Raw genomic sequence first — 288,358 nt, 5'->3', positions numbered from 1 at the left:
CAGGTTTTCTTCCAGGATTGCCCTGTATTTAGCTCCATCCATCTTCCCATCAACTCTGACCAGCTTCCCTGTCCCTGCTGAAGAAAAGCATCCCCATAGCATGATGCTGCCACCACCATGTTTCACAGTGGGGATGGTGTGTGCAGGGTGATGGGCAGTGTTAGTTTTCCACCACACATAGCGCTTTGCATTTAGGCCAAAAAGTTCAACTTTGGTCTCATCTGATCAAAGCACCTTCTTCCACGTGTTTGCTGTGTCCCCTACATGGCTTCTGGCAAACTGCAAACGGGACTTCTTATGCCTGTCTTTCAACAATGGCTTTCTTCTTACCACTCTTCCAAAAAGGCCAGATTTGTGGAGTGTACAACTTATGGCCCTTTTCCACTACCCTTTTTCAGCTCACTTCAGCTCGCTTCAGCTCACTTCAGCCCGACACGGCTCGCGTTTCGACTACCAAAAACCAGCACGACTCAGCTCGTTTCAGCCCTGCTTAGCCCCTAAAACTCGCACCGTTTTGGAGTGGGGCTGAAGCGAGCCAAACCGTGCCAAGTGGGGCTGGGGGCGTGAGCAGACACTCCCCTGTGCACTGATTGGTGAGGAGGAGTGTCCTCACATGCCCACACACGCCCCGTGAGCGCGCTGGGATCTGTAAACACCGCAAACCCGGAAGAAGAAGAATTACGAATTACGAGAATTTCTGAAGCCTTATGCGCCTCGCCTCATCTATACGCTCTTGCCAGTGTCTGTCCGCGTTGTCGGTGACAACAAGCCACAGCACCAAGACCAGCAACACTAACGACTCCATGTCCTCCATGTTTATTGTTTACTATCCGGGTCGTGAGACTACCGCTTAAAAGCTCACTGAATCAGTGACATACAGAGCATCGTGGACGAGTTCGCGGAGCGCAAGGCTCGTCGTATGCCCTTCAAATAATGCGCGCAGTAGGCTATTGATGTTTTATTATGAGCCATGTACAGTATGTCGCCTAATGTTTTTTTGTTTCTGAGTTACATGTTCGTTTGAAGGACTTAATGTACAAAATAACATAGTTGCACCCCGTAGTGTTGAAATTGGTAAACACAGTGCATTCAGTGAGGTTTGCACCGCCCTCCTTTTATTTCTGACTCTTCCTGTCACCGTTGCAACCTCTGAGCGCTCATTCGTATGCCCTTCAAATAATGTGCGCAGTATAGGCTATTGATGTTTTATTATGAGCCATGTACAGTATCCTAATGTTTTTTGTTTCTGAGTTACATGTTCGTTTGAAGGACTTGATGTACTAAATAACATAGTTGCACCCGGTAGTGTTGAAATTGGTAAACACCGCAGTTGCGGACATTTTGTAGCCTAAAATGATGTTATGATAAGCTTTAATAAAGGGCCCGGTCATTTGCCCCGCCCCCGGCCCGGCTCTGACTTGTTCCGCCACTGTCACTGATGTCACTGTTTGCGCTGCTTAACGACATCACATGACGTCCACCCACTTTCGCTAACTCCACCCAATGTGTCCACCCACTTCCAGCCAGCACGGTTCAGCGCGGTTGTAGTCGAAATGCAACTCCAACAGCCCCGCTCAGCTCGACTCAGCTCGACTCGGCACGGCACGGCTCAGCCGCGTTTGTAGTGGAAAAGCGGCATTATAGTTGTCCCGTGCACAGATTCTCCCACCTGAGCTGTGGATTTCTGCAGCTCCTCCAGAGTGATCATGGGCCTTTTGGCTGCTTCTCTGACCAGTGCTCTCCTTGTTCGCTCTGTCAGTTTAGGTGGACGGCCATGTCTCGGTAGGTTTGCAGTTGTGCCATACTTTTTCCATTTTTGAATGATGGATTGAACAGTGCTTCTTGAGATGTTCAGAGCTTGGGATATTTTTTTTTATAACCTAACCCTGCTTTAAACTTCTCCAGAACTTTATCCCTGACCTGTCTGGTGAGTTCTTTGGTCTTCATGATGCTGTTTGTTCTTCAGTGTTCTCTAACAAACCACTGAGGCCTTCACAGAACAAGTGTATTTATGCTGAGAGTAAATTACACACAGTAGGACTCTATTAACTAATTAGACGACTTCTGAAGGCAATTGATTGCACTGGATTGTATTTAGCGGTATCAGAGTACAGGGGGCTGAATACTAATGCACACCACATTTTTCAGATTTTTATTTGTTTAAAATTTTGAAGACCATTTATCATTTTCATTTCACTTCACAATTATGTGCTACTCTGTGTTGGTCTATAACATAAAATCTCAATAAAAAACTTTTAAGTTCATGGTTGTAAGGTGGAAAAATGTGAGAAAGTTCAAGGGGTATGAATACTTTTCCAAGGTACTGTATTTCCTTTAGGGGCGGCACGGTGGTGTAGTGGTTAGCACTGTTACCTCACAGCAAGAAGGTCCGGGTTCGAGCCCCGTGGCTGGCGAGGGCCTTTCTGTGTGGAGTTTGCATGTTCTCCCCGTGTCCGCGTGGGTTTCCTCCGGGTGCTCCGGTTTCCCCCACAGTCCAAAGACATGCAGGTTAGGTTAACTGGTGACTCTAAATTGAGCGTAGGTGTGAATGTGAGTGTGAATGGTTGTCTGTGTCTATGTGTCAGCCCTGTGATGACCTGGCGACTTGTCCAGGGTGTACCCCGCCTTTCGCCCGTAGTCAGCTGGGATAGGCTCCAGCTTGCCTGCGACCCTGTAGAACAGGATAAAGCGGCTACAGATAATGAGATGAGATGAGATGAGAAGATAAGTTAGCTTTTAAAACAAAATGCCAGGGGGCAAAAAAATCCAGGAGATCCTGCAGAAAATGCACAGAACTAGAACATGATAAAGTGGCTAGGGATAATGAGATTAGATATATTTCCTTTAATTAAATATATCAAAAAGATTAAAAAGCAAGTGGGATTAGTATTTTAACATGCAACAATTTAATGGGGTTAAGAAGAAAAATTAAAGCATCAATCTGTCAGTGTATCTATCTGACTATCTATAGTAAATGTTATCCAAAGAAATCTACAGTATTCATAATTAACAGTTATTCCACGAAATTGAGTCGTACATGAGCTGATAGCTGACGAGGCATGTAGCACCGAGATTGAGTGGAACAATTGTTTTATTCTTTCCACATTCACTGGATTTTGAGAAACAGAGCATTTTTATTTTATTTTTTGCAAATTCAATAAATAAAAACTTTATACAAAACATCCGACAAAATCATTTCCACTTAGAATGGAAACAAACCGGCAAAATGACAGGAGCAATTTGTGAAAAAACAATAATAATTCTTGAAAAATAAAAAAGATATGTACTTACCATCAAATACTTTTATTCCATATTTTGTTGCTTTTTTGTATTTTGGGGGGTTTTGTTTTCAAGTAGTTTTTATTTCATCCTCAGTTGATTCAAATAGCAAATCAGAGCACACGATTGCTCATATCCAGTGAATGTGGATAGAATAATTTTCAAATATTCTTCAGTATTAAGCATAATATTTACCAGAGGCTGCAGAGTCACTGGTCACTTGTTGGCTGGAATGTGGAGTCATGTTTCTATGGCCATGATACTCTCAATATTGTAGTTTGTTGTAAACTGTTCTTGTATGCATATGAGAATGGACAGTAGCTACTGATATAGAAAGCAACTGAATTATTTCCAGCTGGTGATATTGTCTGGATAACACTTTATTGCAAGCTGTCATTCATACAGTAAGTAATGTCAAGTTTGTAAGAAACACAAGCCATGTACAGAAATTAACTTAAACTAAAGTAGCAACTTATTTTAAATCTTATTTCAACACAAGGCTATTTAATGAATATTAAGCTTTTCATGATAGATTCATGCATTATAGCCTTAATATTAGTATTTTTGTTTCTCCAAAAGAGGAGCTCAACCTTCAGAAATCTCAAAGACGTATTAAGTCTGATTAAATATGCTTGTCAGTAATGCTGTTGAGACTGCCAGTCCGAACCCAGCTACAAACATGGCTGCTCAGAACTACAACACCCATGAACCACAGCACCCTCTATCACCTGTTTATTAAATACAACCCCGATTCCAAAAAAGTTGGGACAAAGTTCAAATTGTAAATAAAAATGGAATGCAATGATGTGGAAGTTTCAAAATTCCATATTTTATTCAGAATAGAACATAGATGAGAGCGGCACGGTGGTGTAGTGGTTAGCGCTGTCGCCTCACAGCAAGAAGGTCCTGGGTTCGAGCCCCGGGGCCGGCGAGGGCCTTTCTGTGTGGAGTTTGCATGTTCTCCCCGTGTCCACGTGGGTTTCCTCCGGGTGCTCCGGTTTCCCCCACAGTCCAAAGACATGCAGGTTAGGTTAACTGGTGACTCTAAAATTGACCGTAGGTGTGAATGTGAGTGTGAATGGTTGTCTGTGTCTATGTGTCAGCCCTGTGATGACCTGGCGACTTGTCCAGGGTGTACCCCACCTTTCGCCCCTAGTCAGCTGGGATAGGCTCCAGCTTGCCTGCGACCCTGTAGAAGGATAAAGCGGCTAGAGATAATGAGATGAGAACATAGATGACATATCAAATGTTTAAACTGAGAAAATGTATCATTTAAAGAGGAAAAATTAGGTGATTTTAAATTTCATGACAACAACACATCTCAAAAAAGTTGGGACAAGGCCATGTTTCCCACTGTGAGACATCCCCTTTTCTCTTTACAACAGTCTGTAAACATCTGGGGACTGAGGAGACAAGTTGCTCAAGTTTAGGGATAGGAATGTTAACCCATTCTTGTCTAATGTAGGATTCTAGTTGTTCAACTGTCTTAGGTCTTTTTTGTCGTATCTTCCATTTTATGATGTGCCAAATGTTTTCTATGGGTGAAAGATCTGGACTGCAGGCTGGCCAGTTCAGTACCCGGACTCTTCTTCTACGCAGCCATGATGCTGTAATTGATGCAGTATGTGGTTTGGCATTGTCATGTTGGAAAATGCAAGGTCTTCCCTGAAAGAGACGTCGTCTGGATGGGAGTATATGTTGCTCTAGAACCTGGATATACCTTTCAGCATTGATGGTGTCTTTCCAGATGTGTAAGCTGCCCATGCCACACGCACTAATGCAACCCCATACCATCAGAGATGCAGGCTTCTGAACTGAGCGCTGATAACAACTCGGGTCGTCCTTCTCCTCTTTAGTCCGAATGACACGGCATCCCTGATTTCCATAAAGAACTTCAAATTTTGATTCGTCTGACCACAAAACAGTTTTCCACTTTGCCACAGTCCATTTTAAATGAGCCTTGGCCCAGAGAAGATGTCTGCGCTTCTGGATCATGTTTAAATACGGCTTCTTCTTTGAACTACAGAGTTTTATCTAGCAACGGCGGATGGCACGGTGAATTGTGTTCACAGATAATGTTCTCTGGAAATATTCCTGAGCCCATTTTGTGATTTCCAATACAGAAGCATGCCTGTATGTGATGCAGTGTTGTCTAAGGGCCCGAAGATCACGGGCACCCAGTATGGTTTTCCGCCCTTGACCCTTACGCACAGAGATTTTTCCAGATTCTCTGAATCTTTTGATGATATTATGCACTGTAGATGATGATATGTTCAAACTCTTTGCAATTTTACACTGTCGAACTCCTTTCTGATATTGCTCCACTATTTGTCGGCACAGAATTAGGGGGATTGGTGATCCTCTTCCCACCTTTACTACTGAGAGCCACTGCCACTCCAAGATGCTCTTTTTATACCCAGTCATGTTAATGACCTATTGCCAATTGACCTAATGAGTTGCAATTTGGTCCTCCAGCTGTTCCTTTTTTGTACCTTTAACTTTTCCAGCCTCTTATTGCCCCTGTCCCAACTTTTTTGAGATGTGTTGCTTTCATGAAATTTCAAATGAGCCAATATTTGGCATGAAATTTCAAAATGTCTCACTTTCGATATTTGATATGTTGTCTATGTTCTGTTGTGAATACAATATCAGTTTTTGAGATTTGTAAATTATTGCACTTTGTTTTTATTTACAATTTGTACTTTGTCCCAACTTTTTTGGAATCGGCGTTGCTGGTTCATCAGCCCCTGCTATATAAACACATTTCCCACTCTCACTTGATGTGAAGTATCATTCAGTGATCATTCCTGTTATACTGAGTCTCTGTTCTACTTCCTGCTTTATTGTGGTCTTGACCCTCGCTCTCGTATCTTTCTCGTTATTCTCTCGCCCTGTCCGCATTGCCCCGTCTACTGATCGATCGACTCTTGCCTGTCCCACAACCTTGATTCTAGTCTTGCATTTTGGCTTTGTTTCCAGTTTGCTTTCCCTGCTCTCCCCTGCACATACATTCGTAAGTGCTTGCACCCTGACAGGATATTTCACTGTGATGGATGCAGCAGAGGAGGCAAAGCAAACTGTTCTGAGCACTCAGAGGCACCTCTTGGGGGAGCATCAGCAGATGCTCACCGATCTCAACACCAAGATGGCTCAGCTAGCTGCTGTGATGCCGCAGGCCCTCCCAACACACCCCCAAATCCCCCCAGGTTCTGCTTTCACTTCCATGTTCGGAGAAATGGATGCGTGCAGCTGTAAGGGATTTTTTGCTTCAATGCTCCATGTACTGTACTTCTCTATGATCCAACACATCTCTGATGAATGTAAGATTGTAAGATTTCTTTTGTTCTTGACCAGCAAGGCGATGCAGTGGGCCAACGCGGTGTGGAGGAGTGGAGGGGAAAACACAACCTTGTATGATCATTTCCTAACACTATTCAAGTGTGTGTTTGATCATGAACCTGAGGGAATTGAGGTCAGCAAGAGCCTATTGACCATCACACAGGGCTCTAGGAGAGTCACTGACTATGCCCTAGATTTCCGAATTCTCGCAGCAGCCAGTGGATGGAAGGAGCCAGCTCTAAAAGTTGTTTTCTGCCAGGGGCTCCGCCCTGCTCTATTGAGTGAACTGGCATGCCATGATGAATATCTCACCTTAGATGCCTGTGATTCAGCTGGACCATCTACTATCCAGTCGCCCATCACTCAAGGAGGAGGCCAGGCCTACTTCTACCACTGACACTCCCACACCCATGGAAGTCTCACAAATTCTTCTGAAACACTCCAAACAAGATCAGAGGAGGAGAGAGGGCCTGTGTTTCTACTGCGGGAGTGCCAACCATCAGATTATGCAGTGTCCAGTCCACCCACCACGCACCAGCTCTGCGGAGACCGAGGCTGACCCGGTGACTCTGGTGAGATCATTTAGAGCTCAGTTTTTCAAGGTTCCTATATTGCTGAAACTGCCGTCCTTGACCCATGTGCTTTCTGCATTTGTTGACTCAGGGGCAGAGGGGAACTTTATCAACAGCTCAGTCATCCAGAAGTTCAGTTTGCCCGCAAACCCTCTGCAGAGCCCACTCAGCATCAGGACAATTGATGGAGGCCTGATAGGGGATGGCCTCATCACCACCCGGACCACTCTCATGCACATTCAGGTGGGAGCCCTCCATTCAGAGCTAATCTCACTCCTAGTTACCATTACAGTACTTTATGACATAATTTGGGGTTATCCTTGGCTGAAGCTTCACAACCCACTCATCTCCCGGCAGAATAAGGAGATTCTCCAATGGTCTCTGAACTGTTTTCAGAACTGTCTTCAGCATCCTCAGCTAAGTCTCTCCTCCACCTCTGTAGAGAGTTCCCAGCCTGACTCCCTAGAAGGGGTCCCAGAGTGTTACCTGGACCTAAAGAAAGTCTTCAGTAAGGGTAAGGCATGTGGCCTACCACCACACTGCCCCTACAACTGTGCCATTGACCTCCTACCGGGCACTTTTCCACCATGCAATTGCATCTACCCTCTGTCCCAGATGGAACAAGCAGTGATGGAGGAGTACATACAAGAGGCCCTCAAGCAGGGGTACATACACCTGTCTATATCACATGCATCAGCGAGATTCTTCTTTGTGGAGAAGAGAGGGGGCGGCTTCTGCCCATGTATAGACTTTTGAGGACTCAATCAGATCTCATTGAAGTACCTCTATCCTCTTCCTTTGGTGCCCTCAGCTTTAGAACAGATCCGTAGCACCAAGGTGTTTTCTAAGCTAGACCTACACAGTGCCTACAACCTGGTCCATATCCGAGAAGGAAATGAGTGGAAGACAGCCTTCAGTACCAACACTGGCTATTTTGAGTACCGGGTGATGCCATATGGCCTCTCTTCGGCACCAAGCATGTTCCAGTGTCTCATCAATGATATACTTAGGAAATGTTAGGGAGATATGTGGTGGTGTACATCAATGATATCCTGATCTACTCCCCAGATGAAGAGAGCCATCTCCAACACGTCTGATCAGTGCTCACCTTTATGTCAAAGCCGAGAAGTGCGAGTTCCACATGCATCAGATCTCTTTTCTGGGGTACATCTTCAGTGCAGAGGGGGTCAGTATGGACCCCTCCAAGGTTTCTGCAGTGACTTCCTGGCTGGGACCCACTTCAGTCAAGGAGCTCCAACACTTCCTAGGTTTTGCAAATTTTTACCACCATTTCATTAGAAATTTCAGTACTCATGCGGTGCCCTTGACTTCCCTGCTAAAGAAGGGAACTAAGTACCTCCACTGGACCCCTGTAGCTGAAGAGGCCTTGAAAAAGCTCAAAACCACCTTCACCACAGCCCTGATCCTCCAACACCCTGACCCTACCCGACCTTTCACAGTCGAGGTGGACACCTCTGAAATGGGTGTAAGAGGGGTCCTCTCACAGTGCTTCGGTGAGAAGCCCAAGCTCCACCCAGTCATATTCTTCTCAAAGAAACTCACATCAGCGGAGAGGAACTATGACATCAGAAACATAAGAACTACTCGCTATCAAGCTTGCTCGGGAGGTATGGAGACACTGGCTGGAGGGAGCCACTTACCCCTTCATCCTACAGTGGTGCTTGAAAGTTTGTGAACCCTTTAGAATTTTCTATATTTCTGCATAAATATGACCTAAAACATCATCAGATTTTCACACAAGTCCTTAAAGTAGATAAAGAGAACCCAGTTAAACAAATGAGATAAAAATATTATACTTGGTCATTTATTTATTGAGAAAAATGATCCAATATTACATATCTGTGAGTGGCAAAAGTATGTGAACCTCTAGGATTAGCAGTTAATTTGAAGGTGAAATTCGAGTCAGGTGTTTTCAATCAATGGGATGACAATCAGGTGTGAGTGGGCATCCTTGTTTTATTTAAAGAACAGAGATCTATCAAAGTCTGATCTTCACAACACATGTTTGGGGAAGTGTATCATGGCACGAACAAAAGAGATTTCTGAGGACCTCAGAAAAAGCGCTGTTGCTGCTCATCAGGCTGGAAAAGGTTACAAAACCATCTCTAAAGAGTTTGGACTCCACCAATCCACAATCAGACAGATTGTGTACAAATGGAGGAAATTCAAGACCATTGTTACCCTCCCCAGGAGTGGTCGACCAACAAAGATCACTCCAAGAGCAAGGCGTGTAATAGTTGGCAAGGTCACAAAGGACTGCACGGTAACTTCTAAGCAACTGAAGGCCTCTCTCACATTGGCTAATGTTAATGTTCATGAGTCCACCATCAGGAGGACACTGAACAACAATGGTGTGCATGGCAGGGTTGCAAGGAGAAATCCATTGCTCTCCAAAAAGAACATTGCTGCTCATCTGGTTTGCTAAAGATCACATGGACAAGCCAGAAGGCTACTAGAAAAAATGTTTGTGGATGGATGAGACCAAACTAGAACTTTTTGGTTTAAATGAGGAGTGTTATGTTTGGAGAAAGGAAAACACTGCATTCCAGCATAAGAACCTTATCCCATCTGTGAAACATGGTGGTGGGAGTATCATGGTTTGGGCCTGTTTTGCTGCATCTGGGCCAGGGTGGCTTGCCATCATTGATGGAACAATGAATTCTGAATTATACCAGCAAATTCTAAAGGAAAATGTCAGGACATCTGTCCATGAACTGAATCTCAAGAGAAGGTGGGTCATGCAGCAAGACAATGACCCTAAGCACACAAGTCATTCTACCAAAAAATGGTTAAAGAAGAATAAAGTGAATGTTTTGGAATGGCCAAGTCAAAGTCCTGACCTTAATCCAATGGAAATGTTGTGGAAAGACCTGAAGCGAGCAGTTCATGTGAGGAAACCCACCAACAACCCAGAGTTGAAGCTGTTCTGTACGGAGGAATGGGCTAAAATTCCTCCAAGCCGGTGTGCAGGACTGATCAACAGTTACCAGAAATGTGTAGTTGCAATTATTGCTGTACAAGGGGGTCACACCAGATATTGAAAGCAAAGGTTCACATACTTTTGCCACTCACAGATATGTAATATTGGATCATTTTCCTCAATAAATAAATGACCAAGTATAATATTTTTGTCTCATTTGTTTAACTGGGTTCTCTTTATCTACTTTTAGGCCTTGTGTGAAAATCTAATGATGTTTTAGGTCATATTTATGCAGAAATATAGAAAATTCTAAAGGGTTCACAAACTTTCAAGCACCACTGTAGTTATAAGAACTTGGAATATCTCAAGAAGGCCAAGAGACTTAACCCATGCCAAGCCCGATGGGCTCTGTTTTTCATGCTCTTCCACTTCACAATATCCTATCATCCAGGTACCAAGAACATTAAGGTGGACACCCTGTCACGTGTCTTCAGCCCATCTCCTCATGACCCTGAACCTCATCCTGTCCTCATGCCCAAATGCTTCATCCAAGCAATTTCATGGGGCCTAGACAAGGAGATAAGGAAGTTGCAACCACAGACTCCTCCAGCTAACTGCCCACCTGGCCACCTATATGTCCCTAACCATCTCCGAGGTAAACTCATCACTTGGGCACATGCATCTCCTGCCACCAGTCACCCAAGCAGTCATTGTACTCACCAACTGCTACAGAACAAGTACTGGTGGGAGAATATGTTGACTGAGATCATCCATTTCATCTCCTCGTGCATGGAATGTGCACAAGCCAAGGTACCCGTACCTTGAACACCTCCAGCTGGTAAACTGTGCCCTCTCCCTGTACCTCAGAGACCCTGGTCTCACCTGGCCATCAACTTTATCACTGACCTACCACCACCCCAGGGCAACACTACCATCCTGATCATCATCGACAGGTTCTCCAATGCACTGAGACTCATCCCGTTATCTAGCATCCACTCAGCTTTCCAGACCACCAAATTGTTATTCCAGTATGTATTCAGATACTTTGCCATCCCAGAGGACATAGTCAGTGACCACAGCCCTCAATTTATCTCTCGTCTATGGGCCAGTTTCATGGAGAGATTAGGTGTCTCGGTGAGCCTCACATCCGGATATCACCTCCAGTCCAACTAACACCCTTTCAGTGCATGCTCAGCTACCAACCCCCCCATTCTTATGGGACAACTCACCAGTATGGGTACAGGCAGTGGAGGAGTGGTTCTCATGCAGCCAGTCAGTTTGGGAGGAGGTTCATCAATGCATCGAGTCTGTCAATGCCAAGTATAAAGAATACACCAACAAGCACAGGAGTGGCAACCCTGAGTTTTCTGATGGTATCTACTAAGGACCTCAAGGAACACAATACTTGTAGGAAGCTACAGGCACACTACATCAGACCTTACAAGGTGCTCTGACGAATCAATGAAGTCTCCTACAGGCTTGAGCTCCCACTGCACAGTCGCTTGTCACCCACATATCATGTTTCCCTGCCATCCAAGGTCCTCTGTCCACAAACATGCTCACCCCAGACCACCCATCACCTTGTCCAGAAGGGCATCCCATCTACCAGGTAAACAGAATCCTACATTCTAAGTGCAGAAGAGGTCAGCTTGAGTACCTGGTAGATTGGGAGGGCTATGGACCTGAAGTGAGAAGCTGGGTAGGAACAAGGGACATTCTGGAACCTCTCCTGACTCAGGAGTTCCACAGCCAACACCCTGACAAGCCTGCACCCAGAGGGGAAGGGCATCCTAGTATCTCGTATCTTTCTCGTTATTCTCTAGCCCTGTCCACATTGCCCCATCTACCGATCAATCAACCCTTGCCTGTCCCATGACCTTGATTCTAGTCTTGCATTTTGGCTTTGTTTCCAGTTTGCTTTCCCTGCTCTCTCCTGCACATACATCTGTAAGTGCCTGCACCCTGATAATGCTGGTCAGAAAGTGACCATGTGCTTCTCACCAAACTTGCTCTCACTGAACAATAAAAGAACAAATGCTTCCTGAGGCATGCCTAAAAAGAATGCTTCCTGAGGCATGCCAGGGACTCCATGTAAGGAGATTCGGTTGTTTTATCGACTGAAGCCTTGAGCATCACCTACTAATATTTTTGCACATGGGAGTCAAAGTGCACTCACCCAGACTAAAAAAAACTGCTTCTGGCCAATCGCTATGTCCAAATAAACAAACAACAAATGCTTCCTCAGACATCACTGCATAGCAGCATTCAGACACAAAAAACTTATGTGCCTCTGCCAAATCAGAAAACTGGTATGTTTTCATTGTTAGGAATTGAAATAACCATTCAAGACATGTTTAAAATCAAACCACTGTGCCAAGACCTTCTACAGTACACCACATCTGCAAAATATATTGCTGCGATGATGGTTGGACAGCACATTTTCGTGAAGCTAATATTTATTCCAATGGTATGCCTCCTGAGATGACTTAATAAGGTATCTACTCAGCCAGCCATTCTTTGCACGTTCTGTGGTGTGAGATTAAAAAAAAAGATAGCTGAGATGGACTCATCGTCATTGTCAGCTGTCCATCACTAGTGATGATGACTGCTTCATTAGGATGCACAGAAACACAGATGGGCCACAAGGCCCACGCCAGAGTGACAGAGTCACCCACAGCAACAGCACGAATGGCCCAGCCAAGCCACCATGGAATGTCTGGCCTCGTGAGCTTTCACATACTATTCTCCACTCCTAATGAAGCGCCTTGCACAGTAAGGTAAGACAAATGATGTCGTACCCCATCATGTCTCTCTGGATCTCCAGACCTGATGCCAAGTGGTGCACAAAAGTGCCACAGACCTGATGGGTATGGAAGTTGCCCCACAGTGACAACTGACTTGCTGAGTGATGCCATCTGTTGGCCATTTGAGTGGCTCTTCCACATGTCATCTGGTGGTGTGCCATTGACCTTGTTGGGTTCATCTGCCACATTGCACCGAAAAGTGCCCTGCTGCCAGCGCCTTATTGGTAATGTACTATTTAACCCATAGATGGAACCCAGACAGGTGCTACCACTCTGGGTCAGAGTGGACCTGGGAGCAATGGTGATTAAGGGGTAACTCCACTTTCCCCAGTACTCAAGTCCTCTCGAACCTGAAACTCACCACTGTTTGAAAGTCATACCCAGGACTATGGAGCATGTTCTGGAGTCAATCTTCAATCTTTTTCAATCTTTTATTTCAATTATTTCAATTACATATAAACATATAATAGACTACACGAGTCTGCAAATAACGCACTGGGGCAGGGCAGACTCATGTTTACAAAGAAAAAATACATTTTATATGAATTAATATAATACTTAAATATGTATGAAAAATATAATAAAACATACTTGACAAATTAACAACTATTTGGTAAAAAAAGAAAAAGAGGAGAAAATACTTGTTATTCGATATAAAGGTACAGTAATATATCATTCAATAACATTGAATATATATATATATATATATATATATATATATATATATATATATATATATATATATATGGTATAGAGAGAGAGGTATACTTGTCATACTGATAATAATTCATGCATGGTCTCGTCTCGTCTTCTTCCGCTTATCCGGGACCGGGTCGCGGAGGCAGCAGTCTAAGCATGGAAGCCCAAACTTCCCTTTCCCCAGACACCTCGGCCAGCTCCTTGGGAAGAACACCGAGGCGTTTCCAGGCCAGCCGAGAGACATAGTCCCTCCAGCGTGTCCTGGGTCTTCCCCGGGGCCTCCTCCCGGGGGGACATGCCTGGAACACCTCCCCAGGGAGGCGTCCAGGAGGCATCCGAAAAAGATGCCCGAGCCACCTCAGCTGGTTCCTCTTGATGTGGAGGAGCAGCGGCTCTACTCCGAGCTCCTCCCGAGTGACTGTGCTTCTCACCCTATCTCTAAGGGAGCGCCCAGCCACCCTGAGAAGGAAACTCATTTCAGCCGCTTGTATCCGCGATCTTGTTCTTTCGGTCATTACCCAAAGCTCATGACCATAGGTCATGATAATTCATGCATGGTATTAAATAATATTTAAAGTTAAATCTAAGATATAAATAAATAAATAAATAAATAAATAAATAAAGCTCTTAATTATATATAGAAATAAAGTTATGTAGAAAGAAAGAGTTTGGAGATGTCAACATCATATCCATATCTACTTAAATCAGAAAAAAGGTGGTGTCTGACTTTTTTCTTGAACGACAATTTAGATGAAGATCTTATAGAAGTTGAAATCTGGTTCCATACTCTAACACCAACACGGGAAAATGAGTTCTTTTGTAGATTTGTATGAGAATACTGAGTATATAGGTTCTTGGAGTAAGATGACCTAGTGTTATAAGAATGGATACTAGAAATAGAAGAAAATAATTTACAAATGTTTGAGGGTGCACTTTGATTAACAACGTCATACATTAATTTAGAAATGCATTCATAGAAAAGAAGATTTACTGGCAAAATATTGGTTTTGGAAAACAATGGAAGGGCACTTTCTCCATTATCAACAAAATGGATTAATCTTAAAGCTTGTTTTTGTAGGATTAATACTTTATTTATGAGTTTTACAAGCCTGTCCCCAAGAACTAAGACCATATGTTAAATAAGGTTGAATCAGAGAGCGATATAATGTCATAAGGGTATGTAGTAGAATAAAATGTCTAAGCTTGGCCAAAAGGCTGACAACCTTGCTTATTTTGTTGCAAATAAAATCAATATGAGGCTTCCAAGAAAGATTGTCATCGATTATTAAACCCAAATATTTGACATACTTTTTTTTTTGAGTCATCATACAAAAATGCTGATCTGGCAGAAGCATTTTGGTTTTTTGTGTCTGAATGATGCTCTGCATTGATTTAAGGCTTGCTAGGATCCTCAACATGTATTAATACAACAACAGAGGTCAAGATATTTATTGACACAAAACAGACAGCAGAAAAAAGTTACTGCCTAATCTCTGCTATTGCCAGAACAAACATATCACCAAAATTCTGTTGACAGCCATTGAAATCGATATGCAAGACAAGCCTGAAAACAAGCAACTGTTGAAAGCAATTGCTTTGAAGGCAGTTTGCATATATTTCTAATCTTTGCTAATTAGAAAGCTAGTGTGGGGGTTGGACGTGTTAGCACAAATGATGGCAGGAATCAATGTCATGAGTATTTGTAAGAACTTCAGTTTCGACAACTGCTTCATTTTGGCCAAATGAGTAGAAACATGTGGAACATGAAGATACATTTTTGGCCGGGGCCAGCAAAACACCATATCTCAGATGGAAAGTCAGGAATTGGCAAAACCAATAGGGTTACTTACCATGGATTTTTTTTTTCTCAGATACACTTTTAACTCAAGCAGAAACAAACATGGACCACACATGTGAAAGCATACAACTCTGGTGGGACTTTGCCCCACCAAGACTTAAAGTATCAACTCACCCAGCCATGCATTGTACGAGAGTAAGTCAAAAAGTTCTAAGACAGATGTTATAATTTCAAAAGGAATTCAAAAAAGGAATAGAAAGAAAGAATTATCCAATGGAAACATCACTTGCAGAAGTGTTTAGACTTACGGTAAATGGAGGCTATGTAGAGAAATAGCTTTGTTATTTTCATAAATACAGTGGGGCAAAAAAGTATTTAGTCAGTCACCAATTGTGCAAGTTCTCCCACTTAAAAAGATGAGAGAGGCCTGTAATTTTCATCATAGGTATACCTCAACTATGAGAGACAAAATGAGAAAAAAAATCTAGAAAATCACATTGTCTGATTTTTAAAGAATTTATTTGCAAATTATGGTGGAAAATAAGTATTTGGTCAATAACAAAAGTTCATCTCAATACTTTGTTATATACCCTTTAGTCAAGGACCAGACAGGAGAGGAGATCAAATGCACTCAAACCACAGTTTAATAATTACAGGGGAAAAGGGAGTTGGGAGAATGTGTGTGAAGTTCAGTGGCAGGAGAACTGAGAGGCAGGGATGGCTGGTGGGAGTGTGGTGGTGATGTCTGAGGTCTCCCATCCAAGTAATGATCAGGCCCAACCCTGCTTAGCTTCTGAGATCAGACAGGATCAGGTGTTGTCAGAGAGGTGTGGCTGTAGACTGACAGCACTTGGGTTTCAGGCAGTCTCCCAGCAGTAGTCCCTCAGCAGGCTGGAACACAGAGTCACAGATCAGATAGCAAGATAGGGGACAGAAATGCAGGGTCAGGTTACCGGGGCTGAAGAATAGGGCTCCAGGCAGGGCTGCTCACACCGGGCTGATGGAGAGGCAGGAGAGCAGCAGGGCTGGGCAAGCTGGAGATCAGGCGAAGGTACAGGAGAGGCAAAAAGCAAAGGGGGGTCCCATATACGATTTGTACATTGGGGGAGTGCCTGTTAGAGAGCACACTTGTCCTGGGCCATTGGCATAGTGAGGTAGGGTGGCCAGTTCCTTTCCTTGCCGCCTTTAACTTCCCCAGTGTTTCCACCAGGTCCCCATTCACTGCTGGGTGGACAGGGAGCAAGCCCCAGATCCCCGTCGAGCCAAGGCTCGAACCAGGGACCGTTCGCTTAGCGGTCAAGCGCTCTAACCACTTGGCCACCTGCACTCCTACAGGAGAGGCAGGCAAGAGGCAGAGTCGACAGGACAGAAGGCAGATCAGGTTACCGGGGCTGGAGAGCAGACAGAGTCAGACGGAACAGAATATCGTCAGGAGTCAGAGTAGTAGGAACACAGAGCAGGTTATCACGCTGGAAGTTGCAGACAATCTGACACTGAGGCTTGGGAGAACTGCAGCTAAATACACACGGGGGGAAGCAGGTGATCGGCAACAGCCAATAACAGTCACTGAAAGTTAATAAGAGGAAGTGAGAGCGGGTGTGGCCAGTAATGCTGAGTGGAGATGTTACCTGAAGAGAGAAGCCCACAGGTAGGACCATGACACCCTTTGTTGGCAATGACAGAGGTCAAACATTTTCTGTAAGTCTTCACAAGGTTTTCACACACTGTTGCTGGTATTTTGGCCCATTACTCCATGCAGATCTCCTCTAGAGCAGTGATGTTTTGGGGCTGTCGCTGGGCAACATTGACTTAACTCCCTCCAAAGATTTTCTATGGGGTTGAGATCTGGAGACTGGCTAGGCCACTCCAGGACCTTGAAATGCTTCTTACGAAGCCACTCCTTCATTGCCTGGGCGGTGTGTTTGGGATCATTGTCATGCTGAAAGACCCAGCCACATTTCATCTTCAATGCCCTTGCTGATGGAAGAAGGTTTTCACTCAAAATCTCACGATACATGGCCCCATTCATTCTTTCCTTTACAAGAATCAGTCGTCCTGGTCCCTTTGCAGAAAAACAGCCCCAAAGCATGATATTTCCACCCCCATGCTTCACAGTAGGTATGGTGTTCTTTGGATGCAACTCAGCATTCTTTCTCCTCCAAACACGACAAGTTGAGTTTTTACCAAAAAGTTCTATTTTGGTTTCATCTGACCATATGACGTTCTCCCAATCCTCTTCTGGGTCATCCAAATGCTCTCTAGCAAACTTCAGATGGGCCTGGACATGTACTGGCTTAAGCAGGGGGACACATCTGGCACTGCAGGATTTGAGTCCCTGGCGGCATAGTGTGTTACTGATGGTAGCCTTTGTTACTTTGGTCCCAGCTCTCTGCAGGTCATTCACTAGGTCCCCCCGTGTGGTTCTGAGATTTTTGCTCACCGTTCTTGTGATCATTTTGACCCCATGGGGTGAGATCTTGCGTGGAGGCCCAGATCGAGGGAGATTATCAGTGGTCTTGTATGTCTTCCATTTTCTAATAATTGCTCCCACAGTTGATTTCTTCACACCAAGCTGCTTACCTATTGCAGATTCAGTCTTCCCAGCCTGGTGCAGGTCTACAATTTTGTTTCTGGTGTCCTTTGACAGCTCTTTGGTCTTGGCCATAGTGGAGTTTGAAGTGTGACTGACTGAGGTTGTGGACAGGTGTCTTTTATACTGATAACAAGTTCAAACAGGTGCCATTAATACAGGTAACGAGTGGAGGACAGAGGAGCCTCTTAAAGAAGTTGTTACAGGTCTGTGAGAGCCAGAAATCTTGCTTGTTTGTAGGTGACCAAATATTTATTTTACCAAGGAATTTACCAATTAATTCATTAAAAATCCTACAATGTGATTTCCTGGATTCTTTCCCCCCATTCTGTCCCTCATAGTTGAAGTGTACCTATGATGAAAATTACAGGCCTCTCATCTTTTTAAGTGGGAGAACTTGCACAATTGGTGGCTGACTAAATACTTTTTTGCCCCACTGTAACGATTTTGTCTTAGAACTTTTTGACTTACCCTCGTATATTCTGTGGTGTCACAGTCAGAAAAAGATAGCCGAGATGTTGGCATCATAGAAAAATGCAGATCTGGCAGAAGCATTGAAGATTTTGTGTCTGAATGCTGCTACTTCTATTGATTTGAGTCTTGCTGGGATCCTCAACAAAAGATAAATGAACAACATTGATCAAGATATAAATTTACCTACAGCAGGCAAAAGATACTATCTGAACTCTGGCTACAGCCATAACAAACATAACACCACAATTCTGTTGACAGCAATTGAAATCAACAGGCAAAACACATCTGAAAGCAAACACTTCTGGGAGGATCTGAACCCACAAGCTATAATAAGCTCTTAATAGCATCAGTACAAAGCCATGAATTGACCATCCAATGTGCCATAGAATGCATTTTGGCTTGTTTGTGTGGTTTTTCATGTCAGACTGTAAGATTGGCATGGTGGGTATTGCTTTTGCACCAACAGAAATATTTTGCTTGAGCCACTACTGGGATTCAAACCTCATAACTCTTGTGTACTTACCAGGCATTTTGCAGCCCAATTTATTGTTCTGGGACAGTCTTTCATCTCAGAAAAACACCATATCTATTCTCTCAAAGTCATTTCTCAAATTTGATGTGTGGTAAGCAGGAAATAAAGGATAAGCATAAGGCTCTGATCAACTTTGACAATTTATGATGGCTAGAATACTTAAAGCATCTCAAGTCAAGTTTATTTTTATAGGGCTTTTAACAGTAAACATTGTCGCAAAGCAGCTTTACAGAATTTAAATGACTATAAACATGAGCTAATTTTATCCCTAATCTATCCCCAATGAGCAGGGATGAAAGGGAACCCATCCTCATTTGGGTGATAACAGACAACGTAATTATAACATTAACAGTTTTAACATGAACTCAGTTTCGTTGATGTTATAACTCTTCATTGATGGAAACTTGAGTGCAAAACTGTTCATGACAACTGCAGTCCTAAAGTTAGCAAGTCAACTGTAGTCCTCAGCCATAAAAGCATTACTGCAAGTGTCCAGAGAATCTTCCGAGTGTGACTTTCAACTGTCCACATGGGGCCATCCTCCACAGGAGTGAAGTGATGAGACTCCAACCAGACATAGGGCATCAGGATGGATCAGGCAGGTCCGAGGAGCAGAACAGGTCAGCATCTCGATCTCAGGACTGACATGTAACTCAGAGGGACAGACGGGGGGAGGGGGGAGAGAACGAGAAAGAAAACACAGGTTGTTAGGTATGCCCAATGTCACCTGATGAAGTAAGAATAGTATACATTTTGTCACACCTTTTTCTAGGATCTTGGAGATAAAGGGGAGGTTTGATATTTGCCAATAATTGGATAGCTGACAGGGATCAAGGGCAGTTTTTTTTTCATAAGGGATTTGATAACTGCTAGTTTAAAGGATTTTGGTACATAACCAATCCTAAGAGATGAATTTATTATTTTTAGAAATGGTTAAATTACTTCAGGTATTATCTCTTTGAATAGACATGTAGGTAAGGGATCTAGTACACAAGGTCAAGTCAAGTTTATTTCTATAGTGCTTTTAACAATAGACATTGTCACGAAGCAGCTTTCCAGAATTTGAATGACTTTAAACATAAGCTAATTTTATCCCTAATCTATCCCCAATGAGCAAGCCTGTGGTGATGGTGGCATAGAAAAACTCCCTCAGATGACATGAGGAAGAAACCTCGAAAGGAACCAGACTCAAAAGGGAACCCATCCTCATTTGGGCAACAACAGACAACATGATTATAACATTAATAGTTTTAACATGAAGCCAGTTTCGTTGATGTTATAAACTCTTCAACTGATGGAAACTTGAGTGCAAAACTGTTCATGACAACTGCAGTCCTAAAGTTAGCAAGTCAACTGTAGTCCTCAGCCATAAAAGCATTACTGTAAGAGTCCAGAGCATCTTCCAAGTGTGACTTTCAACTGTCCATATGGGGCAATCCTCCACAGGAGCGATGTGATGAGATTCTGCCCAGACATAGGGCATCAGGATGGATCAGGCAGGTCCAAGGAACAGAAGTGATCAGCATCTCGAGCTCAGGATTGACATGTAACTCAGAGGGACAGATGGGGGGGGAGAAAATACAGGTTGTTAGGTATGCCAATTGTCACCTCCATAAGTAGAAACAGTATACATTTTGCGCTGAGTGCAAGCAGGGACTCCGGCAAAACTAACTATGACAGCATAACTAAAAGGGGAGAGCCAGAAGGTAACACAGGCATGAGGGGCCCCGGGACATAAAGCAGCAGCCACTACACTGTCAACAAACTCGATTGAGCAAGCAAGTAGGGGACTGACAGCATCCATACATCCCAGTTTACCAAAACACTCTTTCTGAGGACGCTCTAGATCTACTCCTTTACCTCATAAACACTATTAACAAAAGGCTTGAATAAACAGATATGTTTTCAGCCTAGACTTAAACACTGAGACTGTGTCCAAACACTACTTGGAAGGCTGTTCCATAAATGTGGGACTTTGTAAGAAAAGGCTCCGCCCCCTGATGTAGCCTTCACTATACGAAGTACCAGCAGATAGCCTGCACCTTTTGATCTAAGTAGGTATGGCGGCTCATAAAAGACCAGAAGTTTGCTCAGGTACTGTGGTGCGAGACCATTCAGTGGTTTAAAGGTCAATAGTAGTATTTTATAATCAATACGAAATTTGATTGGTATTGATTTGGACTCTAAATTCCCCAGATCTTTATATGATTGAGCATCTGTGGGATGTGCTGGACAAACAAGTCTGATCCATGCAGGGCCCACCTCACAACCTACAGGACTTAAAGGATCTGCTGCTAACATCTTGGTGCCAGATACCACAGCACATCTTCAGAGGTCTTGTGAAGTCAATACTTTGACAGATCAGAGCTGTTTTGGTGTCACAAAGGGGAACTACACAATATTAGGCAGGTGGTTTTAATGTTATTACTGATTGGTGTATCTTTATCATTATGCAAAAAAAAAACCCTCTTTCGTGTCCTACAGTTATATGACTGGCAGAAGGGTTAAACAGAAGAATGCTTAACCTGTTGGTTACATAGAATATGGCCCTTTTTTTTGGGGGGGGGGGGGCATTTTCAACTACCAAAACGCACCACAAGGGGGTGCCCTTACTACATTTGGGCCCAAGGCAATTTACTGGAAATACTCTGAATCTAGGGCATACTACATTTTTACATTTTTAATGTTTGGTCACTGTAGTCATCTGAAAACAATTTACTGACCTAAATTGTACTTGATTAAAGTATGATTCAAGATTCATGACACCATCAGAGGCTTAACGTGGAGACAGACTTTAATCAAGTGAAGATTCACTGACCACAGGTCTGTAATAGAAATGGGCAGATATTTTTAAAAAAAGTTTGTGAGGTGATTGAATGATCCCTTCAAAACAGTACATTGTGACAGGAGCACTTTCTTTATACCTGTAACCAACTTCCAGACAGAAAAGCTCCCTGTCAATGCTACACAGAATTAAAGTGCCAAATGTACCTCATCTCACAGATGCTGAGAATACAGATCGTTTCAGGACCGGGACACACTGAAGCCCACTGCTAAATTTGTCCTAACATGTCACAGGAGGAACCAGGAGCCTATCCCAGCTGACGATGGGCAAGAGGCGGGGTACACCCTGGACAAATGGCCAGGTTATTGTAGGGCTGATGCGTAGACAAAAACAACCATTCACACTCACATTCAAACCTATGGTCAATGTAGTGGGACCATATGCTTTGATATAGACATTAGGGAAGAACTTCAACTATCAGCATTGTGTAGCACCCGTTTGTGATTCAGTGACAACAGTGTGCAAGTCTGTTTGCTTTAGGTGGTGTTTACATTAGACCGTATCAGCAGATCATCAGATTAACGTTTTTAAAACGATTCGCGTGCACACAGCAACGCTAATACACGGATACGCTAATCACATGACTAATTAGACGGCACGCAAGTTGAAATGTGTCAGTGCGGCTCAGCGCTTCCTCCTCAGCGGCTGCGCTCCAAATCACTCCGCCCTGAACAGCAAGTGCCCTCTGGAGGGTGCACACTCCGGCCCTGCGCAGCTCACAGAGCGCGCGAGTGAAGCGCATGAGCAGTGATTCGGGACTGAGCCGCTGTGTGTGTGATCCCAGTGCATATGGGGCATGCGCGTCACTTACCACTTGCAAGTGGAAGGATGGCAAACCTAAAGACAATCATAACTACACAATGGGCAGTATTTGCATCTTACCATGAACAACATTAAGAATGACAAAGCAAAGCATTATATTCATACTTTTATACTATTTAATGAAAAACAAAAAGGTGATACAAGGCGGAAACAATAGCAGGAAGTGAAGTCCGCGCCGTTTTTCAGCAGTCGCGTCACATGACCAACGTGGCATAAACAACGCCAGCGAATCAGGAAGGTGGATGTCACAGTGACGTTGTCCAATGACGACATCAGCTAGAGCTCAGCACTGCGTTTCCTCGTATCTCAATGTTTACACAGCACCGGATCAGATACGAGCTGGGTTGAATACGTGGGCCCTGGCGGATTCAAGTTGTTCTGCCTGTGGAGTCGTTTCTCGGCATTTTAATGTGAACGGACAGTGCATCCGCGACGAAAACGAGACGGATACGGTCTAATATAAACACCACCTTAGTCAAGTCAAGTCAAGTCAACTTTATTGTCAAATATGCTATACATGCTCAACATACAGCACAGATGAAATTACAGTTCTCTCTGACCCACAGTGCAAACAGGCAATGCAATAAATAAAAATAGAATAATTGAAATAAACACTCTAGATAAGAACGAGACATAGACTAAACACTCATATATTTATATATATATATATATATATATATATATATATATATATATATATATATTTATATATATATATATATATATATATATATATTTATATATATATATATATATATATTTATATATATATATATATATATATATATATATATATATATATATATATACACACACACACACACACACACACACATAAATTGGAGCAAATAAACAGTCAAGGGCACTTGAGGTATAGCAGGTAAACATGAAATAAGCAGTATAAACAATAAACTAATAGCTGTTAAGATGAGGTAGTGCGGAATAGTGCAAATGAGCGAGGTAAAGTGAAATGTGCAGTCCCTGAGTTCAGTGTGTTAATGAACGTTGAGAGTGTGTGTGTGTGTGTGTGTGTGTGTTGGGGGGGGGCTGTGAGGGTGACATGTCAGATGCTGAAGGGGGGCAGGGGGGTGTGCGAGCAGAATATGTGGCAGGGGGCAGAGGGGGAAGGAGGGGCAGAACAGGGAGGGAGTTGAGCCTCCTGACCGCCTGGTGAAAGAAACTGTCCTTGAGCCTGCTGGTTTTGGCCCGGAGACTCCACAGTCTCCTCCCCCATGGCAGCAGACTGAAGAGGCTGTGAGATGGGTGGGTGGGGTCACCTGCAATCCTGATAGCTTTGCGGGTGAGGCGGGAGTTATAGATATCCATTAGAGAAGGGAGAGAGACACCAATAATCCTCTCAGCTGCTCTCACGATGCGCTGCAGTCTTGCAGCAGGACACGGTGCAGGCACCGTACCACACGGTGATGCAGCTGGTCAGGATGTTCTCGATGGTGCCTCTGTAGAATGTGTGCATGATGGGGGCCGGGGCTCTTGCTCTCCTCAGTTTGTGGAGGAAGTAAAGACGCAGTTGGGCTTTTTTGGCCAGTGATGCAGTGTTGTTGCTCCAGGACAGGTCTTCAGAGATGTGCACACCCAGAAACTTGGTGCTGCTCACCCTCTCCGCTGCAGCACCGTCGATAGATAGTGGAACATGCTGGGTGTGCGCTCTCCTGAAGTCCACAACAATCTCCTTCGTCTTCTCCACGTTCAGGTGGAGATTGTTGCCTTGCACCACATGGCCAAGCAGCTCACCTCACTCCTGTAGATTGTCTCATCGCCATTGTTGATGAGACCCACCACAGTCATGTCATCCGCAAACTTAATGAAGAGATTAGAGCTGGATGTTGGTGTGCAGTCATGGGTCAGCAGAGTGAAAAGGAGGGGGCTCAGCACACATCCTTGGGGGCCCCCATGTTCAATGTGATGGTGCTGGAGGAGTTGCTGCCAACCCATACAGCCTGTAGTCTCCCTGTCAGGAAGTCCAGCAGCCAGTTGCACAGGGAGGTGTTGAGTCCCAGCTGGTCCAGTTTATGAATGAGCTGCTGAGGAATGATTGTGTTGAATGCTGAGCTAAAGTCTATGAACAGCATTCTGACATACGAGTCTTTTATCTCCAGGTGGGTGAGGGCTGAGTGGAGGGCAGTGGAGATGGCATCATCGGTCAAATGGTTGGACTGATATGCAAACTGGAAAGGGTCCAGGGCGGGGGGGAGGGCAGACTTGATATGTCGCATGACTAGCCGCTCGAAGCACTTCATGAGGATGGGAGTGAGTGCGACAGGGCGGTAGTCATTGAAGCAGGAGGGAGATGGCTTCTTCGGGACCGGGATGATGGTGATGGCTTTGAGGCACATGGGGACAACAGCCTGGCTCAACGAGATGTTGAAGATGTCTGTAAAGACATCTGTGAGCTCCTCGGCACAGTCTCTCAGGACACGACCAGGAATGTTATCAGGACCTGGGGCTTTCCGTGCATTTGTCATCCTGAGAGCTCTCCTCAAGCTGTCTGTGGACAGCATCAACACCTGGTCACCGGGAGGTGGTGGGGTCTTCTGTGCCATGGTGCTGTTGTCTGCCTCAAAGCAAGTGAAGTCGTTCAACTGATTCAGCAGTGACATGGAGTTGTCACAGGTCTGCAGCGAGGGCTTGTAGTCTGTGATGGCCTGAATCCCCCACCACAGGTTCCTGGTGTCTCTGCTGTTGTTGAAATAGTTAGCAATGTACCTGGAATACTGTCTCTTGGCCACCCTGATGCCTTGTGACAGGTTGGCCCTAGCTGTCCTCAGGCCCACCTTGTCCCCAGCTCTGAAGGTGGCGTTCTGAACCCACAGGAGCCTGTGGACTTCCCCTGTCAGCCATAGTTTCTGATTGGCCTGAATGGAGATGTTTCTGGTGACCGTAATGTCGTCCATGCACTCTCATGTAGGCAGTGACAGTCTCTGTGTACTCTTGGAGATCTGTGAAGTTGTTGTAGGTGGCCACCTGTCTGAACATGCTCCAGTCAGTGGTGGAAAAACAGTCCTGGAGTGCCTCTGAGGACCCCTCTGGCCACACACATCTACTTTGTAGCTGGTTTGGTGACTTTAACTAGTGGCCTGTATGCTGGTATTATCATAACAGTGGAGTGATCTGAGGCCCCAAGGTGGGGTAGGGGTAGGGCTTTGTAGGCATCTTTATGCATGGTGTAAACATTGTCCAGAGTATTGTTTCCATGTGTGGGAAAGTTGATATGTCCATAGAATTTTGGAAACATGCTCTTGGGGTTTGCATGGTTGAAATCCCCAGCCAGGATGAGAAAAGCATCTGGGTGGGCTGTCTGCTGCTCACTGATGTGCTGATAGAGTTCCTTCAGTGCTTCACTCATGTTGTTATTGGAGCCAGGAGGGATATATATTGCTACCAGCAATATGGCTGTAAATTCCTTCGGCAGGTAGAATGGCCGGCACTTAATAATTATAAACTCCACCAGTGGTGAGCAGTGTTTGCAGACCACAACAGCATCACGGCACCAGGCATCACTGATGTAAACAGAGTCCTCCGCTGCGAGTCTTCCCCCCCCCTCGACTAGCGCTCTGTCTGACAGGTAGCATGTTAGCCGGGCTAGCTGAATGGCACAGTCTGGGACGCTGTCATTAAGCCATGTTTCCACAAACATGAGGACACAAAACACTCAACACTCAGCGAGCGTACGTTGGCCAGAATGATGGTAGGGATAGCCGGCCAGTGAGGGCTAGCAGCTAGCCTAGCCCGGGTACCTCCCCGCTTGCCCCTCTTCTGCTTCCGCATGTTCCGCCTGTGGCGCTTCCACTGTGGGCTGGATGCAGGAGTGGGGGTCGGTGGTTGAGCAGGCCTCCGGAGCAAACCATGGTCGCATAGCACTTACGTGTCCGCTGGATTTATATCCATGAATATAGTTCTGCGGATGTCGAGCAGAAACTCACGGGAGTATGTGCGCCTTAAGACTGATGGACGCGACAAAGACGAACAGATACACAGTGTTTTAAAACACAAAAAACATGAAAACACCGTTCTGTTGGGACAGAGAGGAGCCACTGCATGTGTACGCGCCGCCATCTTGGAAACACTATTTAGATGCATTATATTTGAATAGCTGGATTATATTCATAAAATAAATACAGCCTCAGTTGTCAAAGTCAGGTCTGGAGTAGATCTCATGAAGAAGAGTTGGGCAGTCCATTATAGAGGCAGAGATCACAGTCAACCACAATCAAAATAGTTGTTGTAATATTTAGTTGTTATAGTTAAGACTAACTGACTAATAAAAATTAAATATTTATTTATAACCAAGGGTAATTATTTGATAATTAATTCCTGAATTGGTTAAATTACCAAGGGACCCTTGAGAGTGTTCTCTGCTGTTACATCACTGTCTGGTTCGGGAACTGCAAAGTCACTGAACTGCATCATCACTGAAAAAAAAGGATATGGTGTGAGTCAGTCATGGTATATCCTGGATATTCCATGAACTGACGTCTTAGTTTCAAGTTACACGGCTGACTCAAGTCACAACTGTGGCTCCGTGAGCATTTCTGTGTGTGTAGATCTCCGTATCATGAGCATGCCTAGCGAGGCAGGCAATAGATAGTTTTCACATGACGTCACAGAGTCGGGGATTCCCTAGTGGCAGCCATCTTGCGGGTCAAGCTTACTGTATGGGTGACTGAGTACACATTGTAACGCGTGAGTACAAAGTCTTCAAAAGAACCCAAGCAGGCTATTTAAAGCTAGCAATGGTGCACACCTGTTGTATTCATGGCTGTCGTAATAGGTCAAATGATGAAGTCAAGCGGAGCTTTTCTGGAATTCCCACTGTACGGGAGCACGAAGGCGAGCAAACAAAGAAACTCAGCATACAAAGGAGAAATCTATGGTTTGCGAGAATCAATTGCAAGGATTATCAGCCTTCCAAACACAGCAAAGTCTGCTCCGATCATTTTATAAGTGGTAAGTTGTTTAAATAAACAATCAATTGTGTTTAAGTTTGTTTTTGGAAACCAAAACATCATGTAAACAATCTCTGAAGAATGCCTAACTGGAACCGCTGAGTGTACGTTTACATTGTAATGTACACTTAATATCGCTCGTTTGTCACGTTTCTATTTGAAACTTGTCACTTCACTCACGCAAGGGTCATTTTTGAAAAACATTTTAGGTCTATTCTGTATGATTTGATTTGTGTTTGGGATGCAAACAGCGCGCCTTTTGGCGGATGCCGCCTGAATCGCACAGATCCGATTTTTTTTTTTTTTTTAGGCGGGGCGTTGGAGTGTCTGATTATAATTTCAAAGTAAATTCTGTATTAAAATTACTAAATAAGCAAATCCGTTACAGTCCATGAAACAGGAAGTATAAGGATGAGGAAAAAAAACAGTTTAAAGGAACAGTCCACCGTACTTCCATAATGAAATATGCTCTTATCTGAATTGAGATGAGCTGCTCCGTACCTCTCCGAGCTTTGCGCGACCTCCCAGTCAGTCAGACGCAGTCAGACGTTCTGTCACTCCTGTTAGCAATGTAGCTAGGCTCAGTATGGCCAATGGTATTTTTTGGGGCTGTAGTTAGATGCAACCAAACTCTTCCGCGTTTTTCCTGTTTACATAGGTTTATATGACCAGTGATATGAAACAAGTTCAGTTACACAAATTGAAACATAGCGATTTTCTATGCTATGGAAAGTCCGCACTATAATGACAGGCGTACTAACACCTTCTGCGAGCTTCGGCAGCGCATTGATATCTGAGCTCCGTATCAATGCGCTGCCGAAGTGCGCAGAAGGTGTTAGTACTGACATGGACATGCGCAGGTCAAAGGTCGCTCCAACGTAAACAACAAACATGGCTGCCTCCAGTGAGTTTATGCCAAGATTCAATCTTAACACTTTTATTTTGTAATTTTTGATGAGGGATATAAATCTAATATACCATGCACCGAGAGGCTCCGGTTGAAATTATCCCAGATAGCAAGATGACATTGAATAGATATTGATTTTCCATCTGAATCATCAGAATGGTCGACATTGAAATCTTGATGCAAAATAGATGTTGAATCACCATTGTTAAACCGATTGTAAGCGACCCTACGTGTGGGTGGAGCACAGAGGACGGCAGGACAGAGATCAGGTTTTATAAATTGGCTTTATTGCCACCCTTTTCAGTCTAACAATAATTCTCACAGACACACACACAACCGGCGTCTGGTTCAGGGTTGAGCTACTTCTGCTCTCGCTCTCCCTCCTGATATAGGGCGCAGTCACTGGGAAGACACACAAACAGGTTAATTGCTCTCAGGTGACGTGATTCTGCCACTTACCTTCCCTGACTCTGCCCTCCTGTCACAGACCGGCGCTTGACCACGCCCCCGCTGCCACATACCCCCACCGCCCGACTCAGGCCGGGCGGCCGTCCGGCCTGCAGCTGACTCCCCCCCCCCCCCCCCTTGACGGGAGAGGAAGTCCGCCACGACCATCTGCGCCCCCGGCCTGTGGACCACCTTGAAATTAAAGGGTTGGAGCACCAGATACCAACGGGTGATCCGCGCGTTGGCATCTTTCATGTGGTGGAGCCACTGGAGGGGCGCGTGGTCCGAACAGAGGGTGAAAGGGCGCCCCAGCAGGTAGTACCGGAGGGCGAGAACCGCCCACTTGATGGCCAGACACTCTTTTTCTATTGTGCTGTAGCGCCCCTCACGCACTGACAGCTTCCTGCTGATATACAGGACAGGGCGGTCCTCCCCCTCCACCTCCTGGGACAAAACCGCCCCCAGCCCTCTGTCCGACGCATCGGTCTGCAACATAAAAGGGAGAGAAAAGTCAGGGGAGTGTAGAAGTGGCCCCCCACACAGTGCAGCCTTTACCTCTGAGAAAGCCCGCTGGCACTGCTCCGTCCACTGGACCGGATCTGGTGCCCCCTTTTTAGTGAGATCAGTCAGCGGGCTGGTGACGTCCGAATAATTAGGTATAAACCTGCGATAATAGCCAGCCAGCCCCAGGAACTGTCTCACCCCCTTTTTGGTCTTGGGCCTCGGGCAGGCCGCAATTGCTGCCGTCTTATTAATTTGGGGACGCACCTGCCCGTTGCCCAAGTGGAAGCCCAGATACCGTACTTCCACCCGCCCAATCGCACACTTCTTTGGGTTGGCTGTGAGCCCCGCTCGCCTCAGTGACCTAAGGACGGCCCTCAGATGTTCGAGGTGCCGCTGCCAGTCATTGCTATAGATGATTATGTCATCTAAATATGCTGCCGCATACATGGCGTGAGGGCGGAGGACTCTGTCCATCAGCCGCTGAAACGTCGCGGGCGCCCCAAACAGCCCAAACGGAAGGGTGACGAATTGGTGTAAACCAAACGGTGTGGAAAAGGCCGTTTTTTCTCGGGATAGTGGAGTCAAGGGGATCTGCCAATATCCCTTCGTCAAATCCAGTGTCGAATAAAAGCGAGCAGTGCCGAGTCGATCGAGCAACTCATCAATACGAGGCATTGGGTACGCGTCGAATTTAGACACCGCGTTGACTTTTCTATAGTCCACACAGAACCGGACCGACCCGTCGGCCTTGGGTACCAAGACCACCGGGCTGCTCCAGTCACTGTGGGACTCCTCGACGATGCCCATTTCGAGCATGGTCTGAAGTTCTTCCCGAACCACCTTTTTTTTGTGTTCGGGTAGCCTGTAAGGGCGGCTACGCACTACCACCCCCGGGGGCGTCTCTATGTGGTGCTCTATGAGGTTAGTGCGACCGGGCAGGGGCGAGAACACATCCGAAAACTCGGTCTGCAACTGGGCGACCTCCGTGAGTTGGGTCGGGGAGAGGTGGTCTCCACAGGGGACCGGAGAGGTATGTGATGCCAATGTCCCTTTTTGAACCTCCGGCTCCAGCTCCGCCTTCTCTGGAACTACCGACACCAACGCCACGGGGACCTCCTCGTTCCAGAGTTTAAGCAGGTTGAGGTGGTAAATCTGTAGCACCCCACCCCTGTCCGTTCGCCTCACCTCATAGTCGACATCCCCGACTCGCCGTGTGACCTCAAAGGGTCCTTGCCACTTGGCGATCAATTTGGAGCTCGACGTGGGCAACAGTACGAGTACCTTATCTCCCGGAGTGAACTCTCTAAGGCGCGTACCCTTGTTGTACAGGCGGGCTTGCCGTTCCTGGGCCTGCCGCAAATTCTCCTGAGTTAGGTGGGTGAGCGTGTGGAGTTTTGCGCGCAGATCCATAACGTACTGAATTTCGTTCTTACTTTGTGAAGGTCCCTCCTCCCAATTTTCCCGCAGCACGTCCAGGATGCCGCGCGGCTTACGCCCATATAATAATTCAAACGGGGAGAACCCCGTGGAGGCTTGGGGGACCTCTCGCACTGAGAACAGCAAGGGTTCGAGCCACTTATCCCAGTTACGTGCGTCCTCACTTACGAATTTTTTAATAATATTTTTGAGGGTGCGGTTGAATCGTTCTACCAAACCGTCCGTTTGTGGGTGATACACGCTGGTGCGGATCGGCTTAATCCCCAATAACCCATACAGTTCGCGCAGTGTTCGTGACATAAACGTAGTGCCTTGATCAGTCAGAATCTCTTTCGGGATTCCAACTCGGGAGATGACGCGGAAGAGTGCCTCGGCAATACTGCGTGCTGAGATATTGCGCAGAGGCACCGCTTCCAGGTATCGCGTTGCATAGTCCACCAGAACTAATATAAAGCGGTACCCTCGTGCTGACCGATCTAATGGCCCGACGAGATCCATCCCAATTCTCTCAAACGGGGTCTCGATTAATGGTAGAGGGTGCAAAGGCGCTTTTGGAATGGCCGCTGGGTTTACTAACTGGCATTCGCGGCATGCCGTACACCACCTACGGACATCGCCGCGAATCCCCGGCCAATAGAAACGGGCCATTATTCGGGCTAGTGTTTTATCCTGCCCCAAGTGTCCGGCCATGGGATTAAAGTGAGCCGCCTGGAATACCAATTCCCGGCGGCTCTTCGGAATTAAAAGCTGCGTGACTCGCTCTTTAGTTTGAGTGTCCTGCGTCACTTGGTATAATCTATCCTTCATAATCGCGAAGTAGGGGAAGGACGGGGTGGCGTTCGGCTGGAGCGTTTGACCATCGATTACTCTCACTTGGTCAAACGCATGCCGCAGAGTCTCGTCTCGCGACTGCTCTAATGGGAAATCCGCGAGGGATTCCCCAATAGAGAGAGGAGGAGCTGGCGGCTCCTCACTCTGACGCGGAGATGACGTAGACGGCTCTGTGACAGCTGCTCCCGCCAAAGCGACACCGGGACCTCCCCCTGTCAAATGGCAGGACCCACTCTCGACTAGGCATGTCATTAAACCCCGAAATCCTGGCCAATCAGTCCCCAAAATTAGAGAGTGAGTAAGGCGAGAATTAACCGCCGCCTTCACTATAAATTTTTCCCCTCTGAAAATAATGTGGACCGACACCAAAGGGTAGCTGTGAACATCCCCGTGCACACAACACCTTCACCCCTTGTGCTCCCCCCAATGCCTAGTTTTGAACCAGGCTTTGGCGAATTGAGGTCTGATTACAACCAGAATCCACCAACGCCTGATATGTAGCCCCTTGGATACTCACCGGTATGCGATACGCTCTGGCCCGATCGAGGGCGGCCTCTGGCGCGTCGGGGATCCGAACCACCGCGCCCACTTCCATTGCCGTGCACTGCTGTTGAAGGTGGCCCGGCTCCCCGCAGCGCCAGCAAACCGGCCCGGGCTTTCCCTCTGCACCGGTGATCTGGGGCTCACTCACCTGAGGTGGGGGAGAGACAGACACAGAAGGGAGAAACGGGAGGGCACCGCGGGTGCGGCGGGCCGGCTGGGGTGGTGCCGGCCCCCGCCTCTGCGGAGGGGGAATGGGGCGAGGACAGGACACAGGATGAGGGGGGAGAGAGAGAGAGAGAGAGAGAGAGAAGAGGAGAGAAGATGCCATCTGCTGTCCTGCCGCCGGGACAGCCGCCAGATGATCCTCCGACAGCTCGACTGCCTGATCCAGCGACGCCGGGCGGTGGCACTGGACCCACTCCGCGGTTCCGGCTGGTAAGCGGGCGATGAACTGTTCCAGTACCACCTGGTCGACGATTCCCTCGGCGTCGCGATCGTTGGCCCTCAGCCACCGCCAGCAGGCGTCCCAGAGCTGCTGGCCGAACGCGAACGGCCGGCCGACTTCCTCCAGTCGCAGCGCGCGGAAGCGCTGGCGCTGTTGCTCCGGTGTGCGCCCCACGCGCTGGAGGACGGCCCGGCGGAGGTCCGCGTAGGCCAGCCAGCGGTCGGCGGGGAGCTGTAGCGCGGCCAGCTGTGCCTCTCCCGTGAGCAGGGGGAGGAGGCGCGCCGCGCGCTGCTCCATCGGCCACCCCGAGGCTTCGGCGACCTGTTCAAACAACGTGATGAACGCCTCGGGGTCGTCCTGCGGGCCCATCTTGGTGACAATGAGGGAAGACGGGCCCGCGGCCGGAGCGCTGGTGGACCCCGCCGACGCGAGGAGATGCCGGAACACCTCGCGATCTTCCTGCTGGGCCAGCACCAGGGCTTCGAAGCGCTGCTCCTGCTCCTTTCGGAGCGTGACGAGTGCCTGGTGCTGGCTTTGCTGAGCCGTGGCGAGGGCGTGGACCAGATCGGCGAACGGGGAGGATTCCATGGGGCTGCTGGTTTGGTGCTCCACTGTCCCGGGTTTCGGCACCACTGTAAGCGACCCTACGTGTGGGTGGAGCACAGAGGATGGCAGGACAGAGATCAGGTTTTATAAATTGGCTTTATTGCCACCCTTTTCAGTCTAACAATAATTCTCACAGACACACACAACCGGCGTCTGGTTCAGGGTTGAGCTACTTCTGCTCTCGCTCTCCCTCCTGATATAGGGTGCAGTCACTGGGAAGACACACAAACAGGTTAATTGCTCTCAGGTGACGTGATTCTGCCACTTACCTTCCCTGACTCCGCCCTCCTGTCACAGACCGGCGCTTGACCACGCCCCCGCTGCCACACCGATGTAACCCGACCTAAAATAAAGTTGACAGCAGTGATATTGAAACAACATTGATTCATAGTCGTCCTTATTATGATTGATGTATCATTGATATTTGGTTTACCGGGTGATAACAGTCATGTTGAAAAGTCATTGATTTTGTGTTGACCGGGAAATCACGTATGGTCGAAAAGACATCGATATATAGTTGACCGGGAAAGATGATTGAAAAGTCATCGATCATTGTTGAACGGGACAGGGGACAGCGTGAGACAAACACCGGCAGCGGCGCACAGGCACCCGTTCTCGGATCCGGGATCAATTACAGGTAAGCAGCACTTTCAGCATTTAATCCTTACACATAGTTCAATGTATGGACCCTTTTCACGTCATTTTGGACATGTACTACCAGTAGTTTACCACAGCCAACATTGAGGAACGACAGCAAAGAAAGTTTTTACTTTCAGCAAGACTTCCATCATGCCACTATATTGTTGTGTACCTGGATGTAGTAACCATCAACAAACAAGGCAAGGGTTATCGTTTTATTGGATCCCGGTAGATGCTGACCGACAGAGAAGATGGATAGCGGCATACCAACGCTTGTGTAGTGACCACTTTGTTGGAGGTAAGACGAATAAAATTAGCCAGAAAAGGCATTACATTGCTGTTAACATTCCATTCTAGTTTACTGTAATTATGATCTGGCAGCTATTTACACCGGATCCAGTGTAAATAGCTGCCGGAGCCAACATCCGAGCTAGCGAGCTAGCGCTGGCTCCGGCCGGGCGCGAGCTAGCGCTGGCTCCGGAACCTCGGACGTTGGCTCCGGCAGCTATTTACACTGGATCCGGTGTAAATAGCTGCCAGATCATAATTACAGTAAACTAGAACGTCCGAGCTAGCTCGCTAGCACTGGCTCTGAGCCGCCGCGAGCTAGCCGGCCGCGAGCCAGCGCTAGCGAGCTAGCTCGGACGTTCTAGTTTACTGTAATTATGATCCTCGAGTTTTACTTGCCTACTTTTTGTTATCTTTTCCCCCTCCCTGAGCGTGTTTGACCTTTATGAGGATAGATGACATTTAAATAATAGTATTCCACAAAATATATAGCCTATTTTTTTTTTGGTAGCAGTATATTATTAGCAGCAGTAGTACAATGTGTAACTGAAAACTATGTTTTGTGTGTTTCAGATGCCCTCACTCAACAGCCTGGCATGAATGATCTGGTCTTCACCCAGGCTGTGCAGAAATGGCTACGATATGCGCCAGACAGAACTGGAGGTGTCGCTCGCGCCGAAAGACATGAAAATTAAATGAACTTAAAAGAAAAATCTTGTTTTCTTAAAAAAAAGGCATGTGTTTCATATTTACTATTTTAGGCAATTAAAATGGAGATCCTGGCTGTAGATAAAGCAGGATATATGAGCCAGATATTTCTGGTAGGCTATCAATTGAAATAACATTGAAAGCGCATTGATTTTTAGTTATGTCGAAATTTCAATGTTGTTTCAATATCGACACGAATTGAAATACAATTGAAGTTACGTGTGTCCATAGTTAATAAATCAACATCGTTTCAATGTTAGCAGAGGGTGCAAACTGATGTTAAATCAACATCGAAATCTGACGTTGATTCAATGGTTTAACGTCGACAATGCAATGTTGATTCTACATCGTTTCAATGTCAGCTTGCTATCTGGGATGGATTCTCTTCGGTGACTGGCGTAGTACTGTACCCTTCACAAAACAGTACTGTACCAGTCACTTCAGAGAATCCAGCATTTCAACTGGATCCTCTCAGTGCATCATATATTTGATTGATTATTATACCTTATTTTGGAATCTATTTTCTCTGGGGAGCCTGAGGGAAATAGCATTTTGATGCCCTGTGTACTTGTGCATAGACGTATTGACAATAAAGCTCTCTTGAATCTTAAATCTAAAAAGGTTTAATGTAAAGTGCAATAAAGCAAGCATGAATAACAACTTAGTACAAGTATGAATAGTGTCACATTAAATTTAACTTCAATTTAAATAATGCTAGGAGAAGTAAATCTACATCAACTGCTTTTTAATACATTGTAACTGGTTTTTGTGATATGTAGAGAATTCCTTTAATGAATCCAGTAAATCAATATGGAGGCATTTTTACCTTTGCTTGGCCTTTTATGCATAATATTTAAATAGTTTATGAGAGTGTATATGTGAAGTCAAGGGTAATATGTGAATGTACCTGCAAACAACAACAACCTGATCTACATGTTAGAGCGGAATTCAACCTTCAAATTTATTTCATTCCATTCATTATCCATAACCACTTATCCTGTATGGGGTCGCAGGCAAGCTGGAGCCTATCCTAACTGACCATGGGTGAGAGGCAGGGTACACCCTGGGCAAATGGCCAGGTCATTGTAGGGCTGACGCATAGAGAAAACCATTCACACTCACATTCAAACCTATGGTCAATTTAGAGCCACCAATTAGCCTAATTTGCATGTCTTTGGACTGTGGAGGAAACCCACGCAGACACGGGGAGAACATGCAAACTCCACACAGAAAGGCCCCCGTTGGCCACTGGGCTCGAACCTAGAACCTTCTTGCTGTGAGGCAATAGTGCTAACCATGACACCACTGTGCTGCCTTTTATTTCATTCACAGATGTAAAAAATAAAATACTAAATAATATCGGAATAAAAGTTATAGAAAGTAAATAGTTATGCCATCATAGTTTTCCTGGAGTCACTGCTTGCACTCAGCACAAAATGTATACTGTTCCTACTCATCAGATGACATTGGGCATACCTAACAACCTGTGTTTTCTCTCTCTTTCTCTCCCCCCCCCCACACTCTGTCTGTCCCTCTGAGTTACATGTCAATCCTGAGATCGAGATGCTGACCTCCTCTGCACCTCGGACCTACCTGATCCATCCTGATGCCCTACATCTGGTTGGAGTCTCATCACGTTGTTCCTGTGGAGGACAGCCCCATATGGACAGTTGAAAGTCACACTTGGAAGATTCTCTGGACACTTACAGTAATGCTTTTATGTCTGAGGACTACACTTGACTTGCTAACTTAGGACTGCAGTTGTCATGAACAGTTTTGCACTCAAGTTTCCATCAATGAAGAGTTTATAACATCAACAAAAACTTCATGTTAAAAATGTTATAATCACGTTGCCTGTTATCACCTAAATGAGGATGGGTTCCCCTTTGAGTCTGGTTCCTCTCAAGGTTTCTTCTTCCTATCATCTGAGGGAGTTTTTCCTTGCCACTGTCACCACAGGCTTGCTCATTGGGGATAAATTAGGGATAAAATTAACTCATTTAAAGTCATTCAAATTCTGTAAAGCTGTCAAGTGCTATAAAAATAAACTTGACTTGACTTAAACCGACCAATAGAAATGCAACTTTCAAGTGCAACATGCCCACTCAGGAGATCCGCCCCTCCCACTTTTGAAATGCTAGGCAACCAGGACTCCAAACAAGCGCGTGCGGATAAGAACAGAGTTTCGGCAAAAGTTTTGTAAACACAGTAGCGACAATTATTGATCACTGATTTTGTTACATTAAATAAGGAGCTTTACAATAAGGCTTACAGCTCTTCCCCCTCCCCCCACTGGGCAGGTCAGACCACAACCTGATTCACCTCTCCCCCTGCTATATGCCTCTGGTGAAGAGACTGCCCACCACATCAAAGATAGTGAGGAGATGGACAGAGGAGGCCAATGAGACACTGCAGGGATGCTTCGAGGTGACAGACTGGCAGACACTGTATGAGCCCCACGGAGACGACATTGATGGGCTCACAGAGTGCATCACGGGATACATCAACTTCTGTGTGGACATCATTGTCCCAGCTAGGACTGTCAGCTGTTACCCCAACAACAAGTTGTGGGTAACGAAGGGCATCAAAGCCCTCTTAAATGAGAAGAGGGCTTTCGGAGTCGGCAACAAGGAGGAGGTGCGAGGAGTGCAGCATGAACTGAGAGCAACGATTAGGGAGGCCAAGGATAAGTACAGGAGGAAATTGGAGTGGAAACTCCAACAGAACAACATGAGAGAGGTGTGGAGTGGAATGAAGACCATCACTGGTTACAAGCCAAACAACAGTGAAGGAGTGGATGGCAATGTGGAAAGGGCGAATGAGCTGAATATCTACTTTAACAGATTTGATGGTGTGACCCCCAACCCACCACCACCACTCTTCTGCGGGATGGCTACAACCACACACTTTACATTCTCTCCCCTCCCCCACCTCTTCTTGCCCAACCTCATCCCCATTTCATGACTTCGCTTGCACCTCCTCAACAGACCCCCTGGCTGAGCACCTCCCCCAAGAAACACCTTCATCCCTCCCCCACCCATCACCCCCACACTGATCATCAGCGAGGAGCAAGTGAGAAGACAGCTGAAGAAACTCCATGCACGAAAATCAGCAGGCCTGGATGGTGTTAGCCCCAGGGCCCTGAAGACCTGTGCCCTCCAGCTAAGTGGAGTACTTCAGCATGTCTTCAACATAAGCCTGGGTCTTCAGAGGGTCCCCGTGCTGTGGAAGACATCATGCCTTGTCCCTGTTCCGAAGAAGCTGTGTCCCAGAGACCTCAAAGACTATAGGCCCGTGGCATTGACGTCACACATTATGAAGACCCTGGAGAGACTCATCCTGGAGCAGATCTGGCCTATGGTCAAACCACTTCTTGACCCCCTTCAGTTTGCCTATCAGCCCCGTCTTGGAGTAGAGGACGCAATCATCTACCTGCTCAACAAAGTCTACGGACACCTGGACAAGCCAGCCAGCACTGTGAGGATGGTTTTTTTTTTATTTCTCCAGTGCTTTTGACACCATCTGGCTGGCTCTGCTGGGTGAGAAGTTGACAGCGATGCAGGTGGATGCCCCACTGGTGTCCTGGATTGTAGATTATTTGACTGGCAGACCACAGTACGTGCGCTTGCAGGGCTGTGTGTCGGACAGAGTGATCAGCAATACTGGGGCTCTGCAAGGGACTGTCCTTTCTCCTTTCCTTTTCACTCTCTACACCACTGATTTCAACTACTGTACCTGCCACCTCCAGAAATTTTCTGATGACTCTGCAGTGGTTGGACGTATTATCGGTGGTGATGAGAGTGAGTACAGGATGGTGGTGGACAACTTTGTCACATGGAGCAGGAAGAACCACCTACAGTTCAACGTGACAAAGACGAAAGAACTGGTGGTCTATCTGAAGAGAATCAGGGCTCCGGTGAACCCTGTTAACATCCAAGGGGTCAGTGTGGACGTGGTGGAGGAATACAAGTACCTGGGGTGTACTTGGACAATAAACTGGACTGGTCCAAAAACATGGACACTGTATACAAAAAGGGCCAGAGCCGTCTCTATTTTCGGAGACGGCTAAGGTCCTTCAACATCTGCCGAATGATGCTGTGGATGTTCTATGAGTCTGTGGTGGCCAGCGCCATCCTGTATGCTGTCGTCTGCTGGGGCAGTGGCTTGAAGGTGAAGGACACTAACAGACTCAATAAGATCATCAGGAAGGCCTGCCATATTGTAGGCGTGGAACTGGACTCTCTGACAGTGGTGTTGGAGAAGAGGACACTGTCCAAAATAAAAACAATCTTGGACTGTCCTTCCCACCCTCTCCATGAGGAGCTGATCAGCCACAGGAACACATTCAGTAAACGGCTGATTCTTCCACGCTGCACAACTGAGAGACCCAGGAAATCATTCCTACCTGCTGCAGTCAAGCTGTACAATGCCACTGTATAACTGTGGTACACTTCTTACCATGTATCCTTAACTCAGGTGCAATATATGTATATAGGAATCATTGTATATAAAATCACTTCATTTTGCTTTTACTTAAGTTATTGAACTTATTTAAATGTATTTTATTTTTATTTATTCTTTTTATTCTTTTTTAAAGACTATTTTATCTTCTAGTTTTAGAAATGTTTACTTCTTCCTTGATTCAGGAGCTTGGTTGCAAATTTGAATTTCCCTCAGGGGATTAATAAAGTGATTCTGATTCTGATTTATGGCTGGAAAAAAAGAAGGAAATTAGTTTACAGGTAACATAATGGAGCACTGAGGCTCTGTATTTATGTTTTTACTCATTCTCATAGCTTTGAAAGTAATTTTCTAATCTCAGGTGTCCATCAGTAATGGCAAGCAATGGAGTGAGATGCTGGCCATGAAAGGGTTAACAGGAGAGAGGACGGGTGGCTGTTTGCAGAACCAAGATGTCTTCAACAAAATAGCTTTCATTTGAGAACAAAGCCTGGGTTTTCCAAAGCACTGTGCCTTGTCACGGCTTGGCTTAAACCATGACAAAGAGGAAGACACAGGGGTAAAGTTCAAATAATTAATTTATTATAATAACAAAATACAAGAAAAATCAACAAAGTGGAATGCGTGAACAATGAGCTCATGCGTGTTACATGCAAAAAAAAACAAAAGGAAAGAAAAAAAAGAAGCTCCCACGGGAAACGGGAAAAAAGTGGTTTTAAGGACGTGGCGACACCGGGCCCAGGTGTCGCCAATTCCCGGGATGGTCTGCAGCCACGCCTACAAGGAACACATATACACACACACACACACACACACACACACACAAAGCAAGACAAACACAGACAAGGCCAGCAGACCATCACACCTCCTCCCACAAAAGCGGGCTCCCAAAATGGAGTCCCGCCCACCAGTCAGGGCTAACAAATAAACAACCATCCCAACAAAATTAAACATAATAGAAATTAATTTGAACATTTGCACACATTAGACCAGCTACTATACAATTATCTAACCCTCTTAATAAATTCACAAACCATAACCTGGAGATGTTAACGTCTGTCCCACAGCTCAACACACAACCTCTCCAACTCGGCAACCGGTGCACCTAGGAAGCATATTTAAGAGTACAGGAAGGGGCAAAAGGCAAAGAACTGTGAGAACAGAGAAGTCCACCACGCCTAGGGGGCCCTAGACAATGCGTCGGCCACCACGTTGTCTGTCCCCTTGATGTGGCGGATATCCAGGCAATAAGACTGCAGGAAGAGAGACCATCTGATTAGTCTCTGATTCGAACAATGTAAAGAACTAAGAAATGTGAGTGGATTATGATCTGTAAAAACCAATACAGGAGTACTACCACCAACATGCACATCAAAATGTTTCAAAGCAAGAACCAATGCCAAAGTCTCCTTCTCCACAACAGAATAATTGCGCTGATACGCATTAAACTTTCTTGAGAAGAAGCTAACAGGCTTGTCTATGCCATGCTCATCCTCCTGAACCAGAACAGCCCCTGCACCCACAAGACTAGCATCGACAAAGAGCTTAAAGGGACAATCAAAACGTGGTGCTGCCAAAACTGGTGCATCACAAAGGAGCCTCTTCACCTGTTGGAAAGCCAAATGACAAGCAGGAGACCAGACAAACTTTTCCTTCTCCCTCAAAAAATTAGTAAGAGGGGCCACAACCGTAGAAAAGTTCTTACAAAAACTCCTATAATAGCCCACAAGACCAAGGAACCGCATCAACTCCTTTTTAGTTGCTGGTGCAGGAAACTGCTCAACAGCCCGGACTTTTGCATCAATGGGACGAACCTGTCCCTGCCCCACCACCTGGCCAAGGTAGGTCACAGTCGCCCTCGCAAACTCACACTTTGCGAGGTTGACTGTGAGCCTTGCCTCCGCCAAACGAGTGAAAAGTTCCCGCATCCGCTGCATATGAACATCCCAAGTATCTGAAAAACACACTACATCATCTAAATACACCGCACAGCCTTCCATATCACTGACAACGCGATTCATAAGACGCTGGAATGTTGCTGGAGCATTTCAAAGCCCAAATGGCATAACTGAATAGGAATACAATCCCTTAGATGTTACAAAGGAAGCAATCTCCTGAGCACGGTCTGACAAAGGTACTTGCCAGTAACCTTTTAACAAATCAAGTTTACTGACAAACTTCGCAGAGCCAACCTGATCTACACAATCTTCCATTCTCGGAAGAGGAAACAGATCAGGTTTGGTGACGGCATTGACTTTGCGAAAGTCTGTACAAAAGCATAATGTGCCATCTGCCTTTGAAACCAGCAAACAAGGAGAAGCCCAACTAGAGGAACTAGGTTCGGCTATACCATTCTCAAGCATATATGCAATTTCACTGTCTAGACATTTCAGTTTCTCTGCATTTGCCCGATAGAACCTTTGTTTTATTGGCTTAGCATCTCCAACCTCAATGTCATGTTCAATCAGATGTGTATGACCAGGTGTATCAGAGAACAAACAAGGGAAGCTACGTATCAGATCTATTAGCTCAGCAGAACGGGATGTGGGCAAGTATGCCAGCAACTCTTCAAGATTAGCAAGGACCTCAGAGTTTTTCAAACGGCCAAGCAAGAGCACCTGATCAGGCGCAATAACTTCATCCTCCTGTTGATCACAATAATTGGTGACCCAGTTAGCAGGTCCAGCTACACAAGCTGCTTGCGGAACACTTACTTTGGAACCACAGGATGACGGACGGGCGTAATAAGGTTTTAATAAGTTAACATGGCAGAGCTGTGTGCTCTTCCTATGCTCCGGGGTAGCGATTAAGTAATTCTGCTCCGTGACCTGTTTCACCACAGAGTACGGCCCTGAAAACTTGGCTTGGAATGGAGACTGAAGCAGGGGGAACAAAGCCAACACCTGATCTCCAGGGACAAACACCCTACGCTCAGTATTTCGGTCATACCATGACTTCATTTTTTGTTGCGCTGTACCCAACTTCTCTTTCGCCAACATACCCGCTAAATAAAGACGATGCCTAAACCCATTCACATATGCAATTAAATTAGTTGGAGGAGTCTCCTCCCGCCAGGCCACGGTGGTGTAGTGGTTAGTGCTGTCACCTCACAGCAAGAAGGTCCTGGGTTCGAGCCCCGGGGCCGGCGAGGGCCTTTCTGTGTGGAGTTTGCATGTTCCCCCCCATGTCCGCGTGGGTTTCCTCCGGGTGCTCCGGTTTCCCCCACAGTCCAAAGACATGCAGGTTAGGTTAACTGGTGACTCTAAATTGACCGTAGGTGTGAATGTGAGTGTGAATGGTTGTCTGTGTCTATGTGTCAGCCCTGTGATGACCTGGCGACTTGTCCAGGGTGTACCCCGCCTTTCGCCCGTAGTCAGCTGGGATAGGATCCAGCTTGCCTGTGACCCTGTAGAAGGATAAAGCGGCTAGAGATAATGAGATGAGATGAGTCTCCTCCCGCCAGGCATCTGCCAGGACTGCTAATGGACCCCGCACCGAATGAGCGAACACAAGGTCATTTGGGCTAAACCCCAAGCTTTCCTGTGTCACCTCCCTAGCCGCAAGCATTAGCCAAGGTAAACCCTCTTCCCGGTCTCGACGCAACTCTGTACAATAAGCCCGAAGGAGAGACTTAAGTGTTTGGTGAAATCGCTCCAATGCCCCTTGACTTTGAGCATGGTACGCTGAAGCCTTGTTATGCTGAATACGGAGTTGCTATAAAACCTGAGCAAATACACGAGATAAGTTCGACCCTTGATCAGACTGAATAATTTTGGGAATACCAAAAATTGAAATAAACTGTGACAGAGCACAAACTACTGATCTGGTTGTAATCGATCGCAGTGGGTAAGCTGCCAGATACCGAGTGCTCTGACACATGACTGTCAACAAGTAGTTCGAACCAGACTTAGAGCGCAGTAGCGGCCCCACACAATCAATTATTAAATGCTCAAACGGCTGACTAATTGCAGGAATGGAATATAATGGTGCTGGCTTTAGATGCTGATTTGGCTTATCGGTTAGTTGGCATATGTGACAAGTCTTCATGTAGGCTGAGACGTCCCTTTTCATGCAAGGCCAAAAGAAATGTCTCAACAATCGATTATAAGTCTTCTTAACGCCAGCATGTCCTGATCCATCATGAGCAACTTTCAACACAAACTGACGCAACTTAGTGGGTAAGACAACTTGAAAAACAGGGTCCCCAACAAACAAATCTGTGTGCCAAGTCCATTTTCTCACCAATAGTGAATCTTGAAGAAAATATCCACAAACACTGTCCCGCATTTCACTTTCAGGTTGGACCAACTCATACAACCCAGCCAGCGAAGAGTCAGCTTGCTGCTCAGCAACCAAGTCACTACGAGACACAAACACAGGGAAATAAGACAGAGCCAGTGAAAATTTCTCCAACAACTTGCTCTCACCAGACTGAAGTGTCGGCTCAGACTCTGCCCGCATCATAGCATGTGTTACCGCACAAGCAGGAAAAGTCTCAGGAAAATTTTGTGCACACTCATCGAGTCCAGCTCTCAGCTGTGGCACAGGATCTACCACCAAAGCAGGAGAAACATCAGACCACAGTTGAGCACCTACCAAGCCATTGCCAAGAATCACAGAGATCTCTTCAATTGGCAATGCAGGACAAACAGCAAGTGCAACCTCACCCTGAAACAAGTCACAATCAAGCATTACTTTGTGTAGTGGCACATGCATAACATTTAAACTCATTCCCTGAACTGGCACTGAACTGCCCAGTTCAGAATTTTCAGACAGAGGCAACACGTCAGCTTTAATAAAAGAGTCAAATGCCCCTGTGTCTCTCAAGATTTTAACAGGCACTTTTACATCACTGCCAACCATAGACACAAACCCCGTTCTAATGAATGGCAAATAAGAATCAAGTGCATTGACAGAGTGTATTAGCTGTGGCTCACCATCAACCATATGGCTATCAACAGCAACAGGTTTATTAGAACGTCCAGGTGCAGCCAGGCCTGCACCCTTAGGGCGCGAACCTGGAGGTGGCTTAGTATTACCAGACTTAAGCATGTAACAATCAGCTTTCCAGTGGCCACGTTTATGACAAAAATTACAAATCTTATATGCATTACCAGAACCACTAGGCCCACTAGTAGGCAGAGGAAATCTGTTTGAACGATTAAATAATTCAGCAGGTGTACTACCAGTACTGGCCTGAAAACGACGATCAGATGGAATGTTTTGATGGATTAACACAATCATCAGCTAAAGCAGCTGCTTCAGCTGCAGTACGAGCCTTGTGTTCACATACATAAGTGGCAACATGATGAGGAACAGAATTTTTAAACTGTTCTAACACAATTAGGTCACACAGACCATCAAAATCGGACACTTCGACAGAAGAACACCAGCGGTTAAAATAAGTTGTTAAATCCCGTGCAAACTCTAAATGGCTCTGTCTTGGCCCCCTTTTCCACAATCTAAATTTTTGTCTATAATGCTCTGGAACACGCTCATACGCTTTTAGTACAGCTAATTTTACCTTATTATAGTCTTGACTATCACCAGGCGACAAGGCTGAAAACGCCTCTTGCGCCTTACCAGTAATCACACACTGAAGCAATAATGCGCGAGCGGAATTGGGCCAGCTTTGCGCATCAGCTAAACGTTCAAACAAAAGAAAAAATGTATCAGGATCGCTCTCGGAGAATTTAGGCACTAAACGCAAATTACCCCGCACGTCAAAACCCAGTGTGTCAGATTGATCGACGCTAGAATGTAAGCCAGAGTTTAACCGAGGCGCAGGTATAATTTTGCCCTCCCTGATAACTTGGAGCTTACGTTCTAGATCTAAACGCGTCTGTTCAGTCTCCTGACGCAACTTTTCAACTGCTAGATCTTTCTGGAACTCCACCTCAATCTTATACTTCTCATGCTGAATTTGTAACAGTAACAACTCTTTCCGCTGATCAAAACTCAAGCCTTCCATTGATATAGCCAACGGAGACGTAATTGAAACTGGTTCCCGCTCAATTAGCACACCTGTAGCGACTAAGTTACTCTTCACAATTGCCTTAACCTTATCCTTCGCAAATTGACCATTTACCTCCAGCTGATAATACTCTGCTAACTTAAGCAGCTGATCCTTCGTACACTGGTCTAATATCTCCTCCGACGGAGAAGCAATAAAATCTTTAACTTCCACCGTCGGCATTATACCGCAGTGCGCAACGTTAAACAAAACAAACAAAATTAAGTGTCTGACTCCATGCACAAGCCCACCAAACTGAAAGCCAAACAAAAACAATGCCTGTCCCGCTACCTACAAAGCCCCACAACCTATTTAAGCTGCGGCCTAGCTCTTCATGTAGCTACTGGCGGTGGGTAATTAAGTGCCAAAGCCCAGTAGGGAGAAAAAGCAACCAGAAACTGGCGACTCCTCTCACACTATGGAAACACTCCCGAGACAATTGCTCTGACCGCTTTCACTACAACACTACAGAAACCCCCCCGACGAAGTCCAAAGGGACAACGCCGCTCCACCTAACAAGGGACATTCATCGCTCATTTAACTCGAACCAGTGCAACAAGTCAAACACTTACCTTATTAAGCGTTGCACACCGAGGCAGAGCTTCCAAAGTTTACCTCAAACAAAACTGCGCCTCCTCAAATAATAGAGACTTCCCGTTTCATTAGCTCTACACCTGTAACCTGAGCTAAACGTGAGGGAATACCCACTACGAAGTGACGTACCTAATGACGACATGCCATTCACAAAATTGACCCCGCAACGCTTGCAGATCAAAAAAACTGCATCAAACAATTTAAAAAAAAAGCAAACGGGTTCTAAATTCGACGAGCCCCCATTTGTCACGGCTTGGCTTAAACCATGACAAAGAGGAAGACACAGGGGTAAAGTTCAAATAATTAATTTATTATCAAATCAAATCAAGTTTATTTGTACAGCGCTTTTAACAATAAACATTGTCGCAAAGCAGCTTTACAGAATTTGAACGACTTAAAACATGAGCTAATTTTATCCCTAATCTATCCCCAATGAGCAAGCCTGTGGCGACGGTGGCAAGGAAAAACTCCCTCAGACGACATGAGGAAGAAACCTCGAGAGGAACCAGACTCAAAAGGGAACCCATCCTCATTTGGGCAACAACAGACAGCCTGACTATAATATTAACAGTTTTAACAGGTATAACCCTCAACTGTCCTCATGGGGCCGTCCTTCGCAGGAGTGGGGCGATAAAACTCCGACCAGACACAGGGCACCAGGATGGATCAAGCAGGTCCGAGGGGCAGAAGCGGCCAGCATCTCAATCCCAGGATCAATATGTAACTCAGAGGGACAGATGGGGGGGGGGGAGAGAGAAAGAAAACACGTTGTTAGGTATGCCCTAAAAATGACAAGTATTAAATCTGTGTGGTAGGCTCGCAGAGACGAGAGTCTTTACATCAGGCATGACGCACAATGGCATGTTAATATGGTAAAAAATATATCATGACCTGCTCTGGCTGGATGCTTGATTGGGTGATGGGAGCACACTCCTCAGCAATGATGAGATGCAGATGGGACCGTTAGGCCTGGCCAAGACAATTCAGTTACATTTCACCGGGTCTGGGACATGCGACAGAATGTCTGACGGCCGATTCCCTGCAGGCTACGATAGCCAGTCGAGGTCCCCACCGTCTCCACCAAAATATTTCCTGTTGACTCCATGTAACTCAGAGGGACAGATTTTGGGGGGGGGGGGGGGGAGAAAGAAAACACAGGTGGTTAGGTATGCCCAATGTCACCTGAATAAGTAGGAACAGTATACATATTGCACCGAGTACAAGCAGGGACTCCGGCAACTAACTATGACAGCATAACTAAAAGGAGAGAGCCAGAAGGTAACACAGGCATGAGGGAGCCCCGGGACATAAAGCAGCAGCCACTACACCGTCAACAAACTCGAGTGAGCAAGCGAGTGGGGACTGACAGCATCCATACATCCCAGTTTACCAAAACACTCTATGTCTGAGGACCCTCCAGATCTACTCCTTTACCTCATAAACACCATTAACAAAAGGCTTGACTAAACAGATATGTTTTCAGCCTAGACTTAAATGCTGAGACTGTGTCTGATTCCCGAACATTACTTGGAAGGCTGTTCCATAACAGTGGGGCTTTGTAAGAAAAGGCTCTGCCCCCTGATGTAGCCTTCACTATACGAGGTACCAGCAGATAGCCTGCACCTTTTGATCTAAGTAGGCGTGGCGGGTCATAGAGGAGCAGAAGTTCACTCAGGTACTGTGGTGCGAGACCATTTAGTGCTTTAAAGGTCAATAGTAGTATTTTATAATCAATACGAAATTTGATTGGGAGCCAACGCAGTGTGGATAAGACAGGCGTGATGTGGTCATATTTTCTAGTTCTAGTAAGGACTCTTGCTGCGGCATTTTGAACTAACTGGAGCTTGTTTATGCACTTATTGGAACATCCAGACAGTAAGGCATTACAATAATCCAACCTGGAGGTAACGAAAGCATGGACTAGTTTTTCTGCATCATGCAATGACATTAAATTTCTTATCTTTGCAATATTTCTGAGATGAAAGAAAGCTATCCGGGTGATGTTATCAATGTGAGTTTCGAATGAAAGACTGGGGTCAATAATCACTCCGAGGTCTTTTACTGCTGCATGTGAAGAAACAGAAAGGCCATCCAGAGTTACTGTGTAATCAGAAAACTTGCTTCTAGCTGTATGTGGTCCTAGCACAAGTACTTCAGTCTTGTCAGAGTTAAGCAGAAGGAAATTTATAAGCATCCAGTGTCTAATGTCCTTAACACATTCCTCAATTTTATTAAGCTGGTGTCTCTCATCAGGTTTTGCAGAGACATACAACTGTGTGTCATCAGCATAACAGTGGAAACTAATACAATGTTTACGAATAATATCGCCCAGAGGTAACATATATAGAGAAAAAAGCAGTGGACCCAAGACAGAACCTTGTGGAACACCAAACTTTACCTCGGTACGTCTAGAAATATCACCATTTATATCGACATACTGATAACGATCAGTTAGATAAGACCTGAGCCAGGAGAGGGCCATTCCCTTAACTCCCACAACATTTTCTAGTCTATCCAGAAGAATGGAATGATCAATGGTATCAAATGCTGCACTAAGGTCAAGCAACACAAGTAGCGAGACACAGCCCTGATCAGACGCCAACAGTAGGTCGTTTACTACTTTAACCAGTGCTGTCTCTGTGCTATGATGAGGTCTAAATCCTGACTGATACATTTCATGGATGTTATTCCTATGTAAATATGAGCATAACTGCTGTGCCACAGCTTTTTCAAGGATCTTGGAGATAAAGGGGAGGTTTGATATTGGCCGATAATTGGACAGCTGACAGGGATCAAGGTCAGGTTTTTTTAATCAGGGGTTTGATAACTGCTAGTTTAAAGGATTTGGGTACATAGCCAATCGTAAGAGAAGAATTTATTATTTTTAGAAGCGGTTCAATTACTCCAGGCATTATCTGTTTGAATAGATGTGTCGGTAAGGGATCTAGTACGCAAGTTGAGGCTTTTGATGTAGAGATTAATGAGAGTAATTCAGTTTCTTTTAGGGGAGTAAAACATTCTAACTGATGATCTGATACAGTTATATTGTTAACTACAAGGTCACTTTCATTGTCTAACCTTAAATTAATAGTTTGAATTTTTTGTCGGATATTCTCAATTTTGTCATTAAAAAAATTCATGAAGTCGTTGCTACTACATACTGCAGGTGTGCATGTGTTGATAGTGGACTTATTCCTGGTTAATTTTGCTACAGTATTAAATAGGAATCTAGGATTATTTTTGTTATCTTCTATTAGGGAGGAGAGATATGTTGATCTCGCAGCACTAAGAGCTTTTTTATACTTCAGGAAGCTCTCCTTCCACGCCAATTTGAACACTACCAATTTTGTTTGACGCCATTTACGTTCCAATTTTCGAGTGGTCTGTTTTAATGTGCGAGTGTCATCATTATACCAGGGTGCTAATTTTTTGTCTCTGACCATTTTCCTTTTTAGAGGAGCTACATTATCTAAAGTATGGCGGAATGTTGACTCTAAGCATTCAGTTGCCTGATCGAGTTCTGCAGGGGCTGACAGTGACCCAATCAAAGTTGACAGCTCTGGGAGATCATTTATAAAGCTCTGTGCAGTAGTTGACGTGAAAGTACGTTTAATACAGTAGCGTGGTGAGGTGCATATATTATTACTCAGACATATTTTGAATGAGATGAGACAATGATCTGAGATAACTTCAGACTGTGGAAGTATGACTATATTGTCTACGTTTAATCTGAATGTTAGTATTAGATCAAGGGTGTGACCACCATTATGGGTCGGTCCTATGACATTCTGCTTAATCCCGACTGAATCTAAGATGGACACAAACGCTGTTTTTAAAGGGTCTTCTGGGTTATCAAAGTGAGTATTAAAATCTCCGACAACTAAAGCTTTGTCTAAGGAAATAACCAGATCTGAGATAAAATCTGCAAATTCAGAAAGAAACTCAGAATATGGCCCCGGGGGCCTGTAAATAATAAGCAATGGAATTAACTGGGTAGACTTATTTTTCGAGGCTACATACATTATATGAGTATGAAGAACTTCAAATGTATTAAATTTATAACCAGGTTTGTGTGTTACACCTAGATAATCGTTATAAATAACCGCGACGCCTCCTCCTCTGCCAGTTAGACGAGGCTGGTGTATATAACTGTATCCAGGAGGACTCGCTTCATTTAATGCTATATATTCATTTGGCTTAATCCATGTTTCTGTTAAACACAGTACATTAAACTCCTGATCAGTAATGAGTTCATTAACCATTAGCGCTTTAGATGTAAGAGATCTAATATTTAATAGCCCCACCTTTAGATCAAAGGTGCTGGCAGCAGCTGTACAGTCAGTCTGATCTAATTTTATATTGATTAGGTTACTGGAACAAACTCTCTGAAAATTTCTACCTTTTTGTTGAGCTGGGGAACAGACACAGTCTCGATGTAGTGGGCCCTGAGTGACGACTCTGTGCAGCTAGCAGACAGTCGGTTTAGCCTGTTCGTCTGCTCCCTGGCCTTGGCTCTGGATTGTCAGAAATTAACTAGGCCTGTTCTGAGACTATGACCTATGCTGCAGGAAATGAGAGCAGCACCTTCCCGAGTGGGATGGATACCGTCCCGCCCTAACAGGCCAGCAGTGCCCTCAAAATTAGCCCAATTATCTATAAAGCCCACATTGTTTTCAGAGCACCACCTGGACAGCCAGCAGTTCAGCGACCATAACCTGCTGTAAGCTACATCGCCACGCCGCATTGGGATGGGGCCAGAGCATACTACAGCATCGGACATCGCCTTCGCTAATTTAAACACCTCTACAAAGTTACTCTTAGTAACCTCAGACTGACGAAGGCGTATATCATTAGCTCCTGCATGGATAACTATCTTTGAGAACCTGTGCTTGCCTAGGACCCTAAGATTACCTGCTATGTCCGGCGCCCTGGCTCCCGGTATACACCTGACTAAAGCTGCTGGTGCCCCTAAAGGCTGAGCTAATTTCACGTGCCGTATGATAGAGTCCCCTATAACCAGAGCACTTTCAGGTTTCTCAGTGGGTGCATCACTAAGGAGAGCAAACCTGTTCGACACGTGACGCGGAGAGGAGTGGTGCTCCCGTGGGCGAGCCTCAGCGGTAGCTTTGGCTCTACGCTTATGCCGCCGAGCCGTCACCCATTCGCCCCGCTGTAAGGGCTCTAATGCCGGAGTTGGGGGATTGCTAACTCCACCTAGGGCGTCCAGACTTTCCCTAACAGAAACTACACTGTTCTCACGCTCACTAACCTGCTCTAAAGCCTGGACACGCGCTTCTAGCACTGAAATCTTCTCCGTCAGAGAGCTAACTAATCTGCACTTATCACAAGTAAAGCTAATAGAGCTATCGCTAGTGACGGAGGAAGAATGACTAAACATCCTGCTCTCAGCACACTGACCAGGCTGAAGGTGTGCCATGATGAAAAGATTCACGTACCTTAAATGAAGATCTGTTGATATTAAAGCAGATCAGATGGCCTCCGCTTGTGGACTTTACACAGGAGGAGAAAAAAAGAAAGCTTCCGGTCTCGGCGTTCTTCCGAAAAAAGAAAGAGAAAAAAACGGAAAAAAAAAAACGGAAAAAGGAAAGCGAAAGTGAAAAGTACAAAAATGAAAGCGACAGTATAATAAAAATGAAGACGATACTGGAAATTTATTTATAGAAAAAAAAGTTAAAAAAGGATTAGTAATTAACGCCGGCACTCGCGGGAAAAAGGACTCGGCGCGAACAACTCAGGAAACAGGAAGTGCGTTTATTATAATAACAAAATACAAGAAAAATCAACAAAGTGGAATGCGTGAACAATGAGCTCGTGCGTGTTACATGCAAAAAAAAAAACAAAAGGAAAGAAAAAAAAAGAAGCTCCCACAGGAAACGGGGAAAAAGTGGTTTTAAGGACATGGCGACACCGGGCCCAGGTGTCGCCAATTCCCGGGATGGTCTGCAGCCACGCCTACAAGGAACACACATACACACACACACAAAGCAAGACAAACACAGACAAGGCCAGCAGACCATCACAGCCTAAGGTAAAGCTCATGGTTATAATTCACTGATGGATTACTGAATAGAAAACCCAAAGTCAGGAGCACAAAAGTCCAGCCAAAAACTTAATCTGGATTGTTTATGCCCTGAATACTCCTGAACAAGGACTTGAAATGACAGTCATTATGTTGAAGAGAGACTATGTTTGAGAATCTGGGAGTGTGTTATGCTGCATATAAAGTAATTTTAAGATTCTTAATCTACAATTTTTTTTCAAAATATTAATGTGGCAGTGGGGGCATGGTCAAGCGGGTTTGTGAATGGAGAGTGAGGCCAGGGAAGGTGAGTGGCAAAGTGGAAGCATCTGTTGTTAATGTGCTGTTTGTGTGCAGTGAGAAGGAGGAGATAAAAGGGGAGAGCAGCAGTGTGAGGATCTCTTCCCCTAACTGATGTCCGTGCTGTGGCACAGATTGCATTTGTGTAACTGCTGAAAAGTGTGTTCTGGTTGATTTTGTGATTGTGAAATAAAACAAATGTGACTGTAATACCACCTGCCTGTTCCAGTGTCCACTGCATTAGGGAAAATCCTTACACTGTGCCAAAACCTGGGATGCTGGAAAAAGAGCCTTTGCTATGGACTCCTCACCATTCAGTGAGCTGATCCATGCCCTCGCCACCACCCAGCAGAACCAGCACCAGGCGCTGGTTGCTATGAGAACTGAGCAGGAGCTCCTCAATCCAATTGAGAATCTGTGGTCGGACTTGAAGATTGCTGTTCACCAGCAGGACCCATCCAACTTGAAAGAGCTGAAGCAATTTTGCCTTGAGGAATGGGCAAAAATCCCAGTGGCTAGATGTGGCAAGTTCATAGAGACTTATCCAAAGCAACTTGCAGCTATAATTGTCACAAAAGGTGGCTCTACAAAGCACTGACATTAGGGGGGTGAATTATTTTGTCCTATTTGTTGTTTGTTTCACAATAAAAAAAAATTCACATCTTCAAGGTTGTAGGCATGTTCTGTAAATGAAATAATGCAAACCCTCAAACAATCCATTTTAATTCCAGGTTGTGAGACAACAAAACCCAAAAAATGCCAAGGGGGTGAATACTTTTGCAAGGCAGTGTCACTGATGTCCGTGTTGTGGCACAGATTGCATTTATGTGACTGCTGAAAAGCATGTTCTGGTTGATTTTGTGATTGTGAAATAAAACGAACATGACCGTAATATGGCCTGCCTGTTCCAGTGTCCACTGCATTAGGGAAAATCCTTACAATTAAGTAGTCTATCAGCTGCAGGGTGATTTGTTATTGTCTCTCTCTCTCTCTCTCTCTCTCTCTCATGTCTGGTTAAGTGCTTTGTGCTCTTTTATTGTATGAATAGTGAATTACAGTGGTGCTTGAAAGTTTGTGAACCCTTTATCATTTTCTATATTTCTGCATAAATATGACCTAAAACATCATCAGATTTTCACACAAGTCTTAAAAGTAGATAAAGAGAACCCAGTTAAACAAATGAGACAAAAATATTATACTTGGTCATTTATTTATTGAGGAAAATGATCCAATATTACATACCTGTGAGTGGCAAAAGTATGTGAACCTTTGCTTTCAGTATCTGGTGTGACCCGCTTGTGCACCAATAACTGCAACGAAATGTTTCCAGTCACTGGTGATCAGTCCTGCACACTGGCTTGGAGGAATTTTAGCCCATTCTTCCATACAGAACAGTTTCAACTCTGGGATGTTGGTGGGTTTCCTCACATGAACTGCTCGCTTCAGGTCCTTCCACAACAATTCGATTGGATTAAGGACAGGACTTTGACTTGGCCATTCCAAAACATTAACTTTATTCTTCTTTAACCATTCTTTGGTAGAATGACTTGTGTACTTAGGGTCGTTGTCTTGCTGCATGACCCACCTTCTCTTGAGATTCAGTTCATGGACAGATGTCCTGACATTTTCCTTTAGAATTTGCTGGTATAATTCAGAATTCATTCTTCCATCAATGATGGCAAGCCATCCTGGCCCAGACACAGCAAAACAGGCCCAAACCATGATACTACCACCACCATGTTTCACAGATGGGATAAGGTTCTTATGCTGGAATGCAGTGTTTTCCTTTCTCCAAACATAACGCTTCTCATTTAAACCAAAAAGTTCTATTTTGGTCTCATCAGTCCAGAAAATGTTTTTTCCAATAGCCTTCGGGCTTCCATGTGATCTTTAGCATACTGCAGACGAGCAGCAGTGTTCTTCTTGGACAGCAGTGGCTTTCTCCTTGCAACCCTGCCATGCACACCATTGTTGTTCAGTGTTCTCCTGATGGTGGACTCATGAACATTGGCTACTGTTAATATGAAAAGGCCTTCAGTTGCTTAGAAGTTACCCTGGGGTCCTTTGTGACCTCGCCGCCTATTAGACGCCTTGCTCTTAGGCTACATCCACATGACAATGGCAATGAGATGTTATTTAAAAATATATCGCGTCCAAATGGGCAACGATCAGTAAAATATCAGGTCCATATGGCAACGCAACGCTTGCTGAAAACGATGCAATACACATGCCACACCTCTAGGGGCACTGTAAGACGGTCCCTTCGGAGACACCAGAACAATAGAAGTAGTAAGGACGCATGCGCATAAACTATTATGTGCGAGACTTCATATTAGCCACAAAGTCAGGAAAATCTGTTCGTAAAATTACATTACAATGACCAAATACAATGAAAAGTATTTTTCCAGTCTCACCTGTGAAAGGTAATCCCATGTGATCTCGTTTGGATGGTAAACCTGTTGGTACAGTTAAACGCAGCACATGAATGAGGCATCTTTATTCTCCGCTTTGCCCCATCCAATATGGCAGCGAGGATGACGTATGATTCTACGCGGAAGGCGGCGTCTTTAATGGTCCGGAATAAATTGAATGCTACACGTTGATTGATTAATTTGTTGTTCTACGCCCTTTTTGAGGAATGTATTGTAGGACTTAAACCAACATCTGAAGAGGTGAGATCGCTCCTTTTTTCCCCTATTTTTGCTGGCGGGATTGACTCTGCCCTAAGGGCTATTTTCTCTCTCTCTCTCTCTCTCTCTCTCTCTCTCACTTTGCACCATTACACAATAAATATTCACAGTGAAAACATTTTGTAAGCGCGTTTCATGAACCAAGTTATAGGATTTGTTGACAACTCGCATCGAGTTCGTTACACTTCTACCCGGCGTGAAGCACTCACAGTCATGTGGTTGTGACGTCATCGTAAACAAATCCATTCTACTCATCCAGACGACTTCGCAATGGCAACATTGCCAGATCTTTCCAGTCTGGAACCCGTTCTCAAAAAGATTGCGTTTTGGGCACCCAAAACGCCGGTGCCGTGTGGACGCCAGGCCTAAACGATAAGCAATTGTATTGGAGTCACCTGAATCCGTTGCCGTGTGGACAGGGCCTTGGAGTGATCTTTGTTGGTCGACCACCCCTGGGGAGGATAACAATGGTCTTGAATTTCCTCCATTTGTACACAATCTGTCTGACTGTGGATTGGTGGAGTCCAAACTCTTTACAGATGGTTTTGTAACCTTTTCCAGCCTGATGAGCATCAACAATGCTTTTTCTGAGGTCCTCAGAAATCTCCTTTGTTCGTGCCATGATACACTTCCACAAACATGTGTTGTGAAGATCAGACTTTGATAGATCCCTGTTCTTTAAATAAAACAGGGTGCCCACTCACACCTGATTGTCGTCCCATTGATTGAAAACACCTGACTCTAATTTCCCCTTCAAATTAACTGCTAATTCGAGAGGTTCACATACTTTTGCCACTCACAGATATGTAATATTGGATCATTTTCCTCAATAAATAAATGACCAAGTATAACATTTTTGTCTCATTTGTTTAACTGGGTTCTCTTTATCTATTTTTAGGACTTGTGTGAAAATCTGATGATGTTTTAGGTCATATTTAAGCAGAAATATAGAACATTCTAAAGGGTTCACAAACTTTCAAGCACCACTGTATAAACTGTATAGATCAGGAGTACTCAAACTCTTTGGAACAGGGAGCCCTGTAACTCAGACCCCATCGACACAGGTTTTTTTCTTTTCTTTTCTTTTCTTTTCTTTTCTTTTCTTTTCTTTTCTTTTCTTTTCTTTCTTCAAAACATAATTAAATTATTTAATTAGAAGGGCACTCAGTAGAGTGCATACCTCTGCCGAGTCATATTTAACAATTATTCCATGAAATTGAGTCATGCATGAGCTGATAGCTGATGAGGTGCGAAGCACCAAGTCAGCTACAGTATAAGCCATGTACGATGAGATTGAGTTTTATTCTGTCCACATTCACTGGATTTTGAGAAACAGAGCATTTTTGTTTTTATTTTTTGCAAATTCAATAAATAACAACTTTACACAAAATGTCTGACAAAATAATTTCTGTTCAGAATGTAAACAAACCAGCAAAATGACAGGAGCAATTTGTAAAAAAATATGATAATTCTTGAAAAATAAAAAAGACATGTTCTTACCATCAAATACTTTTATTCCATATTTTGTTGCTTTTGTGTATTTTTGGGGTTTTGTTTTTGAGTAGAGTTTTTATTTCATCCTCGGTTGGTTCAGCAACATGCTCCACCATTTCATTTTTCTCTGCTCATGGTATATGAGCTGATATCCTAGGAGTAGAGTAGTCAATAAGCGTGCACGATTGCTCATATCCAATGAATGTGGATAGAATAAATTAGAATATCCAGATGTTTACTATATGTACATACATATCTGGATTTGCATCAAAATCTAATCAATTGTTCCTTGGCCCATGGCTCACCTTCCCTCAGACTTTCATCAAACTCTGTTCACTGCGTTTTGAGTTGGGAACAAACAAACAAATAAACAAACAAAATGTAACCTTGTCCAACAAAGTTGGTGGCAGTAAATATTAGGCTTTAGGCATTATTTTGACATTTCATTGATGGAGCACATTTCGTCCAATATGGTCCAATTATGTATAGGCCAACGTATTTTTGAGTTATTGATGTTGGGATTAAACCCATTCAGTTGAAGTGACTAGTGAAACAGGCTAATAACAAGATGACAGAGTCATCTATATCCCCTGCCCTATATACCAACTATATACCAAGTTTCAAGATAATATTTGTCACTTTCTTCAAGTTCTGCTGCAGGAAACCAACCCTACCTCTTTACACTGACCTCAGTAGCCCATGGCACAAGCCCACTGGACCTTTGGTCCAGGTGAGCTAAAAATTAAAATTTCTCACATTTCTTCATATCAAAAGGCACATATACATTACTTAATCAACACATACTGTATACCAACTTTCAAGACCATGCCACTCATAGTTTTCAAGTTCTGCTCTGGAAACAAAACTTACCCCTCAGACTAACCTGAGAGACTAAGTCTGAAATTGTTTCCATGGAAACATGAAAAATAAAAATTCTCAGATTTCTTAGTATGAAAAAGCACATCCACATTACCTTGTTAGGCATAGACATAGACAACCTTTATTGTCACTCAGTATGCAACAAGTGTACACAGAACAAAATTTCGTTGCAATTTGGTTCAGCACAGAATTAAATATAAAAGTATATTAAAATATGCAGCAGCAAAAATATTATAAAATGCAATAGTATAGTACTTGTTAACATGTATACCAAGTTTCAAATCCATATCATGAATAGTTTTGGATATATGCTCTGGAAATTAACATTGCTCTTAGAAACTAAGTCAAAATCTATTTTTTATGTAAAATTTTAAAAAATACTTTTTTTCAAAAATCCAAAATAGCAAAAGGCACCAGTTCACATGTTGCTTGATATGTATACAAAGTTTCATGAAGATATCTTTAGTAGTTTTAAAGATATGGCCCAGAAATGAAAATGTGACCAGATGGACAGATGGACAGAACCCGTTTCAATATCCCCCACCAAACTTTGTTTCTATAAGAAGTCAATAATACATGCAGTATAATGATTGATAATGGTAGATTGTGATCTCCTGTAACAAAAAAAAAAGAAATAAAATGAAAAACCCCACTTTGAGAACCCCTGCTATAGATTATTATATTTTCAGAATATTAATTAAAGTTTATATATGCTCTGGAAATTAACATTGCTCTTAGAAACTTAGTCAAAATCTATTTTTTATGTAAAATTTTGAAAAATACTTTTTTTCAAAAATCCAAAATAGCAAAAGGCACCAGTTCACATGTTGCTTGATATGTATACAAAGTTTCATGAAGATATGTCCCTTTTGGGACATACTGTATAGCTGGATAGCACAATTCCTTCTGTTCATTATGTTGTATTGTATACTCTATGTCTTTCTGGTCTGTCAGTGGTGGACATATCCCAGAAGTGGTGTGGACCATGTCGTGCCATTGTCAACCTGTTTAGAAAAATTAAAAAATGACTTGGGAGATGACCTGCTGCATTTTGCCATAGTAAGCTAGCCTTTAGACATGAATCTGAGAACAAGTGTGCTGGTCTAGGACCAGTTACGAAACTGTTAGTCACCTCCTCTGGCAGGAAATTTCAGAAAGGCAGTGAGGTGAGGAAAAGGATTCTCCAAACATTTTACCGAATTGGATGGCTTTACTGGTGAATTATGCCACCAAAAAAGAACTTTACAGCCGAAGAAGGCGAGGACATTAAAAAGTCACTTGACTTTCTGGCAGAAGAAGTTTCTGTTATAAAACAACAACAGAAAACCATCATGGACCTGGTGACGGAAGTAAAGTCGCTCAGGCTGCAGAATGCCGAGAAGGACCGGCATCTCGCCCACCTGGAAAGCAGAGTTGCTGAATTAGAACAGTACACCAGGATGAACGACATCATCGTCACTGGGATTCAGATTAAACCCTGGTCATATGCAAAAGCAGTGACAAGGGAGGGAGAATCTGATGAACTGGGCAGCAACTCCGTGGAGCAACAAGTGTTGGCATTCCTACACTCAAAGGGAATCAATATTGATTGCAACAACGTCGAGGCCTGCCACATTCTACCCAGGAGAGACAAGGAGAACACCGCCATCATCATGAGATTCATCAGCCGGAAACATAAAGCTACATTGCTGAAACAAGGAAGGAAACTGAAAGGTACAAACGTCTACGTCAACAAGCACCTGACAAAACGCAATGCTGACATCGCCAGAAAAGCACGACATCTGAAGAAAGAAAATAAAATTCAATCTACATGGATGACCAACTGCAAAGCTTTCATCAAGCTGAACGGTACACCGGAGGAGGCGAGAGTTCTGGTCATATGGAACATCGAGGACTTGGACAAATATCAGTGATGGCTATCGGGACTATATGGTAATCAATACCGACGTGACACTACATCAAACTCAACCATGACACACACCAAAATAACTCTTTTATCCATTACCCGGAGCACTACTCGGCTCACGCAAATGCTTGTTGATTATGAAAACTTGGAACTGAAACCACATGAATTCACTGACCATAAACTATCGGATACAGAAAATGACATAGACCAGACAATAACCTTTTCTCAACCATTAATGACAATAGCCACTATTACACAGAGGAACAGTACAATCAGTCCACTAAGGCTGTGGGAAAATTATCAATAATACACTTCAACAGCAGAAGCATGTATGCTAACTTCAAATACATCAAGAAATACTCATCTCATTATCTCTAGCTGCTTTATCCTGTTCTACAGGGTCGCAGGCAAGCTGGGGCCTATCCCAGCTGACTATGGGCGAAAGGCAGGGTTCACCCTGGACAAGTCACCAGGTCATCACAGGGCTGACACATAGACACAGACAACCATTCACACCTATGGTCAATTTAGAGTCACCAGTTAACCTAACCTGCATGTCTTTGGACTGTGGGGGAAACCGGAGCACCCGGAGGAAACCCACGTGGACAACATGCAAACTCCACACAGAAAGGCCCTCGCCGGCCACGGGGCTCAAACCCAGACATTCTTGCTGTGAGGCGACAGCGCTAACCACTACACCACCGTGCCGCCCCCAAGAAATATTTAAGTCAGTTTACTCATCCATTCAGCATAATTGCCATATCGGAGACCTGGATTGACCTGGAGAAAGGAGTGGATTTCGAACTGGCTGGATATGAATTTAATTATATAAATAGGAAAAATAAAGGTGGAGGAGGAGTGGTGGTGTATGTGGACTGTAATTTGAATTATAAGTTAATAGATGGCATGACAACGGTGATTGATAACTTATTAGAATGTTTAACAATTGAAATTAATATTGAAAAAAGTAGAAATGTATTAATTAGCTGTATATATAGAGCGCCAGAAACTAGTATAGAGGCGTTTAAGGACTGGGTAGAAAAGACATTTACAGTAGATAATAAAAAAGTTATCTTCATTTGTGGGGATACTAATATTGATCTGTTGAACCCTAATAAGCACAGTATGACTGAGGAATTTATTAATATCATGTACAGTATGAGTCTCCACCCAAAAATTACCAGACCCACCAGAATTACTGACCATAGTGCTACCTTAATAGATAATATATTTACCAATGATATAGATAATAACATTATAAGTAGAATATTAATCAATGATATCAGTGATCATCTACCAGTTTTTACAATTTATGACTGTAATCATAAGAGAAATGTGACAGACCATAAACTTAAGTATAGAAGAGTTAGGACTGAGGAGGCCATGTTTGCATTAAATAATGATTCATTAATACAAGACTGGGAATCAGTTTATAAAGAGAATAGCATTGATAGAGCATATGATAACTTTTTAAGTATATTTAAATTATTATATGATAAAAAATTTCCCACTGAAGCAATATAATACAAAACAAAACTATAATGACCAACCTTGGATTACTAAGGGATTACAAAATGCCTGTAAAATGAAAAACACTCTATATAGAGAATTTATTAAATTAAGAACCAAAGAGGCAGAAAATAAATATAAAAAATATAAAAAACAAGTTAACGAGTATCATAAGGACATGTAGGAAGGATTATTATGGTAAATTAATATATAATAGCAAAAATAATATTAAAGTAATATGGAATATATTAAATAGTATTATTAAAGATGGCTCTGGACAAATACATTACCCTAAATACTTTAATAACAAAGGTATCGAAAATTATAACATGGATGTAGTTGCTAATAGTTTTAATAATTTTTTTGTTAATGTTGGACCAAGATTAGCTCAAAATATCTCTGATCCGGTAGCAAATGATGATTGTATAGGTAATATTATAAAGAGGAATTCTTGTTCTATGTTTCTTACACCAGTAGATGAGAAGGAAATTATTGATATAGTTAATAAATGTAGTAATAAAATATCCACAGATTGTAATGATATTGATAGGAAACTAGTGAAAACTATTATTGGGGGGATTTCTAAACCATTAACATACATCTGTAACTTGTCATTTCAAACCGGTACATTTCCAAGCAATATGAAAATAGCTAAAGTAATTCCATTGTATAAATCTGGGGACAAACACAACTTCACGAATTACAGGCCTGTTTCTTTACTTCCTCAATTCTCCAAAATTCTTGAAAAACTATTCAATAACAGATTCGATAAATTCATTGAAAAATACAAACTACTCAGTGATAGTCAATATGGATTTAGAGCAAATAGATCAACAGAGATGGCACTAATGGAATCAATTGAAGAAATCAGTAACTCTATAGATGATAAGAAATATGTCACTGGGATATTTATTGATCTTCAAAAAGCTTTTGATACTATTAATCATGATATATTAATTAATAAGATGGAACAATATGGGATAAGGGGAGTTGTATTAAATTGGACCAGAAGTTATTTGAGCAACAGGACACAATTTGTGAAGTTGGGTGACTCTGTCTCAACTCGTTTGAATATTGATTGTGGTGTCCCTCAGGGGTCAGTATTGGGTCCTAAACTGTTTATTCTTTATATAAATGATATGTGCAATGTATCAAAGATATTTAAGATGGCATTATTTGCAGATGACACAAATATGTTTTGTTCTGGAACAAATTTACATGAGTTAGAAAACATAATCTCTTCAGAATTTGGCAGGTTAAAAAGTTGGTTTGATCGAAATAAATTATCATTAAATCTGTCGAAAACAAAAATCATGTTATTTAATAATTATAAAATAAATAGGACAATAAATGTACAGGTAGATGGTGTTGATATTGAAAGAGTTTCTAATAATACATTTCTTGGGGTAATAATAGATGATAGAATTAACTGGAAATCACATATAAAATACATACTAATTAAACTATCAAGAAGCATATCTGTGTTGAGTATAGCTAAGCATGTCCTGGACTATAATTCACTTCGCATTCTTTACTGTTCCCTGGTTTTACCGTACTTAAATTACTGCTCAGTGGTGTGGGGAAATACATATAGATGTTCACTTCATGCAATAACTATGCTTTAAAAAAGAGCTATAAGAATAATTCATAGTGCTGGTTACCGAGATCATACTAATTCACTATTCTTAAATTCAAAATGTTTAAAATTCAGGGATATTATAGAATATAAAACTGCCTTAGTAATGTACAAAGTAAGGAATTATAAAGTACCAAGGAATATCCAAACAATGTTCTAGGATAGAGAGGGGGGCTATAATTTTAGGGGGAAATTGAAATTTAAAATTCGTAACGCTAGGACAACGTTAAAAATGTTCAGTATCTCTATTTGTGGAGTAAAGCTATGGAACAGTTTGAATGTGGAGCTCATGAAATGTACAACTATAAACCAGTTCAAAAAAGGTATAAGGAACAGATCTTTATGAGGTATAGGGAGGAGGAATTACAATAACATTCTATTGATAATATAAGTGTATATATGTGGGTATGGGTACATATGGATATATCTCATCTCATTATCTCTAGCCGCTTTATCCTTCTACAGGGTCGCAGGCAAGCTGGAGCCTATCCCAGCTGACTACGGGCAAAAGGCGGGGTACACCCTGGACAAGTCGCCAGGTCATCACAGGGCTGACACATAGACACAGACAACCATTCACACTCACATTCACACCTACGCTCAATTTAGAGTCACCAGTTAACCTAACCTGCATGTCTTTGGACTGTGGGGGAAACCGGAGCACCCGGAGGAAACCCACGCGGACACGGGGAGAACATGCAAACTCCGCACAGAAAGGCCCTCGCCGGCCACGGGGCTCGAACCCGGACCTTCTTGCTGTGAGGCGACAGTGCTAACCACTACACCACCGTGCCGCCATATGGATATATATATTATATAAAATGTGAGTATGTACGGTATGTGTGTATATACTAGTGCATCTCAAAAAATTAGAATATTGTGAAAAAGTTCAATATTTTCCATCAGTTAAGAAAGTGAAAATGTTATATGTTATAGACTCATTATACATAAACTAAAATGTTTCAAGTATTTTTCTATTTTAATCAGTATGGCATACAGTACAAAAACATAAAAAAATCATCTCAAAATATTAGAATATTTCATTTCAAGTTTGAGTAAAACAGTATGAACACAGTGTATCTCTCGGTCTAGTTCAGTACACACAACCACAATCATGGGGAAGACTGCTGACTTGACTGTTGTCCAGAAGATGATCACTGATGCCCTCCACAAGGAGGGTAACCACAAAAGGTCACTGCTGAAAAGGGTGGCTGGAAAAGGTGCACATGCAACAGGGATGGCCGCAGTCTTGAGAGGATTGTCAAGAAAAGTTTTATTCAAGAACTTGGGAGAGCTTCACAAGGAGTGGACTGAGGCTGGTGTCAGTGTATCAAGACCCATCACGAACAGACTTCAAGAAAGGGGATACAACTTTCACATTCCTAATATCAAGCTACTCCTGAGCCAGAGACAATGTCAGAAGTGTCTTATCTGGGCTAAGGAGAGAAAGAAATGGACTGTTGCTCAGTGGTCCAAAGCCCTGTTTTCAGATGAAAGTACATTTTGCATTTAATTTGGAAATCACAGTTCTAGAGTCTGGAGGAAGAGTGGAGAGGCACAGAATCCAAGGTGTTTGAAGCCCAGTGTGAAGTTTCCACAGTCTGTGATGATTTGGGGTGCCATGTCATCTGCTGGTGTTGGTCCACTGTATTTTATCAAGTCCAAAGTCAACACAGCCATCTACCAGGAGATTTTAGGGCACTTCATGCTTCCATCTGCTGATGAGCTTTTTGGAGATGCTGATTTCCTTTTCCAGCAGGACCTAGCACCTACCCACAGTGCCAAAACTACTACCAAATGGTTTGCTGACCATGATAGTACTGTGTTTGATTGGCCAGCCAACTTGCCTGACCTGAACCCCATAGAGAATCTATGGGGTATTGTCAAGAGGAAGATGAGAAACACCCGACCCGAAAATACAGATATGCTGAAGGCCACTATCAAAGCAACCTGGGCTTCAATAACACCTCAGCAGTGCCACAGACTGATCACCTCCATGCCACACCGCATTGATACAGTAATTCATGGTAAAGGAGCCCTAACCAAGTACTGAGTGTATAAATGACTATACTTTTCAGAAGTTGGACATTTCTGTATTGTAAATCCTTTTTTGATTGATCTTAGGGAATATTCTAATAATTTGAGATACTGGATTTCTGATTTTCATGAGCTATGAGCCATAATCATCAAAATTAAAACAAAAAAGCTTTAAATATTTCACTTTACATGTAATGAATATAGAATATATGAAAGTTTACCTTTTTGAATTAAATTATGAAAAAAGGAACTTTTTCATGGTATTCTAATTTTTTGAGATGCACTAGTATATATATATATATATATATATATATATATGCATAATTGTATATAATATATATGCATAATTGTATATAATATATAAGCATAATATGCATAATTATGATATGGGTGTCTGTGTACATATGGATGTGTATAGTTATAGGTATGTGTATATGTATGTACTGTATATATGTATTGTATGTGTGTATATATGCATAACATAAGTATTTGTATATATGATTTGATGTGATTTGGTCGATATTATACCATGTTGGTATGTCTTGGTATGTTGGTATGTTTTCTTTTTTTGTTGATTTTGTTTTCTTTTGTATATATAGTTTATTATGGTGGAAAGTGATGTTTGATTAGCGGTGGTATAGAGGGTTAGGATTTGATAAGTTATTTACTTCTTCCTAATCCTTTCCGAACATTATTATGTTACTGTCTTGTGGCCACGCTATTATGTTTGTTTATGATGATGTTTTGATGATTGCATTTTTTAATTTTTATTTATTTTTATTGTTTTTGTTTTGTTTTGTTTTTATATCTTCTTTATTGTTCAGAATCAATCAATCAATCAATCAATCAATCAATCAATCAATCAATCAAAAAAAGCACATCCCTCACTATTTCTGCTGAGTTGGCCACTATTTTGTGCAAAATTTAGAATTATGTGCCTTTTTAACTCCCAAGGCAGAAGCTGACAGCATTGAAGCACTAGACAAGTACAGAGGAAAATATGAGCCCATCTTCTTGTTCTATGCTGTAAGTCAATGAAGAAAGATTTTCAGTCTTTCATTTCTCACTAGTTCTGTGGATAAATGTTGGGAAGTTTTTCATATTTAAACAGTCCAGTCTCTGTGACTTACTCCTACAAGACAATGTAAGAAGAGAGACCTGGATGAGTCTTTGCTTATAGTTTACACACACACACACACACACACACACACACACACACACACACACACACACACACAGGTAGTCCTTAGCCAAAGGGAGTATACATAATGTTAAACAATTTAAATATTATCACACACTTCATTCATTTAAATAAACAAGGCTGATTTTTTTTTTTAATACTACATGTGAGCTGTTTTTTTTCCTTTCCAGTGTGTGCAGGGTGAGGAGCTTGTGGCTGTGGTGCGAGGGCCGAATCCTCCTCTCCTGCAGAAAATAATAGTGGAGGAACTGGCCAAAGAGAAAATGGTGCTTGAGCAGGACGTTAAGCAAATTGCGGTGAGTTCCACGATACTTCAATGTTCATCCCACATGCATCCTGAGCTTCATGATATTACACACTTAAAAGAGTTGTGAATTAAATGATATTTGGGAGAAAGAACATGCTTAATGCACCACTTTCTTCCTAGTTAACTTCCTATAAATTTCCATTTGCCTCTTCTATCACTAGTGACAAAGGTTCCACACCCATTAACTTCCTGTCTCCTCGCTAATACAGAACAACTCCTTCCCAAGATCCTTTGAGCATAACAGGGCTGTATATCTGGCACAAAGAAGAAGCCACTCAGAACTGTAGCCCAGGTTCTCAGAGTTCTTCCCACTATTGACAGTTCCACAATTACTCTTCATGCTGTTTAGTTGACATGGTTTACACTTGAAACTGTAAAAGGTTCTCCGATTTCTAAGTATATCCTCTGTATGTATGATTAGCACAGACAATAATTTCTTTTTTAAAGATTTTTTTGGGCTTTTTTCACCTTTATTGGATAGGACAGTGTAGAGACAGGAAATGAGCAGGAGAGAGAGAGACAGGGAAGGATCAGGAAATGACCTCAGGTCGGAATTGAACCCAGGTCCCCGGATTTATGGTATGGCGCCTTATCCACCTGAGCCACGACACCCCCACACAGGCAATAATTTCAACACATCCCTGCATAGAAAACCATTTAACTTCTAATGTTCTAATGAGTCTATTGATCAAAAAGCTGTGAGTTCAAAATCTCAACACTGCTAAGCTGCCACTGTTGGACCCCTGAGCAAGTCCTTTAACCCTCTTTGGTTCAGAAGTATTGTATTATATTATATCATGGTTGATCCCAGTTTTCTAAACTGTTGGGATATGTAAAGTAAAAGAACCTCAATGTATGGTGCATGTACAAGGTGGGCCATAAGTTTCCAAATATAGGAGGAACATGCTTATTTTGATTTTTCAGATAAACTTGAAGGATGCAATTGTTAAGAGAAGAACAAACTGAAATAAGATCTCACCCCCCTTGATTTTTACCTTTGGGGGCACTTGAAATCCATGGAGTATCAGGAAAAGATCTGAGACATAAATCATCGACAGACATGTTCAAAATGCCATTACAAGCATAATACCAGATGTGTTAATGCATGTTCGCCAAGAGTGGCAGTGGTGCATTCTAAAAACAACACATTTTGAAAACAATGGCAACCATATGGAACATATTTTATGAATAAAATCTTTTTTTTCATAAAAGTGTGAAAAAGACAGTAGGTTATTGGCAGGATTTTAGTGTGAAACACACTTTTGTAGCCCTAAATCTATAGAAGTTGTTCTTTCAGAGATGGGACTACTTTTTCAGAGTGAAGAATTTGTGATTAATTTCTGCCAATTTGGGATTAAAATTTGCTTTGCTATATGGATCTGACTGTACATTCGAATTACTTTTACTGTATTGCTCCAGTGATGTATATATATATATATATATATATATATATATATATATATAAAAGGGAACATGGTGAATAAAGGGGCACCCAGGAAGTACAACTCACTCTCCATACCAGAGGCACTCGAAACTGCCAAACAGCGACTAACAGCTCTGGCCACCCGGTTGAAGAGATACACCAAGGAGGGAGAGGCCAGAAGAATAAACAAGCTGTTCTCCACTGAACCAGCCAAGGTGTACTCTCAGTGGCAGGGGAACAACAACCGGTCAGACCCACCAAGAGCTGAGGTGGAAAAATACTGGAAAGACATATGGGAAAGAAAGGCATCACACAACACCGATGCCCAATGGTTAGTGGACCTAAGAGCTGACCACAGCAACCTCCCAGAACAAGAACCAGTAACCATCTCAATGGCAGACGTCCAAGAAAGAGTGTCAAAGATGAAGAGCTGGACAGCACCAGGCCCCGATATGATCCATACGTACTGGCTGAAGAAGCTAACTGCACTCCATGAACGCCTAGCAGCACAGATGAACCAGCTGCTGAGGGATGGAACCCACCCAGAATGGCTAACCCAAGGCAGGACAGTCCTAATCATGAAGGATCCCCAGAAGGGACCCATCCCATCCATCTACTGGCCAATTACCTGTCTCTGCACAACATGGAAGGCCCTGTCAGGCATCATTGCGGCAAAAATGAGTAAGCATGTGGCTCAATACATGAGCGAGGCACAGAAAGGGATTGGCAGTAACACCAGAGGAGCCAAGCACCAGCTACTGGTCGATAGAACAGTTGCCTGAGACTGTAAGAAGAGACAGACCAACCTGTGTACTGCCTGGATTGACTACAAGAAAGCCTACGACTCAATGCCACACACATGGATACTGGAATGTCTGGAACTGTATAAGATCAACAGGAACCTAAGGACCTTCATCCAGAACTCAATGGAAATGTGGAAGACAACCCTAGAGGCCAACTCAAAACCCACTGCCCAAGTCAACATCAAGTGCGGCATATACCAAGGAGATGCGCTATCACCACTGCTGTTCTGCATAGGCCTGAACCCCCTCAGTCGGATCATCACGAAGAGCGGCTACGGGTACCGATTCCATAGTGGGGCAACAATCAGCCACCTGCTCTACATGGATGACATCAAGCTGTATGCCAGGAACGAGCGAGAAATAGACTCGCTGATCCACACCACCCGGATCTACAGCGATGACATAGGGATGTCATTCGGATTGGACAAGTGTGGCCGGATGGTCTCAAAGAGAGGCAAGATGATCCGGACTGAGGGGATTGACCTACCAGAGGGCAACATAGGTGATATCCAAGACAGCTACAAGTACCTTGGCATCCCACAGGCTAATGGAAACCATGAAGAAGCCACAAGGAAGTCAACCACAGCCAAATACCTCCAGAGAGTAAGGCAGGTCCTGAAAAGTCAGCTGAATGGTAAGAACAAGGTCCGAGCCATCAACATGTATGCACTACCAGTCATCAGATACCCCGCTGGTATCATAAACTGGCCAAAGGAGGAGATAGAAGCCACAGATATCAAGACTAGAAAGCTCCTCACCATGCATGGAGGGTTCCACCCCAAGTCCAGCACCCTGAGACTATACACTAAGTGGAAAGAGGGAGGCTGAGGGCTAGTGAGCATCAAGACCACGGTCCAGGATGAAACATCAAAAATCCGAGAATACATCAGAAAGATGGCCCCAAAGGATGAACTGCTAAGTGAATGTCTCAGGCAGCAGAACCCTGATGAGAGTGCAGAGGAGGAGGAGGAACAGACAACCTGGAGAGACAAACCCCTACATGGCATGTACCACCGTCAGATAGAGGAAGTGGCTGATATCAAGAAATCCTACCAGTGGCTGGATAATGCAGGACTGACAGACAGCACAGAGGCACTAATCATGGCAGCACAAGAACAGGCCATAAGCACAAGAGCCATAGAGGCCAGGATCTACCAGAGTAGATCAGACCCAAGATGCAGACTGTGCAAAGAAGCCCCTGAAACAGTCCAGCACATAGTAGCAGGGTGTAAGATGCTAGCTGGATCAGCGTACATGGAAAGGCACAACCAAGTGGCTGGGATAGTATACAGGAACATCTGCAACCAGTATGGAATAGAAGTACCCAAGTCCCAATGGGCCATACCACAGAAGGTGGCTGAGAACAATAGGGCCAAGGTTCTGTGGGACTTCATCTTCCAGACTGACAAACAGATCCTGGCTAACCAACCGGACATAGTGGTGGTGGACAAAGAGCAGAAGAGGGTGGTGGTGATAGATGTGGCGATCCCAGCTGACGCCAACATCAGGAAGAAAGAACATGAGAAACTTGAGAAGTATCAAGGGTTGAAAGAGCAGCTGGAATGGATGTGGAAGGTCAAGGGTTGCGTGGTCCCCGTGGTAGTGGGGGCACTTGGGGCAGTAACCCCCAAACTGGGAGAGTGGCTCCAGCAAATCCCAGGAACAACATCTGAAGCCTCAGTCCAGAAGAGCGCAGTCCTAGGAACATCAAAGATACTGCGCAGAACCCTCAAACTCCCAGGCCTCTGGTAGAGGACCCGAGCTTGAGGATGACATGGATACCACCCCCCCGCTGGGGGTGAGAAGGAGATTTTATATATATATATATATATATATATATATATATATATATATATATATATATATATATATATATATCAGTGGGGCAAAAAAGTATTTAGTCAGTCACCAATTGTGCAAGTTCTCCCACTTAAAAAGATGAGAGAGGCCTGTAATTTTCATCATAGGTACACTTCAACTATGAGAGACAAAATGAGAAAAAAATTCAGAAAATCACATTGTCTGATTTTTAAAGAATTTATTTTCAAATTATGGTGGAAAATAAGTATTTGGTCAATAACAAAAGTTCATCTCAATACTTTGTTATATACTGTTTATTGGCAATGACAGAGGTCAAACGTTTTCTGTAAGTCTTCACAAGCTTTTCACACACTGTTGCTGGTATTTTGGCCCATTCCTCCATGCATATCTCCTCTAGAGCAGTGATGTTTTGGGGCTGTCACTGGGCAACATGGACTTTCAACTCCCTCCAAAGATTTTCTATGGGGTTGAGATCTGGAGACTGGCTAGGCCACTCCAGGACCTTGAAATGCTTCTTACGAAGCCACTCCTTCGTTGCCTAGGCGGTGTGTTTGGGATCCCTGTCATGCTGAAAGACCCAGCCACGTTTCATCTTCAATGCCCTTGTTGATGGAAGGAGGTTTTCACTCAAAATCTCATGATACATGGCCCCATTCATCCTTTCCTTTACATGGATCAGTCGTCCTGGTCCCTTTGCAGAAAAACAGCCCCAAAGCATGATGTTTCCACCCCCATGCTCCACAGTAGGTATGGTGTTCTTTGGATGCAACTCAGCATTCTTTCTCCTCCAAACACAGCAAGTTGAGTTTTTACCAAAAAGTTCTATTTTGGTTTCATCTGACCATATGACATTCTCCCAATCCTCTTCTGGATCATCCAAATGCTCTCTAGCAAATTTCAGATGGGTCTGGACATGTACTGGCTTAAGCAGGGGGCACTGCAGGATTTGAGTCCCTGCCGGCATAGTGTGTTACTGATGGTAGCCTTTGTTATTTTGGTCCCAGCTCTCTGCAGGTCATTCACTAGGTCCCCCCATGTGGTTCTGGGATTTTTGCTCACCGTTCTTGTGATCATTTGGCCCCATGGGGTGAGATCTTGCATGGAGCCCCAGATCGAGGGAGATTATCAGTGGTCTTGTATGTCTTCCATTTTCTAATAATTGCTCCCACAGTTGATTTCTTCACACCAAGCTGCTTACCTATTGCAGATTCAGTCTTCCCAGCCTGGTGCAGGTCTACAATTTTGTTTCTGGTGTCCTTTGACAGCTCTTTGGTCTTGGCCATAGTGGAGTTTGGAGTGTGACTGTTTGAGGTTGTGGACAGGTGTCTTTTATACTGATAACAAGTTCAAACAGGTGCCATTAATACAGGTAACGAGTGAAGGACAGAGGAGCCTCTTAAAGAAGAAGTTACAGGTCTGTGAGAGCCAGAAATCTTGCTTGTTTGTAGGTGACCAAATACTTATTTTACTGAGGAATTTACCAATTAATTCATTAAAAAACCTACAATGTGATTTCCTGGATTCTTTCCCCCCATTCTGTCTCTCATAGTTGAAGTGTACCTATGATGAAAATTACAGGCCTCGATCATCTTTTTAAGTGGGAGAACTTGCACAATTGGTGGCTGACTAAATACTTTTTTGCCCCACTGTATATATATATATATATATATATATATATATATATATATATATATACAGTGATCCAAATTTCCATCACTGGAGCATATATAAAATGAAGTTATTCCATGAAATCGAGTCATACATGAGCTGATAATAGCCGGTGAGGTACGTAGCACAGTTGTCGATAATCCATGTACAACGAGATTGAGTGGAATAACTGTTTTATTCTATCCACATTCACTGGATTTTGAGAAACAGAGCACTTTTATTTTTTGCAAATTCAATAAATAAAAACTTTATACAAAACGTCCGACAAAATCATTTCCACTTAGAATGTAAACAAACCGGTGAAATGATAGGAGCAGTTTGTGAAAAATGCAATAATAATAATAATTCTTCTCATCATCTCTAGCTGCTTTATCCTGTTCTACACAGTCGCAGGCAAGCTGGAGCCTATCCCAGCTGACTAAGGGCGAAAGGCGAGGTATACCCTGGACAAGTCCCCAGGTCACCACAGGGCTGACACATAGACAACCATTCACACCTACGGTCAATTTAGAGTCACCAGTTAACCTAACCTGCATGTCTCTGGGGGAAACTGGAGCACTCGGAGGAAACCCACGCGGACACGGGGAGAACATGCAAACTCCACACAGAAAGGCCATGGGGCTCAAACCCAGACCTTCTTGCTGGGAGGCGACAGCACTAACCACTACACCAACATATATCTCATCTCATCTCATCTCATTATCTGTAGCCGCTTTATCCTGTTCTACAGGGTCGCAGGCAAGCTGGAGCCTATCCCAGCTGACTAAGGGCGAAAGGCGGGGTATACCCTGGACAAGTCGCCAGGTCATCACAGGGCTGACACATAGACAACCATTCACACCTACGGTCAATTTAGAGTCACCAGTTAACCTAACCTGCATGTCTCTGGGGGAAACTGGAGCACTCGGAGGAAACCCACGCGGACACGGGGAGAACATGCAAACTCCACACAGAAAGGCCATGGGGCTCAAACCCAGACCTTCTTGCTGGGAGGCGACAGCGCTAACCACTACACCACCGTATATATATATTTTTTTTCTTTTGTCGTGTATTTCACCTCAGTAAATCACTGCATTGTTTTGTGACAGTGAGACCAATAATGAGATTCACATCACAGTTACAATACTTATTTATTTATTTCTTTGATGCCGCATGCCATGCATCAGAAACAACACCACCACATTTATCATGGTGTGACTCTGCTGGGTGCCTGGGGAACAGCAATGAACCAGTGCTCTCACTTTACATCACTACTGTAGAGTTACCATCCAGTATCATACTCCATATGTCAAACAGTTGTCTGGTTTCATTTTTCATATCCAATTAGGTTGAAAAGATTTAGTCTTTGTTTCATTATTATTTTTTATATATTGTCTCAGATGGAGAATCATGGATTGATTGATGAAGGAAAAGTGCAGGAGGAAGCAGAAGCTCATCAACATTCTGAAGACATTCTTGGTAATTACACATTCTGAAGTAGTACCACTTTAAAGGGATAGTTCGGGATTTTTGACATGAATCTGTATGGCATCCCCATCGATAGTGTCGTGCAAACACACTGACCTTACCCCTGACAGCATCCTGTGAGTCCAGTTCTTGTCCAGTTTTGGTCCAGACGAAAGTAGTCCGGCAAGTTTGTTGGGGTCACGAAAGTAAAACGTTTTTCGTCTCAAAACAGTATGTGTTCAAAAGAGTGATATATTTGCATCACAAAACCGTTGTCAAATAAAAAGTCAGACCTCGAAATCGCTTGGCACTATTTTCTCTCCCTTCTTATCACTACGCGCTGCCGGCTTCATCCAGCTGCGGCTCCAGCTTCAAGGATAAGCTGGAGCCGCATAAGTAGGAGTCCCGGCGGGTGGTTTGTATTCGATTCGTTTATATCCCGACCTTGTCAGCTGTCACATTTATGTTCATGGACCCGGTAAGCTGGTAAATAATATATATTTTTTTTCTTTACCAAATTCTAACAGAAAACGAGAGCGCCCTAAAGGGAAAACCGAGCCGCCTCACGGCTGTAATGCAAATTGCTTTCCTCCTCAGTATACAAGTGTGCTTCCATGGCAGGGAAAAAGAAACTACCACTGCTGCCTATGTAGTGCCCTATTTATACAAATAGGAGTCATTCAGGATTCAGCCATGTTTTTGCTCCGTGTCATGGCTGAATCCTGAATGACTCCTATTTGTATAAATAGGGCACTACATAGGCAGCAGTGGTAGTTTCTTTTTCCCTGCCATGGAAGCACACTTGTATACTGAGGAGGAAAGCAATTTGCATTACAGCCGTGAGGCGGCTCGGTTTTCCCTTTCGGGCGCTCTTGTTTTCTGTTAGAATTTGGTAAAGAAAAAAATAATAAATATTATTTACCAGCTTACCGGGTCCATGAACATAAATCTGACAGCTGACAAGGTCGGGATATAAACGAATCGAATACAAACCACCCGCCGGGACTCCTACTTATGCGGCTCCAGCTTATCCTTGAAGCTGGAGCCGCAGCTGGATGAAGCCGGCAGCGCGCAGGGATAAGAAGGGAGAGAAAATAGCACCAAGCGATTTCGAGGTCTGACTTTTTATTTGACAACGGTTTTGTGATGCAAATATATCACTCTTTTGAACACATACTGTTTTGAGACGAAAAACGTTTTACTTTCGTGACCCCAACAAACTTGCCGGACTACTTTCGTCTGGACCAAAACTGGACAAGAACTGGACTCACAGGATGCTGTCAGGGGTAAGGTCAGTGTGTTTGCACGACACTATCAATGGGGATGCCATACAGATTCATGTCAAAAATCCCGAACTATCCCTTTAACAATATGTACCAATGTTAAGTAATAACCATTAGTTTGCCCTTTCTCCCTTTAGTGCCTACTAACAGGGCTTACACAGGGGGAATCAGTGAGCCAGATATTGTTGCACATAGGAAGACAGATGAGATTATTATGAAGGTATATGCTCAGTATAATATAGCAATTTATACCACCGTACTGCTGGATTCATCAATCTGATGGTGGTAAAGTGTTGATTAATTTTCTATCACAGCAGCTCTGATGATAGTGCTAGCTGCCAGGTAAATCACAAGTTTATACAGTATATAATTGCACTTATTCTCATGTTCTAAAACATGTAATTGTTGATGTGGTGAATTTTTTGTGTGCGTGTGTGTGTGTGTGTGTGAGAGGAGATTTTGATTTAAGATTTTTGGAAGAAGTCTCCACTATTGGTGCTTTATAACAGTCAGAGTTGATGTCTATCTGTTATCACCCAAATGAGGATAGGTTCCCTTTTGAGTCTGGTTCCTCCAGGGTTGAAACTTAGTGGTTGCACGGTCGCCAGTGGCGACTAAAAACTGACCAGGGTGACTAAAAGTTGAGGTTTGATTGCCCAAAGGGTGACTATGATTTGAGAAGTATGAAAAAAATTACAATAAAAAATAAATAAAATGTTCCTTCCTGGGCGGCACGGTGGTGTAGTGGTTAGCGCTGTCGCCTCACAGCAAGAAGGTCCTGGGTTCAAGCCCCATGGCCGGCGAGGGCCTTTCTGTGCGGAGTTTGCATGTTCTCCCCGTGTCCACGTGGGTTTCCTCCGGGTGCTCCGGTTTCCCCCACAGTCCAAAGACATGCAGGTTAGGTTAACTGGTGACTCTAAATTGACTGTGAGTGTGAATGGTTGTCTGTGTCTATGTGTCAGCCCTGTGATGACCTGGTGACTTGTCCAGGGTGTACCCTGCCTTTCGCCTGTAGTCAGCTGGGATAGGCTCCAGCTTGCCTGCGACCCTGTAGAAGGATAAAGCGGCTAGAGATGATGAGATGAGATGTTCCTTCCTTGGAGTACTTTTCTTTTCTTTGTTTTCCTTTCCTCAACTCTAAGTCTGTGAATTCTAATAAAAGTTTTGTTCTAAAGTGCAAAATTCAAAGCCATTCATTAGTTTTCAGATCGCTCCATGATATCCACTGCTGTGTCCGAAATCACTTATTATACAGTGGACTATATAGTGAGCTTGCCATTTTGTAGTGCTGTCCGAATGTATAGTGAGAATTATTACACTCTATATAGTGGACTCATAGTATCCCACAATGCACCGTGAAAAGTAGTGTACAACTGATGGTCACTAACCAAGCAATATATACCATCATGCATTGCGTTCATGCATTTTCACAGAGCTGTAAAAGCTGTTTCATAAGGAGCGTTAAGTATTTTAGATTGAGTACCACAGTAGTTTTTTTTTTCCTTATAACAATGGGTACAAGACAAATTTATAAGTTGTGGAGCGAAAATGGTAATAATCTTCTTCTTCTTTTGGCTGCTCCCGATTACGGGTTGCCACAGTGGATCTTTCGTCTCCATTGCTCCCTGTCTTCTGCATCCTTCTCTACCACACCTGCCACTTTCATGTCCTCTCTCACCACATCCATGTATCTCCTCTTTGGCCTTCCTCATTTTCGTGTGCCTGGCAGCTCCATCCTCAACATTCTCCTTCCAACATGCTCTGCATCTCTTCTCAGGATGTGCCCATACCATCTCAGTCTCATCTCTCTTAGCTTCATTCCCAAGCTCTCCACATGTGCTGTCCCTCTGATGTGTCCTGTCCAACCTTGCCACGCCCATCGCAAACCTTAACATCCTCAACTCCACCACCTCCAACTTTGCCTCCTGTCTCTTCGTTAAGGGTACGGTCTCCAATCCATCCATCACAGCTGGTCTCACTACTGTCTTATACATCTTACCTTTCACTTTTGCTGGGACTTTCCTATCACAAATGACTCCCAAAATCCTTCTCCAACTTCTCCACCTTGCCTGCATTCTCTTTCTCACCTCAATATTGCAGCCCCCATTTTCCTGCACAGTTGACCCCAGGTACTTGAATTCACCAACTTTCTTTACGTCTACTCCTTGTATCTTCACTACACTCTCATCCCCATTCTCATTGATGCACATGTATTCTGTTTTGCTACTGCTCATCTTCATTCCTCTTCATTCCAATGCATCCCTCCATCTCTCCAAACCCAACTCAACCTCCTTTCTACTTTCACCACATATCACAATATCATCTGCAAACATCATGTTCCATGGTGACTCTTGCCTCACTTCGTCCGTCAAGCTATCCATCACTGTGGCAAACAAGAAAGGACTCAAAGCAGATCCTTGATGGAGTCCCACCTTCACCTTGAACCATTCAGTCGTTCCAACTGCACACCTCACTGCTGTTTCACTGTTCTCATACATGTCTTGCACCACTCTAATATACTTCTCATTCACTCCACACTTTCTCATACAATACTATAACTCATCTCTCGGCACTCTATCATATGCCTTCTCCAGGTCTACAAACACACACTAGCTTTCTCTGGCCTTCCCTGTACTTCTCCATTAACATTCTTAAAGCAAAAATTGCATCCGACGTGCTCTTCCTTGGCATAAACCCATACTGCTGTTCACAGATTGCTACCTCTCTTCTCAATCTCACCTCCAACACCCTTTCCCATAACTTCATGGTATGGCTCATCAATTTTATACCTCTGTAATTACTGCAGCTCTGTACATCTCCCTTATTCTTGTATGTTGGGACTAGCACACTCTGTCTGCATTCATCTGGCATTTTCTCATTCTCTAGGATCTTATTAAACAATCTCGTTAGGAACTCCACAGCCATCTCACCCAAACATCTCCAAGCCTCAATTGGGACACCATCTGGTCCTACTGCTTCCCCAGTCTTCATTCTTTTCATGGCTGCCCTCACCTCATCCTTACTAACCAACTCTGCTTCCTGATTTGCTGTCTCCAACAAATCTGACCTTTTCTTTCTTGGATTCTCCTCATTTAATAAATCATCAAAGTACTCTTTCCACCTTCTTAATACATTCTCTTTGTTTGTCAGCACATTTCCATTTACATCTTTCATCACTCTTACCTGCTGTACATCCCTCGCTTCCCTGTTTCTCTGCCTAGCTAGTCTGTACAGATCTTTCTCTCCTTCTTTGGTCTCTAGTCTTTCATACAACTCCTGGTATGCATCTGCTTTTGCCTTCGCTACCGCTGTTTTTGCCTTCTGTCTCTACTCTCTGTATAACCACCTGCTTTCCTCATCTCTCTGATCATCCCAATTCTTCTTTGCTAGCCTCTTCTTTTTTAGAATTTCCTGCACTTCTTTGTTCCACCACAATGTCTCCTTGTCTTCCTTCCTCCTTCCCGATGACCACCCTAGCACCTTCTTTGCTGCCTCTCTTACTAATATAGCAGTAGTATCCCAATCTTCTGGCAGACTTCCATTACCACTCAATGCTTGTCTCATTTCTTCCCTAAACTCCTTCTGATGTTCTACCTCTTTTAGTTTCCACCACTTAATCTATGGCTACACTATTTCACGCTTCCTCTTTTTCATTTTCAAACTCATCCTGCACATGACCACTCTATGTTGTCTAGCTACACTCTCCCCTGTCATCACTTTACAGTCTCCAATCTCCTTCAGGTTGCCCCTCCTGCAGAGTATGTAGTCTACCTGTGTAGATCTTCCTCCACTCTTAAATGTCACCCTGTGCTGCTCTTTCTTCTCGAAGTATGTATTGACTATTGCCAAATTCATCCTCTTTGAAAAATCAACCACCATTTGCCCTTCCACATTGCTCTCTCTTACACCATATCTGCCCATCATGTCCTCATTTCCTCCGTTTCCTTTGCCAACATGTTCATTGAAATCTGCTCTTATCAGCACGCACTCCTCCCTCGGTATACCTTCTACCACTTTATCCATATTTTCCCAGAACGACTCTTTCTCTTCATTCTCACATCCAACCTGTGGGGCATACGCACACACACAACACTGATTACCACTCCTTGAATCTCCAACTTCATGCCTATCACTCTATCTGATACCCTCTTCACATCAATCTAGAGCCCTGCACTCCCGTGGGAGTCCCGCGGAACCCACGGGACCCTACGCAAAGTAGTGTGGCGTGGGACAAATTTTGAAAGCTCATTGTGGGCGCGGGCAGGAGGGGGAGTGCACAATGCAGGAGCGGGCGGGAGAGGTGATAAGCTGCAGTCCCGCTAACTAAAAACGTGTTTAAAATAAAATTTATAAATTATTAATTTATGTCTATCATATATAATTTGTGCTGGATATTTTATTTGGCATTAATAAAAACATTTTAAGATGCCTAAATTTGCGGATGTGGTCTAATCTCACATACGTTTCCGAATGGGTATCTCTGTAAAGCCTCAGCTGCTCATGCCGCCTGGCAACGCGCACCCTCGCTACGTGCACTAGGTGAAGGATCAGTCAGTAGAGAGCTCAGCTAAGCTCAGCATGTTTAATTCCCCAAGCCAATGACAAGAACTTTCGTGAGAAATAACGCGAACGTCTGCATCATGCGGGATTTGCGGGCAGGAGCGGGACAAAATATGGCAGGCGCGGGCAGGAGCAGGACTGAAAATCATAATTCTTTGCAGGAGCGGGCGGGAGCGGGACTGCACAATGCGGGAGCGGGCGGGAGCGGGACTGAAAATTCTGTCCCGCGCAGACCTCTACATCAATCACACTGTTGACCAACTCTCCCCTCAAAACAACACCAACACCATTTCTCTTTCCATTGACTCCATAATAAAACAACTTGCATCCACCTCCAATGTTCTTGGCCTTGCTTCCTTTCCATCTCGTCTCCTGCACACACAAAATGTCCAACTTCCTTCTTTCCATCATACCTGCTAACACTGTCGCTCTGCCAATGTTCCCACATTCAGTGTTCCTACCATCAATTCTAAGCTCCTTCCCTTCCATCTTTCATGCTCTCTCCTAACATGCCTCCCCCCTCTCTTTCTCCTTTTCCATTTTGACGCAACACTAGCACACTTTCCACCGGCACTCTGTTGACCAACAGTACTGGAGGCTGTCTTTGTTAACACGGGCCCCAACCGATCCGGTATGGTATTTCTCTTTTCAATCCGCATGTTAGATTTGGCACAGTTTTACACCATATGCCCTTCCTGATGCAACCCTCTCCAATTTATCCAGGCTTGGGACCGGCACCAAGAGTATGCTGATGCACCCCCCAGTGGCTGGATTGCAAAAATGGCAATAATATTGTAGTGTATTGAGGTGAATGGACGGAGGAAGAAACATATTATAAAAAGACATTCAAGTAAAATTAAAAGTAGTAAGAGAATAGAAAATAAGCTTAAATAGAATAAGACAGATAAAATACAAGAATAAAAGTTAAGCCTCACTCACAACCTGCCATACATGCTGCTACAGGCGGTCTACGGTAAAAAAAAAAAAATTGCCAAAATCGTGCTTGAGACTTGCGCGACACTTGTGTATGTTCAGCACTGTAGAAGGTCACAGACTGCCCGTGGAGACTTTTGGTCCTGCACACGTAAATTCTACAGGTCTTGTGACAAATCAAGAACGCATACACTACGTACAGGACCCGTACTCCTTTTGTACACCTGAACCAAGTCAGCAGCATGGCTAGTAGGGGCTTTTTTCAATGACAGTAAGACGCATGAGTGACGCACGGGCATTGTATGAGTGACGTGCCACAGAAGTACTCCACAAGTATTCCACACTTGCTGTTTGTGCGGCCCGCAAGACAGAAGTACATCTCACTTTATACCCCTATGTGTGGCGTGGACACAGAGCAAGCGACCTGCATGCAGCACATGCGACCTGCACGTGACATGAGGGGCAAGACTCTGGGTATATATATTGGGGAGGAAACAAGGAACCGATCATGTAGCATGTAGCATTGTAGAAAGGAAGAAGACCACCTCATTTGCTGTTTTTATTTGAGTATATATTAATTTACCATGTAAACGTCAAATAATAAAACATGAGTAAAAGGGAATAACGCATTTTATTACATTGTAAAAAATCCCAACTAAATTGCCCAACAGTTTGAGCACTGAAACACACTTTGACTCCGAGCTGCTGTCCTGCTCCTGCTCCTGCTGAGTGGTGGGACGGGGTGTCGGGATGTCCTTGTCTTTATCACTGAGCATGGCACAATGGCCTGACAGCAATGATGGGATTGCAATGTCCTCACTTCTGGGTGTTGTTAGCTGAACCATACATGAAAATCAGCATATATAATATTAATTACATAAGCATATAGATACTGAAATGAATGTTTAAAGCATGTGTATTTACCTGTGAAAATCCCTCTGGCGGGATGCTGTGCCTTCTGCTGGCTTGAAGGCATACTTCTCCCTGTCCATGCAGGGCTCGCCGGTGCTGCTACCATCCCCCTCTGCTGTTTCAGGCTGGGTTACTTCACTTTTGCTCACTTCTTCTTGAATCCCATTTTCTAAACTTTAAACTGAAAATTTAAAAATTTTTCCCACAAAATATCCAATGTTCTTCAGTTGAAAGACAGATGCAGAATGCTGCAGACATGCTGGTTTTATACCCACTCCTGGCTTCCGTCACATGCCAGTTATGAGTGATTATAACATCCTAATCACATGCATCACACATGCGTCACAAGAGCGACCCGAACTCGTAGTGCAGGAAACTAGTAAAATGGAAGTTACACACACTCCACACTCACCGAACACACACTGATCACGTGCGTCAGATATACGCTTTCCACGGGCTAACGGTGCAATTTTTCCCACGCCTCGAGGAAGTCAGGTGTGCAACCTGTACTTGACAAGTACTTTGCCCGTACTCCTCCCCCAAATTTTCCCCTGGGTTCACTGCAACCCTGCAGCACGGCTGCGAGCTATCAAACCCTGCGACCTGTGTGTGTCCAAAACACTTACGGTGGGTTGTGAGTGAGGCTTTACAGTGCAGAGTGACGAATTAATCAAAAGCCTCAAATTTGATTTAATAAAAGGCAGTGGCAATGAAGAAAGTATTCAGCCTTGATTTAAAAGAACTGAAAGATGCAGTAGACACAAAGTACTTCGTGTTTATTAATGTGGAAAATATGCTCAGTATAATATAGATTTATCACAAAAATACATGCATGGATTTTTTTTTGACAACCCACCAGCCAACTGATTGAGCATGTTTTAATTGTGTGACAGTAATGACATAAATAACGGCGCAGTGGAGTAGTGTCCCAAAGTGTTTTACATTTTAGGGAGTAGTGAATGAGTGAGTGACTTCGGACACAGCACACAACTTTCCCAAACTCTGACCTTTCCCATGATTCATTGCTGCATCATAGCGGAAGCCAGGATCTTTCTTCTGCTCCACTGGGTTGACGTTTGTAGCTAACGATAACTGCTAGGTAGTTAAGCTCAAAGATGATTAAAAGATGGCTACACAGGTCCGATTTTCTGACATTCTCTGGGGATAATACAATCAAAGTGTCCCATTTGTCTACCATCATTGAAGGGATAGATAACATGAAGTTGTGGCCTGACATCAGCTATGTTGACATTGTTAATTATTTTATTCTTAGTGAGGGCGTTGATGGTGAGGAGCTAAGGAACTACAAAAGCATGGAGGCATACAATTATGTACACAGTAATAAAATTGGCAAAAATTATGTGTAAAAGAGAGGGTGAGTTTGTTTGCTTAAAGGCTAAGGTTGGCTCTAGCCAAAAAAGGGAAAAAAAAGTAAAAAGAAAAAAAAGGGAAATCCTGCAGTCATGCAGCAGCTCTCATCTGGAAGGTCAGCTCTGTCAGAATAGAGAGTGTATTATTGTATTGGTTTACTAATAATGTATTTTTATAGATTGTAAGTATCTTTGGACAAAAGCATCTGCCAAATATCAGAACTATAACTATAACCATATGATTGCTATCAGTATGTTGATGTAAATGGTGATTTTTCTAGACATACTGAGGTAAAGTTTGGTGTTCCACAAGGTTCTGTCTTGGGTCCACTGCCTTTTTCTTTATATATGTTACCTCTGGGTGATATTATTCATAAACATTGTATTAGTTTCCACTGTTATGCTGATGACACACAGTTGTATGTTTCTGCAAAACCAAATGAGAGACACCAGCTTAATAGAATTGAGGAATGTGTTAAGGACATTAGACATTGGATGCTTATTAACTTCCTTCTGCTTAACTCTGACAAGACTGAAGTACTTGTACTCGGACCACACAGAAGTAAGTTTTCTGATTACATAGTAACTCAGGATGGCCTCTCTGTTTCTTCACGTGCAGCAGTAAAAGACCTTGGGGTGATTATTGACCCCAGTCTTTCATTCGAAACTCACATTGATAACATTACCCGTATAGCTTTCTTTCATCTCAGAAATATTGCAAAGATAAGAAATTTAATGTCACTACATGATGGAGAAAAACTGGTTCATGCTTTCGTTCCCTCCAGGTTGGATTATTGTAATGCCTTACTGTCTGGATGTTCCAATAAGTGCATAAACAAGCTCCAGTTAGTTCAAAATGCAGCAGCAAGAGTCCTTACTAGAACTAGAAAATATGACCTCATCACTTATCATTAGGGATAAATAAATTTCTTAGGGATAAAATTATTAGTTCATATGTTGAAAGTCTTTCTTTTTCTATAAAGCTACTTTGCAACAATGTCTGTGTAGGACTTTGAGCGGGTGGGTGGAGCACAGAAGTATGGCAGGCCAGAACTGAGTTCCAAAAACTCTTTATTTTCAGCTTTACACTCTCCCAGTCACACAGACACACACACACACACATCAGTCACCTGATTAGGGAGAGAGCTCCCTTCCTCTGCTCTCTCTCTCCTTATATAGGGCACGGTCACTAGGGAAGACACACAAACACAGGTTAATTGACATCAGGTGCAGTGATTCTGCCACTTACCTTCTCTGACTCCGCCCTCTGGTCACAGACCGACGCTTGACCATGCCCCCGCTGCCACATACCCCCACCTCCTGACTCAGGCCGGGCAGCCGTCCGGCCTGCAGCTGACTCCCCCCCCCCGATGGGAGAGGAAGTCCGCCACGACCATCTGTGCCCCTGGCCTGTGGATCACCTTGAAGTTAAAGGGCTGGAGTGCAAGATACCAACGGGTGATCCGCGCGTTGGCATCCTTCATGCAGTGGAGCCAGTAGAGGGGTGTGTGGTCCAAACAGAGGGTGAAAGGGTGTCCCAGCAGGTAGTAGCAGAGGGCGAGGACCGCCCACTTGATGGCTAGGCACTCTTTCTCTATGGTGCTGTAGCGCCCCTCATGCACCAACAGCTTTCTGCTGATTATATAGCACGGGGCGATCCTCCCCCTCCACCTCCTGGGACAGAACAGCCCGCAACCCTCTGTCCGACATGTCCATCTGCAACATAAAGGGGAGAGAAAAGTCAGGGGAGTGTAACAGTGGCCCCTCACACAGTGCAGCCTTCACCTCAGAGAAAGCCCAGTGGCATTGCTCCATCCACTTGACCGGATCTGGTGCCCCCTTTTTAGTGAGATCAGTCAGCAGGCTGGTGACGTCCAAATAATTAGGTATAAACCTACGATAGTAGCCAGCCACCCCCAGGAACTGTCTCACCCCCTTTTTGGTCTTGGGCCTCAGGCAGGCCACAATCGCTGCTGTCTTATTAATTTGGGGACGCACCTGCCCATTGCCCAAGTGGAAGCCCAGATACCATCCTTCCACCTGCCCAATCGCACACTTCTTCGGGTTGGCAGTGAGACCGGCTCGCCTCAGTGACCTAAGGATGGCCCTCAGGTGTTGCAGATGCCACGGCCAGTCATTACTATAGATTATGATGTCGTCTAAGTATGTGGCCGCATAGGTGGCATGGGGATGGACGACCCTGTCCATAAGTCCCTGGAATGTAGCAGCTGCCCCAAACAGCCCAAATGGAAGTGTGACAAATTGGTGTAAGCCAAACGGTGTGGAAAAGGCTGTTTTCTCTTGGGATAGTGTAGTCAAGGGGATCTGCTAATAACCCTTTGTCAAATCCAGTGTCGAATAAAAAAGAGCCATGCCTAGTCGATCCAGCAACTCATCAATACGAGGCATTGGGTATGCATCGAATTTAGACACTGCGTTGACTTTTCTATAGTCCACACAGAACCGGACCGACCCGTCGGCCTTGGGCACCAAGACCACTGGGCTGCTCCAGTCACTGTGGGACTCCTCGACAATGCCCATTTCGAGCATGGCCTCAAGTTCTTCCCGAACCACCTTTTTCTTGTGTTTGGGCAGCCTGTAAGGGCGGCTGTGCACTACCACCCCCGGGGGCATCTCAATGTTGTGTTCTATGAGGCGGGTGAGGCCAGGCAGGGGCAAGAACACGTCTGAAAATTCGGTCTGCAATTGGGCAACCTCCATGAGTTGGGTCGGGGAGAGGTGTTCTCCACAGGGGACTGGAGAGGTACGTGATGTCAATGTTCCCTTTTGAACCTCTGGCCCCAGCTCCGCCTTCTCTGGAACCAACGACACCAATGCCACAGGGACCTCCTTGTTCCAGAGTTTGAGCAGATTGAGGTGGTAAATCTGTAGCGCCTCACCCCTGTCTGTTCGCCTCACCTCATAGTCAACGTCCCCAACTCGCCGTGTGACCTCAAAGGGTCCTTGCCCCTTGGCGATCAATTTGGAGCTCGACGTGGGCAACAGTATGAGTACTTTATCTCCCGGTGCGAACTCCCTAAGGCGCGTACCCCTGTTGTACAGGCGGATTTGCCATTCTTGGGCCTGCCGCAAATTCTCCTGGGTTAGGTGTGTGAGTGGGTGGAGTTTTGCGCACAGGTCGATAACGTATTGAATTTCATTTTTGCTCAGTGAAGGCCCCTCCTCCCAATTTTCCCACAGTACATCTAGGATGCCGTGCGGCTTATGCCCATATAATTATTAGAATGGGGAGAACCCCGTGGAGGCTTGTGGGACCTCTCGCACTGCGAATAACAGGGGTTCGAGCCATTTATCCCAATTGTGTGTGTCCTCACGTACAAACTTTTTAATTATATTCTTGAGGGTGCGATTGAACCGTTCGACTAAACTGTCCGTTTGTGGGTGATAAACGCTGGTGCGGATCGGCTTAATTCCCAGTAACCCATACAGTTCGCACAATGTGCGTGACATAAACGAAGTGCCTGGATCAGTCAGAATCTCTTTGGGGATTCCGACTCGGGAGATGACATGGAAGAGTGCTTCCGCAATACTACGTGCTGAGATATTGTGAAGAGGCACTGCTTCCAGGTATTGCATTGCATAGTCCACCAGAACTAAAATAAAGCGATACCCTCATGTTGACCGATCTAATGGCCTGACGAGATCCATCCCAATTCTTTCGAACAGGGTCTCGATTAATGGTAGAGGGTGCAAAGGTGCTTTTGGAATGGGCGCTGGATTTACGAACTGGCATTCGCGGCACGCCGTACACCACCTATGGACATCGCCGTGAATCCCTGGCCAATAGAACCAGGCCATTATTTGGGCTAGTGTCTTATCCTGCCCCAAGTGTCCAGCCATGGGATTAAAGTGAGCCGCCTGGAATACCAATTCCCGGCGGCTCTTTGGGATCAAAAGTTGTGTGATCGGCTCCTTAGTCTGAGTGTCCTGCGTCACTCAGTATAACCTATCCTTCATAATGGAAAAATAGGGGAAGGACAGGGTGGCGTTTGGCTGGAGCATTTGACCATCGATTACTCTCACTTGGTCAAACGCATGCCGCAGAGTCTCGTCTCGCAACTGCTCTAACGGGAAATCCATGAGGGATTCCCCAAGAGAGGGAGGAGGAGCCTGCTGGTCCTCACTCTGACGCAGAGATGATGTAGACAGCTCTGTGACAGCTGCTCCTGCCAAAGCTACACCGGGACCTCCCCCTGCTGAACTACAGCAGGACTCACTCTTCACTAAATGAGTCATTAACTCCCGAAATCCCAGCCAATCAGTCCCCAAAATTATCGAGTGGGTAAGGCGAGGATTAACCGCCGCCTTTACACTAAATTTTCCCCCTCGAAATAGAATGTGGACCGACACATTTTTTTCTCTCCATGCTTCCACGGAAGGCGGTAGCATTTTCTGCTCTCCCTCTCCCTCCTCTTTCTCTGGAGGACATTGACGATATCTACCTATTTGGAACCTTATTGACATTCAGCGCCCTGAGACAGCACAGGCCTTGGTTCAGGCCATTGCTGAAGAAACATTTCCCCCTGAAGGTCACTGCTGGGAGACACTCTCATTCCTCGCATTCCTCTCTAACTCTCCGCAGTCGCCATTTTTACCCCCAGTGTGACAAGCGGGTGCGTGACCAGCACCTTCATGGATGCAGGAGCGAACGGCTGCTTGCTTGTGCTGGATTACCTTCTCCCCTCCCCCCCTACCCCCTCACCATTTTTACCCCCAGTGTGACAAGCAGGTGCGTGACCAGCACCTTCATGGCTGCAGGAGCGGATGGCTGCTTGCTTGCGCTGGATTACCTCCTCCTCTCCCCCCCTACCCCCTCACCCCCGCTTACCCGTTACCCCTGATTCCCCCCCTCAAGTCCCGTGTTTAAAGTGTACTTGTGTTGTTGTGTGCTTATGCAAAGGTTTTTTTAAATGTTCCCACACTGTACTCCTGACAAGAGCATAGTGGGGGGGGGGTTCTTTGTTGTTGTGTGCTTATGCAAAGGTTTTTTAAATGTTCCCACACTGTACTCCTGACAGGAGCATAGTGGGGGGGTGTTCTTTTTTTCCTTATCTCTCCTCATGTTGTGTTTCCTTTTATCTTTATCCCTGTCTTCCTGTCCTGTCTACCCTATGTCAACTGTATGTTGCATATGTACGGACAGGTTGATGGCTAATTTCGCTGATACATGTGACTAGTGACAATAAAGGGCATCATCATCACCATCACTAAAGAGTAGTTGTGAACATCCCCGTGCACACACAACACCTTCACCAATTGTGCTCCCCCCAATGCCTCATCTTGCACCAGGCTTTGGTGGATTGAGGTCTGATTACAGCCGGAGTCCACCAAAGCCTGATACGTATCCCCTTGGACACTCACTGGTATGCGATACGCTCCGGCCTGATCGAGGGCGGTTCCTGGCGCGTCGGGGATCCAGACCACCGCGCCTACCTCCATTGCCGAGCACTGATGCTGGAGGTGCCCCAGCTCCCCGCAGCACCAGTAAACCGGCCCGGGCTCTCTCTCTGCACCGGCGCTCTGGGGCTCACTCACCTGAGGGGGGAGAGACAGACCCGGAAGTGGGAAATGGGAGGGCACCGCAGGTGCAGTGGGCCGGCTGGGGTGGAGCCGGCCCCCGCCTCCGTGGTGGGGGAACGGGGCAAGGATGAGACACAGAAGGGGAGGGGAAGAGAGAGAGAGGAGAAAAGGTGATCTGCGATCCTGCCGTTGAAACAGCCGCCAGATGATCCTCCACCAACTCAATGGCCTGATCCACCAACGCCAGGCGGTGGCACTGGACCCACTCCGCAGTCCCTTCAGGAAGTCAGGTGATGAACTGCTCCAGAACCACCAGATCGACGATTCCCTCGGCATCGCGGTTGTGAGCCCTCAGCCACCTCCGGCAGGCGTCCCGGAGTTGCTGGCCAAACACCAACGGCTGGCCGACCTCCTCTAGGCGTGGAGCGCGGAAGCGCTGGCGTTGTTGGTCTGGGGTGTGCCTCACATGCTGGAGGATGGCCCGGTACAGGTCTGCGTAGACCAATCAGCTGTCGGTGGGGAGCTGTAGTGCAGCCAGCTGCGCCTCACCCGTTAGCAGGGGGAGGAGGTGCGCTGCGCGCTGTTCCACCGGCCAGGCCCAGGCCTCTGCTGCTTGCTCAAAGAGCGCTAGGAAGGCCTCGGGGTTGTCATGCGGGCCCATCTTCATTAGGGTGAGGTGGGGAGGGCCAGCGGTGGTGGAGGTGGTGGACCCCGCTGATGCGAGGAGGTGCCAGAATGCCTGATGATCTTCCTGTTGCGCCAGCACCAGGGCCTCGAACCTTTGTGCTTGCTCCTTTCAGAGGGTGACCAGCGCCTGGTGCTGGCTCTCTTGGGCTGTGGCGAGGGCGTGGATTAGGTCCGCGAAGGGGGAGGACTCCATGGGGCTGTTCTCCTCTGTGCTTCCTCCCTGGTTTCAGCACCACTGTAGGACTTTGAGCAGGTGGGTGGAGCACAGAAGTACGGCAGGCCAGAACTGAGTTCCAAAAACTCTTTATTTTCAGCTTTACACTCTCCCAGTCACACAGACACGCACACACACATCAGTCGCCTGGTTGGGGAGAGAGCTCCCTTCCTCTGCTCTCTCTCTCCTTATATAGGGCACGGTCACTGGGGAAGACACACAAACACAGGTTAATTGACATCAGGTGCAGTGATTCTGCCACTTACCTTCCCTGACTCCGCCGTCTGGTCACAGACCAATGCTTGACCACACCCCCACTGCCACAGTCTGTTATTAACAGTGCAATACAAATAAATTTACTTGACTTGACTAATGCTGTTGCTTTAAATTTTCAGACAAAGGAAAGTCATCAGGACGGGTGGCTTTGCCGTTTTTCAGTAAAATGACAAGCTGTGCTTTTTATCTTATTATTTAAAAGAAAAAGGGAGAAGCTTGTGAAAGAACTAATGTTTATATTTGCTTTAATAAGGTTAATAACAGGCACTCACTTACTTTTGGATGTTCCACATCATTGAATGTAATTATGAAAGGGTAAAAATATGTGCCATAATTTAAGAAATAAAAATGGCTAATGTTGAAAACATGCCATGGTATAAGAGAAATAAAACCCCTGAAAGCCCCTGAGTATTTGAGTTTGTATAATAATCACAATTAATAATACATGTCAATCCTGTGACCAAGATGCTGATCTCTTCTGCTCCTCGGACCTGCCTGATCCATCCTGATACCCTATGTCTGGCTGGAGTCTCAACACATCACTCCTGTGGAGGATGGCCCCATATGGACAGTCAAAAGTCACACTTGGAAGACACTCTGGACACTTACAGTAATACATTTATGTCTGAGGACTACAGTTGACTTGCTAACTTTAGGACTACAGTTGTCATGAACAGTTTTGCACTCAAGTTTCCATCAATGAACAGTTTATAACTTCAACAAAACAGACTTCCTGTTAAACTATAATGAATTTCCTGGTTACACAGCTATACTTTGTGACTCTATAGGACAGAGTTATAGAAGCAAGTTATTTATAATCATGTCTGTTGTCACCCGGATGAGGATGGGTTCCCTTTAGTGTCTGGTTCCTCTCGAGGTTTTTTCCTCATGTTGTCTGAGAAAGTTTTTCCTTGCCGCCATCGCCACAGGCTTGATCATTGGGGATAAATTAGGGATAAAATTAGTTCATGTTTAAAGTCTTTAATTTTCTGTTAAGCTCCTTTGTGACATTGTCTTTTGTTAAAATGCTATAAAAATAAACTTGACAATTCCTGCAATAATAATAATAATAATAATAATAATAATATTTTTTTTTAACTCAGATTCAGGATGTAGGCTTTGAGATCCTGGATCATGAGGAGCGCACACTGAGCGAGTCCAAGGCTCAGATATTTTATCAGCACAAAGCAGCAGAGGTGGTGTAATCGAGTATGCATATTACACAAGCATCCGGTGATCTGGCTGTCTTATTACCCTCTCATATACACATTCAGCTTTTCTGGATGAGTGCTTTGATGTCATATGACTGTTTTTTCACAGTTGCTGAAGGTCCCACAGAGCTCATACAGGCTCATTTGGATAGATGTGTTTGTTATCCAGAACAAATGGTAGGTATTCTTTGTACTGCAAAATGTCTACATTCACAGTATCCCTGCAATTATTGTTCTTTCTGGAGGTATATGTGGAAAACTAAGAATAGAGCTGCTGACGATGTGCTTGTTCCTACTTTTGCTTACTCTGCAGAACCACCAAACTGCATGGAACTGAGCCTCAGGTTGTCTTTGACAAAGAACAGTAATGTGCACACTTTATGCCTTGTGTGTGTGTGTGTGTGTGTGTGTGTGTGTGTGTGTGTGTGTGTGTGTTCCCAGCCATAATTTCAGGACCTGATTCGCTTCATGTCCAGTGTCCCCTCCCATGTTCTGGTCATTTCTAATCCTGAAGATACTGATGATGTAATCTCAGCCTGGCAGGCATTCCTGAGACCAGCAGGTATAGAAGAGGCCAAGAGAGAGCATCCAGAGAGGTATACTTCAAATAAGTTTCATCATATAGATTATGAAAAAGTTATCATTAAAGGTAGACTGCCTTTCAGGTTTTTCAAGTGTAGGCCATAAAAAGAATTTTCCCAACACCCAATTATTTTTGTTTAGTGGCCTGAAAGCTACTGAATTCAAATCACAGACTTCCAATTTTATTCCTTTTCTAAAAAATAGAACAATTAATGACTTTAGAGCCAGGTGGCCCAAAATTCTCCGCTATTTTTTCTTGCTTCCCCATGACCCAATTCAAGATACTATGTTGTGCATCACATGGTGGGCTTTCCCCGTTCACGCAAGGCATTGTGGGATATAAATTTGAAGCAAGAAAGAAAAATGGAGGACATGAGTGTGTGAATGAAATGTGAAAGACCGACTACAGTAACAGAAAGTGAGAAGAAAAGACGTTATGTTATATACGAAGGAAAGGAAACGCAGGACCAAACTAATAAATATGGGCGCTCAGCGAGCACCTCGGTGTGATCAGCTGTTCATTTAGCGACAGAATGATGGAACTGTCAGTGCACGCTCAAAGGGAAACCTGTAGATGGCAGTAATGCAACACTGTGGATGCCAGCTGCTGTAAAACCCAGAAGAAGAAGAAGGTAAACCTGCGCATGCGCACACGGACTTCCTCTGTCTGCTTGACTGCGCCAAGCGAGCGATTTCATGCACATTATTTGCTTTAATCCCCTCAAATTAAATAACTTTCCAGCCACAGAATGGCCTGATATTTTGTGAGATATTACAGAAATAAACATATATTACAATGACCACATTTCAGAAGGAACTAAATTTCACCGATTTTATGAAATCGAAAGGCCATCTCACTTTAAATACTTGAGTCTTTCTCAACCAGCAGTCATATATACCACAAATTACTCTACAAACTTCCATTCTATTGTAAAATTTTAATTTTATGAATAATAATCAAATAATAAAAAATTAAAAGACTTCGCTATATTATGACACATTATTTAATTGTGATATATTATCATTATATTGTATTAGATAATACAGATTGTACAAAAACATATGGTCAGGCACAGTATTATTTCATTTATTTTATCCTATTTTGTTTATTTTATTTCATTTTGTATTTGTGTAGTTTCTCATCTCCTTATGATTATTGTTGTGCATATATTTTCATTTTTTATTTTATCCTTGTACATTCAAAAACATTACTTGTTATCATTAATTTTAATGACTTAATTATACAGCACTTTTTATATAAAAAATGCATTCTATAAAATGTTTATTGTGATATAAGTATTGAGGAATCTTAGGGTTGTGGGATCCTAACTGAAAAAAGAAAGGAAAAAAATGATGTTAGAAGAGGAGGGTCACTAGTCACCCAAGATATATTAACCTTTAACCTTTTGGGGGAAAAAATTACATTTTCTAAAACCAGTTTTCCAGTTGTTGGTACTTGTAGATAATGAGAATGCTGATTACTTTACGCAACAATATTTACAAAACAAAATCACACTTTCCTGTGCAAGAAAGTGTATGAGTGAATTAATAATAATAATAATAATAATAATAATAATAATAAAGCACAGGGTTTCAAAAGCTGAAATGAAAATGGCAGTGCGCAGAGACGCAGCGGCTAGGAGCTACTACAGCTGGCATATTGAAGATTCTTGAAAACGTTTCGCCTCTCATCCTAAAGGCTTCCTCAGTTCTGTCTGAGTAATAGACTCCCTATTAGTCAGACAGAACTGAGGAAGCCTTTAGGATGAGATGTGAAACGTTTTCAAGAATCTTCAAGCAAGTCCAGTTGCTCTCTTCAACCAACCACAGATTACTATGTACCTGGATGACTGAGATTCTTCACAGATATACAGCTGGCATAGTTTTTGCACTTTACTGGTGGTACTGTGTATTACTCTACACCTTTTTGGGGCAGTGGCACTCCAATACAGCTGCTCTGAACTCCAATTAAACACTGGAGCACACCATCTGTTAGCTGAGTATTATCCTCCTGAGATCATCAGACCATCTCCCGGGGACCCCGCAGCGGCAGGCTGGCAAAGGAGGTGCTGTGAGCAGCGGCAGAAGAGGGGTAAGTGAGCTGGCATATGGGCCAGGCTAAAGGCTAATCCATTCAAACCACCGCTTCCTACCATCTTTCTCTCTAATGCCCGGTCGATCCGTGGCAAGATGGATGAGATATGGCTACATATAGCAGCAAAGAGGACTATTTATAACTGTTGCTGCATGATTTTCACTGAAACCTGGCTGGACAGCACCACTCCAGATGCTGCCATCGAGCTAGCGGGACGTACCACCTACAGAGCCGACAGGACTACGGACTCTAGCAAAAAGACCGGTGGGGGACTATGCATCTATATTAACAACTCTTGGTGCACCAACGTAACCATAGTGAGTAAACTGTGCAGTCCAGAGGTAGAACTCATGTTGCTAAAGTGCAGACCGTTTTACTTACTGAGGGAGTTCACTGCTGTTCACATCTGTGCTGTTTACATTCCACCAGACACTGATGCTAAGCTAGCACTAGCACAGGTTGACAACAGCATAAACAACAGTTTAGTAGCTCATCCGGACAGTGTTTTTATAGCAGCTGGGGACTTTAACCATGCTGACTTGAAAACAGTTCTTCACAAGTTCCATCATAATGTGAAATGTGCTACTAGGGGAAATAAAATGCTGAACCAAGTGTATACTAATACAGCAGATGCATACAGGGCTCAGGTCTAGCCCCACCTGGGTCTGTCGGACCACCTTTCTCTGCTGTTATATCTACGGTATACACCTAAGATCAAAAGTGCTGGGTCTATAACCAAAGCTATGAGAACATGGCTGGAGGGCGCCATCCCTATGCTGCAGGACTGTTTCCATCACACAGATTGGGATGTTTTCAAAGGGCAGGGCACGGACACTCGTGAATCCATGGATGAATACACCTCCACTGTCCTATGTTACATCAACTTCTGTGTGGATAACGTTACATCTTGGAAACATTTTCGTGTGTATCTGAACAGGAAACCTTGGATGACACACAGTGTAGAACAGCTGATCTGAGCTAGGGACTTGGCACTTAGCTCTGGGGACTCTGGGGCATACAGCAGAGCCAGGGCTGCACTGAGGAAAGGTATCAATACTGCCAAACAACAACATAGGAGGCGTATTGAAGCCTGTTTCAACAACTCTATAAACCCCAGGCAGGTATGGGAGGGCATCAGGGCCATCATGGACTACAAGAGCAAAGCAACAGTAACATCTTCCTCAGCTGATGCCACCTTAGCTGAGGATTTAAACTATTTTTATGCCCGCTTTGACAGGGAAAACACAGACCCGGTGCTGCCCCCCCCCCTCCTTCTGACCCTGCTCCAGTCTTGAGCTCTCATGAGGTGAGATGTGTCCTCCACAGCATCAACACCAGAAAAGCAGCCGGACTGGATGGTGTGCTGGGCCGCATGCTGAAAGATTGTGCTGCGGAGCTAACAGATGTCTTCACCTCCATTTACAATGCATCGCTGTCCACATCATGGGTCCCTGCCTGCTTTAAGGCAGCCACAATAGTCCCCATCCCCCCATCCCCAAGCAGTCAAATGTCACATGTCTGAATGACTACAGACCTGTGGCACTCACCTCCATTCCTGCCAAATGCCTTGAGAGACTGGTCATCAAACACATTAAAGGCGCAATACCACCAACACTTGACCCATACCAATTTGCGTACAAACAGAACAGGTCGACTGAGGATGCTATTGCCACCGTGCTCCATTCACTATTGGAGCATCTCAAGCAGAAGAACACCTTTGTGAGGGTCCTCTTTGTCGATTTCAGCTCGGCCTTTAATACAATCCGGCCCTTCAAGCTCCAAGCCAAACTACACCATCTTGGATTGAACATCTCACTGTGCAATTGGATTGTGGACTTTCTGAGAAACTGAACACAGAGTGTGAGAGTATACAACCGCACTTCCTCCACCCTTTCAATCAATACTGGGGCCCCCCAAGGGTGTGTGCTTAGCCCTCTGCTCTATACCCTGTTCACACATGACTGTTCTGTTTCTTCTCTTTCCAATCTCATTGTTAAATTTGCTGATGACACCACAGTGCTCGGACTTATCAACAACAATGATGAGACGGATTACAGGACTGAAGTGCAACATCTAGCGCCATGGTGTGTGGGTAATAATCTCATACTGAACATCAAGAAGACCAAGGAGATGATTGTGGACCCCAGCAAGAAGAGACAAAACAACCACCCTCCACTCTTTATTGGCAATGAGGTGGTGGAGAGGGTGATGTACTTCAAATTCTTGGGAGTGACTATCACTGAGGACCTGTCCTGGGGCATCAACACCACCTCAGCGGTAGGAAAGGCCCAGCAACAGCTCTACTACCTGAGGCAACTGAAGAATGCCGGGATCCAGAAACAGCTGATGGTGAACTTTTACAACTGTGCCATCAGCAGTGTTCTGACGTATGGTTTCCTTGTGTGGTTCTCCAGCTGCACTGAGGCCGAACAGCAGGCACTCCAGCGGGTGGTAAAAACAGTGGGGAAAATCATGGGGACCACTCTACCAGAGATCAGTACCATCTACACCTCCCGCTGTCTGAAGAGAGTGCGTAACATCCTCTGTGGCCAACACCACCCGGCCCATCACCTGTTCCACCTGCTGCCCTCAGGCAGAAGGTACAGGGCCTTACCAGCCAGAACAAGCAGAATGGCCCAAAGCCTGTACCCTCAGGCAGTGAGGCTGCTGAACAGTGCCCCACTCCCCTCTCTCCCCTCCTCCCATGGACAGTAAACCACACCTCACCCTACAATAACTGTGGACTGGACTCTGCATTGCTGCAACATTACATTAACTCCACATCTGACCATGCTCTCTGTTTTTGGTGCCCCTGTTCTTGATCTGTTTTCTGATATACCTCTTGCTGCTACGACTATGACCGTTTACATTTTGTGCCTGCACTGGACTCTATTTATAATGGGTATTATGGGACTTTGCACTACTATGCACTTTTTACATTATGCACTTTTACACCTACTATGTATGGCTGGGTTGCTCCAATGGAATTTCATTGTTATTTATGACAATGACAATAAAAAAGTGATTGATTGATTGATTGATTGATTGATTGATTGATTGATTGATTGATTGACCCTTATTTATATGAAAGCTGCATAACATAAATATAAATTAATGGCAAATATACAGTATAATAACAAAAAGAATAAATAAAAATATGATAATGTCAAGTCAAGCTATTTGTATAGCATTTTAACAATAGACAAAGCAAAGCAGCTTTACAGAATTTGAATGAATTAAAACATGACCTAATTTTATCCCTAATCTATCCCCAATGAGCAAGCCTGTGGCAACAGTGGCAAGGAAAAACTCCCTCAGACGACATGAGGAAGAAACCTTGAGAGGAACCAGGCTCAAAAGGGAACCCAGCCTCATTTGGACAACAACAGACAACATGACTATAACATTAACAGTTTTAACATGAAGTCAGTTTTGTTGATGTTATAACTCTTCATTGATGGAAACTTGAGTGCAAAACTGTTCATGACAACTGCAGTCCTAAAGTTAGCAAGTCAACTGTAGTCCTCAGCCATAAAAGCATTACTGTAAGTGTCCAGAGTGTCTTCCAAGTGTGACTTTCAACTGTCCATATGGGGCTGTCCTCCACAGGAGCAATGTAATGAGACCCAGCCAGACACAGGGCACCAGGATGGATCAAGCAGGTCCGAGGAGCAGAAGTGAGGTCAGCATCTCGATCTCAGGATTGACATGTAATTCAGAGGAACAGATGGGGGGAGAGAAAACACAGGTTGTTAGGTATGCCTAATGTCACCTGAATAAGTAGGAACAGTATACATTTTGCACTGAGTACAAACAGGGACTCTGGCAAAACTGACTATGAGAGCATAACTAAAAGGGGAGAGCCAGAAGGTAACACAGGCATGAGGGCGCCCTGGGACATGAAGCAGCCAGCCTCTACACTGTCAACAAACTCGAGTGAGCAAGCGAGTGGGGGACTGACAGCACCCATACATCCCAGTTTACCAAAACACTCTATGTCTGAGGACCCTCCAGATCTACTCCTTTACCTCATAAGCACCATTAACAAAAGGTTTGATGTGGCAGTGGGGGCGTGGCCAAGCAGCAGTCTGTGAATGGAGGGTGGGGCCGGGGAAGGTAAGTGACTAAGTCATTCCACCTGCTGTCAATTAATGTGTGTGTGTGTGTGTGTGTGTGTGTTTGTTACAGGGATGGAGCATAAAGGAGAGAGAGAGAGCAGAAAAAAGGGGCTCCCTCCCAACCACCACACATGTGTGCCTGTTGAGTGAGTGAGTGAGTGAGTGAGTGAGTGAGTGAGTGAGTGAGTGAGTGCGTGGGAAGCTGAAAAGCTCAAATAAAGTGTTTGTGTATGAACATCAACTCTCGCCTGCCGTGCTTCTGTGCTCCACCCACATAACGAACTGTTACAGTGGTGCCAAAACCCAGGAGCACAGAAGGGAACCACCCCATGGAGTCCTCCCCATTCGAAGAGCTCATCCTTGCCCTCGCTACCGCCCAGCAGGACCAGCATCAAGCACTGATCACCCTCCGAAAGGAACAGGAGCAATGCTTTGAAGCCTTGATGCTGGCCCAGCAGGAAGATCGCCAGGCGTTCCGGCACCTGCTCATGTCAGCAGGGGCGTCGACCACTGCAGCCGGCACCCTCATGAAAATGGGCCCGCAGAACGATCCAGAAGCTTTCCTCGCCCTCTTCAAGCAAGCAGCCGAGGCGTGGGGGTGGCCACTGGAGCAGCACATGGCATGCCTACTCCCACTCCTGACTGGTGAGGCGCAGCTCACAGCGCAGCAGCTTCCTGCTGACAGCTGAATGGTGTATGCTGACCTGAGAAAAGCCATCCTGCAGTGGGTCAGCCGCTCCCCAGAACAACATCGCCAGCACTTCCAGATGCTGGCATTGGAGGAGGTCAGCCGGCCGTTTGCATTCGGCCAGCAACTCCGGGATGCCTGCCGGCAGTGGCTGAGGGTGGAAGACCGTGTCGCCAACGAGATCATTGATCTGGTGGCACTGGAAGTTTATCTCTCGACTTCTGGAAGGAACGGCAGAATGGGTCCAGTGTCATCGCCCGGCGTTGCTGGAACGAGCCATTAAGCTGGCAGAGGACCATCTGGAGAAGGCTCCAACAGCAGACAGACAAGGCGTCTCCCCTCACTTCTCTTCTCTTTCTTTCTTTTCCCCCATCTCTCATCTCCCTCCCCACCCTGTCCCCCTTCTGCGGAGGCGGTGGCCAACTCCTCCCCAGCCAGCCCATCATGCCTGTGGTGTCCTCCCATCTCCCTCTTCCATGTCTGTGTTGTCTCCTCCTCAGGTGAGTGATTCCCATAATGCCGGTTCAAAGGGAAAGCCTGGGCCGGTGTGCTGGCGCAGCAGGGAATCTGAGCATCTCCAGAGTCGGAGCTCCGCAAGGGAGGTGGGAGCTGTAATCTGGATCCCCTACGTGCCAGAAACTGCTCCCAATCAGGCTGGAACGTATCGCATACCTGAAAGTGTTCAAGGGGATACATATCATGCTTTGGTGGATTCCGACTGTAATCAGACCTCAGTTCACCAACGCCTGGTGCAAGGTGAGGCATTGGGGAGAGCACAAGCAGTGAAAGTGTTCTGTGTGCACAGAGATGTTCACAATTATCCCTTAGTGTCTGTCCGTATTCTATTCCGGGGCCAAATACATAAAGGCAGCAGTTAGTCCTCGTCTCACCCGCTCGTTGATTTTGGGTACTGATTGGCCAGGGTTTAAAAAGCTGATGGAATACTTAACACATAGTGGGTCCTGCCCTAATAGGTCATGGGAAGATCCTGGTGTGGCATTGACTAGAGAAGCTGTCACAGAGCCATCCACATCACCGCGTCAGAATGAGGAGCAGCCCGCTCTTCCTCCCTCTCTCAGGGATTCCCTTGGGGATTTCCCATTAAAGCAGTCACGAGACGAGACTCTGCGGCATGTGTTTGACCAAGTGAGAGTAATCAATGGCTAAACTCTTCAGCCAAGCGTGGCACCGACCTTCCCTTATTTTGCTATTATTAAAGATAGATTGTACCAAGTGATGCAGGACACTCAAACTAATGAATGAATAACCCAATTGAAGAAGAAGAAACCTTTATTCGTCACATGCATACATCAAGCACAGTGAAATTCATCCTCTGCATTTAACCCATCTGAAGCAGTGAACACACGCACACACTCAGAGCAGTGGGCAGCCACACCAGAGCATCCAGGGAGCAGTCAGGGGTTAGGTACCTTGCTCAAGGGCACCTCAGCCCAAGGCTGCCCCATGTTAACCTAACTGCATGTCTTTGGATTGTGGGGGAAACTGGAGCACCCGGAGGAAACCCACGCAGACACAGGGAGAACATGCAAACTCCACAAAGAGCCGTAGGGAACTCGTATTCCATGTGGCTCACTTTAATTCCATGGCTGGACACTTAAGGCAAGATAAAACTGTCATGCTCCGCCCCGGACATCCACTCCAGAGATTACGGCTCTACCATGCCAGCGCCGATCCAGATCCAGGACGGGAATTTCATCCCACCTGAACTCACTTCCTGGTTTTCACCGCTGCTTATTTAAAGGCCATTCTCAGACTCTGACTTTGCCAGAATGTCTCGTTTGTTTTCTCTAGCCGTTTCTGTGCCATTCATGCTTTTCATGGTTTTTCCCTCTAGCTATTTTTCTAGTTCATGTTTTTCGCACCAAGGTTTTTTTCTTGTTCATGGTTTTTTGCTTTAGTGTTTTTGTCCTTACCTGTCTTGTGTTTTTGTCAGGTTTTTGTCTCTTGTTACCCAGACTATTTTTGCCATTTGTGTTTTTGTCCTGTTTTGCTACCTTTTTGCCATGCCCTTTTTTTCCCTGGATTAAATCACCTTATTTATTGGATTACTGTCTGTTGTGCGTTTTTCTGCTTCTGGATCCAAACTTCACCTCCACCACCCATAACAGTACGTTCTGGCCAAACATGGATCCAGCAGAACTTGCCCATCTGAGAATGGCCGTCCAGCAACAAGGGATTCTCCTCAGGACCCACCAACAAAACCTACAGCAAATTACCCAGAACCTCGCCACCCTGTCCGACTCACTCAACCTCCTCACCATGCAGATTCAGCACTTTCAAGCCATGCCTATTCCTGCCCAGCTGCCTCCTACTTCAGCTCCTGCCACTGCCTTTCTCTGCGAACCGAGACTTCCAGCGCCTCAGCTCTACAATGGAGAACCAGGTACTTGCAGATCATTTTTGTCTCAATGCTCTTTGATCTTAGAGCTGCAACCTCTGGCCTTCCCCACAGAATGCTCCCGGGTAGCATATGCCATCATGCTCCTCACCGGCAAGGCCAGAGAGTGGGGAACAGCGGTCTGGGACGCCAATGCACCCTTTTGTTCCAGTCTAAAGGATTTCTTCGAGGAGATGAGGTGAACTTTCAACTGTTCTCTGTCCAGCTGGGAGGTGGCTAGAGGGCTCATGGAGCTGTGGCAGGGGTCCCAGTCTACCTCAGACTACGCCATCGAGTTCTGGACATTGGCAACATCATGTGGTTGGAACGAGAGCGCCCAGATCGACGTGTTCCTGCACAGCCTGTCCAACACCGTTAAGGACAAATTGGTATCGTGGGAACTGCCATCAAACCTCTCCAGCCTCATGGACCTCGCCAACCACATCGACACCCGGGTCCAGCAACGGAGGAGAGAGAAGAACTGCCCCAGCTTCACCTCCTCTCCACCTCCTGCCACATCCGTCGAACTCATGCAGGTAGACCAGGTTCAGGTGTCAGTGGAGGAACGACATCACCGGCAGAGCACGGGGGCATGCTTCTACTGCAGTCAGTTGGGACACATCTGCCAAGCCTGCCCGCTAAAAGGACAAGCCCACCAGTTGAATTGAGGGGCCCGAGTGGGCAACGCTCGGAAACAGTTCCCAGCTAATCATCCATTACTCCCTGTCATCATTATCTGTGACAACCAGCATCACCACCTCCAGGCCCTTGTCAACTCAGGGGCGGACAGGAACCTGATCTGCTCCACCACTACCAAGCATCTGGGAATCCCATTACTCACTCTCGACATCCCTCTCACAGTCCTGACACTCCATGGCACCAGCTTGACCACCATCACCCACCTTACCACCCCGCTCACCCTGAAGATTTCTAGTAACCACTCAGAAACCAGCCAGCTTCACGTCATGAATGACCCCCACGTACCCATCGTCCTAGGATTACCATGGTTAATGCAGCACAACCCCCACCTAAACTGGACTGACAACACCATCCTAGGCTGGAGCCAGTCCTGCCTAGCTTCCTGTCTGAATTCTGCTCTGCTTCCCACCAAACCACTGCAGCCTTCAGCCAGTGAGTTCCCCGACCTCTCTCACGTGCCTCCGGAATATCTGGATCTTAAACTCATCTTCAGCAAGACCTGAGCAGTGTCCTTCCCTCCTCACAGACCCTATAACTGTGTAATTGACCTCCTACCCGGGACAGCACCACCCAAGGGACAACTGTACTCTCTCCTGTTGAAAGGCAAGCCATGGAGACATACATCTCTGAATCTTTGGCAGCTAGGATCATCCACCCTTCCTCCTCCCCAGCAGGGGCAGGATTCTTCTTCATGGAAAAGAAGGACAAGTCACTCCGCCCCTGCATTAACTATCGGGGTCTCAACTAGGGATGTCCCGATCAGGTTTTTTTGCCCTCCGATCCGATACCGATCATTTGATTTTGAGTATCTGCTGATACCGAGTCCCGATCCGATACTTCTTATAAGCCATAAAAAATAAAGACAAGGAAAGAAACGGATCCAGGATGTTCCTCATTTTTTATTTAACACCTTATTTTAACATCCAACAACTCCGTTAGCAAACAGAGCACTTACGTGAGGCAGTTTCAACAATAAATAACAAATTAAAAAAAATAACCTTAAAATACCTGGCAGGAATGTAAACAAATAAAAAAAATTAAGTGCCACAGTGCCGGTAATTTGCTTTTAAGAACACATCTCACAGTGGTGTACAGTAATTTCAATTAAGGAAATGAACGTTTTTCTTGATGAAAACAAGCATTTCTACCCTTTCAGCCCGTTTCTTTTGTCATCCAACAAAAAAAAAAAAATGATCTCATGCTTTGCTTTCCGCTTCGAACTGCTTCCATGTTCAACTTTGCCGGCAACAGGCAGCCAATAACCAATAGCGTCTCCGCTACAAAGTGATGTCATGCCGCACGCGTTGGTGTTGCTGTGTTGAGACAAGAGGTCTGGTCTCACTCTGTGCCAATGCATAGCTATTGATGTGTTAAAAATGAGAATATATTATATAGATATATATCCGATCCCTGATCGGGAGGCAATGCCCGATTCCGATCGAGTCTGAAACCATGTGATCGGGCCCGATTTCCGATCACGTGATCGGATCGGGACATCCCTAGTCTCAACGCCATCATGGTCAAGAACCGCTACCCACTACTGCTCATGACCACAGCCTTTGAACTACTCCAGGGAGCCAAGGTATTTACCAAGTTAGATCTACATAATGCATACTATCTCGTCAGGATCAGGGAGGGAGACAAGTGGAAGATGGCCTTTAACACCACCACTGGTCACTATGAGTGGTCCCTTTTGGCCTGACCAACGTACCCGCAGTCTTCCAGGCACTCGTTAACAACATCTTAAGGGACTTCCTAAACATCTTCATTTTCGTGTACCTGGATGACATCCTGATATTCTCCTGCTCCCTGGAGGAACATCGGGGTCACGTCCGGCAGGTCCTCCAGTGCCTACTAGAGAACAAACTGTTCGTCAAGGTGGAGAAGAGCAAATTTCACCAGAACTCTGTCTCGTTTCTGGGATTCATCATCTCCCCAGTGAGGATCCAGATGGACCCACTCAAGCTCAAGGCAGTTGCTGATTGGCCCACCCCATCCTCACGACGAGAGCTCCAGCGTTTCCTGGGGTTCGCCAATTTCTACAGGCGCTTCATCCGCGACTTCAGCACAGTGGCCAGACCTCTCATGGCGTTGACCTCAATCAGGAGTCCGTTCAAGTGGGGGGAGGAAGCAGAGAAAGGCTTCTCCATGCTCAAGTGCAAGTTCACCATAGCACCCATTCTCACCATACCCAATCCGGCCAAGCAGTTCATTGTGGAGGTCGACGCTTCTGAGTCAGGTGTTGGAGCCATCCTCTCCCAGAGGGCCAGTGATGACAAGGTCCACCCCTGCTCCTTCTTCTCTCACCAGCTGTCCCCTGCTGAACAAAACATTGGCGACAGAGAGCTGTTGGCCATCAAGCTTGCCTTAGAGGAGTGGAGGCACTGGCTTGAGGGGTCGGAGCTCCCCTTCCTTGTCTGGACTGACCACAAGAATTTAGAATACCTCAAGTCCACCAAATGTCTCAATTCACGGCAAGCCCAATGATCTCTCTCCTTCTCCCATTTCCATTTCACACTCTCCTACCGCCCAGGCTCCAAGAACAGCAAACCTGACGGCCTGTCCAGGATATTCTCTTCCCATCAGGAGGAGTCTAGAATGCCCGAAACCATCTTCCCTCCACGTTGTCTGGTGGGAGCCACCCTACTTGAGGTAGAGACATTAGTGCAGAAGGTCCTGGAGCAGGACCCCGGAGAAGGTAACTCAAGCAACACACCACTTAACCATCTGTTTGTTCCCTGTTTTGTGCAAACCCAGGTGCTGCAGTGGGGTCATGGCTCCAAGTTGGCCTGTCACCCGGGAGCTGTTCGAACCCTGGCACTTATCCACCAATGCTTCTGGTGGCCATCCATCAAGGAAGATATCCAGGAGTTCGTGGCAGCCTGTGACACATGTGCCCGGAACAAGACAGCCAATCAACCCCCTGCCGGCTTGCTAAGACCCCTCCCGACTCCTCATCGACCCTGGTCTCACATCGCCCTGGACTTCGTCACAGGACTCCCCAACTCAGGGGGCAACACATGCATCCTCACAGTTATCGACTGGTTCTCCAAGTCAGTCCATTTCATCCCTCTGCCCAAGCTTCCCACAGCTAAAGAAACTGCTGAATTACTCATCCTCCATATTTTCCACATACACAGACTCCCCACTGACATCGTCTCCGACCAGGGTCCTCAGTTCACTGTGCAGTTCTGGAGGGTCTTCTGCAAACTAGAACCTGGATATACCTTTCAGCATTGATGGTGTCTTTCCAGATGTGTGCATGCCACACGCACTAATGCAACCCCATACCATCAGAGATGCAGGCTTCTAAACTGAGCACTGATAACAACTTGGGTTGTCTTTCTCCTCTTTAGTCCGAATGACACGGCGTCCCTGATTTCCATAAAGAACTTCAAATTTTGATTCATCTGACCACAGAACAGTTTTCCACTTTGCCACAGTCCATTTTAAATGAGCCCAGAGAATACGTCTGGGCTTCTGGATCATGTTTAGATACAGCTTCTTCTTTGAACTATAGAGTTTTAGCTGGCAACGGCGGATGGCACGGTGAATTGTGTTCACAGATAATGTTCTCTGGAAATATTCCTGAGCCCATTTTGTGATTTCCAATACAGAAGCATGCCTGTATGTGATGCAGTGCTGTCTAAGGGCCCGAAGATCACAGGCACCCAGTATGGTTTTCCGGCCCTGACCCTTACGCACAGAGATTCTTCCAGATTCTCTGAATCTTTTGATGATATTATGCACTGTAGTTGATGATATGTTCAAACTCTTTGCAATTTTACACTGTCAAACTCATCTCATCTCATCTCATTATCTCTAGCCGCTTTATCCTGTTCTACAGGGTCGCAGGCAAGCTGGAGCCTATCCCAGCTGACTACGGGCAAAAGGTGGGGTACACCCTGGACAAGTCGCCAGGTCATCGCAGGGCTGACACATAGACACAGACAACCATTCACACTCACATTCACACCTACGCTCAATTTAGAGTCACCAGTTAACCTACCTGCATGTCTTTGGACTGTGGGGGAAACCGGAGCACCCGGAGGAAACCCACGCAGACACGGGGAGAACATGCAAACTCCGCACAGAAAGGCCCTTGCCGGCCATGGGGCTCGAACCCGGACCTTCTTGCTGTGAGGTGACAGCGCTAACCACTACGCCACCGTGCCGCCACTGTCGAACTCCTTTCTGATATTGCTCCACTATTTGTCGGCACAGAATTAGGGGATTGGTGATCCTCTTCCCATCTTTACTTCTGAGAGCCGCTGCCACTCCAAGATGCTCTTTTTATACCCAGTCATGTTAATGACCTATTGCCAATTGACATAATGAGTTGCAATTTGGTCCTCCAGCTGTTCCTTTTTTGTCCCTTTAACTTTTCCAGCCTCTTATTGCCCCTGTCCCAACTTTTTTGAGATGTGTTGCTGTCATGAAATTTCAAATGAGCCAATATTTGTCATGAAATTTCAAAATGTCTCACTTTTGACATTTGATATGTTGTCTATGTTCTATTGTGAATACAATATCAGTTTTTGAGATTTGTAAATTATTGCATTCTGTTTTTATTTACAATTTGTACTTTGTCCCAACTTTTTGGGAATCGGGGTTGTAGTTCTGGTGGACTATACAACACGATATCTGGAAACAGTGCCTCTCCGCAATATCTCAGCACGCAGTATTGTGGAAGCACTCTTCCGCTTTATCTCCCAGGTTGGGATTCCGAAAGAAATCCTGATAGACCAAGGCACTTCGTTTATGTCACGCACACTGCACGAACTGTATGGGTGATTGGGGAGTAAGTCTATCCGCACCAGTGTCTATCACCCACAAACGGATGGCTTAGTTGAGCGATTTAACCAAACCCTCAAGAACATAATCCAGAAATTCGTAAGTGAAGATGCGCATTACTGGGATAAGTTGCTCGAGCCCCTGTTCTTCGCAGTACAAGAGGTCCTGCAAGCCTCCATGGGGTTTTCTCCCTTTGAATTATTATGTAATAATAACAGGGCTTTGAACCAGAATTTTTTTCCTATTGGTTCGTTCCGAACAGAAACGGAATTTTAACGTTTCCGGTTTTGGGTTCCACCATTAAATAGACGTTCCCGAACCGGTTAGAACAAAAAAATTTCATTCCCGGAACGGTTAATTACGTTCCCTGTCAGCTGTTTAACAAGTGGCTATAAAGTTATGTCTCTGTCTCATCCGGCTTAAGCCAAATGTAGGCTAATTCTATTACAACCTTCATTAAATAAGACAAGAAATAATTCAAAACAATTATTATTTCAAATGTTGGCGATTTGGATTCTCAGTATGTCTTCCCATCTACACAAACAGAAAAAGTGCCAAAAATGAAAGATAATTCATTGAGTGTGTTACCAAAGGCTAGTCAGGCCCTATAGAGGGCTACCGCATGATGTCACCGCACCGCGAGATTTTGTTAGGCGCCATATTGGAAGACCAAGTACACATCTATGCAAGTACATACATACATAAAACAAACTACACCTGAAATGTAGCCAGGGCCGGTTCTGCCCTAATCTGGACCCAGGTGCAACATCGCGCAAACCCCCCCCCCCCCCCCCCCCCCAAAAAAAAAAAAACACCAGTCTAAATCAGGACAACCATCACATAACTATAACTATAAACATTTTATATCAACTATTTTAACTAAATGGGCTATAATAAATAAGCCTGCAGGCAGCCACAGCAGGCTGCCTCAGAAAAGTAACCATTCAATGACACAACTGAAAGCCTGCAGCCACAGCGGGCTGCCTCAGAAAAGTAACCATTTGTCCTACCTTAAAACTCGTTTTGCATTTTCTGCCTCCTTTTTTGTATTTTCAACCCTCCATTTATTTTCTTTCCTTTTCTGAAAACCCGATTTGTGTCCAGACATTTTGTTCTGCTACCAACGAACTAACTCGTCAGGTCTCGTCTCTCGAGCCCGTGATGATTCCCGTGGGAAGGGCAACAACTGATACATTTTTACAAACAGCCAATAGGGAGGTTGCAACATTCAGGCTCTTCTTTGCTCAGACACTCAGTAACTCCACTTCTTTGCTCAGACACTCCACTTATTATCACGTGGAGACATGATAGTAGTCCACCTTCCCGCTCTCGCCATTCAGTCAGCGAACGTCACACAGGAAGTGAACCCCAGCGGGTCATAGAAACTTGCGCAGGAGGAGAATGACTTTTTTATTTGTAGGCTACGGAAACTTTGAGGAACGAAATAAAAACCGGTATTAACCGGTTACCATTATTTTTAATAAGCGTTTCTGTTCCGGAACATAAAAAATAATAAAGTTTCTGGTTTCATTTCTGTTCCATGTGAAATAGAAAAAGTTCCTGGTTTTTGTTTTCGTTCCTTGAACCGGTTCAAAGCCCTGAATAATAATAATATAATAATTATCATATTAATAATATAATAGTATTATTCTTCCAAGACGGCAGCACTGGTGTTTTCACGTTTGTCTGTGTAGTTTATGCATTACTCCTCTATGCATTACTGCAGACCAGGTCAGTGGTCAACTGAGGAAGCTTCACCCCAGGAAAACAGCAGGCCTGGACAAGGTGTGTCCATGACTACACACCCAGTGGGTTCACCTGCACTGCTGAACTGGGTGAACCACTCCAAAGCATCTTCAACCTCAGCCTGCAGCTGGGGAGAGTGCCAACCCTCTGGAAGACATCATGTATCATTCCAGTTCCCAAAAAGAATCGGCCCAGTGAGCTGAACGACTTCTGACTGGTGGCACTCACTTCACATCTGATGAAGACATTGGAGCAGCTCTTCCTCAGCCTCCTCAGACCCCAGGTACAACATGCCCAGGACTGTCTGCAGTTTGCATACCAGGCAGGTGTCAGTGTGGAAGACGCCATCCTCTACCTGCTACACCGAGCCCACTCACATCTGGATAAGGGAAATGGCACAGTGAGGATCCTTTTCTTGGACCTCTCGAGTTCCTTCAACACCATCCAGCCCCTACTGCTTCAGGACAAACTGAACAGGATGCAAGTGGGCCCCTGCCTGGTCACCTGGATCTCCAGCTACCTCACTGACAGGCCGCAGTACATCAGGCTGAAGGACATCACGTCTGACACTGTAATTAGCAGCACCAGAGCACCCCAGGGCATGGTGCTGGCCCCTCTTCTCTTCACCCTGTACACTACAGACTTCTGCTACAACTCAGAGCTGTGTCACATTCAGAAGTTTGCTGATGACACAGCCATCATTGGGTGTATCAGTGATGAAAGAGAGGAGGAGTATAGGAGCCTGGTGAGGGACTTTGCTGTGTGGTGCAACAGGAACCATCTGCAGCTCAACACCTCGAAGACCAAGGAGCTGGTCATTGACTTTGGGAGGTCCAGACCAAGGTCACGACCAGTTCTGATCAAGGGAGTCGAGGTGGAGGCTGTGGATTCCTACAAGTACCTCGGGCTGTGGCTGGACAGCAAGCTGGACTGGACTTGCAACACCAATCACTTATACAGGAAGGGACAGAGCAGGCTATACTTCCTTAGGAGGCTGCGGTCCTTTAACATCTGCAGGAAACTCCTGCGGATGTTCTATCAGTCTGTGGTCGCCAGTGTCCTGTTTTACACTGTGGTGTGCTGGGGGGTAGCACATCCAAGAAGGACACATCCAGGCTGGACAAACTGATCAGGCGGGCCAGCTCTGTGGTCGGCATGAAGCTGGACTCAATGGTGACAGTGGCAGAGAAGAGGTCTATGGACAAACTATTGAACATCACGGACAATGCCAGTCACCCTCTGCACACCATCATCAGCAACCAGAGGAGCTTGTTCAGTGACAGAATGCTCCTTCCCAAGTGCAGGACGAACAGACTCAAAAACTCCTTTGTCCCTCTTGCCATCAGACTGTACAACTCTTCTCTGGGGGGAGGAGGGGTAACAGGAGGACAGAGGATGGGAAGGAGCAGTAGCCTAGCCTAACAATAAGCAATACTGGACAATGTGCAATATAATGTGCAATATAAAGTGCAATATCTTTCCTGCTTCCCCCCCCCAACACACACACACTTACCCTAACCCCACTTCTCCCCCCCTTTCCCCCTCCCCCTTCCTCTCTTCCCCATATCTTATTCTTTTATATTTGTATATGTAAATACTTAATTTATTTTAATTTATCTAGAAGTTTTCTCTATTTCTTTTCTCTGTTTATCGGTAATGATGCTGCTGGAATCTTAATTTCCCTGAGGGAACCCTCCCAAAGGGATCAGTAAAGTTTTATCTAATCTAATCTAATCTAATCTAATCTAATCTAATCTAATCTAATCTAATATGCCAAGGCGTTGTTGGACTGTTGTTCCATCAAAACAATGACAAAGCCAAAGTTCTTCGAACTATGTGCCATTAAATTAAATCTTCCCAATGGTGCTCCTCTGATTGTGGTAGGATGCTACTGCCTACCATTGGCTGCAGCTGGAGCAACTGCCCTGCTGTCTGACTTTTTGCATAAACTGCCCAACGAGTATATTGTCCTAGGAGGCCTGAACTGGGACTGGCTATCGACTTCATCAGTGTTAAGTGACTTATGTGATGAGTTACGCCTGACGTAACTAGTACAGTCACCTACATGCTTCAATCCAAAATGAATGGACAAGTCTACATTAATTGATGCCATTCTGACTAATGCTCCACATAAGTACTTGGCTGCTGGAGTTTTTTGTAACGATGTCAGTGATCACTGTATGATTGCCTGTGTTAGAAATTGTAAATTGAATAAATCCAGCCACGGTTTACTTTTAAATGAAATTACAAACGTTTTAATGAACAAGCTTTCCTTCATGAAATCTATCAATCTTAAACTTAGTTTGTGACATGGATGATGTTGAGCTGGCTTGGAATTATTTTAAAAAGACCTTTTTAGCCATAGTTGACAAACATGTCCCTATTAGAAGATATAGAGTGAGGGGCAGAGATAATCATTGGTTTAATGACTCTATTGCAACTGCTATTAGAGAACGGAATGAAGCATGGACTAAAGCAAAAAGAAATAATAATGATAAATGTGGGTTAATTATAGGGTATTCAGAAACAAATGCACAAGACTAATAAAAAGTACAAAAAGTGAGCATTATCTGAATTTAATAAATGAAAACCTTAATGATCCCAAAAAATTTGGAAAGCAATTAAATCTTCAGGTGATGTGCCATCTACCACTATCCCTGAAGTTATAATAACAAGCCAAGGTGAAGTCAGGGGTAAACAAAATATAGCAGCTATTTTCAATAAGCACTTTATTAATTCAGGAATAGCTACTCAGTCAATACTCCCAGCCAGCCCCATGGATAGTGCAACCTCCATCACAGACTCATCTAATGTAAGTCTGAATAATTTTAATTATATTTCTATATGTGCCTCTGAAGTACGAAAGGCACTGTTAGGCCTGGACTGTAAAAAGTCTGCTAGCCCAGACCAGATTGAGTCATATTTTTTTAAAATTGCTGCAAACTTGATTGCTGATCCTATCTCTTCCACTTTCAATCTTAGTCTATACAGTGGTTCTATCCCTAAGTCATGGAAATCTGCATTTGTCCTCCCACTATTAAAAAGTGGAGACCCGTTGGTCTTAGATAATTACCAGCCAATCTCCAGACTATCTGTCTTGGCTAAACTGTTTGAGTCTCTTATAAATGAGCAACTGGAACATTTTTTAGCTGATAATTGTATTTTACGTCCCACTCAGTCTGGTTTCCAACATGGACACAGTACAATTACGGTTGTAACCTCTGTTATAAATTATATTGTTAATGCTTTGGATAACAAAAAGTTATCCAAAAAATCAATGGTTTTTCCACGTTCACGTTCTCTTATAGATGTCACTATTTTAACACAAGATGGTACTGCAATAGAGAGAAACTTCCTACAAATACCTAGGTATTTGGTTGGATGATAAATTGTCTTTTGGGGTCCATATTGAGAGTCTTTTAAAAAAAACTCAGACTCAAGTTAGTTTTTTTTTTCTTTAGATTAAAGTGCTTTCCTTTTTCAGCAAGGAAAAGGCTGGTGCAGAGCGCATTCTTATCAGTGTTGGATTACGGTGACCTAATTTATATGCACTCTACTTCATCTTTATTAAATGTCCCATGGCATGAAATTTTCACTTTCTGAGGTTTTTTAACGTTAAAATGAGTTCCTCTGACCTTCTTAAGTCACCCCAGTGGCTAGAAATTTCATAATGTGTAAACCAAACTATGCCCAACATTTGAGAATGGCGCGTCAAAACGGCGCGTTGATAAGCTCTTCCCTTTACTACATCAGCAAGGGAGATGATCCCCATGCCCCCCCTCTGGATTCCCACCCACTGTATGGATTGCCCCGCCCAGTTGTAGTGAGGAGACCATAGAGGACACAACAACATGGCATCACCTAAGCGAGCGAAACATGGAAATTGCACTGTACATGGATGTGACAACACAGAAAAGAGTCTGTTTTTACTGCCGACGGGAGAGCCCCTGAAGACACAGTGGCTTAATTTTATTTACTCCAATAATACGCCGTCGAGTCTACCTAAGACGGTGTATGTTTGTCAGAAGCATTTTCCTGAGGAATGTTTCCACAACTTGGGACAGTACAGGGCAGGTTTTGCACATCAACTGTCACTGAAGCCTGGGTCCGTACTAAGCATTCCTGCCGCATCAGCAACAAACACCGAACAAGTAAGTGTATAACTGTTAAGTCATTTTGCCGTGTTTTAAAATTGGTGCCACGTTTGCAATGGCTACATTAGCTGTGCAGCTAACCGCTTCCTGCAGTTAGCCAGGTACTCTGCGCTACCTCTGTTATAATAGCCAATCAAAACAGTTTTTACAAAGACACCCACATTCTTTTTTTTAGTCACTCGTTCATTTTATTTGTTTGTTTGTTCAGTAAAAACCCAAACATTTGTTGAATTTATTTTATTTCCTCGCATCGCACCTTAATGACGTCAGCGCGCGGTATTTTTCCCTGATTCTGGGCCGGGGTGTCATGAGTGGCAGAGCAGCTCCATCGCTGCGATCCACTGAAAGTCAGCCCTAGATTCAATCTTTTGTCGGGAGCCGAGGTCGCGTGGGCGGCCCTCCAGCGGCACCGGCCGCCCGTGGAGGCAGCGGTTCTCCCAGGGGCGAGTTGGGGGAGGAAACGGCAAAGTCCCCACTCCTCCATGGTAAAACTGCTCAGTTTTACCATGGGCCTCAGGCTGAAAAAAAACCGACAAAGTCCCAGTTTTATCATGGGCTCGAGTTGTACCATTTTTTAGACAGGGCGGACGGACCAGGGCATTCGCCCGCCTGGCCGTGCCCGATGAGGAGCACTCTCGGCCGGCTTGGGAGGCAGACGGCAGCCCCTCCCCCTCCCCCCATGGCATGCCCCCACCCTCTACCCTTCCCCGCCTCCATGCTTCTCATTAGCAAAACGACGCACTGGGAAAAGGGCTGAAATGGGGCTTTCTTCCTGGAGGCTATATCTATGTTCCAAGGGTTCATTTCGAGAAAGGCTGCGGATATAACATCCGGAAGCCTCCACGATCCCGTTTAAAGCATCAACAAACCACCATGCCATGGGTCCTTTAAATAAACTAGATGTACTATACCATTCAGCCTTGCGTTTCATTACAGGTGTAGTAGCTAGGACTCACCGCTGCATTCTGAATGAAACTGTACAATGGTCCTCCCTATCTCTCAGAAGGAAATTCCATTTATTGATTTTCATTGTAAAAGCATTAATGGGTAAATTACCCTTCTATATTTCAGACTTGCTTACTTACCATAATAGTGTTTATAGGACAAGGTCATCAGAAAAAAATACTACTAATTATTCCATCAGCAAGAACAGAACTTGGTAAAACAGCTTTCTCATCATATGCACCAAATGTCTGGAATGAACTCCAAAACACTTTAAATCTAGAATCACTTCCATCTTTCAATACATTTAAAAACCTTTTAATGTCAACTCTGACTGAACAGTGTAATTGTTTTTAACTAGGTGCCCTTTTAAGTTGTGTGTCTGTATTAGCTTGTTATTTGTCATATTAAGTGTAATGTCATGTTTGTGTTTTAGTATGTATAGTATGGGATTTGTGGTGTAGTATGTAACTTTGTCTTGTTTTTTATGTATTTTGAAACTTTTTGCTGCCAATCTTGGCCAGGACTCCCTGGGAGAAGAGTTATTGTAACCCAATGGGACTTTTCCTGGTTAAATAAAGTTTAAATTAAAAAAAATATGGGCATAAGCCAAATGGCATTCTGGATGTGCTATGGGAAAATTGGGAGGAGGGACCTTCACCTAGCAAAAACGAAATCCAGTATGTTCTTGACCTGCACGCAAACTCCACACCCGCACGCACCTACCCCAGGAGAATTTGCAGCAGGCACAAGAACGCCAAAGTGGGGTGTATGACAGGGGCACACGCCTTAGAGAGTTCATGCCAGGAGACAAAGTGCTCATATTATTGCCCAAGTCAAGCTCCAAATTAGTCACCAAGTGGCAAGGGCCCTTCGAGGTCACATAGCGAGTCGGGGATGTTGACTATGAGGTGAGGTGAACGGATGGGGTGGGGCATCACAAATCTACCACCTCAACCTTTTAAAACACTGGAATGAGGGGGTCCCTGTGGCATTGGCATCGGCAGTCCCGGAGAAGGCGGAGCTGGGACCGGAGGTGAAAAAGATAACATCTCGGACCACTCTGGTCCCTTGTGGAGACCACCTCTCACCAGCCCAAATCACGGAGGTAACCAAGTTGCAAAAGGAATTTTCCGCCGTGTTCTCGCCCCTTCCTGGTCATACCCACCTCATAGAACACCACATCAAAACGCCCCCGGGGGTGGTAGTGCATAGCCACCCTTACCGCTTGCCTGAACACAAGAAAAACGTGGTTTGGGACGAACTCAAGGCCATGCGCAAAATGGGCATAATCGAGGAGTCCCACAGTTACTGGAGCAGCCCAGTGGTCCTGGTTCCCAGGACCGACGGGTCGGTCCAGTTCTGTGTGGATTATAGAAAGGTCAGTGTGGTGTCTAAATCTGACACATACCCAATGCCTCGCATTGATGAGTTGCTTGATCAGTTAGGCACTGCTCACTTTTATTCGACACTGGATCTAACAAAGGGATATTGGCAGATCCCCTTGACTCCTCTATCCCAAGAGAAAATGGCCTTTTCCACACCGTTTGGATTACACCAATTTGTCATGCTCCCTTTTGGATTGTTTGGGGTGCCCGCTACATTCCAGCAGCTTATGGACAGTGTCCTCCGCCCTCACACTGCTTACGCGGCCACCTATCTGGACGACATAATAATCTACAGCCATGATTGGCCGCGGCACTTGGAACACTTGAGGGCCATTCTAAAGTCACTGAAGTGAGCGGGCCTCACAGCTAACCTGAAAAAGTGTGCAATTGGGCAGGTGGAAGTACAGTATCTGGGGTTCCACTTGGGTCATGGGCAGGTGCGTCCCCAAATTAGCAAGACTGCAGCAATTGCAGCCTGCCCAAGGCCCAAGACCAAAAAGGAGGTGAGATGGTTCTTGGGGCTGGCTGGCTATTATCGTAAGTTTCTACCTAATTATTTGGATGTCACCAGCCCGCTAACCGATCTCACTAAAAAGGGGGCTCCAGATCCGGTCCAGTGGACGGAGCAATGCCAACAGGCCTTCTCTGAGGTAAAAGCTGCACTGTGTGGGGGGCCACTTTTACACTCCCCTGACTTCTCTCTCCCCTTTATTTTGCAGGCTGATGCATCAGACAGAGGGCTGGGGGCTGTTTTGTCCCAGGAGGTGGAGGGTGAGGAGCGCCCCATGCTGTACATCAGCCGGAAACTGTCGATGTGTGAAAGCAAGTACAGCACAATTGCAAAGGAGTGTCTTGCCATCAAGTAGGCGGTCCTTGCCCTCCGATACTACTTGCTGGGGCGCCCTTTCACTCTCTGTTTAACTCTCCATGCCCCCCTCCAGTGGCTCCACGGCATCAAGGATGCCAATGCGTGGATCACCCGTTGGTATCTCACCCTCCAGCCATTTAAGTTCGAGGTGATCCACAGGCCGGGGGCACAGATGGTGGTGGCGGACTTCCTGTCCTGTCGGGGGGGGAGTCAGCTTCAGGCCAGATGGCTCCCCAGCCTGAGTCGGGCGGTGGGGGTATGTGGCAGTGGGGGTGTGGCCAAGCAGCAGTCTGTGAATGGAGGGCGGGGCCAGGGAAGTTAATTGGATAAGTCATTCCACCTGCTGAGAGAGCAGAGAAAAGGGTCTCCCTCCCGACCACCACGCATGTGTGCGTGTTGAGTGAGTGCAAGCTGAAAAGCTCAAATAAAGTGTATGTGTATGAACATCAACTCTCGCCTGCCGTGCTTCTGTGCTCCACCCACATCAGGAACTATTACACTTGACTAAACAGATATGTTTTCAGCCTAGACTTAAACACTGAGACCGTGTCTGATTCCTGAACACTACTTGGAAGGCTGTTCCATAAATGTGGGGCTTTGTAAGAAAAGGCTCTTCCCCCTGATGTAGCTTTCACTATACGAGGTACCAGCAGATAGCCTGCACCTTTTGATCTAAGTAGGTGTGGTGGGTCATAAAGGACCAGAAGTTTGCTCAGGTACTGTGGTGCGAGACCATTCAGTGCTTTATAGGTCAATAGTGGTATTTTATAACCAATATGAAATTTGATTGGGAGCCAATGCAGTGTGGATAAGACAGGGGTGATGTGGTCATATTTTCAAGTTCTAGTAAGGACGCTTGCTGCTGCATTTTGAACTAACTGGAGCTTGTTTATGCACTTATTGGAACATCCAGACAGTAAGGCATTACAATAATCCAACCTGGAGGTAACAAAAGCATGAACTAGTTTTTCTGCATCATGTAGTGACATTAAATTTCTTATCTTAGCAATATTTCTGAGATGAAAGAAAACTATCCAGGTAATGTTATCAATGTGAGTTTCAAATGAAAGTCTGGGGTCAATAATCACCCCCAGGTCTTTTACTGCTGCACGTGAAGAAACAGAGAGGCCATCCAGAGTTACTATGTAATCAGAAAACTTACTTCTACCTGCATGTGGTCCAAGTACAAGTACGTCAGTCTTGTCAGAGTTAAGCAGAAGGAAATTAATAAGCATCCAGTGTCTAATGTCCTTTACACATTCCTCAATTATATTAAGTTGGTGTCTCTCATCTGGTTTTGCAGAAACATACAACTGTGTGTCATCAGCAAAACAGTGGAAACTAATACAATATTTACAAATAATATCACCCAGAGGTCACATCACACATCACATTATCTCTAGCCGCTTTATCCTTCTACAGGGTCGCAGGCAAGCTGGAGCCTATCCCAGCTGACTACGGGCGAAAGGCGGGGTACACCCTGGACAAGTCGCCAGGTCATCACAGGGCTGACACATAGACACAGACAACCATTCACACTCACATTCACACCTACGCTCAATTTAGAGTCACCAGTTAACCTAACCTGCATGTCTTTGGACTGTGGGGGAAACCGGAGCACCCGGAGGAAACCCACGCGGACACGGGGAGAACATGCAAACTCCGCACAGAAAGGCCCTCGCCGGCCCCGGGGCTCGAACCCAGGACCTTCTTGCTGTGAGGCGACAGCGCTAACCACTACACCACCGTGCCGCCCCATCACCCAGAGGTAACATATATAAAGAAAAAAGCAGTGGACCCAAGACAGAACCTTGTGGAACACCAAAGTTTACCTCAGTATGTCTAGAAAAATCACCATTTACATCAACATACCGATAGCAATCAGTTAAATAAGACCTGAGCCAGGAGAGGGCCATTCCCTTAACTCCCACAACATTTTCTAATCTATCCAGAAGAATCGAATGACCAATTGTATTAAATGCTGCACTAAGGTCAAGCAACACAAGTAGCGAGACACAGCCCTGATCAGAAGCCAACAGTAGGTCATTTACTACTTTAACCAGAGCTTTCTCTGTGCTATGATGTGGTCTAAATCCTGACTGATACATTTCATGGATGTTATTCCTATGTAAATATGAGCATAACTGCTGTGCCACAGTTTTTCAAGGATCTTGGAGATAAAGGAGAGGTTTGATATTGGCCAATAATTGGACAGCTGACAGGGATCAAGGTCAGGTTTTTTAATCAAGGGTTTAATAACTGCTAGTTTAAAGGATTTGGGTACATAGCCGATCTGAAGAGAAGAATTTATTATTTTTAGAAGCGGTTCAATTACTTCAGGTATTATCTGTTTGAATCGACGTGTAGGTAAGGGGTTGTGGCAGCGGGGGCGTGGTCAAGCGCCGGTCTGTGACAGGAGGGCGGAGTCAGGGAAGGTAAGTGGCAGAATCACGACACCTGAGAGCAATTAACCTGTGTTTGTGTGTCTTCCCAGTGACCGTGCCCTATATCAGGAGGGAGAGCGAGAGCGAAAGGGGCTCATCCCTGAACCAGACGCCGGTTGTGTGTGTCTGTGCGAGTGATATTGTTAGACTGAAAAGTGTGGCAATAAAGCCAATTTATAAAACCTGATCTCTGTCCTGCCATCCTCTGTGCTCCACCCACACGTAGGGAGTCTTACAGTGGTGCCGAAACCCGGGACAGTGGAGCACCAAACCAGCAGCCCCATGGAATCCTCCCTGTTCGCCGATCTGGTCCACGCCCTCGCCACGGCTCAGCAAAGCCAGCACCAGGCACTCGTCACGCTCCGAAAGGAGCAGGAGCAGCGCTTCGAAGCCCTGGTGCTGGCCCAGCAGGAAGATCGCGAGGCGTTCCGGCATCTCCTCACGTCAGCGGGGTCCACCAGCGCTCCGGCCGCGGGCCCGTCTCCCCTCATTGTCACCAAGATGGGCCCGCAGGACGACCCCGAGGCGTTCATCACGTTGTTTGAACAGGTCACCGAAGCCTCGGGGTGGCCGATGGAGCAGCGCGCGGCGCGCCTCCTCCCCCTGCTCACGGGAGAGGCACAGCTGGCCGCGCTACAGCTCCCCGCCGATCGCCGGCTGGCCTACGCGGACCTCTGCCAGGCCGTCCTCCAGCGCGTGGGGTTCACACCAGAGCAACAGCGCCAGCGCTTCCGCGCGCTGCGACTGGAGGAAGTCGGCCGGCCATTCGCGTTCAGCCAGCAGCTCCGGGACGCCTGCTGGCGGTGGCTGAGGGCCAACAATCACGACGCCGAGGGAATCGTCGACCAGGTGGTACTGGAACATTTCATCGCCCGCTTACCAGCCGGAACCGCAGAGTGGGTCCAGTGCCACCGCCCGGCGTCGCTGGATCAGGCAGTCGAGCTGGCGGAGGATCATCTGGCGGCTGTCCCGGTGGCAGGACAGCAGATGGCATCGTCTCTTCTCTCCTCTTCTCTCTCTCTCTCTCCCTCTCCTCCTGTGTCCCGTCCTCGCCCCATTCCCCCACCACGGAGGCGGGGGCCGGCACCACCCCAGCCGGCCCGCCGCACCCACGGTGCCCTCCCATTTCTCCCTTCTGTGTCTGTCTCTCCCCCACCTCAGGTGAGTGAGCCCCAGATCACCAGTGCAGAGGGTAAGCCCGGGCCGGTTTGCTGGCGCTGCAGGGAGCCGGGCCACCTTCATCAGCAGTGCACAGCAATGGAAGTGGGCGCAGTGGTTCGGATCCCTGACACGCCAGAGGCTGCCCTCGATCGGGCCGGAGCGTATCGCATACCGGTGAGTATCCAAGGGGCTACATATCAGGCGTTGGTGGATTCTGGTTGTAATCAGACCTCAATTCGCCAAAGCCTGGTTCAAAACGAGGCATTGGGGGGAGCACAAGGGGTGAAGGTGTTGTGTGTGCACGGGGATGTTCACAGCTACCCTTTGGTGTCGGTCCACATTATTTTCAGAGGGGAAAAATGTATAGTGAAGGCGGCGGTTAATCCTCGCCTTACCCACTCGTTAATTTTGGGGACTGATTGGCCGGGATTTCGGGGTTTAATGACGCGCCTAGTCGAGAGTGGGTCCTGCCATTTGACAGGGGGAGGTCCTGGTGTCGCTTTGGCGGGAGCAGCGGTCACAGAGCCGTCTACGTCATCTCCACGTCAGAGTGAGGAGCCGCCGGCTCCTCCTCTCTCTATTGGGGAATCCCTCACGGATTTCCCATTAGAGCAGTCGCGAGACGAGACTCTGCGGCATGCGTTTGACCAAGTGAGAGTAATCGATGGTCAAACGCTCCAGCCGAACGCCACCCCGTCCTTCCCCTACTTCGCGATTATGAAGGATAGATTATACCGAGTGACGCAGGACACTCAAACTAAAGAGCGAGTCACGCAGCTTTTAATTCCGAAAAGCCGCCGGAAATTGGTATTCCAGGCGGCTCACTTTAATCCCATGGCTGGACACTTGGGGCAGGATAAAACACTCGCCCGAATTATGGCCCGATTCTATTGGCCGGGGATTCGTGGCGATGTCCGTAGGTGGTGTACGGCATGCCGCAAATGCCAGTTAGTAAACCCAGCGGCCATTCCAAAAGTGCCTTTGCGCCCTCTACCATTAATCGAGACCCCGTTTGAGAGAATTGGGATGGATCTCGTCGGGCCATTAGATCGGTCAGCACGAGGGTACCGCTTTATATTAGTTCTGGTGGACTATGCAACGCAATACCCGGAAGCCGTGCCTCTGCGCAATATCTCAGCATGCAGTATTGCAGAGGCACTCTTCCACGTCATCTCCCGAGTTGGAATCCCGAAAGAGATTCTGACTGATCAAGGCACTACATTTATGTCACGAACACTGCGCGAACTGTATGGGTTATTGGGGATTAAGCCGATCCGCACCAGCGTGTATCACCCACAAACGGACGGTTTAGTAGAACGATTCAACCGCACCCTCAAAAATATTATTAAGAAATTCGTAAGTGAGGACGCACGTAATTGGGATAAGTGGCTCGAACCCTTGCTGTTCTCAGTGCGAGAGGTCCCCCAAGCCTCCACGGGGTTCTCCCCGTTCAAATTATTATATGGGCGTAAGCCGCGCGGCATCCTGGATGTGCTGCGGGAAAATTGGGAGGAGGGACCTTCACAAAGTAAGAATGAAATTCAGTACGTTATGGACCTGCGCGCAAAACTCCACACGCTCACCCACCTAACTCAGGAGAATTTGTGGCAGGCCCAGGAACGGCAAGCCCGCCTGTACAACAAGGGTACACCCCTTAGAGAGTTCACTCCGGGAGATAAGGTACTCGTACTGTTGCCCACGTCGAGCTCCAAATTGATCGCCAAGTGGCAAGGACCCTTTGAGGTCACACGGCGAGTCGGGGATGTCGACTATGAGGTGAGGCGAACAGACAGGGGTGGGGCGCCACAGATTTACCACCTCAATCTGCTTAAACTCTGGAATGAGGAGGTCCCCGTGGCGTTGGTGTCGGTAGTTCCGGAGAAGGCAGAGCTGGGGCCGGAGGTTCAAAAAGGAACATTGGCATCACGTACCTCTCCGGTCCCCTGTGGAGACCACCTCTCCCCGACCCAACTCACGGAGGTCGCCCAGTTGCAGACCGAGTTTTCGGATGTGTTCTCGCCCCTGCCCGGTCGCACTAACCTCATAGAGCACCACATAGAGACACCCCCGGGGGTGGTAGTGCGTAGCCGCCCTTACAGACTACCCGAACACAAAAAAAGGTGGTTCGGGAAGAACTTCAGACCATGCTCGAAATGGGCATCGTCGAGGAGTCCCACAGTGACTGGAGCAGCCCGGTGGTCTTGGTACCCAAGGCCGACGGGTCGGTCCGGTTCTGTGTGGACTATAGGAAAGTCAACGCGGTGTCTAAATTTGACGCGTACCCTATGCCTCATATTGATGAGTTGCTCGATCGACTCGGCACTGCTCGCTTTTATTCGACACTGGATTTGACGAAGGGATATTGGCAGATCCCCTTGACTCCACTATCCCGAGAAAAAACGGCCTTTTCCACACCGTTTGGTTTACACCAATTCGTCACCCTTCCGTTTGGGCTGTTTGGGGCGCCTGCGACGTTTCAGCGGCTGATGGACAGAGTCCTCCGCCCTCACGCCACGTATGCGGCAGCGTATTTAGATGACATCATCATCTATAGCAATGACTGGCAGCAGCACCTCGAACATCTGAGGGCCGTCCTTAGGTCGCTGAGGCGAGCGGGGCTCACAGCCAACCCAAAGAAGTGTGCGATTGGGCGGGTGGAAGTACGGTACCTGGGCTTCCACTTGGGCAACGGGCAGGTGCGTCCCCAAATTAATAAGACGGCAGCAATTGCGGCCTGCCCGAGGCCCAAGACCAAAAAGGGGGTGAGACAGTTCCTGGGGCTGGCTGGCTATTATCGTAGGTTTATACCTAATTATTCGGACGTCACCAGCCCGCTGACTGATCTCACTAAAAAGGGGGCACCAGATCCGGTCCAGTGGACGGAGCAGTGCCAGCGGGCTTTCTCAGAGGTAAAGGCTGCACTGTGTGGGGGGCCACTTCTACACTCCCCTGACTTTTCTCTCCCCTTTATGTTGCAGACCGATGCGTCGGACAGAGGGCTGGGGGCGGTTTTGTCCCAGGAGGTGGAGGGGGAGGACCGCCCTGTCCTGTATATCAGCAGGAAGCTGTCGGTGCGTGAGGGGCGCTACAGCACCATAGAGAAAGAGTGTCTGGCCATCAAGTGGGCGGTTCTCGCCCTCCGGTACTATCTGCTGGGGCGCCCTTTCACCCTCTGTTCAGACCACGCGCCCCTCCAGTGGCTCCACTGCATGAAAGATGCCAACGCGCGGATCACCCGTTGGTATCTGGCGCTCCAACCCTTTAATTTCAAGGTGGTCCACAGGCCGGGGGCGCAGATGGTCGTGGCGGACTTCCTCTCCTTTCAAGGGGGGGGGGAGTCGGCTGCAGGCCGGACGGCCGCCCGGCCTGAGTCGGGCGGTGGGGGTATGTGGCAGCGGGGGCGTGGTCAAGCGCCGGTCTGTGACAGGAGGGCGGAGTCAGGGAAGGTAAGTGGCAGAATCATGACACCTGAAAGCAATTAACCTGTGTTTGTGTGTCTTCCCAGTGACCGCGCCCTATATCAGGAGGGAGAGCGAGAGCGAAAGGGGCTCATCCCTGAACCAGACGCCGGTTGTGTGTGTCTGTGCGAGTGATATTGTTAGACTGAAAAGTGTGGCAATAAAGCCAATTTATAAAACCTGATCTCTGTCCTGCCGTCCTCTGTGCTCCACCCACACGTAGGGAGTCTTACAGGGGTCTAGTACACAAGTTGAGGATTTTGATGTGGAGATTAATGAAATTAAAACATTCTAATTGCTGATCTGATACAGTTATATTGTTAACTACAGGGTCACTTACATTGTCTGACCTTAAATTAGTAGTTAAATTGCAAGTGTCATCGTTATACCAGGGTGCTAATTTTTTCTCTCTGATCATTTTCTTTTTCAGAGGAGCTACATTATCTAAAGTATAGTGGAATGTTGACTCTAAGCATTCAGTTGCCTGATCAAGTTCTGCAGGGGCTGACAGTGACCCAATCAAAGTTGACAACTCTGGGAGATCATTTACAGTCAAAGTAAAAAGTTTGTGAACCCCTTGGAATTTTCTATATTTATGTCTAATTCCCATATAAAACATGGTTATATCTTCATGTAAGTCACAATAATGAACAAAGACAGTCTACTATAACTAAAGATACACAGATTTTCAAAGAATGTTTGACCATATTGAATAAATCATTCAAACTGTGAAACTGAAGGTTGGAAAAAGTAAGTGAACCCTAACCTAATGACTTTTTAAAAAGCTCATTGCAGTCAGAATTTAGTACACCTAGGTTCCATTTAATGAAACGAGTTCAGAGGTGTGGCCTAGAATAACTTTAATTGCTAAAAACCCCTGAAAAGTTTGAGTTTGAAGTTTTGACAAGAAGCATATACAGATGGGAATCATGTCTCACACAAAAGTGCTATCTGAAGACCTAAGATCAAGAACTGTTAACTTTCTGTGGCAACGGAGCATGACCAATTGGCAGTTTGTGAATGGAGGGTAGGGTGGGGTTGGGGAAGGTAAGTGGCTGAGTCATTACACCTGGTGTCAATTAGTGTGTGTGTGTGTGTGTTGCAGGGATGGAGCATAAAAGGAGGGGGAGAGCAGAGAAGAGTCTCTCCTGACCACAACGCATGTGTGTCTGAATAAATGAAGCTGAAAAGCTAGAATAAGGAAAATAAAGAGCATGTATGTGAACATCAACTCTCGCCTGCCGTGCTTCTGTGCTCCACCCATATCAGGAACTGTTACAGTGGTGCCGAAACCCAGGACGCACAGAAGGGAAACACCCCATGGAGTCCTCCCCATTCAAAGATCTCATCCTTGCCCTTGCTACCACCCAGCAGAACCAGCATCAAGCGCTGGGCGCCCTCCGAAAGGAACAAGAGCAATCCTTCAAAGCCTTGATGCTGGCTCAGCAGGAAGATCATCAGGTGTTCCAGCATCTGCTCATGTCAGCAAGGGCGTTGACCATCACCGCAGCTGGCACCCTCATGAGCATGGGCCCACCGGATGATCCGGAAGCATTCCTCGCCCTCTTCAAACAAGCAGCCGAGATGTGGGGGTGGCTGCTGGAGCAGAGCGTGGCATGCCCCCTCCTGCTCCTGACCGCTCCCTGCTGACAGCCAACTGGTGTATGCTGACCTGAAGAAAGCCATCCTGCAACTGGTCAGCTGCTTCCTAGAACAACATTGCCAGTGCTTCCTGACACTGGCATTGGAGGAGGTCAGCTGGCCATTTGCATTTGGCCAGCAACTCCGGGACGCCTGCCGGCGGTGGCTAAGGGTGGAAGATTGCGATGCCAATGAGATCATCGATCTGGTGGCACTGGAACAGTTCATCTCTTGACTTCCAGAAGGAACAACAGAATAGGTCCAGTGTCATCACCTGGCGTCGCTAGAATGAGCCATTGAGCTGGCGGAGGACCATCTGGAAGTGGCTTGGATATCAGGCAGATGAGGCATCTCTCCTCACTTCTCCTCTCTCTCTCTTCTCCCCCTCTGTCTCATTTTCCCCTCCCCACCCCATTCCCCTACCACAGAGATGGCGGCCGGCTCCTCCTCAGCCAGCCCATCACACCTGCTGTGTCCTCCCGTCTCCTTCTTCCATGTCTGTGTTGTCTCCTCAGGTGAGTGACTCCCATAACGCTGGTACAGAGGGAAAGCCTGGGCCGTTGTGCTGGTGCGGCAGGGAGTCAGAGTATCTCCGGAGTCAGAACTCCACAAGGGAGGTGGAAGCTGTGATCCGGATCCCCGACATGCCAGAGACCGCCCCCGATCAGGCCGGAACATATCACATACCACAGTAAGTGTTCAAGATGATACATATCATGCATTGGTGGATTCCGGTTGTAACTAGACCTCAATTCACCAACGCCTGGTGCAAGGTGAGGCATTGGGGAGAGCACAAATGGTGAAGGGGTGTGTGTGTGTGTGTGTGTGTGTGTGCACGTGGATGTTCACAATTATCCTCTAGTATCCGTCCATATTCTATTCTGGGACCAAGCGCATAGAATAAGGCAGTGGTTAGTCCTTGTCTCACCCACTTGTTAATTTTGGGAACTGATTGGCCAGGGTTTAAAGAATTGATGTAACACAAGAGGTGGGTCCTGCATAAATATGTCACGGGAAGCTCCCGGTGTGGCACTGACTGGGGAAGCTGTCACAGGGCTGTCTACGTCAGCACCGCGTCAGGGCAATACGAGGAGTGAGGAGCAACCCACCCCTCCTCCCTCTCTTGGGGATTTCCTTGGGGATTTCTCGTTAGAGCAGTCACTAGACAAGACTCTGCGGCATGCATTTGACCAAGTGAGAATAACTGATGGTCAGACTCTCCAGCTGAGCACGACACCGGCTTTCCCTTATTTCGCTATTGGGTCATTCTATGAAACCGGTGCCTTTTCCACATTGCAATTCTTAAAAATAATTTAAGAAGCTATTTTTTAAGATACTCATATATTAAATATGTGACATCAGAGCCACAAAAAATGTTTTCCCACCTCGTGCATAAATTCCTGTTAATATTATCCTTTTTATTGTGACCCAGGTGTCATGTGTTTTACTACCCTGTAATGGACAAGATGCATTAAATTTGAAGCATAATGCATATATTAATTTCAAATCATCTTATATTTTCCTCTCACATAAATGTCCATAATATGATATTAAAAATTGCATGTTGGGTTTTTAATCAGATATTCATGTAATCTCTATTTCTGTCTCCATAACATGAATTCTCAGTGTTTTTTAATTGGTGTTTTAACAATATTGGCCATTTTACCCCATATTGTGAAATGAAAGTTATATTTGTTAATAGGTTTATTTTATCACATTATGATAAAACAATTATTTTGGGGATATTTCACAGCGTTTCCATGAATTTAAACAAAAAACATTGTTACAGGGTGGTAAGTCATGTTACAGAGTGGTAAGTCCTGCTTTGGGTCTGTTGATTTGGTTTGTTTCCATGTTTCCTGGATATATGTAGGGACAGCAAATATAAGACGAGCCAAAATACATATGAAATATTTATTGATAAAAGGTTTCACAAATACAAATAAAAAAACATTAGTAAGTGCATTCAACATGGGCAGAATTCAGAAGATTGTTGTTCTTAATTTCATTTCTCATGGACCATACAAAAACATGAAGTACATTTTAGCTTTGAAACTATTGTTTAAAACACTAACATTGCACCCTGAATCATTAACTAACTTTTTTCTAACTCTAACTGATTCTAGCTGTATTTCTGACTCTAATGATTAGGCATGGATCTTGGAAAGACGCTTCCATACATCCCTCTTGATTCCAAGGTGACAGGATGTCACAGGTTGTGGCGGTTCAATGACTTCCAGGACGTCATCGAAAAGGTGCCATTCTGCATTGCTCATTGGGGCCATGATCATCTGCAAATTAACATTAAATTATGATTAATGATACAAGTGAGTGTGATAAGTTTAAAGAGGGACAACTCATAACTGGTTGTTAGATTTTGTTTACATAAACACCGCATTCAAACTATCTGGCTGGTATGAACTCACTGCTAATGACTCACTGAAGCTTTGATTGTATTCCCAGTGCTCTTAAATAAATAATAAATAGGTTTCTGTACTTATAGTATGTAAATCCCTAAATATAGATACATTTGAATGAATTATAATCTTAATGCCACTGACAAGCCCTCATATGTTCCCTTTACCACCCTGTAACAATACAAAGTGTTACAGGGTGGTAAACTTCACCTCAGAATGACCTCAGCTAGTTCTGATAACTAGCATAGCTAACAAGTGTACAATCCAGTTTACAAATCTCTCTCATCTCCTCTCAAGCCGCTTTATCCTTCTACAGGGTCGCAGGCAAGCTGGAGCCTATCCCAGCTGACTACGGGCGAAAGGCGGGGTACGCCCTGGACAAGTCGCCAGGTCATCACAGGGCTGACACATAGACACAGACCACCATTCACACTCACACCTACGGTCAATTTAGTCACCAGTTAACCTAACCTGCATGTCTTTGGACTGTGGAGGAAACCCACGCGGACATGGGGAGAACATGCAAACTCCGCACAGAAAGGCCCTCACTGGCCCCAGGGCTCGAACCCAGGACCTTCTTGCTGTGAGGTGACAGCGCTAACCACTACACCACCGTGCCGCCCACAAATCTCTATTTTCCTTAAAAGCTGAAAAAAAACAAGAATTTTTTATAGTTTCCCTGTCTATTATGCGTTACAGGGTGGTAAGGTTAAGCTTAACGGACCCTATCTAACTACCAAAAAGAGCAAATAAATCATATCAAATTGTGTGGGAACTTGCCTGCTTGGGATCCTGACTTTGGCCAAGGGTTTGAGTGACGTCATCAGCTTCCTATGATGTCACTTAAAGAGACACTGTCTTTCTAACAGCCAAAACATGTAAGCGTTACAGGGTGGTATGTAAAATTGTGGGACGAGCACAAATTGTGATTTTTAGATAATAAATGATACTTTTATTCTAAACAAAACCATTGTATTTTATGAAGGATGTAATTTTATTCATGAAATTAATAATTGTTTGAAAAATGTATATATTTATGTAAATATATGTTGGGTGCAAATTCCATACGGGACTTCCCGGACATGGGAAAATAGGTTGTGTATATGATAAAAAGATGAGAAAAATGTAGGATTTGTTTACAGTGACAGTAAAACATGCATTGTGTAATTCACAACACTTAAATAAACAGTTTTGTTCATTTGAAATACATTTTCACAATTTCTGACTTTTTTTTTTTTTATAGAGGTAATGAAATTATGCAGACACAAAAGGCACCAGTTTTGTAGAATGACCCTATTATTAAGGATAGGTTGCACTGAGTGAGGCAGGAGACTCAAACTGGAGAACAGATAACTCAGTTGTTGATCCCAAAGAGCTGCAGGGAACTCGTATTCCATGCGGCTCACTTTAATCCCATGGCTGGACACTTGGGGCAAGATAAAACACTAGCCTGAATAATGGCCCAGTTCTATTGGCCAGGGATTCTTGGGGATGTCTGTTGGTGGTGTGCGGCATGCCGTGAATGCCAATTAGTAAATCCTGTGGCCATTCCAAAAGCACCTTTGTGCCCTCTCCCTCTAATCGAGACCCCGTTTGAGCGACTTGGGATGGATCTCGTAAGGCCATTTGACTGGTCAACACGAGGATATCGCTTTATTTTAGTTCTGGTGGACTATGCAATGCGACATCCAGAAGCAGTGCCTCTCCGCAATATCTCAGCACGCAGTATTGCAGAAGCGCTCTTCCATATTATCTCCTGGGTTGTGATTCCAAAAGAAATCCTGACAGGCCAAGGCACTACTTTTATGTCACGCACACTGTGCGAGCTGTATGGGTTACTGGGAATTAAGTGTATCTGCACCAGTGTCTATCACCCACAAACGGATGGCTTAGTGGAGCATTTTAACCAAACACTCAAGAACATAATTCGGAAATTTGTAAGTGAGGACGCATGTAATTGGGATAAATGACTCGAGCCCCTGTTATTTGCAGTACAAGATGTCCCACAAGCCTCCACAGGGTTTTCTCCATTCTAATTATTATATGAACATAAGCCACATGGCATTCTGGATGTGCTATGAGAAAATTGGGAGGAGGGACCTTAGCCGAGCAAAAACTAAATTCAGTACATTCTTGACCTGTGCGCAAAACTTCACACACACCAGGAGAATTTGTGGCAAGCACAAGAACATCAAATCCAGCTATATGACAGGGGCACGCACCTTAGAGCGTTCATGTCGGGAGACAAAGTGCTCATATTATACGGTGAGTCGGGGACATTGACTATGAGGTGAGGTGAATGGATGAGGCGGGGCATTGCAAATCTACCACCTCAACCTTTTAAAATGCTGGAATGAGGGGGTCCCTGTGGCGTTGGCGTCGGTAGTTCCAGAGAAGGCGGAGCTGGGGCTGGAAGTAAAAAAGGTAACATCTCAAAACACTCCAGTCCCCTGTGGAGACCACCTCTCAATGACCCAACTCACGGAGGTAGCCAAGTTGCAGGAGGAATTTTCTGACTTGGTTTCGCCCCTACCCAGCCGCACCCACCTCATAGAACACCACATTGAGATGCCCCCGGGGGTGGTGGTGCGTAGCCGCCCTTACCGCCTACCCAAACACCAAAAAAAGGTGGTTCAGGGCGAACTCAAGGCCATGCTCGAGATGGGCATAATCGAGGAGTCCCACAGTGACTGGAGCAGCCCAGTGGTCCTGGTTCCCAAGACCGACGGTTCGGTTCTGTGTGGACTATAGAAAGGTCAATGCGGTGTCTAAATTTGATGCATACCCAATGCCTTGCATTGATGAGTTGCTCGATCGGTTAGGCACAGCTCGCTTTTATTCAACACTAGATCAAACAAAGGGATATTGGCAGATTCCCTTGACTCCTCTATCCCAAGAGAAAATGACCTTTTCCTCACCATTTGGATTACACCAATTTGTCACTGTAGGACTTTGAGCAGGTGGGTGGAGCACAGAAATACGGCAGGCCAGAACTGAGTTCCAAAAAACCTCTTTGTTTGCAGCTTTTCAGCTTTACAATCTCCCAGTCACACAGACACTCACACACACATCAGTCGTCTGGTTGGGGGGAGAGAGCTCCCTTCCTCTGCTCTCTCTCTCCTTATATAGGGCACGGTCACTGGGGAAGACACACAAACTCAGGTTAATTGACATCAGGTGCAGTGATTCTGCCACTTACCTTCCCTGACTCCGCCCTCCGGTCACAGACCAACACTTGTCCATGCCCCCGCTGCCACAGTCATGCTCCCTTTTGGGTTATTTGGGGTGCCTGTTACGTTCCAGTGGCTCATGGACAGGGTCCTCCACCCTCACGCTGCCTATGCGGTCGCATATCTCAATGATATAATAATCGATAGCCATGATTGGCCGCAGCACCTAGAACATCTGAGGGCCATTATAAAGTCACTGAGGCATGCGGGCCTCACAGCTAACCCGAAAAAGTATGCAATTGGGTGGGTGGAAGTACAGTATCTGGGGTTCCAATTGGGTCATGGGCAGGTGCGTCCCCAAATTAATAAGACTGCAGCAATTGTGGCCTGCCCAAGATCAAAAAGGAGGTGAGATGTTTCTTGGGGCTGGCTGGCTATTTATACCTAATTATTCAGATGTCACCAGCCCTTTAATCGATCTTGCTAAAAGGGGGGCTCCAGATCCAGTCCAGTGGACGGAGCAGTGCCAACAGGTGTTCTCTAAGGTAAAAGCTGCACTGTGTGGAGGGCCACTTTTGCACTTCCCTGACTTCTCTCTCTCCCTTTTATTTTACAGACTGACGCATCGGACAGAGGGCTGGGGGTCATTTTGTCCCAGAAGGTGGAGGGCGAGGAGCGTCCTGTGCTGTACATCAGCCGTAAATTCTCAATGCATGAAAGCAAGTACAGCACCATTGAAAAAGAGTGCCTTGCCATCAAGTAGGTGGTCCTTGCCCTCTGATACTACCTGCTGGGGTGCCCTTTCACCCTCTGTTTGGACCACGCACCCCTCCAGTGCCTCCACCGCATGAAGGATGCCAACACATGGATCACCCATTAGTATCTCACCCTCCAGCTGTTTAAGTTCGAGGTGGTCCACAGGCCAGGGGCACAGATGGTGGTGGCGGACTTTCTGCCCCATCAGGGGAGGGAGTCTGCTTCAGGCCAGACGGCTCCCAGGCCTGTGTCGGGTGGTGGGGGTATGTGGCAATGGGGGCGTGGCCAAGCAGGAGTTTGTGAATGGAGGGCGGGGTCAGGGAAGGTAAGTGGCTAAGTCATTACACCTGATGTCAATTAGTGTGTGTGTGTGTGTGTGTGTGTGTGTGTGTGTTTGTTTGTTTGTTGCAGAGATGGAGTATAAAAGGAGGAGGAGAGCAGAGAAGAGTCTCTCCCTGACCACAACGCATGTGTGTGTGTTGCATGTGTGACTGAATAAATGAAGCTGAAAAACTAAAATAAGGAAAATAAAGAGCGTATACATGAACATCAACTCTCGCTTGCTGTGCTTCTGTGCTCCACCCCCATCAGGAACTGTTACACTTACATAAGGCTGGAAAGGGTTACAAAGTCATCTCCAAGATTTTAGGCATTCTTCAGTCTACTGTCAGGCAGGTTGTCTATAAATGGAGATGATTGGGTATTGTGGCTACTCTGCCTAGAAGTGGGCACTCTGCCAAGATGACCCCAAGAGCATAATGCAAAATCATTAATGAGGTAAAGAAGAACCCTAGAGTGACAGCGAAAGACTTGAAGATGCCATTAGAACTGGCTAACATCTCTGTTCATGAGTCAACAATACGCAAAACATTGAACAAGAAAGGAGCCCATGGCAGGACACCAAGAAGGAAGCCACTGCTGTCAAAAAGGAACATTGCTGCATGCCTGAATTTTGCAAAAGAGCACTTGGAGACTCCACAATGGTACTGGGAAAATGTTTTGTGGAGTGATGAAACCAAAATTGAACTTTTTGGGAGGAACAAGCAGAACTCCATTTGGTGTAAAAAGGGCACTATATATCAACATCAAAACATCATCCCTAGAGTAAAGTATGGTGGAGGGAACATCATGGTTTGGGCCTGCTTTACTGCATCAGGACCTGGACAGCTTGCCATCATTGAGGGGGAAATTAATTCCCAAATTTATCAACAAATTCTCCAGGATAATGTGAGGGTGTCTGCCCGTCAACTGAAGCTCAGAAAATGCTGGGTGATGCAACAGGACAATGACCCCAAACATTGCAGCAAATCCACAGCACAATGGTTTCAGAAGAACAAAATCAGCCTTTTGGAGTGGCCTACTCAGAGCCCAGATCTCAATCAGATTGAGATGCTGTGGAATGACTTGACAGCCATACACAGAAGACAACCCAAGAATATGGAAGAGTTAAGGCAGTTCTGCAGGGAAGAATGGGCTAAAATTCCCCCTGCAGGTCTGATCTGCAGTTACAGGAAGAGCCTGGTTGAGGTCATTGCTGCCAAAGGAGGCTCAACCATTTATTAAATCCAAAGATTCACTTACTTTTTCCACCACTACTGTGAATGTTGAATGCATTTGTATAATAAAGTCATGAAAAAGTATAATTTTTTGTGTTATTGGCTTAAGTTCATTGTGTATATCAGTACCTGCAACTTGGATGATCAGATCACTTTCTATTATCAATTCATGCAGAAAACCAGATAATTCCAAAGGGTTCACATACTTTTTACTTTGACTGTATAAAGCTCTGTGCAGTAGTTGACGTGAATGTACATTTAATACAGTAGCATGGTGAGGTGCATATATTATATAAGACATATTTTGAATGAGATGCAATAATGATCTGAGTTAACTTCAGACTGTGGAAGTATGACTATATTTTCTACATTTAACCCGAATGTTAGTATTAGATCGAGGGTGTGACCACCATTATGGGTCGGTCCTATGACATTCTGATTAACCCCTACTGAATCTAAAATGGACACAAATGCTGTTTTCAAAGGGTCTTCTGGGTTATCAAAGTGAATATTAAAATCTCTGACAACTAAAGCTTTGTCTAAAGAAGTAACCAGGTCTGAGATGAAATCTGCAAATTCAGAAAGAAACTCAGAATATGGCCCTGGGGGCCTGTAAATAATAAGTAACGGAATTAAATGGGTAGACTTATTTTTCAAGGCTACATACATTATTTTAGTATGAAGAACTTCAAATGTATTAAATTTATAACCAAGTTTGTGTGTTGCACCTAGATAATCATTATAAATAACTGCGACGCCTCCTCCTCTACCAGTTAGACAAGGCTGGTGTATATAACTCTATCCAGGAGGACTAGTTTCATTTAATGCTATATATTCATTTGGCTTAATCCATGTTTCAGTGAAACAAAGTACATTAAACTCCTGATCAGTAATAAGTTCATTAACCATTAGTGCTTTAAATGTAAGGAATCAAATATTTAATATCCCCACCTTTAGATCAAAGGTGCTGGCAGTGGCTGTACAGTTAGTATGACCTAATTTTATATTGATTAGGTTACTGGAACAAACTCTCTGAATATTTCTACTTTTTTGTTTAGCTTGGGGAACAGACACAGTCTCGATGTAGTGGACCCTGAGTGACGACTCTGTGCAGCTAGCAGACAGTCAGTTTAGCCTGTTCACCTGCTCCCTGGTCTTGGCTCTGGATTGTCAGAAATTAACTAGGCCTATTCTGAGACTATGACCTATGCTGCAAGAAATGAGAGCAGCACCTTCCCGAGTGGGATGGATGCCATCCCGCCCTAACAAGCCAGCAGTGCCCTCAAAATTAGCCCAATTATCTATAAAGCCCACACTGTTTTCAGAGCACCAACTGGACAACCAGCAGTTCAGTGACCATAACCTGCTGTAAGCTATATCGCCACGCCGCATTGGGACAGGGCCAGAGCATACTACAGCATCGGACATTGCCTTCGCTAATTTAAACACCTCTACAAAGTTACTCTTAGTAACCTCAGACTGACGAATGCGTATATCATTAGCTCCTGCATGGATAATTATCTTTGAGAACCTGTGCTTGCCTAGGACCCTAAGATTACCTGCTATGTCCAGCACCCTGGCTCCCGGTATACACCTGACTAAAGCTGCTGGTGCCCCTAAAGGCTGAGCTAATTTCATGCACCGTATGATAGAGTCCCCTATAACCAGAGCTCTTTCAGGTTTCTCAGTGGGTGCATCACTAAGGAGAGCAAACCTGTTCGACACGCGAAGAGGAGAGGAGTGGCGCTCCCATGGGTAATCCTCAGCGGTAGCTTTGGATCTACACTTATGCCGCTGAGTCATCACCCATTTGCCCTGCTGTAAGGTCTCTAATGCCGGAGTTGGGGGATTACTAACTCCACCTAGGGCATCCAGACTTTCCCCTACAGAAACTACACTGTTCTCATTCTCACTGGCCTGCTCTAAAGCCTGGATACGCACTTCTAAAACTGCAATCTTCTCTGTCAGAGAGCTCACTAATCTGCACTTTTCACAAATAAAGCTGTCACTAGTGATGTAGGAAGAATGACTAAACATCCTGCACTCAGCACACTGAACAAGCTGAAGGTGTGCCATGATGAAAAGATTCACGTACCTTAATTGAAGATTTGTTGATATTAAAGCTGATCCAATGTAGATAGCCTCCGCTTGTGGTCTTTATGCAGGAGGAGAAAAAAAAGAAAGCTTCCGGTCTTGGCATTCTTCCGAGAAAAAAAGATGGAAAAAGGAAAGCGAAAGTGGAAAGCAAAAGTACAATAAAAAATGAAGAGGATACTGGAAAATTATTTGTAGAAAAAATAAAAAAGATTAGTGATTAATGCCAACATTCACGGAAAAAAGATTCGTCGCAAACAACTCGGAAACCAGGAAGTGCGTAGCACAGAATGTGCATGAGCCAACTCAACCAACCAACCAATAATGTGGATTGTCAGATGCACGAGAGAGGCGGATGTATGTGCAGAAGTGTTTGATTGAACAAAGTGTGATATGTACATGAAGTGCATCAAACACACACAAAAGCAACCAGTCCAAATCAGTAGGCAAGGTCGTAGACAAGAAAACAGGCAAAGGGTCAATCGAGGAGCAAACAGGATGTCAGAGCCAAAACAAGGACGAGAATTAGGAACAGGAACAAGAGTTGAGAAACCAGGAAAACCAAAAACATGGGAAACAAGGCTTGGTAATGCACACTGAACATGGCGTAATACTTCACAATATCTTTGCATCAGTGCAGTCCTTAAATAGCCCTACACTTTGTTCACTAATTGAGAACAGGTGTGCCTTGTTCATGTGTGCATGTGCTGAAGCTCACTCAGGGCACGTGCAGCCCGAGGTGTGCCTTTTGGTGCACGCACCACAGCACGCAGGGCTGACAGAACCCCCTCCCAAAATCCATCATACAGGGCCCTGGTGGGGGTTCGGGCTCTGGAGATGGTTTGGGCTCTGGAGACAACTTGAATTCTTGGCTAGGAGTAAGCTCGGGCTCTGTAGAGGGCTCTGGACTGGGCTCTGTAGATTACTCGGTCTCTGGACTGGACTCGGGCTCAAGCTCTGTAGATGATGAGGACTCTGGACTGGGCTCGGGCTCAAGCTCTGCAGACAACCCGGGACTGGGCTCGAGCTCTGGAGACGGCTTGAGACCAGATGCGGGCTCGAGCTCTGAAGAAGGCTTTGGACTGGGCTCAAGCTCTGAAGATGGCTCAAGCTCTGGACTTGGCTCAGACTGTGGACTTGGCTCTCTTTTGAACTCTGACACTGGCTCCGGCACTGGCTCTGGAGTTGACTCGGACACTGGCTCTGGAGTAGGTACCGACACTGGCTCTGGCACTGGAGTAGGCTCTGGAGTAGATGCAGGCTCTGATGCTGGTTCCGCCTCTGGAGCTGGCTCCGTCTCTGAGGCAGACGCTGGCATGGGAACAGGGACAGGAACAGGCGCTGGCTCTCGCTGAGAAACCAGCTCAAAAGAGGCAGCCTCCTCTACTGTCTCTACTTCAGCCACTGGGGGGAGCGCTGGAGCAATGGCCTCCTCATCTGAGTTGGCCACTGGAGTGGTTGCCTTTCGGAGGCACTCTAGAGCAACAGCCTCCTCGACTGCATCGACCACAGGAGGGAGCTCTGGAGCGCTGGCCTCCTCAGCTGGGTCGGCCTCTGGCATGATTGTCCCTCCCCAAAAATTTTCATGGGGTTCCTCCCTTACTAAAGATTTGAAAATAAACTTTAGCATGGCAACGAAAGTCTGAGAGTTACGAAGACATGGGTGTTCAACCAGAATCAGATAGTCCACCCATCTGCATGCTTGTCCAGCAATGAATGTCAGTACAAAGCTTACTCAGATGGGTTCAGGTGGCTTGGGCTCTTGGAGGTTCTCATGGAAGAGATCACACTGCAGCTTGAATCCCATAGGGTGATATAGTAGACTGCTGGGGGACTCCAGTCAGTCTTCAGATGAAAATACAAGGTGAGTGGCAGGGGCAGGGAAACCTGGAAGCAGTGTGGGATCGTGTATTGAAATACTTCCGCTACACCCATTTTGGGCAAAGTATTCTGTCAGATGCACGAGAGTGGCAGATGTATGTGCAGAAGTGTTTGATTGAACAAAGTGCGATATGTACATGAAGTGCATCAAACACACAAAAGCAAACAGTCCAAATCAGCAGGCAAGGTCATAGACAAGAAAAAAGGCAAAGGGTCAATCAAGGTGCAAACAGGATGTCAGAGGTGAAATGAGGATGAGAACTAGGAACAGGAGCAGGAGTCAAGAAACCATGAAAATCACAAACACGGGAAACAAGGCTTGGTAATGTGCACTGAATGTGGTGTAATACTTAGCAATGTCTTTGTATCAGCGCAGTCCTTAAATAGCCCTACACTTCGTTCATTAATTGAGAACAGGTACGCCTTTGTTAACGGTGCAGGTGCTGAAGCTCACTCGGCACGCGTGCAGCCCAAGGCATGCCTTTCGGTGCACATGTCACAGTGCACAGGGCAGACATGGATGAAAATATTAAAACTTATGGCGATTTGTACTAGCAAAGGAAACTTTATGAAATAGTGGGAAATTATAATAACTTGGAGGTTTCAGTACATTGGACAATTTAGAGTTAATCTAGAACATTTCTTGTTACAGAGTGGTGCTTGAAAGTTTGTGAACCCTTTAGAATTTTCTATATTTGTGCATAAATATGATGTTTATGTGGGTCATGCAGCTAAAGGTCATCATCAGATTTTCACACAAGTGCTAAAAGTAGATAAAGAGAACCCAGTGAAACAAATGAGACAAAAATATTATACTTGGTCATTTATTTATTGAGAAAAATGATCCAATATTACATATCTGTGAGTGGCAAAAGTATGTGAACATTTGCTTCCAGTATCTGGTGTGACCCCTTTGTGCAGCAATAACTGCAACTAAACATTTCCGGTAACTGTTGATCAGTCCTGCACACCAGCTTGGAGGAATTTTAGCCCATTCCTCCGTACAGAACAGCTTCAACTCTGGGATGAACTGCTCACTTCAGGTACTTCCACAACATTTCCATTGGATTAAGGTCAGGACTTTGACTTGGCCATTCCAAAACATTCACTTTATTCTTCTTTAACCATTCTTTGGTAGAATGACTTGTGTGCTTAGGGTCGTTGTCTTGCTGCATGACCCACCTTCTCTTGAGATTCAGTTCATGGACAGATGTCCTGACATTTTCCTTTAGAATTTGCTGGTATAATTCAGAATTCATTGTTCCATCAATGATGGCAAGCTGTCCTGGCCCAGATGCAGCAAAACAGGCCCAAACCATGATACTACCACCACCATGTTTCACAGATGGGATAAGGTTCTTATGCTGGAAGGCAGTGCTTTCCTTTCTCCAAACATAATGCTTCTCATTGAAACCAATGGGATGTTCTTTTTGAAGAGCAGTAGCTTTCTCCTTGCAACCCTGCCATGCACACCATTGTTGTTCAGTGTTCACCTGATGGTGGACTCATGAACATTAACATTAGCCAATGTGAGAGAAGCCTTCAGTTGCTTAGGTGGGGTTTACATTAGACCGTATCAGCGGATCATCAGATTAACGTTTTTAAAACAATTAGCGTGCACACAGCAACACCAATACACGATTCGCGTGCACACAGCAACACCAATACACGGATACACTCAGCTCCGCAGGCATCCTGCGCTCCAAATCACTCCGCCCTGAACAGCGAGTGCCCTCTGGAGGGTGCGCACTCCGGCCCTGCGCAGCTCACAGAGCGCGCGAGTATAGCGCACGAGCAGTGATTCGGGACTGAGCCGCTGTGTGTGTGATCCCAGTGCATATCACTTACCACTTGCAAGTGGAAGGATGGCAAGCCTAAAGACAATCATAACTACACAATGGGCAGTATTTGCATCAGTATTTGCAGTATTTTCATACTTTTATACTCTTTAATGAAAGGTGATACAAGGCAGAAGTCCGCGCCGTTTTTCAGCAGTCGCATCACATGACCAACGCCAGTGAATCAGGAAGGTGGATGTCACAGTGACGTTGTCCAATGACGACGCCAGCTAGAGCTCAGCACAGCGTATCCGCGTATCCGCGTATTCTCAATGTTTACACAGCACCGGACCAGACACGATCTGGATTGAATACGTGGACCCTGGCGGATTCCCGTTTCCCGGCGTTTCCAGGCGTTTTAATGTAAACGGACAGTGCATCCACGAAGAAAACGAGACAGATACGGTCTAATGTAAACTTGGCCTTAGAAGTTACCCTGGGGTCCTTTGTGGCCTCGCTGACTATTACATGCCTTGCTCTTGAAGTGATCTTTCTTGGTCGACCACTCCTGGGGAGGGTAACAATGGTCTTGAATTTCCTCCATTTGTACACAATCTGTCTGACTGTGGATTGGTGGAGTCCAAACTCTTTAGAGATGATTTTGTAACCTTTTCCAGCCTGATGAGCATCAACAACGCTTTTTCTGAGGTCCTCAGAAATCTCCTTTGTTCGTGCCATGATACACTTCCACAAACATGTGTTGTGAAGATCAGACTTTGATAGGTCCCTGTTCTTTAAATAAAACAGGGTGCCCACTCACACCTGATTGTCATCCTACTGAATGAAAACACCTGACTCTAATTTCACCTTCAAATTAACTGCTAATGCTCGAGGTACACATACTTTTGCCACTGACAGATATCTAATATTGGATCATTTTTCTCAATAAATAAATGACTGTGGCAGCGGGGGCGTGGCTGAGTGTCGGTCTGTGAATGAAGGGCGGAGTCAGGGAAGGTGAGTGGTCGTGTCACTACACCTGTTGTCAATTAATGTGTGTTTGTGTGTCTCTTCCAGTGACCGCGCCCTATAAAAGAAGAGTGAGAAGGGGAGATCGATAATTGTGTGTGTGTGTGTGTGTGTGTGTGTGAGAGAGAGAGAGAGAGAGAGTTTGAGCTGTGTGCTGAAAAGCAGCAAAAAAGCAATTCAGAACGCAAATAACCACCTGCCGTGCTTCTGTGCTCTACCCACATCAAGGTCTTGCTACAGTGGTGCTGAAACCCAGGAGAGTGCAGAAGAGAACAGCCCCATGGAGTCCTTGCTGTTTAAGGACCTGATCCATGCCCTCGCCACAGCCCAGCAGAACCAGCACCAAGCGCTGGTCACCCTCTGAAAGGAGCAAGAACAACGGTTCAAAGCCTTGGTGCTGGTCCAACAGGAGGACCACCAGGCGTTCTGGCACCTGCTTGCATCAGTGGGGCCCATGACCGCCACTGAAGCTGGCCCTCCCCACCTCACCCTAATGAAGATGGGTCCACATGACGACCCAGAAGCCTTCCTCGCGCTCTTTGAGTAGGCAGCGGAGTCGTGGGGTTGGCCGGTGAACCAGCACGCGACGCGCTTCCTCCCCCTGCTGACTAGCGAGGTGCAACTGGCCGTGCTGCAGCTCCCTGTTGACAGCCGGCTCATGTATGTGGACCTTCGAAGAGCCATCCTCCAGCATGTCGGCCGCTCCCCAGAGCAACAACGACAGTGCTTCTGCTAGCTGTGCTTGGAGGAGGTCGGCCGGCCGTTCACATTTGAGCAGCAACTCCGGGACACCTGCTGGCAGTGGCTGAGGGCAGACAACCATGACGTCAAGGGAGTGATCGACCTGGTGACACTGAAGCAATTTGTCACGCGACTTCTGGAAGGAATGGCGGAGTGGGTCCAGTGTCATTGCCCGGTGTGCTGGACCAGGCAATTGAGCTGGCAGAGGACCATATGGTGACCGTTCCGATGGCAGGACGGCATATCTCCTCTTCTCCTCTCTCTTCTCTCTCTCCCTCTCCCTCTGCTTCCCATCTCTGCCCCATTCCCCCACCGCGGAGGTGGGGGCTGGCTCCCCCCCCAGCCGGCCTGGTGCACCCGTGGTGTCCTCCCATTTCCCCCTTCCTTGTCTGTGTCTCCTCCCCCCCAGGTGAGTGATGTCCGTAACACCGGTGCAGAAGGAGAGCTTGGGCCGGTGTGCTGGCGCTGCGGGGAGCCGGGACATCTCCAACGTCAGTGCTCCACGATGGAGGTGGGCATGGTGGTCTGGGTCCCCAATGCACCAGAAACCGCCCTCGATCGGGCCAAAGCATATCGAATACCGGTAAGTGTCCAAGGGGATACGTAGCAGGCTTTGGTGGATTCCGGCTGTAACCATTCCTCAATCCACCAAAGCCTGGTGCAAGGTGAGGCATTGGGGAGAGCACGAATGGTGGTGTTGTGTGCGCACAGGGATGTTCACAACTACCCTTTAGTATCTGTCCATATTCTATTTCGAGGGGAAAAACATAGTATAAAGGCGGCGGTTAAACCTCGTCTCACCCACTCGTTGATTTGGGGGACTGATTGGCAAGGGTTTAAGGAATTAATGACGCATATAGTGAAGAGTGGGTCCTTCCGTAATTCACCTAGGGAAAGCCCCAGAGTAGCATTGGCGGGAGAAGCTGTCACAGAGCCTTCTACGTCAGCACCACATCAGGGCAATATGCAGAGTGAGGAGCACCCCGCCCCTCCTCCCTCTCTCGGGGATTCCCTTGGGGATTTCCCATTAGAGCAGTTGTGAGACGGGACTCTGCGGCATGCATTTGACAAAGTGAGAGTAATTGATTGTCACATTCTCCAGCCAAATGCAATGCCAGCCTTCCCCTAATTTGCGATTATTAAGGATAGGCTAGACCGACTGACGCAGGACACTCAAACTGGTGAAAAGGTAACACAGCTGTTAATTCCAAAGAGCCACTGGGAATTCATATTCCCAGCGGCTCACTTTAATCCTATGGCTGGACACTTGGGGCAGGATAAGACACTAGCCCGAATAATGGTCCGGTTGTATTGGCCAGGGATTCATGGGGATGTCCGTCGGTGGTGTGCGGCATGCCGTGAATGCCAATTAGTAAATCCCGCGGCTATTCCAAAAGTGCCTTTGCGCCCTCTCCTTTTAATCGAGACCCCGTTTGAAAGAATTGGGATGGATCTCGTTGGACCATTAGATCAGTCAGCGCGGGGATATCACTTTATTTTAGTTCTGGTGGACTATGCAGTGCGATATCTGGAAGCAGTGCCTCTCCGCAATATCTCAGCATGCAGTATAGCAGAAGCACTCTTCCACTTTATCTCCCGGGTCGGGATTCCGAAAGAAATCCTGACAGACCAAGGCACTACTTTCATGTCATGCACACTGTGCGAGCTGTATGGGTTACTGGGGATTGCCTATCCGTACCAGCGTCTATCACCTACAAACAGATGGCTTAGTAGAATGGTTCAATCGAACTCTCAAAAATATAATTCGGAAGTTGGTAAGCGAAGATGCACATAATTGGGATAAGTGGCTCAAGCCCCTGTTATATAGGTCCCACAAGCCTTCACAGGATTTTCACCATTTGAATTGTTATATGGGCGTAAGCTGCGTGGCATTCTGGATGTGCTACGTGAAAATTGGCAGGAGGGACCTTCACCTAGTAAGAACGAAATTCAGTACATTCTCAACCTGCATGCCAAACTCCACACACTCACGCACTTAACCCAGGAGAATTTGCAGCAGGCTCAAGAACGTCAAGCCTGACTGTATGACAGGGGCACGCGCCTTAGGGAGTTCACCCCGGGAGACAAAGTACTCGTATTACTGTCCCTGTCAAGCTCCAAATTGGTCACCAAGTGGCAAGGGCCCTTCGAGGTCACACGGTGAGTCGGGGACGTCGACTATGAGGTGGGGCGAACGGATAGGGGTGGGGCATTGCAAGTTTACCACCTCAATCTATTAAAACGCTGGAATGAGGAGGTTCCCATGGCATTGGTGTCAGTAATTCCAGAGAAGGCGGAGCTGGGGCCGAAGGTTCAAAAAAGAAAATTGACATCGCCCACCGCTCCGGTCCCCTGTGTAGACCACCTCTCCCCAACCCAGCTCACGGATGTAGCCCAGTTGCAGATAGAATTTTCCAACACGTTTTTGCCCCTGCAAGGCCGCACCCACCTCATAGAATACCATGTTGAGACACTCCCGGGGGTGGTAGTGCGCAGCCGCCCTTACCGTTTGCCCGAACACAAAAAAAAGGTGGTCTGGGATGAACTTGAAGCCATGCTCGAAATCGGCATAATCGAGTAGTCCCACAGTGACGGGAGCAGCCCAGTGGTCCTGGTCCCCAAGACCAATGGGTCGGTCCGGTTCTGTGTGGACTATAGGAAAGTCAACGCGGTGTCTAAATTTGATGCGTACCCAATGCCTCGCATTGACAAGTTGCTCGATCGATTAAGCGCTGCTCGTTTTTATTCGACACTGGATTTAACGAAGGGATATTGGCAGATCCCCTTGACTTCTCTGTCCTAAGAGAAAATGGCCTTTTCCACACCGTTTGGCTTACACCAATTCATCACACTTCCTTTTGGGCTGTTTGGGGCACCCGCTACGTTCCAGCGGCTTATGGACAGGGTCCTCCACCCCCAAGGTACCTACGCAGCTGCGTATCTGAATGACATTATCATCTATAGTAATGACTGGCTGCGGCACTTTGAACACCTTAGGGCCATCCTAAGGTCGCTGAGGCGGGCATGTCTCACAGCCAACCCAAAGAAATGTGCGATTGGGTGGGTGGAAGTATGGTATCTGGGTTTCCACTTGGGCCATGGGCAGGTGCATCCCCAAATTAATAAGAAGGCAGCAATTGCGGCCTGCCTGAGGCCCAAGACCAAAAAGGGGGTGAGACAGTCCCTGGGGCTGGCTGGCTACTATCGGAGGTTCATACCTAATTATTCAGACGTCACCAGCCCGCTGACTGATCTCACTAAAAGGAAGCACCAGATCCGTTCCAGTGGACAGAGCAATGCCAACAGGCTTTCTCTAAGGTAAAGGCTGCACTGTGTGGGGGGGGGCACTGTTAAATTCCCCTGACTTCTCTCCCTTTTATTTTGCAGACAGACGCATCGGGCAGAGGGCTGGGGGCCGTTCTGTCCCAGGAGGGGGAGGGGGAGGAACATCCCGTGCTGTACATTAGCCAGAAGCTGTCGATGCGGGAAGGCAGGTACAGCACGATTGAAAAAGAGTGCCTAGCCATCACGTGGGCAGTCCTCGCCCTCCGGTACTACCTGCTGGGACGCCCTTTCACCCTCTGTTCGGACCACACGCCCCTCCAGTGGCTCCACCACATGAAGGATGCCAACGCGTGGATCACCTGTTGGTATCTTGCACTCCAGCCATTTAAATATGAGGTGGTCCACAGGCCGGGGGCACAGATGGCGGTGGCAGACTTCCTCTCCCGTCAAGGGGGGGAGTTGGCTTCAGGCCGGATGGCTCCTAGGCCTGAGTCGGGCGGTGGGTGTATGTGGCAGCAGGGGCATGGCTGAGCATCAGTCTGTGAATGGAGGGCGGAGTCAGGGAAGGTGAGAGGTCATGTCACTACACCTGTTGTCAATTAACGTGTGTTTCTGTGTCTCTTCCAGTGACCGCGTCCTATAAAAGGAGAGTGAGAAGGGGAGGTCGGGGCCGAGGGCTCGATAATAGCCTGTGTGTGTGTGAGAGAGAGTTTGAGCTGTGTGTTGAAAAGCAGCAATAAAGCACATCAGAACGCAAATAACCGCCTGCCGTGTTAATGTGTTAATAATGTTTTTGTCTCATTTGTTTTACTGGGTTCTCTTTATCTACTTTTAGGACTTGTGTGAAAATCTGATGATGTTTTAGGTCGTATTTATGCAGAAATATAGATAATTCTAAAGGGTTCGCAAACTTTCAAGCACCACTGTATATGTAACCAATAGTTTGAGCAAAATTATTTAACACAGAGTTTTTAACTGTAGAATCCAGACTGTTGAATAATTTAGCAGCAGAATATTTGAAGGCTCTATAACCAGACCCGGATGATATTTGGACCATGTGAATGTTAGATTTATTTCTAGTGTTATAGTTATGCCCTTCAGAATTGTGGATAAACATGTTCCTGAGGTATGATGGGCAAAATCCTTTCAAGCATTTGGATACAAATAGGCATTTATGGAACACCTATTGAGTGAACAGCATTTCGTGCTGCAATTTTCAATTTGTGTATTTAGCATTTTTAGCCATTTAGCATTTTTCACTGAGTGAACAGCACTCATAGCTGCCACAGTTTTTCATTATGTCCTCTCCTCTCATTTCAACAGAGCCACTGAGGTAACGTGGTTTGTTTGTTTGTTTGTTTGTTTGTTTGTTTGTAATAAGTTGTGGCCACAAATGAATATTCAGGCCACAAGTTGCTATGTCTATGCCACAAACTAAGTATTTCATGGCCACCAATTATTGGTTAAGTTACATTGTGTAAATTAAGCCCAACATTCCATATGTTGTAAGAATGTTCCACGTAATACACGGCCTCCAAGTAATTATTTAGCAGGGATGAGCAAAAAAGCCTATTCGCTTTGAGAATTTACTTTAGGTGGCCCATGCTAATGGTATATACATACATACATGTTGCAATCCCATTTTTTTTAAAGCATTATTCCGTCATGTGAAATATTCATCTCCGTGTTTATATTCCTGTGGCCACAATGGGCCAATTCGATCAATTTCTCTGTCTCACTCGGTTTAAAATAAAACATTTGCCACAAGTTAAGTATTTAGTAGCCAAAAAAAGATTTTGAGAAACTTACTGTGAGCTCAAAATATTAATTCATGGCACCTTATTTAAAATCAACACCATGTCACCTCACTGACTTTATACATCTCATCTCATTATCTGTAGCCGCTTTATCCTTCTACAGGGTCGCAGGCAAGCTGGAGCCTATCCCAGCTGACTACGGGCGAAAGGCGGGGTACACCCTGGACAAGTCGCCAGGTCATCACAGGGCTGAGACATAGACACAGACAACCATTCACACTCACATTCACACCTACGGTCAATTTAGAGTCACCAGTTAACTTAACCTGCATGTCTTTGGACTGTGGGGGAAACCGGAGCACCCAGAGGAAACCCACGCGGACATGGGGAGAACATGCAAACTTCACACAGAAAGGCCCTCGCTGGCCACGGGGCTCGAACCCGGACCTTCTTGCTGTGAGGTGACAGCGCTAACCACTACACCACCGTGCCGCCCAGAAAATTAAACATTTTATACAGAAAAATGTTAACATCCAGTCAGCTGTAGAGTCTAGCTCATTACTATAAGCAACAGTACTGGTTATACCTGTGATACTCTGAAAGAAAAAGAAAACAGGAAGTGAAATGATGTGAATGACTTCTAACTGAAATCCTGAAAATTCTACAAATAGTTCACACTTTCTCTAAAACATAAAAATATGACACAATCTGCAATTATAATACTTTCAAATCTATAACTAATGCCATCCCCAGTTCTATTAAATGTTTAATTTGAGGGAACTTGGCATATTCTCCCCGATCACACCTTGTCTCCCACAACTTTTCACTGGGAGCCTTATTTTTAATGAACCCCCCCACAAAAAAAAAATAGAATATTTGTTTAACAACATGTTGTACCCCATTTCTTATAGAAATTCCATCTTGAAAATTTACTCAGAAATAACTGTTCATATTTTACAAAGAAAATATTTACAATTCCTGATAAATCCCAAAGCCAGAGAAATACATTTTAAAACCCTAAATGTACTGTACCATCCAGTGATCTGTTGTGACAGCAGTTAATTATTGAAACCAGGAATTGTGTGTTTTGTGAGAATAATGAAACCTCTGATCACTTATTTTTGCAGTGTATGTCTGCAGAAGATTTGGGGCTGGACGGGCATGACTGGCTTGACCTGAAGGTTTTTCAGTTGGAAAACTTTACTCAAAAGGACATTATTTATAGACAACAGGAAAGATGACTTTTTGGTGAATATCATTATTATCTTCTGTAAGTTCTATATCCACAGATTGAAGTACATGAAGGGAAAACCCAGGTGTTGTGGATTTCATAATGAGTTTCTTTCTTACATTAAAGCCATTCAGGTCACGAAAACGGAAAATGCAATTAAACTTTTAAACATAATTGAAGAGGATGAAAAAGCCCGAGCCTCATAAATGTGTTTTTCTTTTGTTTGTTTGTTTGTTTGTTTGTTTGTTTGTTTGTTTGTTTTATTGTATTTTATATGCACCTGTTCCTTATGATCTGAAGGAAACGTTAGTGCCAAGTTGTTTGTATATGGGTCCGTCTCAGAAACTGGTCTCTCATTTGGGACATTATGGTCAAAAAATAAATTTTCTAATTTTACTTTTTTTTTTTTTTGCATTTACCTAACACTCAATGTTTCTTTTGTTGTGTTTAATAAGAATGAAGATAGTATCTTGCTTTATCTGGCCTCCACTGTGGAAAATGTTTTTGATTACAATTCAAATGCTTTTGTAAAATTGATTTCCATATAAAATAACTACATCATGAAGAATTAAAGCCCCTCCTTCACAGATGAGTGAAAATATTGAATAAATTTCCTCTTTTTGATTGCTTGGATTAAAAATGCCAAATTATGATGACTGAATTGATTATTCACTTAAATATGAATAATATGATACAGTTTGGGTATTTGATATGGCGAAATAGGACACAATGGAAAAATCAAGAACACACCGGAATGATTAGAAATAATTCTTTTTTTTTTTAAGCAACAGTTAATCTGTATTAGCCAATCTGTCTTTACCCCGCCTACTGCGTGGTTAAATTCTCCTATGTGATTGGCTGATTGTCTCTGCGTCACGTTGCCACAGTGAGAATAAATGAGAAGGCGGTCGGTTCCCCGCACAGATCTGGAAGGAGGTTCTTGCTTTAACAGTGATTGAACGGAACGGCTTCCTGCTCGCATTCTGTTTATTATTCGGCGTTTAACAGAAGGTCTATTATTATTATTATTATTTATTTATTTATTTTGCGTTTTAAAACCAGCCGAAATGGAGACTTCTCAGATCCGTCAGAACTACCACCGCGACTGCGAGGCCGCCGTTAACAAGATGGTGAACCTGGAGCTTTACTCCTCCTACACCTACACCTCCATGGTGAGGAGCTCAGAGTGTGTGTGAGTGCGGTGGGGTTGGAGGTGGAGAGCTGGCGGAGAGGGTGTGGGATGTGTTTCTGTGCTTTACGGCTCGGTTGTTTACATTATTATTTTACCTCAGGCCTGCTACTTTACTCGCGATGACGTCGCGCTCGAGGGTTTCGCGCGTTTCTTCAGAGAGAACGCGCACGAGGAGCGCGAGCACGCGGAGAAGTTTGTGTCCTTCCAGAACAAGAGAGGCGGCCGCGTTTTCCTCCAGGACGTCAAGGTGAGAGCGCAGCGCTTTATTTCTCATCCCTGTATCTGACTCTCAGGAGGAGGCGCTCCGCCAGCAGCAGTGCGGGACTTTCGGGTGCGTTTCGGGGTTAAAGGTCACATGTTTGTGTTGTGCAGTTTGTGAATGTGACTTGTAGCCCCGTTAGAGCGTGGGGATGTTCAGTGTCGCGCTGTTTGGGGCAGTGAATGTGCTGAAGTGGTGACTCCATGATTAAATGCCCCCGGTGTCGGATATGAAGCTGTGAAGTTTACTGGAGGAGGAAAACAACTTGAGCTCAGGTTTGGCCCTGGTCACACCGCCCGAACTTTGCTGGAGCGTTCCTGGAGCGGTGAGAAATTCATCACCGCTCGTAACCGTTCACCACCGTTTAACAAAAGTTGGCCCCCGTTAAAGCAACGCCGTATACGCTCGGCCACCGCTGATGTTTCTCGAGGAGCCCTCCTACCGCTCCGAAAGTTTTGAGCTGCACAAAATATTGCGAGCGGTGAGTAGGGGGTAATTTTCCGCCCCGGCAAAGTTCACCCCCGCTCCACCAACGCCCAGTCAAAGTTTGTCACCGCTAGACGCAAGTTCATGGACGCTTGGGTTCGCTAGGCCAACGCAGAAATCTTGAATGCTGGACCACCGCTGCTTCGCCAGCGTTGCCCGGGCGGCGATTAAACGTTGCACAAACTTCGGTGGAGCGGTTGTAAGCGTTTTACGAGCGGACACGGGGTTGCTGGAACGGTGTCGGGCGTTGAAGCAGCTATCCATGGCGGCAATGAACTTTGGTTTGGCGTTGGTATATAGGTGTTGGAGCGGGACCAGAATTTGGCTATAAATACGGGTAGGGGCGCAGATACGTTTTTTTGAACTGGGGGGGACAAAGCTGCCAGCAAACCAACCCCGATATGCCTGTCAAGCTTGTTGTGGGTTACCATAGCAACTGAGCTCGCAACCTGTGCAGTCTGCACAGCTCAACCAACCGAATATCAGTCTGTTTTGTTTTATGTGAGTTGTTGCAAATATGTATACACTGCCGTGCACCTCAATAAACCGAATGGTAATTAGTCTTTTGACTTTTTTCTGTGAGGTTTGCCTTATGCAAAGAGAGACAGCATAGATGTTTTTTCCTCCCTATAAGTGGGGGGGACCGAACAAGGTGAATTTAAATCTGGGTGGGATGAGTTCCCCGTCCCCCCCTCTATCTGTGCCCGTGAATATGGGGAGAAATGGACCAGGAGCTCATTTGGAATCGAGCTGCCATTGAGTTCAGACCTCATCTATATCAAATTTGCTCAAAGTTACAGTAAAACTGTATCACCATGGATGCTCAGAGACTTGCTATGATTGGTGCTAAACCAACTTTATACCCCCGCTGAGCCAAAGCCCGCATGTGCAGAACGCCGCTATACCAACGCTAAAGCGATGCCGGCTTCAGCGGTGCACCGCTAAGCCAACGCCCGTGTTTTCGATTTTTTTTTTTTTCACATTTTGTGCGCGGTGACGAGCGTTGTCGAAATTCTTCCCCCCCCACCATTTAAGGAACGCTCCAGCAAAGTTCGGGTGGTGTGACCGGGGCCTTTTAGAGAAAAATCTCATGGTCTTTAGCGCGGATGTGTGTGAGCTTTAATGCAGTAAGATTAATATAGATTGGCTGATGGGAGAACAAACTGCTTAGTCAGCACACTGTTTTCCTCCCTCATGAGGGATTTTATTTTAAATTGACCCTTAAAGGTGTCACGCAGTGGCAATAAAAGTTGCATTATTCTGCACCAGAATGCTTTCGAGATTCGAAATAAATTGACCTTCGATTTTTCAAAAGCTTCCCACGGTTGTAATCGGTTCTTATTTGATCATGCCCATCACTTGAAATTTTCTGCGTTCGCAGCGCCCCCTCTCGGTCAATGGAACAGCTGCGTGACGTCATACCAGTAACCACTTGGTGCAGTTGCAATGACGGACACACCAGAAAATAGGAGCGATGCTGAGGAAATTAGCTTTGATTTTACCGATACAGAAGAAGAAAATGGCCCACAAGTAGAGATTTTGACAGCTGAATGACCTGGTGGTATCCAGCGTTACAGATTTGAACCTGAGCGCTCATCTTCAGAAGAAAATGAGGACAGTTCTGACGACGACAGAAACGAAGACGAGAATGAAGACCGGCGACTTGAAGACTTGTTTTGGTTGGTTTCTCTGACTAAATCACTACTTGTGTGTATTTTTAAAGACCGTTTTCACTTGAATTAGAATGCTGTGTGATTAATCTATGATTGTGTAATACTGATAGCTGTAGGGGGTGAAAGTATAGCTAGAAAGATTGAATTCTAGCAACTTGACAGCTTGCGATCTCGCGAAATGCAGTGGGCCTTCTGATACAGTAGACCCCTTGATATTCCAGTTTTCATCATTTTCCTTTTATTGCGGTTGATTTTAACTTGATATTCAGTATGTTATAGGCTGGAAGTATTGAGCTTTGTATTGTATTGTTTAGTAAACGTACAATCGTCAGTAATAAGTGATAATTATTAGTTAAAGGCAGCTCTGTGGCATAAATCTTTCAATTAACCTTCTGTCATCCATTTGCTAAAATTATGTGCCACATATGTTATCAAGACAACATTTCATGTGACAAAGAAAGATATGACAAATACATAAATGTATGAAAATCATTTTGTACAATTAATGATTGATACATAGAAACACTTAAAACATGTGTGGCAGCGGGGGCGTGGTCAAGCGCCGGTCTGTGACAGGAGGGCGGAGCCAGGGAAGGCGAGTGGCAGAAATCACTACACCTGACGGTAATTAACCTGTGTTTTGTGTGTTTTCCCAGTAACCGCGCCCTATTTAAGGAGGCAGAGAAGAGTTCATCCCGGGACAAGAACACAGTGTGTGTTTCGCTATCAGATTAAAACTGGCGGTTATACTGAAAAGTCTGGCAATAAAAAGCCTATTTGCATCTGAAGCGTTGTCCTGCCGTCCTCTGTGCTCCACCCACACTTCAGAGAGCTCTACAGTGGTGCCAAAACCCGGGACAAGGTGGAGCACCAACCTCGCAGCCCCATGGAATCCTCCCCGTTCGCGGACCTGGTCCACACCCTCGCCACGGCTCAGCAAAGCCAGCACCAGGCGCTCGTCACGCTCCGAAAGGAGCAAGAGCGGCGCTTCGAAGCCCTGGTGCTGGCCCAGCAGGAAGATCGCGAGGCGCTCCGGCATCTCCTCGCGTCGGCGGGGTCCACCAGCGCCCCGGCCGCGGGCCCGTCTCCCCTCACCGTGACCAAGATGGGCCCGCAGGACGACCCCGAGGCGTTTCTCACATTGTTCGAGCAGGTCGCCGAAGTCTCGGGGTGGCCGATGGAGCAGCGCGTGCGGCGCGCCTCCTCCCCCTCCTGACGGGAGAGGCGCAGCTGGCCGCGCTATAACTCCCCGCCAACCGCCGCGGAGGACGGCCCGGTGAAGGTCCGCGTAGGCCAGCCGGCGGTTGGCGGGGAGTTATAGCGCGGCCAGCTGCGCCTCTCCCGTCAGGAGGGGGAGGAGGCGCGCCGCGCGCGCTGCTCCATCGGCCACCCCGAGGCTTCGGCGACCTGCTCGAACAATGTGAGAAACGCCTCGGGGTCGTCCTGCGGGCCCATCTTGGTCACGGTGAGGGGAGACGGGCCCGCGGCCGGGGCGCTGGTGGACCCCGCCGACGCGAGGAGATGCCGGAGCGCCTCGCGATCTTCCTGCTGGGCCAGCACCAGGGCTTCGAAGTGCCGCTCTTGCTCCTTTCGGAGCGTGACGAGCGCCTGGTGCTGGCTTTGCTGAGCCGTGGCGAGGGTGTGGACCAGGTCCGCGAACGGGGAGGATTCCATGGGGCTGCGAGGTTGGTGCTCCACCTTGTCCCGGGTTTTGGCACCACTGTAGAGCTCTCTGAAGTGTGGGTGGAGCACAGAGGACGGCAGGACAACGCTTCAGATGCAAATAGGCTTTTTATTGCCAGACTTTTCAGTATAACCGCCAGTTTTAATCTGATAGCGAAACACACACACTGTGTTCTTGTCCCGGGATGAGCTCTGCCTCCTTAAATAGGGTGCGGTTACTGGGAAAACACACAAAACACAGGTTAATTACCGTCAGGTGTAGTGATTTCTGCCACTCGCCTTCCCTGGCTCCGCCCTCCTGTCACAGACCGGCGCTTGACCACGCCCCCGCTGCCACAATGTGTTTTTAAAAAAATTTTTTTCTATCAATACCTAGCCATGACCTTGAAATCAGATCCATTGATAACAAAAGTCACAAATAGTGTTCAGTGTTCGTTGTTACAGCCAAACACAATACACCGATTAGGCATTTTGTATCACAGAATATTAATACATCATTTCATAGTGTTTTGAGTGTTCAAAACTATCCACAAACTGAATAAATCCACAAAATCCGCAATGTAAACAACTCTGGTAAACGCACGCTATAGAGAAAACACGGTGACAGGCCAGCATCACCCAAGGGAGGTTACTGGTATGACGTCACACACAAGTTGACCTAGTTAACGGCTGGCTGCCTAAATTTGGCTGTGCGCATCAACTTTAAATGCTTGTAGTGGGCGCATCGTGACACTGAGATCGCGGGAAACAGAGGGGCTTGAATAACCCACCAAACCCGACATTTTGACACATGATATAGCCTGATTGCTGAAATTACCGCACGACGCCTTTAAGGTTTTAGCTTTCTCAGGTAGAGAAGCTGATGACCTGAGAGGGTTGAAATGATGAGCCTTAATTTTATGGTTCTGTCTAGGGATGTTGACCGATGGTTGACCAAATCAATGTCAACCAGGTTTTTTTTTTTTTGGTTGGTTTAAAAAAAAAAAAAATCAATCGTTTTGGAGCAGAGAACCTGGAATTCTGTTGTAAGCGCTTGGGGTATGCCATGCGGTGTAAGGACGACAGCTGACAAATCAGAAACACCCATTCAGTGATGTCCTGCCCCAGTTAAAGACAGCTGCCACTCGGCAAAAGAAAAGTCTCCGTGTTGGATTACATTTTACTACAATGTTAACCAGGTATGTAACATCAAGGAAATTCTTGACTATCAAAGAAACAAGAACATAGTGCATGAATGAAGTCGATGGTTGATTAGTCTGGTGAATATTAATGTAATAATACAGATCTGAACTAAAACCTGGTTACTCACTGATGTTACTTAGCATCAGACAGTTGCTATATTAGCTTAGCAGCTAATCAGCTCAGCTCCAGCTGTCCCATTCCCAATTAGCCTGGGCCCACCCATCCTAAGCATGACGCAACACGAGGGCCTGTTGCGAGCTTAGTCTGGCCAGGCAAGCTATCTACAGCTCTTCCAAGCTCCTGAAAAATCGGGAACCAATCAACTTTGAGCATCTCCAACGGCCCTGGGTAGAGGTGTGTTCAAGGCACTGACGTAGTAGAACTGCGACTGGAAGCCATAGATTGTTTACAGAATCTATGCCGGAAGCGCTTCATTCACATCACGAACATGGAGCAGCGGCAAGCCTTTAACACGGCGGTAGATGCTGTATTGAAAGCATTCAACGGGAAGTTCTAATTGAAAACGGAGCAAAGAGCAGCCCTGGAGGTATTTATTGAAAGGACGTTTTCGCCTTGCTCCCGACCGGCTTCAGTAAGAGTTTAATCTACCAGTTAGCCCTGTTGCATCGCATACGTCAGAGGAAAGAGTGATGTGATTGGTTTAAGCTTCGTCACAGCCTTTTCTGGCTTCGACCAGTAGCAAACTGAGGCATTTCAGGGAGGCGGGTCAACCATGGGCTCTGGGAAATGGTTGGGCTTAATATCTTGGCCAGACCAATAGCTCGTAGAGCTTTGTTGCGTTAGCCAGACTAATTCCCAATGGCTGTGCACAATTAGCAGCCATGTAACCATATCAGTAGCTGGAAAACAATTGCAGTATGAGGTCTGTGTCTCACTTCGAAGAAAAGTGCCTAGTCCATAGCAGTATGCAATATCAACACACAGCCTACTGCAGTTAACTGTAAACACCAGGGGCCGTATCGCTAAAACGTCCTAGCTTCAATGAAAAGTTAAGATGGGACAAGTGTATGATAGGATTGTTTAATAGGCTACTCAATGCAAGCACCGGTAGTGACTGAGCAAGAGCTTGCCACTTAGAAAATGATGGCAATTTATTGAGAACATGTTCACACTGTTTTTAATGCCAAGTTGCAACTTAACAAAAGTGAGTGCCCCTTGCTGACACAGCCATTTGTCCTCCGCTCCAATACAAACCCCTCGACATCAGTGCTGCGTTTGACTAAATGTTTTGCGCTGTAGAAAAGGTAATGTGAGTGAAGGGCAGCGACTGGGACTGAATGTGTGGATGCTCGCAGTTAGAATAGTTTCTAATAATTCCAATTCTAGAATTTAAACTTGTAGGTTAACTGGCTAATGAGGCTCGGTAGTTGGTCAAGGTTTTTTAGTTTTTGCCATCCCTAGTTCTGTCAGAGGTAAACAGTGTCTGAATGGGAAGGCTATGTGGTTTCAGTGCAAGTGGCCACACCCAGGGATCCCCGTTCTTAGCATCACTTTAAGACTTTTTTTTTTTTGAGAATATGTAGGTGATCTCTTAATTGTTTAAAATGTGTGGCTGTTTAAGCTTCTATAGTGATCTAAGCTACAGAACAGTGGTCCTCAAATGAAGATGGCTTTTAAAAATTACTGGTTCCTGCTGTGAGGATTTAGAATGACCTGAGCTCTGATCCTAAATCAGACCTGAAGAGGTGTCTGTAATGTGTGCTATAATCAGATGTGTGCCCTTTCAGAAACCAGAGCGTGATGAGTGGGGCAGTGGACTGGAGGCCATGCAGTGTGCTCTGCAGCTGGAGAAGACTGTGAACCAGGCTCTGCTGGACCTGCACAAGCTCTCCACTGATAATGGAGATCCTCATGTGAGTGCTGAGAGAATGTTAAACTGATCATGATTCCTGTTGGCTGTTGAGGGTGAGACTGCTCTATTTATTGCATCCGTTTTCTTCATTGTCCATCAGCTCTGTGACTTCCTGGAGTCTCACTACCTGAATGAGCAGGTGGAGACCATAAAAAAACTGGGTGACCACATCACCAACCTCACAAAGATGGATGCTGCCAACAACCGTATGGCTGAGTACCTGTTTGATAAACACACCCTGGGAGGAAGGAGTTAAAACTGCCTCTGCACTGATCAGCAGACCCTCCATCATTAACCCTATGAGTTGAAACTGCAGTAACTTTGTCTGTAATCTCTCATTCTCATGTGGAGGATTAAACACTGACCATTTAAATGAATAAACAGATGGGCACAAACCTGTTTAATTCTCTTTTCTTAAATCCTACTGAGCTATTACTACCCCCCCCTCCCCCCCTGCAGGTTGGGGTTAAATTGTCTGACAGTGTTGTGGAGGTATGGAAGTCCTTTTATTTGTTGGTGTTGTAAATAATCAGATTACTGGCCTATGCCTCTCTTGGAATAAATGTGTGAAGGAAAAATACCTGCAGGTAAGCTGTAACTGCATAATTCTGTTTCTTTCCATGGTTGGGGTTTTAAAGGGCATATCATGGGTAAATTCAGGAGCAAGATCAATGTAACTCTATTTTATATAAACTTTGATCAGATATATCTAATGTTCTGCAGTGGGGGGTTAAAAACATTGTGCAGTCAAGCCATTAAAGGTGAATTCATTTGCCTCTGAAAACTTGGCATTTGGATTTCCTGGCAAACATTTCACGGAAATCAGTCATCTGTGGGACGCCTCCCTCTGAATCCTATGTCAGTGCTGGTTTGAGAAAACGACCTGGTGGTTTTCTGCAAATTTATCGTGTAATCATTAAAATGGTTAACAGATGTATTGTAGGAGGGTGTAGCAACACAAATCTTGATGGGATTAGTACTCCTCTTTTTCCAAAAGACCAGACAGAGAAATGTGGGCGCTTGGTCGACACAGGCTGTGCACTTGTACTGTGCAAAGCTCGCACAGCTTGCTCGTGCTTCTGCAGATAACCATGATTCAGGCTCCAGACTCCCTTGGGATTTTTCCAGATGTGGGTCCCCCTTCTGCTGTAGACAGATGGCCTTGTGCAAAATTACCCTTCTGGTTGTGTAAAGGGACATGTATATTTAAAAAAAAAAAAAAAGCAACTTGAAATTGGTCCAGAATATGCCCTTTAATAGCAGTATTCCACGCTGAAGAGGGTTTAACAATGTACACTGGAGATCAAAATTAGAGAACAACTTAAAACATGAATAATTTTGAAATAATACCATCTTCACTGCTCAACAGTTAAATGACATTTTATTGTGTCCATATCATGGTTCAACAACATTTTTTTTTCACAAAATGACAAGGCATTTCACAAAAATATTTTTCAGAAAACGCACTGATCAAAATTAGACAACAATCTGGAACAAAAATCTGAAGGTTACAACAGTCAGCAATTAGTAAGAAGTGTACAGGCCTCTGCTGTGAATGACTTCAGCACATCTGCGGCCACAGGATAGCACTAGTCTCTCACACTGCTCTGGTGTGATTTTGGTCCATTCTTCTTCCAGCCTCCTCCACAGTTCGGTGATTGTAGAGGGTTTCTTGACCATAACTTTGTCACCAAGGATTTTCCAGAGGTTCTCTATTGGGTTGAGATCAGGACTCTGGGCAGGCCATGCCATTAATTCAATGTTTTCACCTTCAAGGAAATTCTTTACCCGTTTTGCTGTGTGACATGGAGCATTGTCCTGCATAAAGACTGCAGGGTGATTGGGTGATGAATGCAAGTAAGGAACCATGTGCTGTTGAAGGTTCTGATACACATTTGCATTCACTCGGCTATGTAGCTGTACAAGAGGCCCAACTCCCGCAGCAGAAAACATGCCCCAAACCATGACACTTCCTCCTCCACCTTTCACTGACTTCTTTACACACTTTGGGTTTAGTCTTTCTCCAATGTGTCGCCGAACATAATGCTTCCCATCAGACCCAAATAAATTAAATTTGCTTTCATCACTGAAGTGAACCCTGGACCAGTTCTCCTCTGTCCACACAACATGCTCCTCAGCAAAGCTCAGTCTAGCTTTTTGTTTTTTTTTGCTAATGAGAGGTTTGGTCACTGCAGTGTGGGCCTTCAGTCCAAATGCTCTTAAACGGCGAGCCACTGTATGGCGAGACAGATCCTTACCATGTTCAGCACTGAACTGGCGAGCAATTCCACCTGCAGTATGGAAACGATTACCCATTGACATCCTTCGCAGTGACCTGTCCTCTCTTGCATTTGTCTTCCGTGGACGACCAGCCTTCTTGGGCGACTTGAATGAGTTTGTAGTTTTGTAAAGATTCAATATTCTTGAAATCACAGATTTGGAACGATCAACTTGTCTTGCTATGGCTGATAGGGTCATCCCTTTGGTTTTCATCTGGACAACCTGCTGCCGGAGGCTTTCAGTCACTTTAGAACGACCCACCATCTTGCAAAGTCAATGAAACTGGCAGTTAGAATGCCACTTAAATAGGGGTTGACTGATAATCAAGGAAATTAGCACCATGTGCTAGATTAGCACCATTAAGTGGGAGGCACCTGAAAGTGTTCTCTAATTTTGATCAGTGCATTTTTTGCAAAATGCAGGTTTTTTGTTGAAATGCGTTATCCATTTTGTGAAAAAGTGTTGTTGTAGCATGGTATAGACACAACAAAATGTCCTTAAACTGTTGAGCAGTGAAGATGGTATTATTTCAAAATTATTCAAGTTTTTATAAGTTGTTCTCTAATTTTGATCTCCAGTGTAGAGTACAGAGCTATAACCAACACTGGGTGGAGCCAATTCCCAAAAGTAGCTTAATTGTCCTGAACATGCAGTGTAACTTGGTCAGATGATGGCTGCATATAGATAAGAATTGGACAACCCCTCCAGGAGAGCAGTGACTGACTGACTTTCAGAATTACTATGCTATAGCTTCATATAAATTATGAAGCAACTTTTGGATATTTTGCTCTCAATATACAACAGTGGACAGATTTTAGACTCCATTATTGAACATGATGCAGTTTCAAGTAAGGGTTTTCTTTGCATGTTCAAGCTGAATTTTTGCCCTGATGCATGGTAAATGTACCTTTTAGTCAAATTTTGCTCATGTCTTAGGTTTGTGTTAACATTGTACATGGTTTAGTGTGTTGCATGTAGTGATTGTAAAAATTGCTGTCTATATTGACACTTCTCTGAAATGAAAAGTCCAGTCTGTTTTGATCAGTTATGAAGGGTCCAGGTTGTTTGTGTTAACTGTTGTGAGAAGAGGAAAAAGTAGTGCACTTAGGAAAAATCCATAACATGGGAAAGATAAGAGAAGCACAAACCAAATGAGGGAAAAGTGTGTTGACCATAAGTCAGGGAATGGTAAATAACTCACCTGAAAATGTCCATTTCTACTGTTAGGGCAATAATAAAATGGACACCAACTGGAACAGTTACAAACTCACCTGGAAGAGGACCGGAGTGTATTTTACCCCTACATATAGTGAGGAGGATAGGGTTGGGTAAAAAATCTTGGGCTTTCCAAAACCCCTATCAGGTGTTGGCACCTTCATGCCAACAGATTATTTGGAAGGTTCCAGAAAAATATTTTCTGTCAGTTAACCACAAACATGAGCACCTGAAGTTTGTGAAATGTTACTGCAGCTTTGACAACAAATGGCACCACAAACATGAACGAATCGGTCAGGCTACCGATTACAAACCCACAGCAGACGAATAATTAAATGCATCTTACCTTAAAGCAGAATCGACCACAAAGGAAGTCTGTTGGCACACTTCCTTTCTACTAGTTTGTGTCCCCAACCTGGCAGCAGCAGTCGTTGTCATGTCGGTTTATTTTATCTTTGACGTAAACACAACACTTCGGATATGCAAGTGCTTCCCGTTACACACGATTGCTATGTCAAACATCATTTTGCCAATATTTTAGAGACCATCCATCTTCTCCGTCGGTCAGCATCTGTCGGGATCTGATAAAATGATAAATCTTGCCTTGTGTGTTGATGGTTACTACATCCAGGTGCACAACAATATAATGGCATGGTGGAAGTCTTGCTGAAAGTAAAAACTTTCTTTGATGGCTATATTCCTTTCGATGCTTTGCCGTCGTTCCTCGTTTGTTGACTGTGGTAGACTACTGGTAATTCATGTCCAAAATGGCGGCCACGTTTGTCGTGACATCACGTGGGAAGGGTCTATAATCAGGTGTGTGCCCTTTCAGAAACCAGAGCGTGATGAGTGGGGCAGTGGACTGGAGGCCATGCAGTGTGCTCTGCAGCTGGAGAAGACTGTGAACCAGGCTCTGCTGGACCTGCACAAGCTCTCCACTGATAATGGAGATCCTCATGAGTGCTGAGAGAATGTTGAACTGATCATGATTCCTGTTGGCTGTTGAGGGTGAGACTGCTCTACTTATTGCATCCGTTTTCTTCATTGTCCATCAGCTCTGTGACTTCCTGGAGTCTCACTACCTGAATGAGCAGGTGGAGACCATAAAAAAACTGGGTGACCACATCACCAACCTCACAAAGATGGATGCTGCCAACAACCGTATGGCTGAGTACCTGTTTGATAAACACACCCTGGGAGGAAGGAGTTAAAACTGCCTCTGCACTGATCAGCAGACCCTCCATTAACCCTATGAGTTGAAACGAGAGTATCTTCCTGTCTGTAATCTCTCATTCTCATGTGGAGGATTAAACACTGACCATTTAAATGAATAAACACTGAGATGGGCACAGACCTGTTTAATTCTCTTTTCTTAAATCCTACTGATCTATTACCCCCCCCCCCCCCCCCCCCCCCGGTTGGGGTTCAATTGTCTGACAGTGTTGTGGAGGTATGGAAGTCCTTTTATTTGTTGGTGTTGTAAATAATCAGATTACTGGCCTATGTCTCTCTATGAATAAATGTGTAAAGGAAATACCTGCAGGTAAGCTGTAACTGCATAATTCTAACTTTGTTTTTCTTTCCATGGTTGGGGTTTTAAAGGGCGTATCATGGGTAAATTCAGGAGCAAGATCAATGTAATTCTCCTATTTTATATTAAACTTTGGTCAAATATGTAACATTCTGCAGTGAGGGGTTTCTTTTTTTTTTAAACCTTGTGCAATACCAGAGAAATTCAGTTGAAATCAAGCCATTTGCCCAAATGTTCGAGGCCTGGTCCGTAGTAAAACACAGCACAAAATTCAAGACCTTGTGTGTCTTAGCTCATTGACACCCATTATAAAAGTGACAGAAAAGTAGATTAGATTACAACAACGCCAGTGCTTCCGCGCTCTACACCTAGAGGAGGTCGGCCGGCCATTCGCGTTTGGCCAGCAACTCCAGGATGCCTGCTTCTGCGGCCGGTTTTCGTGCAAAAAACGCAAGAAACACACGGTGGGCGCGCGTGAAACGCACGGAGGGCGTGCGTGTGATGTGCTGATTTTCAAGCCGTAGACTGGCCGCAGAGTAGTCTGGTTAACACCAGACCATATCACAAGTGAAATATGGTCTGGAATCCGCCTATTGAATTTCTCGTAGGGGAGGTGTGGTTTCCGATTGTCAACGGCCGTTTATTGGACGTTGCGAATGTCTATCATTTGGCGTATACGTAGCCCATGGCCAATCATAGCAGTTGTACCCGGTGACATAGTTAGAGCGACGAAGAGGTTTTTTAAAACAAACTTTCGCTCTAAACTATTCAGAACAGTGTCTAAAGCTTGATCGAAAGTTTGGTTCGTATCGCTCGCCGCCATGTTAAATGTGATCCGTAAACAGTCCCAAATAAACTACAAGCTTCCGTTTGTCGAGTAGTACGCGTCACCGTCTTTCCACCCCTCCCCACTCTCTGATTGGCTCCCTAACTCAGGCGAGCCTTTAGACCATAGTTTCCATGCTGTCTTTTCAGATCGGAACGATTGTGCAAAGCAGCATGGGATTTCCCAGGCTAGCCGCAGAGGTTCTTTGTCATGTCAAACAAACTCTATGGGCGCTTACGTTTTTTTCAGGTTGCAAGACAAACTTACGGCCAACGTGCGTCTTTCTCCACGAACAAAAAAAAAAGCAGCGATTTGGGAAACGCCAAAAATCGCACGGCCAAAAAAATCGTACGTCTGGTTGTGACCTAGGCTTATAATACTTTCAAATCTATAACTAATGCCATCCCCAATTCTATTAAATGTTTAATTTGAGGGAACTTGGCATATTCTCCCCGATCACACCTTGTCTCCCACAACTTTTCACTGGGAGCCTTGTTTTTAATGAACCCCCCCACAAAAAAAAAAAATAGAATATTTGTTTAACAACATGTTGTACCCCATTTCTTATAGAAATTCCATCTTGAAAATTTACTCAGAAATAACTGTTCACAAAGAAAATATTTACAATTCCTGATAAATCCCAAAGCCAGAGAAATACATTTTAAAACCCTAAATGGAGGAGTGTACTGTACCATCCAGTGATCTGTTGTGACAGCAGTTAATTATTGAAACCAGGAATTGTGTGTTTTGTGAAAATAATGAAACCTCTTTCGATTACGTTCATTATGTCTTATATTGAATATTGTTAGTTTTTTTTTCTTTTTTATCAGACATCTAATTTTTTAGGTTTGTTTACCTGACATGTTTCGACGTACGACTGTCGTCTTCCTCAGAGTGTCACCGGATGTTATTGGTGACGCATCTTTTATCAGCTGATGTTTCCGAAGGCGTGGCCTTCCTGTCTGGATTGACAGGTCGGTCACGCCTTCTACTGTCAGTAATGCACAAAATATCAGTAGTTAGAACATTGCATGAACGCGCAGCAATAATTACAGATGCACAGAACAAAGAACAGGAAGAACAACATATACAACACGCACTGAAGGCATGTCAATATCCACAATGGGCAATATCCAAAGGGGAGGAACAGGTCAAAAACAATAAAACACAGAAGAAAGAGAAAAAACAAACCAACAAACAAGAACACAGGGGAGTAGTGACATTACCATACATCAGAGGAATAACGGAACGCATTCAAAGAGCAATGAGGAAATACAACATTAACACACCTGTCAAACCACACACACAACACTCCGTCAGATCCTGGTTCATCCCAAAGACAGAATACATCCGGATAACAGATGCAACACCATATATGAGATTCCATGCCAATTATGCAATAAAATTTCCATCGGGGAGACAGGAAGGAGTTTCAACACAAGAAAAAATGAACATAAGAAAGAGTGCGAAAAGGAGACAGCTACAAGACAAACCCGAACAATAAAAGAAAAGGCACAACAGGAAAATTATAAGTCAGCCATAACAGATCATTGCAAAAGGGAAAATCATGTTATGGACTGGGGGAATGCCAGAGTCATCCGCACAGAAGATAACAAACATCAGCGCTGGATCAGGGAGGCCATAGAGATCCGTAAGCGAAGCCCGAGGACCATCAACCGAGATGAGGGAGCATACATGCTCTCCCATACCTGGAGTGCCATCTTGCAGGGGACGAACTGACAGTAGAAGGCGTGACCGACCTGTCAATCCAGACAGGAAGGCCACGCCTTCGGAAACATCAGCTGATAAAAGATGTGTCACCAATAACATCCGGTGACACTCTGAGGAAGATGACAGTCGTACGTCGAAACATGTCAGGTAAACAAACCTAAAAAATTAGATGTCTGATAAAAAAGAAAAAAAAAACTAACAATAATGAAACCTCTGATCACTTATTTTTGCAGTGTATGTCTGCAGAAGATTTGGGGCTGGACGGGCATGACTGGCTTGACCTGAAGGTTTTTCGGTTGGAAAACTTTACTCAAAAGGACATTATTTATAGACAACAGGAAAGATGACTTTTTGGTGAATATCATTATTATCTTCTGTAAGTTCTATATCCACAGATTGAAGTACATGAAGGGAAAACCCAGGTGTTGGGGATTTCATAATGAGTTTCTTTCTTACATTAAAGCCATTCAGGTCACGAAAACGGAAAATGCAATTAAACTTTTAAACATAATTGAAGAGGATGAAAAAGCCCGAGCCTCATAAATGTGTTTTTCTTTTGTTTGTTTGTTTGTTTGTTTGTTTGTTTGTTTTATTGTATTTTATATGCACCTGTTCCTTATGATCTGAAGGAAACGTTAGTGCCAAGTTGTTTGTATATGGGTCCGTCTCAGAAACTGGTCTCTCATTTGGGACATTATGGTCAAAAAATAAATTTTCTAATTTTGCTATTTTTTTTTGCATTTACCTAACACTCAGTGTTTCTTTTCTTGTGTTTAATAAGAATGAAGATAGTATCTTGCTTTATCTGGCCTCCACTGTGGAAAATTTTTTTGATTACAATTCAAATGCTTTTGTAAAATTGATTTACATATAAAATAACTACATCAGCCCAGTGATGACCTGGCGACTTGTCCAGGGTGTACCCCGCCTTTCGCCCGTAGTCAGCTGGGATAGGCTCCAGCTTGCCTGTGTAGCGGTGCCCTGCACTTTAAGCTGACGTCACCAGAGTGCGCAGTTACATTGACGTCATTATGTGATTTAATTCTAGCTCTTTAAAAGTGCGACGCTATGGCAGCCAAGCAAGCGAGTTGTCTGCTTCATTGGCTGTTGTCTGTGGTTTGAGCTGCTTGTCTTTTGGCCGCGTTTGATGTGGCTACATCTACAGCGCAGATGCAAAACATTGCAGGCTCTGTTGTCCGCAGTCATCCGTTGTCTGCTTAAGATCTCTGCCCGTGTCTTCCGTTGCCTGCTTAGACCTCTACCTGTGGCGCTCCGGTATGTGGCTACTCTTGTGCGTTTGTGGCTACCATAATTGCTCAGCTTGGTTTTGGTGTTCAGCTGGCTAATGTTTTCCTACTTGTAGTGTAACGCATTTCGAGCCATCTGCGTCGTGTCCGTGGTGACTGGCTTATTTGTTCCTGCGACAGGTTATTGGTAAGTAATTCTCTTCCCCTAGAGTCACTGTTGTATTGATACTTAGCTAGTCAGTAATGCTTACTATCGTTGCTCTTAGGCTTCCGTGCGCCCGGTCGGAAGGTGCAGCTAACCTCCCTCCATCATTACCTGGACCTGGCTGTGCGAGTTGCTTCACCAGCTGCTGCTTTGTCGCTATTCATTTTCTGTTTATTATGGCATTTTAATAATTTGAGTCTATTGAAGACCCTGCTAATTGTGCGCCTTGGTGGTCCTAACTGAAAGGGGCTGCGCACAACGGCAGTGTGCAAGTGTACGTCGTTGGTTTGGTTTTTGTGTATTTTTTATTTCCTTTCTCCTTTTGGCAGGATCAGGGACGGCCAGTAGGGGGCCCCGAGCATCTGGTGGTGAGTATTTTGTGTCCTTCACCTTTTATTTGCAGTGTAGTGTCACCTGGGTGGTTGGTGTAGCATTCGTGTGTGTGTGGTCCTTCCGACCCACTTCCTTGCTGGAGTCTCCCTCTGGTAAGCCCTTCCTGCTAGTTTTTTTTTTTTTTACATTTATTTGGCTTATTGTGTTTTTGTATGATTTAGGTTGGCCGGTACAACCTGCTATCCATCCCACAACTGGTGCGTGTCTGTGACTGCGTGCATGTGTGTGACTGCGTGGATGTGTGCGAATGTGTAATTGCTGGCATGTGTGTGAATGTGTGACTGCTTGCAGGTGTGTGAATGCGGGAATGTGTGCATGGGTGTGAATGCGTATGCCAATTTTTAAATTCCACTTTCTGAACATTGTTACTAAATTTACATTGTTAATAAATAAACATTTGTATGATTGGAAATAGAACTCCTTGTCTCTGATTCATCTTTGCACGAACCTGGTTGCCTTTTGTTGATGTGAAAAGACATGGTGACTGATAACTTGGTGTCTGAGCACCAGTAACTTTTCAGGTGGAGATTAGACCTCCCGTGGGTGGCGTAGTCGACATAAACTAAACTCTCCTTACTGCCGCTTACTACACCTGCAACCCTGGAGAAGGATAAAGCGGCTACAGATAATGAATGAATGAATGAATGAATGAATGAATAACTACATTATGAAGAATTAAAGCCCCTCCTTCACAGATGAGTGAAAATATTGAATAAATTTCCTCTTTTTGATTGCTTGGGTTAAAAATGCCAAGTTATGATGACTGAATTGATTATTCACTTAAATATGAATAATATGATACAGTGAGTATTTGATATGGCGAAATAGGACACAATGGAAAAATCAAGAACACACCGGAAAGATGAGAATAACGGCGGTGGTAAAAGAACAGTGACTGTACCGGCTGAAGGTCGCGCAGGTCTCTGCTGCGGCGCGCGAGCAACGGGACATCACTACCGCACCGGGCGAGGCGTGGGCGGGGCAAAATGACTGGCCGTAGAGTCTATCAAAAGTTCGATCTAAATTGACCATGGTTGCAAAATATTGGCCAAAAATACGCAAACTCTACGAAATATGAAAGTAAGATGAAAAAGAAACATTCTATTGCCTTATCCTGCAAGACTAAAACAAAATAAAACTGTCGAAACTCACCTTTTCAGTGATAACGTCCGAACAGATCACCCGCGTAACAGAAAGACCGCAGATGGAAGCGCGATCAGCTTCTAACTGCTGGAGTGGAAAATTCCATTCTACACATGCAGATTGTTAATGTGTGTCCTTCCCCGCACACAAATAACACGCTACGGTAAAAAACAGACCACAACTCATTTTATAGCTCAGAAATTCGTACAAGACCAGCTACCATCGTAACATATTCTGTAAGAAACATATTCTATAGCTAACTTTCAGCTTTCGTTTTAAAAAACAACATTGCAGATTTATAACTAAATGTTTATATGGCATAGTGATTTTAAGTTACTACTTTTGGTGAGGTAGTGACCTCGACCCTGAGGCTTTCCGTTTAGATCAAAACACACGATCGTATTGGTTTTGGGTCTGTGGAAAATGGAGTTACAACTGTGATCAAGTATTTTGAATGATGTTTTATTACGTTTATGATTATTCTGTGAGCGCACCAATCCTTAGGTGTATAAAGTTACAACTTAAAATACAATTAGTGATAACTGTAGACTTCAGTGGACTACAACCTTTTTAAGACCTTTTTTTCCTCCTATTCTCTATAACCTGCATTGGCTCCCAGTCAAATATCGCATCCAGTACAAAATTATCCTGCTTGTCTACAAATCCCTACTTAACCTGGCCCCTCCCTAGTCTGGTTAACACCAGACCATATCACAAGTGAAATATGGTCTGGAATCCGCCTATTGAATTTCTCGTAGGGGAGGTGTGGTTTACGATTGTCAACGGCCGTTTATTGGACGTTGCGAATGTCTATCATTTGGCGTATACGTAGCCCATGGTCAATCATGGCAGTTGTACCCGGTGACATAGTTAGAGCGACGAAGAAGACGAAGAGGTTTTTTAAAACAAACTTTCATTCTAAACTATTCAGAACAGTGTCTAAAGCTTGATCGAAAGTTTGGTTCGTATCATTCACCGCCATGTTAAATGTGATCCGTAAACAGTCCCAAATAAACTACAAGCTTCCGTTTGTCGAGTAGTACGCGTCACCGTCTTTCCACCCCTCCCCACTCTCTGATTGGCTCCCTAACTCAGGCGAGCCTTTAGACCATAGTTTCCATGCTGTCTTTTCAGATCGGAACGATTGTGCAAAGCAGCATGGGATTTCCCAGCAGTGGCGGCTGCTGGTTTTTAAAACAGGAAGCCCATTTTACGCATTCACCATAAAACCTGTAGGCTAGATATCAAAGCATAGAAAGGTGTGCCCCATTAGCATAGTGAACTAGACAACCCTACCTAGTGGCAGAAAGTATTTTTGCTTGTACATTTCATGTTATAGTCTGGCTTTCCAGGCTAGTGCCTCATATCCTTAATCAAAAATATCAAACATCCAAAAATCACTGGCTATTCAACGAAGAGCCTTGAACATCATACCCTGATATGCATCACAGAGTCTTTAACACAACACCCAGCTGTGCAACACATCCTTGAACATCTTCTGCAACACAGTCTGGAAATTCATAACCAGGTAGGCTATGCAACACACAGAACCTTGAATATTATACCCAGGTATAACCTATAACACAGAGCCCACCATTCTCTTAACATTACTGAACAATATACACACTTCAGATTCATGAACACTATTTATACCCAAATTCTGCCCTCCGCTCCTTTTCCAGAAAATGGTCTGTGACCCTGTCATACCAGCTGGTTGTGCTTTCCAGAGACTTCACCAATTTCTGTTAGCAGCTAGCACTGCAGATCCCAATAAGGCTCAAGCTAGCCTACAACCAGATTGAACTACAAATGAAATAAACGAGTGAATTCACGAATGATCAAACTGATAGAATGGATGAAAGTTAATGGAGCACAACGAGTAATATTTACATTTATTTACAGAGTAATGTACAGAGACATCAATGAGAAGAAACATTTATATGAAAAGAAATTCGGACAGCACTTTGGCACATGACTACACTTTCTCGACATCCACTAGGGACTGACTGATTATGCTTCCGTGTTCCTCGCCGAAGTACCAGCCTCCTCATGTCTTTCAAACACCACCTCCAATAATCCTTTATCAGCCCGGCTTCTTGTCCCTCCCACTGTCTCGTTTAAATCAAATCAAATCAAATCAAATCAAGTTTATTTGTATAGCGCTTTTAACAATAAACATTGTCGCAAAGCAGCTTTACAGAATTTGAACGACTTAAAACATGAGCTAATTTTATCCCTAATCTATCCCCAATGAGCAAGGCTGTGGCGACGGTGGCAAGGAAAAACTCCCTCAGACGACATGAGGAAGAAACCTCGAGAGGAACCAGACTCAAAAGGGAACCCATCCTCATTTGGGCAACAACAGACAGCCTGACTATAATATTAACAGTTTTAACAGGTATAACCCTCAACTGTCCTCATGGGGCCGTCCTTCACAGGAGCGGTGCAATAAAACTCCGACCAGACACAGGGCACCAGGATGGATCAAGCAGGTCCGAGGGGCAGAAGAGGCCAGCATCTCAATCCCAGGATCAACATGTAACTCAGAGGGACAGGATGGGGGGGAAGAAAACACAGGTTGTTAGGTATGCCCTAAAAATGACAAGTATTAAATCTGTGTGGTAGGCTCGCAGAGACGAGAGTCTTTACATCAGGCATAACACACAACAATGACATGTTAATATGGTAAAAAATATCATGACCTGCTCTGGCTGGATGCTTGATTGGGTGATGGGAGCACACTCCTCAGCAATGATGAGATGCAGATGGGACCCTTAGGGCTGGCCAAGACAATTCAGTTACATTTCACCGGGTCTGGGACATGCGACAGAATGTCTGACGGCCGATTTCCTGCAGGCTACGATAGCCAGTCGAGGTCTCCACCCTCTCCACCAAAAGATTTCCTGTTGACTCCATGTAACTCAGAGGGACAGATTTGGGGTGGGGGGGAGGGAAAGAAAACACAGGTTGTTGGGCATGCCCAATGTCACCTGAATAAGTAGGAGCAGTATACATATTGCACCGAGTACAAGCAGGGACTCCGGCAACTAACTATGACAGCATAACTAAAAGGGGAGAGCCAGAAGGTAACACAGGCATGAGGGAGCCCCGGGACATAAAGCAGCCAGCCACTACACCGTCAACAAACTTGAGTGAGCAAGCGAGTGGGGACTGACAGCATCCATACATCCCAGTTTACCAAAACACTCTATGTCTGAGGACCCTCCAGATCTACTCCTTTACCTCATAAACACCATTAACAAAAGGCTTGACTAAACAGATATGTTTTCAGCCTAGACTTAAATGCTGAGACTGTGTCTGATTCCCGAACATTACTTGGAAGGCTGTTCTATAACTGTGGGGCTTTGTAAGAAAAGGCTCTGCCCCCTGATGTAGCCTTCACTATACGAGGTACCAGCAGATAGCCTGCACCTTTTGATCTAAGTAGGCGTGGCGGGTCATAGAGGAGCAGAAGTTCACTCAGGTACTGTGGTGCGAGACCATTTAGTGCTTTAAAGGTCAATAGTAGTATTTTATAATCAATACGAAATTTGATTGGGAGCCAATGCAGTGTGGATAAGACAGGCGTGATGTGGTCATATTTTCTAGTTCTAGTAAGGACTCTTGCTGCGGCATTTTGAACTAACTGGAGCTTGTTTATGCACTTATTGGAACATCCAGACAGTAAGGCATTACAATAATCCAACCTGGAGGGAACGAAAGCATGGACTAGTTTTTCTGCATCACACAATGACATTAAATTTCTTATCTTTGCAATATTTCTGAGATGAAAGAAAGCTATCCGGGTGATGTTATCAATGTGAGTTTCGAATGAAAGACTGGAGTCAATAATCACTCCGAGGTATTTTACTGCTGCATGTGAAGAAACAGAAAGGCCATCCAGAGTTACTGTGTAATCAGAAAACTTACTTCTAGCTGTATGTGGTCCGAGTACAAGTACTTCAGTCTTGTCAGAGTTAAGCAGAAGGAAGTTAATCAGCATCCAGTGTCTAATGTCCTTAACACATTCCTCAATTCTATTAAGCTGGTGTCTCTCATCAGGTTTTGCAGAGACATACAACTGTGTGTCATCAGCATAACAGTGGAAACTAATACAATGTTTACGAATAATATCGCCCAGAGGGAACATATATAGAGAAAAAAGCAGTGGACCCAAGACAGAACCTTGTGGAACACCAAACTTTACCTCGGTACGTCTAGAAATATCACCATTTATATCAACATACTGATAACGATCAGTTAGATAAGACCTGAGCCAGGAGAGGGCCATTCCCTTAACTCCCACAACATTTTCTAGTCTATCCAGAAGAATGGAATGATCAGTGGTATCAAATGCTGCACTAAGGTCAAGCAACACAAGTAGCGAGACACAGCCCTGATCAGATGCCAACAGTAGGTCGTTTACTACTTTAACCAGAGCTGTCTCTGTGCTACGATGAGGTCTAAATCCTGACTGATACATTTCATGGATGTTATTCCTATGTAAATATGAGCATAACTGCTGTGCCACAGCTTTTTCAAGGATCTTGGAGATAAAGGGGAGGTTTGATATTGGCCGATAATTGGACAGCTGACAGGGATCAAGGACAGGTTTTTTAATCAGGGGTTTGATAACTGCTAGTTTAAAGGATTTGGGTACATAGCCAATCATAAGAGAAGAATTTATTATTTTTAGAAGCGGTTCAATTACTCCAGGCATTATCTGTTTGAATAGATGTGTCGGTAAGGGATCTAGTACGCAAGTTGAGGCTTTTGATGTAGAGATTAATGAAAGTAATTCAGTTTCTTAAAGGGGAGTAAAACATTCTAACTGATGATCTGATACAGTTATATTGTTAACTACAAGGTCACTTTCATTGTCTAACCTTAAATTAGTAGTTTGAATTTTTTGTCGGATATTCTCAATTTTGTCATTAAAAAAATTAATGAAGTCGTTGCTACTACATACTGCAGGTGTGCATGTGTTGATAGTGGACTTATTCCTGGTTAATTTTGCTACAGTATTAAATAGGAATCTAGGATTATTTTTGTTATCTTCTATTAGGGAGGAGAAATATGTTGATCTCGCAGCACTAAGAGCTTTTCTATACTTCAGGAAGCTCTCCTTCCAAGCTAATTTGAACACGACCAATTTTGTTTGACGCCATTTACGTTCCAATTTTCGAGTGGTCTGTTTTAATGTGCGAGTGTCATCATTATACCAGGGTGCTAATTTTTTGTCTCTGACCATTTTCCTTTTTAGAGGAGCTACATTATCTAAAATATGGCGGAATGTTGACTCTAAGCATTCAGTTGCCTGATCAAGTTCTGCAGGGGCTGACAGTGACCCAATCAAAGTTGACAGCTCTGGGAGATCATTTATAAAGCTCTGTGCAGTAGTTGACGTGAAAGTACGTTTAATACAGTAGCGTGGTGAGGTGCATATATTATTACTCAGACATATTTTGAATGAGATGAGACAATGATCTGAGATAACTTCAGACTGTGGAAGTATGACTATATTATCTACGTTTAATCTGAATGTTAGTATTAGATCAAGGGTGTGACCACCATTATGGGTCGGTCCTATGACATTCTGATTAATTCCGACTGAGTCTAAGATGGACACAAACGCTGTTTTTAAAGGGTCTTCTGGGTTATCGAAGTGAATATTAAAATCTCCGACAACTAAAGCTTTGTCTAAGGAAATAACCAAATCTGAGATAAAATCTGCAAATTCAGAAAGAAACTCAGAATATGGCCCCGGGGGCCTGTAAATAATAAGCAATGGAATTAACTGGGTAGACTTATTTTTCGAGGCTACATACATTATATGAGTATGAAGAACTTCAAATGTATTAAATTTATAACCAGGTTTGTGTGTTACACCTAGATAATCGTTATAAATAACCGCGACGCCTCCTCCTCTGCCAGTTAGACGAGGCTGGTGTATATAACTGTATCCAGGAGGACTCGCTTCATTTAATGCTATATATTCATTTGGCTTAATCCATGTTTCTGTTAAACACAGTACATTAAACTCCTGATCAGTAATGAGTTCATTAACCATTAGCGCTTTAGATGTAAGAGATCTAATATTTAATAGCCCCACCTTTAGATCAAAGGTGCTGGCAGCAGCTGTACAGTCAGTATGATCTAATTTTATATTGATTAGGTTACTGGAACAAACTCTCTGAAAATTTCTACCTTTTTGTTGAGCTCGGGGAACAGACACAGTCTCGATGTAGTGGGCCCTAAGTGACGACTCTGCAGCTAGCAGACAGTCGGTTTAGCCTGTTCATCTGCTCCCTGGCCTTGGCTCTGGATTGTCAGAAATTAACTAGGCCTGTTCTGAGACTATGACCTATGCTGCAGGAAATGAGAGCAGCACCTTCCCGAGTGGGATGGATACCGTCCCGCCCTAACAGGCCAGCAGTGCCCTCAAAATTAGCCCAATTATCTATAAAGCCCACACTGTTTTCAGAGCACCGCCTGGACAGCCAGCAGTTCAGCGACCATAACCTGCTGTAAGCTACATCGCCACACCGCATTGGGATGGGGCCAGAGCATACTACAGCATCGGACATCGCCTTCGCTAATTTAAACACCTCTACAAAGTTACTCTTAGTAACCTCAGACTGACGAAGGCGTATATCATTAGCTCCTGCATGGATAACTATCTTTGAGAACCTGTGCTTGCCTAGGACCCTAAGATTACCTGCTATGTCCGGCACCCTGGCTCCCGGTATACACCTGACTAAAGCTGCTGGTGCCCCTAAAGGCTGAGCTAATTTCACGTGCCGTATGATAGAGTCCCCTATAACCAGAGCTCTTTCAGGTTTCTCAGTGGGTGCATCACTAAGACAGCAAACCTGTTCGGCACGTGACGCGGAGGGGAGTGGTGCTCCCGTGGGCGAGCCTCAGCGGTAGCTTTGGTTCTACGCTTATGCCGCCGAGCCGTCACCCATTCGCCTCGCTGTAAGGGCTCTAATGCCGGAGTTGGGGGATTGCTAACTCCACCTAGGGCGTCCAGACTTTCCCTAACAGAAACTACACTGTTGTCACGCTCACTAACCTGCTCTAAAGCCTGGACACGCGCTTCTAGCACTGTAATCTTCTCCGTCAGAGAGCTAACTAATCTGCACTTAGCACAAGTAAAGCTAATAAAGCTGTCGCTAGTGACGGAGGAAGAATGACTAAACATCCTGCACTCAGCACACTGAACAGGCTGAAGGTGTGCCATGATGAAAAGATTCACGTACCTTAAATGAAGATCTGTTGATATTAAAGCAGATCAGATGTGGATGGCCTCCGCTTGTGGTCTTTACACAGGAGGAGAGAAAAAGCCCAGAGTCCCAGAGAAGCCCGGCTTTCCTGGAAGTGATGATTTTGTTGATTTTAACCAATAACAACTAGCCGAAATTGGCTGTTCAGAGCCGTCTCGTAGACTGCAACGGATACCCGGCTGCCAGTCAGTGTTGCCAGATACTGCTGACGTTTTCCATCCCAAAATATGTTCAAAACCCGCCAAAATGCACTTAAAACCGCCTAATCTGGCAACACTGCTGCCAGTCCATAGAGCCCATTGAAATAAGAAAGGTTACAGCCTGGCAGCAAAGTTGATTCTCATAGCGAACTGCAAGTTCGTCAGACATCACTTAAATAAGTTACAGGATAGTTATGAACATAAATACAATCTTGGGCATATATTATGTTATGCAAGTTATTGTTTTAATGAGAATTCAACGTCGTAGACACCGCAGTTTGGGGAGAGAATTTTAGGGGAAGCTTGGCTTCCCTTGTTGTCTCTGAGAAATCGCCCCTGTTTCCCAGGCTAGCCCCTCCCTATTTATCAAATCTCCTAACTCCATATCAGCTACCTCTAAATCTTCGTTCTACAGATGTCCACCTATTAGTGGTCCCTTACTCTCGGCTCTGCTCTATGGGTGACAGGGCTTTCAGTGTTAACGGCCCCAAGCTGTGGAATGCCCTGCCACTAGCGTTGCACCAGTGCTCAACACTGTCCACTTTCAAAAAACAGCTAAAAACACATCTTTTTAGCTGGGCATTTTCTCCCTGATTTTTAATAACGTTATTATCATTATTGATTTCTCATGAGTTTTATTATTGTTGTTCTTATTTTATTGTTCTGCTTTTTATTGTTTTTTTTTTTACTGTTCAGTGTCCTTGGGTACCTTGAAAGGCGCTTATAAATAAAATGTATTATTATTATTATTATTATTATTAGTAGTAGTAGTAGTAGTATTATAAGGGAATGCGATGTAGTCAACCATTTATCATGTCCCGGATCAAGCCGCCATTTTTCCACAAATTTGCAGAATTTTTGCCAAATTCTGAATAGAGTATTCACATCAAAGATTTAATATTATCTGTATTTTTTCTGTCATCATTTTATTTCAAATTAAAACCAACATCACCATTCAAAACCGTATAGATTACTGACTGTGAGTATATTTAGTGGGGTACCCCCACAGTACCCAGTTTCTGAGACAGACCCATATACAATCTTTAGAGAAATAATTCATTTTAAAAAAAAAGCAACAGTTAGTCTGTATTAGCCAATCTGACTTGACCCCGCCTACTGCATGGTTAAATTCTCCTATCTGATTGGCTGATTGTATCCGATTTGTTTGTTTATCAATTGAATTGTACAGGTTATAGGTCACAATAAAAGTGGGAAAAGTTTTGAAATTATTTATCTTGGTCTCAGTTTTTTCTGATGTAAAAAACAAAATCATTTTATTGGGGGGTTAGGGTTAGCACCCCAAAGGGATCAATAAAGTTCTATCTAATCTAATCTAATCTGTACAATTTTATATCCACTGTACGTGACTGAATACGACCTATTGATGCTGGAGAGTGGAATCAGCACCCTCAAACCAGAGCTTGATAGTCCTCGTTGTGGGTTTCACACAGCACAGGAACAAAGCTGCTGCATCACACTTCACTCAGGGACAAAACTTTTCCTGACTATTTTACTGTCGGCTGAGGGAATTTCTCCTCGCCACCATCGCCTCAGACCTGCTCACATGGGCGCTGCCAGGGGGGAAAGGTTAGAACAATTCTAGGGGCCCAGCACTGCCATGGGGCCCTTTAAGGGGCTGATAATATGCTTTTAATAATTTTAATAAGACTTTTGAAATAACAACAATGCAATATTCCATCTGGTAAAATGAGCTAATTGAACAAGGTTGTCTATTTCTTGAGTTCTTCGACATATTGTCATTTAACCCTCCCCCTTTTGCGAAATGGTACTGTCCAGTTCTGGTAGAAGCGCGATGCGTTAAATCTGTGTGCTGATCAGTGCAACGCTACTTGCTGCTGTGTCGCGGTGCAGCAGCCAGCCAGCCAGCAGTGGAGTGCGTACAGTCTATGATCGCTAAATATGAAGAGTGGCTGTCAAAAACGTAAAGAAAGGCAGCTGAAAGCTGAGAGGGACCGGAGAGACAGGCAACTGGTCACTCAGTTTTTCCCCAAAGAAAGGTAGCTATCGCTCACGTGTGTGTTCAAAATATTAGCGAATGGTAAATGAACAGTATGAATGTGGTTGGATTAGCCTATGAAGAGAACACTTTCACAGTTTGTACAGTGACATTTTTTCCATTTTATCTAATAACTGAACTGACTTGTGTGATAAACAAGATGAAATATTATGTTATGCTGGTGCTAATAACTAGTGCTAATAACCAGTTTCATAACTAATGGGGTGCCCTAAATATGCACAGATTCAGCCTCAGGGGGACCTCCGCCCTACCAAACCACTGAATCCCCCTTTGGAGAAGGAGGTAAGCAGCAATACAACCCATACATAAATGCTTTAGGATTGAAGTTTTTAATGAGCGAGCGCCATATACAGTTTGCTAGATTAAAGTGTTGCTAATAACGGACACCAGTCAAGTGTTTGACATGGTTACGTGTGTGGAATGTTTTCACTACCAATTGTCCTAGCACAAGAAGGCATGTGGCAAAATCTTGAATTTTCATTTGTGATTGTAAATGCACCAGAATTAGTCACTGACCAGTTTTCATCTAGTCCCTGGTAGGTTAATACATAAAATGTAATAACAAAGTCACAAACTCAAGGTCCATGCTATCAAAAGTCAAATAATGACAATAGTGCAATTGTGACGAGGGTGGGCAAAGTTGGGGGGCCCAAAATTCTAATCTTTCATGGGGCCAAAATTTCTGGTGGCGCCCCTGCCTGCTCATAAGGGATAAATAAGTTTATTAGGGATAAAATTAAAGTTAAGTCTTTTAAACTTTAACTTTTGCTCCCATGTTGATCATGTAACTCCTTTTGGACCACCATGTAAATAAGTGCTTGCACTTTATTGTATTATAATTTATTATGTTATTATATCATGTGGCGGCACGGTGGTGTAGTGGTTAGCGCTGTCGCCTCACAGCAAGAAGGTCCTGGGTTCGAGCCCCGGGGCCGGCGAGGGCCTTTCTGTGCGGAGTTTGCATGTTCTCCCCGTGTCCGCGTGGGTTTCCTCCGGGTGCTCCGGTTTCCCCCACAGTCCAAAGACATGCAGGTTAGGTTAACTGGTGACTCTAAATTGAGCGTAGGTGTGAATGTGAGTGTGAATGGTTGTCTGTGTCTATGTGTCAGCCCTGTGATGACCTGGCGACTTGTCCAGGGTGAACCCCGCCTTTCACCCGTAGTCAGCTGGGATAGGATCCAGCTCGCCTGCGACCCTGTAGAACAGGATAAAGCGGCTACAGATAATGAGATGAGATTATATCATCACACATCACATCACATTATCTCTAGCCGCTTTATCCTTCTACAGGGTCGCAGGCAAGCTGGATCCTATCCCAGCTGACTACGGGCGAAAGGCGGGGTTCACCCTGGACAAGTCGCCAGGTCATCACAGGGCTGACACATAGACACAGACAACCATTCACACTCACATTCACACCTACGCTCAATTTAGAGTCACCAGTTAACCTAACCTGCATGTCTTTGGACTGTGGGGGAAACCGGAGCACCCGGAGGAAACCCACACGGACACGGGGAGAACATGCAAACTCTGCACAGAAAGGCCCTCGCCGGCCACAGAGCTCGAACCCGGACCTTCTTGCTGTGAGGCGACAGCGCTAACCACTACACCACCGTGCCGCCCCCAGATTATATCATGTTTATACAATTTTAACAATCAATCGATCGATCAATCAATATTTTTTCGTGAAGCTGCTTTGCGACAATTTCTGTTGGTCAAAGTGCGAAACAAATAAACTGACGACTTTGTCAGTACCAGTCTGTATTAGCCAATGTGGCTTTACCCCGCCTACTGCGTGGTTAAATTCTCCTATGTGATTGGCTGATTGTCTCTGCGTCACGTTGCCACAGTGAGAATAAATGAGAAGGCGGTCGGTTCCCCGCACAGATCTGGAAGGAGGTTCTTGCTTTAACAGTGATTGAACGGAACGGCTTCCTGCTCGCATTCTGTTTATTATTCGGCGTTTAACAGAAGGTTTGTTATTTTTTTTTTTGCGTTTTAAAACCAGCCGAAATGGAGACTTCTCAGATCCGTCAGAACTACCACCGCGACTGCGAGGCCGCCGTTAACAAGATGGTGAACCTGGAGCTTTACTCCTCCTACACCTACACCTCCATGGTGAGGAGCTCAGAGTGTGTGTGAGTGCGGTGGGGTTGGAGGTGGAGAGCTGGCGGAGAGGGTGTGGGATGTGTTTCTGTGCTTTACGGCTCGGTTGTTTACATTATTATTTTACCTCAGGCCTGCTACTTTACTCGCGATGACGTCGCGCTCGAGGGTTTCGCGCGTTTCTTCAGAGAGAACGCGCACGAGGAGCGCGAGCACGCGGAGAAGTTTGTGTCCTTCCAGAACAAGAGAGGCGGCCGCGTTTTCCTCCAGGACGTCAAGGTGAGAGCGCAGCGCTTTATTTCTCATCCCTGTATCTGACTCTCAGGAGGAGGCGCTCCGCCAGCAGCAGTGCGGGGCTTTCGGGTGCGTTTCGGGGTTAAAGGTCACATGTTTGTGAATGTGACTTGTAGCCCCGTTAGAGCGTGGGGATGTTCAGTGTCGCGCTGTTTGGGGCAGTGAATGTGCTGAAGTGGTGACTCCATGATTAAATGCCCCCGGTGTCGGATATGAAGCTGTGAAGTTTACTGGAGGAGGAAAACAACTTGAGCTCAGGTTTTAGAGAAAAATCTCATGGTCTTTAGCGCGGATGTGTGTGAGAGCTTTAATGCGGTGAGATTATAGATTGGCTGATGGGAGAACAAACTGCTTAGTCAGCACTGTTTTCCTCCCTCATGAGGGATTTTATTTTAAATTGACCCTTAAGGTTTTAGCTTTCTTAGGTAGAGAAGCTGATGACCTGAGAGGGTTGAAATGATGAGCCTTAATTTTATGGTTCTGTCAGGGGTAAACGGTGTCTGAATGGGAAGACTGTGGTTTCAGTGCAAGTGGCCACACCCAGGGATCCCCGTTCTTAGCATCACTTTAAAACTCTTTGAGAATATGTAGGTGATCTCTTAATTGTTTAAAATGTGTGGCTGTTTAAGCTTCTATAGTGATCTAAGCTACAGAACAGTGGTCCTCAAATGAAGATGGCTTTTAAAAAATTACTGGTTCCTGCTGTGAGGATTTAGAATGACCTGAGCTCTGATCATAAATCAGACCTGAAGAGGTGTTTGTAATGTGTGCTATTGACCCTTCCCACTCACGTGACCTTCGTAAATGTGACCGCCATTTTGGACATGAAGAAATAAGTTTATGGCACAGACCCTTTCGGTTCTCACTCATCTAGCTGCTACAATGACTGCTTAGACTGCAGCAATAATACCTAACACACTTAAGTATCCGTCATAAAGACGTGAAACTAGAGTGACGCGTGTTCATAGATAAGCTAACAGAATCTAAAAGTAGACATACCATCACACTGCCCTGGCGCTGTGTACAGTTTACCTTCTATGGTTTGTGCACTCACTATTTTCCACTACTTTCTCCAACCCAGTGTTCAAATTATGCTGATATTTTTGGGGGTCCCCTTTTTTCCCTTGGGGGGTGCTTGCGCTTGTCTCAGAGCGCGGATCTCCAAACGCATGAGAAGCCTATCTTCTGCACATATCATGCGGACTCCACACAAGCATCGCATCTGAAGTCATAACTCCTCAGGGGAAATCGTGTCCGCATTGGCATTTTCAAAAAATAACCTCGCGTCAACAATGATACCACACGCAAGAAAAAGTCAGGCTACTCAACACGTCTGATCCACAGCAGCACCAAAGCATCACTGGAAATCATGTCAACAACCAATCTTCCATTTCAACACGTGTCAACAAACAAATGGCACCACAAACATGAACAAATTGGTCAGGCTACCGATTCCAAACCCACAGCAGACGAATAATTAAATGCATCTTACCTTAAAGCAGAATCGACCACAAAGGAAGTCTGTTGGCACACTTCCTTTCTACTAGTTTGTGTCCCCAACCTGGCAGCAGCAGTCGTTGTCATGTCGGTTTATTTTATCTTTGATGTAAACACAACACTTCGGATATGCAAATGCTTCCCGTTACACACGATTGCTATGTCAGTAAACATCATTTTGCCAATATTTTAGAGACCATCCATCTTCTCCGTCGGTCAGCATCTGTCGGGATCCGATAAAATGATAAATCTTGCCTTGTGTGTTGATGGTTACTACATCCAGGTGCACAACAATATAATGGCATGATGGAAGTCTTGCTGAAAGTAAAAACTTTCTTTGATGGCTATATTCCTTTCGATGCTTTGCCGTCGTTCCTCGTTTGTTGGCTGTGGTAGACTACTGGTAGTTCATGTCCAAAATGGTGGCCGCGTTTGTCGTGACATCACGTGGGAAGGGTCTATAATCAGATGTGTGCCCTTTCAGAAACCAGAGCGTGATGAGTGGGGCAGTGGACTGGAGGCCATGCAGTGTGCTCTGCAGCTGGAGAAGACTGTGAACCAGGCTCTGCTGGACCTGCACAAGCTCTCCACTGATAATGGAGATCCTCATGTGAGTGCTGAGAGAATGTTAAACTGATCATGATTCCTGTTGGCTGTTGAGGGTGAGACTGCTCTACTTATTGCATCCGTTTTCTTCATTGTCCATCAGCTCTGTGACTTCCTGGAGTCTCACTACCTGAATGAGCAGGTGGAGACCATAAAAAAACTGGGTGACCACATCACCAACCTCACAAAGATGGATGCTGCCAACAACCGTATGGCTGAGTACCTGTTTGATAAACACACCCTGGGAGGAAGGAGTTAAAACTGCCTCTGCACTGATCAGCAGACCCTCCATCATTAACCCTATGAGTTGAAACGAGAGTAACTTCCTGTCTGTAATCTCTCATTCTCATGTGGAGGATTAAACACTGACCATTTAAATGAATAAACACTGAGATGGGCACAGACCTGTTTAATTCTCTTTTCTTAAATCCTACTGATCTATTACACACGCACCCCACGGTTGAGGTTCAATTGTCTGACAGTGTTGTGGAGGTATGGAAGTCCTTTTATTTGTTGGTGTTGTAAATAATCAGATTACTGGCCTATGCCTCTCTTGGAATAAATGTGTAAAGGAAATACCTGCAGGTAAGCTGTAACTGCATAATTCTAACTTTGTTTTTCTTTCCATGGTTGGGGTTTTAAAGGGCGTATCATGGGTAAGTTCAGGAGCAAGATCAATGTAATTCTCCTATTTTATATTAAACTTTGGTCAAATATGTAACACTGTGCAGTGAGGGTTTTTTTTTTTTTTAAAACCTTCTGCAATACCAGAGAAATTCAGTTGAAATCAAGCCATTTGCCTCTGAAAACTTGGCATTTGGATTTCCCGGTGAACATTTCACGAAAATCAGTCATCTGTGGGACTCCTCCCTCTGAATCCTACATCAGTGCTGGTTTGAGAAAATGACCTGGTGGTTTTCTGCAAATTTCAATGTTATGTAACTACTAAAATGGTGAACAGATGTATTGTAGGGTGTAGCAACACAAATCTTGATGGGATTAGTACTCCATAGTTTTCCAAAAGACCAGACAGAGAAATGTGAGTGCTTGGTCTACACAGGCTGTGCACTTGTACTGTGCAAAGCTCGTGCTTCTGCAGATAACCTCATGACTCAGGCTCCAGACTCCCTTGGGATTTTTCCAGGTGTGTGTGTGGGGGGGGGGGTCCCCCGTGCTGTAGACAGATGGCCTTGTACAAAATTACCCTTCTGGTTGAGTGTAAAGGGACATGCTTTCTCATAATATATATATATAGTTGAACTCAAAATTATTAGCCCCCCTTGTGGAATTGAACATAATTCTTGATTTCTCTGTGAAAATGACCAGTGACAACAAATGTTTTTATTCTTGAAATAAATGCACTATGAAGACATTGTCCAACAAGTTTCATTACGATATCTTATCACACTGAGTTTCAACCAAAAACAGCAAGTGAGATGTTCAAAATTATTAGCCCCCTGACCATTAGTAGTCAATTGTGTACCCTTTTTGACCCACAACTGACAACCTCTTGGAATAGTTTTTCACTAGGTTGGCACAGGTCTCCTGAGGAATTTTGGCCCATTCCTCCATTGCAAACTGTTCCAACTGGCCCAAATTGGATGGTTTTCGTCCATGGACGTTCTTTTTCAGCACTTGCCACAGGTTTTCTATTGGATTGAGATCTGGGCTCTGTGCAGGTCACTGTATGATGTTGGTCTTGGTATCCTTGAAGTATTGCTGGACTACTTTAGATGTATGCTTTGGGTCGTTATCTTGCTGGAAGACCCAACGACGACCTAAGCGCAAAGTGAGAGCAGACTTCTGCATGTTTTCCTTCAGTATTTTTAGGTAATCTTCCTTTTTCATGGTGCCATGCACCCGAACCAGACTGCCTGTACCTGAGGCTGCAAAACAGCCCCACAGCATGATGCTGCCACCACCATGTTTAACTGTGGGAACTGTGTTCACAGGGTTGAAGGCCTCTCCCTTTACGCTGACCAGAATTCCACCACCTGGTAACAGCAGAGTGGGCATCAAACTGGCCAAGACTAGGGCCTTCCAGGGTTAAATACAGGAGGCGATTCAGTTGGACTGTGGTCAGAGATGAACGCCAATCAGTCTTCACTCGTTTCATGCATGAAAATCCCCTCTCACAGTCTGCAGTACTCACTGCCATCACTAGGTATATTTCTGCAAGTATACCCAGACCTGCAAACAACTTCTGATCAGCTAAAAATGAAAATAAAGACAAGTCTATCAATAATGTTTGTATTGAGGTTTTTCACCTGACGTCACCGGGTCATGTGATGCCCCGGTGTCCGCCATTTTGAAGGTCAAGCTAGCTAATGTCAACAACATAGTAGCTAGTATGTTACTGTAGCAATGTTTACGTTCAGTCATTTGGATGACTGTTAAAACCTTTCAGTCTCAAGTTTTTCCTTTACTGTATTTACTAGTTTACTGAGCTAGCGCGCTCGTGCAGGCTGGGAGCTAGCTTCTAGCCTGCCTGAGCGCGCTAGCTCCCAGCTTGCCCGAGCGCGCTAGCTCCCAGCTTGCCCGAGCGTGCTAGCTCAGTAAACTAGTAAATACAGTAAAGGAAAAACTTGAGACTGAAAGGTTTTAACAGTCATCCAAATGACTGAACGTAAACATTGCTACAGTAACATACTAGCTACTATGTTGTTGACATTAGCTAGTGCTAACAGCTAGCTGCTAGTACACTGCTACAACTACACCGACCCTAATAATACAGTTCTTGGTCATTGCCTGGTAACAGCAAATTTATAACGGGCCATGTCTCAACAGACTAAGAAGTTATTTCAATGACATTTAAGAACATTTTGTTTATCCTGAGGACCGAAAGTAAATGAAAATGTGAACAAACCTTAGCTGTAATAAGATGGCGATCACCGGCTCCAGGGACGACCCGCTGATGTAGGCATGTTACCCAGCCTGACACAAAATATTTGTAGGCATCCAAACTCTTATACGCTTTCAGATTAATACCTGTGTATGGCGATGGGTTTTTAACGACATAGGTATACAGATCATGTGGGCCGAAGTCAGGTAAAGACGAGGGCTTCGTGTACTTCCGTACGTCAGTGAACAATCCTGGTGGAAGCAGGTAAACGTCGTTCTCTAAGCCTGCTAACCTCAATTTTTACAAATCCCTCTCCCTCTGCTCGCCCTGTAAATGCCCTACGTCGCTGGATAGTGAAGGTGTTTTCTGCATCTTGCTCCTTTTTCTTTTGTTTTTCGTTTGTTGCCTTCCTCACATTCAAACTGATTCGAGCCGTGACGTCCAAAATGGCAGCCTAACGATGCATCACATGACTTGGTCACGTGGGTGAAAAACCTCAATTAGTTAGTTGACACTTGAATGAATGAATGAACGAACGAATGAACATTTTCAATACAAAGGGGTATACGTTGCCAGATCAAATTATGTCAATTAAGAACAAAAATGAATAAACAGTTATAAATACAGCACTTCCAATGAAGGATAAACTACATCTCTATTCACACATCTTGTGTGACAAACTCTTCTGATGGGGCTCAAACCCAGTGCATCGCTCCGCTAGCTGGCCCTTGTACAGTATTGAGCTTCTGAAAAGATTAAAAATCCAATGATGTAAAAAGTAATACAGATCTTGTTTTATCTTTTTTTGAACTCCCTCCAGTTGTTTTCACCTTTTGAACAGCCACTGAAATAACTGAATCTGAAAGAAAAATATTATGATCAGCAGTCTGTGGATTACCTATGGAAGCCTATTCGCACCACTTGAAAAAAGTTTTTTGATTAATTGCGAGATAGTATCTCGCAATTCTGAGATAGTTATCCCACAATTGCGAGATAGTATCTCGCAATTCTGAGTTAGTATCTCGCAATTCTGAGTTAGTATCTCGCAATTCTGAGTGAGCCTACTTTACGTTACGAAATGCATTGCCCCCCTACCCCACATTTACGTGGTCATTCGAGATGGATTCAATCATTGAAAGCTATTTTCGGCGTGGTTTCACAAACGGTGAGATTCGGACGCTATTACATGAGGAGCATGACATTGAAATAAGCCTCCGCACTTTACAAAGAACTTTGGCAAGAAACCACCTCTGGCGCAGGCGCAATAAAACGGATGTTGTCGAGGTGGCAGAGTTCATCCATCAGCAGCTACAGATGTCGGGTCAACAACACGGCTACAGATGGATGCACCAGAAGTGCTGGATGGCTGGCATAACTACAGACAGAGATACTGTCCGTCTGTTGTTAAGACTCATGGATGGTGGTGGCGTAGATTTACGAGCAAGGCATCGCTTGAGACGTCGTGTTTATGTTAGTTGTGGGCCAAATTACGTATGGCATATAGATGGTTATGACAAACTTAAGCCGTATGGCGTCTGCATCAGTGGCTGCATAGACGGCTTCTCGCGAAAGATAGTCTGGCTTGAAGCCTATAAAACCAACAGTGACCCGCGCACTATTGCTGGATACTACGTAGATGCTGTGACATCGGCCGGTTGTCCACTGAAGGTCAGGTTGGATCACGGGACCGAGAACCGATATATTGCAACAATGCAAAGTTTTCTGCGAGGCACCGAGGATGGCCATTCAGACGATTCTGTAATTCTGGGTCCAAGCACAGCCAATCAAAGAATCGAGCGATGGTGGTGTACCTTGTGGAGTGAATGTATCCAGTTCTGGATGGATCATTTTGACCAGATGAAGGCTGATGGACATTTTGATGATAGCTTCATTGACAAGTCACTAATCCAGTTTTGCTTTCAGAACACCATTCAGGTAAGTTGATTTGCACCCTTACTGATAGGCCTATTTATGTCACTTTGGGGCTACTTCCTTAGCCTACCAAATTCGAACAGGCAATTTGGCTATGGAAGAATATACTGTATTAAGGATTTGTTGGGTTCATTTTTATTTCCTTAAAATAATTAAATAGCAGCTGTTCAGCGGGCCCTACTCATATTGCATAGAAAGCAGGAAGATACTAGCCCTCTGGTAAGCTCGGCCTGATTGACAGGTTAGGCTGCAGGCTCAACCTGGCTACATAATGATTGCACATAGTCTTCAATTCAGTAGCAGTAAGAATAATAACTGTCTTGTGTGCATGAAGGCTAGTTAGTGTTTAAATTGGGCAGGTGTCCTCTGAAGCTCTGCTCCCCATCCTTTGCCATGCAGCCAGCCGGAGCAGATCTCCAACTGATGCAATTTATAGTAATACAAAAGAGTTAATTATGGACAACTGAGTAAAGAAAGCCCCTCCTCCTTAAAAGCTAACTTGCCCACGACCTTTACTGTCCTATGTAAGCTACCTGCCACATACTGTATGCCACACATCAGCTGTCCTTCCATCTGATTGTCCTGTCTGTTGTCCCGCACCACATGGCTTACTGTATTGTGCAGTTATGCAACACTCATACTGTATTATTATTGATTGATTTCTTTTATCGCAGACATATTATAAGTTTGTTATTTTACCTTACATGTTTCAACGGTAACAGTTACGTCTTTGTCAGAGGATGTGTGTGATGGTTTTAATGAGCTTCTTATATGTCAGAGATAAAAGAAATCAATCAGTAATATTATCAACAAAGAAATAATAAACATCATACAAGGACTCACTGTCTTGTGACAATTGCTTACTCTCACGTGTCACTCACCCTCTTTATCCTGCACCTACTGTCACTGTACTGTGCTGTTGTTGGTGCCACTCAGTCACTGTCCTGATTCCTGCTATCCCACACCACTGGCTTGCTGTCTTGTGTATAGTCCTGTACCACTCGCATAGTCTTGGAACACAAATTTACCACTGTCCCATGGCTTTGGTTCAAGGTTAGGTATGTACCAATTGAAAAGTGTCACAGGACAGTATATGAGGGGTGTGAGACAGTGTGGAGTACAGAATGTGAGTGGCACGACCCACCAGCAACTATACAGTTTTTACTCTCCTGCATCTACAAGCAAACTTGTAATAACTTTTAAACTGGTGCATGAAATCATACCAGATGTCTACTAGGACCAGGCATAAATACTCATTTGTCAGTGACATCAGGATATTTCCTGCAGATTGAACATCATACGGTGTTTGTCTCGGCGTCATGGTGCAGCCATGGCCATCTTTGTGTCCATGAGGGTACGAACTTTCTCTTTCTCTCATACTCTGCCTTCCTCTTCTTCACTTCTTCATCTGGCAGCTTTCTCTTTGCTCCAATCCCCTTGGCAAACTGTTTACCTGGCCTTTGGCCAGGTTGAGGAGCGTGGAGTTTGAACATATTTGAATTTCACCGTTCTGATGGTCTCCTTGCCGCAACCGTCTTCATATACAAGATGCTATTTTCCCGCCAAAATGACGCTTCTGAACAGCGCCTCTGAACAGCGCTGAACATCTCCAAAGATGCACAAAGACGACACACTCCTGCCGCGGAGCGGAGCGTGACGAAAACAAAGATGACGGACCTAGTATCGAAAAGGTGCATTTTATGAACAATTTCTTCACAATTCTGGGTAAAATATGAGTAATAAAATTTGTTAATTTGTATCGAAAACATACTGGCCCGCCCGGGCCGCTGTTTGGCCAAATTTAGTGGCCCGAACTGGCCCGAAAGACGTATAAAACACCTCTGGGCCATCGGGCAAGTGCTAATGTCGAGCCCTGGGTGTCCTTGAGCAAGGTACCTGACACCTGACTGCTCCCTGGGCGCTCTGGTGTGGCTGCCCACTGCTCTGGGTGTGTGTGTGTGTGTGTTCACTGCTTCAGATGGGTTAAATGCAGAGGATGAATTTCACTGTGCTTGAAGTGTGCATGTGATGAATAAAGGTGTGGCAGTTCTTGTGTATGGGCGGAGCACAGAAGACGGCAGGACAGAGCTCAGGTTGATAAACCGTTTTATTGTCACACTTTTCAGTCGTAACCAAGTTCAAACACACAGACAGCCACACACACAACCGGCGTCTGGTTCAGGGAAGAGCCTCTCTGCTCTCCCTCTTTAAATCGGGCGCGGTCACTGGGAAGACACACACAAACACAGGTTAATTGACGTCAGGTGTAGTGATTCTGCCACTTACCTTCCCTGACTCCGCCCTCCTGTCACAGACCGGTGCTTGACCACGCCCCCGCTGCCACAAAAGGTTTTTTTTTTTTTTTAAAAAGGCAAACAATGCAAAGAATATATCATAATTATAGAGAAAAGTTTCAAATTTAGAATGAAATGCTACTGATTTGACATTTTGATCTAGGTTTGAGTTACTTACAATTGCAAAATCATGAAAATACCTCACAAAAGTAATTTTATGCAGATAAAACTTATTAAATATTTAGATCGACTGCAGGCTAAGTTTAACTAATCAAATGTAGTTTAGTGTACATGTGAGTCTTCGTAATACACAATAGAACAGTTAGTGAATCTAATAGGCTGTAGGCCTACGTATATGCTTTTGCATGAAACTGTTAATGCTGTGGTTTAATGCTTCTTGAATTTAAATATTGTACATGTTGATATTAGCAGATATGTACTGTGATTTTTAACTTATGTGAAGAAAATTTAGTGAATGAACTTTCCTATTCTGTGTTTCTGTGTGTTGAGCTCAAGTGGCCTAGTGTACTGAGAAGAGTTGTTTTTCCACATGCTGTAATCGCCTTTCTGTGGCCTTGGCTGGTGGTAAGCAGGGTGTCTGAGTTCCTGCACATCCCAGAGCATGCCAGGTGTACGCTTTAACAAAGCTTCATAGAAAATCTCGAGCCAATCACGTGAAGACGCGAGCAGTAAGCGAATGCCTTTAGAGTATAATAGATAACAGACACTAAAACACAACTCAGAGTGCGCAAACTCTCAGCATCACTGAAGTTCTGTCTTCTTCTCTTCTTCTTTTTTCCTTTCCTATTTTATATCTCTGTTTTATATGATCTACTATAATAACTGAAAAGACAACTGCTTAGCATTCTGAAGTGTTTATTAGAAGTTTCCATTACAATTTGGCATCCCTGGGTGGGCCCTACGCGTCTGATCCTCAGACGACAGGACACTCCCAAGGCCACGGTGCAGAACTGAGAACTCGGACAAGAGACCAGACCATCAGGGCTCACTGAACCAATAAGTGATAACTTTGCATTCTTGTGTAAAGAAATTAGTGGAAACAGTATTTAAAGACTGATATAAGAGATGGACAGAAGTTGTCTCAGTCAAGGAAGACTGATATAAGAGATGGACAGAAGTTTGTCTGAGCCCAGGAGGACTGCTAAGCTGTGGTACCATTAATATGTTTGCAGAAACGGATAAAACACAATTTTGAGACAATAAACCGTGAGTGGTTTATTGGGTTGTGTAAAAGAAAATCCGCCTAAGTGACGACTGGGTAATGGCTCACCTACTTGAGTGAGGGAAGTACGGGTGCGTGTTTCGATGGATTCACGTTCAGCGATTTGTAACTGGGAAAGAATTGAATCTTGCTCCCTTTGTTCTACGTGAACAACTGGCCCGTCGTAGAAATGGGATAGAGAGCTTCGATCACAAAGTGATCCACCACATGAAGGATGCCAAAGCGTGGATCACCCGTTGGTATCTTGCACTCCAGCCATTTAAATTCGAGGTGGTCCAAAGGCCGGGGGCACAGATGGCGGTGGCAGACTTCCTCTCCCATCGGGGGGGGGGGGTTGGCTTCAGGCTGGATGGCTCCGCGGTCTGAGTTGGGCGGTGGGGGTATGTGGCAGCGGGGGCATGGCTGAGCGGCGGTCTGTGAATGGAGGGCGGAGTCAGTCAGGGAAGGTGAATGGTCGTGTCACTACACCTGTTGTCAATTAACGTGTGTTTGTGTGTCTCTTCCAGTGACCGCGTCCTATAACAGGAGAGTGAGAAGGGGAGGTCGGGGCCGAGGGCTCGATAATAGCCTGTGTGTGTGAGAGAGAGAGTTTGAGCTGTGTGCTGAAAAGCAGCAATAAAGCAATTCAGAACGCAAATAACCGCCTGCCATGCTTCTGTGCTCCACCCACATCAAGGTCTCGCTACAATGACCAAGTCTAATATTTTTGTCTCATTTGTTTAACTGGGTTCTCTTTATCTACTTTTAGGACTTGTGTGAAAATCTGATGATGTTTTAGGTCGTATTTATGCAGAAATATAGAAAATTCTAAAGGGTTCACAAACTTTCAAGCACCACTGTGTACGTAACCAATAGTTTGAGCAAAATGATTTAACACAGAGTTTTTAACTGTAGAATCCAGACTGTTGAATAATTTAGCAGCAGAATATTTGAAGGCTCTATAACCAGACCCGGATGATCTTTGGACCATGTGAATGTTAGATTTATTTCTAGTGTTATAGTTATGCCCTTCAGAATTCACTGCAAAAAATAAAAATCTTAGGAAGTTTATTTGTCTATTTTCAAGTCAAAACATCTAGCCACCCTTATTATAAGACATAATTGCCCAACAAGCAAAACCTCATTTAGCTAGAAAGGCTGGTTTTTAGACAGTCCATCTTGAAAATCTTGTATAGACAAAATGTCTTGAAAAAGTCTTACTTTAAGAAATCTTACCAAGTCAAATTTGACTAGTTCCATTGGCAGATTTTTTTCACCTGATTCAAGCAAATATGCTTTGTTTTAATCTTTTATTTCTTATTTTTGAAAGGCCGTTTTTTGCAGTGTTGCAGATAAACATGTTCCTGAGGTATGATGGGCAAAATCCTTTCAAGCATTTGGATACAAATAGGCATTTATGGAACACCTATTGAGTGAACAGCATTTCGTGCTGCAATTTTCAATTTGTGTATTTAGCATTTTTAGCCATTTAGCATTTTTCATTGAGTGAACAGCACTCATAGCTGCCACAGTTTTTCATTATGTCCTCTCCTCTCATTTCAACAGAGCCACTGAGGTAACGTGGTTTGTTTGTTTGTTTGTTTGTTTGTTTGTTTGTCATAAGTTGTGGCCACAAATGAATATTCAGGCCACAAGTTGCTATGTCTATGCCACAAACTAAGTATTTCATGGCCACCAATTATTGGTTAAGTTACATTGTGTAAATTAAGCCCAACATTCCATATGTTGTAAGAATGTTCCACGTAATACACGGCCTCCAAGTAATTATTTAGCAGGGATGAGCAAAAAAGCCTATTCGCTTTGAGAATTTACTTCAGGTGGCCCATGCTAATGGTATATACATACATACATGTTGCAATGCCATTTTTTAAAGCATTATTCCGTCATGTGAAATATTCATCTCCGTGTTTATATTCTTGTGGCCACAATGGTCCAGTTCGATCAATTTCTCTGTCTCACTCGGTTTAAAATAAAACATTTGCCACAAGTTAAGTATTTAGTAGCCAAAAAAAAAAAAAGATTTTGAGAAACTTACTGTGAGCTCAAAATATTCATTCATGGCACCTTCTTTAAAATCAACACCATGTCACCTCACTGACTTTATACATTTCTACATAAAATGAAAGACGAACTGAGGATAGCAGGGCCAGAGACTACACAAGAGACGATGCAAATTTTAAAACCCAATGTGAGGAGGTGAGGACCTCCTCACATTGGACCTCCTCGCACTGCAGTAATTACATCCACATGCCATCGAAATAATATAAAAGGGCTCCAAATATCTTATGGAACAATATGAGAGAGATCAGGAAGAGCAGATGTGTGCTTTTAGTGAGACGACCCCATATTGTTTTCACAGATATAACAGTATGCATCCTGTGCTTATCATCAGCTTCCCCTTCTCTCTGCACGCACTGAGAACCAGCAGTCTCACTTATCTGTTCTTTCTTTCTTTCTTTCTTTCTTTCTTTCTTTCTTTCTCTTGTGCTTTCTCTTTTCACCTATTCCAGCACACAGACTGGAGTGTGTTTGCTGCCCAAACCACCCCAAACTCTAACTAATGTTGACACATACACCAACTCTGTCCTGGAACACAATAATTGCACTGGTCGAACACCAGAGATGCAACAGGCACAACCCATGTAGAGAGACCTCCACAATTACTGGAACCCCTTGTAAAGATTAGCCAAAAGGTTTAAAAAAAATAAATTAAAAATCCACCGTTTGGTGAAGTCGCTTCATCTCACTTCTCATTTATCGAAATAAATGCCCATCCATCCTCTGTAGCCACTTATCCTGTTCTACAGGGTCGCAGGCAAGCTGGAGCCTACCCCAGCTGACTATGGGTGAGAGGCAGGGTACACCCTGAACAAGTCACCAGGTTATCGCAGGGCTGACACAGAGACAACCATCCACACGTGCGCACACTCCCACCTACGGTCAATTTAGTCACCAGTTAACCTAACCTGCATGTCTTTGGACTGTGGGGGAAACCAGAGGAAACCCACGCAAACAGGGAGAACACGCAAACTCTGCACAGAAAGGCCCTTGCCAGCCACTGGGCTTGAACCCAGGACCTTCTTGCTGTGAGGCACCAGTGCTTACCACTACACCACCGTGCCACCTGAAATACATATATTCAGAGAAAAACAAATCCCTCAAAGTATTTTCAATGAAAATATGTGCCACTATTAAGATTTCACAGTTGGGATCAGGTTCTACTCATTATAGCCACCCTTCTTTTTACATCAAACCCACCCTGAGTGTGTGTTGCCAAAAAGCCCCATTATCGTTCCATCAGACCAGTGAACACTGGTCCAGTCAAAGCTGCAGTAGCGTTTCACAAACTTCAGGCGCTCATGTCCGTGGTTAACTGACAGAAAATACTTTTCTGGAACCTTCCAAATAATCTGTTGGCATGAAGGTGCCAACACCTGATGGGGGTTTTGGAGATTTGGAAAGCCCAAGATTTTTTTTTTTTAACCTAACCCTATCCTCCTCACTATATGTGGGGGCAAAATACACTCCGGTCCTCTTCCAGGTGAGTTTGTAACAGTTCCAGTTGGTGCCCATTTTATTATTGCTCTAACAGTAGAAATGGACATTTGCAGGGGTGTTATTTACAGTTGAACTCAAAATTATTAGCCCCCCTTGTGGAATTGAACATAATTCTTGATTTCTCCATGAAAATGACCATTGACAACAAATGTTTTTATTCTTGAAATAAATGCACTATGAAGACATTGTCCAACAAGTTTCATTACGATATCTTATCACACTGAGTTTCAACCAAAAACAGCAAAAGTGAGATGTTCAGAATTATTAGCCCCCTGACCATTAGTAGTCAATTGTGTACCCTTTTTGACCCACAACTGACAACAACCTCTTGGAATAGTTTTTCACTAGTTTGGCACAGGTCTCCTGAGGAATTTTGGCCCATTCCTCCATTGCAAACTGTTCCAACTGGCCCAAATTGGATGGTTTTCGTGCATGGACGTTCTTTTTCAGCACTTGCCACAGGTTTTCTATTGGATTGAGATCTGGGCTCTGTGCAGGCCACTGTATGACGTTGGTCTTGGTATCCTTGAAGTATTGCTGGACTATTTTAGATGTATGCTTTGGGTCGTTATCTTGCTGGAAGACCCAACGACGACCTAAGCGCAAAGTGAGAGCAGACTTCTGCATGTTTTCCTTCAGTATTTTTAGGTAATCTTCCTTTTTCATGGTGCCATGCACCCGAACCAGACTGCCTGTACCTGAGGCTGCAAAACAGCCCCACAGCATGATGCTGCCACCACCATGTTTAACTGTGGGAACTGTGTTCACAGGGTTGAAGGCCTCTCCCTTTCTTCGCCATACATAGGCAATGTCCATATGCCCAAACAGCTCCAATTTCGTCTCATCTGACCAAAGCACAGACTTCCAAAACTCATCTTTCTTCTTCAAGTACTCACGGGCAAACTTTAGTCGGGCTTTGATGTGACGATGTTTTAGTAAGGGGGTTCTTCTGGGACAATAGCCCCGAAGCCCATTCCGATGAAGAGCCCTCACAACAGTGTGCCTTGACACACAAACTCCAGAAGAGGCCAGGTCAGCAACAATTTCCTTTGCAGATGTATGGGGCTCTTTACGGACATCTCTGACAATTTTTCTTTCCAGAGTTCTTGAGATCTTACACTTGCGTCCACGACCAGGTTTGTTCTTAACCGAATTTGTCTCCTTGTACTTGGCAATGATGCACCGAACTGCAGTTCTGGAGACTGTAAACCTCTTCGAAATGGCAGTGTAGCCTTGGCCCTTGTCATGAGCTTCCACAATCTTTTGTCAGAGTTCAAGACTTATTTCTTTAGTCTTCGGCATTGTGACAAATAGCAATCCTCCTCATTCATTCAAATGCCCTGTTCCTTGGAGTCCTTTTAAACTGTTGAATGGAGCCAATTGACTACAGGTGTTGCTAGGAAGCCAATTGATTGCACAGGTGTTGTTTAAAAGCTGATTGGTTAATTAACTGTTTTAAAAGCAAGAATCCACATGGGGGCTAATATTTTTGACCAACTCATTTTTACCATATTTCATATAAAGACAGCCTAAAACTAATTTCATACTCCAAAATGCACCACAAACATCTGAATAGTACTGGTGATTGTGTATATCAATTTTTATCAATGCTTTAAACATTTAGAGGATATTTGGGAAAATATTCCAAAATTTAAGGGGGGCTAATAATTGAGTTCAACTGTACCATTCCCTGACTTATGGTCAACACACTTCCCTCATTTGGTCTGTGTTTCTCTTATCTTTCCCATGTTGGATTTTTTCTTAAGTGCACTACTTTCTCTTCTCAACAGAAAACACAATCTGGACCCTTCCTAACTGACAGCTTGGTCTTTAATCTAGATTTGAATCTGCCAACAGCAGGAGCATTTTAATGTCCTCTGGGAGTTGGTTCCATAGCTGTACTGCATAGTAGCTAAAAGCTGCTTCACCACACTAACAGATGTAACACACTAAACCATGTACAATGTTAACACAAACCTAAAACATGAACAAAATTTGACTAAAAAGGTACATTTACCATGCATCAGGGCAAAAGTTCAGCTTGAACATGCAAAGAAAATCCTTACTTGAAATTGCATCATGTTCAATAATGGAGTCTAAAATCTGTCCACCATTGTATATTGAGAGCAAAATATCCAAAAGTTGCTTCATAATTTATATGAAGCTACAGCATAGTAATTCTGAAAGTCAGTCACTGCTCTCCTGGAGGGGTTGTCCAATTCTTATCTATACACAGCTATCATCTGACCAAGTTACACTGCATGTTCAAGACACAATTAAGCCACTTTTGGGAATTGGCTCCACCCAGTGGAGGTTATGGCTCAGTGCACTACATTGTTAAACCCTCTTCAGCGTGGAATACTGCTATTAAAGGTCATATTCTGGACCAATTTCAAGTTGCTTTATATATATATATATAAAAAAAAAAAGCATGTCCCTTTACACTCAACCAGAAGGGTAATTTTGTACAAGGCCATCTGTCTACAGCACAGGAATCCCAAGGGAGTCTGGAGCCTGAATCATGAGGTTATCTGCAGAAGCACGAGCTTTGCACAGTACAAGTGCACAGCCTGTGTAGACCAAGCACTCATTTCTCTGTCTGGTCTTTTGGAAAACTATGGAGTACTAATCCCATCAAGATGTGTTGCTACACCCTACAATACATCTGTTCACCATTTTAGTAATTACATAACATTGAAATTTGCAGAAAACCACCAGGTCATTTTCTCAAGCCAGCACTGACGTAGGATTCAGAGGGAGGAGTCCCACAGATGACTGATTTTCGTGAAATGTTTGCCGTGAAATCCAAATGGCAAGTTTTCAGAGGCAAATGGCTTGATTTCAACTGAGTTTCTCTGGTATTGCACAAGGTTTAAAAAAAACCCTCACTGCACAGTGTTACATATTTGACCAAAGTTTAATATAAAATAGGAGAATTACATTGATCTTTTATATGATCTACTATAATAAATAACTGAAAAGACAACTGCTAAGCATTCTGAAGTGTTTATTAGAAGTTTCCATTACAATTTGGCATCCCTGGGTGGGCCCTACGCGTCTGATCCTCGGACGACGGGACACTCCCAAGGCCACGGTGCAGAACTGAGAACTCTGACAAGAGACCAGACCGTCAGGGCTCACCGAACCAATAAGTGATAACTTTGCATTCTTGTGTAAAGAAATTAGTGGAAACAGTATTTAAAGACTGATATAAGAGATGGACAGAAGTTGTCCCAGTCAAGGAAGACTGATATAAGAGATGGACAGAAGTTTGTCTGAGCCCAGGAGGACTGCTAAGCTGTGGTACCATCAATATGTTTGCAGAAACGGATAAAACACAATTTTGAGACAATAAACCGTGAGTGGTTTATTGGGTTGTGTAAGAGAAAATCCGCCTAAGTGACGACTGGGTAATGGCTCACCTACTTGAGTGAGGGAAGTACGGGTGCGTGTTTCAACGGATTCACGTTCAGCAGTTCGTAACTGGGAAAGAATTGAATCTTGCTCCCTTTGTTCTGCGTGAACAACTGGCCCGTCGTAGAAACGGGATAGAGAGGTTCGATCACGAAGTGATCCACCGCATGATGGATGCCAACGCGTGGATCACCCGTTGGTATCTTGCACTCCAGCCATTTAAATTCGAGGTGGTCCAAAGGCCGGGGGCACAGATGGCGGTGGCAGACTTCCTCTCCCGTCGGGGAGGAGTCGGCTTCAGGCTGGATGGCTCCCCGGTCTGAGTCAGGCGGTGGGGGTATGTGGCAGCAGGGGCGTGGCTAAGCATCGGTCTGTGAATGGAGGGTGGAGTCAGGGAAGGTGAGTGGTCATGTCATTACACCTGTTGTCAATTAACATGTGTTTGTGTGTCTCTTCCAGTGACCGCGTCCTATAAAAGGAGAGTGAGAAGGGGAGGTCGGGGCCGAGGGCTCGATAATAGCCTGTGTGTGTGAGAGAGAGAGTTTGAGCTGTGTGCTGAAAAGAAGCAATAAAGCAATTCAGAACGCAAATAACCGCCTGCCGTGCTTCTGTGCTCCACCCACATCAAGGTCTCACTACAATGACCGAGTATAATATTTTTGTCTCATTTGTTTAACTGGGTTCTCTTTATCTACTTTTAGGACTTGTGTGAAAATCTGATGATGTTTTAGGTCGTATTTATGCAGAAATATCGATAATTCTAAAGGGCTCACAAACTTTCAAGCACCACTGTATACGTAACCAATAGTTTGAGCAAAATGATTTAACGCAGAGTTTTTAACTATAGAATCCAGACTGTTGAATAATTTAGCAGCAGAATATTTGAAGGCTCTATAACCAGGCCCGGATGATATTTGGACCATGTGAATGTTAGATTTATTTCTAGTGTTATAGTTATGCCCTTCAGAATTGCGGATAAACATGTTCCTGAGGTATGATGGGCAAAATCCTTTCAAGCATTTGGATACAAATAGGCATTTATGGAACACCTATTGAGTGAACAGCATTTCGTGCTGCAATTTTCAATTTGTGTATTTAGCATTTTTTATTGAGTGAACAGCACTCATAGCTGCCACAGTTTTTCATTATGTCCTCTCCTCTCATTTCAACAGAGCCACTGAGGTAACGTGGTTTGTTTGTTTTGTTTGTTTGTTTTGTAATAAGTTGTGGCCACAAATGAATATTCAGGCCACAAGTTGCTATGTCTATGCCACAAACTAAGTATTTCATGGCCACCAATTATTGGTTAAGTTACATTGTGTAAATTAAGCCCACCATTCCATATGTTGTAAGAATGTTCCACGTAATACACTAACCTGGGCCCGCCCATCCTAAGTGTGACGCAACACGGGGGGCTGTTGCGAGCTTAGTCTGGCAAGGCAAGCTATCTCCAGCTCTTCCAAGCTCCCGAAAAATCGGGAGCCAATCAACTTTGAGCACCTCCAACGGCCCTGGGCGTGTTCAAGGCAGTGACGTAGTAGAACTGCGACTGGAAGCCATAGATTGTTTACAGAATCTATGCCGGAAGCGCTTCATTCACTAGAAACATTACGAACATGGAGCAGCGGCAAGCCTTTGACACAGCGGTAGATGCTGTATTGAAAGCATTCAACTGGAAGTTCTCATTGAAAACGGAGCAAAGAGCAGCCCTCGAGGTATTTATCTTCTTCCTGTTACTCAAGCAGTTTCCGTCGGGTCACATACGTCAGAGGAAAGAGTGATGTGATTTGTTTAAGCTTCGTCACAGCCTTTTCTGGCTTCGACCAGTAGCAAACTGAGGCATTTCAGGGAGGCGGGTCAACCATGCACTTTGGGAAACGGTTCGGCTTAATATCTATGCCAGACCAATGCTCGCAGAGCTTTGAAGTTGCGTTAGCCAGACTAGTAATACACGGCCTCCAAGTAATTATTTAGCAGGGATGAGCAAAAAAGCCTATTCGCTTTGAGAATTTACTTCAGGTGGCCCATGCTAATGGTATATACATACATACTGTACATGTTGCAATGCCATTTTTTTTAAAGCATTATTCCGTCATGTGAAATATTCATCTCCGTGTTTATATTCCTGTGGCCACAATGGGCCAATTCGATCAATTTCTCTGTCTCACTCGGTTTAAAATAAAACATTTGCCACAAGTTAAGTATTTAGTAGCCAAAAAAAAAAAAAAAGATTTTGAGAAACTTACTGTGAGCTCAAAATATTCATTCATGGCACCTTCTTTAAAATCAACACCATGTCACCTCACTGGCTTTATACATTTCTACATAAAATGAAAGACGAACTGAGGATAGCAGGGCCAGAGACTACACAAGAGACGATGCAAATTTTAAAACCCAATGTGAGGAGGTGAGGACCTCCTCACATTGGACCTCCTCGCACTGCAGTAATTACATCCACATGCCATCGAAATAATATAAAAGGGCTCCAAATATCTTATGGAACAATATGAGAGAGATCAGGAAGAGCAGATGTGTGCTTTTAGTGAGACGACCCCATATTGTTTTCACAGATATAACAGTATGCATCCTGTGCTTATCATCAGCTTCCCCTTCTCTCTGCACGCACTGAGAATCAGCAGTCTCACTTATCTGTTCTTCTTATTTCTTTATTTCTTTTTCTTGTGCTTTCTCTTTTCTCTGTGTCTCTGTCCAGTGTTGTTTTTTTTTTGTCTAACTACACCTCTCAAAATTGTTTTTCTCAAATTTTCTCACTACCTCCTTGCACTTCTGTCTTCTTCCATGATTTCTCTCTTGGGTCACTTTTCTTTCTCCCTCTCTCCATGCATCACCTGATCCTTCAACACCAGCTCCATAGTCAAGAAAGCCCAGCAGCATCTCTACTTCCTACAGAGGCTGAGGAAAACCCATCTCCCATCACCCATCCTCACAATGTTCTACAGAGGGACGAGAGAGCATTCTGAGCAGCTGCATCACGGTCTGGTTTGGGAACTGCACTGTCTCGGATCACAAGACCCTACAGCAGATAGTGAGGACAGCTGAGAAGATCATCGGAGGCTCTCTTCCCTCCATCACAGACATCACATCACTCTCCACGGTCGCCGCTTTTAACCCCCAGTGTGACAAGCAGGTGCGCGACCAGCGCCATCGTGGCTGCAGGAACCAGCTGCTTGCTTGCGCTGGGTTACCTCTTCCTCTGCCCCCCGATCACCCCCACCCTCTCCCCCCTCAAGTCCCGAGTTTTCATGTTGTAAAGTGTACTGTGTTATTTGTGCTTATGTGCTGAGGTGTTTTTTTTTTTTTTGATGTTCCCACACTGTACTCCCCACAGGAGCATAGTGTGGGGGTTGCTTTTTTCTCCTCCCCTCTCCTCATGTTCTCCGTATTTTTTTTTTCTTTTCATCCCTATCTGTGAAGAATCTCAGTCATCCAGGTGCATAGTAATCTGTGGTTGGTTGAAGAGAGCAACTGGACTTGCTTGAAGATTCTTGAAAATGTTTCGCCTCTCATCCTAAAGGCTTCCTCAGTTCTGTCTGACTAACAGGGAGTATCCAGTATTTATCCTCTCATGGATCATCGTAGAATCCGAATCAGAATGCTGATGGCTGCATTGTAGGTGGCTGATAAAAGATGTCATAGACACCCACCTCTGTTCAGTGATGGCCGTTCCAGGTTGACAAAAATGAACGATCCTCTCTGGCTAAGATGTCTGCCAGTTTTCTGGAAGTCCTCTCATACTCCCGCACCAGTCGAAGGGATCTCATCCCAAAGTGCGTAGAAACATATCTGTGAAGAATCTCAGTCATCCAGGTACATAGTAATCTGTGGTTGGTAGAAGAGAGCAACTGGACCTGCTTGAAGATTCTTTTCATCCCTGTCTTCTTGTCCTGTCTACTCCCCCTCTGTCAATCGTATGTATGTGTATATGTAAGGACGGGTTGATGGTTAATTTCGCTGGCACTGACTAGTGACAATAAAGGGTTCATTCATTCATTCATTCATTTACACCACACGCTGCATCCGGAAAGCCACTAGCATCGTGGCCGACCCCACACAACCCTCACACAATCTCTTCACCCTCCTGCCATCTGGAAAAAGATACCGAAACATTCAGGCTTTCACAGCCAGATTCTGTAACAGTTTCTTCCCACATGACATCAGACTCCTCAACTCTGAGGGACTGGACTGATTCTCACGGACTGTTGAACACACCACTCACGCTGTAGTCTCTGCACAGTGGACAATAATGCGCTATTGCTTACAATGCTTACAATGTCTCTCTCACACACAAGGTTTACATTTCTTTTCATATACTACCTCAATCTGCACACTCAACTCTGCACTTTATGTTGTTTGTGTCGTTTATTGTCCGTTTATTGTCTGTCTATTGTGTCATTTACTGTCTGCAGTGTTGCACTCGTTGCATTCTTGCACTTTGTGTGTTCTAGACTGTAGTCCTGTGATGTTTAATGTAGTACTATAGTCCTGGAGAAATGTAGTTTCATTTTTACTGTGTACTGTATATGGTTGAAATAACAAATAAAAAGACCTTGATCTTGACCTCTTTTTCTTCTCCCTTGATTTCACCCTCACTGACCATCTTTCTCTTTTTCTCCCCCAGTCTGCGAGCACAGTATGGAACTGAGGATCTCTTCAAGGCTCTTCATGGCAGTCGTGATAGTGAGGAGGCTGGTAGGGAGCTGGTCGTCTTCTTCCCCAACTTCGGACCTCCAGAACCAGAACTGATGCCTGTGGAGAGGACGCTGGCACTCATTCAGCCTGATGCAGCCAGAGAAAACAGAGGCATGTGTCAGAAACATGTCTACTTGCATGGAAATACAAAAATCTGAAGGGATTCAATGAAGGATGCACATTTCCAGGCTTTCTCCTTGCTCCTCCTTCTATGCCACTTTCTAAGGAGAAAATTAAACATTTTATACAGAAAAATGTTAACATCCAGTCAGCTGTAGAGTCTAGCTCATTACTATAAGCAACAGTACTGGTTATACATGTGATACTCTGAAAGAACAAGAAAACAGGAAGTGAAATGATGTGAATGACTTCTAACTGAAATCCTGAAAATTCTACAAATAGTTCACACTTTCTCTAAAACTTCTGGCCGAAACATAAATTTGAACAAATGTGAGCTAATGCCAATTCATCAGTGTTGTTTAACAGAGGCAAACAACATTTCTATAAAATCCACAGTGAAGTACTTGGGTTTATATATTTCCAATGATTCAACTGAACGTGAAAATAAGAATGTGTGGAAGGTTGTTGATGAATGTCAAACCAGACGAAACATGGTTATTGAGAGACAGTAGTTTATTGAGTAGAATCTTTCTCACTAAAATGGAGAGCATTTCAAGGTGTATTTTGATTAAATTTTCTTCTGAACAACAAGACCTTCTGGTACCACATCCCCAGCAATTTTTTAAGAGAAAGTGTAGTATAGAATTGTTCATTCGCTGTGATTTCTCTATTCAAAATATGCCAATTAATTATATCTCTTTCACCAGCAGGTTGTGTTATATTGGAAACTTTTGGGTATTTCACCCCTCATAACACACCAATAAGGAACAATAGATATATTACTGTGAAGAGGAAAGTGCTGTTCAATGAGGACTGGATGGAGAAAGGCATTTGATCAGTGTTACACTTAGTTGATAAAAGTGGCTATATTTTGTCGTATGAAAATGTTTTGTCTTAAATATGACACAATCTGCAATTATAATACTTTCAAATCTACAACCCCGATTCCAAAAAAGTTGGGACAAAGTACAAATTGTAAATAAAAACAGAATGCAATAATTTACAAATCTCAAAAACTGATATTGTATTCACAATAGAACATAGACAACATATCAAATGTTGAAAGTGAGACATTTTGAAATTTTATGCCAAATATTGGCTCATTTGAAATTTCATGACAGCAACACATCTCAAAAAAGTTGGGACAGGGGCAATAAGAGGCTGGAAAAGTTAAAGGTACAAAAAAGGAACAACTGGAGGACCAAATTGCAACTCATTAGGTCAACTGGCAATAGGTCATTAACATGACTGGGTATAAAAAGAGCATCTTGGAGTGGCAGCGGCTCTCAGAAGTAAAGATGGGAAAAGGATCACCAATCCCCCTAATTCTGCGCCGACAAATAGTGGAGCAATCTCAGAAAGGAGTTCGACAGTGTAAAATTGCAAAGAGTTTGAACATATCATCATCTCCAGTGCATAATATCATCAAAAGATTCAGAGAATCTGGAAGAATCTCTGTGCGTAAGGGTCAAGGCCGGAAAACCATACTGGGTGCCCGTGATCTTCGGGCCCTTAGACAGCACTGCATCACATACAGGCATGCTTCTGTATTGGAAATCACAAAATGGGCTCAGGAATATTTCCAGAGAACATTATCTGTGAACACAATTCACCGTGCCATCCGCCATTGTCAGCTAAAACTCTATAGTTCAAAGAAGAAGCCGTATCTAAATATGATCCAGAAGCGCAGACGTCTTCTCTGGGCCAAGGCTCATTTAAAATGGACTGTGGCAAAGTGGAAAACTGTTCTGTGGTCAGACGAATCAAAATGTGAAGTTCTTTATGGAAATCAGGGATGCCGTGTCATTCGGACTAAAGAGGAGAAGGACGACCCAAGTTGTTATCAGCGCTCAGTTCAGAAGCCTGCATCTCTGATGGTATGGGGTTGCATTAGTGCATGTGGCATGGGCAGCTTACACGTCTGGAAAGACACCATCAATGCTGAAAGGTATATCCAGGTTCTAGAGCAACATATGCTCCCATCCAGACGACGTCTCTTTCAGGGAAGACCTTGCATTTTCCAACATGACAATGCCAAACCACATACTGCATCAATTGCAGCATCATGGCTGCGTAGTAGAAGGGTCCGGGTACTGAACTGGCCAGCCTGCAGTCCAGATCTTTCACCCATAGAAAACATTTGGCGCATCATAAAACGGAAGATACGACAAAAAAGACCTAAGACAGTTGAGCAACTAGAATCCTACATTAGACAAGAATGGGTTAACATTCCTCTCCCTAAACTTGAGCAGCTTGTCTCCTCAGTCCCCAGACGTTTACAGACTGTTGTAAAGAGAAAAGGGGATGTCTCACAGTGGGAAACATGGCCTTGTCCCAACTTTTTTGAGATGTGTTGTTGTCATGAAATTTAAAATCACCTAATTTTTCTCTTTAAATGATACATTTTCTCAGTTTAAACATTTGATATGTCATCTGTGTTCTATTCTGAATAAAATATGGAATTTTGAAACTTCCACATCATTGCATTCCGTTTTTATTTACAATTTGTACTTTGTCCCAACTTTTTTGGAATCGGGGTTGTATAACTAATGCCATCCCCAATTCTATTAAATGTTTAATTTGAGGGAACTTGGCATATTCTCCCCGATCACACCTTGTCTCCCACAACTTTTCACTGGAGGGCTTGTTTTTAATGAGCCCCCCCCCCAAAAAAAAAAAAAATAGAATATTTGTTTAACAACATGTTGTACCCCATTTCTTATAGAACTTCCATCTTGAAATTTTACTCAGAAATAACGGTTCATATTTTACAAAGAAAATATTTACAATTCCTGATAAATCCCAAAGCCAGAGAAATACATTTTAAAACCCTAAATGGAGGAGTGTACTGTACCATCCAGTGATCTGTTGTGACATCAGTTAATTATTGAAACCAGGAATTGTGTGTTTTGTGAAAATAATGAAACCTCTGATCACTTATTTTTGCAGTGTATGTCTGCAGAAGATTTGGGGCTGGACGGGCATGACTGGCTTGACCTGAAGGTTTTTCAGTTGGAAAACTTTACTCAAAAGGACATTATTTACAGACAACAGGAAAGATGACTTTTTGGTGAATATCATTATTATCTTCTGTAAGTTCTATATCCACAGATTGAAGTACATGAAGGTAAAACCCAGGTGTTGTGGATTTCATAATGAGTTTCTTTCTTACATTAAAGCCATTCAGGTCACGAAAACAGAAAATGCAATTAAACTCATCTCATTATCTCTAACCGCTTTATCCTGTTCTACAGGGTCGCAGGCGAGCTGGATCCTATCCCAGCTGACTACGGGCGAAAGGCGGGGTTCACCCTGGACAAGTCTCCAGGTCATCACAGGGCTGACACATAGACACAGACAACCATTCACACTCACATTCACACCTACGCTCAATTTAGAGTCACCAGTTAACCTAACCTGCATGTCTTTGGACTGTGGGGGAAACCGGCGCACCCGGAGGAAACCCACGCGGACACGGGGAGAACATGCAAACTCCACACAGAAAGGCCCTCGCCGGCCACGGGGCTCGAACCCAGGACCTTCTTTCTGTGAGGCGACAGCGCTAACCACTACACCACCGTGCCACCATGCAATGAAACTTTTAAACATAATTGAAGAGGATGAAAAAGCCTGAGCCTCATAAATGTGTTTTTCTTTTGTTTGTTTGTTTGATTGTATTTTATATGCACCTGTTCCTTATGATCTGAAGGAAATGTTAGTGCCAAGTTGTTTGTATATGGGTCCGTCTCAGAAACTGGTCTCTCATTTGGGACATTATGGTCAAAAAATAAATTTTCTAATTTTACTTTTTTTTTTTGCATTTACCTAACACTCAATGTTTCTTTTGTTGTGTTTAAAGGTCCCAGTGGCATGGTGGTTTGTTGATGCTTTAAACGGGCTCATGGAGGTTTCCGGATGTTATATCCACAGCCTTTCTCGAAATGAACCCTCAGCACGTAGATATAGCCTCCTGGGAGAAAGCCCCATTTCAGCCCTTTTCCCAGTCCATTGTTTTGCTAATGAGAAGCATGGAGGCGGGGAAGGGTAGAGGGTGGGGGCGGGGCTTGACCAAGCTGCAGGCATGCTACCTAGTAGTATAGTATAGTGTAGTATAGTGTTTGCGTGCACACACATACTCGCTGCTATCAGCGCCTGTAGCCACGCTGCTAAGACAAAACCCCGTTCTCCCTCGGACTCCTTTCATAAACTCAACGTGACACAGAGAACTGAGAGTGTTCGGAGTGGTAGTTTACGAACGTATAATACCCTAGGCTTGAACACGCACTCCATAACCAAAGAGGATAGAAGCAGCAACTACAGCAACATATCGCTTATCCAACAGAAGACATGCATTGCGGAGCAATAGTCAAACATAAGCTCATAAGTTACAGTCAATTTCCAGACTAAACTCAGTTTAACACAGCATGTTGTATGCTTTTTGGTTTTGTAGCGCAGAGTACCTGGCTAACTGCAGGAAGCGGTTAGCTGCACAGCTAATGTAGCCATTGCAAGGCTAACGTGGCACTGATTTTAAAACACGGCAAAACGACTTAACAGTTGTACACTTACTTGTTCGGTGTTTGTGGCTGATGCGGCAGGGATGCTTGGTACGGACCCAGGCTTCAGTGACAGTTGATGTGCAAAACCTGCCCTGTACTGTCCCAAGTTGTGGAAACATTCCTCAGGAAAATGCTTCCGACAAACATACACCGTCTTAGGTAGACTCGACGGCGTATTATTGGAGTAAATAAAATTAAGCCACTGCGTCTTCAGGCGCTCTCCCGTCGGCAGTAAAAACAGACTCCTTTCTGTGTTGTCACATCCATGTACAGCGCAACTTCCATGTTTCGCTCGCTGAGGTGGTGCCATGTTGTTGTGTCCTCTATGGTCTCCTCACTACAAAATTGAAGTGACGTATCTATGGTGGCAACTTTTGAGCTGGGCGGGCAATCCATACAGTGGGTGGGAATCCAGAGGGGGGGGCATGGGGATCATCTCCCTTGCTGACGTAGTAAAGGGAAGAGCCTATCAACACACCATTTTGACGCGCCATTCTCAAATGTTGACAAAGGGTGGGCATAGTTTGGTTTACACATTATGACATTTCTAGCCACTGGGGTGACTTAAGAAGGTCAGAGGAACTCATTTTAACGTTAAAAAAACTCAGAAAGTGAAAATTTCATGCCATGGGACCTTTAATAAGAATGAAGATAGTATCTTGCTTTATCTGGCCTCCACTGTGGAAAATATTTTTGATTACAATTCAAATGCTTTTGTAAAATTGATTTCCATATAAAATAACTACATCATGAAGAATTAAAGCCCCTCCTTCACAGATGAGTGAAAATATTGAATAAATTTCCTCTTTTTGATTGCTTGGGTTAAAAATGCCAAGTTATGATGACTGAATTGATTATTCACTTAAATATGAATAATATGATACAGTGAGTATTTGATATGGCGAAATAGGACACAATGGAAAAATCAAGAACACACCGGAAAGATGAGAATAACGGCGGTGGTAAAAGAACAGCGACTGTACCGGCTGAAGGTCGCGCGGGTCTCTGCTGCGACGCGCGAGCAACGGGACATCACTACCGCACCGGGCGAGGCGGGGGCGGGGCAAAATGACTGGCCGTAGAGTCTATCAAAAGTTCGATCTAAATTGACCATGGTTGCAAAATATTGGCCAAAAATACACAAACACTACGAAATATGAAAGTAAGATGAAAAAGAAACATTCTATTGCCTTATCCTGCAAGACTAAAACAAAATAAAACTGTCAAAACTCACCTTTTCAGCGATGACGTCCGAACAGATCACCCGCGTAACAGAAAGACCGCAGATGGAAGCGCGATCAACTTCTAACTGCTGGAGTGGAAAATTCCATTCTACACATGCAGATTGTTAATGTGTGTCCTTCCCCACACACAAATAACACGCTACGGTAAAAAACAGACCACAACTCATTTTATAGCTCAGAAATTCATACAAGACCAGCTACCATCGTAACATATTCTGTAAGAAACATATTCTATAGCTAACTTTCAGCTTTCGTTTTAAAAAACAACATCGCAGATTTATAACTAAATGTTTATATGGCATAGTGATTTTAAGTTACTACTTTTGGTGAGGTCGTGACCTCGACCCTGAGGCTTTCCGTTTAGATCAAAACATACAATCGTATTGGTTTCGGGTTTGCGGAAAATGGAGTTACAACGGTGATCAAGTATTTTGCATGATGTTTTATTACGGTTATGATTATTCTGTGAGCGCACCAATCCTTAGGTGCATAAAGTTACAACGTAAAATACAATTAGTGATAACTGTAGACTTCAGTGGACTACAACATTTTTAAGACCTTTTTTTTCTCCTATTCTCTACAACCTGCATTGGCTCCCAGTCAAATATCACATCCAGTACAAAATTATCCTGCTTGTCTACAAATCCCTACTTAACCTGGCCCCTCCCTATTTATCAAATCTCCTAACTCCATATCAGCTACCTCTAAATCTTCGTTCTACAGATGTCCACCTATTAGTGGTCCCTTACTCTCGGCTCTGCTCTATGGGTGACAGGGCTTTCAGTGTTAATGGCCCCAAGCTGTGGAATGTCCTGCCACTAGCGTTGCGCCAATGCTCAACACTGTCCACTTTCAAAAAACAGATTAAAACACATCTTTTTAGCTGGGCATTTTCTCTCTGATTTTTAATAACGTTATTATCATTATTGATTTCTCATGATTTTTATTATTGTTGTTCTTATTTTATTGTTTTGCTTTTTATTGTTTGTTTTTTACTGTTCAGTGTCCTTGGGTACCTTGAAAGGCGCTTATAAATAAAATGTATTATTATTATTATTATTATTGTAAGGGAATGCAATGTAGTCAACCATTTATCATGTCCCGGATCAAGCCGCCATTTTTCCATAAATTTGCAGAATTTTTGCCAAATTCTGAATAGAGTATTCACATCAAAGATTTAGTTTTATCTGAATTATTTCTGTCATCATTTTATTTCAAATTAAAACCAACATCACCATTCAAAACCGCAGGGCCGGCTCTAGGTCTTTGGCTGCCCTAGGCGAGATTGAGTTTTGGCGCCCCACCCCAGAAAAAAAAACCCTCTAATAACATCTAAATAACACTTTAATCTAATCATTCTATTACTATTAAACAATGTACGGTGCATGGACAATAAACAAGAAGTCTTTTTTTTTTATTATTGTTATTATTGTTATCATTATTCACATAAAGTGTCACAAAGTAAAATGACCAGACAAATTCAATGCATATCTCCATATAATGGGCAAAAACTCTTCCGCACCCTGTTCAAAGTGTAGTGCATGGACAATAAACAAGAAATTATTTTTAGTTTCTTTTTTGCTATTAAAAGTTAAGTCATCTCTGAAGAATTAACAAATTAAATGAATAAAAAATTCTACAATTCTAAATTGTGCAAACTTAAGCACCCTGTTAGGACATCAATGGGCTGTATTTTCAAACAAAAGTGCTATTATGGGTACTTTGTTATTGAAGTAACATTACAATGGGACTCGTCTGGTCTTCCTAATGGCAAATTCCTTGAGAATATCATCAAATGATATTTCTCTTGAGATCTCTTGGTTGATGCTCATCAGAGCAAGCCCATTCAGACGTTCTTGGCTCATTGTTGACCGTAAGCATGTCTTCAGCAGTTTTAATTTTGAAAAGCTTCTTTCAGCAGAAGCTACTGTCACAGGTAGTGTAACAGCAGAGGTAAGGAGCGCGTATTTCTACATCCCCAGCCGCATCAGAGGTGTTGTAAAAAAGGTTTTCAACCTTTCATGAGCCAGGGCGCACTTTTTTCAATGAAAAAATCTCAAGGCACATCACCAATAGAAAATGTTGACTGAAACTAAAACGCTGTTGCCAATATTTACAATATACAGCCATTCTATAATTTTCCACGGTACACTTGGTGATCTCTCACGGCACACTAGTGTTCCACACAAAGACTATAACCCACCGTTTGACGACATCAGCACAGCTGACATGAAATTAGCCCTAGCTTAAAACACTCTCATTTGTGGTTGCTTTTCTGTTCTATTGTTTCCTGATCTATGTATATAGCTTGCTTGCATTAACTTAAGACGTCTATGTCTTACAAAACAGCCTTAGCATTATCCCTGTACACTCAATGACGTGTTAAGTCGAATTTCTCCGAGAACTCTTACCACTGAAATTGTGTACATTTCTTTCCTTTAGCAATGATTATCCTGTAGGATAAAAAGGGGGGAAATGTGAAGGAAATTTAGTGAATGAACATTCCTGTTCTCTGTGTTTCTGTGTGTTGAGCTCAAGTGGCCTAGTGTACTGAGAAGAGTTGTTTTTCCACATGCTGTAATCGCCTTTCTGTGGCCTTGACTGGTGATAAGTAGGGTGTCTGAGTTCCTGCACATCCCAGAGCATGCCAGGTGTACGCTTTAACAAAGCTTCATAGAAAATCTCGAGCCAATCATGTGAAGACGCGAGCAGTAAGCGAATGCCTTTAGAGTATAATAGATAACAGCCACTAAAACACAACTCAGAGTGCGCAAACTCTCAGCATCACTGAAGTTTTGTCTTCTTTTCTTCTTCTTCTTTTTCCTTTCCTATTTTATATATCTGTTTTATATTATAAATTATTAATTATTTTATATTATAAATAAATTTAATATTATTTATGATTAGATCACAACCATTCAGACAGTGAACCACCAAAGAAAAAGCATACTGCCAACTTGTGTAATTTTTCAGCAATATAATAGTTATGAGCTATGAAATAATGTACGTTGTGTTTTTGTTTTAACTAATTTTCAAAAATGCTATCCTGTTTCAGTAATATTTACTGAAAATAAACTTATCAAACATGGTCATGATGTTTGATAAGTTTTAGTAGCCCTCCACTAGTCAGAGGAGTGGAGCCAGTCAGATGAAATACCCCTCAGTGGTCATGAGATTTCTTGAAAGTGTGAAAAATGATGTTCTTGTAATTTGAAAGTTTGCATGCATTTTATTCTAAAAGTTTTCTCAAATTTTTAAATATGTGCTATGAATTCTGTGGAAAGGTCTTGGTTTCGGCACCCTTGACCCCCCCAGCGGGGTGTTGCCCCTGCACCCCAGTGGGGGCGTAGCCTGCCCCCACACCCCCTGGCTTGACATTCTTTTTTTTTTTAGATATCCCCAGTGGCATGCCTGGTTTACTGTTTGATCGTGATTTGTCATCTTGTAAACTAATGTGCATGCTTTCATTTTGCTAGGACGTCCTGATAAAAAAAAAATATATTTACAGGGACAATGATGTAGATTGGGCTCCTACGTTTAATTAGAGAGATAAGATAATCGAGATCATCCACTGAAACACAAAGACAGAGCTCACAAGCACGAAACTGCTTCCCTGGCCGTGCAGTTACAGTGAGCTGATCACTTCTCAGTCGTGTTTCACCAGTCCCCAGGCACCCCAAAGGGATCAATAAAGTTCTATCTAATCTAATCTAATCTAATCTAATCTAATCTAATCTAATCTAATCTAATCTAATCTAATCTGTACAATTTTATATCCACTGTACGTGACTGAATACGACCTATTGATGCTGGAGAGTGGAATCAGCACCCTCAAACCAGAGCTTGATAGTCCTCGTTGTGGGTTTCACACAGCACAGGAACAAAACTGCTGCATCACACTTCACTCAGGGACAAAACTTTTCCTGACTATTTTACTGTCGGCTGAGGGAATTTCTCCTCGCCACCGTCGCCTCAGACCTGCTCATAAGGGATAAATCAATTTATTAGGGATAAAATTAAAGTTAAGTCTTTTAAACTTTAACTTTTGCTCCCATGTTGATCATGTAACTCCTTTTGGACCACCATGTAAATAAGTGCTTGCACTTTATTAAATTATAATTTATTATGTTATTATATCATGTTTATACAATTTTAACAATCAATCGATCGATCAATCAATATTTTTTCGTGAAGCTGCTTTGCGACAATTTCTGTTGGTCAAAGTGCGAAACAAATAAACTGACGGCTTTGTCAGTAACAGTCTGTATTAGCCAATCTGGCTTTACCCCACCTACTGCGTGGTTAAATTCTCCTATGTGATTGGCTGATTGTCTCTGCGTCACGTTGCCACAGTGAGAATAAATGAGAAGGCGGTCGGTTCCCCGCACAGATCTGGAAGGAGGTTCTTGCTTTAACAGTGATTGAACGGAACGGCTTCCTGCTCGCATTCTGTTTATTATTCGGCGTTTAACAGAAGGTCTGTTTTTTTTTTTTTTTTGCCTTTTAAAACCAGCCGAAATGGAGACTTCTCAGATCCGTCAGAACTACCACCGCGACTGCGAGGCCGCCGTTAACAAGATGGTGAACCTGGAGCTTTACTCCTCCTACACCTACACCTCCATGGTGAGGAGCTCAGAGTGTGTGTGAGTGCGGTGGGGTTGGAGGTGGAGAGCTGGCGGAGAGGGTGTGGGATGTGTTTCTGTGCTTTACGGCTCGGTTGTTTACATTATTATTTTACCTCAGGCCTGCTACTTTACTCGCGATGACGTCGCGCTCGAGGGTTTCGCGCGTTTCTTCAGAGAGAACGCGCACGAGGAGCGCGAGCACGCGGAGAAGTTTGTGTCCTTCCAGAACAAGAGAGGCGGCCGCGTTTTCCTCCAGGACGTCAAGGTGAGAGCGCAGCGCTTTATTTCTCATCCCTGTATCTGACTCTCAGGAGGAGGCGCTCCGCCAGCAGCAGTGCGGGACTTTCGGGTGCGTTTCGGGGTTAAAGGTAGGGTGACCACCTGCTCATAAGCCCAAGGGGGGACAAGGGGTATGTTTTTGAGGGACAATGTGGGACGCCGCGCCGGCCGCTGGAAGACTCACAGATAGTGGTTTACCCATTTCTAGCACATACTACCTTACATGGTATATCAATAATACCCTAATCTGCTATTATTGGTGATGTACCGTATGGTCATGAACAGGCCACCAAATGTGTGGTTTTTTTTAAAATAAACATTCATAATATTTTGACCATTCAATGACTTAACAGACACACTTCCACTTATGATTTACTGAAGCTACTCAATTTTATTTATTTTCCATTACAATTTATTCACTTTAAATCGATCATAATATAATATTGAGTCTGAGGCTTTGCAGTGCATCAGTACAGCAGGAATAGTGACAAGTCTCCATTTAGTTTTCAGTGGATTAACAGGAATTGTAGTGGCTCAGCACCACAGAAACAGTAGAAAAAAAGTCTCTGAACTCACAACCACAGCTTTGTGCCACAATCTCCTGCCTGATATGATATTGCGTGTTGGGCAGTGTGATACACACTCGTCACCTCTGCCGCAGTCACTTTGTCAGCTAGAGAGTCGTTTTTAGGTCGTAGGAAAGCATCCATAGATTTAGACGTTTCTTTCTGTTGCACACGTTTCTTGTGAGTCTCCGCGAGCCGGTGTTATTTCACATCGTATTCCCCGCCATGTCTGATTGAGAAAGATGTTTTGCAAAGGTCACAAAAAGCCCTCTCGGTATCCCCCTCAACCCCTTTCAGCCACAAATATTCATTTTCCCACTCTTTCCTGTACATACACCTTCTCTTTTTTACTGGAGGTGGCAGTGCCTCACCTGCCATCTCCCCGGTCCCTTTCTCCATTTTTTAATATGAAACCAATGCATGCGTTGCACCTGCGTCCCTCGTCACTGTCTGTGCACGTGAGTGCGGTGTCATGGCAACAACAAAAAGTTGACAACAACCAGTCAGTTGTGAGGGGTGTGTGTGTGTGATTTTGTTCTACAGTCTATAGTGGCGACGGTGGTGTGCTGAAATGTCAAGTACTCGTAATATTCGTTTGACTGCCTGGGTGGCCCGGGGAGAGCGACAGCCCCCTCAGCAAGCATCGATTATGCGGGACACGTTCTGAATTTGCGGGACACATAAATTCGGCTTCAAATGCTGTACGCGCACGCGCTATGCGGGACAGGTGGTCACCCTAGTTAAAGGTCACATGTTTGTGAAACGTTAAGGTTTCAGCTTTCTCAGGTAGAGAAGCTGATGAAGATCTGAGAGGGTTGAAATGTTGAGCTTTTTATTTGATTCTGTGTCACTGAGGTAAACAGTGTCTGAGTGGGAAGGCTGTGTCCCAAGCAGATGTCCTGTTTCAGTGCAAGTGGCCATGCCCAGGGAAGCCTGTTCTTAGCATCACTTTAAAATTGACACACTTTCTCTAACTTGGATGTTTTTTGAGAATATGTAGGTGAGATTTAATTGTTTAAAGTGTTTGCCATTCTAAGCTACAGAACAGTGGTCCTCAAATGAAGATGGCTTTTAGGAATTAATTACTGGTTCCTGCTGTGAGGGTTTAAAATGACCTGAGCTCTGATCCTAAATCAGACCTGAAGAGGTGTTTGTAATGTGTGCTATAATCAGGTGTGTGCCCTTTCAGAAACCAGAGCGTGATGAGTGGGGCAGTGGACTGGAGGCCATGCAGTGTGCTCTGCAGCTGGAGAAGACTGTGAACCAGGCTCTGCTGGACCTGCACAAGCTCTCCACTGATAATGGAGATCCTCATGTGAGTGCTGAGAGAATGTTAAACTGATCATGATTCCTGTTGGCTGTTGAGGGTGAGACTGCTCTACTTATTGCATCCGTTTTCTTCATTGTCCATCAGCTCTGTGACTTCCTGGAGTCTCACTACCTGAATGAGCAGGTGGAGACCATAAAAAAACTGGGTGACCACATCACCAACCTCACAAAGATGGATGCCGCCAACAACCGTATGGCTGAGTACCTGTTTGATAAACACACCCTGGGAGGAAGGAGTTAAAACTGCCTCTGCACTGATCAGCAGACCCTCCATCATTAACCCTATGAGTTGAAACGAGAGTATCTTCCTGTCTGTAATCTCTCTTTCTCATGTGGAGGATTAAACACTGACCATTTAAATGAATAAACACTGAGATGGGCACAGACCTGTTTAATTCTCTTTTCTTAAATCCTACTGATCTATTACCCCCCCCCAATAGGTTGGGGTTAAATTCTGACAGTGTTGTGGAGGTATAGAAGTCCTTTTATTTGTTGGTGTTGTAAATCAGATTACTGGCCTACGAAAAAATACCTGCAGGTTGGCTGTCACTGCACAACTCTAACTTTTTTTTTTTTTTTTTTCTTTCCATGGTTGGAGTTTTAAAGGGCATATCATGCGTAAATTCAGGAGCAAGATCAATGTAATTCTCCCATTTTATATTAAACTGGTCAAATGGCTAACATTTTGCAGTTTTTTTTTTAAACCTTGTGCAATACCAGAGAAAGTCAGTTGAAATCAAGCCATTTGAGGTGAATTCATCTGCCTCTGAAAACTTGCCATTTGGATTTCTCAGCAAACACTTCATGGAAATCAGTCATCTGTGGGACTCCTCCCTCTGAATCCTACGTTAGTGCCATTTTGTTTGAGAAAACAACCTGGTGGTTTTCTGCAAGTTTCTTCAATGTTATTGCGTATTTATTAAAATGGTTAATAGATGTATTGTAGGAGGGTGTAGCAACACCAATCTTGATGGGATTAGTACTCATCGTTTTCCAGAAGACCAGACAAAGAGAAGTGGGGGTGCTTGGCCTACACAGGCTGTGCACTTGTACTGTGCAAGGCTTGTGCAGCCTGTTCATGCTTCTGCAGATAACCTCATGATTCTGGCTCCAGACCCGACTTGGGATTTTTCCAGATGTGTGGGGGGTTTTCCCCTCCCCCTTGTGCTGTAGACAGATGGCCTTGTGCAAAATTACCCTTCTGGATGAGTGTGTAAAGGGACATGCTTTCATTTTTTTTTTTATATATATAAAAAAACAACCTGAAATTGGTCCAGAATATGCCCTTTAAAGGATATGGGACATGGATTTTTTTTTTTCTGGGCATAATTACGTATAAAGGACATAAGAAATGCCATCTAAATCACTGCAGGGTGTCAAATGTGAAAATCAACATTCAAGCTTTTTATATACATCAGCGTAAAACAAGGATTCCTTAATGAGCTAGGTGGTCATGTGACCTGTGACGTAACAAACTTTCCAAGGAGCCAGCGCTTGGGAATCTAATGTAAACAGGTTACCGAAATGGACACCAGACATTCCCGATGTTTCACAGAGATGTGAAGTTAGACCCTATCAATTCGAACCAAAATAAATTAGGAAGTATAAATCAGGCCTAAGAAACGATGAAGTGAAGTTGGAAATTATTTTAACAAACAGAACAATGTGCAACAAAATATTTTAAATAAAATATTAGACTCCTCTCCCCTGTGCTTTAAGCATTACACCAATTTTCGTATTTTCGCAGCTGTGAATGACATCAACCCCCCCCCCAACCAAAAAAAGTAGGCGTACACCATGCTACTTTTTTCCTTTGAATGGTAATAGGCAACACAAAGACTCAATCGGACAGCAACTTTTTTTGTGAAAGTCTCTCTCTCTGAGGCACCTAAGGACAAAAAACTAATTCGGCTCCCACCAAAGAGCCGGCTCTTTGAACCGGATCGTTCGCGACTGACACATCACTACTGCGCATGCGCAGGTGAGCCAACACTTTCCTCAGCTTCAGGTCCTTGGGAATGCAAAAAAACTAACTCCAGGGCATTTCCCATTGGAATTATTGCAACCATAAGCAGCACAATACACCATGATGTCCAATGTACGTTAAAGACTATAAAAACAATTTTCTTGTCATTCACTTCTCCATTCATCTACCCACTTGTGCTGTGCCCGAAAGTTTTTGTGACGTATGATCACGTGACAGCGGCTTTTCCGGTTGTAGAAAATGCATATCGGAAGTCGAGCAGAAATGCCATATCATCACGAATATAACGATTTTGCTAAATTTAATAGATGATTTGGTTTGTTGATGCAATTCATATTTTTAATGGAAAGAAACTGATATAGCGTGCTTTTATGTTTCATGTCCCATATCCTTTAATAGCAGCATTCCACACTGAAGAGGGTTTAACAATGTAGTGCACTGAGCCATAACCAACACTGGGTGGAGCCAATTCCCAAAAGTGGCTTAATTGTGTCTTGAACATTGCAGTGTAACTTGGTCAGATGATGGCTGCATATACTAGTGCATCTCAAATTAGAATATTGTGAAAGTTCTATATTTTCCATCAGTTAAGTTAAAAATGTTTATTAGACTCATTACACAAACGAATGTTTTTCAAGCATTTTTCTATTTTAATCAGTATGGCATACAGTACAAAAACATAAAAAAACCATCTCAAAATATTAGAATATTTTGAGTTTGAGTAAAACAGTATGAACAGTGTATATCTTGGTCTAGTTCAGTACACACAACCACAATCATGGGGAAGACTGCTGACTTGACTGTTGTCCAGAAGATGATCACTGATACCCTCCTTGTGGAGGGCAAGCTGTAAAAGGTCATTGCTGAAAAGGGTGGCTGGAAAAGGTGCACAAGCAACAGGGATGGCTGCAATCTTGAGAGGATTGTCAAGAAAAGTTGATTCAAGAACTTGGGAGAGCTTCACCAGGAGTGGACGGAGGTTGGTGTCAGTGTATCAAGACCCATCACGAACAGACTTTGAGAAAGGGGATACAACTTTTGCATTCCTAATATCAAGCTACTCCTGAGCCAGAGACAATGCCAGAAGTGTCTTATCTGGGCTAAGGAGAGAAAGAAATGGACTGTTGCTCAGTGGTCCAAAGTCCTCTTTTTCAGATGAAAGTACATTTTGCATTTAATTTGGAAATCACGGTTCTAGAGTCTGGAGGAAGAGTGGAGAGGCACAGAATCCAAGGGGTTTGAAGCCCAGTGTGAAGTTTCCACAGTCTGTGATGATTTGGGGTGCCATGTCATCTGCTGGTGTTGGTCCACTGTATTTTATCAAGTCCAAAGTCAACACGGCCATCTACCAGGAGATTTTAGAGCACTTCATGCTTCCATCTGCTGATGAGCTTTTTGGAGATGCTGATTTCCTTTTCCAGCAGGACTTGGCACCTACCCACAGTGCCAAAACTACTACCAAATGGTTTGCTGACCATGATATTACTGTGTTTGATTGGCCAGCCAACTTGCCTGACCTGAACCCCATAGAGAATCTATGGGGTATTGTCAAGAGGAAGGTGAGAAACACCTGACCCAAAAATACAGATACGCTGAAGGCCACTATCAAAGCAACCTGGGCTTCAATAACACCTCAGCAGTGCCACAGACTGATCACCTCCATGCCACACCGCATTGATACAGTAATTCATGGTAAAGGAGCCCCAACCAAGTATTGAGTGTATAAATGACTATACTTTTCAGAAGTTGGACATTTCTGTATTGTAAATCCTTTTTTTGATTGATCTTAGGGAATATTCTAATAATTTGACATACTGGATTTCTGATTTTCATGAGCTATAAGCCATAATCATCAAAATTAAAACAAAAAAGCCTTTAAATATTTCACTTTACATGTAATGAATATAGAATATGAAAGTTTACCTTTTGAATTAAATTATGAAAAAAAAGGAACTTTTTCATGGTATTCTAATTTTTTGAGATGCACTAGTAGATAAGAATTGGACAACTCCTCCAGGAGAGCAGTGACTGACTTTCAGAATTACTACGCTATAGCTTCATATAAATTATGAAGCAACTTTTGGATATTTTGCTTTCAATATACAACAGTGGACAGATTTCTTTTAAACTCCATTACTGAGCATGATGCAATTTCAAATAAGGTTTTTCTTTGCATGTTCAAGCTGAACTTTTGCCCTAATGCATGGTAAATGTACCTTTTTAGTCAAATGTTCATGTTTTAGGTTGTTTTTGTGTTGAAAACATTGTACATGGTTTAGTGTGTTGCATGTAGTGATTGTAAAAATTGCTGTCCATGTTTCGACACTTCTCTGAAATGAAAAGTCCAGTCTGTTTTGATCAGTTATGAAGGGTCCAGGTTGTTTGTGTTAACTGTTGTGAGAAGAGAAAGTAGTGTACCTAGGAGAAATCCATCAACATGGGAAAGATAAGAGAAGCACAAACCAAATGAGGGAAAAGTGTGTTGACCATAAGTCAGGGAATGGTAAATAACTCACCTGAAAATGTCCATTTCTACTGTTAGGGCAATAATAAAATGGACACCAACTGGAACTGTTACAAACTCACCTGGAAGAGGACCTGAGTGTATTTTGCCCCCACATGTAGTGAGGAGGATAGGGTTAGGGGAAAAAAAATAAAATATTGGGCTTTCCAAATCTCCAAAACCCCCATCAGACTCCACCTTCATGCAAACAGATTATTTGGAAGGTTCCAGAAAAGTATTTTCTGTCAGTTAACCACGGACATGAGCGCCTGAAGTTTGTGAAACGCTACTGCAGCTTTGACGGGACCAGTGTTCACTGGTCTGATGGAACGAAAATGGGGCTTTTTGGCAACAAACACTCAGGGTGGGTTTGATGTAAAAAGAAGGGTGGCTATAATGAGTAGAACCTGATCCCAACTGTGAAATCTTAATAGTGGCACATATTTTCATTAAAAATAATTACTTCATGATGAGGGATTTGTTTTTTTCTGAATATATGTATTTGAGGCGGCACGGTGGTGCAGTGGTAAGCACTGTCGCCTCACAGCAAGAAGGTCCTGGGTTCGAGCCCCGTGGCCGGCGAGGGCCTTTCTGTGTGGAGTTTGCATGTTCTCCCCGTGTCAGCGTGGGTTTCCTCCGGGTGCTCTGGTTTCCCCCACAGTCCAAAGACATGCAGGTTAGGTTAACTGGTGACTAAATTGACCGTAGGTGGGAGCGTGCGCGCGTGTGGATGGTTGTCTCTGTGTCAGCCCTGCGATAACCTGGTGACTTGTTCAGGGTGTACCCTGCCTCTCACCCATAGTCAGCTGGGGTAGGCTCCAGCTTGCCTGCGACCCTGTAGAACAGGATAAGTGGCTACAGAGGATGGATGGACATTTATTTCGATAAATGAGAAGTCAAGTCAACTTTATTGTCAAATATGCTACACATGCTCGACATACAGCACAGATGAAATTTCAGTCCTCTCTGACCCACGGTGCAAACAGGCAATGCAAAAAATAAAAACAGAATAACTGAAAAAAAAACAAACGGTATAAACACTCTAGATAGGAACTAGACGTAGACTAACACTCATAGATAAGTGAGATGAAGCGACTCCAAGCGGTGGATTTTTTTTTTTAAACCCTTTTGGCTAATCTTTACAAGGGGTGCCAGTAATTGTGGAGGTCTCTGTACATGGGTTGTGCCTGTTGCATCTCTGGTGTTCCAACAATGCAATTATTGTGTTCCAGGACAGAGTTGGTGTATGTGTCAACATTAGTCAGAGAGTTTGTGGTGGTTTGGGCAGCAAACACACTCCAGTCTGTGTGCTGGAATAGGTGGGTTGCATCCAGTGTCACATCCACCTCATTAGATATGCAAGACATGAAGTGTTGGTCAGTTAAGCTCACTGTTCACAAAGCGTTACTATCACTGGGGCGCCTTGCTAGTCATTAAAGGGTGATTCTTCAACTCCGGGCACTTTTGGCCTTGTGAACTTGAGGGGAAAAAAAGTGTTCATATCAAAATTGTCACAGTCTAATAGGTTAGTATAACTAGTCTAGTTTGATGATCCATAAGAGAACGCACTAACATTACAAGACAAATTGGTATTTTTTTTTACACATTTTCTGACCCGCATTGAACAAATGTAATTTCCATCACATGTACATATTTGATATTTATTTTAAAATAGTATGATATACATCATTTCTCAACAGTGTAAGACCACTTTCAACCATAGTTTTACCAGTTTATACCTATATTGCAATTACCATACATTTGTGGATTCGGTAAATTAATTGTGATGAGGACCAAACACAAAGCTTACATCCACCACAACCTGAAATATAATATTGAAATGGTTAGATACATTTCAGGAAATAACTATTTGCGTTCTTACATTAAGTGGAACATTATCTCATAAACTATGCAGAAGTTTTTAATGAGTGATTAGAATTTTGTAACTATTTTTTTAAAAAAGGTATGGGGTGGTGGAAATTACTGGGTGCGGTGGAAATTACAATGAATGGACCTTATAGAAAAACAAGACATTTATTTTAAAACCTTCTTCAGCACACAATTTCATTAAACAAATCAATTTAGTCTGTTTGGTCTCTTACCATAAAAAGATGAACAGTACAGTCTTACTGTAAACAACTATAACCAAAAAAAGCCAAACAAAGTTGTGAATGTAAAATTGTAACATTCTTATTGGTTAGATGAACACTGTTATGAATTTCCGAATACTTAAAAAAAAAAACTTAAACCTTTGTCATGTCAGTGCATTGCAGCATGAACTGTAAAGCATCTTGAGCGTCTGTAAAGCATCTTGAGCATGCATGCACATGCGTCTGTGTGTGTGTGTGTGTGTGTGTGTGTGTGTGTGTGTGTGTGTGTGTGTGTGTGTGTTTGGTATTGTAAAATTGTAATCAGTCTCTTAGATGAACACTATTCTGAAGATAATTTTTAAAAGACACCTTAAACTATATCATATCAGTTATCATACAACATGAACTGTAAAGTATTCTGAACACAGGGGAGAGAAAGAGTGAGTGAGAGAGAGGGAGGGAAAGAGAGAGAGTGGTTTGTCCAGCGAGCATTTAGAGTGACCAGACAGTATGTGTGAGAGATAATTTATGTGTGCATGAAAGTGTGTGTGTGTGTGAGAGACCGTGACAATCTAATTCAAGGCCAGATTTTGATATCTGTCTCTCAGCTCAGCAAGAAGAGCGTTGTGGAAGACCTAAGTTCTCCTTAGTGTGTGTGGTGCTGTTGCCAGCTGCTTTTTAGACTTGGTATTCGGCGAGTCAGCCTGCCTCACTTTTTTCATTAATCGATTGTACTGTTTGTGGTACTTCTCGGCCTTCTGCAGAGCCTTCTCAAGCTTAACATTGCTTTCATACGATGCTGCATACACTTTTGAACGGTTTCTTAAAACCTTTTTCCTTCCCCTTTGTTTGTGAGTTGAAGGTTGGGCAGAGGGTGATACTGAGGGTGGTTTGGGAGGTGGAGAGACAGCCATGATGCTGTAATTGATGCAGTATGTGGTTTGGCATTGTCATGTTGGAAAATGCAAGGTCTTCCCTGAAAGAGACGTCGTCTGGATGGGAGCATATGTTGCTCTAGAACCTGGATATACCTTTCAGCATTGATGGTGCCTTTCCAGATGTGTAAGCTGCCCATGCCACACGCACTAATGCAACCCCATACCATCAGAGATGCAGGTTTCTGAACTGAGCGCTGATAACAACTCGGGTCGTCCTTCTCCTCTTTAGTCCGAATGACACGGCGTCCCTGATTTCCATAAAGAACTTCAAATTTTGATTCGTCTGACCACAGAACAGTTTTCCACTTTGCCACAGTCCATTTTAAATGAGCCTTGGCCCAGAGAAGACGTCTGCGCTTCTGGATCGTGTTTAGATACGGCTTCTTCTTTGAACTATAGAGTTTTAGCTGGCGACGGCGGATGGCACGGTGAATTGTGTTCACAGATAATGTTCTCTGGAAATATTCCTGAGCCCATTTTGTGATTTCCAATACAGAAGCATGCCTGTATGTGATGCAGTGCCATCTAAGGGCCCGAAGATCACTGGGTTTTTTTTTTTTTTTTGCTCCACTATTTGTCGGCGCAGAATTAGGGGGATTGGTGATCCTCTTCCCATCTTTACTTCTGAGAGCCGCTGCCACTCCAAGATGCTCTGTTTATACTCAGTCATATTAATGACCTATTGCTCATTGACCTAATGAGTTGCAATTTGGTCCTCCAGCTGTTCCTTTTTTGTACCTTTAACTTTTCCAGCCTTTTATTGCCCCTGTCCCAACTTTTTTGAGATGTGTTGCTGTCATGAAATTTCAAATGAGCCAATATTTGGCATGAAATTTCAAAATGTCTCACTTTCGACATTTGATATGTTGTCTGTGTTCTATTGTGAATACAATATGAGTTTTTGAGATTTGTAAATTATTGCATTCAGTTTTTATTTACAATTTGTCCCAACTTTTTTGGAGTCGGGGTTGTATAATAAATAATTGAAAAAAACAACTGCTAAGAATTCTGAAGTGTTTATTAGAAGTTTCCATTACAATTTGGCATCCCTGGGTGGGCCCTACGTGTCTGATCCTCGGATGACGGGACACTCCCAAGGCCACGGTGCAGAGCTGAGAACTCGGACAAGAAACCAGACCGTCAGGGCTCACCGAACCCGTAAGCGATAACTTTGCATTCTTGTGTAAAGAAATTTGTGGAAACAGTATTTAAAGACTGATATAAGAGATGGACAGAAGTTGTCCCAGTCAAGGAAGACTGATATAAGAGACGGACAGAAGTTTGTCCGAGCTCAGGAGGACTGCTAAGCTGTGGTACCATCAATATGTTTGCAGAAATGGATAAAACACAATTTTGAGACAATAAACCGCGAGTGGTTTATTGGGTTGTGTAAGAGACAATCCGCCTAAGTGACGACTGTGTAACGGCTCACCTCCTTGAGAGAGGGAAGTACGGGTGCGTGTTTCGACGGATTCACGTTCAGCGATTCATAATTGGGAAAGAATTGAATCTTGCTCCCTTTGTTCTGCGTGAACAACTGGCCCGTCATAGGAACGGGATAGAGAGGTTCGATCACGAAGTCGCCAAGACACACTGGTGTGCATACAAAATATTGATGAATTAACAGAGTACTGTCCTCCTCCAAATTCTGAAACAGAGAAATAGATCTTGTACACGTGTGAGTTGTCTTTGAGGTTGTTGTGCTAAATGATATTTACCTTAAGCTAAAGTAGGTGTCAGATAAATTGTTTACTAATAAGAACATACCGAAAGGATTATTGTGTTGCATTTTTGGACATAGTCCAACCTGTTCTTCTTGTGATCCTAGTAAAAAAAACCTCAGCCAGTGTTGTCATAACTTATTGATATAACAGTGTACAATGGGGAACAGAAACGGCAAGTTAGGGAAAGGAAAGAAAAAGCAAGTAAGCCTGAGGCTACATGTGCTATAATAAGAATTGGGTGTTCCTATGACAGCCCAAACATCCAGTTTACGGTATGAAAACCTCGTATGGCGAGGATTGTTTGGCACAGTTTGACATATGGGTAAAGGACTTAGGATTCCCTGAGAAGAACAGTTTTAGTCCCAGGCAGATAGAACAGTTAGAAGAAAAGTTGAAACGGAAGGAAAAAGAAGAGTCTGCACATAATGTTAAGTTCTTAGGGGACTGGAGGGCATTTTCTGCATGGAAAGAAGAAACACTTGAGAGAGTACAAGGGAGAGAAATGACAGGCAGGGTGCTCACCCTCTTCTCGGTGTTTGAAATTTCAGATGGACCCTGACCTGGAGTCTGCCCCACCACCCTGACACACACTGCCTCCTCAGCAAGGCAGAGCATCACTCCCACAAGCACCTCACCCACAGAAAGGGGGAGAAGTCGAGACAAAGCAAAAAAAAACTGAGCCTCTGGAATCTCTACCAGCCACCTCCAGCATCAGCACCTCTCCTCGCTTCTCCGTCACACACGAGATCTGGTCTTGCATCTTGAAGGTGATATGGCGAAGGGGGAGAGTTGCTGACCAATGGAGGTGCGCAGAGGGAGTGTGGATCCCCAAAGAGGAAAACTCAAAGTGTATCAGCCAGTTTCAGTCCATCTCACTGTTGAGCGTCGAAGGGAAGGTGTTCTTCAGCATTGTTTCACCGGAGACTCACAGAGTTTCTTCTCAAGAACAACTACATTGATTCCTCAGTGCAAAAGGGGGGCATCCCCGGAGTTCCTCGTTGCTTAGAGCACACTGGGGTAGTCACACAGCTCATCAGAGAAGCCCATGAGAACAGAGGCAACTTATGTGTGCTGTGGCTGGATTTGGCCAACGCGTATGGATCCATTCCACATAAATTGGTTGATCTTGCACTACATCGCCACCACATCCCCAGTGCGATCAGGGACCTGATGCTGGATTATTACAACAACTTCAGGTTGAGGGTCACTTCTGGGGAAGTAACATCAGACTGGCATCGGCTGGAGAAAGGGATAATAACTGGGTGTACCATCTCAGTTATCCTCTTTGCCCTGGCGATGAACATGGTGGCCAAGTCAGCTGAGGTGGAATGCAGAGGCCCTCTAACCAGGTCTGGCATACAGCAGCCCCCCATAAGAGCATTTATGAATGGCCTCACTGTGACAACAACATCAGTCCCAGGAGGGAGGTGGATCTTGCAAGGCCTTGATAAATTTGTCACCTGGGCCAGGATGAGCTCCAAGACTACGAAGTCAAGATCCATGGTGCTAAAAAGGGGGAAAGTGGTTGATAAATTCCGCTTCTCCTTGGCTGGAGCTGCTGTCCCCTCCATTAGTGAGCAGCCAGTGAAGAGTCTGGTGAAGCTGTTTGACACATCTCTGAAAGACACCGCTGCCATTCAGAGGTCCAATAAAGAGCTGGAAAGTTGGCTCACCAAGGTCGACATGTCAGGCCTACCAGGCAGATTTAAGGCCTGGATCTACCAGCACTCCATCCTACTGCGGGTTCTATGGCCTCTGCTGGTGTACTCAGTCCCAGTGTCAACAGTGGAGTCCCTGGAGAGGAAAATCACCAGCTTTCTCTGAAAATGGCTGGGCCTCCCTCGCAGCCTCAGTAGTGCAGCCCTCTATGGAACCAGCAACATCTTACAGCTCCCATTCAGTGGTCTCACTGAAGAATTCATGGTGGTATGCACAAGAGAAGCCCTTCAGTACAGGGACTCCCGGGACCAGAAAGTGGCAACAGCCAGCATTGAGGTGTGAACAGGGAGGAAGTGGAGAGCGGAGAGAGCAGTGGAGGTGGCAGAGTCACACCTCAGGCAGAAGGAGCTGGTGGGGACGGTGGCCATTGGGAGAGCTGGTTTGGGCTTTTTCTCAAAGACCCAAGTGGGCAAGGCCCGAGGGAAGGAGAGACACCAGCTAATCCAGGAAGAGGTCAGAGCAGGCGTGGAGGAAGAGCGAGTGAGCAGAACAGGGGGGCTCAGGCAGCAGGGGGCATGGATAAAGTGGGAGGCTATCCTACAGTGCAAGGTCACCTGGACAAACATCATGCAGGTGGACCTCCATAGCATTCATTTTCTCGTCCAGGCTGTATATGATGCCCTACCAAGCCCAGCCAACCTCCATGTGTGTGGCAAGAGTGAGACACCAGCATGCCAGCTATGCTCTGGAAGGGGATCCTTACAACATCTGCTGAGTAGCTGTCCAAAGGCCCTTGTAGAAGGTCGCTACCGCTGGCGCCACGACCAAGTGCTGAAGGTGGTGGCAGAAAGCATATGTAATGCCATCACCCCTGGCAAACACCATCTTGCCCCGAAGACCAAAATTAACTTTGTCAAAGCTGGAGAGGAACCCTGCCGACAGCGAAGAACAAGGTCAGGGCTCCTCTATACAGCCTCTGATTGGCAGCTGCAAGCCGATCTGGGAAAGCAGCTGAAGTTCCCTCAGCATGTTGCTACATCACCACTCCGGCCAGATATAATCATCATCTCCGAGGCAACAAAACAGCTGATTGTGTTCGAACTCACAGTGTCCTGGGAAGAGCAGATGGAAGAGGCAAATGAAAGGAAACACGCAAAGTACCAGGTGCTGGTGGAGAAGTGCCGGAAAGGGGGCTGGAAGACTCATTACGAGCCAATAGAGGTGGGCTGTAGAGGATTTGCAGGGCGCTCACTCTGCAAAGTCCTCAACCAATTGGGCCTAACAGGAGTGACTAAGAAGAGGGCCATCCGATCCATATGTGAAGCCGCAGAGAAGACCACAAGGTGACTGTGGATAAAGAGGGCTGATCCATGGGCGGTTGCTGCTGGGACGCAAGCTGGGGTTTGATCAAACTCAGCTGGGTCGCCTGGGCGAGGGTGTTTGATGTTGAAAGACCCGAAACACCCAGTGACCCCAGGTTACATCACTGATGATGCGTCCCAGTGCATCCAGAGGATGTATCTTGCACACCTAAAGGATTATTGTGTCGCATTTTTGGACATAATCCAACCTGTTCTTCTTGTGATCCCAGTAAAAATAACTCAGCCAGTGTTGTCATAACCTATTGATATAACAGTGTACAGTTAGGGAAAGAAAAGAAAAAGCAAGTAAGCCTGAGGCTACATGTGCTATAATAAGAATCGGGTGTTCCTATGACAGCCCAAACATCCAGTTTATGTAAACCTCGTATGGCAAGGATTGTTTGGCACAGTTTGACATATGGGTAAAGGACTTAGGATTCCCTGAGAAGGGCAGTTTTAGCCCCAGGCAGATAGAACAGTTAGAAGAAAAGTTGAAACAGAAGGAAAAAGAAGAGTCTGCAGATAATGTTAAGTTCTTAAGGGACTGGAGGGCATTTTCTGCATGGAAAGAAGAAACACTTGATAGAGTACAAAAGAGAGAAACGACAGGCAGGGCTCTCACCCTCTTCTCAGTATTTGAAATTTCAGATGGACCCTGACCTGGAGTCTGACCCACCACCCTGACACACACTGCCTCCTCAGCAAGGCGGAGCATCACTCCCACAAGCACCTCACCCACAGAAAGAAGTCGAGACAAAGCAAAAAAAAAAACCGAGCCTCTGGAATCTCTACCAGCCGCCTCCAGTCAAGCGCCTCTCCTTGCTTCTCCGTCACACACGAGATCCAGTCTTGCATATGGCGACGGAAGAGACACCCTCCTGGACTTGACCACATGCTCACCAGTGGGTCCACAAGGCTGTAACCTAAAGTCTGAAGTCCTTCATCTTCCAGTGGTGGAAGTGGCTGGAGCTGACAGCGTGCTTCTAGTCCACAGACCCTGGATGACAGCAGATATCAAGGAAAGCATGGCTTCTCTTCCCAATGTGAGAGAGGTAGGAGGAAAGAGATTTGGTAACAAACTGTTGATGTTTTGCAGAGAATTCCGACCAACAACCCATGAACTTCGCCGCCTACTCAAGACCAAGATGAGTATAGATTGGAGCAAGGTTTCCAGAGAGTGGCCAGAAGCCGACCAGCGGATGGCAATAGTGAGTATAGAAATACCCTCACTGCTTTGTGTTCGTCTGATCGAAGCTTTTCCCTTGAACATAGACATGACTAAGATCAGTATGTGTAAGCAAGAAGATGGTGAAGTGGTGTCAGCGTTTCTCGCTCGTCTCACCGCCGTGCACGAGAAACACAGTGGCCTGACCAGACCCGTGACCCTGGCTGGAGTGGAAGGCACTCCTGAGGTCTGGGAAGTGCACCTGCAGAACAGTTTCCTGAACAGTATGAATCCAGCAGTGGCCAAGTCAGTAAAGCAGCTCTCTGTCTCCTGTGGGAAACTGCCAGCCTCACCAAGATTGAGCAGTACGCTGTGAATGCAGAAAGGCTGCTGAAAGAGAAGAAGACAAAGTCAACACAAAGAGACCAAGACCTACACGCCGCCACTCTCACTTTTCTCCAGACTGCTCAGCCTGGACAAAGAGGAAGAGGTCGAGGTAGGGGCCAAGGCAGAATGACCTGGGGTGACCCGTCCTGGATAAAAGGCACAACGTGCTACAACTGCAATCAGAAGGGACACATTGCTTGAGATTGTCTCCACAGTAGCAGCCAGAGGCCCCGTGAGGAGTACAGAAAAGCAGACTGATGGGCGGACTCTGGGAACAGGCCCCGCACAGAGAACAGGGGAGGTAACACACACACCCCCGATGATATACATACACATAGACAGGAACAGTCACATAATGTTAAACACATTAGTAGCAGAACCTGCATGCAACAGCAAGACTACACAGAAACGCCCGATACACCAGTCCAAATAGATACACCTGAAGTTGCATTAAGTTTGTTAAAATACACAACTACTCCCTTCTCTAAACTCCCTTGTATGCCCCTCACTGTATGTGGGCATGTGTTGATTTTTTTTTTAGTAGATTCTGGAGCGGGACACTCAGTCATACAACATGGGGTACTTCCAGTAGACCCACCGCTCAGCACAAATTCTATTCAGACGATGGGCATCTCAGGATGACCTGTAACTGAAACTTTCTCAGTCAACCTCCCGTCTTAAAGCGAGGGAGGAATAGTTACGTCCCACTCGTTCCTCATCTCACATACATGTCCAGTAAATTTGTTAGCACACGATTTAATGTGCAAATTAGGAGTAAATCTCACGTCCACTCCAGATGGACTAACTATTGAAGTAAGTGAAATGTGAGGTTTACGGTATGGTCTTGGAAGCCCCCTGTATGTGTATGTCTGGTGGCTCTGCTCAGATCAACTCGCACAATCTCCCAAACACCTTGTACAGCTCGCACACTTGAACACCTCATCAGTTGACACAGATTATATGAAAGAGGAAGATTTGCATTGCACAGCACATGTTCACCAAGGGCAAGATGTAGAGTTTGAAAAGACTTGGTTTGCAGACCCCCATGCACGTGAAAGATTGACCCTCAAAACTACATATTGGTCTAAACATTATTGCGCTGTGCAGGTCCATTTTACTCATTGTCCGAACAGCTGCATCAATGTTCATTGCAGTGTTCTCAAACATGTAATGCATGGCCTCGTGTCAGAGGACTCTGAGGTCGGCTGCTGCCAGCATGATTTCTTTGACATTGTTAATTCCATACCCCATGTCTCATTAGCAAAGCCATGAGCCGGCCATTGGAAAGATGTGGGGAAATGGGTCAAGAAGTGCGCAGCCAATGGCAATGAATGGTCCCAAACAGAGGAACCTAGTGTGTTGTTTTGCCAAAAGCTTGGGGTCTACAAACAAAGTCATGCTATGTGTGTGCATGTTAAGCGCAGCGTAATATTAGCCACTGTTGACCAGGGTCCTGGGGACCCCGGCCATAGTGGCCTGTTTGTCTCTGTTTCCACAGGCATAACTCCAGCAGAGGTGCACCCCGAATTGGCAGGCGTTCCAAATTCCGTTTGGACGAAGGGTAAACATGATTTAGGCCTAATAAAGAATGCTGAACCAGTGGTGATCACCCCCAAATCAGATTTCAGGCCTAGACAGACCCAGTACCCACTCAAACCAGAAGCAATCGCAGGTATGAGACCAGTCTTTGATTCATTGCTGAAGGCAGGTGTAATTGTCCCTTGCCAGGACTCTCCAGTGCGCACTCCTATTTTCCCAGTTAAGAAGGCAAGAAAACCGTCCCAGCCCGATGAGTGGAGGTTTGTCCAAGATCTGCAAGCAGTCAATGCTGTGGTTGTTCCATGCACACATGACGTCCCTAAAGAGCGCTCTGCAGACCACACCCACGCTGGGATTGCCTGACCCCAATAAACCATTTGTTCAAACTGTAAATGAAAAGAAGGGTTGCATGACCTCTGTTCTTTTGCAGAAGCACAGGGATAGAGTAAGACCTGTAGCCTACTTCTCCAGCAAGCTGGATCCAGTGGCGGCTGGACTTCCTGTTTGCCTGTATGCAGTTGCTGCAGCTGAAAAGGTGGTAACTGCTTCCAGAAATATTGTGGGGTATTCTAACCTCACTCTTTTGGTCCCACATGCTGTCTCCCTGCTTCTGTTGGAGAAAAAGATGTCACATTTGTCAGCAGAAAGATGGTTAAAGTATAACACTGTCATACTTGATATGCCTAACATCATTGTGAAACGTTGTTCTGTTCTGAATCCTGCCTCTCTTCTCCCGACAGAGGACGATGGAGAGCCACATGACTGTGTTGCTCTCACTAATGATTTTTGTTCCCCCAGGGCAGACTTAAAGAGCGACCCTTTGAGAAATCCAGACATGGTCCTCTATGTGGATGGTTCAGCCTCCAGAGACCCAGAGACGACAAAGAACAAAGTAGGTTTTGCCGTAGTCTCAGATCATGAGGTCCTCAAGGCTTCGTGTCTGCTCTCAAACCTGTCGGCGCAGGCCGCAGAGCTCTGTGCCCTTATCGAGGCATGCAAATTGGCTGCAGGGCAATCTGTCAATATTTTTACGGACAGCAGGTACACATTTGGCATTGTGCACAATTTTGGCACCATTTGGAAACACAAATTCTCACTAGCACAGGATCTCCCATTGCACATCATAAACTGGTCTCTGAGTTGTTGGATGCTATTCTACTCCCTAGAGCCATTGCTGTGTGCAAGTGTGGTACCCACACTAACAATACTGATCTTGTGTCTCAAGGAAATGCCAGGGCGGACGCGGCAGTTAAGTGTGCAGCCTCAGCTTCCAGTTCACCCTCTAACCTTGCTTTTCCTCAGGTTTCTACCCCCTGTTTACAGCTAGCGGACCTTCAGAGCACTGCCACCCAGGACGAGAGACAAGTCTGGAAATGGGCCGGCTGCATCTTTGCAAACTCGTTCTGGGTTTGTCTCTCATGCCGTCCCTGTCTACCAAAACACATGTTCCCTTTCTATGCAAAATTGGCCCATGGGCTCACCCATGTGTCAAAAGGGGGGATGGTAGCAGAAGTAACAAAGAGATGGTTCATAAAGGGGTTTTCAAATTACACTGTGAAATTTTGCAGGCAATGCTTGATATGTGCACAACATAATGCAGGTCAAGGTATCAAACTAACTCAAGCAGCACACCTAATACCAGACAAACTGTTTGAACATCTCCAAATGGACTTCATTGAACTGACACTTAGTGAGGGAAAATGGGTCCCTTAAAAATAAACTAAGCAAAGCTTGTGCAGAAACAGGGCTAGGATGGACAAAGGTCCTCCCTGTAGTACTCACACAAATGAGGATGCAAACTAGGCCTAAATATGGGTTAAGCCCATTTGAAATTCTGTTTGGACGAGTACCCAACATGGGGATAGGGCCAGACCAAGGAACACTGCTGGACACCACATTGTGTGATGATGCAATGTTGAATTACTGTGCAACGTTGTCCTCTGCTTTGAAATCTATCCACAAACAGGTAAAAGAAGCACTTCCCAAGCCCGCTGAGGGATCTACAACCAGGGGATTGTATAGTGGTGAAGGACTTCTGACGAACCAAGTGGAACAAGCCACGGTGGAATGGCCCATTCCAGGTCCTGCTCACGACCCCAATGGCAGTGAAGGTTACAGGCAGAGTGACGTGGATCCACACTAGCCACTGCAGGAGGGTTCCTGAACCAGCTGAGCAGGAGGAAAAGGAAGGCCTAAGTGACCCGGACGCTGGTAAAGCATGTGAGGAAGAAAGGCATCACTGCATGGAACAGTGCGAGTATCACATCAATCACGCACGCACCCTCAATAGGGAAGAGCATTTCAGTGTCTAGCCGATAGATAAGTCTTAGGGTTTCGAGTTTCCTCCAAGTCCTGGTGAGGTGGGACGAGGGCTGATAGGGTGTGCCCGCCCTCTGAGCACCAACAAATGTCAAGAAGGACAAGGGTTAACTCGGTAACATCACTGAGGCACTGAATGAGATGCGCAAGGTTGCTGAACAATTACGAGCAGATGAACATGGAGGAGTCAAAGACAGCTGGTGGCGTTGGTTTCGTGGATGGAAGACTCTGATTCCATCCACCACACCGGTCCTGGGCTTAGTGATTGTGATGCTATGTTTGCTCCCTGTTTTCTGTCGATGTTGTATGTCTGTGTTTCAGAGGCAGCTGACAAATATTGGTTACCAGATGGTGAAAATAGACCCAGACGACTTGCCTGACTGGCTTCCAAACCCACACAAAGACTATAACCCACCGTTTGATGACATCAGCACAGCTGACATGAAATTAGCCCTAGCTTAAAACACTCTCATTTGTGGTTGCTTTTCTGTTCTATTGTTTCCTGATCTATGTATATAGCTTGCTAGCATTAACTTAAGACATCTATGTCTTACAAAACAGCCTTAGCATTATCCCTGTACACTCAATGACGTGTTAAGTCGAATCTCTCCCACAGAACTCTTACCACTGAAATTGTGTACATTTCTTTCCTTTAGCAATTATTATCCTGTAGGATAAAAAGGGGGAAATGTGAAGGAAATTTAGTGAATGAACATTCCTGTTCTCTGTGTTTCTGTGTGTTGAGCTCAAGTGGCCTAGTGTATATATCATAATTATAGAGAAAAGTTTCAAATTTAGAATGAAATGCTACTGATTTGACATTTTGATCTAGGTTTGAGTTACTTACAACTGCAAAATCATGAAAATACCTCACAAAAGTAATTTTATGCAGATAAAACTTATTAAATATTTAAATCGACTGCAGGCTAAGTTTAACTAATCAAATGTAGTTTAGTGTACATGTGAGTCTTCGTAATACACAATAGAACAGTTAGTGAATCTAATAGGCTGTAGGCCTACGTATATGCTTTTGCATGAAACTGTTAATGCTGTGGTTTAATGCTTCTTGAATTTAAATATTGTACATGTTGATATTAGCAGATATGTACTGTGATTTTTAACTTCTGTGAAGAAAATTTAGTGAATGAACTTTCCTATTCTGTGTTTCTGTGTGTTGAGCTCAAGTGGCCTAGTGTACTGAGAAGAGTTGTTTTTCCACATGCTGTAATCGCCTTTCTGTGGCCTTGGCTGGTGGTAAGCAGGGTGTCTGAGTTCCTGCACATCCCAGAGCATGCCAGGTGTACGCTTTAACAAAGCTTCATAGAAAATCTCGAGCCAATCATGTGAAGACGCGAGCAGTAAGCGAATGCCTTTAGAGTATAATAGATAACAGACACTAAAACACAACTCAGAGTGCGCAAACTCAGCATCACTGAAGTTTTGTCTTCTTTTCTTCTTCTTCTTCTTTTTCCTTTCCTATTTTATATCTCTGTTTTATATTATAAATTATTAATTATTTTATATTATAAATAAATTTAATATTATTTATGATTAGATCACAACCATTCAGACAGTGAACCACCAAAGAAAAAGCATACTGCCAACTTGTGTAATTTTTCAGCAATATAATAGTTATGAGCTATGAAATAATGTACGTTGTGTTTTTGTTTTAACTAATTTTCAAAAATGCTATCCTGTTTCAGTAATATTTACTGAAAATAAACTTATCAAACATGGTCATGATGTTTGATAAGTTTTAGTAGCCCTCCACTAGTCAGAGGAGTGGAGCCAGTCAGATGAAATACCCCTCAGTGGTCATGAGATTTCTTGAAAGTGTGAAAAATGATGTTCTTGTAATTTGAAAGTTTGCATGCATTTTATTCTAAAAGTTTTCTCAAATTTTTAAATATGTGCTATGAATTCTGTGGAAAGGTCTTGGCTTCGGCACCCTTGACCCCCCAGCGGGGCGTTGCCCCTGCACCCCAGTGGGGGCGTAGCCTGCCCCCACACCCCCTGGCTTGACATTCTTTTTTTTTAGATATCCCCAGTGGCATGCCTGGTTTACTGTTTGATCGTCATTTGTCATCTTGTAAACTAATGTGCATGCTTTCATTTTGCTAGGACGTCCTGATAAAACAAAATATTTACAGGGACAATGCTGTAGATTGGGCTCCTACGTTTAATTAGAGAGATAAGATAATCGAGATCATCCACTGAAACACAAAGACAGAGCTCACAAGCACGAAACTGCTTCCCTGGCCGTGCAGTTACAGTGAGCTGTGATCACTTCTCAGTCGTGTTTCACCAGTCCCCAGGCACCCCAAAGGGATCAATAAAGTTCTATCTAATCTAATCTAATCTAATCTAATCGAATCGAATCGAATCTAATCTGTACAATTTTATATCCACTGTACGCGACTGAATACGACCTATTGATGCTGGAGAGTGGAATCAGCACCCTCAAACCAGAGCTTGATAGTCCTCGTTGTGGGTTTCACACAGCACAGGAACAAAACTGCTGCATCACACTTCACTCAGGGACAAAACTTTTCCTGACTATTTTACTGTCGGCTGAGGGAATTTCTCCTCGCCACCGTCGCCTCAGACCTGCTCATAAGGGATAAATCAATTTATTAGGGATAAAATTAAAGTTAAGTCTTTTAAACTTTAACTTTTGCTCCCATGTTGATCATGTAACTCCTTTTGGACCACCATATAAATAAGTGCTTGCACTTTATTGTATTATAGTTTATTATGTTATTATATCATGTTTATACAATTTTAACAATCAATCGATCGATCAATCAATATTTTTTCGTGAAGCTGCTTTGCGACAATTTCTGTTGGTCAAAGTGCGAAACAAATAAACTGACGACTTTGTCAGTACCAGTCTGTATTAGCCAATCTGGCTTTACCCCGCCTACTGCGTGGTTAAATTCTCCTATGTGATTGGCTGATTGTCTCTGCGTCACGTTGCCACAGTGAGAATAAATGAGAAGGCGGTCGGTTCCCCGCACAGATCTGGAAGGAGGTTCTTGCTTTAACAGTGATTGAACGGAACGGCTTCCTGCTCGCATTCTGTTTATTATTCGGCGTTTAACAGAAGGTTTGTTATTTTTTTTTTTGCGTTTTAAAACCAGCCGAAATGGAGACTTCTCAGATCCGTCAGAACTACCACCGCGACTGCGAGGCCGCCGTTAACAAGATGGTGAACCTGGAGCTTTACTCCTCCTACACCTACACCTCCATGGTGAGGAGCTCAGAGTGTGTGTGAGTGCGGTGGGGTTGGAGGTGGAGAGCTGGCGGAGAGGGTGTGGGATGTGTTTCTGTGCTTTACGGCTCGGTTGTTTACATTATTATTTTACCTCAGGCCTGCTACTTTACTCGCGATGACGTCGCGCTCGAGGGTTTCGCGCGTTTCTTCAGAGAGAACGCGCACGAGGAGCGCGAGCACGCGGAGAAGTTTGTGTCCTTCCAGAACAAGAGAGGCGGCCGCGTTTTCCTCCAGGACGTCAAGGTGAGAGCGCAGCGCTTTATTTCTCATCCCTGTATCTGACTCTCAGGAGGAGGCGCTCCGCCAGCAGCAGTGCGGGGCTTTCGGGTGCGTTTCGGGGTTAAAGGTCACATGTGTGTGAATGTGACTTGTAGCCCCGTTAGAGCGTGGGGATGTTCAGTGTCGCGCTGTTTGGGGCAGTGAATGTGCTGAAGTGGTGACTCCATGATTAAATGCCCCCGGTGTCGGATATGAAGCTGTGAAGTTTACTGGAGGAGGAAAACAACTTGAGCTCAGGTTTTAGAGAAAAATCTCATGGTCTTTAGCGCGGATGTGTGTGAGAGCTTTAATGCGGTGAGATTATAGATTGGCTGATGGGAGAACAAACTGCTTAGTCAGCACTGTTTTCCTCCCTCATGAGGGATTTTATTTTAAATTGACCCTTAAGGTTTTAGCTTTCTCAGGTAGAGAAGCTGATGACCTGAGAGGGTTGAAATGATGAGCCTTAATTTTATGGTTCTGTCAGGGGTAAACGGTGTCTGAATGGGAAGACTGTGGTTTCAGTGCAAGTGGCCACAGTGCAAGTGGCCACACCCAGGGATCCCCGTTCTTAGCATCACTTTAAAACTCTTTGAGAATATGTAGGTGATCTCTTAATTGTTTAAAATGTGTGGCTGTTTAAGCTTCTATAGTGATCTAAGCTACAGAACAGTGGTCCTCAAATGAAGATGGCTTTTAAAAATTGCTGGTTCCTGCTGTGAGGATTTAGAATGACCTGAGCTCTGATCCTAAATCAGACCTGAAGGTGTTTGTAATGTGTGCTATTGACCCTTCCCACTCACATGACCTTCGTAAACGCGACCACCATTTTGGACATGAAGAAATAACGGTTTATGGCACAGACCCTTTCGGTTCTCACTCATCTAGCTGCTACAATGACTGCTTAGACTGCAGCAATAATACCTAACACACTTAAGTATCCGTCATAAAGACGTGAAACTCGAGTGACGTGTGTTCATTGATGAGCTAACAGAATCTAAAAGTAGACATACCATCACACTGCCCTGGCGCTGTGTACAGTTTACCTTCTATGGTTTGTACACTCACTATTTTCCACTACTTTCTCCAACCCAGTGTTCAAACTATGCTGATATTTTTGGGGGTCCCCTTTTTTTCCCTTGGGGGGGGCTTGCACTTGTCTCAGAGTGCGGATCTCCAAACGCATGAGAAGCCTATCTTCCGCACACATCATGCGGACTCCACACAAGCATCGCATCTGAAGTCATAACTCCTCAGGGGAAATCGTGTCCACATTGGCATGTTCAAAAAACAACCTCGCGTCGTCAATGATGCCACACACAAGGAAAAAGTCAGGCTGCTCAACACATCTGATCCACAGCAGCACCAAAGCATCACTGGAAATCATGTCAACAACCAATCTTCCATTTCAACACGTGTCAACAAACAAATGGCACCACAAACATGAACACATTGGTCAGGCTACTGATTCCAAACCCACAGCAGACGAATAATTAAATGCATCTTACCTTAAAGCAGAATCGACCACAAAGGAAGTCTGTTGGCACACTTCCTTTCTACTAGTTTGTGTCCCCAACCTGGCAGCAGCAGTCGTTGTCATGTCGGTTTATTTTATCTTTGATGTAAACACAACACTTCGGATATGCAAATGCTTCCCGTTACACACGATTATGTCAAACATCATTTTGCCAATATTTTAGAGACCATCCATCTTCTCCGTCGGTCAGCATCTGTCGGGATCCGATAAAATGATAAATCTTGCCTTGTGTGTTGGTTACTACATCCAGGTGCACAATACAATGGCATGATGGAAGTCTTGCTGAAAGTAAAAACTTTCTTTGATGGCTATATTCCTTTCGATGCTTTGCCATCGTTCCTCGTTTGTTGGCTGTGGTAGACTACTGGTAGTTCATGTCCAAAATGGTGGCCGCGTTTGTCGTGACATCATGTGGGAAGGGTCTATAATCAGGTGTGTGCCCTTTCAGAAACCAGAGCGTGATGAGTGGGGCAGTGGACTGGAGGCCATGCAGTGTGCTCTGCAGCTGGAGAAGACTGTGAACCAGGCTCTGCTGGACCTGCACAAGCTCGCTACTGATAATGGAGATCCTCATGTGAGTGCTGAGAGAATGTTAAACTGATCATGATTCCTGTTGGCTGTTGAGGGTGAGACTGCTCTACTTATTGCATCCGTTTTCTTCATTGTCCATCAGCTCTGTGACTTCCTGGAGTCTCACTACCTGAATGAGCAGGTGGAGACCATAAAAAAACTGGGTGACCACATCACCAACCTCACAAAGATGGATGCCGCCAACAACCGTATGGCTGAGTACCTGTTTGATAAACACACCCTGGGAGGAAGGAGTTAAAACTGCCTCTGCACTGATCAGCAGACCCTCCATCATTAACCCTATGAGTTGAAACGAGAGTATCTTCCTGTCTGTAATCTCTCATTCTCATGTGGAGGATTAAACACTGACCATTTAAATGAATAAATACTGAGATGGGCACAGACCTGTGTTGTGGCGGTATGGAAGTCCTTTTATTTGTTGGTGTTGTAAATAATCAGATTACTGGCCTATGCCTCTAGGAATAAATGTGTAAAGGAAATACCTGCAGGTAAGCTGTAACTGCATAATTCTAACTTTGTTTTTCTTTCCATGGTTGGGGTTTTAAAGGGCGTATCATGGGTAAATTCAGGAGCAAGATCAATGTAATTCTCCTATTTTATATTAAACTTTGGTCAAATATGTAACATTCTGCAGTGAGGGGTTTCTTTTTTTTTTTTTTAAACCTTGTGCAATACCAGAGAAACTTGGTTGAAATCAAGCCATTTGCCTCTGAAAACTTGGGATTTGGATTTCACGGCAAACATTTCACAAAAATCAGTTATCTGTGGGACTCCTCCCTCTGAATCCTACATCAGTGCTGGTTTGAGAAAACGACCTGGTGGTTTTCTGCAAATTTCAATGTTATGTAATTACTAAAATGGTGAACAGATGTATTGTAGGGTGTAGCAACACAAATCTTGATGGGATTAGTACCCCATAGTTTTCCAAAAGACCAGACAGAAATGTGAGCGCTTGGTCTACACAGGCTGTGCACTTGTACTGTGCAAAGCTCGTGCTTCTGCAGATAACCTCATGACTCAGGCTCCAGACTCCCTTGGGATTTTTCCAGATGTGTGTGGGGTCTCTTCTCCTCCCCCCCCCCCCCCCCCGTGCTGTAGACAGATGGCCTTGTACAAAATTACCCTTATGGTTGAGTGTAAAGGGACATGCTTTCATATGTTTAAAAAAAAAAAGCTACTTGAAATTGGTCCAGAATATGTCCTTTAATAGCAGTATTCCACGCTGAAGAGGGTTTAACAATGTAGTGCACTGAGCCATAACCTCCACTGGGTGGAGCCAATTCCCAAAAGTAGCTTAATTGTCCTGAACATGCAGTGTAACTTGGTCAGATGATGGCTGTGTATAGATAAGAATTGGACAACCCCTCCAGGAGAGCAGTGACTGACTTTCAGAATTACTATGCTGTAGCTTCATATAAATTATGAAGCAACTTTTGGATATTTTGCTCTCAATATACAACAGTGGACAGATTTTAGACTCCATTATTGAACATGATGCAGTTTCAAGTAAGGATTTTCTTTGCATGTTCAAGCTGAACTTTCGCCCTGATGCATGGTAAATGTACCTTTTAGTCAAATTTTGTTCATGTTTTAGGTTTGTGTTAACATTGTACATGGTTTAGTGTGTTACATCTGTTAGTGTGGTGAAGCAGCTTTTAGCTACTATGGCTATACAGTACAACTATGGAACCAACTCCTAGAGGACATTAAAATGCTCCTGCTGTTGGCAGATTCGAATCTAGATTAAAGACCAAGCTGTCAGTTATGAAGGGTCCAGATTGTGTTAACTGTTGAGAAGAGAAAATAGTGCACTTAAGAAAAAATCCAACATGGGAAAGATAAGAGAAACACAAACCAAATGAGGGAAGTGTGTTGACCATAAGTCAGGGAATGGTAAATAACTCCCCTGCAAATGTCCATTTCTACTGTTAGAGCAATAATAAAATGGACACCAACTGGAACTGTTACAAACTCACCTGGAAGAGGGCCTGAGTGTATTTTGCCCCCACATATAGTGAGGAGGATGGGGTTAGGTAAAAAAAAAATCTTGGCCTCTCCAAAACCCCCATCAGATGTTGGCACCTTCATGCCAACAGATTATTTGGAAGGTTCCAGAAAAGTATTTTCTGTCAGTTAACCACGGACATGAGCGCCTGAAGTTTGTGAAACGCTACTGCAGCTTTGACTGGACCAGTGTTCACTGGTCTGATGGAACGATAATGGGGCTTTTTGGCAACAAACACTCAGGGTGGGTTTGATGTAAAAAGAAGGGTGGCTATAATGAGTAGAACCTGATCCCAACTGTGAAATCTTAATAGTGGCACATATTTTCATTGAAAATACTTTGAGGGATTTGTTTTTCTCTGAATATATGTTTCAGGTGGCACGGTGGTGTAGTGGTAAGCACTGGCGCCTCACAGCAAGAAGGTCCTGGGTTCAAGCCCAGTGGCTGGCAAGGGCCTTTCTGTGCAGAGTTTGCGTGTTCTCCCTGTGTTTGCGTGGGTTTCCTCCGGTTTCCCCCACAGTCCAAAGACATGCAGGTTAGGTTAACTGGTGACTAAATTGACCGTAGGTGGGAGTGTGTGCGTGTGTGGATGGTTGTCTCTGTGTCAGCCCTGTGATAACCTGGTGACTTGTTCAGGGTGTACCCTGCCTCTCACCCATAGTCAGCTGGGATAGGCTCCAGCTTGCCTGTGGCCCTGTAGAACAGGATAAGTGGCTACAGAGGATGGATGGGCATTTATTTCGATAAATGAGAAGTGAGATGAAGCGACTTCACCAAACGGTGGATTTTTATTTTTATTTTTTTTTTAAACCTTTTGGCTAATCTTTACAAGGGGTTCCAGTAATTGTGGAGGTCTCTCTACATGGGTTGTGCCTGTTGCATCTCTGGTGTTCGAACAGTGCAATTATTGTGTTCCAGGACAGAGTTGGTGTATGTCAACATTAGTGTTTGTGGTGGTTTGGGCAGCAAACACACTCCAGTCTGTGTGCTGGAATAGGTGGGTTGCATCCAATGTCACATCCACCTTATTAGATATGCAAGACATGAAGTGTTGGTCAGTTAAGCTCACTGTTCACAAAGCGTTACTATCACTGGGGCGCCTTGCTAGTCATTAAAATGCCCTACACTTGTGGTGTTTTGCTCTCCTCAAATCAAATAAATTGTGAAAGTGATAAAAGTTTCTTCCTGGTTCCCCCTGAAGTGATAAAGGGTGAAAGAGCAAAGGATTTTACCAAAAGATGAGAAAGGTGGCTCTTGAACCTTTTGCTGCAGTGGAAGGGGGTGGAGTCAAACAGCACAAGTCTGCAGCAATCACTTTGGGAAAGGTTTGTAAATTCCCCTGATTTATTTTGTTTGGATTCACAAATCACTTTTCTCTCTATTTTCCATTATCCCGTGATGTTTTGAAGTTCAGGAGATGCTTCAGTCCTCAGATGTGTTTTTGTTTACCAGGCATGCTATTTGGTTGCAGATCCGCGAAAATTCGCGGATTTGAATAAATTTTTTTAGTTTTTGTGAAATGCCAAAATACTCAAAAATCGGGAGAGGCGTTGACTTGCGGTAAACATGCAAAAGTAATATTTGCTATTTTGCATCCGATCCCGTGTTTTATGGACTGACCTCGACTCCGATTACGCGTGTGTAACGAGGTTCGTGATTGGAAGAAAACGTGTCAAGCGTTAGTAATGTAGACAATCGGCAATGCGAATATATTGTAGCTCGTTCTTGCTTGTTTACAACGTGGTAACCGCATTTCAAAGTTAGGAAGTGAATATTTTGAACAATGGCAAAAATTATTGATCTAAAAGAAGAAAACCGAGCAAGGGAAGTTGATAGTGGGTGCAGAGTGAAATGGAATTGGGAATGGTGTTCAAAACTGTTAAAAGTCGTTTATAACGTTAAAGAAATGGACACCACTGTGGGTGAATATTACCAGAAAGTTGACATTGCTGGAAAATGCAGGTGCGTCTTGTGTGATGCAGAGACTAACTGTGCTGATCGTGTTTGCGTTGCCCTGGTCGACCATATCAAAACAAAAGGACATGCACGGAAACTGTATGAAAAGCAGTCAAATCATCAACGGCCGAGTAATTTTTTCACTCATCGCTGGGAAGATGCACAAAAACAAGATTTGACGTCTGGCATTAGCCCTGTTTACTTACAGGCCTCGGAAAAGCCTGCAGCTACACAGTCTAAGCGTCTGACCCCATTTGTGGACAGGAAAGCACATATTGAGGTAAGAAACCACTTTTTGCTGAAGTTTTTGGCACTTTCCTCTTAACTATGGGCGGTGCGGTAGTGTAGTGGTTAGCACAGTTGCCTCCCAGCAAGAAGGTTCCAGGTTCAAACCCAGCAGCTGGCGAGGGCCTTTCTGTGTGGTGTTTGCATGTTCTCTCCGTGTGGGTTTCCTCTGGGTGCTCTGGTTTCCCCCACAATCCAAAGACATGCAGTTAGGTTGACGTGGGGCGGCCTTGGGCTGAGGTGCCAGGCCTAGACATTAAGCATTTACCACTGGTGGCCCATTGGGCCAGTGGAATTGAAAAGTTACTGGCCCAAAATGTGGTGGCCCGAATGCGCACGGTACTCGCATTCGGGCCACCACATTTCATACAGTTTATAATGCACTATGATCATTGATTCCCCCATAAATAATAACCGCCCCTAAAATTAAAAAGAGCCTTCTCAAGATTATCACAACTTATATTTTGATTTTGTACCTGAAAACAATACTGACAAAAGACAGTAACTCAGTCCAAATTACCAGCAATGGACTCAAAAACAGTCAAATCAAATTGAAATAAATATATAAAATGTTTTTGCTTCTGAAAATGTGCACTGCACTGAAATAGCAATAAAGTCAATTTAAGGTTTATAGTTTAGTGCAATAGCTTTCCTCTTCCACACTCATCTAAAATGCGTGCACATCCTGCTGCCATGGTGTCACTAAGTGTGTCTTGATGGTCATCTGAGACTTTGGTAAACTCAGCCCTTCTCTCCTCGATCTGGCGCTCGACCTCCTCCAGCTCTTGTTCTAGTTCCTCCTCAGTCGGCTGAGACTGCCAGCCTTCCCAGACGGTGAAACCAGGACGTCTAGAACGCTGACCAGAATTCCACCACCTGGTAACAGCAGAGTGGGCATCAAACTGGCCAAGACTAGGGCCTTCCAGGGTTAAATACAGGAGGCGATTCAGTTGGACTGTGGTCAGAGATGAACGCTAATCAGTCTTCACTCGTTTCATGCATGAAAATCCCCTCTCACAGTCTGCAGTACTCACTGCCATCACTAGGTATGGCCCTGTCACACTATAGCGTTTTGTTCGACGTTTGGTTGCGTTTTTAAAAATTTGAGAAACGCCGGGGAACGTCGACGTTCTTCAAATTAAGTTTCTAGGTCAACGATGTCTTGTAACGCTTGGGTAACGCTCAGTCAACGTTCCCTCAGTGTCAGGCAACGTTTGTGGTCCAAAATAGCAGCAAAACCTAGCGTTCTCATAGCGTCCACAGCGCTTTGATAGCGTTATCATAGCGTTTGGGTAGCGTCTGCCTTGCGTCCAGGTAATGTTCTGGACGTTACACAGACGCTGGAAAAATTCAGAACGCTGACAGACGTTAGAAAGATGTTGAAAGAACGTTACATGAGCGTTAAGAACGCTCGGCGAACGCTGACGAACGCTGAAAAACGTTGGCGACACGCTGGACAGACGTTCGATGGACGTTACACAGGCGTTAGGCAAGCGTTACCCAAGCGCTAGGCACGCGCTGGACACTCGACCCTGATGGGCCGGCGTCCGCCTAGCGTCCAGGGAACGTCCTGACTTTCGAGTAACGTTCGAGTAACGCCCGCAAACTTTCGTGTAACGTTCCTCTAACGTGTAAGTAGCGTTTTGATAGAACGTCCTGAATTTTTGTGCACACCCAAAACTATTTTTCACCCTCAGCGTTCGCCGACGTTCCCCAACGTTTGCCGACGCTCGTCTAACTTTCTTGTAACTTTTTTCTAACGTTCTCGACGTTCCTCTGCGTTTCGCAACACGTTACTCGAACGCTGGTGAGAACGTCGTAGTGTGACAGGGCACTATATTTCTGCAAGTATACCCAGACCTGCAAACTTCTTCTGATCAGCTAAAAATGAAAATAAAGACAAGTCTATCAATGTTTGTATTGAGGTTTTTCACCTGACGTCACCGGGTCATGTGACGCCCCGGTGTCTGCCATTTTGAAGGTCAAGCTAGCTAATGTCAACAACATAGTAGCTAGTATGTTACTGTAGCAATGTTTACATTCAGTCATTTGGATGACTGTTAAAACCTTTCAGTCTCAAGTTTTTCCTTTACTGTATTTACTAGTTTACTGAGCTAGCGCGCTCGGGCAGGCTGGGAGCTAGCTTCTAGCCTGCCTGAGCGCGCTAGCTCCCAGCCTGCCCGAGCGCGCTAGCTCCCAGCTTGCCCGAGCGCGCTAGCTCAGTAAACTAGTAAATACAGTAAAGGAAAAACTTGAGACTGAAAGGTTTTAACAGTCATCCAAATGACTGAACGTAAACATTGCTATAGTAACATACTAGCTACTGTTGTTGACATTAGCTAGTGCTAACAGCTAGCTGCTAGTACACTGCTACAACTACACCGACCCTAATAATACAGTTCTTGGTCATTGCCTGGTAACAGCAAATTTATAACGGGCCATGTCTCAACAGACTAAGAAGTTATTTCAATGACATTTAATAACATTTTGTTTATCCTGAGGACCGAAAGTAAATGAAAATGTGAACAAACCTTAGCTGTAATAAGATGGCGACCACCGGCTCCAGGGACGACCCACTGATGTAGGCATGTTACCCAGCCTGACACAAAATATTTGTAGGCATCCAAACTCTTATACGCTTTCAGATTAATACCTGTGTATGGCGATGGGTTTTTAACGACATAGGTGTACAGGTCATGTGGGCCGAAGTCAGGTAAAGACGAGGGCTTCGTGGACTTCCGTACGTCAGTGAACAATCCTGGTGGAAGCAGGTAAACGTCGTTCTCTAAGCCTGCTAACCTCAATTTTTACAAATCCCTCTCCCTCTGCTCGCCCTGTAAATGCCCTACGTCGCTGGATAGTGAAGGTGTTTTCTGCATCTCGCTCCTTTTTCTTTCATGTTTTTCGTTTGTTGCCTTCCTCACATTCAAACTGATTCGAGCCGTGACGTCCAAACTGGCAGCCTAACGATGCATCACATGACTTGGTCACGTGGGTGAAAAACCTCAATTAGTTAGTTGACACTTGAATGAATGAATGAACGAACGAATGAACATTTTCAATATAACGGGGTATACGTTGCCAGATCAAATTATGTCAATTAAGAACAAAAATGAATAAACAGTTATAAATACAGCACTTCCAATGAAGGATAAACTACATCTCTGTTCACACATCTTGTGTGACAAACTCTTCTGATGGGGCTCAAACCCAGTGCATCGCTCCGCTAGCTGGCCCTTGTACAGTATTGAGCTTCTGAAAAGATTAAAAATCCAATGATGTAAAAAGTAATACAGATCTTGTTTTATCTTTTTTTTGAACTCCCTCCAGTTGTTTTCACCTTTTGAACAGCCACTGAAATAACTGAATCTGAAAGAAAAATATTATGATCAGCAGTCTGTGGATTACCTATGGAAGCCTATTCGCACCACTTGAAAAAAAAAGTTTTTTGATTAATTGCGAGATAGTATCTCGCAATTCTGACTTATTATCTCACAACTCTGAGATAGTTATCCCACAATTGCGAGATAGTATCTCGCAATTCTTAGTTAGTATCTCGCAATTCTGAGTTACTATCTCGCAATTCTGAGATAGCCTACTTTACGTTACGAAATGCATTGCCCCCCTACCCCACATTTACGTGGTCATTCGAGATGGATTCAATCATTGAAAGCTATTTTCGGCGTGGTTTCACAAACAGTGAGATTCGGACGCTATTACATGAGGAGCATGACATTGAAATAAGCCTCCGCACTTTACAAAGAACTTTGGCAAGAAACCACCTCTGGCGCAGGTGCAATAAAACGGATGTTGTCGAGGTGGCAGAGTTCATCCATCAGCAGCTACAGATGTCGGGTCAACAACACGGCTACAGATGGATGCACCAGAAGTGCTGGATGGCTGGCATAACTACAGACAGAGATACTGTCCGTCTGTTGTTAAGACTCATGGATGGTGGTGGCGTAGATTTACGAGCAAGGCATCGCTTGAGACATCGTGTTTATGTTAGTTGTGGGCCAAATTACGTATGGCATATAGATGGTTATGACAAACTTAAGCCGTATGGCGTCTGCATCAGTGGCTGCATAGACGGCTTCTCGCGAAAGATAGTCTGGCTTGAAGCCTATAAAACCAACAGTGACCCGCGCACTATTGCTGGATACTACGTAGATGCTGTGACATCGGCCGGTTGTCCACTGAAGGTCAGGTTGGATCACGGGACTGAGAACCGTCATATTGCAACAATGCAAAGTTTTCTGCGAGGCACCGAGGGTGGCCGTTCAGACGATTCTGTAATTCTGGGTCCAAGCACAGCCAATCAAAGAATCGAACGATGGTGGTGTACCTTGCGGAGTGAATGTATCCAGTTCTGGATGGATCATTTTGACCAGATGAAGGCTGATGGACATTTTGATGATAGCTTCATTGACAAGTCACTAATCCAGTTTTGCTTTCAGAACACCATTTGTTGGGTTCATTTTTATTTCCTTAAAATAATTAAATAGCAGCTGTTCAGCGGGCCCTACTCATAGTGCATAGAAAGCAGGAAGATACTAGCCCTCTGGTAAGCTCGGCCTGATTGACAGGTTAGGCTGCAGGCTCAACCTGGCTACATAATGATTGCACATAGTCTTCAATTCAGTAGCAGTAAGAATAATAACTGTCTTGTGTGCATGAAGGCTAGTTAGTGTTTAAATTGGGCAGGTGTCCTCTGAAGCTCTGCTCCCCATCCTTTGCCATGCAGCCAGCCGGAGCAGATCTCCAACTGATGCAATTTATAGTAATACAAAAGAGTTAATTATGGACAACTGAGTAAAGAAAGCCCCTCCTCCTTAAAAGCTAACTTGCCCACGACCTTTACTGTCCTATGTAAGCTACCTGCCACATACTGTATGCCACACATCAGCTGTCCTTCCATCTGATTGTCCTGTCTGTTGTCCCGCACCACATGGCTTACTGTATTGTGCAGTTATGCAACACTCATACTGTATTATTGATTGATTTCTTTTATCTCAGACATATAAGTTTGTTATTTTACCTTACATGTTTCAACGGTAACAGTTACGTCTTTGTCAGAGGATGTGTGTGATGGTTTTAATGTGTGTGTGTGTGTGTTCACTGCTTCAGATGGGTTAAATGCAGAGGATGAATTTCACTGTGCTTGAAGTGTGCATGTGATGAATAAAGGTGTGGCAGTTCTTGTGTATGGGCGGAGCACAGAAGACGGCAGGACAGAGCTCAGGTTGATAAACCGTTTTATTGTCACACTTTTCAGTCGTAACCAAGTTCAAACACACAGACAGCCACACACACAACCGGCGTCTGGTTCAGGGAAGAGCCTCTCTGCTCTCCCTCTTTAAATCGGGCGCGGTCACTGGGAAGACACACACAAACACAGGTTAATTGACGTCAGGTGTAGTGATTCTGCCACTTACCTTCCCTGACTCCGCCCTCCTGTCACAGACCGGTGCTTGACCACGCCCCCGCTGCCACAAAAGTTTTTTTTTTAAAAAGGCGAACAATGCAAAGAATATATCATAATTATAGAGAAAAGTTTCAAATTTAGAATGAAATGCTACTGATTTGACATTTTGATCTAGGTTTGAATTACTTACAATTGCAAAATCATGAAAATACCTCACAAAAGTAATTTTATGCAGATAAAACTTAAATATTTAGATCGACTGCAGGCTAAGTTTAACTAATCAAATGTAGTTTAGTGTACATGTGAGTCTTCGTAATACACAATAGAACAGTTAGTGAATCTAATAGGCTGTAGGCCTACGTATATGCTTTTGCATGAAACTGTTAATGCTGTGGTTTAATGCTTCTTGAATTTAAATATTGTACATGTTGATATTAGCAGATATGTACTGTGATTTTTAACTTATGTGAAGAAAATTTAGTGAATGAACTTTCCTATTCTGTGTTTCTGTGTGTTGAGCTCAAGTGGCCTAGTGTACTGAGAAGAGTTGTTTTTCCACATGCTGTAATCGCCTTTCTGTGGCCTTGGCTGGTGGTAAGCAGGGTGTCTGAGTTCCTGCACATCCCAGAGCATGCCAGGTGTACGCTTTAACAAAGCTTCATAGAAAATCTCGAGCCAATCACGTGAAGACGCGAGCAGTAAGCGAATGCCTTTAGAGTATAATAGATAACAGACACTAAAACACAACTCAGAGTGCGCAAACTCAGCATCACTGAAGTTTTGTCTTCTTCTCTTCTTTTTTCCTTTCCTATTTTATATCTCTTTTATATGATCTACTAAAATAAATAACTGAAATGACAACTGCTAAGCATTCTGAAGTATTTATTAGAAGTTTCCATTACAATTTGGCATCCCTGGGTGGGCCCTACGCGTCTGATCCTCGGACGACGGGACACTCCCAAGGCCACGGTGCAGAACTGAGAACTCGGACAAGAGACCAGACCATCAGGGCTCACTGAACCAATAAGTGATAACTTTGCATTCTTGTGTAAAGAAATTAGTGGAAACAGTATTGAAAGACTGATATAAGAGATGGACAGAAGTTGTCCCAGTCAAGGAAGACTGATATAAGAGACGGACAGAAGTTTGTCTGAGCCCAGGAGGACTGCTAAGCTGTGGTACCATCAATATGTTTGCAGAAACGGATAAAACACAATTTTGAGACAATAAACTGCGAGTAGTTTACTGGGTTGTGTAAGAGAAAATCCGCCTAAGTAACGACTGGGTAATGGCTCACCTACTTGAGTGAGGGAAGTACGGGTGCGTGTTTCGACGGATTCACGTTCAGCAGTTCGTACCTGGGAAAGAATTGAATCTTGCTCCCTTTGTTCTGCGTGAACAACTGGCCCGTCGTAGAAACGGGATAGAGAGGTTCGATCACGAAGTGATCCACCGCATGATGGATGCCAACGCGTGGATCACCCGTTGGTATCTTGCACTCCAGCCATTTAAATTCGAGGTGGTCCAAAGGCCGGGGGCACAGATGGCGGTGGCAGACTTCCTATCCCGTCGGGGGGGAGTCGGCTTCAGGCTGGATGGCTCCCCGGTCTGAGTCAGGTGGTGGGGGTATGTGGCAGCAGGGGCGTGGCTAAGCATCGGTCTGTGAATGGAGGGCGGAGTCAGGGAAGGTGAGTGGTCATGTCCAGGGCTTTGAACCAGAATTTTTTTCCTATTGGTTCGTTCCAAACAGAAACGGTATTTTAACGTTTCCGGTTTTGGGTTCCACCATTAAATAGACGTTCCCGAACCGGTTAGAACAAAAAAATTTCATTCCCGGAACGGTTAATTACGTTCCCTGTCAGCTGTTTAACAAATGGCTATAAAGTTATGTCTCTGTCTCATCCGGCTTAAGCCAAATGTAGGCTAATTCTATTACAACCTTCATTAAATAAGACAAGAAATAATTCAAAACAATTATTATTTCAAATGTTGGCGATTTGGATTCTCAGTATGTCTTCCCATCTACACAAACAGAAAAAGTGCCAAAAATGAAAGATAATTCGTTTAGTGTGTTACCAAAGGCTAGTCAGGCCCTATAGAGGGCTACCGCATGATGTCACCGTGCCGCGAGATTTTGTTAGGCGCCATATTGGAAGACCAAGTGCACATCTATGCAAGTACATACATACATAAAACAAACTACACCTGAAATGTAGCCAGGGCCGGTTCTGCCCTAATCTGGACCCGGGTGCAACATCGCACCCCCCCCCCCAAAAAAAAAACACCAGCCTAAATCAGGACAACCATCACATAACTATAACTATAAACACTTTATATTAACTATTTTAACTAAATGGGCTATAATAAAATAAGCCTGCAGGCAGCCACGGCGGGCTGCCTCAGAAAAGTAACCATTTGTCCTACCTTAAAACTCGTTTTGCATTTTCTGCCTCCTTTTTTGTATTTTCAACCCTCCGTTTATTTTCTTTCCTTTTCTGAAAACCCGATTTGTGTCCAGACATTTTGTTCTGCTACCAACGAACTAACTCGTCAGGTCTCGTCTCTCGAGCCCGCGATGATTCCCGTGGGAGGGGCAACAACTGATACATTTTTACAAACAGCCAATAGGGAGGTTGCATCGTTCAGGCTCTTCTTTGCTCAGACACTCAGTAATGGAGACGTGATAGTAGTCCACCTTCCCGCTCTCTCCATTCAGTCAGCGAACGTCACACAGGAAGTGAACCCCAGCGGGTCATAGAAACTTGCACAGGAGAAGAATGGCTTTTTTATTTGTAGGCTACGGAAACTTTGAGGAACGAAATAAAAACCGGTATTAACCGGTTACCATTATTTTTAATAAGCGTTTCTGTTCCGGAACATAAAAAATAATAAAGTTTCTGGTTTCGTTTCTGTTCCATGTGAAATAGAAAAAGTTCCCGGTTTTCGTTCCTTAAACCGGTTCAAAGCCCTGGTCATGTCATTACACCTGTTGTCAATTAAGGTGTGTTTGTGTGTCTCTTCCAGTGACCGCGTCCTATAAAAGGAGAGTGAGAAGGGGAGGTCGGGGCCGAGGGCTCGATAATAGCCTGTGTGTGTGAGAGAGAGAGTTTGAGCTGTGTGCTGAAAAGCAGCAATAAAGCAATTCAGAACGCAAATAACCGCCTGCCATGCTTCTGTGCTCCACCCACATCAAGGTCTCGCTACAATGACCGAGTATAATATTTTTGTCTCATTTGTTTTACTGGGTTCTCTTTATCTACTTTTAGGACTTGTGTGAAAATCTGATGATGTTTTAGGTCGTATTTATGCAGAAATATAGATAATTCTAAAGGGTTCACAAACTTTCAAGCACCACTGTGTACGTAACCAATAGTTTGAGCAAAATGATTTAACGCAGAGTTTTTAACTATAGAATCCAGACTGTTGAATAATTTAGCAGCAGAATATTTGAAGGCTCTATAACCAGACCCGGATGATATTTGGACCATGTGAATGTTAGATTTATTTCTAGTGTTATAGTTATGCCCTTCAGAATTGCGGATAAACATGTTCCTGAGGTATGATGGGCAAAATCCTTTCAAGCATTTGGATACAAATAGGCATTTATGGAACACCTATTGAGTGAACAGCATTTCGTGCTGCAATTTTCAATTTGTGTATTTAGCATTTTTAGCCATTTAGCATTTTTCATTGAGTGAACAGCACTCATAGCTGCCACAGTTTTTCATTATGTCCTCTCCTCTCATTTCAACAGAGCCACTGAGGTAACATGGTTTGTTTGTTTGTTTGTTTGTTTTGTAATAAGGCGTGGCCACAAATGAATATTCAGGCCACAAGTTGCTATGTCTATGCCACAAACTAAGTATTTCATGGCCACCAATTATTGGTTAAGTTACATTGTGTAAATTAAGCCCACCATTCCATATGTTGTAAGAATGTTCCACGTAATACACTAGCCTGGGCCCGCCCATCCTAAGTGTGACGCAACACGGGGGGCTGTTGCGAGCTTAGTCTGGCAAGGCAAGCTATCTCCAGCTCTTCCAAGCTCCCGAAAAATCGGGAGCCAATCAACTTTGAGCACCTCCAACGGCCCTGGGCGTGTTCAAGGCAGTGACGTAGTAGAACTGCGACTGGAAGCCATAGATTGTTTACAGAATCTATGCCGGAAGCGCTTCATTCACTAGAAACATTACGAACATGGAGCAGCGGCAAGCCTTTGACACAGCGGTATACCGCTGTGTCAAAGGCTTGCCGCTGCTCCATGTTCGTAAGATGCTGTATTGATAGCATTCATATTGATCTATAGATGCTGTATTGAAAGCATTCAACTGGAAGTTCTCATTGAAAACGGAGCAAAGAGCAGCCCTCGAGGTATTTATCTTCTTCCTGTTACTCAAGCAGTTTCCGTCGCGTCACATACGTCAGAGGAAAGAGTGATGTGATTTGTTTAAGCTTCGTCACAGCCTTTTCTGGCTTCGACCAGTAGCAAACTGAGGCATTTCAGGGAGGCGGGTCAACCATGCACTTTGGGAAACGGTTCGGCTTAATATCTATGCCAGACCAATGCTCGCAGAGCTTTGAAGTTGCGTTAGCCAGACTAGTAATACACGGCCTCCAAGTAATTATTTAGCAGGGATGAGCAAAAAAGCCTATTCGCTTTGAGAATTTACTTCAGGTGGCCCATGCTAATGGTATATACATACATACTGTACATGTTGCAATGCCATTTTTTTTAAAGCATTATTCCGTCATGTGAAATATTCATCTCCGTGTTTATATTCCTGTGGCCACAATGGGCCAATTCGATCAATTTCTCTGTCTCACTCGGTTTAAAATAAAACATTTGCCACAAGTTAAGTATTTAGTAGCCAAAAAAAAAAAAAGATTTTGAGAAACTTACTGTGAGCTCAAAATATTCATTCATGGCACCTTATTTAAAATCAACACCATGTCACCTCACTGACTTTATACATTTCTACATAAAATGAAAGACGAACTGAGGATAGCAGGGCCAGAGACTACACAAGAGACGATGCAAATTTTAAAACCCAATGTGAGGAGGTGAGGACCTCCTCACATTGGACCTCCTCGCACTGCAGTAATTACATCCACATGCCATCGAAATAATATAAAAGGGCTCCAAATATCTTATGGAACAATATGAGAGAGATCAGGAAGAGCAGATGTGTGCTTTTAGTGAGACGACCCCATATTGTTTTCACAGATATAACAGTATGCATCCTGTGCTTATCATCAGCTTCCCCTTCTCTCTGCACGCACTGAGAACCAGCAGTCTCACTTATCTGTTCTTCTTATTTCTTTATTTCTTTCTCGTGCTTTCTCTTTTCTCTGTGTCTCTGTCCAGTGTTGTTTTTTTTTTGTCTAACTACACCTCTCAAAATTGTTTTTCTCAAATTTTCTCACTACCTCCTTGCACTTCTGTCTTCTTCCATGATTTCTCTCTTGGGTCACTTTTCTTTCTCCCTCTCTCCATGCATCACCTGATCCTTCAACACCAGCTCCATAGTCAAGAAAGCCCAGCAGCATCTCTACTTCCTACAGAGGCTGAGGAAAACCCATCTCCCATCACCCATCCTCACAATGTTCTACAGAGGGACGAGAGAGCATTCTGAGCAGCTGCATCACGGTCTGGTTTGGGAACTGCACTGTCTCGGATCACAAGACCCTACAGCAGATAGTGAGGACAGCTGAGAAGATCATCGGAGGCTCTCTTCCCTCCATCACAGACATCACATCACTCTCCACGCTCGCCGCTTTTAACCCCCAGTGTGACAAGCGGGTGCGCGACCAGCGCCGTCGTGGCTGCAGGAACCAGCTGCTTGCTTGCGCTGGGTTACCTCTTCCTCTGCCCCCCGATCACCCCCACCCTCTCCCCCCTCAAGTCCCGAGTTTTCATGTTGTAAAGTGTACTGTGTTATCTGTGCTTATGTGCTGAGGTGTTTTTTTTTTTTTTTTTAATGTCCCCACACTGTACTCCCCACAGGAGCATAGTGTGGGGGTTGCTTTTTTCTCCTCCCCTCTCCTCATGTTCTCCGTATTTTTTTTTTTCTTTTCATCCCTATCTGTGAAGAATCTCAGTCATCCAGGTGCATAGTAATCTGTGGTTGGTTGAAGAGAGCAACTGGACTTGCTTGAAGATTCTTGAAAATGTTTCGCCTCTCATCCTAAAGGCTTCCTCAGTTCTGTCTGACTAACAGGGAGTATCCAGTATTTATCCTCTCATGGATCATCGTAGAATCCGAATCAGAATGCTGATGGCTGCATTGTAGGTGGCTGATAAAAGATGTCATAGACACCCACCTCTGTTCAGTGATGGCCGTTCCAGGTTGACAAAAATGAACGATCCTCTCTGGCTAAGATGTCTGCCAGTTTTCTGGAAGTCCTCTCATACTCCCGCACCAGTCGAAGGGATCTCATCCCAAAGTGCGTAGAAACATATCTGTGAAGAATCTCAGTCATCCAGGTACATAGTAATCTGTGGTTGGTAGAAGAGAGCAACTGGACCTGCTTGAAGATTCTTTTCATCCCTGTCTTCTTGTCCTGTCTACTCCCCCTCTGTCAATCGTATGTATGTGTATATGTAAGGACGGGTTGATGGTTAATTTCGCTGGCACTGACTAGTGACAATAAAGGGTTCATTCATTCATTCATTCATTTACACCACACGCTGCATCCGGAAAGCCACTAGCATCGTGGCCGACCCCACACAACCCTCACACAATCTCTTCACCCTCCTGCCATCTGGAAAAAGATACCGAAAGATTCGGGCTTTCACAGCCAGATTCTGTAACAGTTTCTTCCCACATGACATCAGACTCCTCAACTCTGAGGGACTGGACTGATTCTCACGGACTGTTGAACACACCACTCACGCTGTAGTCTCTGCACAGTGGACAATAATGCGCTATTGCTTACAATGCTTACAATGTCTCTCTCACACACAAGGTTTACATTTCTTTTCATATACTACCTCAATCTGCACACTCAACTCTGCACTTTGTTTGTGTCGTTTATTGTCCGTTTATTGTCTGTCTATTGTGTCATTTACTGTCTGCAGTGTTGCACTCGTTGCATTCTTGCACTTTGTGTGTTCTAGACTGTAGTCCTGTGATGTTTAATGTAGTACTATAGTCCTGGAGAAATGTAGTTTCATTTTTACTGTGTACTGTATATGGTTGAAATAACAAATAAAAAGACCTTGATCTTGACCTCTTTTTCTTCTCCCTTGATTTCACCCTCACTGACCATCTTTCTCTTTTTCTCCCCCAGTCTGCGAGCACAGTATGGAACTGAGGATCTCTTCAAGGCTCTTCATGGCAGTCGTGATAGTGAGGAGGCTGGTAGGGAGCTGGTCGTCTTCTTCCCCAACTTCGGACCTCCAGAACCAGAACTGATGCCTGTGGAGAGGACGCTGGCACTCATTCAGCCTGATGCAGCCAGAGAAAACAGAGGCATGTGTCAGAAACATGTCTACTTGCATGGAAATACAAAAATCTGAAGGGATTCAATGAAGGATGCACATTTCCAGGCTTTCTCCTTGCTCCTCCTTCTATGCCACTTTCTAAGGAGAAAATTAAACATTTTATACAGAAAAATGTTAACATCCAGTCAGCTGTAGAGTCTAGCTCATTACTATAAGCAACAGTACTGGTTATACATGTGATACTCTGAAAGAACAAGAAAACAGGAAGTGAAATGATGTGAATGACTTCTAACTGAAATCCTGAAAATTCTACAAATAGTTCACACTTTCTCTAAAACTTCTGGCCGAAACATAAATTTGAACAAATGTGAGCTAATGCCAATTCATCAGTGTTGTTTAACAGAGGCAAACAACATTTCTATAAAATCCACAGTGAAGTACTTGGGTTTATATATTTCCAATGATTCAACTGAACGTGAAAATAAGAATGTGTGGAAGGTTGTTGATGAATGTCAAACCAGACGAAACATGGTTATTGAGAGACAGTAGTTTATTGAGTAGAATCTTTCTCACTAAAATGGAGAGCATTTCAAGGTGCACTTTGATTAAATTTTTTTCTGAACAACAAGACCTTCTGGTACCACATCCCCAGCAATTTTTTAAGAGAAAGTGTAGTATAGAATTGTTCATTCGCTGTGATTTCTCTATTCAAAATATGCCAATTAATTATATCTCTTTCACCAGCAGGTTGTGTTATATTGGAAACTTTTGGGTATTTCACCCCTCATAACACACCAATAAGGAACAATAGATATATTACTGTGAAGAGGAAAGTGCTGTTCAATGAGGACTGGATGGAGAAAGGCATTTGATCAGTGTTACACTTAGTTGATATAAGTGGCTATATTTTGTCGTATGAAAATGTTTTGTCTTAAATATGACACAATCTGCAATTATAATACTTTCAAATCTATAACTAATGCCATCCCCAGTTCTATTAAATGTTTAATTTGAGGGAACTTGGCATATTCTCCCCGATCACACCTTGTCTCCCACAACTTTTCACTGGAGGGCTTGTTTTTAATGAGCCCCCCCCCAAAAAAAAAGAATCTTTGTTTAACAACATGTTGTACCCCATTTCTTATAGAACTTCCATCTTGAAAATTTACTCAGAAATAACTGTTCATATTTTACAAAGAAAATATTTACAATTCCTGATAAATCCCAAAGCCAGAGAAATACATTTTAAAACCCTAAATGGAGGAGTGTACTGTACCATCCAGTGATCTGTTGTGACAGCAGTTAGTTATTGAAACCAGGAATTGTGTGTTTTGTGAGAATAATGAAACCTCTGATCACTTATTTTTGCAGTGTATGTCTGCAGAAGATTTGGGGCTGGACGGGCATGACTGGCTTGACCTGAAGGTTTTTCAGTTGGAAAACTTTACTCAAAAGGACATTATTTACGGACAACAGGAAAGATGACTTTTTGGTGAATATCATTATTATCTTCTGTAAGTTCTATATCCACAGATTGAAGTACATGAAGATAAAACCCAGGTGTTGTGGATTTCATAATGAGTTTCTTTCTTACATTAAAGCCATTCAGGTCACGAAAACGGAAAATGCAATTAAACTCATCTCATTATCTGTAGCCGCTTTATCCTGTTCTACAGGGTCGCAGGCGAGCTGGATCCTATCCCAGCTGACTACGGGCGAAAGGCGGGGTTCACCCTGGACAAGTCGCCAGGTCATCACAGGGCTGACACATAGACACAGACAACCATTCACACTCACATTCACACCTACGCTCAATTTAGAGTCACCAGTTAACCTAACCTGCATGTCTTTGGACTGTGGGGGAAACCGGCGCACCCGGAGGAAACCCACGCGGACACGGGGAGAACATGCAAACTCCAAACAGAAAGGCCCTCGCCGGCCACGGGGCTCGAACCCAGGACCTTCTTGCTGTGAGGCGACAGCGCTAACCACTGCACCGCCGTGCCGCCATGCAATGAAACTTTTAAACATAATTGAAGAGGATGAAAAAGCCTGAGCCTCATAAATGTGTTTTTCTTTTGTTTGTTTGTTTGATTGTATTTTATATGCACCTGTTCCTTATGATCTGAAGGAAACGTTAGTGCCAAGTTGTTTGTATATGGGTCCGTCTCAGAAACTGGTCTCTCATTTGGGACATTATGGTCAAAAAATAAATTTTCTAATTTTACTTTTTTTTTTTGCATTTACCTAACACTCAATGTTTCTTTTGTTGTGTTTAAAGGTCCCAGTGGCATGGTGGTTTGTTGATGCTTTAAACGGGCTCGTGGAGGTTTCCGGATGTTATATCCGCAGCCTTTCTCGAAATGAACCCTCGGCACGTAGATATAGCCTCCTGGGAGAAAGCCCCATTTCAGCCCTTTTCCCAGTGCGTTGTTTTGCTAATGAGAAGCATGGAGGTGGGGAAGGGTAGAGGGTGGGGGCGGGGCTTGACCAAGTTGCAGGCATGCTACCTAGTAGTATAGTATAGTGTAGTATAGTGTTTGCGTGCACACACATACTCGCTGCTATCAGCGCCTGTAGCCACGCTGCTAAGACAAAACCCCGTTCTCCCTCGGACTCCTTTCATAAACTCAACGTGACACAGAGAACAGAGTGTGAGAGTGTTTGGAGTGGTAGTTTACGAACGTATAATACCCTAGGCTTGAACATGCACTCCATTACCAAAGAGGACAGAAGCAGCAACTACAGCAACATATCGCTTATCCAACAGAAGACATGCATTGCGGAGCAATAGTCAAACAAACGTAGTGTTTGTGTATTTTTGGCCAATATTTTGCAACCATGGTCAATTTAGATCGAACTTTTGATAGACTCTACGGCCAGTCATTTTGCCCCGCCCCTGCCTCGCCCGGTGCAGTAGTGATGTCCCGTTGCTCGCGCGTCGCAGCAGAGACCCGCGCGACCTTCAGCTGGTACAGTCGCTGTTCTTTTACCACCGCCGTTATTCTCATCTTTCCGGTGTGTTCTTGATTTTTCCATTGCGTCCTATTTCGCCATAGCAAATACTCACTGTATCATATTATTCATATTTAAGTGAATAATCAATTCAGTCATCATAACTTGGCATTTTTAACCCAAGCAATCAAAAAGAGGAAATTTATTCAATATTTTCACTCATCTGTGAAGGAGGGGCTTTAAAGCAAAATGACGCACTGGGAAAAGGGCTGAAATTGTGTGTTGTCACATCCATGTACAGCGCAACTTCCATGTTTCGCTCGCTTAGGTGGTGCCATGTTGTTGTGTCCTCTATGGTCTCCTCACTACAAAATTGAAGCAACGTATCTATGGTGGCAACTTTTGAGCTGGGCGGGCAATCCATACAGTGGGTGGGAATCCAGAGGGGAGGGCGTGGGGATCATCTCCCTTGCTGACGTAGTAAAGGGAAGAGACTATCAACGCACCATTTTGACGCGCCATTCTAAACGTTGACAAATGTTGGGCATAGTTTGGTTTACACATTATGACATTTCTAGCCACTGGGGTGACTTAAGAAGGTCAGAGGAACTCATTTTAACGTTAAAAAACCTCAGAAAGTGAAAATTTCATGCCATGGGACCTTTAATAAGAATGAAGATAGTATCTTGCTTTATCTGGCCTCCACTGTGGAAAATTTTTTTGATTACAATTCAAATGCTTTTGTAAAATTGATTTCCATATAAAATAACTACATCATGAAGAATTAAAGCCCCTCCTTCACAGATGAGTGAAAATATTGAATAAATTTCCTCTTTTTGATTGCTTGGGTTAAAAATGCCAAGTTATGATGACTGAATTGATTATTCACTTAAATATGAATAATATGATACAGTGAGTATTTGATATGGCGAAATAGGACACAATGGAAAAATCAAGAACACACCGGAAAGATGAGAATAACGGCGGTGGTAAAAGAACAGCGACTGTACCGGCTGAAGGTCGCGCGGGTCTCTGCTGCGGCGCGCGAGCAACGGGACATCACTACCGCACCGGGCGAGGCGGGGGCGGGGCAAAATGACTGGCCGTAGAGTCTATCAAAAGTTCGATCTAAATTGACCATGGTTGCAAAATATTGGCCAAAAATACACAAACACTACGAAATATGAAAGTAAGATGAAAAAGAAACATTCTATTGCCTTATACTGCAAGACTAAAACAAAATAAAACTGTCAAAACTCACCTTTTCAGTGATAACGTCCGAACAGATCACCCGCGTAACAGAGAGACCGCAGATGGAAGCGTGATCAGCTTCTAACTGTTGGAGTGGAAAATTCCATTCTACACATGCAGATTGTTAATGTGTGTCCTTCCCCGCACACAAATAACACGCTACGGTAAAAAACAGACCACAACTCATTTTATAGCTCAGAAATTCATACAAGACCAGCTACCATCGTAACATATTCTGTAAGAAACATATTCTATACCTAACTTTCAGCTTTCGCTTTAAAAAACAACATCGCAGATTTATAACTAAATGTTTATACGGCGTAGTGATTTTAAGTTACTACTTTTGATGAGGTCGTGACCTCGACCCTGAGGCTTTCCGTTTAGATCAAAACATACAATCGTATTGGTTTCGGGTTTGCGGAAAATGGAGTTACAACTGTGATCAAGTATTTTGCATGATGTTTTATTACGGTTATGATTATTCTGTGAGCGCACCAATCCTTAGGTGTATAAAGTTACAACTTAAAATACAATTAGTGATAACTGTAGACTTCAGTGGACTACAACCTTTTTAAGACCTTTTTTTCCTCCTATTCTCTACAACCTGCATTGGCTCCCAGTCAAATATCACATCCAGTACAAAATTATCCTGCTTGTCTACAAATCCCTACTTAACCTGGCCCCTCCCTATTTATCAAATCTCCTAACTCCATATCAGCTACCTCTAAATCTTCGTTCTACAGATGTCCACCTATTAGTGGTCCCTTACTCTCGGCTCTGCTCTATGGGTGACAGGGCTTTCAGTGTTAATGGCCCCAAGCTGTGGAATGTCCTGCCACTAGCGTTGCGCCAATGCTCAACACTGTCCACTTTCAAAAAACAGATAAAAACACATCTTTTTAGCTTGGCCTTTTCTCTCTGATTTTTAATAATGTTATTATCATTATTGATTTCTCATGATTTTTATTATTGTTGTTCTTATTTTATTGTTTTGCTTTTTATTGTTTGTTTTTTACTGTTCAGTGTCCTTGGGTACCTTGAAAGGCGCTTATAAATAAAATGTATTATTATTATTATTATTGTAAGGGAATGCAATGTAGTCAACCATTTATCATGTCCCGGATCAAGCCGCCATTTTTCCATAAATTTGCAGAATTTTTGCCAAATTCTGAATAGAGTATTCACATCAAAGATTTAGTTTTATCTGAATTATTTCTGTCATCATTTTATTTCAAATTAAAACCAACATCACCATTCAAAACCGCAGGGCCGGCTCTGGGTCTTTGGCTGCCCTAGGCGAGATTGAGTTTTGCCCCCCCAGAAAAAAAAAACCCTCTAATAACATCTAAATAACACTTTAATCTAATCATTCTATTCTATTACTATTAAACAATGTACGGTGCATGGACAATAAACAAGAAGTCTTTTTTTTTTTTTATTATTGTTATTATTGTTATCATTATTCACATAAAGTGTCACAAAGTAAAATGTCCACACAAATTCAATACATATCTCCATATAATGGGCAAAAACTCTTCCGCACCCTGTTCAAAGTGTAGTGCATGGACAATAAACAAGAAATTATTTTTAGTTTCTTTTTTGCTATTAAAAGTTAAGTCATCTCTGAAGAATTAACAAATTAAATGAATAAAAAATTCTACAATTCTAAATTGTGCAAACTTAAGCACCCTGTTAGGACATCAATGGGCTGTATTTTCAAACAAAAGTGCTATTATGGGTTCTTTGTTATTGAAGTAACATTACAATGGGACTCGTCTGGTCTTCCTAATGGCAAATTCCTTGAGAATATCATCAAATGATATTTCTCTTGAGATCTCTTGGTTGATGCTCATCAGAGCAAGCCCATTCAGACGTTCTTGACTCATTGTTGACCTTAAGCATGTCTTCAGCAGTTTTAATTTTGAAAAGCTTCTTTCAGCAGAAGCTACTGTCACAGGTAGTGTAACCAGGGGCGTAGCACCAAATTCTGGGCCCTATGCACAAGCAGTGGCCACGCCCCCCCCCCCCCCCAAAAAAAGCTCAGCAGTTAACAATGCTGAAAGTATCTAACAAGGGCGCACTACCAGTCCAGTCAGTTATGTAGCCACACATTAATCTAACAACTCTTAAATGAATAAAAAACCCTAATCACACAATACTTCACTGAATCTTTGTTTTATTTGCAGAATGATTAAAAGTTGTAACAGTAAATGCCACCAAAGGTCACCAAACACCTATGACATTGAGACTAAATTAGGCTATTAGCCTAATTATGTTATGGCCCAGTAATAAATATTAATTTAATTTTCGATTAGTATACTATTGGAATGTAAACAAAAAAGGCATCATGTTATTTCTAATTTTGTGCTGTGCAGTTTTGAACACTGACAATCGCGGTGGTATTGAAGCGTTTATAACCGCGGGTGTTCATTTAATGTAGACTATTTGCTTTCACACTTGGGCTCACCTTTCTTGGGAAAGAAGTTTGTGAGCAGTTGCTTTCCCTCATTTCTTTTCTTGTCTCTTTCCTGCCTCTCTTTTTGTTTCTGAAAACCGGATTTTGTTTTCTTGTGCATCATCTTCCATAGCACAGATAGCCTACAATGCGCATGCGCTGCTTCAGCAGAATGAACGCTACGTTAAATGCGCCGAGTTAAAAAGCCCGGTGAAAGCGGACTAAACCATTTCGTGCACGGGGGGGCTGTCCCCGGACACTATATGTAGGCTAGGACACACAATTCAATCCATTAATCAAACGATTTATTTACCCAAAACATTACATTTACATTAGTTAGAAACATATATTGTGATCTTTAAATGGTATTAATATTTAAAGAAAAATAAAATTACAGACTCCTCAAGGGCCCTCCCCCCACTTGGGGCCCTGGTAACTCAGTCCCCCTTTTCCCCCCACTACGACGCCCCTGAGTGTAACAGCAGAGGTAAGGAGTATTGGTGGGACATGGCGATTCATTTCCGCCAGTTCGTTCATGTCGGTCAGTTCAGCAAAGAAATTCGTTCGTTCAGTTCGTTCACTCGTTCATTTTGATGACGTCACACCAAAGCGGCACAACAATGGCTGTCGTCCGAAGTTTAGTTCATCTTGAGTGAACGAGAGGCGGCAGAGGTGCCATCCACAATAGATTTTAATACATTACAATGTGCTTGAGAAAAAGATGGAAGAAAAACATTATCCTAGCATTATCTGAAAAAGACTACATAAACAAAGCTCTGAAAGTTAATTAAATGTAGATGAGAATAAAGCTGTTTTTATATTTATTATATTTATTTTAGTAGAGCCATGGTCTGCCGGCTATGCAGTTGTTCTCTCAAACCCATTAAGCAAAAAAAAAAAATTGCTTATTTAACAGCAACACTCATTTCAGAGAATAAACAACTTTACAAGTCATCGTATTCAGCGAACAGTAGCCTGTGATGTCTCTCTGCTGCATTCATGATCATTCATTGTTTGGCCTGGTCATGGACATGGAAACGGTTGTTATGCACGAACATTCGATTGACGTCACGTCTAGCGAGACCTTTTCCAGCTGTTCAAGCAAGAGACCTCCTTTGCAGACTGTTTCATGCAGTTGTTCAAACCCTTTAAGTAACACCCATTTTGCTCATATTCAACAGCAACGCTCATTACAAAGAACAAACCACTTTATTACAAATTGCATTAACATTAAAAAAACGAACACAGTATGCCGCGATCTCCAGAGCCACGTTCTTCATTGTTTATCACAGTCATGGAAACCGTTGCTATGCGCCCAGCCCAGTATGGCAGCAGGCAGGCTGGCTGCTGGCTGTTCGTTCGTTCGCGAACTGCTGAGCTCGTTCGCTGTGAACTGAAATGTATTGCTGAGTGAGAGCTCTAAATTGTAAACTAAAGACCTGGCATGTGTCAACGCTCTGATAATAGGGCTCAGATAGCCCTTAAAGAAGTAAAGTGGCGCTGCTCTGCACAGATCAAAATGCAAGTTGGACGCCCTTCTGCTACTGAACAGATCCTGCTGATTCACCAACGACCGAGATTCAGCGACCGCCCTGCTGCCAGCGAGCAGAGACTGCTGATTCGCCAACGACCGAGAACGAGAGGCAGCGCGAACTAGTTCTAGTCGTTCACTTCGAAGACTCGTTCAAAAAGAACGGTTCGTTCGTGAACGACACACCACTAGTAAGGAGCGCGTATTTCTACATCCCCAGCCGCATCAGAGGTGTTGTAAAAAAGGTTTTCAACCTTTCATGAGCCAGGGCGCACTTTTTTCAATGAAAAAATCTCAAGGCACATCACCAATAGAAAATGTTGACTGAAACTAAAACGCTGTTGCCAATATTTACAATATACAGTCATTCTATAATTTTCCACGGTACACTTGGTGATCTCTCACGGCACACTAGTGTTCCGCGGTACTAGAGTTCGGCAGCACAGTGGTTGAAAACACTGCACCACTGATGCACTTGGTAACATCTCCATTCAATAACTCCATCCCTCCTTTTTGGTGGGGTTTTGGTCGCCCTTGGCGCCCCTGCGCACACTTTGCGCTCTAGGCAATTGCCTCGGTCGCCTATAGCAATCGCCGGCGCTGACCACCACCACACGCAACCCCACCCCACCCCACCTCACCTCACCTCACCCCACCCCACCTCACCTCACCTTTTTTGACAAATCGCACCCTGACTACATGCTTTGCTGTACAATTAAATTAGGCTAAGACATTATAATGCTGACTCGTTTTCAGAATAGTGGAAGTCATAATTTTTCTCCCCCCGTTTCTGCGCCCCTGGATGGACGCAGCGCCCTTAGCATTTGCCTATATTGCCTATGCCACGAGCCGGCTCTGCCCACAGTACCCAGTTTCTGAGACAGACCCATATACAATCTCATCTCATCTCATTATCTCTAGCCACTTTATCCTGTTCTACAGGGTCGCAGGCGAGCTGGATCCTATCCCAGCTGACTACAGGTGAAAGGCGGGGTTCACCCTGGATAAGTCGCCAGGTCATCACAGGGCTGACACATAGACACAGACAACCATTCACACTCACATTCACACCTACGCTCAATTTAGAGTCACCAGTTAACCTAACCTGCATGTCTTTGGACTGTGGGGGAAACCGGAGCACCCGGAGGAAACCCACGCGGACACGGGGAGAACATGCAAACTCCACACAGAAAGGCCCTCGCCGGCCACGGGGCTCGAACCCGGACCTTCTTGCTGTGAGGCGACAGCGCTAACCACTACACCACCGCCCCCATATACAATCTTTGGAGAAATAATTCTTTTTTTTTTTTTTTTTTAAAGCAACAGTTAGTCTGTATTAGCCAATCTGACTTTACCCCGCCTACTGCATGGTTAAATTCTCATATCTGATTGGTTGATTGTATCTGATTTGTTTGTTTTTCAAGTGAATTGTACAGGTTATAGGTCACAATAAAAGTGGGAAAAGTTTTAAAATTATTTATCTTGGTCTCTTTTTTTTTTTTACACATCAGAAAAAAATATCATTTTATTGGGGGTTTAGGGTTAGCACCCCAAAGGGATCAATAAAGTTCTATCTAATCTAATCTAATCTAATCTAATCTAATCTAATCTAATCTAATCTAATCTAATCTAATCTAATCTGTACAATTTTATATCCACTGTACGCGACTGAATACGACCTATTGATGCTGGAGAGTGGAATCAGCACCCTCAAACCAGAGCTTGATAGTCCTCGTTGTGGGTTTCACACAGCACAGGAACAAAACTGCTGCATCACACTTCACTCAGGAACAAAACTTTTCCTGACTATTTTACTGTCGGCTGAGGGAATTTCTCCTCGCCACCGTCGCCTCAGACCTGCTCATAAGGGATAAATCAATTTATTAGGGATAAAATTAAAGTTAAGTCTTTTAAACTTTAACTTTTGCTCCCATGTTGATCATGTAACTCCTTTTGGACCACCATGTAAATAAGTGCTTGCACTTTATTAAATTATAATTTATTATGTTATTATATCATGTTTATACAATTTTAACAATCAATCGATCGATCAATCAATATTTTTTCGTGAAGCTGCTTTGCGACAATTTCTGTTGGTCAAAGTGCGAAACAAATAAACTGACGGCTTTGTCAGTAACAGTCTGTATTAGCCAATCTGGCTTTACCCCGCCTACTGCGTGGTTAAATTCTCCTATGTGATTGGCTGATTGTCTCTGCGTCACGTTGCCACAGTGAGAATAAATGAGAAGGCGGTCGGTTCCCCGCACAGATCTGGAAGGAGGTTCTTGCTTTAACAGTGATTGAACGGAACGGCTTCCTGCTCGCATTCTGTTTATTATTCGGCGTTTAACAGAAGGTCTGTTATTTTTTTTTTTTTGCCTTTTAAAACCAGCCGAAATGGAGACTTCTCAGATCCGTCAGAACTACCACCGCGACTGCGAGGCCGCCGTTAACAAGATGGTGAACCTGGAGCTTTACTCCTCCTACACCTACACCTCCATGGTGAGGAGCTCAGAGTGTGTGTGAGTGCGGTGGGGTTGGAGGTGGAGAGCTGGCGGAGAGGGTGTGGGATGTGTTTCTGTGCTTTACGGCTCGGTTGTTTACATTATTATTTTACCTCAGGCCTGCTACTTTACTCGCGATGACGTCGCGCTCGAGGGTTTCGCGCGTTTCTTCAGAGAGAACGCGCACGAGGAGCGCGAGCACGCGGAGAAGTTTGTGTCCTTCCAGAACAAGAGAGGCGGCCGCGTTTTCCTCCAGGACGTCAAGGTGAGAGCGCAGCGCTTTATTTCTCATCCCTGTATCTGACTCTCAGGAGGAGGCGCTCCGCCAGCAGCAGTGCGGGACTTTCGGGTGCGTTTCGGGGTTAAAGGTCACATGTTTGTGAAACGTTAAGGTTTCAGCTTTCTCAGGTAGAGAAGCTGATGAAGATCTGAGAGGGTTGAAATGTTGAGCTTTTTATTTGATTCTGTGTCACTGAGGTAAGCAGTGTCTGAGTGGGAAGGCTGTGTCCCAAGCAGATGTCCTGTTTCAGTGCAAGTGGCCATGCCCAGGGGAGCCTGTTCTTAGCATCACTTTAAAATTGACACACTTTCTCTAACTTGGATGTTTTTTGAGAATATGTAGGTGAGATTTAATTGTTTTAAAGTGTTTGCCATTCTAAGCTACAGAACAGTGGTCCTCAAATGAAGATGGCTTTTAGGAATTAATTACTGCTTCCTGCTGTGAGGGTTTAAAATGACCTGAGCTCTGATCCTAAATCAGACCTGAAGAGGTGTTTGTAATGTGTGCTATAATCAGGTGTGTGCCCTTTCAGAAACCAGAGCGTGATGAGTGGGGCAGTGGACTGGAGGCCATGCAGTGTGCTCTGCAGCTGGAGAAGACTGTGAACCAGGCTCTGCTGGACCTGCACAAGCTCTCCACTGATAATGGAGATCCTCATGTGAGTGCTGAGAGAATGTTAAACTGATCATGATTCCTGTTGGCTGTTGAGGGTGAGACTGCTCTACTTATTGCATCCGTTTTCTTCCTTGTCCATCAGCTCTGTGACTTCCTGGAGTCTCACTACCTGAATGAGCAGGTGGAGACCATAAAAAAACTGGGTGACCACATCACCAACCTCACAAAGATGGATGCCGCCAACAACCGTATGGCTGAGTACCTGTTTGATAAACACACCCTGCGAGGAAGGAGTTAAAACTGCCTCTGCACTGATCAGCAGACCCTCCATCATTAACCCTAGGAGTTGAAACGAGAGTATCTTCCTGTCTGTAATCTCTCTTTCTCATGTGGAGGATTAAACACTGACCATTTAAATGAATAAACACTGAGATGGGCACAGACCTGTTTAATTCTCTTTTCTTAAATCCTACTGATCTATTACCCCCCCCAATAGGTTGGGGTTAAATTCTGACAGTGTTGTGGAGGTATGGAAGTCCTTTTATTTGTTGGTGTTGTAAATCAGATTACTGGCCTACGAAAAAATACCTGCAGGTAAGCTGTCACTGCACAACTTTTTTTTTTTTTTTTTCTTTCCATGGTTGGGGTTTTAAAGGGCATATCATGCGTAAATTCATGAGCAAGATCAATGTAATTCTCCCATTTTATATTAAACTGGTCAAATGGCTAACATTTTGCAGTGTGGGTTGTTGTGTGGTTTTTTTTTTTTTTTTTTTTTTTAAACCTTGTGCAATACCAGAGAAAGTCAGTTGAAATCAAGCCATTTGAGGTGAATTCATCTGCCTCTGAAAACTTGCCATTTGGATTTCTCAGCAAACACTTCATGGAAATCAGTCATCTGTGGGACTCCTCCCTCTGAATCCTACGTTAGTGCCGTTTTGTTTGAGAAAACAACCTGGTGGTTTTCTGCAAGTTTCTTCAATGTTATTGCGTAATTATTAAAATGGTTAATAGATGTATTGTAGGAGGGTGTAGCAACACCAATCTTGATGGGATTAGTACTCATCGTTTTCCAGAAGACCAGACAAAGAGAAGTGGGAGTGCTTGGCCTACACAGGCTGTGCACTTGTACTGTGCAAGGCTTGTGCAGCCTGTTCATGCTTCTGCAGATAACCTCATGATTCTGGCTCCAGACCCGACTTGGGATTTTTCCAGATGTGTGGGGGGTTTTCCCCTCCCCCTTGTGCTGTAGACAGATGGCCTTGTGCAAAATTACCCTTCTGGATGAGTGTGTAAAGGGACATGCTTTCATTTTTTTTTTTTTATATAAAAAACAACCTGAAATTGGTCCAGAATATGCCCTTTAAAGGATATGGGACATGGATTTTTTTTTTTTCTGGGCATAATTACGTATAAAGGACATAAGAAATGCCATCTAAATCACTGCAGGGTGTCAAATGTGAAAATCAACATTCAAGTTTTTTATATACATCAGCGTAAAACAAGGATTCCTTAATGAGCTAGGTGGTCATGTGACCTGTGACGTAACAAACTTTCCAAGGAGCCAGCGCTTGGGAATCTAATGTAAACAGGTTACCGAAATGGACACCAGACATTCCCGATGTTTCACAGAGATGTGAAGTTAGACCCTATCAATTCGAACCAAAATAAATTATGAAGTATAAATCAGGCCTAAGAAACGATGAAGTGAAGTTGGAAATTATTTTAACAAACAGAACAATGTGCAACAAAATATTTTAAATAAAATATTAGACTCCTCTCCCCTGCGCTTTAAGCATTACACCAATTTTCGTATTTTCGCAGCTGTGAATGACATCAACCCCCCCCCCCCCCCCCCAAACCAAAAAAAGTAGGCGTACACCATGCTACTTTTTTTTCCTTTGAATGGTAATAGGCAACACAAAGACGCAATCGGACAGCAACTTTTTTTGTGGAAGTCTCTCTCTCTGAGGCACCTAAGGACAAAAAACTAATTCGGCTCCCACCAAAGAGCCGGCTCTTTGAACCGGATCGTTCGCGACTGACACATCACTACTGCGCATGCGCAGGTGAGCCAACACTTTCCTCAGCTTCAGGTCCTTGGGAATGCAAAAAAACTAACTCCAGGGCATTTCCCATTGGAATTATTGCAACCATAAGCAGCACAATACACCATGATGTCCAATGTACTTTAAAGACTATAAAAACAATTTTCTTGTCATTCACTTCTCCATTCATCTACCCGCTTGTGCTGTGCCCGAAAGTTTTTGTGACGTATGATCACGTGACAGCGGCTTTTCCGGTTGTAGAAAATGCATATCGGAAGTCGAGCAGAAATGCCATATCACGAATATAACGATTTTGCTAAATTTAATAGATGATTTTGTGTTTGTTGATGCAATTAATTCATATTTTTAATGGAAAGAAACTGATATAGCGTGCTTTTATGTTTCATGTCCCATATCCTTTAATAGCAGCATTCCACACTGAAGAGGGTTTAACAATGTAGTGCACTGAGCCATAACCAACACTGGGTGGAGCCAATTCCCAAAAGTGGCTTAATTGTGTCTTGAACATTGCAGTGTAACTTGGTCAGATGATGGCTGCATATACTAGTGCATCTCAAATTAGAATATTGTGAAAGTTCTATATTTTCCATCAGTTAAGTTAAAAATGTTTATTAGACTCATTACACAAACGAATGTTTTTCAAGCATTTTTCTATTTTAATCAGTATGGCATACAGTACAAAAACATAAACCATCTCAAAATATTAGAATATTTTGAGTTTGAGTAAAACAGTATGAACAGTGTATATCTTGGTCTAGTTCAGTACACACAACCACAATCATGGGGAAGACTGCTGACTTGACTGTTGTCCAGAAGATGATCACTGATACCCTCCTTGTGGAGGGCAAGCTGTAAAAGGTCATTGCTGAAAAGGGTGGCTGGAAAAGGTGCACAAGCAACAGGGATGGCTGCAATCTTGAGAGGATTGTCAAGAAAAGTTGATTCAAGAACTTGGGAGAGCTTCACCAGGAGTGGACGGAGGTTGGTGTCAGTGTATCAAGACCCATCACGAACAGACTTTGAGAAAGGGGATACAACTTTTGCATTCCTAATATCAAGCTACTCCTGAGCCAGAGACAATGCCAGAAGTGTCTTATCTGGGCTAAGGAGAGAAAGAAATGGACTGTTGCTCAGTGGTCCAAAGTCCTCTTTTTCAGATGAAAGTACATTTTGCATTTAATTTGGAAATCACGGTTCTAGAGTCTGGAGGAAGAGTGGAGAGGCACAGAATCCAAGGGGTTTGAAGCCCAGTGTGAAGTTTCCACAGTCTGTGATGATTTGGGGTGCCATGTCATCTGCTGGTGTTGGTCCACTGTATTTTATCAAGTCCAAAGTCAACACGGCCATCTACCAGGAGATTTTAGAGCACTTCATGCTTCCATCTGCTGATGAGCTTTTTGGAGATGCTGATTTCCTTTTCCAGCAGGACTTGGCACCTACCCACAGTGCCAAAACTACTACCAAATGGTTTGCTGACCATGATATTACTGTGTTTGATTGGCCAGCCAACTTGCCTGACCTGAACCCCATAGAGAATCTATGGGGTATTGTCAAGAGGAAGGTGAGAAACACCCGACCCAAAAATACAGATACGCTGAAGGCCACTATCAAAGCAACCTGGGCTTCAATAACACCTCAGCAGTGCCACAGACTGATCACCTCCATGCCACACCGCACTGATACAGTAATTCATGGTAAAGGAGCCCCAACCAAGTATTGAGTGTATAAATGACTATACTTTTCAGAAGTTGGACGTTTCTGTATTGTAAATCCTTTTTTTGATTGATCTTAGGGAATATTCTAATAATTTGACATACTGGATTTCTGATTTTCATGAGCTATAAGCCATAATCATCAAAATTAAAACAAAAAAGCCTTTAAATATTTCACTTTACATGTAATGAATATAGAATATGAAAGTTTACCTTTTGAATTAAATTATGAAAAAAAAGGAACTTTTTCATGGTATTCTAATTTTTTGAGATGCACTAGTAGATAAGAATTGGACAACTCCTCCAGGAGAGCAGTGACTGACTTTCAGAATTACTACGCTATAGCTTCATATAAATTATGAAGCAACTTTTGGATATTTTGCTTTCAATATACAACAGTGGACAGATTTCTTTTAAACTCCATTACTGAGCATGATGCAATTTCAAATAAGGTTTTTCTTTGCATGTTCAAGCTGAACTTTTGCCCTAATGCATGGTAAATGTACCTTTTTAGTCAAATGTTCATGTTTTAGGTTGTTTTTGTGTTGAAAACATTGTACATGGTTTAGTGTGTTGCATGTAGTGATTGTAAAAATTGCTGTCCATGTTTCGACACTTCTCTGAAATGAAAAGTCCAGTCTGTTTTGATCAGTTATGAAGGGTCCAGGTTGTTTGTGTTAACTGTTGTGAGAAGAGAAAGTAGTGTACCTAGGAGAAATCCATCAACATGGGAAAGATAAGAGAAGCACAAACCAAATGAGGGAAAAGTGTGTTGACCATAAGTCAGGGAATGGTAAATAACTCACCTGAAAATGTCCATTTCTACTGTTAGGGCAATAATAAAATGGACACCAACTGGAACTGTTACAAACTCACCTGGAAGAGGACCTGAGTGTATTTTGCCCCCACATGTAGTGAGGAGGATAGGGTTAGGAAAAAAAAATAAAATATTGGGCTTTCCAAATCTCCAAAACCCCCATCAGACTCCACCTTCATGCCAACAGATTATTTGGAAGGTTCCAGAAAAGTATTTTCTGTCAGTTAACCACGGACATGAGCGCCTGAAGTTTGTGAAACGCTACTGCAGCTTTGACGGGACCAGTGTTCACTGGTCTGATGGAACGAAAATGGGGCTTTTTGGCAACAAACACTCAGGGTGGGTTTGATGTAAAAAGAAGGGTGGCTATAATGAGTAGAACCTGATCCCAACTGTGAAATCTTAATAGTGGCACATATTTTCATTAAAAATAATTACTTCATGATGAGGGATTTGTTTTTTTCTGAATATATGTATTTGAGGCGGCACGGTGGTGCAGTGGTAAGCACTGTCGCCTCACAGCAAGAAGGTCCTGGGTTCGAGCCCCGTGGCCGGCGAGGGCCTTTCTGTGTGGAGTTTGCATGTTCTCCCTGTGTCAGCGTGGGTTTCCTCCGGGTGCTCCGGTTTCCCCCACAGTCCAAAGACATGCAGGTTAGGTTAACTGGTGACTAAATTGACCGTAGGTGGGAGCGTGCGCACGTGTGGATGGTTGTCTCTGTGTCAGCCCTGCGATAACCTGGTGACTTGTTCAGGGTGTACCCTGCCTCTCACCCATAGTCAGCTGGGGTAGGCTCCAGCTTGCCTGCGACCCTGTAGAACAGGATAAGTGGCTACAGAGGATGGATGGACATTTATTTCGATAAATGAGAAGTCAACTTTATTGTCAAATATGCTACACATGCTCGACATACAGCACAGATGAAATTTCAGTCCTCTCTGACCCACGGTGCAAACAGGCAATGCAAAAAATAAAAACAGAATAATTGAAAAAAACAAACAAACGGTATAAACACTCTAGATAGGAACTAGACGTAGACTAACACTCATAGATAAGTGAGATGAAGCGACTCCAAGCGGTGGATTTTTTTTTTTAAACCCTTTTGGCTAATCTTTACAAGGGGTGCCAGTAATTGTGGAGGTCTCTGTACATGGGTTGTGCCTGTTGCATCTCTGGTGTTCCAACAATGCAATTATTGTGTTCCAGGACAGAGTTGGTGTATGTGTCAACATTAGTCAGAGAGTTTGTGGTGGTTTGGGCAGCAAACACACTCCAGTCTGTGTGCTGGAATAGGTGGGTTGCATCCAGTGTCACATCCACCTCATTAGATATGCAAGACATGAAGTGTTGGTCAGTTAAGCTCACTGTTCACAAAGCGTTACTATCACTGGGGCGCCTTGCTAGTCATTAATGGGCGATTCTTCAACTCCGGGCACTTTTGGCCTTGTGAACTTGAGGGGAAAAAAAGTGTTCATATCAAAATTGTCACAGTCTAATAGGTTAGTATAACTAGTCTAGTTTGATGATCCATAAGAGAACGCACTAACATTACAAGACAAATTGGGGTTTTTTTTACACATTTTCTGACCCGCATTGAACAAATGTAATTTCCATCACATGTACATATTTGATATTTATTTTAAAATAGTATGATATACATCATTTCTCAACAGTGTAAGACCACTTTCAACCATAGTTTTACCAGTTTATACCTATATTGCAATTACCATACATTTGTGGATTCGGTAAATTAATTGTGATGAGGACCAAACACAAAGCTTACATCCACCACAACCTGAAATATAATATTGAAATGGTTAGATACATTTCAGGAAATAACTATTTGCGTTCTTACATTAAGTGGAACATTATCTCATAAACTATGCAGAAGTTTTTAATGAGTGATTAGAATTTTGTAACTATTTTGTTAAAAAAAGGTATGGGGTGGTGGAAATTACTGGGTGCGGTGGAAATTACAATGAATGGACCTTATAGAAAAACAAGACATTTATTTTAAAACCTTCTTCAGCACACAATTTCATTAAACAAATCAATTTAGTCTGTTTGGTCGCTTACCATAAAAAGATGAACAGTACAGTCTTACTGTAAACAACTATAACCAAAAATAGCCAAACAAAGTTGTGAATGTAAAATTGTAACATTCTTATTGGTTAGATGAACACTGTTATGAATTTCCGAATACTTAAAAAAAAAAACTTAAACCTTTGTCATGTCAGTGCATTGCAGCATGAACTGTAAAGCATCTTGAGCGTCTGTAAAGCATCTTGAGCATGCATGCACATGCGTCTGTGTGTGTGTGTGTGTGTGTGTGTGTGTGTGTGTGTGTGTGTGTGTGTGTGTGTTTGGTATTGTAAAATTGTAATCAGTCTCTTAGATGAACACTATTCTGAAGATAATTTTTAAAAGACACCTTAAACTATATCATATCAGTTATCATACAACATGAACTGTAAAGTATTCTGAACACAGGGGAGAGAACGAGTGAGTGAGAGAGAGGGAGGGAAAGAGAGAGAGTGGTTTGTCCAGCGAGCATTTAGAGTGACCAGACAGTATGTGTGAGAGATAATTTATGTGTGCATGAAAGTGTGTGTGTGTGTGAGAGACCGTGACAATCTAATTCAAGGCCAGATTTTGATATCTGTCTCTCAGCTCAGCAAGAAGAGCGTTGTGGAAGACCTAAGTTCTCCTTAGTGTGTGTGGTGCTGTTGCCAGCTGCTTTTTAGACTTGGTATTCGGCGAGTCAGCCTGCCTCACTTTTTTCATTAATCGATCGTACTGTTTGTGGTACTTCTCGGCCTTCTGCAGAGCCTTCTCAAGCTTAACATTGCTTTCATACGATGCTGCATACACTTTTGAACGGTTTCTTAAAACCTTTTTCCTTCCCCTTTGTTTGTGAGTTGAAGGTTGGGCAGAGGGTGATACTGAGGGTGGTTTGGGAGGTGGAGAGACAGCCATGATGCTGTAATTGATGCAGTATGTGGTTTGGCATTGTCATGTTGGAAAATGCAAGGTCTTCCCTGAAAGAGACGTCGTCTGGATGCGAGCATATGTTGCTCTAGAACCTGGATATACCTTTCAGCATTGATGGTGTCATTCCAGATGTGTAAGCTGCCCATGCCACATGCACTAATGCAACCCCATACCATCAGAGATGCAGGCTTCTGAACTGAGCGCTGATAACAACTCGGGTCGTCCTTCTCCTCTTTAGTCCGAATGACACGGCGTCCCTGATTTCCATAAAGAACTTCAAATTTTGATTCGTCTGACCACAGAACAGTTTTCCACTTTGCCACAGTCCATTTTAAATGAGCCTTGGCCCAGAGAAGACGTCTGCACTTCTGGATCGTGTTTAGATACGGCTTCTTCTTTGAACTATAGAGTTTTAGCTGGCAACGGTGGATGGCACAGTGAATTGTGTTCACAGATAATGTTCTCTGGAAATATTCCTGAGCCCATTTTGTGATTTCCAATACAGAAGCATGCCTGTATGTGATGCAGTGCCGTCTAAGGGCCCGAAGATCACTGGGTTTTTTTTTTTTTTTGCTCCACTATTTGTCTGCGCAGAATTAGGGGGATTGGTGATCCTCTTCCCATCTTTACTTCTGAGAGCCGCTGCCACTCCAAGATGCTCTGTTTATACTCAGTCATATTAATGACCTATTGCTAATTGACCTAATGAGTTGCAATTTGGTCCTCCAGCTGTTCCTTTTTTGTACCTTTAACTTTTCCAGCCTTTTATTGCCCCTGTCCCAACTTTTTTGAGATGTGTTGCTGTCATGAAATTTCAAATGAGCCAATATTTGGCATGAAATTTCAAAATGTCTCACTTTCGACATCTGATATGTTGTCTGTGTTCTATTGTGAATACAATATGAGTTTTTGAGATTTGTAAATTATTGCATTCAGTTTTTATTTACAATTTGTCCCAACTTTTTTGGAGTCGGGGTTGTATAATAAATAATTGAAAAAAACAACTGCTAAGAATTCTGAAGTGTTTATTAGAAGTTTCCATTACAATTTGGCATCCCTGGGTGGGCCCTACGTGTCTGATCCTCGGATGACGGGACACTCCCAAGGCCATGGTGCAGAGCTGAGAACTCGGACAAGAAACCAGACCGTCAGGGCTCACCGAACCCGTAAGCGATAACTTTGCATTCTTGTGTAAAGAAATTTGTGGAAACAGTATTTAAAGACTGATATAAGAGATGGACAGAAGTTGTCCCAGTCAAGGAAGACTGATATAAGAGACGGACAGAAGTTTGTCCGAGCTCAGGAGGACTGTTAAGCTGTGGTACCATCAATATGTTTGCAGAAATGGATAAAACACAATTTTGAGACAATAAACCGCGAGTGGTTTATTGGGTTGTGTAAGAGACAATCCGCCTAAGTGACGACTGTGTAACGGCTCACCTCCTTGAGAGAGGGAAGTACGGGTGCGTGTTTCGACGGATTCACGTTCAGCGATTCGTAATTGGGAAAGAATTGAATCTTGCTCCCTTTGTTCTGCGTGAACAACTGGCCTGTCGTAGGAACGGGATAGAGAGGTTCGATCACGAAGTCGCCAAGACACACTGGTGTGCATACAAAATATTGATGAATTAACAGAGTACTGTCCTCCTCCAAATTCTGAAACAGAGAAATAGATCTTGTACACATGTGTGAGTTGTCTTTGAGGTTGTTGTGCTAAATGATATTTACCTTAAGCTAAAGTAGGTGTCAGATAAATTGTTTACTAATAAGAACATACCTAAAGGATTATTGTGTTGCATTTTTGGACATAGTCCAACCTGTTCTTCTTGTGATCCTAGTAAAAAAAAACTCAGCCAGTGTTGTCATAACTTATTGATATAACAGTGTACAATGGGGAACAGAAATGGCAAGTTAGGGAAAGGAAAGAAAAAGCAAGTAAGCCTGAGGCTACATGTGCTATAATAAGAATTGGGTGTTCCTATGACAGCCCAAACATCCAGTTTACGGTATGAAAACCTCGTATGGCGAGGATTGTTTGGCACAGTTTGACATATGGGTAAAGGACTTAGGATTCCCTGAGAAGAACAGTTTTAGTCCCAGGCAGATAGAACAGTTAGAAGAAAAGTTGAAACGGAAGGAAAAAGAAGAGTCTGCACATAATGTTAAGTTCTTAGGGGACTGGAGGGCATTTTCTGCATGGAAAGAAGAAACACTTGAGAGAGTACAAAGGAGAGAAATGACAGGCAGGGTGCTCACCCTCTTCTCGGTGTTTGAAATTTCAGATGGACCCTGACCTGGAGTCTGCCCCACCACCCCAACACACACTGCCTCCTCAGCAAGGCAGAGCATAACTCCCACAAGCACCTCACCCACAGAAAGGGGGAGAAGTCGAGACAAAGCAAAAAAAAACTGAGCCTCTGGAATCTCTACCAGCCACCTCCAGCATCAGCACCTCTCCTCGCTTCTCCGTCACACATGAGATCTGGTCTTGCATCTTGAAGGTGATATGGTGAAGGGGGAGAGTTGCTGACCAATGGAGGTGCGCAGAGGGAGTGTGGATCCCCAAAGAGGAAAACTCAAAGTGTATCAGCCAGTTTCAGTCCATCTCACTGTTGAGCGTCGAAGGGAAGGTGTTCTTCAGCATTGTTTCACCGGAGACTCACAGAGTTTCTTCTCAAGAACAACTACATTGATTCCTCAGTGCAAAAGGGGGGCATCCCCGGAGTTCCTCGTTGCTTAGAGCACACTGGGGTAGTCACACAGCTCATCAGAGAAGCCCATGAGAACAGAGGCAACTTATGTGTGCTGTGGCTGGATTTGGCCAACGCGTATGGATCCATTCCACATAAATTGGTTGATCTTGCACTACATCGCCACCACGTCCCCAGTGCGATCAGGGACCTGATCCTGGATTATTACAACAACTTCAGGTTGAGGGTCACTTCTGGGGAAGTAACATCAGACTGGCATCGGCTGGAGAAAGGGATAATAACTGGGTGTACCATCTCAGTTATCCTCTTTGCCCTGGAGATGAACATGGTGGCCAAGTCAGCTGAGGTGGAATGCAGAGGCCCTCTAACCAGGTCTGGCATACAGCAGCCCCCCATACGAGCATTTATGGATGGCCTCACTGTGACAACAACATCAGTCCCAGGAGGGAGGTGGATCTTGCAAGGCCTTGATAAACTTGTCACCTGGGACAGGATGAGCTCCAAGACTACGAAGTCAAGATCCATGGTGCTAAAAAGGGGGAAAGTGGTTGATAAATTCCGCTTCTCCTTGGCTGGAGCTGCTGTCCCCTCCATTAGTGAGCAGCCAGTGAAGAGTCTGGTGAAGCTGTTTGACACATCTCTGAAAGACACCGCTGCCATTCAGAGGTCCAATAAAGAGCTGGAAAGTTGGCTCACCAAGGTCGACATGTCAGGCCTACCAGGCAGATTTAAGGCCTGGATCTACCAGCACTCCATCCTACTGCAGGTTCTATGGCCTCTGCTGGTGTACTCAGTCCCAGTGTCAACAGTGGAGTCCCTGGAGAGGAAAATCACCAGCTTTCTCTGAAAATGGCTGGGCCTCCCTCGCAGCCTCAGTAGTGCAGCCCTCTATGGAACCAGCAACATCTTACAGCTCCCATTCAGTGGTCTCACTGAAGAATTCATGGTGGTATGCACAAGAGAAGCCCTTCAGTACAGGGACTCCCGGGACCAGAAAGTGGCAACAGCCAGCATTGAGGTGTGAACAGGGAGGAAGTGGAGAGCGGAGAGAGCAGTGGAGGTGGCAGAGTCACGCCTCAGGCAGAAGGAGCTGGTGGGGACGGTGGCCATCGGGAGAGCTGGTTTGGGCTTTTTCTCAAAGACCCAAGTGGGCAAGGCCCGAGGGAAGGAGAGACACCAGCTAATCCAGGAAGAGGTCAGAGCAGGCGTGGAGGAAGAGCGAGTGAGCAGAACAGGGGGGCTCAGGCAGCAGGGGGCATGGATAAAGTGGGAGGCTATCCTACAGTGCAAGGTCACCTGGACAAACATCATGCAGGTGGACCTCCATAGCATTCATTTTCTCGTCCAGGCTGTATATGATGCCCTACCAAGCCCAGCCAACCTCCATGTGTGTGGCAAGAGTGAGACACCAGCATGCCAGCTATGCTCTGGAAGGGGATCCTTACAACATCTGCTGAGTAGCTGTCCAAAGGCCCTTGTAGAAGGTCGCTACCGCTGGCGCCACGACCAAGTGCTGAAGGTGGTGGCAGAAAGCATATGTAATGCCATCACCCCTGGCAAACACCATCTTGCCCCGAAGACCAAAATTAACTTTGTCAAAGCTGGAGAGGAACCCTGCCGACAGTGAAGAACAAGGTCAGGGCTCCTCTATACAGCCTCTGATTGGCAGCTGCAAGCCGATCTGGGAAAGCAGCTGAAGTTCCCTCAGCATGTTGCTACATCACCACTCCGGCCAGATATAATCATCATCTCCGAGGCAACAAAACAGCTGATTGTGTTCGAACTCACAGTGTCCTGGGAAGAGCGGATGGAAGAGGCAAATGAAAGGAAACACGCAAAGTACCAGGTGCTGGTGGAGAAGTGCCGGAAAGGGGGCTGGAAGACTCATTACGAGCCAATAGAGGTGGGCTGTAGAGGATTTGCAGGGCGCTCACTCTGCAAAGTCCTCAACCAATTGGGCCTAACAGGAGTGACTAAGAAGAGGGCCATCCGATCCATATGTGAAGCCGCAGAGAATGCCACAAGGTGACTGTGGATAAAGAGGGCTGATCCATGGGCGGTTGCTGCTGGGACGCAAGCTGGGGTTTGATCAAACTCAGCTGGGTCGCCTGGGCGAGGGTGTCTGATGTTGAAAGACCCGAAACACCCAGTGACCCCAGGTTACATCACTGATGATGTGTCCCAGTGCATCCAGAGGATGTATCTTGCACACCTAAAGGATTATTGTGTCTCATTTTTGGACATAATCCAACCTGTTCTTCTTGTGATCCTAGTAAAAATAACTCAGCCAGTGTTGTCATAACCTATTGATATAACAGTGTACAGTTAGGGAAAGAAAAGAAAAAGCAAGTAAGCCTGAGGCTACATGTGCTATAATAAGAATCGGGTGTTCCTATGACAGCCCAAACATCCAGTTTATGTAAACCTCGTATGGCGAGGATTGTTTGGCACAGTTTGACATATGGGTAAAGGACTTAGGATTCCCTGAGAAGGGCAGTTTTAGCCCCAGGCAGATAGAACAGTTAGAAGAAAAGTTGAAACGGAAGGAAAAAGAAGAGTCTGCAGATAATGTTAAGTTCTTAAGGGACTGGAGGGCATTTTCTGCATGGAAAGAAGAAACACTTGATAGAGTACAAAAGAGAGAAACGACAGGCAGGGCTCTCACCCTCTTCTCAGTGTTTGAAATTTCAGATGGACCCTGACCTGGAGTCTGACCCACCACCCTGACACACACTGCCTCCTCAGCAAGGCGGAGCATCACTCCCACAAGCACCTCACCCACAGAAAGAAGTCGAGACAAAGCAAAAAAAAAAACCGAGCCTCTGGAATCTCTACCAGCCGCCTCCAGTCAAGCGCCTCTCCTTGCTTCTCCGTCACACACGAGATCCAGTCTTGCATATGGCGACGGAAGAGACACCCTCCTGGACTTGACCACATGCTCACCAGTGGGTCCACAAGGCTGTAACCTAAAGTCTGAAGTCCTTCATCTTCCAGTGGTGGAAGTGGCTGGAGCTGACAGCGTGCTTCTAGTCCACAGACCCTGGATGACAGCAGATATCAAGGAAAGCATGGCTTCTCTTCCCAATGTGAGAGAGGTAGGAGGAAAGAGATTTGGTAACAAACTGTTGATGTTTTGCAGAGAATTCCGACCAACAACCCATGAACTTCGCCGCCTACTCAAGACCAAGATGAGTATAGATTGGAGCAAGGTTTCCAGAGAGTGGCCAGAAGCCGACCAGCGGATGGCAATAGTGAGTATAGAAATACCCTCACTGCTTTGTGTTCGTCTGATCGAAGCTTTTCCCTTGAACATAGACATGACTAAGATCAGTATGTGTAAGCAAGAAGATGGTGAAGTGGTGTCAGCGTTTCTCGCTCGTCTCACCGCCGTGCACGAGAAACACAGTGGCCTGACCAGACCCGTGACCCTGGCTGGAGTGGAAGGCACTCCTGAGGTCTGGGAAGTGCACCTGCAGAACAGTTTCCTGAACAGTATGAATCCAGCAGTGGCCAAGTCAGTAAAGCAGCTCTCTGTCTCCTGTGGGAAACTGCCAGCCTCACCAAGATTGAGCAGTACGCTGTGAATGCAGAAAGGCTGCTGAAAGAGAAGAAGACAAAGTCAACACAAAGAGACCAAGACCTACACGCCGCCACTCTCACTTTTCTCCAGACTGCTCAGCCTGGACAAAGAGGAAGAGGTCGAGGTAGGGGCCAAGGCAGAATGACCTGGGGTGACCCGTCCTGGATAAAAGGCACAACGTGCTACAACTGCAATCAGAAGGGACACATTGCTTGAGATTGTCTCCACAGTAGCAGCCAGAGGCCCCGTGAGGAGTACAGAAAAGCAGACTGATGGGCGGACTCTGGGAACAGGCCCCGCACAGAGAACAGGGGAGGTAACACACACACACCCCTGATGATATACATACACATAGACAGGAACGGTCACATAATGTTAAACACATTAGTAGCAGAACCTGCATGCAACAGCAAGACTACACAGAAACGCCCGATACACCAGTCCAAATAGATACACCTGAAGTTGCATTAAGTTTGTTAAAATACACAACTACTCCCTTCTCTAAACTCCCTTGTATGCCCCTCACTGTATGTGGGCATGTGTTGATTTTTTTTTTTAGTAGATTCTGGAGCGGGACACTCAGTCATACAACATGGGGTACTTCCAGTAGACCCACCGCTCAGCACAAATTCTATTCAGACGATGGGCATCTCAGGATGACCTGTAACTGAAACTTTCTCAGTCAACCTCCCGTCTTAAAGCGAGGGAGGAATAGTTACGTCCCACTCGTTCCTCATCTCACATACATGTCCAGTAAATTTGTTAGCACACGATTTAATGTGCAAATTAGGAGTAAATCTCACGTCCACTCCAGATGGACTAACTATTGAAGTAAGTGAAATGTGAGGTTTACGGTATGGTCTTGGAAGCCCCCTGTATGTGTATGTCTGGTGGCTCTGCTCAGATCAACTCGCACAATCTCCCAAACACCTTGTACAGCTCGCACACTTGAACAGCTCATCAGTTGACACAGATTATATGAAAGAGGAAGATTTGCATTGCACAGCACATGTTCACCAAGGGCAAGATGTAGAGTTTGAAAAGACTTGGTTTGCAGACCCCCATGCACGTGAAAGATTGACCCTCAAAACTACATATTGGTCTAAACATTATTGCGCTGTGCAGGTCCATTTTACTCATTGTCCGAACAGCTGCATCAATGTTCATTGCAGTGTTCTCAAACATGTAATGCATGGCCTCGTGTCAGAGGACTCTGAGGTCGGCTGCTGCCAGCATGATTTCTTTGACATTGTTAATTCCATACCCCATGTCTCATTAGCAAAGCCATGAGCCGGCCATTGGAAAGATGTGGGGAAATGGGTGAAGAAGTGCGCAGCCAATGGCAATGAATGGTCCCAAACAGAGGAACCTAGTGTGTTGTTTTGCCAAAAGCTTGGGGTCTACAAACAAAGTCATGCTATGTGTGTGCATGTTAAGCGCAGCGTAATATTAGCCACTGTTGACCAGGGTCCTGGGGACCCCGGCCATAGTGGCCTGTTTGTCTCTGTTTCCACAGGCATAACTCCAGCAGAGGTGCACCCCGAATTGGCAGGCGTTCCAAATTCCGTTTTGAAATCTGAAATCAGATTTCAGGCCTAGACAGACCCAGTACCCACTCAAACCAGAAGCAATCGCAGGTATGAGACCAGTCTTTGATTCATTGCTGAAGGCAGGTGTAATTGTCCCTTGCCAGGACTCTCCAGTGCGCACTCCTATTTTCCCAGTTAAGAAGGCAAGAAAACCGTCCCAGCCCGATGAGTGGAGGTTTGTCCAAGATCTGCAAGCAGTCAATGCTGTGGTTGTTCCATGCACACATGACGTCCCTAAAGAGCGCTCTGCAGACCACACCCACACTGGGATTGCCTGACCCCAATAAACCATTTGTTCAAACTGTAAATGAAAAGAAGGGTTGCATGACCTCTGTTCTTTTGCAGAAGCACAGGGATAGAGTAAGACCTGTAGCCTACTTCTCCAGCAAGCTGGATCCAGTGGCGGCTGGAATTCCTGTTTGCCTGTATGCAGTTGCTGCAGCTGAAAAGGTGGTAACTGCTTCCAGAAATATTGTGGGGTATTCTAACCTCACTCTTTTGGTCCCACATGCTGTCTCCCTGCTTCTGTTGGAGAAAAAGATGTCACATTTGTCAGCAGAAAGATGGTTAAAGTATAACACTGTCATACTTGATATGCCTAACATCATTGTGAAACGTTGTTCTGTTCTGAATCCTGCCTCTCTTCTCCCGACAGAGGACGATGGAGAGCCACATGACTGTGTTGCTCTCACTAATGATTTTTGTTCCCCCAGGGCAGACTTAAAGAGCGACCCTTTGAGAAATCCAGACATGGTCCTCTATGTGGATGGTTCAGCCTCCAGAGACCCAGAGACGACAAAGAACAAAGTAGGTTTTGCCATAGTCTCAGATCCTCAAGGCTTCGTGTCTGCTCTCAAACCTGTCGGCGCAGGCCGCAGAGCTCTGTGCCCTTATCGAGGCATGCAAATTGGCTGCAGGGCAATCTGTCAATATTTTTACGGACAGCAGGTACACATTTGGCATTGTGCACAATTTTGGCACCATTTGGAAACACAAATTCTCACTAGCACAGGATCTCCCATTGCACATCATAAACTGGTCTCTGAGTTGTTGGATGCTATTCTACTCCCTAGAGCCATTGCTGTGTGCAAGTGTGGTACCCACACTAACAATACTGATCTTGTGTCTCAAGGAAATGCCAGGGCGGACGCGGCAGTTAAGTGTGCAGCCTCAGCTTCCAGTTCACCCTCTAACCTTGCTTTTCCTCAGGTTTCTACCCCCTGTTTACAGCTAGCGGACCTTCAGAGCACTGCCACCCAGGACGAGAGACAAGTCTGGAAATGGGCCGGCTGCATCTTTGCAAACTCGTTCTGGGTTTGTCTCTCATGCCGTCCCTGTCTACCAAAACACATGTTCCCTTTCTATGCAAAATTGGCCCATGGGCTCACCCATGTGTCAAAAGGGGGGATGGTAGCAGAAGTAACAAAGAGATGGTTCATAAAGGGGTTTTCAAATTACACTGTGAAATTTTGCAGGCAATGCTTGATATGTGCACAACATAATGCAGGTCAAGGTATCAAACTAACTCAAGCAGCACACCTAATACCAGACAAACTGTTTGAACATCTCCAAATGGACTTAATTGAACTGACACTTAGTGAGGGAAAATGGGTCCCTTAAAAATAAACTAAGCAAAGCTTGTGCAGAAACAGGGCTAGGATGGACAAAGGTCCTCCCTGTAGTACTCACACAAATGAGGATGCAAACTAGGCCTAAATATGGGTTAAGCCCATTTGAAATTCTGTTTGGATGAGTACCCAACATGGGGATAGGGCCAGACCAAGGAACACTGCTGGACACCACACTGTGTGATGATGCAATGTTGAATTACTGTGCAACGTTGTCCTCTGCTTTGAAATCTATCCACAAACAGGTAAAAGAAGCACTTCCCAAGCCCGCTGAGGGATCTACAACCAGGGGATTGTATAGTGGTGAAGGACTTCTGACGAACCAAGTGGAACAAGCCACGGTGGAATGGCCCATTCCAGGTCCTGCTCACGACCCCAGTGGCAGTGAAGGTTACAGGCAGAGTGATGTGGATCCACACTAGCCACTGCAGGAGGGTTCCTGAACCAGCTGAGCAGGAGGAAAAGGAAGGCCTAAGTGACCCGGACACTGGTAAAGCGTGTGAGGAAGAAAGGCATCACTGCATGGAACAGTGCAAGTATCACATCAATCACGCACGCACCCTCAATAGGGAAGAGCATTTCGGTGTCTAGCCGATAGATAAGTCTTAGGGTTTCGAGTTTCCTCCAAGTCCTGGTGAGGTGGGACGAGGGCTGATAGGGTGTGCCCGCCCTCTGAGCACCAACAAATGTCAAGAAGGACAAGGGTTAACTCGGTAACATCACTGAGGCACTGAATGAGATGCGCAAGGTTGCTGAACAATTACGAGCAGATGAACATGGAGGAGTCAAAGACAGCTGGTGGCGTTGGTTTCGTGGATGTAAGACTCTGATTCCATCCACCACACTGGTCCTGGGCTTAGTGATTGTGATGCTATGTTTGCTCCCTGTTTTCTGTCAATGTTGTATGTCTGTGTTTCAGAGGCAGCTGACAAATATTGGTTACCAGATGGTGAAAATAGACCCAGACGACTTGCCTGACTGGCTTCCAAACCCACACAAAGACTATAACCCACCGTTTGACGACATCAGCACAGCTGACATGAAATTAGCCCTAGCTTAAAACACCCTCATTTGTGGTTGCTTTTCTGTTCTATTGTTTCCTGATCTATGTATATAGCTTGCTAGCATTAACTTAAGACGTCTATGTCTTACAAAACAGCCTTAGCATTATCCCTGTACACTCAATGACGTGTTAAGTCGAATCTCTCCGAGAACTCTTACCACTGAAATTGTGTACATTTCTTTCCTTTAGCAATTATTATCCTGTAGGATAAAAAGGGGGGAAATGTGAAGGAAATTTAGTGAATGAACATTCCTGTTCTCTGTGTTTCTGTGTGTTGAGCTCAAGTGGCCTAGTGTACTGAGAAGAGTTGTTTTTCCACATGCTGTAATCGCCTTTCTGTGGCCTTGGCTGGTGGTAAGCAGGGTGTCTGAGTTCCTGCACATCCCAGAGCATGCCAGGTGTACGCTTTAACAAAGCTTCATAGAAAATCTCGAGCCAATCATGTGAAGATGCGAGCAGTAAGCGAATGCCTTTAGAGTATAATAGATAACAGCCACTAAAACACAACTCAGAGTGCGCAAACTCTCAGCATCACTGAAGTTTTGTCTTCTTTTCTTCTTCTTCTTCTTCTTCTTCTTCTTTTTCCTTTCCTATTTTATATCTCTGTTTTATATTATAAATTATTAATTATTTTATATTATAAATAAATTTAATATTATTTATGATTAGATCACAACCATTCAGACAGTGAACCACCAAAGAAAAAGCATGCTGCCAACTTGTGTAATTTTTCAGCAATATAATAGTTATGAGCTATGAAATAATGTACGTTGTTTTTGTTTTAACTAATTTTCAAAAATGCTATCCTGTTTCAGTAATATTTACTGAAAATAAACTTATCAAACATGGTCATGATGTTTGATAAGTTTTAGTAGCCCTCCACTAGTCAGAGGAGTGGAGCCAGTCAGATGAAATACCCCTCAGTGGTCATGAGATTTCTTGAAAGTGTGAAAAATGATGTTCTTGTAATTTGAAAGTTTGCATGCATTTTATTCTAAAAGTTTTCTCAAATTTTTAAATATGTGCTATGAATTCTGTGGAAAGGTCTTGGCTTCGGCACCCTTGACCCCCCAGCGGGGCGTTGCCCCTGCACCCCAGTGGGGGCATAGCCTGCCCCCACACCCCCTGGCTTGACATTCTTTTTTTTTAGATATCCCCAGTGGCATGCCTGGTTTACTGTTTGATCGTGATTTGTCATCTTGTAAACTAATGTGCATGCTTTCATTTTGCTAGGACGTCCTGATAAAAAAAAAAAATATTTACAGGGACAATGATGTAGATTGGGCTCCTACGTTTAATTAGAGAGATAAGATAATCGAGATCATCCACTGAAACACAAAGACAGAGCTCACAAGCACGAAACTGCTTCCCTGGCCGTGCAGTTACAGTGAGCTGTGATCACTTCTCAGTCGTGTTTCACCAGTCCCCAGGCACCCCAAAGGGATCAATAAAGTTCTATCTAATCTAATCTAATCTAATCTAATCTAATCTAATCTAATCTGTACAATTTTATATCCACTGTACGCGACTGAATACGACCTATTGATGCTGGAGAGTGGAATCAGCACCCTCAAACCAGAGCTTGATAGTCCTCGTTGTGGGTTTCACACAGCACAGGAACAAAACTGCTGCATCACACTTCACTCAGGAACAAAACTTTTCCTGACTATTTTACTGTCGGCTGAGGGAATTTCTCCTCGCCACCGTCGCCTCAGACCTGCTCATAAGGGATAAATCAATTTATTAGGGATAAAATTAAAGTTAAGTCTTTTAAACTTTAACTTTTGCTCCCATGTTGATCATGTAACTCCTTTTGGACCACCATATAAATAAGTGCTTGCACTTTATTGTATTATAGTTTATTATGTTATTATATCATGTTTATACAATTTTAACAATCAATCGATCGATCAATCAATATTTTTTCGTGAAGCTGCTTTGCGACAATTTCTGTTGGTCAAAGTGCGAAACAAATAAACTGACGACTTTGTCAGTACCAGTCTGTATTAGCCAATGTGGCTTTACCCCGCCTACTGCGTGGTTAAATTCTCCTATGTGATTGGCTGATTGTCTCTGCGTCACGTTGCCACAGTGAGAATAAATGAGAAGGCGGTCGGTTCCCCGCACAGATCTGGAAGGAGGTTCTTGCTTTAACAGTGATTGAACGGAACGGCTTCCTGCTCGCATTCTGTTTATTATTCGGCGTTTAACAGAAGGTCTATTATTATTATTATTTATTTATTTATTTTTTTTGCGTTTTAAAACCAGCCGAAATGGAGACTTCTCAGATCCGTCAGAACTACCACCGCGACTGCGAGGCCGCCGTTAACAAGATGGTGAACCTGGAGCTTTACTCCTCCTACACCTACACCTCCATGGTGAGGAGCTCAGAGTGTGTGTGAGTGCGGTGGGGTTGGAGGTGGAGAGCTGGCGGAGAGGGTGTGGGATGTGTTTCTGTGCTTTACGGCTCGGTTGTTTACATTATTATTTTACCTCAGGCCTGCTACTTTACTCGCGATGACGTCGCGCTCGAGGGTTTCGCGCGTTTCTTCAGAGAGAACGCGCACGAGGAGCGCGAGCACGCGGAGAAGTTTGTGTCCTTCCAGAACAAGAGAGGCGGCCGCGTTTTCCTCCAGGACGTCAAGGTGAGAGCGCAGCGCTTTATTTCTCATCCCTGTATCTGACTCTCAGGAGGAGGCGCTCCGCCAGCAGCAGTGCGGGACTTTCGGGTGCGTTTCGGGTTAAAGGCAGGGGTGTAGTCATTTTAGAAGTGAGGGTGATATTGTTCAGAGGTCTACTGAGCACCACAAACAGCACAGCACCAGGGAACCGACTTTCATTCTTTAAAATGATGTACTATCAACCTCTAAAGTCAAAATCTATAAAGTAAAACTTGTAAGTAGAATTAATAGTAGTAGTGATATAGCTAGTTATATTCTCTTCTCACCTGTGACCAGTGGCGGTTCTAGACCAAAATTACTAGGGGGGGCCGAGGTGTGGCCAGTGTTTTTTCAGGGGGGCATATATAAGGACAAAACATGGCAATGTTTAAGCGTTCAAAATGTTTTGTTTAGTTTATTTAAAACCAAAACAAAGTACGTTGAGCATAAATACAATGCAATAGACATTGTCTCAATAGCCTAAACATAAAACAAATTGTGCTCAATAAATCTTAACCATGTTTCTCTTTTTTGTAAAATAACATTTCTGTTTTTGCATACAATGAACCTTTTCAGACGTGGCTGCACTGGAGTGTCGTCCAAGCACTTGCTGATATCTGGAGAAAGATGAATGCAGTAAATGAGTGTGACTGAGAACATTATTCACTTATTAATTTATCTATTTATATTTATTAATTATTCAGACTTCACACTTTCAGGGTAGGCTATATGAATTGTAGGCCGACACTGCTCGCACACTAGTCTGGTTAACACCAGACCATATCACAAGTGAAATATGGTCTGGAATCCGCCTATTGAATTTCTCGTAGGGGAGGTGTGGTGTACGATTGTCAACGGCTGTTTATTGGACGTTGCGAATGTCTGTCATTTGGCGTATACGTAGCCCATGGCCAATCATGGCTGTTGTACCTGGTGACGTAGTTAGAGCGGCGAAGAGACTGTAAAGCCAAACACTTTTTTTTTTTTTTTAAAAGCAAACTTTCGCTCTAAACTATTCAGAACAGTGTCTAAAGCTTGATCAAGTTTGGTTCGTATCGCTCGCCGCCATGTTAAATGTGATCTGTAAACAGTCCCAGATAAACTACAAGCTTCCGTTTGTCGAGTAGTACGCGTCACTGTCTTTCCACCCCTCCCCACTCTCTGATTGGCTCCCTAACTCAGGCGAGCCTTTAGACCATAGTTTCCATGCTGTCTTTTCAGATCGGAACGATTGTGCAAAGCAGCATGGGATTTCCCAGGCTACTCGCACACATTTGTTCAACATCACAAACCTGATGGTGCTGTACTTGATATGCGTGGTGAATCTGGTTGTCCCTCAATCTGATCCTGAATGTTTTCATCCTCACTCTCAGATTGCCTTTCAGATGCCTCACTTTCCACCTCTCCAACCACCACCTCTTGTGCTCTCTCCACCTCTCTCTCTCCTCTTGCATAATCTTCATCTTCCTTACTGTTTTTTGCCAACAGGGGCAAAAAAGGACATAATGTCCTTGCTCCTTTTCATGATGGCCTATAGTAGGCCTATACTAAAGTAAACGGAGAGGAATGTAGCCTCTACATATCACAAGGCCATTCGAGTTTTACAAGAAGGTTAAACGCTGTTGGTTATTTTACCCATTTCCCAAAAATATTGTTAGGCTACTTATTGCTGTGCAACGCACTTTTAAGAGCGCAATAAAATGGATTTATTATTGTAGTGAACAACAAACACGGATATGTGCAAACACGTTACGAAATTGAATAATTTTCCTTCGCCTCTTTGCAGTAGCCTAGTCCTTGCAGGACTGCAGCTTATCTCACGTCCAAAGTTTACAATTAGTGCTGGTGCTGGTCTTTCTGCTGCAGGCAAGTGTGCGTGTAGCGCTTTAAGGAGTCCGTGTAGAACACGCCATCATGTCAGTTCTGATCTTCGAGCCAGCGTATGTCGACATTAATAAATCTTATCTGTTCAGCACAGGGGCCAGGAGCAATTTTACAGGGGCACTGGCCCCTGTTTAAAACCGCCTGTGACCCTGCTTAATTGTCCCTGTTAGCCTCTGGTCCACTGTCTCCTCTCACCCTGCTCTTTCTATTGTAGCAAAGATTTAAAAAAATGTGGAAAGCAACATTTTCAAAAGAATTAGGAATACAGTAATCAAATTCATGTACTTGTCCTACCACAAAAATAAACTAAATCTTTACAAACATGAGTCAAAGGAACACAAATGCATCTATATTCTTATTTCCTACCCAGAAGTGAGTAATCTTAGAGTAGCCAAAATAGTAACATTACTCAAGAGTATTGTTACTTTAGAATAATATTACTCAAGTAAAATGTACTTTGCAACAAAACGACTCAAGAATACAATTTATCCAAAATTACTCAAGTAAATGTAACGGAGTAAATGTAACTAGTTACTACCGCCTCCAAGTTAGCTAGCTTAACTAATTAAATTGACATCTATATCTTTTTAGCTAAACGTTATCTACATTCAACAGCATTACTCAACTTGCACAGTTTGTTTGGAAAAAAAAAAAACTCAAGTCTTTAGCCTCTTGGCTGGTTTGCTGAACATACAGAAGCACTGCCCAGATCTGAATCACACCAAAGATACTCGTACAATATTTTCTAAAGTGTCTCTGATCACACATGACAGTGGTGTTTGTTTGCCACCTTAGCTCAGTCTGCTCATGATGCGTTTAGAGGCGGCTCGGAAAAAACGCATTTCCACATGTTGATGAATGGAGTGGTTGTAATGGCTGTACAAAGTGCAGAGGACAGAGGGCACAAATACGGGAAGTGTGGGGAACGTGTACCCCACATCTGCTACACCCATGGTTAAAAGGTCACATGTTTGTGTTGTGCATTTTGTGAATCTGACTTGTAGCCCCATTAGAGCGTGGGAATGTTCAGCACATTCACTGCCCCAAACAGCGCGACACTGAAGTGGTGACTCCATGATTAAATGCCCCCGGTGTCGGATATGAAGCTGTGAAGTTTACTGGAGGAGGAAAACAACTTGAGCTCAGGTTTTAGAGAAAAATCTCATGGTCTTTAGCGTGGATGTGTGAGAGAGCTTTAATGCGGTGAGATTAATATAGATTGGCTGATGGGAGAAGAAACTGCTTAGTCAGCACACTGTTCCTCCCTCATGAGGGATTTTATTTTAAATTGACCCTTAAGGTTTTAGCTTTCTCAGGTAGAGAAGCTGATGACCTGAGAGGGTTGAAATGATGAGCCTTTAATTTTATGGTTCTGTCAGAGGTAAACGGTGTCTGAATGGGAGGGCTGTGGTTTCAGTGCAAGTGGCCACACCCAGGGATCCCCGTTCTTAGCATCACTAAAACTCTTTGAGAATATGTAGGTGATCTTTTAATTGTTTAAAGTGTGGCTGCTTGTTTAAGCTTCTATAGTGATCTAAGCTACAGAACAGTGGTCCTCAAATGAAGATGGCTTTTAAAAATTACTGGTTCCTGCTGTGAGGGTTTAAAATGACCTGAGCTCTGATCCTAAATCAGACCTGAAGAGGTGTTTGTAATGTGTGCTATAATCAGGTGTGTGCCCTTTCAGAAACCAGAGCGTGATGAGTGGGGCAGTGGACTGGAGGCCATGCAGTGTGCTCTGCAGCTGGAGAAGACTGTGAACCAGGCTCTGCTGGACCTGCACAAGCTCTCCACTGATAATGGAGATCCTCATGTGAGTGCTGAGAGAATGTTAAACTGATCATGATTCCTGTTGGCTGTTGAGGGTGAGACTGCTCTACTTATTGCATCCGTTTTCTTCATTGTCCATCAGCTCTGTGACTTCCTGGAGTCTCACTACCTGAATGAGCAGGTGGAGACCATAAAAAAACTGGGTGACCACATCACCAACCTCACAAAGATGGATGCCGCCAACAACCGTATGGCTGAGTACCTGTTTGATAAACACACCCTGGGAGGAAGGAGTTAAAACTGCCTCTGCACTGATCAGCAGACCCTCCATCATTAACCCTATGAGTTGAAACGAGAGTAACTTCCTGTCTGTAATCTCTCATTCTCATGTGGAGGATTAAACACTGACCATTTAAATGAATAAACACTGAGATGGGCACAGACCTGTTTAATTCTCTTTTCTTAAATCCTACTGAGCTATTACACGCGCACACACACACGCGCACCCCCCGGTTGAGGCTCAATTGTCTGACAGTGTTGTGGAGGTATGGAAGTCCTTTTATTTGTTGGTGTTGTAAATAATCAGATTACTGGCCTATGTCTCTCTATGAATAAATGTGTAAAGGAAATACCTGCAGGTAAGCTGTAACTGCATAATTCTAACCTTGTTTTTCTTTCCATGGTTGGGGTTTTAAAGGGCATATCATGGTTAAGTTCAGGAGCAAGATCAATGTAATTCTCCTATTTTATATTAAACTTTGGTCAAATATGTAACACTGTGCAGTGAGGGTTTTTTTTAAACCTTGTGCAATACCAGAGAAACTCAGTTGAAATCAAGCCATTTGCCTCTGAAAACTTGCCATTTGGATTTCACGGCAAACATTTCACGAAAATCAGTCATCTGTGGGACTCCTCCCTCTGAATCCTACGTCAGTGCTGGCTTGAGAAAATGACCTGGTGGTTTTCTGCAAATTTCAATGTTATGTAATTACTAAAATGGTGAACAGATGTATTGTAGGGTGTAGCAACACATCTTGATGGGATTAGTACTCCATAGTTTTCCAAAAGACCAGACAGAGAAATGAGTGCT

At 44.4% G+C, this 288,358-nt stretch overlaps 6 protein-coding genes and 1 pseudogene across 6 annotated transcripts; all 7 read left to right on the top strand.

Annotated features, from left to right (window-relative positions):
* The first annotated feature begins 49,902 nt into the window (after positions 1-49,902).
* Positions 49,903-198,197, top strand: LOC132891409 (thioredoxin domain-containing protein 6-like; annotated as a pseudogene).
* Positions 146,160-153,754, top strand: LOC132891421 (ferritin, middle subunit-like). The gene is made up of 4 exons (XM_060928932.1): positions 146,160-146,272; positions 146,393-146,539; positions 153,324-153,449; positions 153,549-153,754. The coding sequence occupies exons 1-4, from the start codon at positions 146,168-146,170 to the stop codon at positions 153,702-153,704; spliced, it is 534 nt and encodes a 177-aa protein (XP_060784915.1). The 5' UTR covers positions 146,160-146,167; the 3' UTR covers positions 153,705-153,754.
* Positions 175,410-178,387, top strand: LOC132891115 (ferritin, middle subunit-like). Its single transcript, XM_060928578.1, has 4 exons — positions 175,410-175,661; positions 175,782-175,928; positions 177,925-178,050; positions 178,150-178,387. Exons 1-4 carry the CDS (start codon positions 175,557-175,559, stop codon positions 178,303-178,305), a joined length of 534 nt encoding a protein of 177 aa, XP_060784561.1. The 5' UTR covers positions 175,410-175,556; the 3' UTR covers positions 178,306-178,387.
* A 10,275-nt stretch (positions 198,198-208,472) lies between the features above and the next one.
* Positions 208,473-211,055, top strand: LOC132891114 (ferritin, middle subunit-like). The gene is made up of 4 exons (XM_060928577.1): positions 208,473-208,585; positions 208,706-208,852; positions 210,622-210,747; positions 210,847-211,055. The coding sequence occupies exons 1-4, from the start codon at positions 208,481-208,483 to the stop codon at positions 211,000-211,002; spliced, it is 534 nt and encodes a 177-aa protein (XP_060784560.1). The 5' UTR covers positions 208,473-208,480; the 3' UTR covers positions 211,003-211,055.
* Positions 211,056-231,428: 20,373 nt separating this feature from the next.
* Positions 231,429-234,541, top strand: LOC132891113 (ferritin, middle subunit-like). Its single transcript, XM_060928576.1, has 4 exons — positions 231,429-231,680; positions 231,801-231,947; positions 233,948-234,073; positions 234,173-234,541. Exons 1-4 carry the CDS (start codon positions 231,576-231,578, stop codon positions 234,326-234,328), a joined length of 534 nt encoding a protein of 177 aa, XP_060784559.1. The 5' UTR covers positions 231,429-231,575; the 3' UTR covers positions 234,329-234,541.
* Positions 234,542-261,649: 27,108 nt separating this feature from the next.
* LOC132891112 (ferritin, middle subunit-like) lies at positions 261,650-263,094 on the top strand. The gene is made up of 4 exons (XM_060928575.1): positions 261,650-261,899; positions 262,020-262,166; positions 262,714-262,839; positions 262,939-263,094. The coding sequence occupies exons 1-4, from the start codon at positions 261,795-261,797 to the stop codon at positions 263,092-263,094; spliced, it is 534 nt and encodes a 177-aa protein (XP_060784558.1). The 5' UTR covers positions 261,650-261,794.
* Positions 263,095-283,195: 20,101 nt separating this feature from the next.
* LOC132891111 (ferritin, middle subunit-like) lies at positions 283,196-287,948 on the top strand. Its single transcript, XM_060928574.1, has 4 exons — positions 283,196-283,332; positions 283,453-283,599; positions 287,186-287,311; positions 287,411-287,948. The coding sequence occupies exons 1-4, from the start codon at positions 283,228-283,230 to the stop codon at positions 287,564-287,566; spliced, it is 534 nt and encodes a 177-aa protein (XP_060784557.1). The 5' UTR covers positions 283,196-283,227; the 3' UTR covers positions 287,567-287,948.
* Positions 287,949-288,358: the final 410 nt, after the last annotated feature.

Source organism: Neoarius graeffei, chromosome 9, assembly GCF_027579695.1.
Source record: "Neoarius graeffei isolate fNeoGra1 chromosome 9, fNeoGra1.pri, whole genome shotgun sequence".
In the NCBI taxonomy this organism is placed as follows: domain Eukaryota; kingdom Metazoa; phylum Chordata; class Actinopteri; order Siluriformes; family Ariidae; genus Neoarius; species Neoarius graeffei.
Note: the sequence above shows the minus strand (reverse complement) of the source record. Positions and strands in the feature narration are given on the sequence as shown.

Excerpts from the sequence above, each read along its gene's own strand:
- LOC132891421 (XM_060928932.1), top strand. The coding sequence starts at position 146,168 with ATGGAGACTTCTCAGATCCGTCAGAACTACCACCGCGACTGCGAGGCC. Across the intron at positions 146,540-153,323 it reads TTTTCCTCCAGGACGTCAAG|AAACCAGAGCGTGATGAGTG; the intron begins GTGAGAGCGCAG and ends GTGCCCTTTCAG. Across the intron at positions 153,450-153,548 it reads CTGATAATGGAGATCCTCAT|CTCTGTGACTTCCTGGAGTC; the intron begins GTGAGTGCTGAG and ends ATTGTCCATCAG.
- LOC132891115 (XM_060928578.1), top strand. The coding sequence starts at position 175,557 with ATGGAGACTTCTCAGATCCGTCAGAACTACCACCGCGACTGCGAGGCC. Across the intron at positions 175,662-175,781 it reads CCTACACCTACACCTCCATG|GCCTGCTACTTTACTCGCGA; the intron begins GTGAGGAGCTCA and ends ATTTTACCTCAG. Across the intron at positions 178,051-178,149 it reads CTGATAATGGAGATCCTCAT|CTCTGTGACTTCCTGGAGTC; the intron begins GTGAGTGCTGAG and ends ATTGTCCATCAG.
- LOC132891114 (XM_060928577.1), top strand. The coding sequence starts at position 208,481 with ATGGAGACTTCTCAGATCCGTCAGAACTACCACCGCGACTGCGAGGCC. Across the intron at positions 208,586-208,705 it reads CCTACACCTACACCTCCATG|GCCTGCTACTTTACTCGCGA; the intron begins GTGAGGAGCTCA and ends ATTTTACCTCAG. Across the intron at positions 208,853-210,621 it reads TTTTCCTCCAGGACGTCAAG|AAACCAGAGCGTGATGAGTG; the intron begins GTGAGAGCGCAG and ends GTGCCCTTTCAG.
- LOC132891113 (XM_060928576.1), top strand. The coding sequence starts at position 231,576 with ATGGAGACTTCTCAGATCCGTCAGAACTACCACCGCGACTGCGAGGCC. Across the intron at positions 231,681-231,800 it reads CCTACACCTACACCTCCATG|GCCTGCTACTTTACTCGCGA; the intron begins GTGAGGAGCTCA and ends ATTTTACCTCAG. Across the intron at positions 231,948-233,947 it reads TTTTCCTCCAGGACGTCAAG|AAACCAGAGCGTGATGAGTG; the intron begins GTGAGAGCGCAG and ends GTGCCCTTTCAG.
- LOC132891112 (XM_060928575.1), top strand. The coding sequence starts at position 261,795 with ATGGAGACTTCTCAGATCCGTCAGAACTACCACCGCGACTGCGAGGCC. Across the intron at positions 262,167-262,713 it reads TTTTCCTCCAGGACGTCAAG|AAACCAGAGCGTGATGAGTG; the intron begins GTGAGAGCGCAG and ends GTGCCCTTTCAG. Across the intron at positions 262,840-262,938 it reads CTGATAATGGAGATCCTCAT|CTCTGTGACTTCCTGGAGTC; the intron begins GTGAGTGCTGAG and ends CTTGTCCATCAG.
- LOC132891111 (XM_060928574.1), top strand. The coding sequence starts at position 283,228 with ATGGAGACTTCTCAGATCCGTCAGAACTACCACCGCGACTGCGAGGCC. Across the intron at positions 283,333-283,452 it reads CCTACACCTACACCTCCATG|GCCTGCTACTTTACTCGCGA; the intron begins GTGAGGAGCTCA and ends ATTTTACCTCAG. Across the intron at positions 283,600-287,185 it reads TTTTCCTCCAGGACGTCAAG|AAACCAGAGCGTGATGAGTG; the intron begins GTGAGAGCGCAG and ends GTGCCCTTTCAG.